This window comes from Homo sapiens, chromosome 15 (genome assembly GCF_000001405.40).
Source record: "Homo sapiens chromosome 15, GRCh38.p14 Primary Assembly".
Classification (NCBI taxonomy): Eukaryota; Metazoa; Chordata; class Mammalia; order Primates; family Hominidae; genus Homo; species Homo sapiens.
In genome coordinates, this window is record NC_000015.10 from 20,114,557 (window position 1) to 20,382,364 (window position 267,808).

A 267,808-nucleotide genomic window follows, 5' to 3' on the forward strand; every position below is an offset into this window, starting at 1 on the left:
TTACCTTGCTGGAGTGATCACTGGTTTCACGCTTGGCCCCCGTGCAGTGAGTGCCTGGGCCAGGCTCGATTTCTGGAGCTCCGGTGAAATTTGGGCTTGGAGCTCACGCCTGCACCATCCAGAAAGCAGAAGGCAGCCGGCCCGGGCTGTACGGTTTGTAGAATCAGAGAGAACACTGTTTGCCTTCATGTCTGTACCACAATAAATCTGCCAACTGCAGTCAAAGTCTCTGGATTCCTGACCCCTCATTTTATTTTGTCTATTACGGAGTGGAAGGAGTGAGAAAGATTTTGCTTCCTATTTTGTTTTGCAAAGTGTTTCTAAGAAAAACAACCCATGTTCTGAAAATGAGATTCTGAGTGTCCCCTGGGCGTGATGAAAACAAATTTTGGGAATCCAAGGGCCTGAGAGGCAGAGTGAATGTCATTTGCATTTCCCTGCGAATGACAAAGTCACTTTTTATTTATTATTATTATTATAGATTCAGGGGATCCACGGGCAGCTTTGTGACCTGAGGATATTGTACGTTGCTGAGGTTTGGGGTATGAATCATCCCGTCACCCAGGCACTGAGCATTGTACATTCCTGAGGTATATAATGTGTACTAAAAATAAAATGCATATTTATATATGCACTAATGATTCAACTTGATTCCTTGTAATTAAGAAAAACAAACCCCAAATTCTAGAGGAGTTCTAGAATATATAAGAAGAGGTCCAGGTGCAGTGGCTCATGCCTGTAATCCCAGCACTTTGGGAGGCCGAGGCAGGCAGATCACCTGAGGTCAGGAGTTCGAGACCAGCCTGGCCAACATGGTGAAAGCCCGTCTCTGCTAAAAATACAAAAATTAACCAGGTGTGGTGGCGGGTGCCTGTAATCCCAGCTACTTGGGAGGCTGAGGTAGAAGAATTGCTTGAATCCAGGAGGCAGAAGTTGCAGGGAGCCGAGATTGCACCACTGCACTCCAGCCTGGGTCACAGAGCGAGACTCCATCTCAAAAAAAAAAAAAAAAAAAGAGAGCGAGAGAGAAAACAAACAAGCAAGAAAATGCAACAGAAAAATCCGTGACCCAAAGCTCTCTCCAGTTGCTGCTTTCTGCCTGAAATTCAAAGAATCTCAGGGTAGTTTTTCAACCCTTGTACCCCCGCCCCTGCTTCCTGCTCTATTAGTACTGAGGGTCTGTGGTGCCCCTTCATTGTATCCAGGTGCAGGCAATGTTTAGCTCCCACCTATAAGCGAGAACATGTGGTATTTGATTTTCTGTTCCTGGCGTTAATTCACTAAGCATAGTGCCCTTCAGCTTCATCCACGTGACTACAAAGGGCATGATTTTATTCTTGTTCATGGCTGTGTAGTATTCCATGATGCGGAAGGACCACATTTGCTTTATCTAATTGAGAACATGTGGTATTTGATTTTGTTTCTGGCATTAATTCACTAAGCATAATGCCCTTCAGCTTCATCCATGTTGCTGCAAAGGGCATGATTTTATTCTTGTTCATGGCTGTGTAGTATTCCATGATGCAGAAGGACCACATTTGCTTTATCTAGTGAAGAACATGTGGTCTTTGATTTTCTGTTCCTCATATTGATTCACTAAGCATAATGGCCTCTGGCTGCATCCATGTGGCTGCAAAGACAAGATTTTATTTTTTTCATCACTGTGTAGTATTCCGTGGTGTAGAAGGGCCACATTTGCTTTATCCAGTTGAGGACATGTAGTATTTCATTTTCTGTTCCTGGCATTAATTCACTAAGCATAATGTCCTTCAGCTGTGTCCATGTGGCTGCAAAGGACATGATATTATTCTTTTTCATGGCTGCGTAGTATTCCATGATGCAGAAAGACCACATTTGCTTTATCTAGTGGAGAACATGTGGTATTCGATTTTCTTTTCCTGGCATTAATTCACTAAGCATAATTCCCTTCAGCTGCATCCATGTGGCTGCAAAGACATGATTTTATTCTTTTTCATGGCTGTGCAGTATTCCATGGCGTAGAAGGGCCACAATTGCTTTATCCAGTCAAGAACATGTGGTATTTGATTTTCTGTTCTTAATTCATTAAGCATAATGCCCTCCAGCTACATCCATGTGGCTGCAAAGGATGTGATTTTATTCTTTTTCATGGCTGTGTAGTATTCGATGCTGTAGAAGAACCACTTTTGCTTTATCCGGTACCCTACTGATGGGCAACTAGGTTGATTCCATGACTTTCCTATTGTAAGTCATGCTGTGACAAACCTTACAGGGCTGGGCACTATAATCCCAGCACTCTGGAGGGCCAAGGTGGGCAGATCACCTGAGGTCAGGAGTTCAAGACCAGCCTGGTCAACATGGTGAAACCCTATCTCTACTAAAAATACAAAAACTAGCCAGGCATGGTGGCGCATGCCTGTAATCCCAGCTGCTCAGGAGGCTGAGGCAGGAGAATCACTTTAACCCAGGAGGCAGAGGTTGCAGTGAGCCAAGATTGCTACTGCACTCCAGCATGGGCAATAGAGCGAGACTCCATCTCAAAAAACAAACAAAAAAAAAGGAACTTTACCATGCATGTATCTTTTTGGTAGAATGACTTCTTTTCCTTTGGGTAGATGCCCAGTCTTGGAATTGCTGGTGCAAATGGTGGAGCAGTTTGGATTCAGGAGGTACATGTACAGGTTTCTTACATGTGGACGATGTGTGATGCTGAGGTCTGGGGTATGAGTGATCCCATCACCCAGATAGTGAGCATAATACCCCACAGTTGGTTTTTTCAACTCTTGTCCTTCTACCTTCCTCTCTCCCCCTAACTAGAACCCAGTATCTGTTCCCTTCTCTGTGTCTACCTATACACAACATTTAGCTCCCACTTATAGTGAGAACATGCAGCATTCTGTTAATTTACTTAAGATAATGGCCTCCACACTGTTCACAATAGCAAAGATGTGGAACCAACCCAAATGCTCATCAGTGATAGACTGGATAAAGAAAATGTAGCACATAGACACTGTGGAATACTATGCAGCCATGAAAAAGGATGAGTTCATGTCCTTTGCAGGGACATGGATGAAGCTGGAAACCCTCATGTTCAGCAAAGTGAAACAGGAACAGAAAACCAAACAGTGCATGTTCTCACCATAAGAGGGAAGTGAACAATGAGAACACATCGACCCAGAGAGGGGAACATCACACACTGGGGCCTGTTGCAGGGGTGGGGGACTGGGGGAGGGACAGCATTATGAGAAATATCTAGTGTAGATGATGGGTTGATGGGTGCAGCAAACCGCTATGGCACATATATATCTATGTAACAATCCTGCACATTCTGCACATATACCCCAGAACTTAAAGTAAAATAGAAAAAATAAAAAATAATAAAAATAATTTAAAAAGATAATGGCCTCCAGCTACATCCATGTTGCTGCAAAAACAAACAAACAAAAAAAACAAAAAAATGATTTTGTTCCTTTTCAGGGTTGCGTAGTATTCCATGGTGTAGATGTACCACATTTTCTTTGAGGGTAGAGGGTGGGAGGAGGGAGAAGATCAGCAAAAATAACCTGTGGCTGGGTGTGGCAGCTCACACCTGTATTCTCAGCAGTTTGGGAGGCTGAGGTGGGTGGATCACCTGAGGTCAGGAGTTTGAGATCAGCCTGGCCAACATGGCAAAACCCTATCTCTACTAAAAGTACAAAAATTAGCCGGGCATGGTGGTGCACGCCTGTAATCCCGGCTCCTCTGTAGGTTGAGGCAGGAGAATCTCTTGAACCCAGGAGGCAGACATTGCAGTGAGCCGAGATCGTGCCACTGCCCTCCAGCCTGGGCCACAGAGTGGGACTCCATCTCAAAAAATAATCATAAAAATAATAATAATAACCTGCTAGGCTTAGGACCTAGGTTGATTCCATTACAAAAAAAAAAAAAGAAAAAACTAACTTTTTAAAAGAAGGATCTCTCTGTTCAAAAACAAAACCAATGCCCTGTCAGGAAAGATGTTCTGTGTTTCTGGTAAAGCTGGAAGGAACCTACAGGAAGGAGTCACCCCATAAAACTAGTGGAGCAGCATTACCTTTTGAGGTGAGGGCTACTTCTGTTAGGCCACCAGGATGAGTGCCTTCCTGGGGAGTGTGGTTCATCCTATACCATCCAGGAAGCAATTCCTGCCCCCAAATCACTTGCCAGCTTCTGCCCCGTAAGTAAAATCCCCAGCAAGCGGGCAGCAAGGAGCTGCTTGCCTTGGAAGTCAGCTGAAGTCTCTGCCCACCACCCAGACTGTGTCCTCTGGGAAAGGCCAGGTCTTCCAGTTGGATGGTTTTCACATTAGCGGCTGCTTAGAATCATCAACATTGGCCAGGCACGGTGGCTCATGTCTGTCATCTCAGCACTTTGGGAAGCTGAGGCGGGCGGATCACAAGGTCAGGGACCAGCCTGGCCAACATGGTGAAACCCTGTCTCAACTAAAAAAAAATACAAAAATTAGCTTGGTATGGCTGGGCATGGTGGCTCATCCCTGTAATCCCAGCACTGTGGGAGGCTGAGGCGGGCGGATCATGAGGTCAGGAGATCAAGACCATCCTGGCTAACATGGTGAAACCCTGTCTCTACTAAAAATACAAAAAATTAGCCAGGCACGGTGGCAGGCACCTGTAGTCCCAGCTACTCGTGAGACTGAGGCAGGAGAATGGCGTGAACCTGAGAGGTGGGGTTTGCAGTGAGCCCAGATTGCGCCACTGCACTCCAGCCTGGGCGATATAGAGTGAGACTCTGTCTCAAAAAAATTAAAATAATAAAAAATTAGCCTGGTGTGGCGGTGGGCACCTGTAATCCCAGCTACTCAGGAGGCTGAGGCAGGAGAATTGCTTGCACCCCAGAGGCAGAGGTTGCAGTGAGCCGAGATTGCACCATTGCACTCCAGCCTAGACAACAGAGTGAGAATCTGTTGCAAAAAAAAAAAAAAAAAAAAAAAAAAAAGGAATCATCAACATTGCCTTGGCCCAATCTCTTCCCAGACTTGTCAAATATTTACCACTGGACCTCCATGTTCTAGTTTCAAAGCTCTGCTGGCCACAGTGGCTCATGTCTGTCATCCCAGCACTTTGGGAGGCTGAGGTAGGAGGACTGCTCGAACCCAGAAGCATGAATCCATCCTAGGCAACATAGTGATAATAGTGTCAAATGAGAGCCAGTGTCCAGTAATTCCCCAAATATCTGAGAATTTTCTTTTCTTTAAGTCACAGTCATCCTGGCAGAAGGCTGTAGGTCCCTTTGGGGAAGACTGGGAAAAAGATTAACAATGTAAATTTTTGGCAATGTAGCAGCGTACTTCCCCAAGATCACCCAGCCTCCCCTTCACTTAAGGGGTTGTGGGCCTGTGAACTGGCTCAAGTCTGGGAATTGATTGAGGGTTTTAGATCTGTGTTTCATTAATTTGAGTTAGTCTTTTATTCAGTTGACCTAGAATTCTTCATTTTTTAAACAACAACTAAGACTTTGGTACAGCCCATTAGCTCTCCCTGTGGATACCATGGACTACACAATGCCATGGGTGTCTGTGAGTCAAACCATTCTGACTGCTGCTTTGACACTGCTTTCCACTGTGGTGACCACACCCACCTCATCTTTGGTGATTAAGGACAGCCCATGTTCCCTGCCACCCCAGGATTCAATTATCCTCATTTTACTTAAAGATCCCAGTCCAGTGGCTGCAGTTCCTGCTGTAACATTTTGCCTACTGAGAGCACAAGCTCAAAGCTCTTCCAGGATACTGGGCTCATCTCACAATATTCTTTCTCATGATCGTTGTGAGGAGTATGTTCTGTAGACCCTTCAGTGTGAGTGAGCAGGTCTGACATAATAAATCCAGTCTCCCTGAGTTTTTGCATACCTTTCTGTACATATAAACCAAGGAAGTTGTGGCATCTCAACTTTATGTACCTTAGGTAAACTCTGATTCTGTTTCAGCCAACCAACCAAGTCACCAAACAAATAAGCAAACAGCCAACCAATCAACCAACAAGCAAGCAAGCAAGCAACAAACCAACCAAACAACCAAGCAAGGAAGCAAGCACCACCAACCAAGCAAGCAACCAACCAAGTAACCGATCAAACCAACCCTTGGAGCCCTTTCTAAAGCTTTGACCTACAACTCTGAGTCCAGAATCTCTGTTTAGTGGGCCAACATTAATAAATTTAGCCTAATCCAACTTTATGTTACTTTCACCATGGTGCCACACACTTAATATCCATTCCCACATATATTCTCCAGATTTCCTTCTGTATAAATTGCATGTGTGTGTGTGTGTGTGTGTGTGTGTGTGTAGAAAGAGAGGATCAACTGAAAAATCACACAATTTTATAAATTTAGAAAAGAGAGCTTTATTTCTTATAAAGGTTTGCAGTCTGCAAGGTGGCCATTATGACAGGCTGGGAAGTGTGGCCTACAGCCAAGGCCAGAGGCAGGCATTTCCAGGGAGGGAGGGAGAGGACAGGAATTTGAGCCAAATGAGTTGGCTACATATACATACTCAATAGGATATCAGAGGAGCTATATCATTTTATGAGAATACTCATAAAAGAGGTCCTAACACATGCATATTCAATAAACATGCATGTTCATTCTGGGGTGGAGACTTGACATTTAAATGTATTATAATTAGGCCCTACACATCAAAAAGTGAAGCAGGGACATGAAGGTACTCAGCCTCGTAAAGGCACAGCCTCTAAAACTGGCCAGAACCAGTCCATGGAGGATGGTCTCTTATCAGGAGAAAGTTACTGAAATCAGTCCCTTGTCCAGAGAAAGCTGTCGTTAAGGTTAGTGGGGCAGGAGATCAGTTACTCAGCATCTGTGAACTGGGTGAGTTGTAATTGTTTTAATCTTCTCTCACAGCCATCTCTCACAGCCAGTGCTTGCTTGGCTGCTAGAGAAAAATAAAACCCATGTGGTAGCTAGAATCTAGTTAATTCTTTAAGAGTAGGGTACAAGACTTAACCCTCGCCTGGCATGGCCCTAGGTCCTGTTTATAATTTGAGGTCTTATTGCCACAAAGAGTCTGTTCTGTCAGTCTCATGATCTCTATTTTAACATCAATGCTGTTCAGTTGTTGGGTCTAAACCATAAGAGGGAGGGAGGTACAGGGAGGTATGTCTGACTTCCTGTCCTGTCATGGCCAAGAACTGAATTTTAAGATTTATTTGAGGTTCCGTTGGCCAACAGGGGGTCTGTTAAGTTGGGTGGGGGGCTTAGGATTTTAGTTTTAGTTCTCAAGGGAGATAAAATAATTTAATCAATTGGCCCCTGCGACTGTGGGACTAACATGGCTATGATCTGTCGGACAGACTTCAGGGTGGCACCCAGGCAAAATTCTATGCTGTAGTAAATGCATCATGCACATTTGTAACAATATGTACATAACAATGTCACAAAATACTTTCACGGTGACACCTAGATTAGTATTTTATTGAATAGCTGATGATATAAACTGGCTCATTTGATGCCAAGACTGACCATTACCACCATACCAAGGTCATCACTGATCAGAGGCCTAACCCAAGGAGGGGGTCATGTGCAGACCCAGCAGTGGGGAGGAAAGATGCTGCAGAGGAGACAGATGCCCACAGAGGCCCCTGAGCAGATACCATGCTCACTAAGTGGTAAGTATAGACTCAACGTAGGCTGTAAGGTCTCCCCCTGTGCAAATGGGACATCCACTTGAGAGTCAAGGGTCTGTTTGGGTGGCAGGGATAGCCACTTCTGAAGGTAGAAAGGAAATAAGCCACCAAATTGGTATCTTTCTGTGAAATGGACATCGTGCTTAGAATCTCCATTTTCCCCACAACCTGGAGGAATAAGTACTGTCATGTGCATTTTGTAGCTGAGGAATCTGATGCAACAAAATTAAATTACTTGCCTAAGCAATTAGCAATTAACCAAGTCTTTCTGACTCAGAAACTCAGCTGTTGCCTGTTCATATCCAGCCCCTGTATTGGGGTCAAGATCTGGCCTGTTCTCAATGCAGCAAGATCCAGGCAGATCACACTGGACTCCCAGCACTGAATCTGGCTCAAGGGGACATCAAATTTGACTGGGTCGTGGGGCTCAGGAGCATCACTCTCAAAAATAGTGGTACAGGAAGAGGCGATGACCCTAAACAGCATTTGCAGGCAGATCCCATGTTAATCATAAGGGTCAGGACTCTCTCACTTTTCTGTCTCTCTCTCTGTCTCTCCTCTAGGGCTGACCCCACATTGGACACCACTGCATCCATGTCCATCACACACCACAGCTGCCTTTTCTTCTGCCTGCTTATGGGAAAGTCCCCTCCTCTCCTCCGTTTTCTTCTCTTCCTGCCCTATCACACCGTGCACTTCTCCCTTTCCTTAAAGAACCACCATCAACTTTAGGAGGAGGGAAAGGGGTGGCTCTGGCAGGAAAAGCCAGAATCCCCTCTAGCCAGCAGAGAGAGAGGAATGGCTGCATGTTTTCTCCCCCAATCCAAGGCACTAGGTTTTGGCTAGGTTGCAGGTTCCAAGCTGCTCTCCTGCTGTGTCGGTGAGTTCTGGTTAACCTGCAACCTCCTGATGTGGCCACTGCAGTTCATCGAGTCTTCAGGGACTCCCCATGGCCTGGAGTACTTTGCCTTGCTTACACGGGAGAGGAGAATGGATTTATAAAGAACATCATCTAAATCCAACTTGACCATTGTGTGGCCACACTTGCTAGATTGCTTTAGTCTAAATCTAGCATTGTAGAAAGACGGGGGAGCTTGGAGCTGCACAAACCCCGGTCTGGAACTGGCTCCTTACCTTGAAAGGTGAATAATCCTGGCAGGACTCTTAGCCTTCCTGGGCCTCAGTTTCTTTATCTGTTTCTTGGGAAGGAGGATCTCTGCTGGTTGGTTGGGTGATGTGGGGGCTGTGTGAAAACAACTTGTCAATACAAGCCAAAACAGGAATATTTCTCCACAGAGTATGAAGGTCAAATGAGAGAATACATTTAAATTAAATGGAAAATTTAAATGGCAAAAAAGGCAAAGCTGTATTGAAAGTTCTGAGCTTCTCTATAAGGAGCTTTTTGACTATGTAAGAATCCTATACTCGTTCCCCCTAAATATAAAAAAAAAAGTTGAAGGAGGCAGAAGGGAGAGTGATGCACGATGGGCGAGGACTTCACCTGCTGTTGCTGGCTTTGAGGATGGAGGAAGGAGGCCACAAACCCAGAAGCTGGAGCCCCTAGAAGCTAGAAAACGCAGGGACCTGATTCATCCCTTGAGCCTCCAGAAGGGACATAGCCCCACCAGCACCTTGACTTTAGCCCAGTGAGATCCTCTTAGGACTTTTGGCAACCAGAACTATAAGACGGAAATGGAAGCCACTGAGTCTGTAGCTGTTTGCTGCAGCAGCAATAGAAAACTAATGCAGAGCCCAAGAAATCACTGGTGATGAGATGGGGAAGTGGGCTCAGGAGGTCTGGATCTGTGATGAGATGGGGAAAGTGGGGGAGGTCTGGATCTGTGATGAGATGGGGAAAGTGGGCTCAGGAGGTCTGGATCTGTGATGAGATGGGGAAAGTGGGCTCAGGAGGTCTGAATCTGTGATGAGATGGGGGAAGTGGGCTCAGGAGGTCTGGATCTGAGTTGGGGATCTGGAGTGGAAGGGGAATTCATTTGTTCATTGTCTATCCTTTTGCATTGATTCAGTTTTTTTTCCATATATATATATGTGAATTTCACAATAAAAGTTTTTTCCAAAATAAAAGAAACAAAAGGGGCTTTTTGCAACTCAATTCCTATCTATGTCTGAGTCCACTTGTATTGAATGAGTCTTTCTGCTAACGTCCTTATATTTGGGTGACAATCTGAATGTCAGTGACCAATCAGAGCAGAGGCAGACCTTGGAGTGGGCAGGGCATCCTGAGGGCCCTGATTCCTGCCATGAGGCATAACCCTTTAGATGCCAGACCATGGGGAGGTCCAGGGGTTGCAGGGGAGGGCTGTGCATCTGCAATGACTCTCAGGGGGCTCCCGGTGGTGGCAATTGGTGAATCTGCACGGCAGTGTTTCAATATTGTCACAGCCCTGCTGTCTCTCATGCTCTCAAAAAGCATTTCTCTTACCTGTGACAGACTTCCTATACCTAACAGCTTGCAAAAATGTTCCAGGTTAACGAGAATAATCTCTCGGAGCCATACCTCCCTGCTTGGGGTCTCAGTTTCCCCAACTGTCTCCAGACAAGTTAGGCTAGAAGGCCCCTGAGCCTCAGCCCCTCTATACCCCTCCTGTCACCCAGACCTGATCTGGGGCTTGCACCCTGGGTGCAGCATGACAGGGGTGGGCAGGGTCTGGCTCTGGGCCAGAGGACCCTTTCTGATGGACTTCAGCTGTTGGCCTTCCAGGGGAGACTGATCAACCTCACAAGAGTCATACGGTGAGTAGCGGTGGGCAAATCCATCCCCCTCATCTTAGATTTATGGGGAGACAGAGAGAAAGAGGAGACACTCCAGGAAGACCTGCAGGTGGGAGTACCAGGTTGAAACCAAGGACACCTTCCTGGAGGAGCTGCTGTTTGAGCCAGCTCTGAGAACAGGTGGGGACAGGACTGGAGAGGAGAAGGGTGTCCCCTATGAGCAAAGACTGGCCACCACCCAATCTAACACCCCCACAGGGCCCCTGTGGCATCCCTGTCCAGTCCCTGTCACCACCCAGTTTTTCCCTCTGGACCCAGGAATTCAAAGTAAGCAAGGAGGTCCGCTGCTCCAGTTGGCTGCATATAATTACAACCTTGAGCCCAAGCAGCACTTTGGGTCCTGGTTTGGGACCATGAAGCGGCTCGGTGAGACTGAGAGGTAAGGCCAGGGCAGGAATTGGGATAGTGGGATTGAACTCTCCCTGGGGGCCAGCCTCAGAAAGCCTGTGGCCATGGCCTCTTGGTCAACATCAGATCCTGTGGTCTGGCAATGCCTGGGGTACCCAGACCTCACTCTGGACAGGCCCTGGGAGGGGGCCCTGGTGAGATTCCTGGCAGCCTCACAGCCACTCTTCTGTCCATAGCTACAACATGTCATGCCAGCTGGAGGCTCCATCCCAGTTGGCTGGGAGCACAAAGGCCAGGAAGATAGACATCACCCACCACAGGAGCCAGTCGGGTCCTGAACCAGGGCGGGCAGAGGTTGGCTGCCTTGGGATATGGGTGGGCTCAGGGAGTCAGACAGCAAGGGACTAGCCTCCCATCCTACTGCTGACCAGCCCTGTGACTGGGGAGAGTCACCTTACTTCTCTGGGCCTCAGTTTCCCCCTCTGTGGAGTGACACTAAATGATCTCTCTGGAGACTGGGATCAATAGGGCACTGGTGATTGACCAGGCACTCAGCACATGCCTGGAGCACACGGTGCAGGGCTGTGGTGGGGAGGTGGCCTGAGTTCCTGGGGAGTCACCCATGTGTGCCTGCCGTTCTGACCAGCCACCAGGCACTCAGGGCAGAGCCCACTACCAGCAGCAGCTCACACCCCGATACCAGCTCAGAGGCGGCCCCTAGCTCAGCAGCAGGGACATCACGGACACTTTAAGCTGCTACTAGGGTGGCTTCTCCAGCTCCCACGTGGAGAGGGGTCCCAGCTGAGTCCCACTCACGTGGAGTCTCATGCCCATGAAACTGCCATTCACCACTGGCCAGGCTCATGAGGCCGCATGAAACGGGGGTCACTGGGCAGGAGATATCGGGGGAACAGAGAGGGTGGTTGAATTTTTGTATAATAGGCAGTGCAAGTGTTTACCGTTTGGGAGGGGAAAGGTTTGTTATTATTAGCAATGTTACACTTGAATATTATACTAAAATCCAGTTTCTCTATAACCTGGGAGTTGCTCTTTTGTTCTTTCTTTTCCCATCTTAATTAAAATGAGATGCAGACTCTCACGGTCCACAGTCGATTAAGAAATCTTGCACGGCCATCAGGTTATGTCTTGGAGAGCAGAGTTTCAGTACCATCAGCCTGGCAAGGAGCCGAGCCTGCTCCTCAGAGCTGCCGGGACTGCGAGAATTGGCATGTTCACAGGGCACTGTCACAGCCTCTGAAACATGCTGTCTTTAAAGACGTTTGCAGGCTGCATGCGGTGGCTCACTCCTGTAATCCCAGCACTTTGGGAGGCAGAAGCGGGGGGCTCACTTGAGGTCAGGAGTTCGAGACCAACATGGCCAACATGGCAAAACCCCATCTCTACTAAAAATACAAAAAATTAGCCAGGTGTGGTGGCAGGTGCCTGTAATTCCAGCTACTTGGGAGGCTGAGGTAGGAGAACTGCTTGAACCCAGGAGGCGGAGGTTGCAATGAGCAGAGATCACACCACTGCACTCCAGTCTGGGCAACAAGAGCAAAACTTCATCTCAAAAAAAAAAAAAAAAAAAAAAAAAACACAAAGACATTTGCAAGGACCATGTCCTCACCCAGAATGGTGCCTGCCTTTCTACAGTTTTTCAGGAAGAGGAAACATTTTCTGCTTCTCTCGCTGAGGTTTTTTTTAACCACCCATTAGGAACCTATAGATTTCAGGATCGAACACTGGGATTCCCTCAGCACTAAAGGAGGAAAATTGCAAACAGAGCTGAAAGTGCAATGTGCAAAGGTGAGGCTAAGGAAGGTTCTTAGCCAGTAGACCAAGGGCAGGAAGGACACTGCCTCCTCAGTCTCCCACTAGGGAACTTGTGATTCGTCTCCCCTGACCTCAGAATTCCTTGTCATGTTTGTTTTGTCTCCAAGGGAAGGGTTTGAATTACAGAATTTAAGGCTAGAGTGAGCCTCGTGCAGTTAACATTAACCCTCTCTCTCCTTCGCTGGCCGAGGTGAAGTCCGGGAACATGTAGTTCTGACGTCCACTCTCTCGGGGGATCACCAGTTCACCCATCTCACCTGGCAAGCTGGGCCCTAGTTTGGCGACAGGCATCTTCCACCCACCTGGGAGGCAGGGTTCAACACTCTGCCTCTGACCTTGTTTCCTTCTTCTGCCATCTGCTTAGGCAGCCAGAAGGGGTTGTCCAGCCAGCACCTGGGCTTTGGCACTCCTCAAGTAGGTGGAGGAAGTTTCAGGCACCTGGCTCCTCAGGTGTCTGCCATCCAGGTGCTCTTCAGGCCTGCCCAGCAGAGCTCTCTTGATCCAGCTAGAACTGGCCAGAACTGACTCACTCAGGAATGTGTAGACTTTGGCATCAGGGGCTGCTTTAATTTGCACAATTTCCAAATACCTCTTTTTTCTTCTTTTTCTGATGAGTCATCTCCCTAGACTTGCATTTTAAAGAGATAGATAGTTATCAGGTTCCAGAGAAGACATGGTAGAACATTTATATCTCAAAGACACAGAGCTGAGACTTCAGTTTTAGATACTATAATTTGCCTAAACCAAAAAGGAAGGTGTAGGTAAAGTTCTAGTCAAGACAGGATGGCCAGGAAAAACACCTTAAACCAAGGGACGGCTTGCTTTGCTGATTTAAGCCAATGGCTTCTTTATCATAAGACTTCCCAGTGATTTAGTCCTCCCTCTCTTCCAGTGCACAGAGACATACCCCTCCTTACAAATAAAAATGTTCTTTATAGATGTAAATTTATTTTACAAAAATGTTTCAAAATGACCAGATGAAAATCATCCTTATGCCAGAAAGACTTGTTTTTTTTTTTTTCATTACTAGAAATGAAACAGTAAGTATTTGTTGTATTGACATACTTAGGCTTAGACCTATGTTTAACATGAAAGCCTAATAATAGCACTGTGGTTAGACTGCAGCCTATTTTTCCAAACCATCATTTTATTATTAAGGAAACGAAGGATCAAATACCTTTCATTCATCTGATATGATCCTTTAAAACACATTCCACTAATAAGTCCCATTTGGAACAGCTGAAAATCTTTTAATAAAACTTTTTAAAGATGAGCTCATGGCTTAGTGTAAATTTCACAAGCTTAATTAGGTCAAATGGAAGGAACTCAGATGAGTAGTTGCCCAATCAGAGCCCATTTGTAAGTCATCAGACCCCTCCATGACCTTAAAACTCCACTCTGACTTAATTATTGCAAACCTATATACAACAAAGTGAAAGGATTAATTTTCATTCATCAACCTCTCAATCCCAGATTTTCAAAGAAAAAACCTATGTAAGGAATACTTACCAAAACCAGACAGGAAAATTAGAGCCTGCATACTTTAGAGTCAAATTTGTTCCACTACAGCCAGGTCGCATACAATTACATCATTTGGTTCTTCATACACTCTAGAACTGACTAGGACAGAGTTTAGCATAGAAAAACTGTAAGAAATTGGTTCTGAAACATAGAAATTGCAAAGTTCAAAAGGCTATGAAAAAAACTAATGTAAATGAGAGACTCCCCTCCTTTTGTTTTAAAGAAATAGACCCATCAGAGAAATGCAAATCAAAACCACAATGAGATACCATCTCACACCAGTTAGAGTGGTGATCATTAAAAAGTCAGGAAACAACAGGTGCTGGAGAGGATGTGGAGAAATAGGAACACTTTCACACTGTTGGTGGGACTGTAAACTAGTTCAACCACTGTGGAAGACAGTGTGGCCATTCCTCAGGGATCTAGAACTAGAAATACCATTTGACCCAGCCATCCCACTACTGGGTATATACCCAAAGGATTATAAATTGTGCTGCTATAAAGACACATGCACACGTATGTTTATTGCGGCACTATTCACAATAGCAAAGACTTGGAACCAACCCAAATGTCCAACAATGATAGACTGGATGAAGAAAATGTGGCACATATACACCATGGAATACTATGCATCCATAAAAAATGATGAGTTCATGTCCTTTGTAGGGACACAGATGAAGCTGGAAACCATCATTCTCAGCAAACTATCGCAAGGACAAAAAACCAAACACCGCATGTTCTCACTCATAGGTGGGAATTGAACAATGAGAACACTTGGACACAGGAAGGGGAACATCACACACCAGGGCCTGTTGTGGGGTGGGGGGAGGGGGGAGGGATAGCATTAGGAGATATGCCTAATATAAATGATGAGTTAATGGGTGCAGCACACCAACATGGCACATGTATACATATGCAACAAACCTGCACATTGTGCATGTGTACCCTAGAATTTAAAGTATAATTAAAAAATAAAAAAAGAAAGAAATAGATGTTCTGTAAAAATATACACAATTTTTACAGACAAATACATTTATAAGTTGTTTTTGTCTTAAAAATTGGGGATATTTCATATTTATAACTAATTATTGAACCTTAAGTTTTCTTGGCCATTTCTAGGCTAATAAACTAAGAATCATGTAAACTAAGCCAAAGTAGAATAGACATAAAAGTCCTGAACACTTCAACTTCTATCCTTCAAGAAGTATACCTCGCAAAGCTCATTTGAGAGAGGAAAATCTTTCCTCCACCCTCTGTTTTACAGCGCTGAGGCTTCTCATCACATTTCTATGACTTGTAGCTTAAATCCATGTTACATGGTCACTGGCATTGTTAGTGCTTCTCTTTTAACACTGTAGGAGATAATCAATTTGGTGGTGTATTTAATTCTATCACTAGAGGATTGTAAAATTACATATATTAATACCTCACTTTAGAGGCCACTTAATTTTTTTCCAAGGGGATATTTGACTATATTTCACTTGTGTCTTATTTAATGATTTTATAATTTAAACCCTAAATTATAAATCTAGAATTTAGAAAGTATATTTCCCCACTGGATTACATTTTTGGAAATATTATTTTATATGTGCACAAATATTACAAAATCACTGTAGACACCTGAAAACTATATTATCTTTTAAAGGCAATATTTACATTAAACTGGTATAACAAAATTGTTTGGTGCATTTTTTCCAGTACATTTTGTATATATTATGTTTAACCTTTTTTTATTCAGCAAATAATTTTTGAGTATCTACTAAGTGCTAGGTTCTGCATTACTAACTGAATTTAAAGAGTGAAATAACAGACATGGTCTCAGACAATAAAAATTAACATTAGGTCACCTATTTATATATTTTTAAATGGTAATTATGAAAACTTTTTGAGATTTTTAACTAGATAACATTATAATAATACACTTGATGTTGTTAATATTTGCCAGTGAGCAAAAAAGAAAATAAAAAGATGGTTTTATTCAATATACACTTTAAAATTGCAGAAAATAGTCAAGTTTCTCTGCTTTGCAGTTGAATGTCTATGTGTTTTTCTCTGCAACTTGGCTTTTGTGGAGTGAAACAATTATTCTTCCAGCCCAATAAAAGCAGAAGAGTAACAATAAATCTGATATTTTAAATGCTTATCAAAAGATAGTAGACATATTATTTCAGAATACTGAGTTCAATAAGTTGACCTACAAAAAAAGCCAAACTGACAGTATTACTGAATAAGGAAAGGCCCAAAGAGACAAAATATTTTTTATTTTGTAACCTCGGTATGACACAACTTACCCTAACTATAAAGACCCTAAATGACCAAGATGGGTGCTTATAATATGGAGAGTAAAAAAGTCATTTCACTTTTAGCTTTTTTATTTCTCTCAGAATAAAAAGTGTATAAGGAGTTGATAAAGAAGTTGATACTATAAGTTAGTACTACAATGACAGCACTTTTCAAGAAAAGACTTTTTTCTCTCTTACAAATATCATGTTAGCAGTATTTGTTTTCTCCAGAAATAATGAGGAAATAAAAACATAAGTATGTGGGTAATTAGTTAGTTTCTTAAAGAAATGAGTTAGGCAACAGGCTAATAATGTATACTTCACTGGCTTTTGAATGCCAACAATCATATTCTTTATAAAGCACAGAGAAGATTTTTCTAAAGAATAAGTATGTGAACCTGAAAAGTAATCACCACTTGGTAGTGACAATATGGATAGGGTGAAGGGTGTCATCAAGAAGCAATGAAAAGATACATTTGCAGTTAAATTTGAAAACCATGATGTTTAATACATATAGTAATAAAGAATACTTTCTCCTGTTTCAAAATCATTTTAGAATTTAAGATAGAAGCTAAAATACCTAGGGATAATGATATGACTATCAAAAATTAAAAATTAAAGGACATTTTGAGTATTATAAGTTAAGAATGAGAACTTATTACCCAATGAACAGGGGATAATTCATTATGCTCCATATCCATTGAATTAAAAGACAGGCCCATTACGTGGATAATTTGAAAGTTTAATTTTATTTAAAAGTCTTGTTTCATTCATCAAGCAAAATGATTAGCTCCCAGAAATATTCTAGGATTGCATATCCCCAACTCTGTAGGAAGTATAGAAAGAATGTTATAAGGGCCACCATCTAAACATTATTATGTAAATAATTTAGTACCATTCCATTTGCCTTTGTAGATTTAAAAATGTAAATGGCTTTCTCATATTAGGAAACATCACTTTTCAAAACCCAGATAAACATAGTACATTGCAAGAGAATAATTATTTTCTTTATTAAAAAAGAAATACTGGATGCTAAGTCCAAAAGACATAAATTATTTTATACTAATAACTACTAACATTTTATTCATGAAAATATAAAGGTCAAAGATTTTAAAATGATCTTTAAATGATTAATAACATGTTGATCTTTTTCTTCTTTCTGTAAACCTTTTTGAGTCTTAAAAATACTAAACTATACAAGCAATATTAAATGGTATATAAACTTGGATTAAAATATTCAAATTTACTAGAATGTAGACATTGGAAAGAATGAAAATAAACAGAAGCATAAAGCAGCAGCTATAAAATTAAGAAAGCAACTAAGAGTGTTTAAAGTACATATTCATCTGTAGTCTAATGTCTACCATAAAAAATGACTCTTCTCAGTAAAACACAAATTGTTCATGAAGGGAAAAAGCATGTTGTATTAGAGAATATTCAACATAATTTCTTTAGTACTAACTTGTGCCTGGAGTATTATTGGTTTTTCTATTATGAACTTATGCACTTGATAATTTTTTTCATAAAAATTGTATGTACAACTCTGACTGTACTAAAAATACAAAAATTAGCCAGGCATGGTGGTATGCACCTGTAGTCCTAGCTACCTGGAGGGCTGAGACAGGAGAATCGCTTGAACCTGGGAGGTGGAGGTCGCAGTGAACCGAGATCATGCCACCTCACTCCAGCATCAGTAACAGAATGAGATTCCATCTCAAAAAAAGAAAAGAGTGTAATATCGGTATACACAGGTAATATACTGAATGAAACAAATAGAATAATTTGAAGAGGTATCTTGATGAACAAGGAGTCATTAGAAAGGTTGTATTCATGTCTTTGAAGGAAATTGCAATGTGAGAAATTAATACTTTGACTACTATACTAAAAGTTTATTGCTAACATGTATTGAGTTATTAACGTGTGTTAGGCAGAGTACCATATAATTTACAAGTGTTATCTCATTTATTGTAGGTAAAATGTAATTTTGAACTCTGGGAGTATAAATGAATTAGATAGAATAAAATTCTATTTAAATGGCCATCAGTAAATCGGTATCTAGGAACAGGGTGATACAGTGCCCAAGTTTTCTATTCTTACTAAATGTTGTGTTTCATTTTCAATGTTTTCTTGGATATTGCTCTTTTTTGGTGATTTTGATTTTTTTTATTTTAGAAAACTAATAAATTGACTCTTCTTGGTACTGACTCGGGTTTTATAGAAGAAGAAGTAATTAAATTCTGTACATTTACCTTTACCTCATTTTTTGTCTTTTAAATTTATTTTAATTGACATATAATAAATGTACATGTTATGGGGTACAGAGTGATATTTTGATATATTTATGCAATGTGTAAAGATCAAGTCAGAGTCATTATCATATCCATTACCTAAATCATGTATTATTTCTTTGCAGTGAGAATATTCAAAATCTTTTATTTTAGTTATTTGAAAACACACAATAAATTCCCGTTAACTACAGTCACCCAACAGTGCTGTAGAGAACTAGAACTTCTTCCTTCTCTCTAGCTGTAATTTTGTATGTATTAACCACAGTTTTCTTATACTCTTCTTTCTCCTACTCTTTCCAGGATATGGTAACCAAAACTCTACTATCTACTTCTATGAGATTAAAAATTTTAGCTTCCATACATAAGTGAGAACATGTAGTTATGTGGTGTTTATGTTTCTATGCCAGGCTTATTTCACCTAACATAATGCCCTCCACTTGCATTCTTGTTGCCACAAATAACAGGATTTTGTTCTTTATTATGACTAAATAATATTCCATTATATATGTATGTCACATTTCTTTATCCATTCATCTGTTGATGGACACTTTTGTTGATTCCATATCTTGGCTATTGTGAATAGTGCTGTAATAAACATGGGGGTGCAGGTAACTCTTTGATATACTGATTTTCTTTCCTTTGGATATATACTGAAAACCATATGATTAAATTAATAAACACAATAAAAGCGTTTGGCAAAATTAAATATTCTTACATGACAAAAAACCTCTCAACAATTTAGTATAGAAAATATATGCCTTAACACAGAAGAACATAAAGGACAAATCTACAACTAAGATCATACTGAGTGTGGAAAAGGTGAAAGATTTTACTGTGAACAAGAAAAAGATTTTACTGGAACAAGAAAAGGATGCCTATTCTCACCAATCATATTTCACATAGTGAAAGTCTTAACCAGGACAATTAGGTGAGAGAAAGAAATAAAGGACATCTGAATTGGAAAGGAGACAGTCAAATTGTCCCTGTTTAAAGACAATGTGATCTTATACACGGAAAAAAATAAGACTCTACCAAAAGCTTCTTAGGGTGATACATGAAATTAATAAAGTTGCAGGATATAAATCAACATACAAAAATCAGTAGCATTTCTATATATTGATAGTAAACTAGCTGAAACAAGAAATTAAGAAAGCAATTCCTTTTACAATAGCTACAAAAATGTACTTAGAAATAAATTTAACCAAGGAAGTAAAAGATTTTGACAACAAAAATGACAGGTATTAATGAAAGAAATTAAAGAAAACACAAAAAAGGAAAGACATCCATGTTTACAGATTGAAATAACTAATATTCTTAAAATGACCCACTATCCTATGTGATTTACAAATTTGGTACAATCACTAGCTTGTATTTTTAAAAGCACCTTTGCTGCATATTCTTAAGACATTCAACAATGCCTGGATTTAAGTTTGAGGTATTATTATATCTATTTTATACTGGGCACAATATAATGTTATCAGAGGTAACGGTTTTGATTGGTCCTAGGTCATACAGTAATATATACATTGTGATTTATAGACATGCTGTCTTTTAATACTCAGGCATTTAGAAAGTTCATTTAGAAAAAGTTATAAAAACTTGCCTTCCTTTCTGACTATATCACCTAAAAATCCTAATTTAAGAGGTAATAACATTTTTTATTTGATATACAATTTATCAACACAATAAAAATCTAACAATTATCATGTGCAGAGTGTGAAAATCTCATCAGATTAAGGAACACAAAGACATCTTTTTCATATTTCGAATGTAAAACTGTTTTGGAAACTGTTATTTTTAGAAACAGTTAAAAACATTTTTTCATTAGTTTTTCATGTAAAATTATGACAACCAGCATGAAATAACTGTCATCACAGAAGCATGGTATATTCGATTCCAAAACATATTCTTTGTAAGTTTTAATATATTTATGTATTATTTATACTTAGATTGTAACCCATAATGTTACAATTTATGTTACAATATTATTTTTCCTTCAACTCTTAAGAATATTCTTAAATAATAAAATTAAAATTAATGAATTATAATTTTTGTTGCTTGGGAAAAAGAGTAGACACACACGTGACAGTGCATCACTTCACCCCATCATTTCATCTCATCATTTCATCTCATTTCATCTCATCATTTTATCCCATCATTTCATCTCATTCCATCTCACCTCATCATTTTATATCATCTCATCATTTCATCTCACCATTTCATCAAATCTCATCTCATCTCATTTCCATTTCATTTTCATTATTTCATTTCACTATTTCATTTCATCTAATTTCATTTATTTCATTTTGTCATTTCATATAATCTCATTTCGTTTCATCTCATATTTTTGATATCATTTTTCATATCATTTTTCATCTCATCATTTCATCTCAATTCATTTCATCTCATCATTTCATCTCCTCATCTCATCATTTCCTCCTTTCATTACATTTCATCTCATTTCTTCTCATCTCATTTCAATTTCATTTCATTATTTCATCTCATTTCATTATTTCACCTAATTTCATTATTTCATCTCATCTCATCTCAATTCATCTCATCTCATTTCATCTCATCATTTCATCTCATCATTTCTCATCTCATCATTTTTCATCTCATCATTGAATCTCATTTCATTTCATTTCATCATTTCAGCTCATCATTTCATGTCACATCTATTCATTTCATCATTTCATTTCAACATTTCATCTCATCATTTCATCTCATCTTTCAATTTCATTTCAATATCATCATTTCATCATTTCATTTCATCTCATTTCATTATTTCATTATTTCATTTCATTTCAAATTCATCTCATCATTTCATCTCATCTCATCATTTTTCATCTCATCATTTCATCTCATCATTTTTCATCTCATCATTTTTCATCTCATCATCTCATCTCATCATTTCATCTCATTTCTTCTCATTTCATCTCATCATTTTATCTCATTTCATCTCATCTCATTTCAATTTCATTATTTCATTTCATTTCACTACATTTCATCTCATCATTTTATCTCATCTCATTTCATCTCATCATTTCTTCTCGTCTCATCTCATCATTTCATCATTTCATCTCGTTTCATCTCATTTCATCTCATCTCATCTCATCTCATCATTTCATCTCATCCTTTCATTTCATCTCATCGTTTCATCTCATTTCATCTCATCTCACCTCAGCATTTCATCATTTCATCTCATCATTTCTTATTTCATCTCATTTTATCTCATTTCATCTCATATCTCAATTCAATTTCCTTTCATTATTTCATCTCATTCATCTCATTTCATTACATCTCATCATTTCCTCTCATCATTACATCTCATCTCATCTCATCATTTCATCATTTCATCTCATCATTGCATCTCATCATTTCATCTCATTTCATCTCATCATTCATCTCATCATTTCATCTCATCTCATCATTTCCATTTCATTATTTCATCATTTAATTTCATCATCTCATTTAATTTCACCTCATTTCATTTCATTTTTTCATTTCATTATGTCATTTCATTTCATCTCATTACATTTCATCTAATTTCATTTCATCTCATTTCATCTCATCATTTCATTTCATCTCATCATTTCATCTCATCTTTTCATCTCATCATTTCATCTCATCATCTCATCAACTATTTTCATCTTATCTCATCATTTCATCATTTCATCTCATCATTTCATCTCATCTCGTATCTTCTCATCTCATTTCAATTTCATTTCATTATTTCATTTCATTATTGCATGTCATCTCATCTCATCATTTCATCTCATCACATCTCATCATTTTATCATTTTATTTCATCATCTCATCTTATCATTTCATCTCATCTCATTTCAATTTTATTTATTTATTTCAATTTCATTTCATTATTTCATTTCATTTCATCTCATCAGTTCATCTCATCATTTCATCTCATCATCTCATCTCATCATTTCATCTCATCATTCATCTCATCATTTCATATTTTATCTCATCTCATCATTTCATCTCATTTCATCTCATCTCATTTCATCATTACATCTCATTTCATCTCATTTTATGTCATCATTTCATGTCATCATTTCATCACATCTCATCTCATCATTTCATCATTTCATCTCATTTCAACTCATTGCATCTCATCTCATCATTTCCATTTCATTATTCCATTTCATCATTTCATTTAATTATGTCATTTCATCTCATCATATTTCATCTCATTTCATCTCATCTCATCATTTCATTTCATCTCATCATTTCATCTCATTTTATCTCATCTCATCATTTCATCATTTCATCTCATCATTTCTTCTCATCTCATCATTTCCATTTCATTTTCATTATTTCATCGTTTCATTATTTCATTTCATCTCATTTCATTATTTCGTTTCATTATGTCATTACATTTCATCTCATTTCATCTCATCATTTCATCCATCATTTCATTTCATTTCATCATTTCATCTCATGATTTCATCTTATCTCATCATCTCATTTCATCTCATTATTTCATCTCATTTCATCTCATCTCATTTCATCATTTCATTTCATCATTACATCTCATCATTTCAACTCATCTTATTTCAATTTCATTACATTTCATAATTTCCTTTCATTATTTCATTTCATCTCATTTCATTATTTCATTTCATTATTTCATTTCATTTCATCTCATTTTTCATCTCATCATTTTTCATCTCATTTCATCTCATCATTCATCTCATTTCATCTCATCATTTTATCTCATTATTTCATCTCATCTCATCTCATTTCAATTTCATTATTTCATATCATTTCATTATTTCATTTCATTTCATCTCATCATTTCATCTCATTTCATCTCATCATTTCATCTATCATCTCATCATTTCATCTCATTTCATCTCATCTCATCTCCTTTCAATTTCTTTTCAACTTTGTCATTTCGTCTCATCATTTCATCTCATCATTTCTACTCACCATTTCATCTCAAAATTTCATCTCATCATCTCATCTCATCTCATCACTTTGTCATTTCATCTCATCTCAAGTCATCTTATCATTTCATCTAAGTGAAATGATGGAATCATGAAATGAAATGGATAGGATGCCCTCAGTGATGTTAAATTTAAAAATTGTTTCTTTTCATGTATGCATTTTTATATTTATATGTATTTATATTTATATTTACTTATATTTCTTTTTACTTATTTTTATTTATGTTTTTACTTATTTCTTTATTTATAGACAAGGTCCTGTTCTGTGGCCTAGGCTGGAATGCAGTGGTGCATTCACAGTTCACTGCAGCCTCAAGCAAACCTCCCACCTTAGCCTCCCAGGTAGCTGGGACCCCAGGTGGGCACCACCACACCTGGTTAATATTTTATTATTTGTAGAGATGGAGTCTTGCTATTCTGCCCAGGCTGGTCTCAAACTCCTGGGCTCAAGCAATCCTCCTGCATTGGCAACCCAAAATGCTGGGATGACAGATGTGAGCCACAGTGCCCAACCTATTTATTTATTTATTTATTTATTTATTTAATGAGGACAAGTTCTCACTATGTTGCCCAGGCTGGTCAACTCCTGGACTCAAATGATTCTCCAAACTTGGCCTCTCAAAATGTTGGGATTACAGGTATGAGCCACCATGCCTGGCCTAAAAATAGTATTATATTTTTGTATCATATAATTTTCAATTAGGTAATATGAATATTCTGTACAGGAAATACGCCCTTAATTACATAGGAATAAACATTTGTTACACTGAGAAAAATCTAATAGAGCTAAAAATAAAAATTAATTTGGAAAGGTCATTAGATACTCATACATTCTTACGTTTATACATTCTTTCATATATTCATATATTCTTTTAACAGTATCAATGGTTTGGAGTTATGTGTACAAAACCATGACCTATATGTAATACAACTAATAACAAGCACTTACAATTCAAGGCATATTATATACAAAGCTTTAACTTCCTATCAAAATATTTTGGTTTTTTTCTTTCTGTTTTGGCAGATACTATGAACACAACATTCAACTCACAGACACTATGGAGCCCTTACTAAGCATAAAGTACTGTGAAAGGCCAGGGCTAGGAGAGAACTGAGACAGGGCCAGGGATAGGACAGAACTGGGGCAGGGTCATGGCCAGAGAAAAACCAGGGGCAGGGTCATAGCCAGGGACATGAGAGGACCAAGGCCAGGGCCAGAAGCAGGGCAGAACCAGGGCCAGGGCAGGGACATGGCAGGGCCAGGGCCATGGCAGGATCAGGGTCAGCAGAAGGCCAGGGCAGGGCTAGGGTAGCACAGGGCCAAGGCAGGACAGGGTCAGTGTAGAGCAAGAATGGGCCAGAGTATGGCAGGGCAGGGACAGGGAGGTCCAGGGCCAGAGTCAGGTCCAGGACATGGACAGGGCAGGGCCAGAAACATGGCAGGACAAGAAAGGGGACAGGGCAAGGGCAAGGCCAGAGAAGGACCATGGAAAAAACACGGCCAGGGAGGGTCCAGGGTAAGGGCAAGGCCAGGGCAGAACCAGAGCCAGAGCAGGCCAAAGGCAGGGCCAGGGCAGGGCAAAGCCAGGGTAGGCCAGGGCCAGTGTAGGGTGAGGGTAGGGCCAGGGCGAGTTCAGGGCCAGGGCAGGACTAAGATAGCACAGGGCCAAGGCAGGGCCAGGGCAGGGCCAAAAGGAGGGGCCAGGGCCAAGCATAGCCAGTGTCAGACCTGGGGATTGTCAGGGCCAGGGTCAGGGTCAAGGCTGGGCCAGGGACAGGGCCAGAGCAAGGACAGGGCCAGGGAGAAGGCAGAACCAGAGAGGATCCAGAGCAAGGCCAGGGTCAGGGCAGAACCAGGACCAGGATAAGGCAAAGCCAAGGCCAGGGCAGGGCAAGGCCAGGGAGAAGGCAGGGCCGGGGCAAGGCAGTACCAGGGCAGGGCAGGACCAGTGCAGGGCCAATGCAGGGTGAGGGCAAGGCCAGGGCATGGAAGGGCAGGGCAGGACCAAGGAAGGGCCAGGAGAGGGCCACGGCAGGGTCACGGCCAGAACAAGGGTATGGCTGGGGTCAGGAATATGGTAGGATGAGGGCTGGGCCCAGGCTGGGACATGCAGGGCAGAGCATGGCCTGTGCAAGGCATGGCCAGAGCCAGGCCATAGATATGGGAGGGCAACACCAAGGCAGAGTCAGGGTAGATCCAGGGCTGAGCAGAGTCAGGGCAGGTCCAGAGTCGAGGCAGAGCTAGGGCCCAAGCAGGGCCATGGTAGCACCAGGGCAGACGAGGGCAGGGCAATGGAGGACTGTGCCATGGCAGTGCCTGGTCAACTCCGGGGCAGGGCCAGAAGCAGGACAGGGACAGGGCCAATGCTCAGGCCAGGGACAGGGCATGACAGGAAGTGCCAGAGCAGGGCTGGGCCAACGTTGGGGCAGGGCAAATCAGACCAGGACACCTCCAAGTCCAGCTCTGGCCCTGCCTTGGCCCTGGCCCCTTCCTGGCCTGACCTTGTCCCTGGCCCTGCCCTATCCATGCCCTGTGTGTTTGACCAGTGTTTTATAACCAGAATCCTACAAGAAACTTAAATTAGTTCTTTTTGTGCATTTTTAGTAGAGATGGGGTTTCACAATGTTGCCCAGGCTGGTTCCAAACTCCTGAGCTCAAGCCATCTGCCTGCCTTGGCCTCCCAAAGTGTTGGGATTACAGGAGTAATCTGGCCAAGTATTTAACTTCTTTATGCCTGTTTCCTATATTTGGAAAATGGGGATGCTTTAAGTACCTAGCACATAGAATTATTGTGAGAATCAATGCCTCACATATTTACATATTGATAAAATTATATTATATTCATAGAACACTACTGGAAGCAAAGATAGTATTAGTTAAAATTTAGTGATTACTGCAAATATTATTACTATTACAAACAATATAGTATAGACATTACTACTAATATAGTTATCTTAAAAATCTAAAATAAAAATTTTATGTAATAGCCTAATGTAATCTCTCCTGCTCTGCCCTGGTTCAGCCCTAGTGCCGGCTCTGCCGCTAGTCCTACTACATCCCTGGCCCTGATCCTTCCCTGGTCCAGCCGCTGCCCTGGCCCTTCCCATCTTCAGGCCTTACCATGGCCCTACCCTGGTCCTGACCCTGCCCTGGTCTGGTCCTGACCCTGGCCCTACCCCAGAGAAGGGGTATGGCAGAGCCAGGGAAGGGCCGGGGCAAATAAGGGACAGGACACATCCAAATCCAGGAAAGGGCCAGGGCCATGACAGAGCCAGGGCGAGTCCTTGGCAGGGCCAGGTTCCAGGCCAGGGCCAGGAAAGGGTCATGACAGGGTCACTGTATGGCCAAGGTCCAGGCCAAAGCCAAGGCAGTGGCAGGGTCAGGTCTGCATAAGGGCAGGACGAGAGCAAGTGATATGGCAGGGCCAGGGCCAGGGCTGTGCCAGGACAGAACAAGAGCAGAGCAGGGCAGGACCAGAGCCAGGCCATAGAGAGAGTAGGGCAAATGCCAAGGCAAGGCCAGGGTAGTGCCAGGTCTGAGGCGAGGTCAGGGAAGGTCCAGGGCTGAGTCAAGGCTAGAACCAAGACGGGGCAAAGGCCGAGGCAGATCTAGGGCACAAGCGGGGCAGATCTAGGGCACAAGCATGGCAGGCTAGGGCAGGGCAATGGCAAGACCAGGTCATGGCAGGGCCAGCCCAGGATAGAACAGGGCACAGGCAGGGCAGGGCCAGGGCCATGGCTGGGGCAGGACAAGGACCAGGACCGGGGTCCAGGCCAGGGCAAGGGTATGGCCAGGGCAGAGGTAGGGCCAGAGCCAGGGTCTGGGCAGGACCAAGGCAGGTCTATTGCAGGGCCAGGGTTCAGACCAGGGCCAGAGCAGGGCTGGGACAGGGCCAGGGCCAGAACCAGGAAAGGGCAATGTCAGAACAAGGGCCATGGCAGGACCAGCAATGGGGCTGGGGCCAGGACAGGGACAGGGACAGGGTCAGGGATAGGGCCAGAATAGCATGCCAAGGTAGAGCCAGGCCAAATTAGGGCCAGGACAGGGTCAGGACCAGGGCTGGACCAGGGTATGGCCTTAAGTAGCGAACGGCCAGGGCCAGGGTCCATGCCAGTGCCAGCGCCGGTCCAGGGCAGAGGCAGGGCCATGGCCAGGTCAAGGACAAGGCTGGGGCAGGGCCAAGGTCTGGGTCAGGGTAAGCACAAGACCAGGACAGAGCCAGGGGAGGGACAGGGCCATGGTAGGGCCAGGTTAAATCAGGGACAAGACACCTGCAAATCCACTTCAGGGCCAGGTCAGGGCAGGGCCAGTTCAGGGCCAGGGCCAAGACAGGGCCAGGGTCACGGCTGCCAGGGTCATTGGCAGGGCCAGGGCCATGGCAGGACCAGGGTCAGGAGCAGGGGTCAATGCCAGGCCAAGGCCACACAAAGGACCAGGTCTGTGCTAGGGCCAGTGTGAGGGCCAAGGCAGGGTCAGGGCAGGGACAAAGGGAGGGCAGGGCCAGGGCAGGGTGGAGCAGGCCCAGGGTTGCACAGGGTTAAGGTAGGGCATGACCAACCAGGGCAGGTCTATGGCTGGGGCCGGGGCAGGGCCAGAGCCAGGGCAGGGCCAAGAGAGTGGCAGCTCCAGGGCAGGGCCAGGGTTAGGACCACGGACATGTCCAAGGCCAGTGCCAGGGCAAGGGCAAGGGCAGGGGCAGGGCCAGGTTCATCTAAGAACCAGGGACAAAGCCAGGCCCAGAGCTGGGCCAGGACAGGTACCTGGCAGGGCTAGGGTCTGGGACAGGGCCATGGCAGGGCCAGGGCCACAACCAGGTCTGTGCTATGGCCAGGTCCAACACAGTGCCCAGGTAAGGCTAGGGTGAACGCCAAGGTAGGGCCAGGGCAGGGTCAAAGCTAGGCTAGGGCCAAGGCAGGGCCAGGGCCGGCAAGGCAGGGCCAGGAAAGCATAGGGCCAAGGCAGGGCAGGGCCAGGCCAGTGCCAAGACCTGGGCAGGGCCAGGGCCAGGACAGGTCCAGGGCAGGGCCATGACAGGGCCAGGGGCTGCGTTAGGGCAAGGGCAGGGCCAGGGCAAGGTAAGGGTCAGGGCCAAGGCCAGGGTAGGGACAGGGCAAGAAATATGGCAGGACCAGGGGCAATGCCAAGGCCAAGGCTGGGCCAGGGCTGAGCCAGGGCTGAGTCAGGGCAGGGCAGGGCAGGGCATGGTATGGCCAGTACAGGACAGGACAAGAGCTGGTCCACACAGAGAGCAGAGCTGATGCCAAAGAAGAGCCAGGCTAGTGCCGAGGCTGAGGCAGTGTCAGAGCATGTCCAGGGCAGGGCCAGGGCCAGGGCCAGAACCGAGCCAGGGCACAGCCAAGGCAGGGTAGGGCAGGGAAATAGCATGGCCAGGTCAGTACTGGGACAGGGCAGAGCAGGGCAAGGCGATGGTAGTGGCAGGGCAGGGACAGGCCAATGCAGAGCCATGTTACGCCGGGGCCAGAACACCTCCAAGTTCACTTCAGGGCCAGGGCTATGGCAGGACAAAGACCAGGGCCAGGATCAGGGCCAGGTCTGTGCTAGGGCCAGCTCCAGAGCAGGGTCTAGCGAAGACTAGGGTGAGGGCCAAGGTAAGGCCAGGGCAGGGTCAAAGGCAGAGTAGGGCCAGGGCAGGGTGATGACACATCCAGAGCACAGCAGGGCAGGGTAATGGCAAGACCAGGGGCAGACCACTGCCAGCTCAGGGCCAGGGAAAGGCCAGTGCAGAGCCAGGAAAGGGTCTGGGTCTGGGTCAGGGCCAGGAACAAGGCAGAGCAGGGCCAGGGCCATGGCAGAGTCAGGGCAGGTCCTTGACAGGACCAGGTTCCAGGCCAGGGCCAGGGCAGCAGCAGGGGCAGGGCCTGGATAAGGGCAGGGCCAGGGATATGGCAGGACCAGGGCTAGGGCCAGGGCCAGGCCATAGTGAGGGCACGGCAAAAGCCAAGGCAGGGTCAAGGCAGGTCCAGGGCAGGTCCAGGGAGCGGCCAGCACCAAGCAGGGCCAAAGCACAACCAGCTCAGGGTAAGGCAGGGCAATGGCACCACTGGGCCATGACAGGGCAAGGTCAGTGCCAGGAGAGGGCAGAACAGGCAGGCCCATGGTGGGGCCAGGGCAGGGATGGGCCAAAGCAGGGCCAGGACATATCCAAGGCCAGGTCAGGGCCAGAACAAGAGCAGGACCATGACCATTGGCAGGGCCAGTGCCATGACAGGACCAGGGTCAGGACAAGGGGCAGGGCCAGAGCCAAGGTCAGGCCAGTGCAGGTTCAGGGCAGGGCCAGTGCCAGGGCAAGACCAGGGAAGGGACAGGGTAGCACAGGGCCAAGACAGGGTCAGGATGGGACCAGAGCAGGACAGGGCCGAGAGTCCAGGTAACAGTAGGGCAGGTACAGGGCAAGGCAGGGCAGTACAGGGCCAGATCCACGGCAGGCGCAGGGCAAAGCCAGGCCCATTGCCAATGCACCAGCCCTCCCTACAAGGCTCCTACCACCTGGTCACTGCTGCAGCCCGTCCATTGCTGTAAGCCTGACCCTGGCTGCAGCCGCCTGCCCTCCTAGCGTGGCCGCTCTCCTACCGCTCTGGTGCACTGCAGTCTCCGTCACTGCCACCCACCTGTAGCGAGGCGAGCCGTGGTGTTGCAGGCTCTAGGTGTCTCCTCCTCCTCCTGGCATGGAGCAGCTGGGCGGGCAAAGCCAGAAAAGCCTAGAGGAAGATGTGAGGGGTGGAAGGGTTAGAGCCTCACCTTGTCATGCCGGCCACTGGGTGGCAGGGGCCAGTTTCAGCAAAGGCACTCACACCCACCCTCCAAAGTCCAGCCTCTCCTTTTGGCCCAAGCTGGCCGGGAACTGAGGTCTGGGGTGGGTGCTGGAGACACCACAGCACCCAGCTCCCCACTCCACAGGAACCATTGGGCCCACTGGGGCTGCACTCCTTGGGGAGCAGGAGAAGCAGAAAAATTCAGACCCAGCCAGCCCTCTGCACCCAGGTGCCAATTCCTGTTCTGGACGCTTCCACGCACAGGGCCCTGTCCCCCGTGGTGTCCCCAGGGGTGCCTGGCAGCCTCTGAGGCACAGACCCAGAGTGCACAGGCCCAGGAACCACGGTGGGTGTGGGGGCTCTGCCATGCTCAGGATTCCCATGCAAACGCTGCGTGCCCTGCCGCATTCCAGTATGACCAAGAGTGGGTCGCCCTCTGGAGTGTGGAGTCAGGGAGAGGAGAACCACTCCTTCCTTGGATGCCAACTCTGTTGACCGCCACCAGCAGTGCAGCCTGATAGCACCGAACTCGTCCCCCACTCCACGGCTAGTCCTGCCCTCAATAGCACCCCCCACCTCTGTCCCCCAATGCCGCCAGTAGCGTATACCTGATAGTGCCCTAACCTGTTCTCCTCCATGGGCATTGCAGCCCCAGAAAGCACCCATAACCCACCTTCCCTGCCGTGGGCAGTGCAGCCCTGTACAGTGCTACCAACTAGTACCCCTAATGCAGGCAATGACACCCTGGATAGCGCCCCCAACCCACCCCACACTGCGAAAGGTGCAGCCCTGGATAGCCCCTGTCCTACCACTCTGGTCATGCTGCAGTCTCTGTCACCGCCACCACCAACCACAGTGAGGCAAGCCAGTGGGCCGCAGACTCTAGCACCCAGCAGCCAGGCATGGAGCAGCTCTCGCTGATGGCCGGCTCCTACCACTCTGACCACGCTGCTGTCTGTCTCTGTGGCCATCTTCTTTCACTACAAAGGAATAAAAATAGGTATCAATAAGAAAAGTAATTTTGGAAATAATACAATCACATGGAAGTTAAACACTACCCTCCTGAATAAATGACTAGCGGGTCAATGAAGATACTAAGACAGAAATTCAAAAATTTCATGAAACAAAGGGTAATGAACACACAGTATACCAAAACTTGTTATGCAGAAAGCAGTACAAAGGCAGAGATTTACAGCTATAAGTGCCTACCATCCAAACAAAAGAAAAACTTCAAGTAAACAATACATCTTAAAGAACTAGTAAAGAACAAACTAAACCGAAAATAAGAAAATAAATAAGATCGTAGCAGAAACAAAATTGAAATAAAAACCTCACAAGATTAAACGAAAAGTTGGTTTTCTGGAAAGCTAAACAAAATTGACAAACTTTTAACCAGGCTAAGTAAAGAGACAAGATTCAAATAAATAAAATCAACAGATTAAAAAAAGGAGACATTACAACTAATACTTCAGAAATTCAAAGGATCATAACTGGCTATTATATGCCAATAAATTGGAAAGCCTAGTAGAAATTGGCAAATTCCTAGATGCATACAACCTACTTAGGTTAAACAACGAAAACATCCAAGACCAGAACAGATTGGTAACAAGTAATGAGATTGAAGCCATCAGAAAAAGTCTCCCAGTAAAGAAAAGCCCAGGAACTGATGTCTTCACTGCTGATGGCTTCACACCAAACAATTTAAAGACCTAGTACAAATCCTGCTCAAACTATTTTGAAAAACAGGAGGGAATACTTCCAAACTTATTCTATGAGACCATTATTACTGTGATACCAAAATCAGACAAAAGCATCAAAGAAGGAAACTACAGGCCAGGATCTCTAATATTGATGCAAAAATCCTCAACAAAATACCACTGAATCAAATTCAGTAATACATTAAAAAGATAATTCATCATGATCAAGTGCAATGTATCCCTGGGATCAAGGGTCACTCAACATACAATGTGATACATCATATCAACCAAATAAACGACAAAAACAGTATCATCACGTCAACTGAAACCGAAAAAGCATTTGATGAAATTCAACATCCCTTCATGCTATAAATCCTCAAAGAAACGGGCACAGAAGAAACATACCGCAACATAATAAAAACTACAGGAAAGACACCCACAGCTAGAATCATATGGAATGGGGAAAAATGGAAAGCTTTTCCTCTAAGATCTGGAACATGATAAGGATGCCCCCTGTCACCACTGTTGTTTAACATAGTACCAGAAATCCTAGCTAAAGCAATCAGTGCAGCCCCTGATATGGCCCCCAACCCACCCTGCCCCCTACCACCAGCAGTGTCGCCCCCCCCCCAATAGCACACCCAACGTAGGCAAACCGCCCCGCCTCCCTGCACCATGGGCATTACAGCACCCCATAGCGCCCTCAACCCGAAACCGCCACACCACCCCCCACAGCCGCACAGTGCAGCCCTGGATAGCACACTTAGCCCACCTCACTGTTGCCAGCAATACAGTCTGGGATAGTGCCCCCAACCGGCTCCCCGCCAAAGGCAGTGCAGCCCCGGTTTGGGCCCCCAAACCACCCCCCGGTGCAGGCAGCACAGCCCCAGATAGCACACCCAACCAGCCACCCAAGACGGGCAGTGACGCCTGAGATAGGGCTCCCAACCCGTCCCAGGCCACCCGCAGTGCAGCCTGGATAGTGCACTTACCCCGATGCCTTTCTACGCTCTGGCTGGCTGCAGTGTCCATCGCTGCCACCAACCACAAACAGGGCTGCAAACAGGAAGTATTTTATTCACCGTCGATGCGGCCCCGAGTTGTCCCAAAGCGAGGCAGTGCCCCAAGGTCTGTGCAGAGCAGAACGCAGCTCCGCCCTCGCGGTGCCACCGGCCCGCCCGCCCGCCCGGGTCTGTGCTGAGGTGAACACTGCTCCGCCTTCGCTGTATCTCCGAAGTCTGTGCTGAGGAGAACGCAGCTCCGCCCTCGCAAAGGCACACAGCGCCGGCGCGGGCGTGGCGGAGAGGCGGACAGCAGCGGCACGGCGGAGAGGCAGACAGCGACGGAGAGGCGGACAGCGGCGCAGAGGCGGACAGCGGCGGCACGGCGGAGGGGCGGACAGCGGCGGAGAGGCGGACAGCGGCGGCGCGGCGGAGAGGCGGACAGCGGCGGAGAGGCGGACAGCGGCGGCGCGGCGGAGAGGCGGACAGCGGCGGAGAGGCGGACAGCGACGGAGAGGCGGACAGCGGCGCAGAGGCGGACAGCGGCGGCACGGCGGAGGGGCGGACAGCGGCGGAGGGGCGGACAGCGGCGGCGCGGCGGAGGGGCGGACAGCGGCGGAGAGGCGGACAGCGGCGGCGCGGCGGAGAGGCGGACAGCGGCGGAGAGGCGCACAGTGCCGGCGCTGGCGCGGAGAGGCGCAGGCCCAGGCTCCACTCCCCAGCTGTGAAAGGGTAAGAACTGAGGGTGGCTGAGACTCGGGGTTGTTCAGGGCGGGGTGGGCTCTGGACCCAGCAGGCCTGGCACCCAGGTCAGGGCTCCAGGGGAGGCCAGGTGGGCGAAGGCCAAGAAGGGGCTGGGGCTGGTCAGGAAGGGCTCCTGGTGACCAGAGCACTTTGCGTGAGCCAGCGTGGGAGGAAGGTGGGCTGGATGAGCCAGGGAGGCGCCGGGAGGGGCCTTGGCAGAGGCGACCCCCTCCGTCAGCCCCCAGGCCACTGAACCCTGGGTAGCGAGAACCGACAGGGGAGACTGCAGACAGAGGAGTGGAGGCTCCCCGGCTTTGGGGGCTCTGAGTGGAAGCATCTAGGGGGTCCCTCAAGAGGCCCCCAAACGCTTCCCCATGGTGAAAAAAGAAGGCGCAGAGAGGGGCACGGCGCCGGCGCCGACGCAGAGGGGCGCACAGTGAGATTTGCTGTGATTTCTTTTATTGCCCCAAATGTACTTCATCTTGGTAGATTTCTATTGGCTTTAAAAATGTGTGTGTTTTGCTGTTGGGGAGTGGGGTATTATACGGATGTCAGATTTTGCTGGTTGACTGTTCAGATCTTTTGTAAATCCTTGCTCCTTTTCTGCCTAGTTTCACTCTGTCACTTACACTAGAGTGCGGTGGCACGAACATGACTCACTGCAGCCTTGACTTCCTAGGGTCAAGTACTTCCCCTGGCTTAACCTCCTGACTAGCTGGTACTATAGGTGTGTGCCGCCACACCTGACTAAATTTAAAATTTTTTGGAGAGATGAGGCCTTGCTATGTTGCCCAGGCTCGAACTCCTGGCCTCAAGCTATCCTTTGTCTTTGCCTCCCAGAGTTCTGGGATTACAGGCATGAGCCACTGTGCCCGGCCTCTGCCTAGTTTTAACAGTTGCTAAGAGGAGGATGTTGAAGTAGATGTCTTCTTGGTGGGTCAATCCTTTTGTCATTAAGCAGTTGTTATGGTCACTTCCTTTTCACCCCATTGGTGAAGGAGGGGTCCCTGCCCTAAAGTGTAGGAGATGGCTGAACACGACACCTGGCGTGGATGGATGAGATTGACAGCAGTGTTTTAGTCACATATACCCACAGCTCAGAGGAGGACACTGCATGCCACACAGGGTCAGATGGGCACCGCACTCTGTAGCGGAGTGAGGGCTGCAGGCTGAGGAAGCAGGCAGGCTTGATAGTAACAAGAGCACACAATGACCAATGGTTCCCGAGGGGGAATGCAATTGGCTTGTTTGAATAAATTCATGGGCTGGCAGACAGGTGAAGTGAAACTTCTTAGGCTGAGGTGCAACTGTTCTGGCTGATAAAAGAACTAGCCAGGTGGGGAGCCTTTCCTGTTGGGTGGCAGGGTAGGGGGTGTCTGGTAGAAACAGGAAAACCCACGGCTAGGCCTTTGGGGCCCTGTGAGGCTCAAAGATGTCAAGGCAGCATAGGAAATTTTAGATCTTAAAATTCAACGAAGACCCTCTCCAGCTCTGGTAAATTATTTTGCTTGAAGTCTACTTCATGAGATATTAATATATTCACTCCTGCTTCCTTAAAAAATTAATGATTTCACAGGATATCTTTCTCCATTCTTTTACTTTCAACCTACTTAGGTCCTTAAGTGAGTTTGAAGTTTCTTATGAACAGTATTTAGTTGGGCCATGTGTTTATTATAGGCTCTCCATCAATCTGTCTTTTGGTTTATTTAGACCATTTACATTTAAGGTGCTTATTGTTACATAATTGCTTATGTCTGATGTTTTTATTATTTGCTTTTTTGTTTCCTTTTTCTTTCCCTCCATCTTGATCTATTTCTGTATAATGTTGTTGCGTGTATCTCTTTGTATAGTCTTAAAGTGTTTGCTCTGGATGTTACAATATGTGTATTGTAATATAGTAGTCTACTGGTACCAGTATTTACCACTTCAAAGTGTGGAAACCTGCCTTGCATTTATGTCTCTTTACCTTTTCCACTTGTATAAATCACTGGCTTGAGTATTAGGTGGTGGTATAGTTTTTGTTTCAGTCGTCAAATGTGATTTTAAGAACTGTGGATTGTCTCGCGTATGTATCCACATTTCTGGTCTTTCCTTTGTCCCTCCTCCCGTAGTCCCATATTCATCCCTTCTGCATAAGAACTTTCTATAGCCATTTTTTATTTTGATTTTTTTGTTTTAATTTTTTGTATTGTGGAAATGACAGAACATATTTCTGTAGCCACTTTTTAGCATGTCTAAATTGACCAGTGACAAATTCCTATATTCTCTTCCTCGGAGAATGTCTTTATTTCTCTCTTCATTTCTGAAGGGTAGTTTCATGGGATATAGAATTTGCAGCGAACAGTTTTTTGTTTGGTTGGTTTTTTTGTTTGGTTGGTTTTTTTTAAGCACTTGAAAATGTTGTGCCACTTCCTTCTGGCCTCCATGGCATTTGAATTGGCGTGTCCCTACAGGCATTCTGCCATTTTTGGTCTTTGTTTTTAGTTTTGAAAGTTTAATCAGTGTTGCTTTCTTTTGGTATACTTTGAGGTTTGCTCAGCTTCTTGAATCTGTAAGTTTATATCTTTCACCAAATGTGGGAAGCCTCAGGAATTAGTTATTTGCATGCTTTCACAGCTCTGGTCTCCTGTGGGACTCAGATAACATAAATGCGTGGTCTTTTGTTATCGTCCCACAGGTCCGTGCAACTCTGTTCATTTGTTTTCAGGTTATTTTCTCTCTATTGTTTAGACCGGGTGAATTCTGTTGATCAGGTTTCAGCTTCTCTGATTCTCTCCTCTGTCGTCTCCACTTTTACTCAATAGAGCCCATCCAGTTAGATTTTTTTAAAATTTCTTTTACTGTATTTTATATTTCTGTAATTTCCATTTGATTCTTCTTCAGTTTCTTTGCTGACGTTTTCAGTTCTTTGATTGTTGCCATAGGATTTGTAGTTGCTTGTTGAAGCATTTTTATACTGGCTGTTACAAGTGATGAGTCAGATGGTTCCAACATCTGCCTATGTAATTTTTTTTATTTTTGCAGGCAGTCCTCCTGTTTAGGTTTAGTCTGTAGGTCTTGGTCTACTTTGTGGGCTGTGATTGCAATGGCAATTTAATTTCAGAGCTTTCATGGTGTTATTTTGGTCTGTTTGGCTTATATGTATCACTGGGATTCTCCCACCAGTCCCTTCTGTTGCCCACCTGAGGGAACAGGGGAGCTGCCCCAGGCTGGGCCACCTGCTGCAGCTAGGTGGGTGGGGAATGGTGGTGGTCTTGGTGTGTGGAGCTGGTTTTCTTGTTGTGGGGAAGATCTCCTTTGATCTGCAGGGACTGAGTCTGCCTGGGTTGCCTTCTATTGCTACGTTGGGAGTTGGGAAACTCTGGGCCTGGGTCACCTTCCTATTGGATGAGGTCCAGGGAGACACCTGGCTACTATGCATTCCCTAGTCCTAGAGTCCCTCAGCAGCCTTTTTCTGTCCACCTTTTGGAATTCTCCATTGATCCTCTCCTGTCTATTATTTCTACAATTTGGGTTACATTTCTTAGGAGGGTATAATGTGTTATCTTCTCTAGACCAGAAATCCTTAGTGGTGGTTTCGGGTTGTAACTGTGCTAAAGGGAGAATTGGCATATTTGTGATGTCGAATCTTTCTTTTCAAATGAGGACGTATCATTATTCAGTATATAATATTTACAACACCTACTTCCTTGGGTTGAAGAATGTGGTTAAGGCAAGGAAAGTACTTAACGCAGTGCCTGGTGTGGAGAGCACTTACGAGTGTTGGTAGTGATGCTATTCCTTTTGTCCTTTGGTAGCCTATTAAAGCTTTTCTTCTTTTTTAAAAAATAAAGTTCCGGTGCACTTCTTGTTAGGTTTATTCCTATTTTATCCTTTTTTGCTTTTATTACAAATAGGAGCTTCCTATCTTTTATAATGTCTACCTGGTTCTTTGGCCCTTATGTGAAAATGTTTTAATAGCCTTCTAAATATTGCTCTCCCAAATGAGTTTTAACTTGCCTCTTTCTTTTGTTATCCTTTTTTTGAGACAGGGTCTCACTCTGTCACCCAGGCTGGAGTTCAGTGATGCAATTATGGCTCACTGCAACCTCTGCCTCCCGGGCCCCCAAAGTGCTGGGTTTACAGTGTGAGCCACTGCACCCAGCCTTACTTGTCTATTTCTTTTAAGAGTGGGAACTATAATTGAGCCCAGAGCTCCAAAAACAAATGAAGGAATGAATAAGTGAATAAGCTCTTCCCATGGGTTTGGTGTGGTTTGGGGCTCTACTCTTAATCTAAATGCTATGTTTTATATAATCTAAAATTTCCCCTAGGTGTGTTACATGATTGTGTTGTGTTGAACTTACATTGAGACTCCTTTTCACATGTACTGGTTATCAGCGTGGGACTTTTCCATTCACTCTTTGAATTATTCGTTTGGGGGACACAGATAGACCTCTGTGTCTTTCATAAAGAGTGTCCATTGGCCGGTTGCAGTGGCTCATGCCTGTAATCCCAGCACTTTGGGCGGCTGAGGAGGGCACATCACGAGGTCAGGAGTTCGAGACCAGCCTGGCCAATATGGTGAAATCCCATCTCTACTAAAAATACAAAAATGTTGGGAGGCCGAGGCGGGCGGATCACGAGGTCAGGAGATCGAGACCATCCTGGCTAACACGGTGAAACCCCGTCTCTACTAAAAATACAAAAAATTAGCCGGGCGTGGTAGCGGGCGCCTGTAGTCCCAGCTACTCGGGAGGCTGAGGCAGGAGAATGGCGTGAACCCGGGAGGCGGAGCTTGCAGTGAGCCGAGATCGCGCCACTGCACTCCAGCCTGGGCGACAGAGCGAGACTCCGTCTCAAAAAAAAAAAAAAAAAAAAAATACAAAAATGAGCCAGGCCTGGTGGCAGGTGCCTATAATCCCAGCTACTCGGGAGACTGAGGCAGTAGAATTGCTTGAACCTGGGAGGCAGAGGTTGCAGTGAGCTGAGATTGTGCCACTGCACTCCAGCTTGAGTGACATAGTGAGACTCCGTCTCCAGAAAAAAAGAAAAAAAGAAACAAAAGAGTGTCCATTATCTATACTGGAAAAATTGAGATTGGGATTTTGACATGAAGTGCGGAAATGTGGATTGGGTCCATTTAGTTTACCTAAACAGATGATGAAATACTAACCGTTTTATGAAGCATTCCCTAGTGCAAAGTTTTGCCTGTGTGTCTAGTGACGGGAGCAGTGAGAATGAGGCTTGGAACACAGAGCGCATTGTGGGCCTGTCGTGGGTGGGGCCAGCAGCACATGCATGCCGGGCTCACAGAGCAGCCTTTGGGTGTTCTTTTCCCAGAGGAGCTCTATGGTGACTTTGAAGACTTGGAAACAGGGGACGTGCACAAGGGAAAATCGGGCCCCGATACTCAGGTATGTCTTTGTTGTAGCTGGCTGTTCTTGGTCATTGTGTTCTGAGAGAGGCCCATATTGAGAAATGCAAATCTTACTTGTGATGTGTGAAGATTGCAGATGGGATGGATAGATTCCTTCCTAAAGGGTGGGGATGTGGAGACCAAAGAGAAGCTTTCTTGTTTACTTGTTAAGTTTTGGACGACAGTTACTACCGTTTCTTGCCGTAGTCATTTGCCAAGTCCACTGTGATTTTTCACTCACAGAAGTCTTAGCTTCTCAGACTTACATTCAACCATTGCCATCATTCTCCTCTTTTTAAATTTAAGTGTCATTTAAAAGAATGAAGTCCCTGTTCTCCCTAATATTTCTTTAGAACAGGGTCTGGGAGCATCTGGGTGAGGGACATATCTGTTATTTTTATTCTAGTTTGTGTTCCCAGCCAGCTTAAGGAATAGCAGCTAATTGTAATGCAGATGTAACAATTTCATGTAGCAGTACCATGTTATTCAGAGACCAAGGTTATGTTGTGTTTTGTTTTGTTTTATTGATAACGATAACAGATTTTTGCTAAGATTTTTGTTTAAATAGAACTTTAAAAAATCTAACGTTTAAAGAAAAGACCTTCATAAACATACACAAAATTTTTTCTCCTGGAAATTTAAGAATGAAGATATAGAGAAACAAGAAAGAAATTGACCCTGATGAAGAAGAAAGTGCCAAGAAAAAGCATTTGGATAAGAAGAGAAAATTGAAGGAGATGTTTGATGTGGAATATGATGAAGGAGAAAGCACATATTTTGATGATCTTAAAGGAGAAATGCAGAAACAAGCACAGGTGAGAAACCTCAGTTCCTCTTAGCCCCTTGTCAAGACTATCACATAGTGCAGGAATCCCTGACTTTCTTTGGGTCCCTGCTTCCTATCCTGCTTCTGTGCCTTTCAGTTGGACTCCTGGGTAGATGCATGTGAGTGTGTTTATTCATGCAGTGAGCTCATTGTTTCTACAGTCAGAAGGTCACCAGAAAAAGATCCATACCTATTTTGTAACAAGAATTAGGAAACCGAAATGACTGAGACATGGTCTCTACTTTTGAGACTTTTACAATGTAGTGATCTAAGACAGTGTGTTCATTTCAGTGCAAGCCAATGCTGCCTATTCTGATCGCTGCTCCCTGATTTGAATGGCAGGTGATCAGTGGCCTGTGTGGCTTATGGACACACAAGAGCTCCCAGGGGAAGTGCTCTCAAAACATCCTGGTCAGAGTTCAGAAGGACATGTGGAGTATAAGGTCAGATGCGGAGATAAGGGAGATGGTGTGGCCCTCCTGCCTGGGGGTGCTGAGCAGGTTGCTGGAGGCGGTGATCTCACTCTGAAGGAGACAGACACAGAAACGTGTGTACAGTTGATGGTGAGCATCTGAGTTGCGTCTTGTTAGTGAGGCCAGGAGTGCCTGTGTAAGCTGGAACAGATTAGGTGTATGATTTGTGAAACGGAGTTTCATCCTAGGTCTTCATCTAGTCAAAGGACTGTTTCCTGATTAGGCATTAGCTTAGTGGTTGCTAGTCTGTGTTGACCTTTGAAAGGCATGACTAGGCTAACTCTGAAGTTTTTGCTTCACACCATTTACAATTTAAAATTACCTAGAGCCTTGTGTGCCATTGGAAAAGACTGAATGTTTCACTCTGAAATGGGAGTCCTTGGAGGGTTTTGAGCAGAGGAGAGACATTCAGGTAATCAGATCACTCTGCCAAGAGATCAGTCTGGTAGAGATCAGTCCGGTGGCACAAACCAGAGGGCTGGCAGTGGAGATGAGACAAAGAGTCAAACCTGGATAGAGTTTATTTGGAAGCTGGGTCAGTAGGATTTCCTGGTGGACTGAATGTGGGATGTGTGAGAGGAAATGAGGATGGCGGCTGGAAATTCCTGGAAGGATGGGTTGTTGCAGGTTAGATAGGAAACTGTCTGCAGATGCAGTTTTGGGAAGATGATGTTTGGTTTGGCTGGGTATCATGCAGACAAGCGGAGCGTCAAGTCTGGAGAGACAGGTCTGGCCAGGGACTTAGATGTACAGCCGTCAGCATGTAGATGCCACTTAACTCTGTGAGGTAGCCAGGGAGTGAGTGCAGAGTGACTGGGAGGAGCAAGACTGGCATGGGCGAGATGGGGCGATTGCGGCTGTGAGGCCTGAGCAGTGCCGAGGAGGGAGAGGGAGAAGCAGTGTGAGCATGCAGGCACGCAGGAGTCCAGTTGTACATGGAGGCGAAGCACTGTTCAGATCCCGCTGCAGTGTTAACTACGGTAAAGGCAGAGTTGACCACTGGAGGAGTCCTTCAGCGTGGAGGCCTTCAGCAATCTTGGCAAGCACCAATTTTCATGGATGTAGGAGAATGGGAGCAGAGGAACTGGAGGCTGCAACTGCAGAAAACTTTTGTGGGGTTTTGCTGCAGAGAGAAGCAGAGAAATGAAGCAGTTTTTGGTGGAAGAAGTGGAATCAAAAGGTTTTGAGATAAGAGAGAGAACAGAGGGAAGAGCTGTTGGAATAAAATCCAGGAAGAGTGGATGGTGTCTAGTGAGCAAGTGATGTGTGGCCCGGAGTAAAGGCATGGACAAATCATCTGTGCCTGAGCTGCCCGTAGAACTTTCTGTGATCATGGAGATGCACGTCTGTGCTTCCCAGTATTGTGACACTGGCCGCAGGTTGATATGGACCACTTCCAGTGTGACTAGTGTGATTGAGGAACTGCATTTTTAATATTATGTAATTGTAATTAATTTTAATTTAAATAGCCACACATAGCTCCTCTATGGGCCAGGTCAGAGCTCTGATAAGGCTGGATATGGGAGGAAACCCTGGTAGAGGGTTGACCATAGAGGTTCTTTTGGTTTTGGAGTGAATCAGGAAACAGCCATCAGCTGAGTGAAGGTGAGGGTGGTGGTGGGTGTTTGAAGACAAGAGAAAAGTGTGAAAGAATTGTTTGGAGAGGAAGGAAAGAAGGTGTGGACTGGGGATGTTTCCAATGTTTGAGCACGCAGGGCTCCACAGTTATCTACATTTGCTGTCCCTTGGAGCAGGAGAGAAGAAAACGGTTGGGACATATTCTGAGCAGACTGTAGAGGTAAAATGTGTAGGTTTTTTTTGTTTTTTTGTTTTTTGAGATGGAATCTCGCTCTATTGCCCAGGCTGGAGTGCAGTGGCACGATCTTGACTCACTGCAACCTCCGTCTCCCAGGTTCAAGCGATTCTCTCACCTCTGCCTCCTGAGTAGTTGGGACTATAGGCAGGCACCACCACACCCAGCTGATTTTGGTATTTTTAGTAGAGACGGGGTTTCACCATGTTGGCGAGGCTGGTTTTAAACTCCTGACCTCATGTGATCTGCCCGCCTCGGCCTCCCAAAGTGCTGGGATTACAGGCATGAGCCACTGTACCCGGCCAAATGTGTAGTATTTTTAATAGGATAAAGCCTACATAATTTTGTCCACAGTTCCTTTACTTAGAAATTGCTCATTTGTTCATGTTAATCCTATGTTTATTACAGATAACAGCATACAGGTTCCCCGCCCCCCGCCCCGTCATGTACAGTTGAATCATGCAGAATTTGAAGATCAAGATGATGAAGCCAGAGTTCAGTATGAGGGTTTTCGACCTGGGATGTACGTCCGCGTTGAGATTGAAAATGTTCCCTGTGAATTTGTGCAGAACATTGACCCCCATTACCCCATTATCCTGGGTGGCTTGGGCAACAGCGAGGGAAATGTTGGATACGTGCAGGTGGGTCCTTTTGCTGCATATTTGGTGCCTGAGGCTCTGTGGATTTCCCCTCCATCAATCATCTTACCCTCTCATCCCCTTCAGATGCGTCTGAAGAAACATCGCTGGTATAAGAAAATCCTCAAGTCCCGAGATCCAATCATATTTTCTGTAGGGTGGAGGAGGTTTCAGACCATCCCGCTCTATTATATCGAAGACCACAATGGAAGACAAAGGCTTCTAAAGTATACCCCACAGCACATGCATTGTGGAGCAGCCTTTTGGGGTAAAATATGATTACAATAACTTGCCTATTGCCGAGATTAAACCTTACAGGCTGCGTTATTTTAGCTTTGTGCTTTTCCTTTCATAAAATTCCACTCCTAAGATTTTTCTCTTTTCTGGGAGCGGGGAGGTGGTTTGGAGTATATATGTAAATCTATATCCAAATCTAAATGTCCATATCCAGTATGTTAAACTAGAATCTAAAATTTGTGGTTTGCTATATTTCTTTTTTTCCTTTTCCTTTAAGACCCTATCACTCCACAGGGAACTGGTTTCTTGGCAATACAGTCTGTCAGTGGCATAATGGTAACTATCTTGGATGATTTCTTTTACAGATTGGTTTGAGAAATATATCCTGAATGTGGGTTATTATGTACATGAGACTTTAAATTGAAAATTACTCATTTTTATTAATATAAAGTAAATTTCCCTTTGCTTTTAATCTTCGTACATCCTTTTCAGTAGGGTGTGGGATTAGAGGAGGGGAGGTGGAAGAATTATAATGGTACATTTCCTATTTTTGTGCATCTTTTGCATTTATTTATCTAAGCAAGTATTTAAGCAGTGCTCACCATGTGCTAAGCACTATATGAGGTTATGAGGAGCCATCAGAGACCACCCAGACACAAGACTCCCTGCAGCTGTGCTGGGGTAGCAGTCTGTTCACTCCATTTTCATTTGACCAGTCACGCAGGGCAGGGTTTACTGGTCCCATTTAACAGAGAAGAAAGCAGAATAATGAGCAGATGGAATCTTCCCTGGAGGTCCAAATTTTAATTTCCTAAACATTGCAACTGTATTTTTCTTTTCCATTTCGTTCCAAATAAATCATTATAGTAAAATTACATTCCTCTGAAATCACTCTCAGGAAAGTACTCAAGTAGCCTTTTTTTTTCTTTCTTTTTTTTTTTTTTTTTTGAGACAGAGTCGCACTCTGTCATCCAGGCTGGAGTGCAGTGGCACGATCTTGGCTCGCTGCAACCTCTGCCTCCTGGGTTTAAGCGGTTCTCCTGCCTCAGCCTCCCAAGTAGCTGGGATTATAGATATGAGCCACTGTGCCCAGCCTCAAGTCACCCTTGTTAGTTTGGCTTACCAACTTTAAAGTTTTGGATTGCTTTTGTCAAACCACTGGGTTGCAAGTTCAGATGGTCTCTCTTGTTTTTCTTAGCTAATTGTCAGTAAAATTCACTTTGGTAATTTATTGTGTCACATAGAATTGAAGTTTTTCTTTTGCTAATATTATTCCTATTTTCAAATTTTGGGGTTCCTGTTAGCCTGATTTTCGGATAGCTGCCACAGGAGTTGTCCTTGATCTGGATAAATCCATAAAAATTGTGAAGAAATTAAAGCTAACTGGTTTTCCACTTCATTTATTAAGGTCTGTATATCTATATATTCTCATATTTATAAATCTCCATATTGTTTGAGAAAAGGAATGAAATACCTCTAAAATATGGGCCTCATTTTTAGAAAAGTGTTTGAAATCTTTTATAAACTTCATATTTTGTTTGCTCCTTTATATTCTGTATTACTTAAATATGCTCAAAAAAGCAGTGGTAAACAGCTATTTAGGAATTGAGGCTGTTACTCCTGACTTCCATGTGAGACTGCCACAGAACTCATATTGAAAATATGTCATTTTATCCACTAGGTTTTGTTTCCTACTTTTTAAATTTGTGTTAAGAAAGGGAAAAAAATCACAAGTTTGTCTAACTCGGTAGAAAAATCGACAAAGCATTTGCAGACAACTTGGCAAGGGTACAGAGAAACGGACGTACTGTTTTTCAGTATTTGGGGAGGGTGGTTTGAGCAGCATTTATTGACAATTTCATTAGTGGGGATGTTTCTATTGAAAACACAGAGTTAGGAAGTCATAAAATGTTCTTGCAATATAAGGTAATAATACCACCAGCATTTATCTTACTGTTTTCATGTTCTAAGTGCATGCATCTGAGTAAAAGGATCTGGGCTGCAGTCCAGTCTGAGAGATGCCAGCAAAGGCTTCCTAGGCCAATTCAGTCCAGTAAATCCCTCTTCGATCTTCTCTTCCACACAGACAGCAGTGATGAGCATGCCCATGAACTCACATGATTATTTTGGGGAAAATGAAAGAGTTGTATTCTTTTTGAGGTAGTAATTCCACTTTCAGGGGCAAATACATTTTGATTATTTTATCACCCTTCAGTGAGTTGTTTTTGTTCTTTAATCAAGGATGTATGTTTGAAGTAAGAAGTAAAGCATAAAGTATATGATTTTGTGTGTGTGTGTTTTTTTATCTTGCTACACCTGTAGGGAATGTTTAATTCTGCCTTGGACGTGGCCAAATTTGAAGGTGCTGTGATTTGAACTGTCATTGGGATAAGGGGGCAGATCAAGAAAGCACTCTGAGCTCCAGAAGGAGCTTTCTGGGCCAGCTTTGAGGATAAGCTGCTGATGAGCGGTGAATGTCTTAAGTAGTATTCAGGGCAGGGTGTTACCATTCATGCTTGACTTCTAGCCAGTGTGATGAGAGGCTGGAGTCAGGTCTCCAGAGAGTTGAGCAGCTCCAGCCTTAGATCTCCCAGTGTTATGCGGTGTGCCCATTCGCTTGTGTCTTCAGCCCCCTGGCCACACCCAGTAACAGTTCTGTGATCTATGAGAATAGTTCCCTTAGCGACCTTTCCCTTCAAATACTTTGCAGCCAGGTAGAGAAGTTTGGAGTGAAGGTTTTGTTCTTTGTTTCTTCGCAATATGGATATGAATCTTCTTTTGAAAATGTTAAAGTAAATTACCTCTTTTCAGATATTGTCTTCATGCGAACTTGGTATCCTGTTTCCATCCCAGCCTTCTATAACCCAGTAGCATCTTTGTTGAAACCAGTGGGTGAGAAAGACACCTGGTCAGGAATGCGGACCACGGGCCAACTCAGGCTCGCCCATGGTGTCAGACTAAAGGCAAACAAGGACTCTCTGTATAAGGTACTGGTCGTGTGTGTGTTAGTAGAGATGAAGCCTGTGCTCTACAGACAGGGAGTCACACAGACACTTTTCTATAATTTCTTACGTACTTTGAATGTTCAAGTATAAAGTCTAACGTTAAATTTGATTGAACAATTGTATATTTTTGGGATATTTTGGAATGGAACACCAAAAAATGGTAATAGTGGTTCTTTCTGGATTGAAGACAAACTTTTCCTTTTTAAAATAAATTTTATTTTATGTATTTGAGGTTGACAATATGATCTTAAAGGATACATATAGATAGTAAACTGGTTACTATAGTGAAGCAAATTAACATAGCTACCATCTCACATAGTTAGATTTTTGTTTGTGTGACAGGAACAGCTAAAATCTACTTATTTAACAAAAATCCCAAAGACAATATATTTTTATTAACTATAGCCCTCATGATGTACACTAGATCTCTAACTTGTTCATCCTACATGTCTGCTACTTTGTATTATTTTAATGTACATCTCCCCATTTCCTATTGGTCATTTCCTATTTGGCCCATTTTTCAACTGGGTTGTTTTTCTGCTATTAAGTTGTAAGAGTTCTTTACTGATTTTTGGATATTAACACTTTATCAGATATGTGGTTTGCAAATATTTCTTCCAGTCTGTAGGTTCCCCTTTCATTTTGTTGGTTGTTCCTTTGCTGTGCAGAAGCTTTTTAGTTTGATGCAGTCCTCCTTGTTTATGTTTACATTTGTAGCCTGGCTTGTGGTGCGATATCCAAAAAATTATTGCTAAGGCCAATGTCAAGAGGCTTTCCCCCTATGTTTTCTTCTAGGAGTTTTATGGTTTCAGGTCTTATTTGGGTCTTTGGTCTTGTATCTGTTTTGAGTTGATTTTTGTGTATGGTGTATGATCAGGGTCCAGTTTTATTCTTTTGCATGTGAAAATCCTATTATTGAAGAGACTATCTTTTTTACCATTGTGTTGTCTTGTTTGCCCTTGTCAAAAATTAGTTGACAGTATATGTTTGGATTTATTTCAAAGGTCTCTGTTCTGTTCCATTGGTCTATTTTTTTGTTTTTGTGCCAGCACCATACTGTTTTGATTACTGTAGCTTTGTAATACAATTTTAAATCAAGAGGTGTGATGCCTCCAACTTTTTCTTTCACAGTAATCTGTTGGCTGTTTGGGGTTTTTTGTGGTTCCATATGAGTTTCAGGATTGTTTTTTCTTTTCTTTTTTTTTTTTTTTTTTGAGGCAAAGTCTCACTCTGTCGCCCAAGCTGGAGTGCAGTGGCATAATCTCGGCTCACTGAAACCTCTGCCTCCTGGATTCAAGCAATTCTTCTGCCTCAGCCTCCCAGGTAGCTGGGACTACAGGCACATGCCACTATGCCTGGCCAGTTTTTGTAGTTTTAGTAGAGACAGGGTTTCACTATGTTGGCCGGGCTGGTCTCCAACTCCTGACCTCGTGATCCGCCCGCTGCGGTCTCCCAAAGTGCTGGAATTACAGGCATGAGCCACTGTGCCTGGCCAGGATTGTTTTATTCTGTTCTGTGAAGAATGCCATCAGAACTTTGATGAGGATTGTGTTAAATCTGTATATTTGCTTTGGGTAGTGTGAACATTTTAACAATATTAAGTCTTCTGATCCATAAACATAGGATGTCTTTTCATTTGTTCATGTCTAAATTTCTTTCATCAATGTTTTATGGTTTTCAAGTGTACACATCTCTCACCTTCTTGGTTAAATTTATTCCTAAGTTTTTGTTTTTCTTTGATGCTATCGTAAATGAGATTATTTTCTTGATTGCTTCGTCAGCTAGGTTATTTGTATATAGAAATGCAACTGATTTTTATATGTTGAGTTTATACCTTGCAGCTTAACTGAATTGATTTAGTAGTTCTCACAGTTTTTTGTGGAATCTTTGGAGTTTTTTACATAAAGGATCTTGTCATCTGCAAATAGAGATAATTTTACTTCTTTAATTTAGTTGCCTTTTTTTCTCATCTGATTGCTCTTGCAAGTACTCTATTGAATAAAAGTGATGAGGCTGGCCATCCCTATCTTGTACTCAATCTTAGTGGAAAAGCTTTAGTTGTTCCCCACTAACTATGATTAGACTGTGGGTTTTTCATAAATGGTCTTTATTATGTTGAGGAACTTTCCTTCTATACATAAACTATTAAGAGGTTTTATCAAGAAAGGTTGCTAAACTTTGTTAAATGCTTTTACTGCATCAATTGAGATGACCATGTCGTTTTATCTTTCATTGTGTTAATGTGATATATCACATTGATTGATTTACATATTTTAAACCAGTCTTGCATGCCAGGGATAAATCCCACTGAAACACGATGTATAATGTTTTTGATGTGTTGTTGAATTCTATTTGCTAAAATTTTTTTAGGATATTTGCATCAGTTTTTAATTTATTGGAGAAGTTGACCTGTAGTTTTTCTTTGTTTGGGGTGTGTGTGTGTGTGTGTGTGTGTGTGTGTGTGTGTGTGTGTTTTGGTTTGGCTTAGGTATTAAGGTGATACTGGCCTGGTAAAATGTGTTTGGAATTATTTCCTCTCGCTCTGTTTTTGCGAAGAGTTTAAGAAGTAAACTCCCAGGGGATGGGAGTGACTCTGGACATGGGAGTGACATGATAGTGACTCTGGAACCTGCCGTGGTGGGACACAGCAGCATCTCAGTCTCTGTGAGGCCAGATGCAGCATCAGCAAGGACCCCAGAATGGTGGAGCCCTACTGTGGCTTGGGCCCTTAGGGGCAGGGACCAGTGCAGCAACTACTTCTCTCCCTGGGGAGGCAGGTGCCTGGGCAACTCAGATTCTCCAGAGCTAGTCCAGTTCCAAGGAAGCAGGGTTCTACAGTTGTTTGTCCTGAAGGGCAAGGTACCCCAGTTCAGCCAATGCCATTTTCCTAGGATATGGGGGTGCCATGTTGGCTCATCCCTGGCAGGTGTGGCTGCTCAGCTCAGCCAAGACACTGATTCCCTGTGAAGCAGGGCAGCGCTTCAGCTCTCGTGCAGTGGGGGGTGTGACTGCTCAGACTGGCCAAGGCACTGATTCCCTGGAAAGCAGGGCACCAAGTCAGCTCAGGCTCCAAGGGGCAGGGCACAATGGCAGCTGGGAGGGGAGGGGCACAGCAGCGTAGCCCCACAGGTGGGGTGTATGCTGTGATGTGGACATCATTTGTTCCCACCAGCCATTTGAAATTTCATCCATTTGAAATTTGATTCCAAATGTGGTGGTGTGGGAGGTGGGGCCTAGTGGGAGGTATTTGGGTCACAGGGCAGATCCTTTATGAATAGATTAATGCCTTTTCATGGGACTGGATTAGTTACCAGGAGTGGATTGTTATCAGAGTGAGTTCAGCTTCCTAGACTCTCGTGTTTCCTCTCTTGCCATGTGAGCCCCTTGCGTACACCTGTTTCGCCTTCCACTTTCCCCATGAGATGAAGCAGCCCAAGACCCTCGCCACTTGTGCTGCCCGATCTCGGACTTTTCAGACACAAGCAGGGTGAGCCAAATAAACCTTTTTTATAAAATAAGTTACCCCGAGTCTCAAGTATTCTGTTACAGCCACACTAAATGGCCTAAGACAGTGTAACAGCGGCTCGGGGGTGGTGGGCCACTAGGTGGGTGTGATATACAGCAACAGAGCCTGAGGTTGGAAGAAGGGTGCGGTGGCTGCTCCCCCTGGGTGGGACATGCTCCCGAAGTGGTCCAGGTCCAGGAGGGCACGTTGCAGCAGCAGCTGGTCCATGGGGGTGGGGCACAATGTCAGTTCCTTCTCTGAGGGGAGTGCTGGGGCTACTGGGCCCCTCTTGCTTCCTTTTCCCTGCAGGGAGATATCCCCTCTGCTTCAGGCTGATCCCTCTGGGGGAGTGGGTGGTGGGGGCCAGATGTTTCCTTCCCTCCTTTATGTGACTGTCTTGGTTTTCTGTGCTCTACTGGATTTCTGCTACTCCTTGATGCACTCTGGGGCTCTCTTTTAGTGACTTTCATCAAAATATAGTTGTTTGCTGCTTTGGGTGTCTTTGTCAGGGGATGAGTGCAAGGGGCTATTGATCAGCCCCTTGCTGGCGTCACTCCCTCTTAAACTTTTCACTGGGTACTCTTTTGAACTATTTTTCCCCCACCGTATCCATGTATTTTTTAAACGTTAATGTGCTAATTTCTACTGAAGCAATGTGGATTTTTCTGAAAGTTTTAATGTTTTAATAAGCTTTTTATTGAAATGTTAATGTACATACAGAAGAGTGCCCGAATCATAAGTGTGCATCTAGATGGACTGTAGCACACCAGGCTGCCACGCCCTGGACCAAGCAGTAGCCTTGACCTGTGGCCTCTCCCAGGCACTGCTGCCCCAACACACAAAATAGCTACTTTCCCAGTTCCTGATGTAGATTTGTTCTGCCTGGTTTTGATTTCTATAAAATACAGCACATTCTATTTAGCCTGGCTTATTTGGTTCAGTATTACAGAACACATCCATGTTCTTGTCTGTGGTAGACATTGATTTATCGTCATTGTTGAGTTCCATTATATGACTGTGTCACCATTTTTCCATTGATGAGTAAAATGATTTCCTATTTTTGGCTGTTATCCCACGGCCCTGAACACTAGGTCTGGATATGGGACTTGCAGGTATGCAGGGGCAAACGTGCTTCTGCTGGAGGATCCCTGGGTGGGGTGGAGACTCCAGGGCACCTGTGCTCTGCTTCAGTGTGGAGGCTTCTGTGTCGTGTTCTGGGAGCACAGTGTCTTGGCCTCCACCACCAGCAGCAGCTTAAAGAGTTCCTGCTGTTCCACATGCTTGCCAACAATTGGCCTCTTCAGTTTTTGTTTTTGTTTTTTTTTAGGTTTTCAGTGCCTGCCTGGACTTCTGTTTTCATTTAGATTTTGGTTTCTTAGAACTTTCGTTATTCTCTTCACAGCTTAACAATGCATTTGAATAGATTTGTTTTCATGTGGAGTATTCAGTTTTGTAATAAGAGGGTTGTTCAAGGCATCAGTCTGCCACTCTGCTGGAAATAGAAGTCTCCCAGGCATTTCTTTTTAAAGTAGTTAGTGAAATTTTGAACCATCTTACATGAATTTTTATTAAAATACACTTCAGGATGTGGTGCCCATTATCCATTCTACTCTTTTGTAACAAGTAGATTTCTCTGCATTCTTGAATTTGAAAACAACTGGGGTTCCTAAACAGAGAATATGGAATATTATTGGGGATGATGTCTTTAATAATACATTTCAAGATAGGAGAAACCTTTTCTATATAGTTGACTTTAATAAAAGCCTAGGGCAAAACTTTCAATATATTAACAGTATTTATGAGGCAGTTAAGAATTTGGGTCATCTCCGTCTCCACTAAAAATACAAAAAGTTAGCCAGGTGTGGTGGTGGGCGCCTGGGCTACTTGGGAGGCTGAGGCAGGAGAATGGTGTGAACCCGGGAGGCGGAGGTTGCAGTGAGCCGAGATCATGCCACTGCACTTTAGCCTGGGCGACAGAGCGAGACCCCGTATCAAAAAAAAAAAAAAAAAAGAATTTGGGTCATCTCAATTAAACATAGAATTTAAGATTACGTTGAAAATTCAGTACAGAGTATTTTGCCTTCATCTGTTGTTTGAGTCTCCCTTCTTTTAGCCATCCTTCCATCAGAAATAGAATACCAAGTTAAACTTCTTAATTAGAATCAGGAATCAGGACTCTTTGGCTGCTGATTGAAGGAAGAACTGTCCTTAAATCCAGAGTGGGCCGGGCATGGTGGCTCATGCCTGTAATCCTAGCACTTTGGGAGGCCAAGGCAGGTGGATCACCTGAGGTCAGGAGTTCAAGACCAGCATGACCAACATGGTGAAACCCCATCTCTACTGAAAATACAAAAATTAGCCGGGCGTGGTGGTGTGTGCCTGTAGTCCCAGATACTTGGGAGGCTGAGACAGGAGAATTGCTTGAACCTGGGAGGTGGAGGTTGTGTGAGCCAAGATCGCGCCACTGCACTCTAGCCTGGGTGACAGGGTGAGACTCCATCTCAAAAAAAAAAAAAAAAAAAAAAATCCAGAGTGTTTGGTAGTCAAGACAAAAAGCTAGATTATTTTTGTTAGTCTGGGAAATAAGCACCTTAGTGGCCCAAAGACAAGGCCTGAAATTTCCATGAAAAGAAACTGGGATCTATTCATCTGTTCTGTTGAGACCTCATAGTTCCATACCACAGAAATAGGCACAGTGGGTTTCGGGGGGAGAGTTGTAAGTATAAGCTCTCTGTTCCTCTATATTGGCCATCTATAGACCTTCTTTGGAGAAATGTCTATTCAAGTCCTTTGAATCAGATTTTTTGTTGTTGTTGAATTGTAGAAGTCCTTTTTATATTCTGGATATTAAACCCTTATCAGGTAAACCATTCACACATATTTTCTCTCGTTCTTCGGGGTGTCTTTTCACTCTGATAGTGTCCTTTGATGCGCAAAGGTATTTTAATTTTGGTGAAGTCCAATTTATTTTTTCCTTTGTTGCCTGTGCTTTTAGTGTCATAGCCAAGAAATTACCAAATTATTGTTTAGTTTTTTAAAAGTATTTATGTGGTTATTTGGCCGATACCTGTCTCTAATGATTGACGGCACTTCTTGAGCGCGGCTTTTAAACATGCAAATTTGATGTCACTTTCCGAGGCTCCTTCCATGGCATCCCTTTGCTTCTAGGCCGCAGCCCTTGTCTGGCCTCGCTGCTGCTCTGGCCCCTGCCCTCCTCTAGGGCCTCTCTTCTGCTGCCTCCAGCTCTGGCCACAGTGGCCTTTCATTCCTCAGTGCACTTGCCTGGGGTCCTCAACACTTGCAGTTCCCTCTGCCGGGAATGCGGCAGCTCCTACGTCCCCCTCCCGGCCTCCACCTCCTCGCTGCTCCTTCGGACGCTGGTCCTGAGACCACTGGTCGGTGCGGCCTTCCCTGGACCCTCTCCAAACTCCCCAGTACTCCTCCACACTTTTCTCCAAAAAACCAGTGGCACTCAATTGTGCCGTCCAGGGACCCCTGGGATTTTCACGACCCTGTCAGTGGCTGAGTGAGGTTGAGTCAAGAATGTTTCGTGACAATAAGGAGATGTTATTGATCTCTTTTCACTGGAAGTGGGAGCGTCTTGCGGGGGGACAGCGGGCTGAGGATGCAGCTGTGTTAGGACGTGACAGCTCGCACAACTGAAGCACCGCCACTTTCCCACGGTTTTTTTTTTTTTTTTTGCTTTGGAAAACATTTCTCACAAAATATGCAACTTATGTTACCATGTAATGGGCTTGCTTCTGTTATTTTAAAACAAACTAATAAATCTCTTAAATGTTTCTCGGCTTTATTTTTTGTTGTTATGGTTCGTTTTCTTCTGTTTCCCCCAGCTTTATGAAAGTTTAATTGACAAACTTGCCTATCTTTACTGCTAACAGCGTGCTGCTTTGCTGTATGTGTGCCCTGTGGAATGCTTCGTGGTGCTGCTGCACACCTCCATCACCTACTGCGGTGAGGGCCCCTGGGATCTGCGCTCCCGGCGCTGTGCCCTCGCCCCACCGCTGTGCCTGAGCGCCCCCCCATCCCGCCCGGGGACCCGCGCCCGCTCCTGGAACCGCACCCATGGCCAGCACCCTGTCCCCAACCCCGCTTTAGTTTCCACCCACGCGAAGAAACTCAGCCTCGGTCCTGTTTAGGCACGGAAAGGGCTGGAGAACCGCGTCCTTCCGAGGCGCCCCCAGCGCGGCTCCCCACAGCGTGCAGGACCCCGGACTGTCGCGCCGCGCCTGGGGACGCACAGGAGGTGGGATCCAGGAGCGAAGCCCCTGCAGCGTCCCAGACTGGACGTGGCCCTGCACCCCCAGCTGCTGGGCTGGCCGGGACATGCATGAGATCGCGCGCTTTACAAACTGTTGTTCTTTCTGGGAAAGTTAAAGAACGCGCTGCAGCCGCTTCGCCTGCTGCTGAAAGGAGCCAGGCAGGGCTGGTCACTCCGCGCCACGCCCCGTGCGCCAACACCGGAAGGTGAATGTTCAGAACATTTTTATCATTTAAAGCCAGTATACCGGCTGGGCGCGGTGGCTTACACCTGTAATCCCAGCTACTTGGGAGGCCCAGGCAGGAAGATCCGATTGAGCCCAGGAGTTCCAGAGCACCCTGGGCAACATGGCAAGACCCTATCTCTACAAAAAAAAAAAAAAAAAAAAAGCCGGGCGTGGTGGTGCGCACCTGTGGTCCCAGCAACTCGGGAGGCTGAGGCGGGAGGATGACCTGAATTCAGTAGGTCTCCAGCCTGGGTGACAGAGCGAGACCCTGTTTACTAATAAATAAAGCCAGTGTACCTAAAATACCATCATAACATGGAATCAGTATAAAAATGATTATTGAACTACTTGACATTCCTGTTTTGTGCTAAGTCTTTGAAATTTGGTGTAGTGTTTTGTTTTCTTTTCTCTTTTGAGACAGAGTTTCGCTCTTGTTGCCCGGGCTGGAGTGCAATGGAATGATCTCAGCTCACTGAAACCTCAGCCTCCCAGGTTCAAGCGATTCTCCTGCCTCAGCCTCTGGAGTAGCTGGGATTACAGGTGCCCGCCACTACGCCCGGCTAATTTTTTTGTATTTTTAGTAGAGACAGGGTTTCGTCATGTTGGCCAGGCTGGTCTCGAACCCCTGACCTCAGGTGTTCCGCCTACCTCAACCTCCCAAAGTGCTAGGACCACAGGCATGAGCCACTGTGCCCGGCCCGGTGTGTACTCTTATAACACCTCTCAATTCAGGTCTAAATTTTGTGGGAAATAATCTATATTTAGGTTTCACAGTATTCACAGTTGAAAAAATAGATGTATATCCCCTTGTTTCAAATGTAACTGAACCTAGTCCCTTGTTTGAAATTCAAATTAATTGAAATTAAAAATTTCCAGTTCTTGGCAGCAGTTGCACATTTCAAGGGCTCAATTGCCCCATGTGGCAGTGGTCCCGTAGAGGACGGCACAGCTCTAGACATGGTGTAGGAAGTTGGAGAAGGCTTCCTTAGGGAAGCAAGTGATGGTTGAGCCATGACCAGAAGTTGGTTAACTTGGCAAAGGCTGGGAGTTGGGGAAGCAGAAGAGTGTGTCAAGCACAGGAATGTTATGTGGAAAGGCCTGTGACACAGGGCATCATGACGCCTGCAAGCCAGCGTAGCTGGAGCCAGGACAGCGGCAGAGTCCTAGGAGCTGGGGAGGAAAATAGAGAGGCAGGGGATGAGGCCGCCTTAAGATGCTATCTTCATCCCAAGACACCAGGAAGCCCTGAGAGAACATTTAACCGGGACAGCATGGTCAGATTTTCATTTTTCAAAAAGCCCCTTTGCTACTGGGTGGAGATAGTTTGCAGGGAGTTCAGGGGGAGGAGGCACAGAGAGGGAGAAGTGGTGGGTGCTAGAGCTCTGAGAGGTAACATTGGAGGGGTAGTGGGTCTGGGGGTTGTGAGGAACAAGGGGTTTTCGGGGAGTACCCCAGGGCCCCCAGGTGTCTGGCTGGGATGCCAGGTGGAGTGATGGGCACCTGTGGGACAGCCAGGTAGAGACATCTGAGGCGGAAGCTGGGGAACTGTCTGGAACTCCGGTTGATGTGCTACCTGGGCTTAAGATGTACTCCCAAGCGTTACCAACACCTACACTTGGGAGTGGGTACATTATCCAGGGAGGAGCCAAGATTGAACACAGGTGGGTTTTTGTTCAGCATTTTAAAAATTTTTAATTTTTTTTTGTAGAGACAAGGTCTCACTATGTTGCCCAGGCTGGCCTCAAGAGTTCCTCCTGCCTTGGCCTCCCAAAGGGCTGGGATTACAGGCGTGAGCCACCGGTCCCAGTCTGTTCAGCACTTTTTCCACTAGCTTAGTATCTCCACACACCTCAAAGAGATCACCAAGTCCAACTCATACATGCAAACCAGTGCTCAGGAAGTCCACATGATCCTGCTGTGGTTCATTTGACCAAAACCGAGTGGTGGAGCTAAGCAAGGCTGTTTCACAGAAGCCAGATATATAAGTGGCCTCAATACGGAGGGCAGTCTCCATCTCCCAGTGTCTCTGACTGCTGCACGCACACTTGGCAACCTGTGCTCAGGTCAGGGATAGTCTGGGTGGGGGCTCCAGTTTCTGCCACTCACCAGTGATGTGACTCTGGGCAATGTACAAAATCTCTTGGGTTTTAAGTTTCTTATCTGTAAGATGGGGATAATAAACCAATCTTGCAGCATGTGAGGATTTAATGAGACTACAGTTCCCATGAAGGGGATGGGGTGCCAACCTTCCCACACAGTCAAAAATCCACATATAGGCCAGGTGTGGTGGCTCACGCTTGTAATCCCAGCACTTGGGGAAGCTGAGGTGGGTAGATCATGAGGTCAGGAGTTTGAGACCAGCCTGATCAACATGGTGAAACCCCGGCTCTACTAAAAATACAAAAATTAGGTGTGGTGGTGCGCACCTGTAATCCCAGCTACTCAGGAGGCTGAGGCAGGAGAATTGCTTGGACCCAGGAGGTGGAGGTTGCAGTGAGCTGAGATCTCACCACTGCACTCCAGCCTGCAGGACAGAGCAAGACTCTGTCTCAAAAAAAAAAAAAATCCACATATAACTTTCAACTCACCACAACTTTTGTTAATAGCCTACTATTGGCCAGAAGCCTTACCAATAACATAAACACTCAACACATATTTTGCATGTGATTTGTATTGTATACTGTATTCTTACAATGAAGTAAGCTACAGAAAAGAAAAAGTACTAATAAAATCATAAGGAAGAGAATGTATTCACTATCACTAAATGGAAGTGGATCATCATAAAGGTTTTCATCCATATCGTCTTCACATTGAGTAGGCTGAAGAAGAGAAGAGGTTGGTCCTGTCATCTCAGGGATGGCAGAGGCAGAAAAGGTCAGGGAGATGGGAAGGAAGTCAGGAGATGCACACACACTGAGAAATTCATCGTTATTTCTGTCTGACATTTTTGCTTTTTCATTTCTCTAAATATGTTTCTTTATGTTACCAATCTTTCTTCCACCATTTGCTTTAGTTTTGGTGTCCGTACCATAGAAAGGTCCATGTGGTAGAAGTCACAAGTAGTCTTGAATAATCAGAACTCCTCTGCCAGATTGTCAAATGTCAACTTATTTTCTGGCACTGCATCTACATCCTCTTCCTCATCATCTGGCACTGATTCGAAAACACTCATCTCCATCAAGTGGTCTTCTGTTAATTCCTCTGGTGTGATGTCTCTTCACTCTTGAATTTCTCCAAGATCCATATCCTGAAAGCCTACATTCCCCACCTTTTTTGCCACAGGCACACTCTCTTTCATGATTTCCTTGATTGGCCCTGTTGTAAATCGGGACCAGTTTTCTCCAGTAGGAAGGCTGGGCACTGAGAGCCTTCGAACCTTCTGCTTCACCTTTTGACATATAGGGCCCAATTTTAATGCATTTAAATGTTGCCTCCACTCCAAAATGAATATGGGACGTATGTAATGTGTGAAATAGGTGTGTCTCACCCCCTTCATGAATATTAATAGAGCCTTCTATAATCTGTTGAATATGTACGTTTAGCCAACCCTTTCAGCATAACTTCCTGTCTCATCTTTCCCTGGAAGTGCCTGCTTTTGGTCTTTGCTGGAGGCTACACTTCCCAGCCTGTCAAGATGGCCAGCCTGCAGGCTGCAACCTTTCTAAGAAATAAAGCTTTTGGGCTGGCCCAGTGGCTCACGCCTGTAATCCCAGCACTTTGAGAGGCTGAGTTGGGTGGATCACTTGAGACCAGGAGTTTGAGCCCAGCCTGGCCAACATGGCGAAACCCCATCTCTACCTAGAAAAAAATACAAAAATTAACCAGATGTAGTGGCATGTGCCTGTCTTCCCAGCTAATCGGGTGGCTGAGGCAGGAGAATTGCTTGAACCTGAGAGGCAAAGGTTGCAGTGAACTGAGATCGCACCACTGCACTCCAGCCTGGATGATAGAGCTAGACTCTGTCAGACAAAAAAAAAAAAGAAAGAAAATAAGGCTCTTGGCCTGGCACAGTGGCTCATGCCTGTAATCTCAGCACTTTAGAAGGTCGAGGTGGGAGGATTGCTTGAGTTCAAGAGTTCGAGACCAGCTGGGCAAGATAGTGGGACCCCTGTCTCTACAAAAACAAGTTTGAAAATTAGCCAGGCATGGTGGCACACACCTGTAGTTCCAGCTACTTGGGAGGCTGAGGTGGGAGATTGCCTGAGCCCAGGAGGTTGAGGCTGCAGTTAGTCATGATTGTGCCACTGTACTTTAGCCTCTCCAAATTTGTAGATCTCATAATTTTAAGTCACCAACCTCCACCAGTCTCATTTTAGGTTGTCATATAATGACATCAGTTTTTCTTGAATCATATTAGAGTCTATAGATACGCTTTTCTTGTAGATATCCTTCACCCAGATAAAAGCTGCGTTTTCTCTATTTCTCTGTCCTTCCTTCCTTCTTTCATCTTTTTTTTTTTCACCCTGACAGAGCCTCGCTTCCAGGCTGGAGTGCAGTTGTGTGATCTTGGCTTACTGCAGCCTCCACCTCTTGGGCTCAAGTGATCCTCCTGCCTCGGTCTCCCAAAGTACTGGGATTAAAGGCATGAGCTACTACATCCAGCCAAAAGCTACATTTTCAAGACTAGATAAAAAGGTATTTGGCAAAAAGAGCAAAGTTTCATGTCTGCTAGCATGGCTGCAGTGATGACACTGCGAATTTCCTTTTCTTATTTTACAGCGGTTCTTAGGCTGGATTAATTTATCTTGAAATGGTGGGCAACCACAGCTGCAGACCTCAGTCTACAGTACATATCAATCAATCCATCTTTTTCTTGTACTGTCTTTTCTCTGCTTCTTGGCAGCACTTCCAGCATCACTAGTGGCATTTCGTACATGTCTTCTTCAGGTTTATTGTATTGCACTAAACATGAAAAATACATGAGAACCACAAGAGATTACTTTTCACTGTGATACACAATCTACAGGAGAGACAAGTGCTCACGTGGAGATGGCTAGTGTCACATGGCATTTTAAGTGGACACTGGACACCTGAGCTCACTGCAATAGTAGCAGGAGGGGTGACAGAATTATTACAGTAGTACAGTGGGCTCCCATTAATTTATGCAATTATGACTTAATACTGCATCTTTACATTTGTTTACATTTCTCTTGACTGGCACCATGTACTGTGTTTGTGTGCATAACTTTTGATAAATTTTAACTGTTTATAATTGATATATGTATGTTTATAAATGATATATGTATGTTTTATGGTGGTAAATGATAAAAATATGCTAGTATTTTATGCATTCATGACATACCTTTTTCTTAACTTTTTCAATATTTCTAGGCTACAAGGTTCATCTGCAAGTTTCTTCAAATGGTTGCAATGCTTACTGCAACCTCCATCTCCTAGGCTCCAGTGATCCTCCTGCCTCAGCCTCCCAAAGTGCTGGGATTACAAGCATGAGCTACTACATCTGTCCAAAAGCTGCATTTCCAAGACCAGGTAAAAAGGCATTTGGCCAAAAGAGCAAGGTTTCACATCTGCTGGCATGGCTGATGTGAAATTTTCCAATACATTTTTCCAATATATTTATTGAAAAAAAAAGTGGACCAGGTGTGGTGGTTCATGCCTGTGATCCCAGCAATTTGGGAGGCCAAGGTTGGGAGGGTTACTTGAGTCCTGGAGTTCAAGACCAGTCTGAGCAACATAGCAAGACCCCGTGTGTGTTTTTTTTTTTTTTTTTTTTTTTTTGAGACGGAATTTCGCTCTTGTTGCTCAGACTGGAGTACAGTGGCATGATCTCGGCTCACTGCAACCTCCACCTCCTGGGTTCAAGTGATTCTCCTGCCTCAGCCTTCTGAGTAGCTGGGACCACAGGTGCATGCCACCACACCCAGATTTTTTTTTTTTTTGTATTTTTAGTAGAGATGAGGTTTCCCTATGTTGGCCAAGATGTTCTCAATCTCCTGACCTCGTGATCTGCCCATCTTGGCCTCCCAAAGTGCTGGGATTACAGGCATGAGCCATTACGCCTGGCCAACCCCATGTCTATTTAAGAAGATTTAATTTAAAAAAAAATTTTTTTAAGAAAAAATCTGTATGTAGGTGGACCCATGTAGTTCAGACTTGTGTTGTTCAAGGGTCACAACTGTACCTGTGGTGACTGATACGAAACAGATGACCAAAAAATGATAGTTTTATTTCCCCATCTGGTCCCATTTAAAAGAGGTGTTTAGGTCTGAGAATTTTCACACGTACAAGGTTCCACAGTCAGGATGCCGAGGAATGGCACCCCTCTTGCTGGAGTCCAGCCCTCCCCACCCAACCCTGCTGACTGCTGATTTGCCTTCTATCCCTGTCACGCCATTGTCTCAGGAAGGTCATGTGAGTGGAGATATGCAGCATGGGCTCTTTGTAACTGGCTGCTTTCGCTAAGCATCATGTTTTTGAGATCCACCCCAATGCTCTGTGTGTCAGTGACATGTTCCTTTCAATTGTGGAATGGTGTTAGCCTACACAGGGAGACACAGGTGGTTACCTCTTCAGCCATGGGAGGACGTGTGGTTGTGTCCAGATTTAGGCGATTATGCATAGAGTTGCCATAAACATTTCTGCAGAGGTTTTCATGTGAACACAAATTTTCCTTACTCCAGGAAAATTCGTTATGGGACTGCTGGGCCATGTGGTTTAACAGAACTGTCAAACTGCTTTCCAGTGGCACCTCACTATGGTTTTGATTTGCATTTCCCTAGTGATTAGTGTCGATGGTCTCTCATAGGCTTTCTGTCTTCCACATAGAGCGTCCTCTTCAGTGAGGGTCCAAGTCTTTTACCCACTTTTGTTTGGATGGTTTTCTAACTTGATTTTAAGAGTTCTTTATATATGTCAGACTACTTTCTTCGTTGGATATGTGGTTTGTAGATATTCTCTCCCAGCCTATAGCTGTCTTTTCAGTGTCTTTTAATAGTGTCTTTTGCAAAGCTATATTTTTTATTTTGATCAAGTCTAATTGACGGATTTTTGCTTTTACATGCATTTGGCATCATGTCTAAGAACAATTTCCCTAACCTCAATTAATGAAGATTTCTTCCTATGTTTTCTTCCAAAACTTTAAACACTCTCTCTCTCTATCTCTCTCAGCAAATAAGGAGGAAAGTTTCATGACAATTGCAGTCCTGGTTTCTGTAGCTGGTCACATGGTCCTATAACTACCTTCTTGCACTCCCCAGTCTGTATTCCCTTTGCCTTCAGGAAGCCTCCACTGGTTGTGGTTTTTAACCTGGTGGGGGAACCTTCATTCCTGAAGGTTCTGGACCATTATTAATCCTGCCTAGATTGGGCTGTTGTGCTTTTCCATTGATCTTAATCACAGCGCATGCCACGAGGGCCCTCCTGTACCCCAGACATGCTCTTCCTCAGTCCATTGTGAAGCAGCAGGGCAGTTTCTCCTTGGTGATCTGGACCAGCCACCCCCACCAGCGTAGTTAACTCCTTCTTTACCTGTTGATCCAGAGGCATGAGGAGCTTGGTGCCACCAGATGGCAGCCTAAACTTCCAGCGCAATGGATCATCCCTCTGTCTTTTGGCGGCAGCATTCCTCCCTCTGGAACTAAGACCTCTAGGCCAGCAGAGCATAAGGTGGTGGGGACAAGGAGCAAAACTTTTGCTAGTGGGTCACTAGGGGTGATGGGGTTTCACCCTGTTGGCCAGGCTGGTCTCAAACTCCTGATCTCAAATGATCCACTCGCCTCGGCCTCCCAAAATTCTGGGATTACGAGCGTGAGCTACTGCACCCAGCCTAGTGCTAATCACTTTTTAAAAAGCCATTCTAATATGTAGTGATGTCTCATTGTGGTTTTAATTTCAACTTTCCTAATGGCTAATGTTGCTGACCATCCTTTCATGTACAAAGAATATTTGCTTTGGTCAAATATCTGTTCATGTCATTTGCGCATTTTTAATTTGATTACTTATTTATTTTATGTTGAGTTCTGAGAGTTCTTTATTCTTGACACAAGTTCTTTGTCAGATATGTGATTTGCAAATATTTTCTCTCATTCTGTAACTTATCTTTCCATCATCCCAATTGCGTCTTTTGCAGAGCAAAAAAAAATTTAATTTTGATGAGGTCCAATTTATCAATTTTTTCTTTTATAAATTGTATTTTGATGTCAAGTCTAAGGGCTCTGCCTAGTCCCTGATCCTGAAGATTTTCTTCTTTTTTTTTTCCTGAAAATATTACAGTTTGACATTTAAGCCCATGATCCTTGTGTTATGTTTTGTATAAAATGTGAAGGTCAGGCCAAGCCTCATCTCCTTGCCTATGGATGTCTGATTGTTCCTGCAGCACTTGTTGAAAGGGCTATCAGTCCTCTACTAAACTGCTGTTGCATCTTTCTCAAAAATTAATTAAGCATATTTCTGGGGTGGGATCTCTATCTTGCACCAGTAATTAATGTGTCTCTCCCTCCACCAGCACCATACTGAGTTGATTACTGTAGTTGTAGAGTAAGCTTTAATAATTGGTACAGTGATTTCTTCTATTTAATTATTCTTTTTCAGAATTGTTTCAGCTAAACTAGGTCCACTTCCTTTTAATATAAAGTTTACAATAAGTTTGCATATGTATACAAAAAACAATGCCAAGATTTAGAATTCTATTAAACCTGCAATTTGAAGGAAGCTGACATCTATGTTGAGAATTCCCATCCCTGAATATGGCATGACTCTCCATTTATGTAGATGTTTGATTTCTTTCAGCAGAATTTTGTAATTTGCATATATTCTCCTGTATATGTTTTATTAGATTTATTCCTACATATTAATACTTCATGTATTTTGAGCAGTTGTAAATGGTATTGCAGTTTTTATTTTGGTTTCCACTTGTTTATTGTTACCATAGAGAGATGTAATTTGTGTATCTGTGTTATTCTTGTGTATTGCAGCCTTGATATTCTCACTCTTTATATCAAGGATTTTTCTTTTGTTCCATGGGACTGTTTATGTAGATGATTATGCCACATGCAAGCAGTGATAGTTTTCTTTCTTTCTTTTCAATCTGCATACTTTTTATTTCTTTTTCTGGTCTTATTACACTGGTTAGAACTTCTAGTACTATCTTGAATTAAAATGGTGAAAGGGAACATTCTTGCCTTGTTCCTGCTCTTAAGGGGAAAGCATTCATTCTTTCACCATTAAGTGTGATGTTAACTGTAGATTTTTGTAAATGCTCTTTATGAAGTTGGAGGAAATTACCCTCTATTCCAAGTTTGCTAAGAGTTTATATCATGAATAGGTTTTGAATTTTGTCAAAACCTTTTCCTATGTCAATTGATAAGATCATTATGATTTTTCTTCAGTTTACAAAACAGAATATGTGGATTGGCTTTTCAAATATTAAAACAGTCTTGCATAACTTGAGTGAAATTCCTCTTGATTGTGGTCTACTACTCTTTTTATGCATCACTAAATTTGATTTGCTGACACTGTCTTGAGGATTTTTCCATCTAAGCTTATGAGCAAAATCAGCCTGCAAGGTTCTTTCCTCTGTCCCTGCCTCCTTCCTCCCTCCCTTCCTTCCTTCCTTTGTGCTGTCTTTGTTTTGTTTTGATATCAAAATAATGATATCATAGTCCTTTCTCTTCTATTTTCTGGAAGAGACTGTGTAAAACTGGTGTTGATTCTTCTTTAAATATTTGGTAAATTCTCCAGTGAAACCACTGGGTCTGGATATATTGTGTTCAGGAGCTTTTTAGTTACAAATCCAATTTATATAATGATTATAGGACTATTCAGGCTTTTATATATTTCATCTTTTCTGAGTTGTGGTAATTTGTGGTTTTCAAGGAATTGATCCATTTTTTCCTAGGCTGTCAAATGTATGAGCATAAAATTTTTATAGCATTTTTCATAGATGCAGCCTCTTTTGTGATATTTCTTGTTTCATTCCTGATATTGCTGATTTGTGTGTTATCTCCTTTTATCTTTGTTGATCATGCTAGAGGATTATCAGTTTTATTAATTTTTTGAAGAACCTGTTTTTTATTTCCTTAATGTTCTGCATTGCTTTCCTGTTTTTAATTTCATCAATTTCTGCTCTTCGCTTTCCGTCCTATTTGCCTTAACTTTATTTTACTATTCCTCTTTTAGTTTTTTGACTACTGGTTTGAGAACTTTCCATATTACTAATATAAGGATTTAGTGCTATAAATTTCTCTCTCAGCTCTGCTATAGCTGAATCCCTCAATTGTTTTTTAAGACAGGGTCTCATTCTGTCACCGAAGCTGGAGTGCAGTAGCACAATCTCCACTCGTTGCAGCCTCAACCTTCTGGGCTCAAGCAATCCTCCCTATCTCAGCCTCCCAAGTAACTGGGACTACAGGTGCATGCCACCACACCTGGATAATTTTTTGCAGAGATAGGGATTTCACCATGTTGCCCAGGCTAGTCTTGAACTCCTGGGCTCAAAAAGCGATCCCCCTGCCACAGCCTCCCAAAGTGCTGGGATTACAGGAGTAAGCCATTGCACCCAGCCTCATCCACAAATTTTGATATGCCATATTTTCATTGTTACTTGCTTTTTAAAAATTCCCTTTGAGACTTCTTCTTGTCCACATTGTATATAAATGTTTACTGCTTAATTTCCAAGTGTTTGCAGATTTTTCTCTTGTCTTTCTGCAATTTATTTCCAGTTTGATTCCATTTTGGTCAGAGGACACTCTTTGTATGATTTCAGTTTTTAAAAATTTGTTAAGGTTTGTTTTAAGATCTAGAGTCTGTTCTATAAGAGCTTGAAAATAATGCATAGTTTGCTGTTGATGGATAGAGTTTTCCATAAATGTTAATTTTACCCTATTGGCTAATAATATTGTTTAGTTATCCTATATTCTTGCTGATTTTTTTTCTAGTAATTTTACAAATTCTGAAAGTGAGATGTCGACATATCCCAACTATAATTATGGATTTTTCTATTTCTTTTTTAAGCTCTATCAGGTTTTGCTTCATGTGTTTTGAAGCTGTGTTGTTTGGTGCACATATATTTAGGATCAAGATATACTCTTGCTCTTTTGTTATTATGTAATATTTCTCTTTTGTTCTAGAAATTCTTTTTGCCATGAACTCTATCTGATATTATTATAGCAACTCCTGCTTTTTTAAAAGTTCCTGTTTGTTTGCATGAAATTTTTTTTTCTGTTTTTTTTTTTTTTTTTTTTTTTTTTTTTTTTTTTTTTTTTTTTTTTTTTGAGACGGAGTCTTGCTCTGTCGCCCAGGCTGGAGTGCAGTGGCGCGATCTCGGCTCACTGCAAGCTCCGCCTCCCGGGTTCACGCCATTCTCCTGCCTCAGCCTCCCGAGTAGCTGGGACTACAGGCGCCCGCTACCACGCCCGGCTAGTTTTTTGTATTTTTAGTAGAGACGGGGTTTCACCGTGTTAGCCAGGATGGTCTCGATCTCCTGACCTCGTGATCCGCCCACCTCGGCCTCCCAAAGTGCTGGGATTACAGGCGTGAGCCACCGCGCCCGGCCTTTTTTCTGTTCTTTCACTTCGAATCTGTTAAATACCTATGCCATGGTATTAGAACTGAATATCTTATGGACATCATATAATGGGTCATATTTTTGCATTTACTCTGCTATTTCTGTGTTTTTCCCAGATTTAACCAAACTGCAAAGTCTGAGGGCATGGTTCCTAAAATTTCCCTCATTCCTGACACCAACAGCAAGTTTTAGAGGTTTCCAAAGCACCCTAAGTTTCAATCATTTGCTGGAAGAACTCACAGAAGTCATTGAAAACTGCTGTACACATGGTTACTGTTTACTGCAGGGAAAGGATACAAATCAGAACCAGCACAGAGGGCAGGGCTAGGAGGGTCTGTGAAGCCTCTGTTGTCCTCAGGTGCATTACTCTCCCAGCATCCACGTGTGACAATACCATGAAGCACTGCCAACCTAGGAACCTCACCCAAGCCTTGGTGTCCGGAGTGTTTCCTGGAACTGCATTGTGCAGCCATAATTGACTGATCTGTTGGAGACTGGTTGGAACTCTGTCTTCATCTCTCCCTTTCCCGGAATCTGGGGCTGACAGCACATTCCTGGGAGGGCCCACCATGAGCCAGCTGGTAGCATAAACTTCAGGTATAGTCTGAGGGACCCACCATGAATAGCAAAGACCCTCCTGTCACATGGTCTTCAGGACTACTTGCCAGGAGCCAGGACAAAGGCTAGACCTCTTCTTTGGGCTAGGCCAAATTCTTTACCACACAGAAATCATATTTAGGATTCAAATGTGCCATTTTTATTTGCTTTCTGCATGTTTCTTATGTTTCCTTTATTCTGTTTTGTTTCACTTGTCATGGATTACTTAAACAGTTTTTAGCATTTCATTTTGAATTATTTATACTTTTGGGTGAATTGCTTTGTATCGTTTTCTAAGTGGCTGCTCTAGGATTGATTATAATATACCCATGTAACTTATCACAGCCTGCTGGCATCAATGTTTCACCACTTCATGAGAAATATCAAAAGCTTACTTTTATTTACTTCCCCTTTTCCTCCCCCACTTAAACATGTAATTATCATAAATATTTCCTGTTCAGATGTAGAGCACCGTAGCAGATGATGTTAATATTTTTTGCTTCAACCATAAAATACAATTTAAGAAACTCATCATAGTCTATTATACTTACCATATGATTACCCCTTCTGTTGTTGCTATTTCTGATTTCCTTATTTCCTTTTCGTTAGTAGAGCTTCCTTCAGCCATGTATTAAGGGTAGGTTTTCTGGTAACAAACTATCCTAGTTGTCCTTCCTCTTAGAATATCTTTATTTCCCCCTCATCCCTGAAGGATACGTTCACTGAATAGGGTTCTGGGCAGACAGTTTTTCTCAGCACCTGGTGATGGTGTGTCGCCCCCTCTGCCTCGTGGTTTTAGAGAAGCCCACCATCCTCAGAACCAGCGTCCCTTAATGCATCGTTTTTCTCTGGTGGTTTAAAAGATTTTTTTCTTCATCTTTCCTTTCCTGAAGTTCCGTTATGATGTGTTTATCCTATTTGGGGTTTGCTCAGATTCTTGAATCTGCAGGTTTACTTCTTTCACCAAATTTGGGACATCTTCAACCACTGTGCCTTTGAATACTTTTTCACCACACATTCCTTCCTCTCCTCCTGGGACTCTGGTGACAGGAACGCTGGGCCTTTTGTCACTGTCCCACCCATCCCCGAGGAGGCGTTCATTTCTCAGTCTCCTATCTCTCCATCGTTCCTATGGGCCAGCTCTATTAATTGTCCTTGAATCAAGAGACTCTGTTCTCTGTCGTCTCCACTCTGCTATTGTACCCAACTGCACATTTTTTCATTTAGTTATTGTATTTTTCAGTTGTATGATTTTCATTTTGTTCTTGTTTCAAGAAAATTCACCATTGTTTTCTGAAGCACTTTTATGATGGCTGCTTTAAAGTTCTAACATCTGATTTATCTTGGTTAATCTTATTTTGCTATTTAAGTTGTTTTTTGTTTTGCTCTGTTATGTTTTTGAGACAGAATCTTACTCTGATGCTCAGACTGGTGTGCAGTAGCATGATCTCGGCTCACTGCAGCCTCAAACTGCCGGGCTCAAGCAGTCCTCCTGCTTCAGCCTCCTAAGTAGCTGGCACCACAGGTGTGTGCCACCACAGCTGGCTAATTTTTAAATTGTTTGTAGAGACAGGGTCATGCTGTGTTGCCCAGGCAGATCTCAAACTCCCGGGCTCAAGCCATCCTCCTGATTGACCTTCCAAAGTGCTGGGATTACAGGTGGGAGCCCCCTCACCAGGCTTCAAGTTGCTTTTTATGTTTCCTGATATGACAAATAATTTCAAATATGTTCTGGAGATTTCGGTTATTATGTAAGGAAACTTTTTATCCTATTTGAACATTCCAGTTTACCATATAGGCCCCAGCCTGCTTTAGGGGAAATGTAGAGTCAATGACAATTTAGTTTTCAAAGCCCTCCCAGTGCTATTCTGGTCTCGTTTGTTCTTCTGGATCTGCTGGGGCTCTGGTTCAATCCCTGTGCATGTTGCTGGGGTTGCCCTGTGCGGCGGGGGTAGGTTAAGGAAACGCCGGGTGCTGGGTGTGGTCTCTGCGCCGTGGTCAGCAGAGCCTTTGTGGCCTGGGTGTGATGCTGAGGGCCAGGCTTGAGCGGAGCTGCTGTGGCATGGATCAGTAGGAATCTCCTCACTGGGTCTTCAGTGAGATACCCTTCTCAGTCCTTTCACCAGAGAAAATAGGCTCGTTTTCTTTTCTTTTTTGTCCCTGCAGGTTTTGGCAGTTACAGGTTGCAGGGTTCTCTGGGCCCATCCAGGAGATGAGAGAAAAAGAAAACTCAGGGCCTTGTACAGCGTCACCCCCAAAGTCCCGAGGTTCCTGGACAGCCTTTCTTCCTCTACACTTCCTATAGTCCTCTTATGTCTGTTAAATTTTTTCCAGGGTGTCTAGTTGTATTTAGAGGGCAGATGCCACCTCGTCATAGAATGCCGGGGTCCACTCTCCAGGCATTTGGAACGAGTTGCCACGAGGTCCTCGGGAGGGTGTGACAGTTCACACGCCCACCAGCAGCTTTCCACGTCTCCATTTCCTCTGCCCCTGACAGCATCTAATGTTATGATTTTTGTTTGTAAATTTGGCTTTTGGTTCCTTTATGAGGGGATTAATTAATACAGGCTGCTGGCTCCTTCCCACGAATCCAAACCTTGGAGATGCCATCAAAGGGATGACAGTTGATGGAGCCCAGAACCTAAGAGGACCCCTGAGAGCCTTGCGGAGGCTGGGCAAACGTGGTGGAGTCTGGGACAGGAGGGGAATCACAGTCTGAGTGGAGGAGGCCACACAGCACAACCGGGGCCAGACTGCAGCTCTCTGCTCCGGGGCCCACCTGGGGCTGTCATCTGCCAGCCCTGCTTTCCTGTAGAAGATCCCACCCGTACCAGCCCCAGGAATCTAGGCAAGGCCAGAGCACCTCAGGAGCCTCCTGGAGTGAGGGCCACGACACCTGGGCAGGCTGGCTGGTGGCCCCTGGGCAGCCTTCCTCCCCAGCCCAAGGACAGCCAATTACAGCACAGGGCAGCCCTGGACAGACAGCACCAGCTAGAAGGACAGGGGCGTTCCCTGCAGACCAGAGCAGCCCCCGGGGATGAGCAAAGAGGGCCCCAGTCATCCTGCCAGAGGCTCTGCCCCCAGGAGCCCCTGCCTGCCTCCCTGAAGCCCACAAGGAAGGTGTCAACTGGGGCCTAAGACGAAGGCAGTTGACCATACCCAGGGAACAGAGAGCGGCCTGAGGAAACGAGACAGCGAGGGGAGTGAACTCCGGGAGGGAAAAACCCCAAGGTTTTTCCTTGGAGGAGGGAGCAGATGAGCGGATAAGACCGGTAAATCCGTCACATACCCTCAGGACGCAGGGAGAGCGCGGCTGGAATTGGCAGTTATGCAGAAGATGCAGCCGGGAATACTGGACTGGAACATGCGGGCGCTTAAGTGATGAACTTGGTGGGAAGGTTGGAGACCAGAAAATGAATGAGTGAGGCAGGTCAGGCTCTGAGCTCTTCTAGAAGGAGCTGAAGGGGTTGAGGAGGCAGAGGTGAGGGAGGAAAAATATTCAGTGCTTAAAAGAGGAAAAATGAATAGATAAGAGGAAGTATCTGAAAAATGATTAGGAAATTTCCCCAATTAAGAAAAGATGCACATCCTCAAACTAAAAGGGCCTGCAGAGTGTTAATTACATTTTAAAGTTAAAATCTTATGTGTACTTTCAAAGAAAAGCATCTACATTTTGAGTCAAAATTGCTAAAAACTTCCAAAGAGAAAAAGCAGGTAACCCGCACAGGAACAGGAGTGGTGCTGACATTAGAATCGCGGCACAGACAACGGATGCAAGAAGAAAGGGAGTGACAGCTTCAGACGCGAGAGGAAAGGACCCTGGAACCCAGGGCTGTGTCCTGCTCACCGCCATGAAATATGGGCACGCAGGAAGCCATCCTCAGTCCTATCAGCCCCCTTGAGAGTCAACCCCAGAAACACTCTTGGAGAAATATTTCAGCAAGAAAAAGGAACCGGGGAGGATGCTGCCAGGTCTAGGGAGGAGTGATGCTTCCCCAGCGTGGATGGTTCACTGCCATCTAAGTAAGCAATGACCTCCGCGTGTGCCGCACAGTCCAGCTTCCTCAGAGGCGGTGGTGGCCTGGTGGAGGAATGTGGGCTGGCTGGGCGGCCACAGAGAATTACTGTTTCCATTAAAAGGAAATGTGTTCTGGCCGGGAGCCCTGGCTCACACTGTAATCCCAGCATTTTGAGAGGCTCAGGCGGGTGGATCGCTTGAGGTCAGGAGTCTGAGACCAGCCTGGCCAACCTGGTAAAACCCCGTCTCTGCTAAAAATACAAAACTTAGCTGGGCGTGGTGGCGGGCGCCTGTAATCCCAGCACTTTGGAAGGCAGAGGCGGGCGGATCACTTGAGGCTAGGAGTTCGAGACCAGACTGACCAACATGGGGAAACCCCATGTCTACTAAAAATACAAAAATTAGCCTGGCATGGGGGCACATGCCTGTAGTCCCAGCTACTCGGGAGGCTGAGGCAGGAGAATCGCTTGAACCCGGGAGGTGGATGTTGCAGTGAGCCGAGATTACACCACTGCACTCCAGCCTGGGCAACAGAGCAAGACCCTGCCTAAAAAAAGAAAAAAAGTGTCACATGGAGACGTGTGTCTGTTTGGGACTGTTTTCCAGCCTTTCCACACTCTTCCCCTCCCCATCTGTCCCTCCATCTCCACCAAGCTGTGTTTTGATGTTGTGTTTGCATGATTTGGTGTATCTGGCATTTTAACATTTCATCCTTGCCACTATTTATTATTTTCTGTTTCTTCGTAGTAGCCACTAAATTGTTTTCAGGTGATATCTCATTGTGGTTTTGATTTGCATTTATCTAATAATTAGTGATATTTAGTGTCTTTTCATATGCTCATTGGCCACATTTGCCTGTTTTTAAATCAGGTAATTTGTTGATTTGTTGTTGAACCATGGAGACATATTTTTAAACCACAACAGCTATCTTGCAGATTGCGGTGAGAACTAAAAGATTTATGTATGCAAATCATATTACCTGTCACGTAGTAGGCACTCAAAAATTATTACTTGTCTTCTTAGGGTTGTTATGTTAAATAATGTTATGTTAATAACATATGTAAAACTGCTTCTTAAATTATAAAGTGCTATGCAAATGTGAGTTAATACTACAAAGCTGTATGCAAAATATTTTAATATTTTTCTGAGGTTCTCCATACTTAAATATATAAATCTTTCCATCTCTAGACTTTATTCTTTTTTTAGCTGTAATCCCTTTTTTTCCATTTTACTTCAAGTTTTATCAAAAAAAAAATAGCAGCCAAAATAGAACAAGTAAAGACGGAGAAACAATAACTAATTTCACTAAAGCAAAGTCAGAGTAAGATCTATTTAAAAATAAAACGTGAAGAAAAGCTGCAATGGATTACACTATTGAAAAATCCTAAGACAACCAGAACTGCCGTTCCTTCAGAGAATGTGAGTGATGTTGAAAGATTAATAACATTTGGATAACATTAATTACAGTGATGTTATAAACTCTGGTATTCCAGTTGCCATAACAACCCGCTATATGTTGGTTTTCTAATGACATTTCGAACAAGTGTTGAGGCGAACTGCATCACTTCAGAACTTTGATTGCTGTCACTCAGTGATTTTAAAATTGAATTGTTTTGTTCTTAAAGAGTCAGAATATGTCACTGTCTTCAGAAATATTCTCAAAATTATGGGGAGGAAGTGATACACATTCCTATACAATTGTAGAGCACTCAAAAAAAAAGAAATGTATTTTGTTTTTAATACAAAATTAACAGGTTTTTTCTATAGGGAATAGAAAAAAACAGAAAGGAGAAAGATTATGCTTCCTGCTTCTCAGAAGACTTTGTTCCCTTGCAGAATTATTTGACAATAAAATTCTTTCTAGAAAAACTCACTTTTCTTGCTTATATTTCTCTCGTCTCCATTCTCTCCTTTCTTTTCACCTCCCTATTTCTTTCTTCCAATGAATTCTTTTAGAAGCCATGGATTCTGGTCAAGGTAGATGCAACACTTTGGAGTTAGTGAGAGGAGGTCATTCCTCCATCCAGCTTTCTGCTTTCTGATCTCTCTTCCCTCTGCTGACCAACCCGTTGCCCAATGGATATAATAAAAGAAAGACTACTTGCCACTGGCTTATATTATATTGGATTTTAATATTCCCAAGAGAATGTGTTAAATATATATATTGTGCCACTGACCAGAAGCAAAGCATGATTGTAACAGACATGCTTCTAAGTATTTGCTCAGCCCACAGCCTACTCTGCTCCTGCTGCCCCACCCATCCACAAATATGAATCGTTTGATTAAATAGGAGCACCAGAACCAACTCATCCATATGCATTGAGCTGGACAAATACATTCTCTCTTTTTCTCCTCTTTTCCCTCTTTCCTCTCCCTCTCTACAAATTCAGCTAAGGTGAATGCTAACCATTTGCAATGGTGTTTAAAGCAGAACAGTGGTGTTCTGTGGCAGAACTCTGTGCTACAGGACTCTGAAGGGAGATTATGCCCACTGCCTCCCCAACCACCCCTCTTGCCCACCCCCACCACAGTTCCAGCAGCATCTCAGTCTATACAGTGCATCTCAGGCATTGGAGGTGGCATCATTCCATGTAAAGCATATTCTATGCTCTATAAACCCTGAGCCCAATGCAATGCCATCTTAAGTAGGCCCAGGTCTGCCCCTTGTCCAGATGTGCCATCAGCACCCTTTCAACACTCTCTCCCCTCCCCCTTTCTCTATACTTAAAGCTCCCTCTACCCCACCCAGATATCCAAAGGCATTGATCCTACCCTCCCAAAGCTCCCACTGTGGCCAGCTCCTCCGAGGCCTCTCAGGGAAGAGTGAAGTGAGCTAATCACCCCAGCCTAGGCTTCTGTTGACCCAGAACCAATTCAAGATGAAGGCCATGCCTTAGACAGCAGCTGCCAGGGAAATACATGACTTATACAATGACATCAGCTGAAATTCACAAAGGTCACTGCATTTAACTCATTCCTCACCCAAGGTGATGCAAGCATGCTAACCCTTTTCCTCCCAGTCTTCTCTGGATGATCTTCTCCACTTGATTTTACTGGGATGTACATGAACAAGCTAGAGGAGCAGCCTGTGCCTGTTACCCTCTCCTCCCCACTGCTGAGGTCACTCTCCACCCTTCTCATCCTACTCTCTTGCTGGGGACACTGAACTGTATGAGTTTCATCAATGGACTCCCTTGCCCTTTGACCTCCAGTTGGGTTCTGCCAATTAGAGGTCCTTAATAGGAGATAAGAGGGAGGGAGAAGGAGTGGAGGCTGGGGTATTTATGCCTCTGGCTTGATCCCTGAAGTATTGTCTTGCAGTCATCTCTATGTGATTCTCTCCACCCAGGTTCCAGTAACTGATCCCTCCTCATATCATTTCTGGTGAGGAGTCATATCTGAACTCAGTGGTGCTACACTGTCCTTTTTGGACTCCATAAACACTGCTCATCATTTGTAAACAGTCCCTTCACTAAACCTCCCTCCAATTGTTCTAGTGCAAATGGCCCAACACATTCCTCCTGGGATCCTGAAATGATTCCTTAAATGATGTGGTCTATCCTATCTCCCCTTCCTGCCTACAATGGCCTTGGGATCTGTCCTAACTCTGCTGCCTTTAAGATTGGTCTACCCTAAACTACATCCACATAACCCCACGATTGTCCCTTCATGCCTAACCCACAAAGAGAGGTGATAGGAGTTAGGCTGAGGAGTGGGGTTGGGGAAAGACAAGGCTCAGCATGGTCCCTGATAACCTCGTAGCTTCCAGGCAGATGAAGGCAGGGTGGAGGCAGGCTGCTCTGAGCCCAGCTGGTCGGTGCTCAATCAGAAAGGATATGGGTTGAGCTCAGAAAGCCTGAGAGCAGTGGCGCTCTGGAGCAGATCAGAAGCCAAGACTCTAAGAACAACATGCAAATCTGTGTAGGGAACATCAGAGGCTCCTACCCAGGTCTGAGCAAGTGCAGACAGGCTGGTTGTCAGGAGGATTAGGGTTAGGGTTAGGGAGGAGTGAATCAAATATGAAGCAAAGCAATGATCAATTAGCTCAATCTGCAGATAGGAATAGATTCCTACAGATAGAAATTTAAGTCAGAGTTGCAAGGGGATTTAGAAATCACACACTTCAATCACTTCACTTTTAGATGAGGACTACCAGACTGTAGACACAGGGGTGATGAGCGCAGAACAAAGACAAACACCCAGAACTTGTCACTTCTAGATTAAGGATTTACCTGTGAAGCCCATGCCTCTAAAAAGGTCGATTCTACTTTTTAAATATTTTTAAACAGAGTAGCTTTGGATGAAAACATGATGTTATGGCCTTGATATTTTTATATCAAGTATATTTTCAACGGGTCACTAGAAAAAAAAAGTAGATGTAAAAAGAATCTACACAGGATCAAACTGATAATAACTAAAATGATATATGTTAACTTTGATATTGACAAAAAACTGACTGAAGAATCTCATTGTGTTGGTAAGTCTCAAAACTACAAAAGTGAACTCTTAAAATTGCACTTTATGCAAATAACACAAAATAAAACTGACAAAGGTGAAAGCTTTACACAGAAAAATTTGTAATTGACGTTAAAGATTGACAAAAGAATCAAATCTTCTTGTCAAAAATTATACCTGCAAAATCTAGCCCAGGAAAATTAGGTTTGGTAGAAAATGACTACAAAAGAAACCTCAAAATTGCTGATTGGAAAAGTTGGAAAGATTTAATACGGACATAAAATGGGATCACTGAATAAAGTCTAAATTATTTCAGTAAAATAAAAATACTGAAAATTATTTAATGGCACAGGAAGAAATTTGATCAAAGAATTACATTAATTCAAGACAGTTGCTTCTAGAAAATAATTTCTTGATAATATTTCCAGAAATGTTGGAATAATTCTGATGAAAATGTTTGTTTTCATTCAATAAAAAATGTCCTCAGGGTCAAAACAACTGAGAGAGAAGTACCTGATATGGGACTTCTCAGGTAGCCCCCACTCTTGGGGCTTCCAGTTTTACATTTACCAAGTTTAAAGAAATCTAAGATCTCTTTCCAGGATCCTAACAACTTGTCTAGATCAAAATAACATGTACTTCAGTGAATGATTTCAGCTGGTTGATAAAATCAAAGTTTACCAGAAGGCATGAAAGTTCAGAGATCCCCTTACCATTTCAAAGGGGGTTTGTACTTTAAAGTCAATCTACATGTCACCTCACACCCATTATGATGGCCACTATTTAAAAAGAAAACAGAAAATAGCAAGGGTTAGCACCAAGGTGGAGAAATTAGAGCCCTTGTGCACTGTTGGTGGAATGTAAAATGATCCTGCCATTATGGAAAACAATATGGAGGTTCCTCAAAAAATTAAAGCTAGGATTACTGTATAATCTAGTGATATGGTTTGGCTCTGTGTCCCCACCCAAATCTCATGTGGAATTGTAATCCCCACGTGTTGAAAGTGGGGCCTGGCAGGAGGTGATTGGATCACGGGGGTGGTTTCTAATGGTTTTGCATCATCCCTCTAGTATTGTCTCATGACAGAGTTCTCATGAGATCTGGTTTTTAAAAGTGTGTAGCACATCCTCCTCCACTCTGTCTCTCTCTCCTGCCACCATGTGAAGATATGCCTGCTTCCCCTTCACCTTCTGCTGTGATTGTAAGTTTCCTGAGGCCTCCCAGTCATGTTTCCTGTACAGCCTGCAGAAACTGTGAGTCAATTAAACCACTTTTCTTCATAAATTACCCAGTCTCAGGTAGTTCTTTATAGGATTGTGAGAATGGACTAATACATCCAGCAATCCCATTTCTGGGCATATATCCAAAAAAGAATTGAAAGCAGTATCTTGAAGAGATATTGGTACATGTGTGTTCATAGCAGCACTATTCACAATAGCCAAGAGCTGAAACCAACCCAAATGCTCATTAAAAGATGAATGGATAAACAAAAGAGTGTGTTTCTTTAAATGTGATTTTATGCTGGGATCATAGAGAACCCTGGATTTTATGCAAATGAGTGGGAAAAAAATTAACCCAACACAAAAAAGTAGGTTTATACTGATCATACAGGACAACACCTTTCAAGATTGTAAAAAGTTAAAACTTTTCTCTCTTCACATCACCTGTAATGATGACACCCCATAAAGATTTTTCTCTATGTATCCTTAGTTTTGCACAATCCCCTGGCCCCAGTGCTGCATCCCCATATCCCAATTGAGAAGAATATGCCAATATTTAAGGACACACAATAAGGTCAGCACATCAAGCTTCAGGACTTACACCCTCCATAAAAGAGAAAATTCTCCTTTCTCATGCCACTCTCTCAAAGCCAGGGTTCCTGAAGAAAGGATTTCTGGTGTCATTACACAAAGGAGATCCTGGAAATTAAGGTTTGCCATGGGTTATGTCCAGTACTGGAATAAACACAGAATTATTGAGGTACCTTCCTCTGTCTTCTTTGCAAACTCCTCGTTGCAGCTCCTTCCTTGCAAACCCCTCTGTCTTCCTTGCGAACCCCTCATTATAGCTCAGAACTCTGCTTTGGCATTGCCTCCTGGTAAAGCCCCTGCTGCATCCACCCTTCCAACCACACTTCCTCACTCTCCTCCGCACCACTTTGGTGCTGCAGGAGTTACACTTTCTGTTGCAAAGATCAAGTATTCTCGGGTGACCTCTGGTGTTGTGGGTGATTGGAAAGATACTTAAGGCAATAAGGAAGCACAGGTATGACACTAGGCAGGTTGTAGTCCAGCCTCCCAGAGCCCTGGGATGTCAGTAAGGGCTCCCCTTTGAGTCAGTAATGGTAATGCCCCCTTGAGAAGAGGGACCTTTGGCCCCTGACTCCTGACGGTGCCGTACTCACAATTCCACTTCTCTCCTTCACCTCTCTGTGCTTCCGCTTCTCACTAGTTCAGCTGTTACCTCCACTTTTGTTTCTTTCTAATTCTACTCTGGTTCTGTAGTTGAGTTTCTCACAGTGGAAACTACCTGTGCTCTCACTGGTTGGGTCAGTGAGTTGCCTCCACTATTGGGCAGAATTCTGCTATTAGACCTCCCAGGGCCCATTGGTAAACCTAAGATTGTAAAAATGTAAAACTTTTCTCTCCTCAACGTCATCTGTAATAATGAAACCCCAAAAATATTTATGTATCCTGTAGTTTTGCACAATTTTGTGGTTACCTTTGACCAAGTTACAGATTCTTGATCAGTTCGATCATGGTTACTTACCAGGGTCACATGACAGAAAGTCAACAACTTATGGAAAAAGAACAGTCTTTGCTGCTTTGCTCAGAAGGTAATATGTACAAACTTGCATTATTGCATATATCACAATACAGCTTGTTTCTGCATAGCCCAGTCCCCTACAAGACTATAACCGTGAGGCCAGTGGTATTTCCTATATTTGCATGTTCAGCATGTAGCATAGTGCCTGGTACATGGTAGATTCTCAATAAAGCTCTGTTGAAGTTAATTGAAATGAAAGTAAAATCAAAATACCTGAATTCTAATTTTGCTATTTCTTTGCTATCTGAACTAAGATACATTACTTAATCTTTTTGAACCTCCCTTTCTTCTTATGTAAAAAGATATAGTTGTGGTAAATATTAAGTAAGATGTGGGCATACCTAGCACAGTTTTGTGTGTGTGTGTGTATGTGTGTGTGTGTGTACATATATATATATATATATATATATATATTTAAACATATATATATATTTAAACTGTCTCTTTGTTATACCACTGCCATGTATTGTAATTACATTCAAATAGATCTTCTCTTCCAAACAGAGAGTAAGTTTTAAGGACAGGGTCTGTGTCTTATTAACCTTTGCACCTCCATACCACCACCCAAATTTCTGCTTTTGGTGGGTATTTAAGATAATTAATGGCATGAAGCGCCAACGGATTTATAAACTGAATGTGTTTAAAATCTCCATATATTAACATTTTTAACAATTTTTTAAAAGCAGGAAATATTAAGCATGACAAATTATGGTCAACCCAAGTTTCAATAACTCTGGGTGCCTAGCAATCTTCTAAGAGTCAAACGAAAGCAATGTTGCCTAGGTTGCAGTTTTCCAGTGTTTGTCTCCACCTACTGTATTTACTGGAAAGCTGCTGAAGCGTTCCTTCTAATCTTGAGGTTTTCAAGCGTCTATCTCTGGGACAAGCAAAGCTCTGCATTGGGCACCACAGTCTAGCACACGTTTTCAGGCACCACTAGAGGGCAGGCTAACGCTAACTTCGGGGACTACTAAGCAAGGGCTTTAGTCTCGAAAAAATGGGTAAACGCACCACTTGTTTATTGGGTCTGTTTCTAAATGGAAAAGTACATGTGGGCATGTCCAGATTTGTATTTCGTGTTCCCTTGATTCGTTATTTAATCCTTCGGCTCACCTTTCCTTTTGTTTTCTCTTTCCTCCTTCAAGTTCTTTCTCCTCTGGAGTGTAACAAACAAACCTGTTTCCCCCCCGGTCAAAGGCTTAACCCACAAAAATAAATCAAGATGAAGGAACAGAAGGAAACACTGCATAATTTAGTTAGTGAAAGTTGGACAGCTGAGGTTTCCTTTGGGTTTATTCTAAAATAAAGGATTTTTTAAAGGTTCAACTTGCCTAATTTTTCATACTTTTGGCAGCTTGCCAAGATGGGAAGGGAAGGGGATTTGCAGAAAGAAGAAAACAGAGAGAGAGAGTGTGAGTGTGTATGTGTGTGCGCGCACATAGCGGGGTGCATTTCTGGGTGTAGGGGATGTTTATAGGGATGGAGGAAGGAAATGAAAAGCAGATGTTGGGAGTTGGATGGTCACAGAACACTGGCTTGCAAGTATTACTGGGCCACCATGAGCAGTGCTGGGACACAGCTCCACTGGACAGCCACCCCTTTCTGTAACCTGAGAGCCGCCACCCTACTCACACCTCAGGCTCCTCATCAAGCATGTGAGAAATTTGTACTAGATGACCTTCTGGTTCAAATATGAGCCTGTGTTGAGCGAGAGAAAACATGGGGGTTGGAAACGCAGGATGAATATTTGTGGAGAATCTGAGAATGACAAACAGAAAGCAAGCAAGCCAACAAATACACTATGAAGCTGGAAGAGTCTTCCAGCTGACCCAAGTGTAGAAACAGTTGCCCCATTTAGAATATTTGGAACATTTTCCCTCCCATTATCAGGGCTCTAACACCGGGCTGCCCTCTGTTCTACCCTCTGGAAAGTCCAAGGGAAAAAGGTACCAAAGCAGACAAGCAAGGATAGAAACAGTGGTGGCATTGCAGGCTGGTCTGCATTGCGGCTATAGAACAAAAATTTCCAACCCAAAATGATAAGATAATAAAATTCTAAACACAAAATTCCTCTAGCCAGTTAAAACAATGGTTCAAAGAAATACACACCCCTTGGGATCGTACTGCTATTCTTCCATAGTTAGTGTAAGTTCAGTGTTGGTTTTTCATGACTTTTGGAGGCCACTAACTTTCCATTTCACCTGCACAGTTTCAATTACTCTAATCATATAGCTCTTTAATAATCAGCCTGGCTATGAGTTGGAAGCTTTAACTGCTCTCTGACAATAAGTAGTAGCTAATTAATTGCTACTTATGAACTTTCTGTTTTTTTATCTTAATACTTCTGAGAGTTCTTTCCAGATAATCACTGGAGAATAAGGAGTTTTTACCCCCATGTGGCTATTCCTCTAAAACTAGCTATATTTAACTAGCTCTAAAATAGATGCGAAAGATTGTTACTTTGCGTGCAACAAATACACAGGAAGAATTCAAAGAATTGTATTTTAAATTTGTTACATCTGCAATTTCAAGTAACCACCACTAGGGGGTGGTGCTAAATACTTAAATGGTAATTCTCAGTCTGAGTTCAAAAATGCAGATGTCTAGGTCTTGGAGAATCAGGATCTTCTGAGTAAGAGATTAGGAAATCTTCCCCTTTTTTATTATTATACTTTAAGTTCTGGGGTACATGTGCAGAACGTGCAGGCTTGTTACATAGGCATACACATGCCTTGGTGGTTTGCTGCACCCATCAACCCGTCATCTACATTAGGTATTTCTCCTAATGCTATCCCTCCCCTAGCTCCCCACCCCACAACAGGCCCCAGTGTGTGATGTTCCCCTCCCTATGTCCATGTGTTCTCATTGTTCAACTCCCACTTATGAGTGAGAACATGTGGTGTTTGATTTTCTGTTCTTGTGTTTGCTGAGAATGATGGTTGCCAGCTTCATCCATGTCCCTGCAAAGGACATGAACTTATCCTTTTTTATAGCTGTGTGGTATTCCATGGTGTATATGTGCCACACTTTCTTTATCCAGTCTATCACTGATGGGCATTTGGGTTGGTTCCAAGTCTTTGCTATTGTGAACAGTGCTGTAATTAACATATGTGTGCATGTGTCTTTATAGTAGAATGATTTATAGTCCTTTGGGTATATACCCAGAATTGGAATGCTGGGTCAAATGGTATTTCTGGTTCTAGATCCTTGAGGAATCACCATACTGTCTTCCACAATGATTGAACTAATTTACACTCCCACCAACAGTGTAAAAGCATTCCTATTTCTCCACCTCTCCAGCATCTGTTGTTTCCTGACTTTTTAATAATTTCCATTCTAACTGGCATGAGATGGTATCTCATTGTGGTTTTGATTTATATTTCTCTAATGATGAGTGATGATGAGTTTTTTTTCATATGTTTGTTGGCTGCATAAATGTCTTCTTTTGAGAAGTGTCTGTTCATATCCTTGGCCCACTTTTTGATGGGGTTTTTTTTTCATGTAAATTTGTTTAAGTTCTTTGTAGATTCTGGATCTTAGCCCTTTGTCACATGGATAGATTACAAAAGTTTTCTCCCACTCTGTAGGTTGCCTGATCAGTCTGATGATAGTTTCTTTGGCTGTGCAGGAGCTCTTTAGTTTAATTAGATCCCATTTGTCAATTTTGGCTTTTGTTGCCATTGCTTTTGGTGTTTTAGTCATGAAGTCCTTGCCCATGCCTATGTCCTGAATGGTATTGCCTAGGTTTTCTTCCAGGGTTTTTATGGTTTTAGGTCTTATGTTTAAGTCTTTAATCCATCTTGAGTTAATTTTTGTATAAGATGTGAGGAAGGGGTCCAGTTTCAGTTTTCTGCATATGGCTAGCCAGTTTTCCCAACACCATTTATTAAATAGGGAGTCCTTTCCCCATTTCTTGTTTCTGTCAGGTTTGTCAAAGATCCGATGGTTGTAGATGTGTGGTGTTATTTCTGAGGGCTCTGTTCTGTTCCATTGGTCTACATCTCTGTTTTGGTACCAGTATCATGCTGTTTTGGTTACCGTAGCCTTGTAGTATAGTTTGAAGTCAAGTAGCATGATGCCTCCAGCTTTGTTCTTTTTGCTTAGGATTGTCTTGGCTATGCGGGCTCTTTTTTGGTTCCATATGAAATTTAAAGTAGTTTTTTTCCAATTCTGTGAAGAAAGTCAATGGTAGCTTGATGGAGATAGCATTGAATCTATAAATTACTTTGGGCAGTATGGCCATTTTCATAATATTGATTCTTCCTATCCATGAGCATGGAATGTTTTACCATTTGTTTGTGTCCTCTCTTATTTCCTTGAGCAGTGATTTGTAGTTCTACTTGAAGAAGTACTTCACATCCCTTGTGAGTTGGATTCCTAAGTATTTTATTCTCTTTGTGGCAGTTGTGAATGGGAGTTTACTCATGATTTGGCTCTCTGTTTGTCTATTATTGGTGTATAGGAAAGCTTGTGATTTTTCCATATTGATTTTGTATCCTGAGACTTGCTGAAGTTGCTTAAGGAGATTTTGGGCTGAGACGATGGGGTTTTCTAAATATACAATCATGTCATCTGCAAACAGAGACAATTTGACTTCCTTTCTTCCTATTTGAATACCCTTTATTTCTTTCTCTTGCCTGATTGCCCTGGCCAGAACTTCCAATACTATGTTGAATGGGAGTGGTGAGAGAGGGCATCCTTGTCTTGTGCCAGTTTTCAAAGGGAATGCTTCCAGTTTTGCCCATTCAGTATGATATTGGCTATGAGTTTGTCATAAACAGCTCTTATTATTTTGAGATACGTTCCATCAATACCTAGTTTAAAGAGATTTTTAAGGGGTGCTGAATTTTATCAAAGGACTTTTCTGCATCTATTGAGATAATCATGTGGTTTTTTTCATTGGTTCTGTTTATGTGATGGATTATGTTTATTAATTTGCATATGTTGAACTAGCCTTGCATCCCAGAGATGAAGCCAAATTGATCGTGGTGGATAAGCTTTTTGACGTGCTGCTGGATTTGGTTTACCACTATTTTATTGAGGATTTTTATATCAATGTTCATCAGGGATATTGGTTTGAAATTTTTTGCTGTTGTTTTGTCTCTGCCAGGTGTTGGTATCAGGATGATGCTGGCCTCATAAAATGAGTTAAGGAGGATTCCCTCTTTTTCTATTGTTTGGAATAGTTTCAGAAGGAATGGTACCAGCTCCTCCTTGTACCTCTGGTAGAATTCAGCTGTGAATCCGTCTGGTCCTGGACTTTTTTTGGTTGGTAGATGATTAATTACTGCCTCAATTTCAGAACTTGTTATTGGTCTATTCATGGATTTGACTTCTTCCTGGTTTAGACTTGGGAGGGTGTATGTATCCAGGAATTTATCCATTTCTTCTAGATTTTCTAGTTTCTTTGCATAGAGGTGTTTAGAGTATTCTCTGATGGTAGTTTGTATTTCTGTGGGATCAGTGGTGATATCCCCTTTATCATTTTTATTGCATCTATTTGATTCTTCTCTCTTTTCTTCTTTATTAGTCTGGCTAATGGTCCATCAATTTTGTTGATCTTTTCAAAAAACCAGCTCCTGGATTCACTGATTTTTTGAAGGGTTTTTTGTGTCTCTATCTCCTTCAGTTCTGCTAGTTCTCTCCATTGTGATGTTAAGGTGTCAATTTTAGATCTTTCCTCCTTTTTTAGTGCTATAAATTTCCCTCTAAACATGGTTTCAGCTGTGTCCCAGAGATTCTGGTACATTGTGTCTTTGTTCTCATTGGTTTCAAAGAACTTATTTATTTCTGCCTTCATTTTGTTATTTACCCAGTAGTCATTCAGTAGCAGGTTGTTCAGTTTCCATGTAGTTGTGCGGTTTTGAGTGAGTTTCTTAATCCTGAGTTCTAATTTGATTGCACTGTGATCTGAGAGACTGTTTGTTATGATTTCCGTTCTTTTCCATTTGCTGAGAAGTGTTTTACTTCCAATTATGTGGTCAATTTTAGAATAAGTGTGATGAGGTGCTGAGAAGAATGTGTATTCTATCAATTTGGGGTGGAGAGTTCTGTAGATGTCTATTAGGTCTGCTTGGTCCAGAGCTGAGTTCAAATCCTGAATATCCTTGTTAATTTTCTGTCTCATTGACCTGTCTAATGTTGACAGTGGGGTGTTAAAGTCTCCCACTATTATTGTGTGGGAGTCTAAGTCTCTTTGTAGGTCTCCAAGAACTTGCTTTATGAGTCTGTGTGCTCCTGTATTGGGTGCATATATATTTAGGATAGGCAGCTCTTCTTGTTGCATTGATCTCTTTACCATTATGTAATGCCCTTCTGTGTCTCTTTTTATCTTTACTGGTTTAAAGTCTGTTTTATCAGAGACTAGGATGGCAACCTCTGCTTTTTTTGCTTTCCATTTGCTTGGTGAATATTCCTCCACCCCTTTATTTTGAGCCTATGTGTATCTTTGCAAGTGAGGTGGGTCTCCTGAATACAGCACACCAATGGGTCTTGACTATTTATCCCATTTGCCAGTCTGTATCTTTCAATTGGGGCATTTAGCCCATTTACATTTAAGGTTAATATTGTTATGTGTGAATTTGATCCTGTCATTATGATGTTAGCTGGTTATTTTGCCCGTTAGTTGATGCAGTTTCTTCATAGCGTTGATGGTCTTTATAATTTGGCATGTTTTTGCAGTGGCTGGTACTGGTTGTTCCTTTCCATGTTTAGTGCTTCCTTCAGGTGCTCTTGTAAGGCAGGCCTGGTGGTGACAAAACCTCTCAGCATTTGCTTGTCTGTAAAGGATTTTATTTCTCCTTCACTTATGAAGCTTAGTTTGGCTGGATATGAAATTCTGAGTTCAAAATTCTTTTCTTTAAGAATGTTGAATATTGGCCCTCATTCTCTTCTGGCTTGTAGGGTTTCTGCAGAGAGATCTGCTGTTAGTCTGATGGGCTTCCCTTTGTGGGTAACGTGACCTTTCTCTCTGGCTGCCCTTAACATTTTTTCCTTCATTTCAACCTTGGTGAACCTGACGATTATGTGTCTTGGGGTTGCTCTTCTCAATGAATATCTTTGTGGTGTTCTCTGTATTTCCTGAATTTGAATGTTGGCCTGCCTTGCTAGGCTAGGGAAGTTCTCCTGGATCATACCCTGCAGAGTGTTTTCCAACTTGGTTCCATTCTCCCCATCACTTTCAGATACACTAATCAAACACAGGTTTGGTCTTTTCACATAGTCCCATATTTCTTGGAGGCTTCATTCATTCCTTTTCATTCTTTTTCTCTAATCTTGTCTTCACACTTTATTTCATTAATTTGATCTTCAATCTCTGATTTCCTTTTTTCCGCTTGATTGATTTGGCTATTGATACTTGTATATGCTTCACAAAGTTCTCGTGCTGTGTTTTTCAGCTCCATCAGGTCATTTATGTTCTTCTCTAAAGTGGTTATTCTAGTTAGCAATTCATCTATCATTTTTTCAAGGTTCTTAGCTTCCTTGCCTTGGGTTAGAACATGCTCCTTTAGCTCAGAGGAGTTTGTTATTACCCACCTTCTGAAGCCTACTTCTGTCAATTTGTCAAACTCATTCTCTGTACAGTTTTGTTCCCTTGCTGGTGAGGAGTTGTGATCCTTTGGAGGAGAAGAGGCATTCTGGTTTTTGGAATTTTCAGCCTTTTTACGCTGGTTTCACCCCATCTTCATGGATTTATCTCCCTTTGGTGTTTGATGTTGGTGACCCTCAGATGGGGTTTCTGAGTGGACATTCTTTTTGTTGATGTTGATACTATTCCTTCCTGTTTGTTAGTTTTCCTTCTAACAGTCAGGCCCCTCTGCTGCAGGTCTGCTGGAGTTTGCAGGAGTTCCACTCCAGACCCTGTTTGCCTGGGTATCACCAGTGGAGGCTACAGAGCAGCAAAGATTGCTGCCTGTTCCTTCCTCTGGAAGCTTCATCCCAGAGGGGCACCCACCAGATGCCAGCCAGAGCTTTCCTGTATGAGGTGTCTGTTGGCCCCTGCTGGGAAGTGTCTCCCAGTCTGGAGACATGGGGGTCAGGGACACACTTGAGGAGGCAGTCTGATCATTGGCAGAGCTCAAACATTGTGCTGGGAGATCTAGCACTCTCTTCAGAGTCAAGTATTGTTTGTTTTTAAGATAATATATAGATTAGTAATGCATATCTTGCAACCCTTTTAAAGATTTCAATAGATGATATAGGATCTTTACTTCTTTATTTCAGTTCAATCCAACTCGGGTGACAATTACTGATGCCTCTCAGGCCCAGGGGCTTGCTGGCCCATACAGAGGGCTTGTGGCTTTGCAGACTCTGAAACTTGATTCTTTCTGATTTAATCTTTCTACTTCCTTCAATCCAAGGGTCACTTCCTCTTATCAGTTGCACAAGAGACACCATCCCACTTGCGTGTCCTGGCAACAGCTTGCCAAGGTGCTCTAAGTCCAAAGAAGAATGCCAATTCTGCTTTCCCTTAAATAAATCTCTCTGGGAAATCTTCCTTTTTAAATAAGTCTCCTGAGTGAATTTGAGGCAGGCTAAGTTAGACAACAGCAATTCAATTCATTTTAACTGGTTTGAGTTCCCTCAACCCCATCCACAAAAGAAAATCTTCCTTTAGAAAATTGTCATCTTTAACTAAAATGACAATATGAATATCCACATAGAGTGTATCCACGCCCAACCACTTTTCAGCACCTCTACTGACCACTGTCATCCCTTGTCACAGACACTGAAATCGCCTCCTAATCAGTTCCCTTGCTTCCATTTCCCTGGAATCAATCTCCACATAGTAGCTGGAGTGATCTTTTAGAAAGATAAATTCTGTCATCTCACTTTCCTGCTCAGAACTTTCTATTTACTATACATCACCCTCAGAATAAAATCCAAATGTCTTACTGTGGCCTGGAAGGCCCTCCATGAACAGGCCTCGGACCGCCGTATCATTGCCTCCCCTAGCACCTTCCACCTTCACGCAAAGCTCAGATCCTTGAGCAAGCTATTTCCTCAGCCCGTCCCCAAGATCTGCAGGGCTGACTCCTTCCTCCTCTGCTCAAATGTCACTGCCTCAAAGAAGCTTTTCCTTTGCCTCACCACCTACCATCAGTCCTGCCAGTGGTGGCTGGGGGCCAGGGGCCAGGAGTCAGGGAGGGTTATTAGAGACAGATTTTGTAGATCCTTTTACAATCACAAAGCAGGAGCATAGTATGTGTTTGTTGAATGAATAAATGGATAAACTTAAGCTAAATCTAAGTATAAAGTGGGAAAATATTAATATGTGTAGGTGCAAACTGTGACCCCCTCTTTATTATTATAACTATGCAATGGCTTTTTAACTAAGCTTTCCATACACATTCAACTTTAACACAACTACCCTTGTCTTGCCTCTTAGGAGTGATTTTCCATAGGGACTTGAGGGAGATGGACCCTTCCAAAACAGGCATTTCAGAATTTTCAAGCACCAAGGGATATATAAAGTTGAAGCTGCACACTCAATATATGTCATTATAATATTTTAATTAATTAATAGTGACTTTAATATGAATAAAGACTTAAAGCAGATTTCAACACAATCTTCTGGTACTGTCTATCCCTAGGGCATTAACATGACCCTCTTCCTTGGAGCTGAAGGTTTTTGGTGTGTGGCCCTCCAGAGCCCTCTCCACCCTCCTCTGCTCTGCTGACCCAGTGGCCTGGGAGGCTGACCTTCATGGATTATTGTATCATATGGGTTTCCTTGGTCTCTGTTTCATTTTAGGGTTTGGCCAATGGAAAGTATCAGCAGAAATTAAGAGGATGAAAGAAAAGAGTGTGTTATTTATTCTCCAGCTCACCCCCTGTAGATTGGCAGTGGCTGCTTTCCTCTACCAAAGGGCCCAGTTAAGTCAGACAGCCTCTGCTAAACTACAAGTCTCTCTAGGGTCCAGTAAGTGCTCCCTTCCCTTGCCTCCTTAGGCCTAAGGATGGTCATAGCTCTCTGCAGCTACTGGCTCCAGAATGCCCCCCTAATCCTGCTTGCACCTTTGTAAATAGCCCCTTCATTAATCTTTCTTCAATCACTCCTTTGGAGTAAGCAATTAGTCTACTACATGGACTCAGATGACTACGCTATTTTTATTTTTATTTTTTGAGACAGTCTTGCTCTGTCACCCAGGCTGGAGTGCAGTGGTGTGATCTCGGCTCACTGCAGCCTCTGACTCCTGGGTTCAAGCAATTCTCCTGCCTCAGCCTCCCAAGTAGCTGGGATTATAGGCGAGTGCTACCACACCCGGCTAATTTTTGTATTTTTAGTAGAGACGGGGTTTCACCATGTTGGCCAGGCTGGTCTCAAACTCCGGACCTAATGATCTGCCCACCTTGGCCCCCCAAAGTGCTGGGATTACAGATATGAGCCACAGTGCCCAGCCCAGATGACTACACTTTATGAGGGTGATGTTGCTGTTCTAGTCTCTTTCTAATGACAAACGGATCTTAAGTTGCTCAGGTGACTACATTTCAGTCCTTTTCTCTCATTGTCTCCATACTGTCTTCTCTTTTCATTCCCCTCCTGTCCCGAGCTGTTCTCAGCAATAACTTCACTAATGTTTACCCATGCCTGTGCAAAAGCCAGCACTCCCAGAAAGTCCTAGCATTCTCCAACTCTCTACAAAAAGGGTCTTGGCTTTTGTTTTCTTTCAGAATATTTATATTTTAAGCATGGAGAGCTTTAAAAAAGAATCAGCTACTAAATTTTCTTTAAAATGACTATCCCACACCTGTCACCCTGTTTATTCTCTTTTTTTTCATAATTACACATTTGTTTTATTCCACATTATACATACAACAGTCTCAGAACAATAATGCCAATACCACCACCGCTCATGTAATTACTGAAAACAGCTAAATCATTTTTGTATATACTTTCTTCATCTTCCCCACTTTTAAAAAATAGATGTATAGCACAATTGCACTGTATCAACAATGTTAATGCATATATAATCCTTGCATACAATATGCTTTTATAATTCTCATCTAATCTTAGTTCTTTTTTTTTTTATTGATCATTCTTGGGTGTTTCTCACATAGGGGGATTTGGCAGGGTCATAGGACAATAGTGGAGGGAAGGTCAACAGATAAACAAGTGAACAAAGGTCTCTGGTTTTCCTAGGCAGTGGACCCTGCGGCCTACCGCAGTGTTTGTGTCCCTGGGTACTTGAGATTAGGGAGTGGTGATGACTCTTAACGAGCATGCTGCCTTCAAGCATCTGTTTAACAAAGCACATCTTGCACCACCCTTAATCCATTTAACCCTGAGTGGACACAGCACATGTTTCAGAGACCACTGGGTTGGGGGTAAGGTCACAGATCAACAGCATCCCAAGGCAGAAGAACCTTTCCCAGTACAGAACAAAATGGAGTCTCCCATGTCCACTTCCCTCTACACAGACACAGCAACAATCTGATTTCTCCATCCTTTCCCCACATTTCCCCCCTCTCCATTTGACAGAACCGCCATCATCATCATGGCCCGCTCTCAATGAGCCACTGGGCACACCTCCCAGACAGGGCGGCAGCTGGGCAGAGGGGCTCCTCACCTTCCAGAAGGGGCGGCCGGGCAGAGGCGCCCCCCCACCTCCCTCCCGGACGGGGCGGCTGGCCGGGTGGGGGCTGCCCCCTACCTCCCTCCCGGGCGGGGTGGCTGGCCGGGCGGGGGCTGCCCCCCACCTCCCAGATGGGGTGGCTGCCGGGCGGAGGGGCTCCTCACTTCTCAGACGGGGCGGCTGCTGGGCGGAGGGGCTCCTCACTTCTCAGACGGGGCAGCTGCCGGGCGGACGGGCTCCTCACTTCTCAGACAGGGCGGCCGGGCAGAGACGCTCCTCACCTCCCAGACGGGGTCGCGGCCGGGCAGAGGCGCTCCTCACATCCCAGACGGGGCGGCGGGGCAGAGGCGCTCCCCACATCTCAGACGATGGGCAGCCGGGCAGAGATGCTCCTCACTTCCTAGACAGGATGGCAGCTGGGAAGAGGCGCTCCTCACTTCCCAGACTGGGCAGCCGGGCAGAGGGGCTCCTCACATCCCAGACAATGGGCGGCCAGGCAGAGATGCTCCTCACTTCCCAGATGGGGTGGCGGCTGGGCAGAGGCTGCAATCTCGGCACTTTGGGAGGCCAAGGCAGGTGGCTGGGAGGTGGAGGTTGTAGCTAGCCGAGATCACGCCACTGCACTCCAGCCTGGGCAACATTGAGCACTGAGTGAACAAGACTCCGTCTGCAATCCCGGCACCTCGGGAGGCCGAGGCTGGCAGATCACTCGTGGTTAGGAGCTGGAGACCAGCCCGGCAAATATCAGCAACTGGGAAGCCCATAAATAGCAGCAGAGGACAAATAGGATGACTCAGTAAGCCCTCTGAGTCAGACTGGCAGAGACTGGCCTTCCTTCATAATTATGGGGCATTAAACCCGTCATCTGTGAAGTCACCTCCAAGTCTCATCTCACCAATATCATGCATCTAGTTTCCTTTGAAGATGTGCAATCTTCCTCCTTGTAGCTACTAAGAAATTAAAGTGCTTGGGCTGAGAGGGCTCCTGTAAGCTAATAGTCTATGTCTTCAGCAATTAACCCCTTTCTGAGATTGGCTGGTGTTCATGCTTTTAGCTGGTCCTAGTCCTGGCTTGGGTACCCTTGAGCGTGAGTCCTCAGATAAGTCACTTCATCTCACTGAACTTCTTTCATCTAAGATGAGATAATAAAACTTGCCTAGCTACAGAGTTGTCATGAAGATTAAAGTCAATTTGGCCAACTACATGACATTTGGAAAAGGCAAACTATACAGACAGGAAATAGACCAATGATTGCCAGGGACTCGAGGATGAACAGGTGGAACACATCATATTTTTAGGGCAGTGAAACTATTCTCTATGATATTCTAATGGTGGATACATGACATTTTACGTCTTTCAAGGCCCACAGACTGCACAACACAAAGATGAGCCCTGATGTAAACTGTGGACTTCATTTAATAATAATGTATCCATACTGATTGATGAATTGTAACAAATATACCTCAGTAATGCCAGATATTAATAGTAAAAGAAACTTCAGGGAGAAGAAAATGTAGGTAAGTGGGAATCCTCTTCACTTTCAGGCCAATTTTTATGTAAACCTAAAACCGTTCTAAAAATAATTTTTTGTGACATTACCAGGCCAAAATGAATTAATTTAATTTAAAAAGTAAAATACAAATAATTTTTTAAATCAGTTTGGATAAGATATGTGAAAGTATTTGACAAACTCTAAAGAGCTAAATAAACATAAGGCATAACACCCAAATGATCTTAAAGAACTTAATTGTGAAAGTTCTTTTGGGGATCTGACAAGTAGAGCCCCAGGTGATGTCTTAATTACCTGTCTCCATGCCTTAGAAGTTGGTTGAGATAGAAGGGTGGGTAGGACTTCTATGACCAGTTTGCCTTCACTGCTGACTGAAAAGATTTCTACCAAATCCAAATCATGGTACAAATATTCTACCCTTCACACAACTACTACCTCTTTGAAATTGCTCAGGAAAGTTTAATACACATACACACTACCTTTCAGCATGTTTCCTTTTGATTCTCTGTGGCTCTCACCCTGTCCAATATTTAGCAGTCATGTTTGATTAAGGTCACATTTTTCAGAGGTGAAAAAGCGATGAGAAGATTTCAGGATTAAGTTCAGGATTAAGTTCAGTTAGGTTAGGAAGGAAAATCTTTCCTCCTTGTAAGCCAGAGAATGCCTGACATAGACAAAGCTTCTTACAGTGTTTCGTTGTTGGGACTGGGGGTTGAAAGGGTGGCTCTTGCTGGAGCCTGGAAAACATTATCTCTGATGCCCACTATATCTGTGTCAGTTAGGGAGGATAAATTGTGGGGCAAGAAAGAGGACCAGTGGGGTCAAAAATTAGCATAGATCATGCAGAAATGACAGACAGGGATTCAAACTCAAGAGAGAGGAAGCTGTTGTTCAGGCCTTGCCAAGTGAGATTAGCTAGCTAATTTCAGCCAGCTTATTCTGGGATAGTGGTGGTCAATTGCATTTCCTCTCCTGGATAATGCATGTACTTTTGACAAGAACCTTCAAAGCTTTTGAAAAAGACCTTCAGTGTTCATCACACAATGATCACTGGAACTCTGTTCTAGGAGCTATTAATAGACTTGCCATGAAAAAAGAAGTTCTATGGTCAAATAACTAGGAAATGCTTAACATGATGGAGCCCTTTGTGAACAATTATGACACACATTCGTACGTTGCAGGCTCTGGGCACCCTGCAGCTAAGAAAACTATTTAGTTTTGTTTAACTCCAACATGTCCCAGGTTTATGTGCACTTTGAGCACATTTTACTGTATGCTTACTAACATTTCCTAGAATATCAGCATAGGAAAAAATTGGTTTTAAAAAAGGAAGCAGGCTGAACATGGTGGCTCACGCCTGTAATCCCAGCACTTTGGGAAGCCAGGGTAGGCAGATCCCTTAAGGTCAGGAGTACGAGCCAGCCTGGCCAACATGGTGAAACCCTGTCTCTACTAAAAATACAAAAATTAGCCGGGCGTGGTGGTGCATGCCTGTAGTCCCAGCTATTTGGGAGGCTGAGGCACGAGAATCACTTGAACCCAGGAGGCAGAGGTTGCAGTGAGCCGAGATCATGCAACTGCACTCCAGTCTGGGCAACAGAGTGAGACTCCATCTCAAAAAAAAAAAAAAAAAAAAAAGGAAGCAACTAATGGTGGAAGTAAAGCCACCCTGACATGATAACAAAAGCGTCATTTTGGGGAAATGACCTCATATCAGCAGTTTCCCCACTCATCCAGAGGTGAGTATGGTGTACTCTCCATGTAGTGACAATAAATATATTTATTAAATAAATAAATCCTGTGTCCATGATTTCTCCACAACTCCATGTTAGATCCTGTTATCATCCATTAGGTATTAAAGTGCTCTCAGCCAAGGAGCACTCGGGGGTTAGCTCTAGATTCTGAGGTAATACTACCAGAAACTAGAAAACGAGGAGAAACAGGTGTCTGAAAAGAGAATCAGAATCTGATGCGAGGAACTGAAGAAAAGCAAGCTGCAAAACTGACATCTCTTGCACTGCCTCCACTCACTATCTGACTATGTAGACAGAAACATCTAGGTTTTAGGTTGGTGCAAAAGTAATTGCGGTTTTTGCCATTAAAAGTGTATTTAAGAATTAACATCCCTAATGAAAGGTACTAGAAGTTTAAGCCACTCTAAATACTAATAAGATACATAGTGTTTGCACATAGAAGGATGGAAAAACAGGCAATGAGAAAGACTTCTTTGCTGCACGTAACTGTCAATGAATGTGGAAGCTTAGTTGTTCGGAATCTAATAGTTGAGACCAGTTTTCAAAACCACTCCCAATTTCAGGGCGCAGAATGTCTTAGTAACACCTACAAGTTTCATCTAACGAATATGACTAAAGCCAGAAAGCAGCCCTGAGGTTTTTCCACAGAGAGTCCGCCCTGCCTGGGTCATACATGCCCCTATGCAAAGTGGGCCCAGCACTGTCCCCTCCTGGTGCTCGCGCTGCGGGGGAGCAGAGCCAGGGTGGAAACCTGCTATGGGCAGAATGAGGCTGTGCTGGGCTGGAATGAGCCACTCCTTTAGAGAATCTAAATGAGGATAAAGAATTTCTGAACCAGCTAGGGGCCAAAACCCATCCAAGAATAGAAGTGGAAGGGACTCAAGCTTTTTAAGTTTCTTCCACAGCAATCCAGATTCCAACATTGTTTCTAAGGAGGCTTTTGTTTCCCTGGAGAACTCTAGTTTCAAAGTGGACTTTCTTGCACAAAGAGCGCTTCAATAAAATTGGTTGCGTGAGTGAGTGTTAAGTGTGAATTCAAAGAAGAATATTAGGCTGGGTCTCAGGCATATGTTACTATTACACTATGTATCTTATTAGTATTCAGAGTGGCTTAAACTTCAAGTACCTTTCATTTGGGATGTTAATTCTAAAACATACTTTTATGGCAAAAACTGCAATTACTTTTGCACCAACCTAATACCTAGTTTCTGTCTACATCTCAGAAGCCAGAGGTGCCTCATGAGAACACTGAGGTACCCAGACAAGGACCACATCCAGACAGGAAGAGCACACAGCACAGTGGCTGTGAGCATGGGTTTTCCATGAGATAGACCTCAGTTAGAATCTCAGCCTCAACACTTACTAGCCATGCAATCAGGGGAAATCTTGCTGTATGATCCTGCTGAGCCTTGGTTTCCTTAACTGTAGAGAGACTAAGAATCTCTAACTTACTTGGGGATTCAATGCAATAATATGTATCACAGACCAGGCACAGTGGCTCACGCCTGTAATCCCAGCACTTTGGGAGGCTGAGGTGAGTGGACCGCTTGAGTCCAGGAGTTTGACCACCCTAGCAACATGGTGAAACCCCATCTCTACCAAAACTACACACACACACACACACACACACACACACACACACACACCAGCCAGGCATGGTGGCACTTGCCTGTAGTCCCAGCTACTCAGGGGGCTGAGGTGGGAGGATCACCTGAACTTTGAAATTTGAGGCTGCTGTGAGCCAAGATGGCACCACTACACTCCAGTCTGGGAGACAGGAGTGAGAGCCTGTCTCAAATAATTATAATAATACATGTAATATTTAGCATTTTACCTGGCATATCAGTACTTGATATATTGTAGTCATTATAAAGGTCAAATTTCTCTCTAGGACTGGGTTAGAAAATATGAGGAAAATAGATAAGTTCATAGAACTAATTAGAAAAGAGAGAAAGTTAAACTCTCCTATGACTTGATAAAATGTCTGTAGAAAAAGACAATTTCAGCAGGGTTGCATCAGATAAATTGAACCCATCCCCTGCCACATTTGTTCCTGGGCCTTTATATCCTCAGCATGACATTGAACTGATAGGACCAGAAGGTACTGGGAGAAATGTAAAGATGGGATGTGACTGAATTTGGGGTGGGTGCTTTGCTTCGTAGGAATTCTTTGGTTTTTGGAGAAGAAGGCCAAACTGTGATTTTGTCATGAAGCTGTCATGAAACTGGCATTTTATGATCATTTTTAAACTTCCATTATAGTTTTAAATAAGTTCCTGGCAGTCTTCAACTTTTACAAAGTCTTCCTGGAAACAGGGTCAGAAAACAAAAAGGGTGAAGCCAAATCCCTTTCCCCTGACATTTGCTGTGCTAGAAAGACAGACCGGGGTCCCTCTCAAAGCTGGCTGCCCCTCACTTCCCAGTTCCCCTGGTTCCTGTGTGCCATTCAGACACCCCACTGCAGTGCTTTCAGCCCACAGGATAGAAAGGAAAAGCTCATGGCTATTGTTATAAAACACAGTTATAAGATCAATGGAATGGTTTTGAATGCATTTGCTTGCTAATGGGAATTTTTACAAGAGGGAAATAAAAGAGAAATTAGTTCAAATTTCCCTAGACAGATGTCTTAAAGAAATCTGAGCCTTCCAAAATGCTACCAAAAAGCTTTTCTAAATTCTGCAAACGAAGCAAAATTGTTGTTAGTTAAATGCGTAATGTTTATTATCACCAGCATATTAGTTTTAGAGAAAATTTACACCACAGTGGAGTTGTATTTTCATGTACTACGAGTACATTTTGTCAATCATTAGGGTCCCTGCTAAAATCAAAGTAACAATATAGTAAGCCCATTTTAAAGAAGCTAGAAAACAGTTTTACTATTTTTTTATTGGTTTGGAAACTTGTGCTGTTGTGTTTTTTCTTTAATGACATCATTAAGTATCCGGCCAAATATCCCTGTCCAAGGAATTCAGTCTTTAATTATTACATTTTTCCATGGGAATAAACACTGTCACTGAGTGTTACAACTTAGTTTCTAAAAGTACATGGTGGCCAGAAGCCTGCTAGCCTCAGAGGTATTTCCACAAGTTTAGCAGTGTCAAAACTAACTGAGTTACATCAGCTATTTGTTGAAAGAGTCCCACCAAAATCTGATAAAAGGCCCATAAAGGAATCAGAATGTTTGCTTATTTGTCTGTTTAAAGTAGTGTCAGAGTAATAGATCAATACAACATAGGGGCTGCTTATATTGTTCAGAGGAATAGTATATTAAAAAATGCTATTCTTGATCAAAGTAGACCCCCAACATGATAACACATAAGAGAATCTGGAATTCTAAAACTACAAGAAACGGGGAGAGATAGGAAGTAAGCACAAAATAAGGAGAAACCTTCAATAATCAGCTTTAGTTTAGCTGATCATTGAACGACAATATTTACTATAGTGTTTTCTGTCTTTGCTAGTTTAACCACATGTTCTGTTTTTCAATTCAAGATCAGGGCATTTTTATATTCACTTTGGGGAAATCATATGTCAAGAAACATTTACTTGTATATCCCCAAACATTCAGATTTCATGGTAAAAATTAATGTACATGACATACATTTAGACAACAGCTACTGGTTGCCCCCTCCAAAAAAAGTCAAGGTGCCACAAAGACTGAGCTCTTGATGTGAGGAAAACAGTCATTATAAGCAGTCCTGTGGTCCCTGAGAAAAAGGATTCCTTCACTCTCTGAAGAGGAATTTATTTATACAGCATGAACAACTATCTGCTGAATTTTAATTCTGTCCTTTCTCAGAAATAAGTTTGGGCTCTGCTTTTAAAAACAAGCCCAGGAAATAACAGTTTGCAGGGGCCTGAAATCAGAAGCCTGCAGACTGCTGGCAGGAAAGTTCAATATTCATATTCATTTTCATTCTACAATCGACCTCATGTACCAGAAGGCTTTTCCTCAACTTGAAATCTCAGTGTTCCCTCAAACAAGTCGCAGCATGTGTTTGCCTCACACATGACACTAACTCTTACTTTTGGACTGAAACAAAAGCCAAAGGTGAATCCTGGTGACCGTCAAGACTCCAGGAATGACCCAGCATTGATTATGGGCTCCTTGGAGAAATTCAGACAAATATGAGAAAACAAATAGGGGTGGAGCCAGAATTTAGGTTGGTGGGGCACTGAGAAACTTTTTTTCTCATTTGCATATTTTCCATTATTGTTGTAACACATGCTTCATTCACAGGGTATGTGACAATCCAGAAGGACACCACTCTCCAGGATGACCTGTGTCTGAGTGTAGAGTTTCAGAGACCAGGCCATTCACTTGGCACAGTTACCAAGAATGGTCTTTTGGAGTTTTTCAGAGTGGTTGGAGTTTCTCAGAGATACGTCCTCATTGTTTGATTTTCTTACATAATATGTACTCCCTTGGTAATCACATCTGCATTTTTAATTATTAACTATATTCAAATCCTCTGGCCCCTCCACTGAGCACCAATGATATATAGCCAACTCTTGTGGACATCCCCACTGCTGGTCCTACAGCCCATCACATTCAGCAATGCTTGCATCATCCCCCCCTCTTTCCCAAACCACTCTCCTTCCTGTCTGTTGCCTAAGCAAATACCACTTCCATCCAGCAAAGCTCCTCAGCCAGACACCTGACTTTCTCTCCCTCACAACCACCCATGACCAAGCCTGTCAATTTCACCTCCTATTAATAATTTCCCCTGAACCAGTCCACTCCCCTCCATCTCTATCACCACCATCCTGGGGGAGGAGACCACTACCATCTCAAACCTATGTTACACACAGTCTTCCTAACTGAAATGCTGAGCCTCTTCTAAAGCACTAGAACTTTCAAAGGCTCAGTCCTACCTTTCTCACCCTCCTGCTCAAAACCTACTCCCACTGCCATTTGTCTAAACAAAACTCTTTTATGTGGCATGAAAGGCATTTCTTGATCTATCTCCTTTATCTTGAAAATCTCATCCCTTGCACTCCATAATCTAGTCATGCTACAACCTAGTCACAGTATTTCGATTACCTGTTTTGTTTTAATTTTGTTTTTTGTGGTTTTTTTTTTTCAGAGACAGTGTCTTGCTATGTTACCCAGGCTGGAGTGCAGTGACTGTTCTCAATCCTGATCATAGTGCACCATGGCCTCAAATTCCTGGGCTAAAGCCATCCTCCCACCTCAGCTCCAAGGACTACAGGCTCACACCACAACACCTGGCACTCTGTTTACTTCTCTTTTTCCCCTACCAGGTTATAAACTCCTCCAAGGCAAGGATTTAGTCCTGCTCACAGTTGTAACATAACACCTAGATCAGTGCCTGCACATAGCAGATGTTCAATCATTAAACTAAAATTTATTTCTCCCATAATTTTTTCTTAAGTTTTGGTGGTTCCAATTGAAAAAAAGACAACATGAATGAGCATTAACAAATAAATAAAAAGCTCAGATGCATGAGACCTGCCTGCATCCTTATAATAAAAGCTGTATTTTCTCCAAGTAATTTTTTCCTGTTTTATGTGAGGAATTAAATATATCAATATGTCATAGTGTTAGAAAAGGAGAACTTTGGCCTTCAGGTAATACAACACCTAAAAAAGTTTTATGTCATTTGTATTAGAAAATGTCACGTTCCTAGGCTGCTTAGATACTCAGGATTCATTAGCTATTTCTCATTGGAAGTGCCAGAAAAGTGCCAGAAATACAACTCAATCAACTTAGACACTCCACCCTCACAAAAACTGATAATCGGTTCATGTAATCCAAGAAAAGATTGAATAACCAATACACAGAAAGGACAGTCATGCATTTAGGTCTCAGAAAGGACTCAAAACCAAGATTCAAAAGCTATCAGACTCACTGTGACGCTTCTCTCAAAAAAAAAAAAAAAAAAAAAAACCTGCATACTCTCACTAGTTCTCTCCACTCCATATGATGAGAAAAAAAAAAAACACAACACAGTATTATTTTCTAGGGCTGCTATAATAACACACTAAAAATGAGTTGTCTTAAAACAACAGAAATCTATTGTCTTACAATTCTGGAGGTTAGAAGTCCAAGCTCAAGGAGTTGGCAGGGCACGCCCACTCAGAGGACTCGGGGAGAATCCTTTCTGGCCTCTCCCAGCTTCCCATGTTTGCGGGCAATCCTTGACAGCCAGTGGCTTTTAGATGCGTCACTCCAGTCACATAACCATCTCCTCCCTGTGTCTCTTCGCATGGTCTTCCTTCTGTGTGTGTCTGTCTCTGAGTCTAAATTTCCCTTTTTTATTATGTAAGGACACCAGTCCTATTGATTAGGGCCTACTCTAATGACCTCATTGTAACTTGATTACAGGTATAAACACCCTATTTCCAAATAAGGTCACATTCTGAGGTACTGGGGGCTAGGACTTCAAAAACATACCTTTTTTCAGGAGACATAATTCAACTACAACAACGAATAATAACAGTTTCCAATATTTGCATCTAAAGTCTCCCCTACCAGAGGAAAAGTCTAGAAGTCCTTGACCTGGTTTATGTGGTGTCCCCAACCCCTGGGCCAAACAACAGAGATGGGGGCAGCAGAGTTCTATAAGAACATGATTGTTTCTGTGGTAGTCATATAGATGGGGAAAGTGGTACTATGGAACAGCTATGCTCACATCTGCTTCCCTTCTAGTGACAAGGAGATGGGTTAATGTTAGAGGGTAAAAAAAAGATACAGACACTCAGCAGAGTGACAGGTAAACATTCACAAGGAGAGGAGTGTTAGGAAATAGATCAGGAAAGGAGTGTGTGCCATGACATATCAAATGTCTTCTTTAATACTGTAAGTGGGAAACAAAGCAAAGCGTTTGTTCAATTTACTGCTGCCACAAATGAGAGATGCATTATTTTTCTTTTTCAGGGGTTATGGTCAACCCAATTTTCTCCCTACATACAGCATTCCATTACATATATTTTGCTCCTAACTTATTTTATATTCTGGAGGTGAAAGCATATAAGAACAAATCAGTAAAAACTGTGGTGATATTTTGGCACCAGAAATTAAGTTCCTTTTTAACATTATGAACTATGGCTAAACCAGGACAAAGGTGACTCAAAATTTCCTTAACTTAAGCTGGGTATGGTAGCAACGGCCTGTATTCTCAGCTACTCAGGAGGCTGGGGCAAGAGGAGAGGATGGCTTGAAGCCAGGAGTTCTAGGCCAGAGTGCACTGTGATCACACCTGTGAAGAGCCACTGTGCTCCTAGGCAACAAAGCAAGGCCCTGTCTTTAAAAAAAAAAAAAAAAAAAAAAAAAAAAAAGTTAAAAAAATTTCCTTTACTTAAAGGTTTGCATGACTATTTAGACATACATTGAAGCCAAGTGTGGTGGCTCACATCTGTAATCCCAGCATTTTGGGAGGTGGGGCAGTGAGGATTGCTTGAGGCCAAAAGTTCATGACCAGCCTGGGCAACATAGCAAAATCCTGTCTCTACAAAAATTTTTAAAATTAGCTGGGCCTGGTGGCATGTGCCTGTAGTCCTAGCTGCTTGGGAGGTTAAGGCAGCAGGATCGCTTGAGCCCAGGAGTTTGAGGCTGCAGTGAGCTATGATTATGCAGCCTGAGTGACAGAGCAAGACCTTGTCTTTAGAAAATATAAAAGTAAAAATAAAATTAAAATAAAAACATACATTGCAATTGTTCTAATTGTCAAATTTATTTGCTCCAAAATAAAACTGGGCAGGTCTATTTTGGATACCATTTAAACTCCACCATTAAAGCAACTATTTTAAAGTATTTTTTAATTATAGAAAAATAATATTTGTTAATTTATAGACATTTTGGAAAAATCTATGAAAGACTGTTTAAAAAATAAAAGTCACCTATAATCCCATCACTAATTACCGTTAACATTTCAATATCTTTACTTAGTTGTTTTCTCTATTTACATAAGTACATTTTTAAAAACTTTACAGAGTTAGATTTATATTATACAGTTTTTGTTTTTTGTTTTTTTGAGACAGGGTCTCACTCTGTCACCCAGGCTGGAGTGCAGTGGCATGAACATGGCTCTCACTGCACCTCTGCCTCCTGGGCTCAAGGGATCCTTCCACCTCAGCCTCTAGAGTAACTGGGACCACAGGCATGAGCCATCACACCCGGCTAATTTTTGTATTATTTTGGTAAGGTTCTGCCATGTTGCCCAGGCTGGTCTCCAACTTTTGGGCTCAAGTAATCCTCCTGCCTAGCCTCCCAAATTGCTGGGATTACAGGCATGAGCCGCTGCACCCAGCCAGATACATATTAAACAGTCTTATGTCCTCATTTTTTCATTTTATATTTTGGAAATACCATGTTTAATCACAGCATAATATTCTATGGTATGCCATAATTCATATAAACACTATTTTATTGTTGGACATGTAGGTTGCTTATTTTTTTATTATAAGGATGTTCCAAATATATATATATGCACAGTTTTATTGTAAGCATAGCTAATCACCCCTAAAAGAGATGCAAAGCTTTCTGCCATCACTAAGCAAATTTCAATTTATTCTATACAATCTGCCTCTAAAATGAGATAAAATATCAATCATCACAAGAAATATACCAAAATGCATACATACAATTAACAAAGATATCTAATTCCTAATTACAAATTGTCTCATATATTGAAAAGCACAGTGTTCAAGTTCCTTGAGGGCAGGCACAGTGGCTCACACCTAGAATGCCAGAACTGTGGGAGACCAACGTGGGAGGATCGCTTGAGGCTGTTACAGTAAGTAGCTAGTCAGACATAGGTGGAGCAGGGCAGGGCAGGAGAGGGGAGGAGTGGGCAGGAGAGGGAAGGAATGGGCAGGAGAGGGAAGGAATGGGCAGGAGAGGGTTCCCCCATCCCCAGCCCAGGAGTCTTGGGCAGGCGAGGGGGTTGTTAACTGTCTCTCTAAAGTAATAATTGGTCCCAGCCGGTGCTAGGGAAAGGCAGGCTCACAATAAATAGAAAACACCTGAAACTGATCAACTTCTGGATAAGCTTTCAGGAGTGGGGAGAAGTAACCCAAGATCCTGGAAGTATGCCGATGTATAAAACCCCAAATCAAAAGGTCAAACCACACATTTGTCTTTCAGGTCACCCACTTGGGCCTCTTCCAAGTATATTTTCCTCCCTTTCATTCCTGCTCTAAAGTTTTTTAATAAACTTTCACTTCTGCTCTAAAACTTGCCTCAGTATCTCCTTCTGCCTTCTGCCCCTCAGTCGAATTCTTTCTTCTGAGGAAACGAGAATTGAGGTTGCTGCAGACCTGTGGGATTTGCCGCAGTAACAAAGCCAGGAGTTTGAGACTAGCCCAGAAAACGTGGTGAGATCTTGCCTCTAAAGAAAAGGGGGGAAAAAAGTTTCTTGACTCTCTTCAGATCTTTTGGAAATCTTATCCCTTGCTAATAAATATTTGTAGAGTCAGAAAGAGGAGATGGCATTAATTTCTGCATTGATGTTTATATTTTGGTGCTATATGGCCGGGTCAAAGGGCTACATATTCCACCTCTGCTCCAGAGCTGCTTATCCAAGTTCTCTGGGATGTAGCTGGTATACCTAGGAATTATGTCCCTAGAAAGACGCAACCCTGCAGCAGCTAGAATTAGTGCAATTTAGTGAGAAGAGCACAGGACTTTCTCTACACCTGGGTTCAAATTTCAATGCCAGCACTTCTGGGAGCAAGTCTTTGGGCAACTCAGTGTTTGTGAGTCAATCTACTATTTCTAAAGTAGGGAAGGACACAGGTGAACATTCATTGAATACAGAGGCTTTACACAAGTGATCTCGTTTAACTCTCACTAAAAAATGACTGATCCTTTTAAAAATAAGACAACAGGCTCAGACTGGGTAAGTAATTACTCAGACTGATAAGGAGGCAAGGCAGGATTTAATTCCAGATCTGTCTAGCCCTAAAGCTCACATTCCCTGCCCCACTTGACATGTTGCTTCCTGGACTCACTTGGATTGTGGAGAAATTAGTTGGATTTGAATGTCTCCTCTAGCGTAGTCAGCATAGTTTTCATTCCTGTAGCAGTTTTTGTATTATAGTTTGTTGGGATAGAGGGTTGGGACCAGGGCCAGGAATAGGTTAAGGCAAGCGAAACACTAACCTCAGGCAGAAAATATAAGGGGCGGGGCACAAAAAACTCAGTCGTCAAGATAAATAATATTTTAATATAATATTTTTTTAAATCTAAATTAATGCAAAAATCCATAAAGAACAAAATAACATTTTAAATGAAAACAAGAACTGATAGTTCCATGTTAAGCCATATTGGAGCCTACAACAGAAAAACATACAACCCTATTCACATGTTTTTAATGTATTTTTGATGTTTAATTATGATAAATGCTATGTAATAATACCTTGGCCAGGCACAGTGGCTCACGCCTGTAATCCCAGCACTTTGGGAGGCCGAGGCAGGTGGATCATGAGGTCAGGAGATCGAGAACATTCTGGCTAACACGGTGAAACCCGTCTCTACTAAAAATACCAAAAAAATTAGCCGGGCGCAGTGGCAGGCGCCTGTAGTCCCAGCTACTCAGGAGGCTGAGGCAGGAAAATGGCGTGAACCTGGGAGGCGGAGCTTGCAAGTTTGTGCCACTGCACTCCAGCCTGGGCGACAGAGTGAGACTCCATCTCAAAAAAAATAAAATAAAAATAATACCTTAAGCAGATATGAATTTTTTTCAGAGCACTAGTTTTAAAATATTGAAACAATTGAAAAGTAGATATCTACTTTTCAATTAAATAAAACTCACATTTTAAGTATTTGATCAGAATTTATTATAAATTTATTTTGCTGGTTTTAATGGAAGCAAATTCATAGGTGGTATTTTTATCTAAGTCAATAGCCTTTTTTTTTTTTTCCAAGACAGTTTCACTCTTATTGCCCAGGCTGGAGTGCCATGGCGCCATCTCGGCTCACTGCAACCTCAAGCGATTCTCCAGCCTCAGCCTCCCGAGTAGCTGGGATTACAGGTGCCCGCCACCATGTCCAGCTAATTTTTTTGTATTTTTAGTAGAGATGGGGTTTCATCATGTTAGCCAGGCTGGTCATGAACTCCTGACCTCAGGTGATCCACCTGCCTCAGCCTCCCAAAGTGCTGGGATTACAGGTATGAGCCACCGCGCCTGGCCGCCAATAACTGGTTTTAAAAATACGTAAAATCATGTATCCAGTTATATAGTATGTAGTACACATCCTTCCTTTTGCAACATGGCTCAGCACAGCACTGGCTGGAACTATGACTTGCAGCTACCAGCCTCAAAGATTTTCAGGACTCTGTAAATGGAAACAGAACATCTGATCATATCTGACTCCTCAGGTCTCCTATCACAGCTCCTTTGGGTAGTAGTCTCTCTTTTCATAGAAGAATATCACTGTCAGGCTGACTTTTAGGGTCATGTTCCTAAAGGCCAATAAAGACAAGCTGTGTTCTCATGACAACAGGCAGAAATCAACCTCACACATCTGCTGATGCTCCAGAACATCTATGTGGACTTCCAAGCACTAAATATCTGAGAGTTACTGTCTTTTAAATACCCCCAAATGAAGGTTTTGAATAACCTTTCTGGAGCACATATGTTCATTTAACATTTATTGAAGACTACATCCCTACTAAATAAAACAGCCTATATCTGCGTTTGCAGATTCTATTATCCAGCCTTATGTTCTTTACCAATTAGTAGTGTATGTCATTATATCTTTTGTCATTTAAAAAGCATGTATTATGCATCTTTTATTACAGTAAGGGCTATATAATAATGCCTTATGCTTTTACGATTTTTCACTTGCATTCAATGCTTATGAAGGTTCTATGAGGTAGGTAGATATTTTATAGAAATTAATGTATTAACTTTTTCTTTGAAGCTGCAGATTATCTAGTGATCAGCCCTCTCACTTTTTACTCACTGTCCTCTGATTCCAGTTCTAATGCTCTTTCCACACTGCCAAGTTGCCTCTTCTAACAGACAGCCTAATAACATAGGATTTCAGATAGACAAGTGTAGACAAAACAGGACTGTACGGTGGAATATAGGATGTCTAAAGTGATCAAATGAATATGAAATTATGATATAACCTGCCAAGGAAAAGATGAATTTTCCAGAAGGGAGAGTGAAGAGGAGTCATAGGGTAACTCAGTCCCCGACACTGCCACAGAGCTGGGGAGGCCCGGGTCTGCCGGAGAGGTGATGCCATGTGTGGTTACCATATGGCTGGGGGCAGAGGCATGGTCAGCAGCACAGGCAGAGCTCAGAGCATGACAGCCTCACCAGAGACAAAAAGTTGAGTCACAAACCTGGCCTAATCAGAATCAAGAAACAGAGCAGGCCGGGAGCAGTAGCTCATGCTTGTAATCCCAGCACTTGGGAGGCTGAGGTGGGTGGATCACAAGGTCAGGAGTTCAAGACCAGCCTGGCAATACAATGAAACCCTGTCTCTACTAAAAATACAAAAATTAGCTGGGCGTGGTGACGGCTGCCTGTAATCCCAGCTACTTGGGAGGCTGAGGCAGGAGAATCACTTGAACTAGGGAGACAGAGGTTGCTGTGAGCCGAGATCGTGCCACCGAACTCCAGCCTGGGCGAGAGAGCTAGACTCCATCTCAAAAAAAAAAAAAGAAAAAGAAAAAGAAAAAAGAAACAGACCAATTCTCAGAATGAGTGCCAATGAGAAGACCTAAGAAAACAAGAGACAGGCCAGGTGCGGTGGCTCACGCCTATAAACCCAACACTTTGGGAGGCCGAGGCAGGTGGATCATGAGGTCAGGAGACTGAGGCCATCCTGGCCAACATGGTGAAACCCCGTCTCTACTAAAAATACAAAAATTAGCTGGGTGTGGTGGCGGGCGCCTCTAATCTCAGCTACTCGGGAGGCTGAGGAACAAGAATCGCTTGAACCCAGGAGGCGGAGGTTGCAGTGAGCTGAGATCACACCACTGCACTCTAGCCTGGAGACAGAGTGAGACTCCGTCTCAAAAAAAGAAAAAAGAAAACGAGAGACAAAACAGACTACTGTCCGTGATTTCTTTAAAAAACCAGGAGGAGAAGATAAAACTGTTCTGGAGATGGATAATGGTATTGGTTGTACAATAATGTGAATGTTTAATGTCACTGAACTATACATTTAAAATGGTTTAAATGGTAACTTTTATTATATGTATATTTTTAACATTATATATTGTGTTATATATAATTGTGTATATGTGCACCATTTTTAACATAAATAATTTTTTTAAATCAGACTCAAGTTGACCTAATTCTCTGTACCTCAGAGGAAAATCCTCCCAGGTCCAAAAAAGAAAAACAGTCAGGAGCTGCTTAACCAGTGATTGAGGTGAAGGCAGGGGAATTTTACCCACCTAAAGGGACAATTTGTAAGTTTGTCAGTATTTGGGGGTTTTGGTTTATTTTTCTTTTTTGAGACAGAGTCTCACTCTGTCACCCAGGCTTGAGTGCAGTGGTGTTATCTCGGCTCACTGCAACCTCTGCCTCCTAAGTTCAAGCAGTTCTCGTGCCTCAGCCTCCCAAGTAGCTAGGATTACAGGCACATGCCACCACGCCCAGCTGATTTTTGTATTTTTAGTAGAGACAGGGTTTCACTATGTTGGCCAGGCTGGTCTCAAATTCCTGACCTCAGGTCTGCCCGCCTCAGCTTCCCAAAGTGCTGGGATTACAGGCATTAAGTCACCATGCCGGGCCTAGTTTGTTTGTATTTTGGCTCTAACAATGAATGAGGTACAACTGGCTGGGGTCCTGGGATTAGAGATGCCCAATAATATGTGGGTCAGTCGTGCAAAAAGAAGCTGTCTCATGTCAGACATGAGCTTTGAATGTCTTTCAAGTAGAGGAAAAACCTATTTACAATGATGTGAGCCTAAAACCTAACTTTAATTTACACATAAAACACAAAATACTTTTGAGTAGTTTTAAATGCACTGAATTTTCTAGGAATACAATTTATAAATGCAAAGAAAATTGGACGTTGCCTCACTGAATTTTTAGGAATGCACTTTATAAAGGCAAGGAAAACTGGATGTTGCTTCACGCATAACTTAACCCACTGTAGTTCATCATTCTGGAAAATTACAATACCAATGGTGATGCCCCCTGTGGTATTTGAGTCATCGATGTATCACTCCAGTACCAGTCTGCATTTGTAGGTGTCACATTCACAACGATTCTAGGTATAAGTACAAGCATCTGGCTATAATGTATGTTTACTATAAATTAAATTTTTAAAATTTCTCCTTTATGTTATGCTTAGGTTATGTGTGAGATTAGCTTGTACTTTCTATTCACCTTCTTTTAGAATAGAAGATATTTATGAAAGAAAAAGGGTATTGAGACTGGTGAAATGTATCTACATCCAACCAGGATGGCTTGGAGTACACAGCTACTGGGGATTTTCCAAGCACTTTGGGAGAATGCATGCATTCTATTGTTTGAACAGAGACAACCCATTTATCACTGACATCCTGTATCCCTTTTCTGCTGCTATCGGGGGTCTAACCTTGTCCAGACAAGCCAGAAATATCTCGTTTTCTCTTCCAAGTACTCTGCAGCATCTTCACTGGAAAAGAGGAATTTCAGATGTTTGACTATTAGAGGCTTGACAAGGGCAGAGAGAGCAGACACCTAGCACAGAGTTTAGTCAGTAGGAACTCTGAGGAAAAGGGCAATGATCAGTTAAAAAAGGTCAGCTATAATATGTTTCCTATCCTCAAAGCCTGCTGCTAAATTAAGGGAAAAAATTTTAAAGATGTATGCAAAAAATTTATTGTACACAATCAAAAGGAAGTTGAATCTAACTACAACCGCAATTATTCATGAGGTTTATCAATTTGTAGATCATTTTGAAGAATTGACAAAATTTTGTATGCTCCTTGGGGAGACACTGAAAAAGTCATTAAAGCAAAGGAATCTCATTAGCAAACATGGTCTCTGCCCTCACTGAAAGTTAAAGAATGACTCAACTGACAGATAGTTTCCATACTTCCTTTTTAATAGCCATACCTTATATCAGTTTGCTCTCATACATGAGAATTAGAGACCACATATTTTTTCAGAGCAATTTAAAAACAACTGTTTCGCCAAGCGCAGTGGCTCATGCCTGTAATCCCAGCACTTTTGGAGGCTGAGGCAGGTGGATAACGAGATCAGGAGTTCAAGACCAGCGTGGCCAAGATGGTGAAACCCCGTCTCTACTAAAAATACAAAAATTAACCGGGTGTGGTGGCAGGTGCCTGTAATCTCAGCTACTCGGGAGACTGAGGCAGAGAATTGCTTGAACCCGGGAAGCAGAGGTTGCAGTGAGCCGAGATTACACCACTGCATTCCAGCCTGGGCGACAGAGTGAGACTCCGTCTCAAAAAAAAAAAAAAATCTGTTTCTTTCTACAACCACTTAAAAAAACAAACCATGCCCAAACTTAATATCATAAACTTAATTGCACTACTAAAAACCAAAGGTTAATTGGAAAATTTAAATTTTCATTATTTTATTGCAGAGTTGTTTGTAATAGTAAAAACAAAAATGGAAACAACCTAAATGTCTCAGCAGAAACATAGTTGAATAGGAGACGGTGCATTCATAAATGGAATACCATGCAATCTCCAAAATGATCTTATAGAATTACCAATGTTATTGAAAGATGTGCATGTGCCAGGCATGGTGGCTCATGCCTGTAATCCCAACACTTTGGGAGGCCAAGGTGGGTGGATCACTTGAGCCTAGGAGTTTGAGACAAGCCTAGGCAACATGGCAAAACCCTGTCCCAACAAAAAATACAAAAATTAGCTGGGCATGGTGGTGCACACCTGCAGTGCCAGCTACTTGGGAGGCTGAGGCAGAAGGATCACTTGAACTCAAGAGATGGGGGTTGAAGTGAGCCAGAATTGCACTACATTCAAGCCCGGGTGACAGAGCTAGACCATGTCTCAAAAAAAAAAAAAAAAAAAAAAAAAGCAAGAAAGAAAAGAAAGAAGGATGTGCATGATATATTTAATCATGAGAACATTACTGAAATCCTTTAAAAATGCATATATTTACACATATGTGCTTAGAGAAAAAAGGATACACACCAAAGTGTTACAAGTCATTGTAACATTGCATTTGTGTAACAACATTTTCTTTGGCTTGTCTGTAATTTCTAAATTGTCTGTGTATATATTACTTTTGCAATAAAAACAATGTCTTATCAAAATAAATACATTTAACTTTTATTGACAATATTTTCTCTGGGGCTGTCATATTTTTTTCTAAGGCCTCAATAAACTAAACAACTAGACAGAACAGAAGGTAAAAAAGTGAAGCTCATTTTCTTTATTAGTTGTTTATGACCATCATCATCTCTACTCATCACCTTCAAGCACCAAGCTGGTTCTTCCCCACCATCCCTGCCTCATGAATGGCATCACCTCACTGGCTGCCCAAGTGAGAATCTGTTACCTTTACTCATCCCCAATCCAGGGGCCCACCTCTGTCTAATGTTTCTCCATAATAGCTCCCAAACTCTAACACCCTCCTTATCATTTCTACCATCTTGTTGCTCTATGACTGCAGCAAGCCCTGTAACTGGCCTCTCTGCCTCCAGGCTTCTCCCGACCTAGACTTGCTTACATTGCTGTACAAGTGAGGTTTTTGACATTCTCAGTCTTGTCACTCACTGCTTAAACTCCTCAAGAGTTTTTACTCCCTTCAGGCCAAGGGCTATATGAAGCCCTTCAGATGTGGCCATTGCTTGCATCTCCAGCCCCATCTCTCAGCAGTGCTCTTAACACTCCCAACCATCATGAGCTAATTACTATCCTTCCAACACGCCATGCTCTTTCACACCCCTCTTGCTTTGAACACACTGACTCTTCTGCCTGAAATACCTTTCCCAGTTCCCTTCTGATATGGTTTGGCTGTGTCCCCACCCAAATCTCATCTTGAATTGTAGTTCCCATAATCCCCACATGTTGTGGGAGGGACCTGGTAGGAGGTAATTGAGTCATGGGGGTGATTACCCTCATGCTGCCATTCTCATGGTAGTGAATGTGAGTTCTCACAAGATCTTATGGTTTTATAAGGGGCTTCTCTCCCTTTTGCTCAGCACTTCTCCTTGCTGCTGCCATGTGAAGGACAGGTTTTCTTCCCCTTCCACCATGATTGTAAGTTTCCTGAAGCCTCCTCAGCCATGCTGAACTGTGAGTCAATTAACTTCTTTCCTTTATAAATTACCCAGTCTCGGGTATGTCTTTATTAGCAGTGTGAGAATGGACTAAAACACCCCCTTCACTCACTTTTCAGTCTTCAAAGTGCACAGCCATCCTTTACTGCCCCGTGCAGCACCTTCAGGCCTTGAGCTCTATGCAGGGAGGTAAGCCACAGAAGTCACAAGCACATCTTTTATACTAGTGCACACAGCTGAAAACTCACAGACTGGTACCAAACCAGCTTGGTTCTGTTCTGCTTCCACTGCCTGTCAAGACTGTGTGCTCTGGGCAAGGTACTTCAACCACTGGGTCTTGGCTTCCTCATCTGGAAAATGAAAATAAAACTGCAACTTTATAAAGCTTTTCTGAAATCAAATGCAGCAATGTACATAAAAGGCAAATAAGCTCACTCTATGTTTTACCTAATTTTCTTTTTATCCTGTCTGTGTATTTCTTAAGCCAACCATCTTACTTCCTTTTTAGAATGCATCAGGATAGACACAAATAAATGGAAACACCATTACAAAGCCCCTGCTCACACTTCAGAATTCAGATTGCATTACCTCCTCCAGGAAGTCTTCCTTAATCACTCTCTGCTCGAGTCTCATTTAGATGATCTCCTGTGTGCTTGCATATCGTCTGTGCATACCTCTGTGTTGAGAGGAGTGGTAAGAGATGGGGCTGGAGACTCAAGAAAAGGCCACATCGGAAGGGCCTCGATCCTTTCCCCTGAAGGGAGTAAAGGCTCTCCAAAGACTTTCAGCAGTGAGTGAAAAGACCAGCCGAGAATGTGAAAAACCTCATCTGGACACAAGGCAAAATAACTATTTTCTCCCTTGGTTACCTTTCCCATTCCCTTTCTTCAAGGGAAAGAACCATGTCTTATTTTACTTGGCATCAGCAGCTCTCAGAACAGTGGCTTGACCAATACCAAGCATTCAATAAATGTTTATTGAAGGAATGAATCAATGGCCACCCACAACCTATACCTCTTACAGCCCATTTAATGCCCTTTAGCCCCTTCCATAGGTATTTGCCTGGAATGTTTGTAAGATTTTTGAAAATCTCAGAAACAACACCAGCCCTCCACCCATGGGAAGATGTGTTTCAGGCTAACACCTGTGCTATTGTTGATGCCATTGCCCCAAAGAAGACCAACCTCTCCTTCTTGCCCATATAAGTTGGCTCTAATTTCAATGCTGCTGAAAACCTCTCCTCTTCCATAAATTATTTTTTCAGATTGCTCCAGCCCATTGTGATCTTTCATCCTTCAAACTCCTTTAACATCTAGGGCCTACACCATTAATCTGACAATCACCATATACTGCTTAATATTGTTGTAGTCTGCTATTTACCTTCAGTCTGCAATTTAACTTCCTTAAGTTTATTTCTTGTTCCCCATTGTAGAGAATATCTCCCTTAAATAGCTGCCAAGTCTTGCCAATCATGGCCTTTCCTGTAGTGTTTTGCATGTGTGTGCACACATGTGTTTTTAATTCACTTGAAGACAAAGAGACTCCCCTTAGGAAGCTTTATTTTCTGTTTGCCACTTCCCTAGGACCCAAGATACCCTGATCCCCCTCAATTCATTCTCTGCCTTTCCCTGCTCTTCTTCCCAAGGAAATGAACACCTTCCAACTTTATCACCAGGGCTCCTTTGCCTTCTGGCTTGCATTTGTGTTCAACCAATAGAAGGCACAGATAGGTAATAGATGGGTGGGAGGACAGTGGTAGGGAATGTCTTCCCTTGCTTGGCCCATTCTGTAGTGTTTGAGCCCTTCCAGGACTATGGCTTCTCTAGGGCAGCCCCTCTTCAAAAGCTGTGCCCCCCAGATAAGCTCCAATGGCATCATTTCTTCCCTTTACCTTTTCAGGCCTGGTGCCTCAACATCCTTTTTTGATGCTCTTAACTCTGCCCACACTTCTGTAAATAGTCCCTTTATTAAAGGGACTTTTATCTCTTCAAAAATCCCCACAGAATATTCTGTTTCTTGCTGGGATCCTGACTAACACAGGAACTTTCCATTTAGTTGGGATAAGACTATGGGAACCTTATAATTTATCATCCAAACCAGGACACTTCTGAGAGTGAAAGGGGGCACTATTAATTAAACCATGGCAACGGGCGCAAATCAGAACTGTTCCAGGCTACCTGGAATGAATGAGCATCCTAGGTAAGTCAGTCACATAAAAAGATAATTGTTATAATGAAGAGATAAAAACATTTCTAAAAGAGATAATATTACAGCATAGATTAAGGTAAGTGCCAAGGGTGGAATAGACTTGCAGTGCTACAGCCATTCCAAGACAAGAGAGATTATTTCTCCTGGGGAAAGGCATTTGAGATCAGCGGGTTGCTCAGTTCTCCTCCAACTAAATGAAGTCACACAATCCATGTGTGCTTGGCCGATTTTGTAGATTTTCTCCAAGAAATTTCAGTCCCAGTTGGGTCCCCCCCTCCACCCCTCACACACCCAGTGTAACTGTTCCTATTTCTTTCTATTGTTTAGGCTCTGAGTTTTTAAGGAAAGCAAATTAATTTAAATCTTAGCCAATTATTCCTTTTAAAAAATACCAAATGCATTCCTGATTCAATTATAAATCATTGTAAATATCTTATATTTTTGATTCTTTAAACCACGTTTTAGCTTCATTTTGCAAAGATATCTAAGAGGTGATTTATAAGCTTTGCTTGCAAATACAAACATTTCTGCTAGTAATCACATAAAGCCTAAGTAACCCTAGAAAGCTTCTCTATGTATGCATGTATGTATGTTTACCTTGTCTCTTAAACAAAAGAGTTTGACAATTAACCAATACTCTAAAGCCTTGTCACCCTGAGCAAAGTGAACCCAGACTCATTGCACCCCCACTCCTAGCTGATTCAAGGCTACTTGGCCAGGAAATGTTTCTAATGCTCACGTTGCTAGCAGAAGCAAGTTACTATGAGCCCCAGTGTGTGACTTCAGGCTTGCCAAATCACTGCTTTGTTCAGGCATTTCATACTCAAGAGAATAGTATATAAAAACACCCACATCCCTGCCCAGGAGCAGAGAGCACCATGTAGATTAGGGCAGCCAGAGTTCCTGCTCTACTTCCCAACCAGCTGGTGCTGGTTAGGATTAGACCAGTGGGAGTTGGGGTTGAAAAGGTCCCTCTTGAGAGAGTCAGAAAGGGTTCTACAAGAACAAGGCAAACAGGAAAAGAAAGCAGTAACTAGAGACAAAAAGCAATGGCAGATGTACAAATCACACACAGGAAATAGCACAAATCAACACAGATAGTGTTAATAAATGCAGATAGTGTCAGATAGTGAACCAAGTAGGTCCATGCTATGCCCAACATCAAAGAAAACAGTTAAGTATGCCCCACCATGTAGCTGAAAGGCAGATAGCTAGAAGGCTTTTGCTATTGACACTAGCAAGACTCTATCTCAAACAACAACAACAACAAAGTCAAATAGAGCTTTAAACCTGAATCATTTACATCTTTACTTCATAAAATGTAAAACTACTTTTTTACCCAAGACTTAAAATATAGAATTATGTAACTTCTACTTTAAACAAAATGAAAAATGTTTTGAGTATCAAACAGTATATTATCTACCTTGTAGACAGCATCTTCATCTAACACTGCCACTGTGTTAGCAATTCTTAAATGACATCAAACTAGAAGAAAAGCTGCTCCTACGTTGTTTTTATTTAATAAGACAAATTTGGCACTAGACTTTTTCTAGAAATAGCATTCATAGTATATCGATATAATAGTAACATCTTGTTTTAGGTTAATGAATTCCTATTAGGAAGCAGCACTTTGGGACAGTTTTTAGTGACACTAATTTAATTCTATCATTATAGTCCTCTGACCTGCCTTAATTCCAGGATCATCTGAATTCTAGGTTAAGGAATGATTATTAGCCAAACCTGGAAACAACTACAAATTGTATTATTATAGGTAACCCCAATTTAATAGTGACTAAAAGTCATAACTGTCACCATTAAAAATAGCCATATTTCATATCTTCAAAACTATTCTATTTACAATACTTTATATAATAAATAACTTACAGCAGTATAGTAACACGCCTCAAAAAAGTTCTTTTTTCACTAATTCCTAGAGGTTTCTTGGTTACTTTCCTTCATAAAAACACATCAAATGTGAGTTTACGCTATGAGAAAAACAGGATTTGAAAATAGATAGATATTTTCCATTATGGCACAAATGTTTAAGGCCGAGTCAGCACCAGAAATGTTCGGGGCCTGAACGTGTTTGTTTCCTCACATTAGTATGAAGAACTGTCTGAGTTGAGAAGGCTGAAAGGGGAGGGCAGCTTCTTCTTGACCTGAGGCCGTGCAGCCCCGACCGATGGGAGGCACAAGGTGCTGGCTGACTTCTGTCTGTTCTTGTTGGTGCCCCAACTCAGGAAGGAAAGCTTCTTGGAGATTTTCTGGGTTTTATCAGTTTTGTTGTCATCATCAATGGCTAAGCAGATCATGGAGTACGTTTTCTGCATTCCCACGGAGTATGTGGCACTCTTATTATGCTGCACATAGAAAAGAAAAAGGGCGTCAGACATCATCAAGATAGATGATAAAAACTACGAAGTTTGGCCAGGCGCAGTGGCTCACGCCTGTAATCCCAACACTTTGGGAGTCCGAGGAAGGTGGATCACTTGAGGTCAGGAGTCCAAGACCAGCATGGCCAACATGGTGAAACCCCATCTCTACTAAAATACAAAAATTAACCAGGTGTGGTGGTGGATGTCTGTAGTCCCAGCTGCTTGCAAGGCTGGGCACGAGAATCACTTGAACCCAGGAGGTGGAGGTTGCAGTGAGCTGAGATTGCACCACTGCACTCCAACCTGGGTGACAGAGCAGGACTCTGTCTCCAAAAAATAAATTAAACAGACATAATTCGGAAACTCAGGTGACCAATGCTTATATAGAATTAGGTTCTTAAAACAAGGACAAACTGTTTTTCTTTTTTGAGACAGGGTCTTGCTATGTTGCCCAGGCTGGTCTTGAACTCCTGGGATCAAGTGATCTTCCTGCCTTGGCCTCCTGAGTAGCTGGGGCTCTAGGTATGTGCCACCAGGTGCAACAAGGATAATTTTTGTTTGTTTGTTTTTTGTTTTTGTTTTTTTTTTTTTTAAGACGGAGTCTCACTCTGTCGCCCAGGCTGGAGTGCAGTGGCACGATCTCGGCTCACTGCAAGCTCCACCTCCCGGGTTAATGCCATTCTCCTGCCTCAGCCTCTCTGAGTAGCTGGGACTACAGATGCCCACCACCACACCTGGCTAATTTTTTGTATTTTTAGTAGAGACGGGGTTTCACCAGGGTCTCGATCTCCTGACCTCGTGATCCACCTGCCTCAGCCTCCCAAAGTGCTAGAATTACAAGCATGAGCCACCGCGCCCAGCCCAACAAGGATAACTTTTAAGGAATGTACTCAATAGTAACAATTTAAGCTTAGGAGCCACAACTCACATTTTAAGGTTCTTCTTCTATTTGAGAAAGTAATAATACTAATGGTCACGAATATGAAAGTATAGGATGGGGCGTGGTGGCTCACGACTACAGTCCCAGCTACCTGAGAGGCTTAGAGGGGAGGAATGCTTGAGCCCAGGAGGTTGAGGCTATATAGTGAGCTGTGATTGTGCCACTGCACTCCAGCCTGGGCAACAGAGTGACACCTCTGTCTCAAAAAAAGGGCGGGGGGGAAGGGAAGAGGGGAAAGGAAAGGGAAGAGGAGAAGAGAAGGGAAGAGGGAAAGGGAAGGAAAAAAAAAAGAATATGCAGTGAGCAATAGGTCTCCCTGTCACCTGGGCTTCTAGGCCCTCCATGTTATACTTCTAGAGATGATGTGCATGTACAGGTATTTCTGTATGTACATAAGTATATTACCATTCATTTTCTTAAAAGGAATATACTGCACTATTCTACACCTGATTTTCTTTTTTCTTTTTTTTTCTTTTTCTTTTTTTTTTTTTTTTAAGATGGAGTCTCGCTCTGTCGCCCAGGCTGGAGTGCCATTTTCATCATTTTCAAGTGTAGAGTTCAGTGGCATTAACTACATTCACATCATTATGCTCCACTGCCACCATCCATCTCTAAAACTTTTTCATCTTCCTCAGCTGAAACTTTGTACCATTAAACACTCTCTACTGTTAACTTTCCAAGAATCATGTAGGATTCAAACTGGAAATCTAAGGAAGCTTGCTTTCTGAAGACTTCCACATGGGCTATCACCAGCTTCTAAGGTTTGCCTAACATTGAGATTGTTTAGTTCGCCACATGTTTATTGATGGTCTACTATGTTCTGGCACTAACATTAGGCATACAATATATCGCTGCAATAGTTGAGGACATTGTTCCTAATATAAACCCTAAGAGGGGCCGGGCACAGTGTCTTACACCTGTAATCCCAACACTTTGGGAGGCTGAGGTGGGCAGATCACTTGAGGCCAGGGGTTCAAGACCATGGTGGCCAACATGGTGAAACTCCATCTCTAGTAAAAATACAAAAATTAGCCAGGTGTGGTGGCACACACCTGCAATCCCAGCTACTCAGGAGCTGAGGCAGAAGAATCACTTGAACCCAGGAGGTGGAGGTTGCAGTGAGCCAAGATCACGTCACTGCACTCCAGCCTGGGTGATGGAGTAAGACTCTATCACAAAAAATAAATAAATAATAAATAAATAAATAAAATAAACCCTCAGGAATCTGAGTTATGCAGCAATAAAGTAGGGGGTACTTTGAGCCCCTAAGGATGGAGATGCCTCTTCCTTTTCTGGAAAACTGACCACTAACTCCACCATGTTTTACGGAGCACATACAATGTCATTTAAAACAATAATAAAACGAATAATCCTGGAGACAGATGTGAGGCCTGAAAGCATTTCCCAACCCTCAGCTGCTCAAAGTCCATTGTGTATCAAAACCACTGCCTTATAAATACCCTCAGTTCTCTTCCATCTGCCCCCAGCAATGCTAACTTGCTCATCTCCGCCCTCTGCCTCCCCTAGGGCCTGTATCTGAAAGGTTGTGCATTGCTGGAGGACACTCACCAAGGCTTCCCTTGGAATTCTAACCTGACCCCAAACCTCTAATAGGCACCCATTTCCTGGCACTCTTGTGTGTCCCTAGTAATTTCGTTTCCTTTTCTCCTGTATACTTGTTTCTTATCTTCGCTCTCCTCCTGAAGCCACTCACACACCCTCCTGAAATCCCTGCCGTATACTTCATGGCATCCATCCCCCAAGACCAAGCCCTTCTGTGTGCCTGGATCCCATTCCCTCTCTCCTCCAGGAACCCTTGCCTCCCAGATCTCTACACACACACACGCACACACCCCTCTCTCTCTACACACACACACACTCCTCTCTCTACACACACACACACACCCCTCTCTACACACACACACACACCCCTCTCTACACACATACACACACCCCTCTCTCTACACACACACACACACTCCTGCAATGCATACCATCACATTCTTTGAAAAGCCTTTCTTGGCCAGGCACAGTGGCTCACGCCTGTAATCCCAGCACTTTGGGAAGCCAAGGCGGGCGGATCACAAGGTCAGGAGATTGAGACCATCCTGGCTAACACGGTGAAACCTGCCTCTACTAAAAATACAAAAAATTAGCCGGGCATGGTGGCGGGCACCTGTAGTCCCAGCTACTCGGGAGGCTGAGGCAGGAGAATGGCATGAACCAGGAGGTGGAGCTTGCAGTGAGCTGAGATAGCGCCACTCACTGCATTCCAGCCTGGGCGACAGAGCGAGACTCTGTCTCAAAAAGAAAAAAAAAAAAGTAAAGCCTTTCTTGACCCTATTCCCCTCCAGGTCCACCCCAGTATCATACCCACATACACTCTCTCTCACTCCTGCAATGTGTACCACTACTTTCTTTGAAAAGCCTTTTTTTTTTCTTTTGAGACAGAGTCTTGCTGTCACCAGGCTGGAGTGCAGTGGCCCAATCTTGGCTCACTGCAACCTCCACTTCCAGGTTCAAGTGATTCTCCTGCCTCAGCCTCCCAAGTAGCTGGGATTACAGGCACATGCCACCATGCCCAGATAATTTTTGTATTTTTAGTAGAGTCAGGGTTTCACCATGTTGGCCAGGTTGGTCTTGAACTTCTGGCCTCAAGTGATCCACCTGCCTCAGCTTCCCAAAGTGCTGGGATTACAGGCTTGAGCCACTGTGCCCAGCTCCATTTACTATTTCTTTCCCTGCCACCCACTCCTCGCTCAAATCCACCAGGGTACCCCTGTAGAACTCTTAGGACTTTACAGAGCACAGTTTAAAACCACTGTGTAGGCCTAACTCTTCCATCCTCTGGATGAGAAAACTGAGGCCCAGGGAGGGTATGAACGTGCTGAAGGTTACACAGCTTGTGAACGGCAGTCAGGGCGTAATTCCAGAGCTTGATTCCAAGCTTAGATTTGTTCAGTTAGGGATCCCCACTGTAGTCAAGAGGGTAGCCAAGGGCAGCAGGTCATCGGTTCAGCCAGAGTGCTAGGCTAAATGCTCTCTTTATTTGATTTTGTTTGAAAGGTTCAGTCGCTAAAAACAGTGCTTGGCTGTCATTATCTAAAATCCTTATCATAAAAATTAATAGACAAAAATAAATTATTTTTTAAAAATTATTTTTAAAAAACCAGGGGCTGGGAATGGTGGCTCACTCCTGTAATTCCAGCACTTTTGGGAGGCCAAGGCAGGCCAATCACCGGAAGCCAGGAGTTCAAGATCAGCCTGGCCAATGTGGTGAAACCCCATCTCTACTAAAAATACAAAAATTAGCCAGGCATCATGGTGGGTGCCTGTAATCCCAGCTACTCGGGAGGCTGAGGCAGGAGAATTGCTTGAACCCGGGAAGCGGAGGTTGCAGTGAGCCAAGATTGTAGCACTGCACTCCAGCCTGGATGACAAGAACAAGACTCTATCTCCAAAAAAAAAAAAAAGAGCCAGGTACAGTGTCTCACACCTGTAATCCCAACTATTCGGGAGGCTGATTCAAGAGGGTCTCTTGAGGCTAGGAATTCAAGATCAGCTTGGATAACTTAGTTAGACCCCGTCACTACAAAATTAGTTAAATAAAAGATGAAAGGAAATTACTTTTGGCCTGGTGCACTGGCTCATTCCTGTAAAACTAACACTTTGGGAGGCGGAGGCAGGAAGATTGCTTAAGCCCAGGAGTTTGGGACCAGGCTGGGCAACAAAATGAGACTGTCACTACAAAAAAAAATTAAAAATTAGCTGGGTATAGTGGTGCACACCTGTAGTCCCAGCAACTTGGGAGGATTTTTTTTTTTTTTTTTGAGATGGAGTCTCCCTCTCTTGCCCAGGCTGGAGTGCAGTGGCATGATCTCGGCTCACTGCAACCTCTGCCTCCTGGGTTCAAGCAATTCTCCTGCCTTGGCTGCCCAAGTAGCTGGGATTACAGGCACCCACCACCACCACACCCAGGTTTCACCATGTTGACCAGGCTGGTCTAGAATTCCTGACCTCAGATGATGAGAAGGGAGGATCTTTTGAGCCCTAGAACTCGAGGCTATAGTGAACTATGATTGCACTATTGCACTCCAGTCTGGGCAACTGAGTGAGACCCTGTCTCAAAACAAACAAGACAAAACAAAAAACAACAACAAAAGAAATTATTTGGCCGGGCATGCTGGCTCATGCCTGTAATCCCAGCACTTTGGGAGGCAAGGTAGGCGGATTGCTTGAGCTTAGAAGTTAGAGAACAGCTAGGGCAACACGGTGAAGCCCCATCTCTACAAAAAATATGAAAAATTAGCTGAGTATGGTGTTGCATGCCTGTAGTCCTAGCTACTCAGGAAGCAGAGGTGGGGGGATCACTTAAGCCCAAGAGTAAAGGCCACAGTGAGCCAAGATCGCGCCAGGGCAATGAGAGCGAGACTGTGTCTCAAAACAAAAAACAAACTTTTTTTTTTCTAGACAGGGTCTTACTCTGTTGCCCCGGCTGGAGTACAGTGGCACGATCTCGGCTCACTGCAACCTCTGCCTCCCAGGCTCAAGCGATTCTTATGCCTCAGCCTCCCACGTAGCTGGGATTGCAGGTATACACCACCACATCCTGTTAATTATTGTATTTTTAGTAGAGATAGGGTTTTGCCATGTTGGCCAGGATGGTCTCCAACTCCTGGCTTCAAGTGATCCACCTGCCTCGGCCTCCCAAAGTGCTAGGATTATAGGAGTGAACCACTGTGCCCAGACTAAAAACATTTTTTTTTTTTGAGACAGAGTCTCGCTCTGTCACCCAGGCTGGAGGGCAGTGGCACGATCTCAGCTCACTGCAAGCTCCACCTCCTGGGTTCACGCCATTCTCCTGCCTCAGTCTCCCAAGGAGCTGGGACTACAGGCACCAGCCACCACGCCCAGCTAATTTTTTGTATTTTTAGTAGAGATGGGGTTTCACCATGTTAGCCAGGATGGTTTCGATCTCCTGACCTCGTGATCCACCCGTCTCAGCCTCCCAAAGTGCTGGGATTACAGGCGTGAGCCACTGTGCCCGGCCTAAAAACATTATTTTTAAAAAAATTAAAGACATCCTGCTGGGTGAAAAGAATAAACATCATGATCATGGTTATCATCATTATAATGTCTATTGTGAATTGAAATGTAGCTCATGTTTGGCCCTCTTGGAAGGGCTTTATGTAAACTCAGTTTATCCTGAGGCTCACAGCTATTCCCTGACTTGCTGAAGGCCACACAATGGTGGTGGAAAGCCAGGATACACATCTAGACTGTCTGAGTGCAGAACCCTTGCTTTTAGCTATTACAGCAGCCCCTTCCTTGGCCTGGTGTAAAGATGTCACAGGCTTGAAAGTCAAGCCTTTGCACCTCTCACAGGGGGCAGGGCATGCCCCATAAACTCAGGCCTCTGCTGATGGGGTCCCTACTCCAACCTTCAGTGTATGGTTCGGCTCTTTTCTCTAACCTCCTTTTGGACAAACTTCTTTTCTGTTTCTGCTGGGGACCTTAATCACTTGTCCATAAACTCCATGCATTTTGTCCCTAAAAATATAATTTCTTATGATCCCTTCTCCCAAGATGCTCTGAGTCCCTTGACTTTATCTTCTTTTAAAATTTGAAGTATATCAGGTGCGGTGGCTCACGCCTGTAATCCCAGTACTTCGGGAGGCCGAGGTGGATGGATCATGAGGTCAGGAGTTCGAGACCAGCCTGAGCAACGTAGTGAAACCCTGTCTCCACTAAAACAAAAATTAGCCAGGCAGAGCGGTGCCCGCCTATAATCCCAGCCACTCAGGAAACTGAGGCAGGAGAATCACTTGAATCCTGGAGGCAGAGGTTGCAGTGAGCCAAGATCACGCCACTGCACTCCAGCCTGGGCGATAGTGTGAGACTCCGTCTCAAAAAAAAAAAATTTTTTTTGAGATATAATTCACATACATGCATAAAATTCACCATTTTAATACCCTTCTGTGGCTTTTATTTATTATTTTTGAGACAGGGTCTTGCTCTGACACCCAGGCTGGAGTGCAGTGGTACAATCATAGCTCCCTGCAGCCCCAACCTCCCTGGGCTCAAGTGATCCTCCGGCCTCAGCCTCCCAAGCAGCTGGGACTACAGGTGTGTGCCACCATGCCTCGCTAATTTTTTTTATTTTTTGTAGAGACAAGGTCTCGCCATGTTGCCCAGGCTGGTCTCGAACTCCTGGGCTCAAGCGAACATACTGCCTCAGCCTCTCAAAGTGCTGGAATTACAGGTGTGAGCCAGCATGCCAAAACACCAGTGATTTTTTAGTATATTCACAAAGTTAGGTGACCATCACTACTACCTAATTTCAGAACATTTCCATCCCCCCAAAAAGAAACCTTCTACCTTATGACCCTTCAGCAGTCCCTCCCCACTCCCATTGCCCAGCCCCAGCACCATCTACTTTCTGTCTCTGGATTTGCCTATGCTGAGCATTTCATATCCACGGACTCAAAATCCATTGGCTCTCTGGCCCTCTCTCAACTGACTTCTGTTGCCACCTCTCCACCAAAGTGTCTTTTCATCCTGCTGCCAAATACAATAGGCACAGCTAAGCCAACCTCATTCTCCACCTCTCAACTGCATTCAATGCAACCCATCACTCTCTCACTGCAAAGCTTTCTCCTCTTAATTTGAGAAGTTCCTTTCCTCCGACATCTCTGAACTCTCCTGCATTTTCTTTGCACTTGCTTCTCTTCCAACTGATCTCTAAATGTTTAGACCTCAGCCCTAGCCCCCTTGCAGGGAGCTGCATTTTGTCTCACAGCCTCAAATATCATCCCTGTGCAATGATTCTCAAATATTTATTTCTAGCTCTGATTTCTTCCTCGAACTGAAGACTTCACATCCAATCTCCTCCTTTATGCTTACGTCTGACTGCTAATAGCTTCTGAAACATTCAAAACATGACTCTTGATTTCTCTCCTTCACCTCCCTCACACCCATTACCCATCATTATGAAAAATAACCAGGCCGGGCATGGTGGCTAATGCCTGTAATCCCAACACTTTGGGAGGTGGAGGTGGAAGGATCGCTTAAGGCCAGGAGTTTGAGGCCAACCTTGGCAATATGTCAAGGACCCATCTCTACCAAAAAAAATTTACAATAGGTAAATAAACAAATTAGCCAGGCATAGTGGTACACACCTGTAGTTCCAGCTACTCGGGAGGCTGAGGCAAAAGGATTGCCTCAGCCCAGGAAGTCAAGGCTCTAGTGAGCTATGATTGCACCACTGCATTCCAGCCAAGCAACAGAGTGAGACCCTGTCTCAAAAAAAAAAAAAAAAAAACAAAAACAAACAAACAAAAAAAAAAAAAAACAAGAGAAAAAGGAAATTAAAGGTAGAAAAATAACCACTACCCATGAGATTGATCAAGCCAAAAACTGAGGCCTCACCTCCCTGTTCACTGTCTCCTTTACACAAATCATCCACAAATCCCCCATCAGCTCTACCTCCAAACTATGTCCCAGGGACACTCACGTCTCTCCAACTCTACAGCCACCCCCATCACCTCAGCCACTAACGTCACCAGCCTGGACAACTGCCATGGCCAGTCTCCGGCAGCAGACGCACTTCTAAAACAAACATCACACCATGCCGCTCCCCTTCTGAAAAGGCCCAGTGGCTTCCAAGCTCCCACCACTGCCACCGAGGCCTCCTTCCTACCTCACTTCCCACGGCTCCCTTCCTTGTCCTGGTGCTCTTGCCAAAAGGCCTTTCTTTGGCCTCTCTGGTAGGAGAAGCTTATTCTGCTGCAGGGGCCCTGTACCTGTAGGTGCCCCTGCCCAGAAGGCCTTTCTTGTCTCTCTGCCACTGGCTCGAACCTCCTGGTCACTCTCATGTCTGTTCCAGCCCTGCCTAGATAGAGTCTCACCTCCTCCCCAGTCATTCCACCCCATTACAGGTCTTTTTTCCTTTACAACACTTATCAAAATCCTGACCATTTATTTGCTGACTTAGTGCCAGCTTCGTGGGGGGCGGCAGGGACCTTACCTGTGTAATGTAAACTGGAGCTCTGACACCTAAGAGAGTGTCTGGCACCCAATTGATCCTCAATCAATATTTGTTGAATGAATAAATGACTGTTGTTACAGAGGGAAGGTCGAGGGTACGTCATTAAGTGTGGCAAAGTGCAGAGGAGAACGTCATTGAGTGTGGCATGAACGCTAGCACTTGGGGAAAATTTTAGGGTTTTTTTGCAGACAGAGTCTCACTCTGTTGCCCAGGCTGGAGTGCAATGGCGTGATCTCCACTCACTGCAACCTCCACCTCCCAAATTATTCTCCTGCCTCAGCCTCCTGAGTAGCTGGGGTTACAGGCGCACACCACCATGTCCAGCTAATTTTTATATTTTCAGTAGAGACAGGGTTTGCCTTGTTGGTCAGGCTGGTCTTGAACTCCTGACTTCAAGCAATCCACACACCTCAGCCTCCAAAAGTACTCAGATTACAAACATGAGCACCGTGCCCAGCCTCACCTGGGGAAAATTAAAGGTGGTAACTGTGCAGGTGAACTTGAGAGACTCAAATGCTTCCCAAATCTCCCAGAACATGGCTGACATTGCCTCTAGGGTGTACAGAGGGATTGTCTTAACTTTCACAGGTCATCTTAAGCTCTTCTGTACCATTAGAATTTTTTTTTTGTTTTTTGTTTTTTTCACTATGAGTATGTATTACTTTTGTAATTAAACAATTTGATCAGAAAAATAGATCAGTTGATTATTTTATCTACAGGATATTTTTAAAAGTTTGCTAGCAGGGTGCAGTGGCTCATGCCTGTAATCCCAGCACTTTGGGAGGCCAAGGTGAGAGGATGGCTTGAGCCCAGGAGTTCAAGATCAGTCTTGGCAACACAGCGAGAACCTGTCTCTACAAAAAATAAAGAATGGGCTGGGCATGGTGGCTCACACCTGTAATCCCAGCACTCTGGGAGGCCGAGGCAGGTGGATCACGAGGTCAGGAGATCGAGACCATCCTGGCTAACATGGTGAGACCCCATCTCTACTAAAAATACAAAAAATTAGCCAGGCACATTGGCAGGCGCCTGTAGTCCCAGCTACTTGGGAGGCTGAGGCAGGAGAATGGCGTGAACCTGGGAGGCAGAGCTTGCAGTGAGCCGAGATTGCACAACTGCACTCCAGCCTGGGTGACAGAGCGAGACTCCATCTCAAAAAAAATAATAAAAAAAAAAATGAATAAATAAATAAATAATGAGCCAGGGGTGGTAGTGGGTGCCTATAACTCCAGGTGCTCATGTGGCTGAGGTGGGAGGATCACTTAAACCCAGGAGATAGAGGCTGCAGTAAGCCATGATCATACCACTGCAAACCAGCCTGTCTTTAAAAAGAAAAAGTTTGCCAATTTTCTCTTTGACCCAAGGTGAGCACATTACAGTGATTACAAGCCTGGGAGTCCAGTCATTTGTACCATGTTACACAGGCAGGAGACAGAGGGTCTGATAAACACCTCTGGGGCTGAACTCATGCAGATTTCACTCCACACCACTACTGACTGCCCAGGGAGGTGTCAGTGCTCACCATGGATGATGTGGAGTCCAGGAGGCTCACAACTTTCATCTCGATCTCGTCCTCACCAAAGCTCTTCAGCAGCTTCATAACCTCACTCACCGTCAGCCACTTACAATCCACAAGCTGAATGGAGACAATATAATCTCCTCCCCGGGCTCCTGCCACCTGAAAAAGTATTGTTGAAAATAAGTCAACGTTTTGTTCACTCAAATCCTTGAATCAGTCCCCATTAACAAAATAGGTATTTGCGTAAGTTCGCATCAAGAAAGCAAAAATTCACTTTGGGTGGCTGAGACGGGTAGATCACTTGAGGTCAGTAGTTCAAGACCAGCCTGAACAACACGGTGAAACCCATCTCTACTAAAAATACAAAAATCTGCCAGGTGTGGTGGTGGGCACCTGTAGTCCTAGCTACCTGGGACGCTGAGGCAGGAGAATTGCTTGAACCCGGGAGGCAGACATTGCAGTAAGCCGAAATCGTGCCACTGCCCTCCAGCCTGGGTGCAATTAAAAAAAAAAAAGTCAAAATTGGCCAGGCACAGTGGCTCACGCCTATAATCCTAGCACTCTGGGAGGCCAAGGCAGACAGAATACTTGAGGCCAGGAGTTTGAGACTAGCCTGGCCAACATGGCAAAACCCCGTTTCTACTAAAAATACAAAAATTAGGCCGGGCCAGGTGGCTCACACTTGTAATCCCAGCACTTTGGGAGGCTGAGGTGGGCAGATCACAAGATCAGGAGATCAAGACCATCCTGGCTAACACGGTGAAACCCCGTCTCTACTAAAAACACACAAAAAATTAGCCGGGCATGGTGGCACGCACCTGTAATCCCAGCTACTCAGCAGGTGGAGGCAGGAGAATTACTTGAACCCAGGAGGTGGAGGTTGCAGTGAACCAAGATCGCGCCACTGCACTCTAGCCTGGGCGACAGAGCGAGACTGTGTCTCAAAAAACAAAAACAAAAACTAAAATTAGCTGAGTCTGGTGGCACGTGCCTGTAATCCCAGCTACTCAGGAAGCTGAGACAGGAGAATCACTTGAACCCAGGAAGCAGAAGCTGCAGTGAGCCCTGAGATCGCGCCACTGCATGATGACGACTCACTGCAGCCTCCACCTCCCAACGTCTAAAAAAATACTAAAAACAAAATAAAGACAGTAAAAATTAATCCTTTTCTTTTAGGGAATGTAGCACCCATGAGGCCTTTCACATCAAGTCAGGCCTTTGACGTGGGTGAACCCGCCCTAAATTCAATCACCCAGATATCTGTATTTGCTGCCAACCAAGAAAAGCATGTGCTTACCAAGGCAGAGCAGTAAGGATCCAGGAAGTGAACCTCAACGGGGGCGTTCCCTCTTAAGGTGAACCCCAAGTCCCCTTCTTCTGCGGTGAAGCGGTTGCTTCGAGGAGGCATCCACTGCTTGTTAGCCAAAAACACAGATAAGGGGCCCTTTGGAAGAGAGCATCGTTAGGTGTAGGATTTGAAGGCTAGATCAGACGCTTGAAAGCTAAAGGGAATTTTGCCTGCTGTCCTTGAAGATCTCACTTGGCCTTGTTCAGGGACAAATGACACATCTGGGGGCATACATGCTACAGCAGTCATGCAAGAAGCTGGAAAGCCATCTTCTCAAACATACCCAATATATTTTCAATAAAATTATCTTTTAGACATTGTATTAATTATCTTTTTCTTTTCTTTTTTTTTGAGACATTGTCTCACTCTATCACCCAGGCTAGAGTGTGGTGGTGTGATCTCGGTTCACTGCAGCCTCTGCCTCCCGGGTTCAAGTAATTCTCCTGAGTAGCTGGAATTACAGGTGCGAACCACCATGCCTGGCTAATTTTTGTATTTTTAGCAGAGATGGGGTTTCACCATGTTGGCCAGGCTGGTCTCAAACTCCTGACCTCAGGTGATCCGCCCGCCTCAGCCTCCCAAAGTGCTGGGATTAAAGACGTGAGCCACTGCACCCAGCCAAAATTATCTTAAATAAAATCTCTAATATAAACAATTTAAGACCAGGCATGTCATGCCTGTAATCCTAAGCACTTTGTGTGACCAAGGCAGAAGGATTGCTTGAGGCCAGAGGTTTGAGACCAGCTTGGGCAACATAGCGGGAACCATTCTCTACTAAAAACATAAAAGAATTAGCCAGGCATGGTGGTGCACGCCTATGGTTCCATCTACTCAGGCTGCTGAGGCAGGAGGACTTCTTGAGCCCAGCAGTTCGAGGCTTCAGTGAACTGATTGTGCCACTGCACTCCAGCCTGGGTGAAAACAGAGTTAGACCCTGTCTAAAAAAAAAAAAAAAAAAAGGAAAAAAATCTCAGGTCAGGCATAGTGGCTCATACCTGTAATCCCAGCACTCTGGGATGCCTAGGCAGGAGGATGGTTGGAGCCCAGGAGTTTGAGACCAGCCTAGGCAACATAGCAAGACCCCATCTCTACAAGAAATAAAAATTAGTTGGACGTGGTGGTGTTTGCCTGTAGTCCCATCTACTAGGGTAGCTAAGGTAGGAGGATCGCTTGAGCCCAGAAGGTTCAGGCTGCAGTGAGCTATGACCATGCCACTGTAATCCAGCCTAGGTGACACAGTGAGACCACATCTCTAAAAAAAATTAAAAAATATTTTAAAAAATTTCAAATAGACAATACCTAAAAACTACTTTTAAAATATGCTATGGGGCCGGGCACAGTGGCTCAGGCCTATAATCCCAGCACTTTGAGAGGCCGAGGTGAGTGGATCACTGGAGCCCAGGAGTTCAAGATCAGCCTGGCCAACATGGTGAAACCCTGTCTCTACTAAAAATACAAAATTAGCTGAGCATAGTGGCACAGGCCTGTAATCTCGACTACTCGGGAGGCTGAAGCTGGAGAATCACTTGAACCTGGGAGGTGGAGGCTGCACTGAGCCGAGATCGCACCACTGCACTCCAGCCTGGGCAACAGAGTGAGACTCTGTCTCAAAAAACAAATAAATAAAAATAAATGAATAAAATAAAATATGCTATGGTCTGAATGTTTGTACCCTCCCAAAGTTTGTATATTAAAACATTAAAATTTTATTAATATTTATTAAAATTTAAAATGTATATTAAAATCATCAATGTAATTATTAGGAAGTGGGGCCTCTTGAGAGGTGATTCAGTCTTGGGGTGGAGCCCTCAAGAATGGGATACATGCTTTTAAAACAGGCCCAAGGGAGCTCATCACCTTTTCTGCCATGAGGACACAGGTAGAAGGCCCCACCTATAAACCAGAACATGGGCCTTCAGCAGATACCAAATCTGCCAATACCTTGGTCTTGGACTTCCCAGCCTCCAGAACTGAGAAATATATTTCTACTGTTCATAAGCCACCCAGTTTGAGGCATTTTGTTATAGCAGCCCACATGGACTAAGACACCATACTCACCAAAGTGAAGAGCTGTCCCTTTAGGTCATTTATGTAGAGAGCTTTCAACATACCAGCTTCTAGAAGAAGTCCGTGACTGTCAGCTTGGAGAACTGGGGTAATATAATGTCAACCTCTTGCTCAGTTTTAGCTAGAATAGAGGATTAGAAATGGGAGGATAAATGTTTCTGTAATTGAAAGTGATCCTTATAGCCCGGTGTTGTGGCTCACGCCTGTAATCCCAGCACTTTGGGAGGCCGAGGCAGGTGGATCAATGAGGCCAGAAGTTCAAGACCAGTCTGGCCAGCATGGTGAAACCCCGTCTCTATTAAAAATACAAAAATTAGCCAGGTATGGTGGCAGGCGACTGTAATCCGAGTTACTTGGGAGGCTGAGGCAGGAGAATCACTTGAACCCAGGAGGCAGAGGTTGCAGTGAGTTGAAGTCTTGCCACTGCACTCCAGCCTGGTGACAGAGTAAGACTCCAGGGGGGGAAAAAAGAAAGTGATCCTTGGGAAGGAGACAGTACAGAACTTTCTCTTAGTCACACATCCTTCCCCTCGGTTTAGACAAGTAGTACAAGAAGATGGAACACAGCTCAACCCCCGACCTAGGTTGAACTCTACCTTCCATTTGGGTACCTCCTGTGAGCCATAGGAGGTATAACTCATTCCTGAGCTGGGACCAAGGAGTGATAACCAGACACATTCCCATGGGGTTTCCTGATATTTAAGGGGCTTAGTGGGCTTCTCTGGCACTCATAAAACCCTAATGAGGAGGCTGGGCACGGGGGCTAATGCTTGTAATCCCAGCACTTTGGGAGGCCGCGGTGGGAGGATCATCTGAGGTCAAGAGTTCAAGACCAGCCTGGCCAACATGATGAAACCCCATCTCTACTAAAAATACAAAAAATTAGCCAGGCGTGGTGGCACGCACCTGTAGTACCAGCTACTTGGGAGGCTGAGGCTTGAACCAGGGAGGCAGAGGTTGCAGTGAGCTGAGATCACACCACTGCACTCCAGCCTGGGTGACAAGAGCAAAACGACCTCTCAAAAACAAACAAACAAACAAAAAACCTATTGAGAAGTCATCTATGTTTCAAGTATTATTGTTATGGAAGTTCCATGCCTCACTGGACACAGTCCTGGGATATTGAGCTTTCTGTTTTCAACATTATTACTATTTTGAGACAGGGTGTCGCTCTGTCGCGCAAGCTGGAGTGCAGTGGTGCGATCACAGCTCTCTTGCAGCTTGACCTCCTGGACTCAAATGATTCTCCTGCCTCAGCCTCCCGAGTAGCTGGAACTATAGGTATGCACCACCACACCTGATGAATTTTTTTTAAATTTTTTGTAGAGATGGGGTCTCACTATGTTGCCCAGGCTGGTCTCAAACTCCTGAGCTCAAGTAATCCTCCTGCCTCGGCCTCCCAAAGTGCTGAGATTAGAGGTTTGAGCCACCGTGCTTGACCTTTTCATTATTAATGTGGTATGAGGATTTCCCAGTGAAAAGGAGGTTTGGCAAATCATAACCATTGACAGCTACATACCCCCACCAGCATCTTCACAGCAGGCTCGGACTACCCTTAACATAAGGCTGGTCAATTTCTAACAAAGGATCCCAGGGCAGGCTGATTCTACACGAGAACAAATAGCATAAAAAGTGTATCTAGGCCAGGTGTGGTGGCTTACTCTGGTAATCCCAGCACTTTGGGAGGCCAAGGCAGGCGGATCACTTGAGGTCAGGAGTTCGAGACCAGCCTGGCCAACATGGTGAAACCCCATCTTTACTAAAAATCCAAAAATTAGTTGGGCGTGGTGGTGGGCGCTTGTAATCCCAGCTCCTCGGGAGGCTGAGGCAGAAGAATCACTTGAACCCGGGAAGCAGAGGTTGCAGTGAGCCGAGATCATGCCACTGCACTCCAGCCTGGGCAACAGAGCGAGACTCCATCTCAAAAAGAAAAGAGAACTCCAGGGCGAAATAAGCACCTCGGTCCCTGCCCTGTGCAGCCCTCCCTGTGCCAAGCACACAGCGAGGGCTCGCTCAACCCCCACAGGCCAGGCGTACTCTTTCCGCGGCACAGGCACCCCCACAGAGGGAACACAGTCTAGGTTACTCACCAACAACACTGGGGGCGTGGATCAGGTTCAGCAGGTCATCATCCTCCTGGTGCTGGGCGTACGTGAGCCGGGAGCGTTCCTGTGCGGCACACAGCACCTTCTGTAGCACCTCAATGCTCCGCAGCTTCTTGCAGAGGCTGGCCTCCCGCACTGACTCCTCGTGATGAGCCATGGCTCTGTGCAGGTGGGACTTCCCCGCAGATGGAAGCCAGCACCCACGTGACCTGCAGATCCACCAAGCAGAGCATAAGGGCCCAAGGGGCAGCCCAAGAGGTTGGACGTTCTCTTTTCTAAAGAATCTGCCTGGATAGCTAGAGCCCGTGATACCCTACCTTGTTTTAACCTGAGTGACTCTCTCCTAGCAGAGAGAGCCGGACAGACTCCATTTTAGTTTCTTCACTTGCAGCCCCCTTTATCCCCCTTAAGGGAATAACTAGTGTAAGCTGACTCCAAGCACATCCAGGAACGCAAACTGCTGATAAGATACTGAGGCAGGCTGTACCAGCAGCTCCTGGGGATGTGCTCAGTGGCAGGTACCTAAAGCCCCTGCATTTATCTCTCAGTGATAGTTTAAGCCCCTGCACCTGGAACTGTTTATTTTTTGTAACTGCTTCTATAACCAATTACTTTTTTTAACTTCTTGCCTATTCTGCTTCTGTAAAATTGCTTCAGTTAAACCCCCCTCCCCTATTTAGACCATAGTATAAAAGAAAATCTAGCCCCTTCTTCAGGCCCGAGAGAATTTCGAGCATTAGCCGTCTCTCAGTTGCCGGCTAATAAATGACTCCTGAATTAGTCTCAAAGTGTGGCGTTTCTCTACAACTCGCTTGGTTACAACAAGCCTTTTATTAAAATATTATTTTATTTCATTTTATATTTTATATTTAGAGACAGGGTCTCACTTTGTTTCGCATGCTGGAGTACAGTGGTGCAATCATGGCTTACCACAGCCTCAAACTCCTGGGCTCAACTGAAATTCCCACTTCTGACTCTTGAGTAGCTGGGACCACAGGCATGCACCACCACACTTGGATAATGTTTTCATTATCATTATCATTTCATTATCATTGCTATGTTGCCCAGGCTGGTCTCAAACTCCTGGCCTCAAGCAATCCACCTGCCTTAGCCTCCCAGAGTGCTGGGATGACAGACGTGAGTCACCACGCCCAGCCCAAGCCTCCCTTAAATGCATATGTAATAAGCTCACTTGTGTCCATAAGATGTTCACTCAACAAATATTTACCAAATGTGTTAGGCACTAGAGATAAAGCAACGAGTAAACAAACTGCCCCCACATTCATGGAGTTTACATGTAGTGATTGAAGACAGATAACTAACAAGACAAGAAATATGTAATGGATGGGGTGGTGATGAGGTTATAGAGAAAAATAAAGCAGGGTAAGCAGAGATGGTAGGAGAAGACTGGGAATGGGGTTGTCCTATGATGGGTGACCAAGAAAGGCTTTTTTTTTTTTTTTCTTGAGACGGAGTCTCACTCTGTCACCCAGGCTGGAATGCAGTGGCACGATCTTGGCTCACTGCAACCTCCGCCTCCCAGGTTCAAGCGACTCTCCCACCTCAGCCTCCCAAGTAGCTGGGATTACAGGCACACACCACCACATCTGGCTAAGTGTATTTTTGGTAGAGACGGGGTTTCTCCATGTCGCCCAGGCTGGTCTCAAACTCCTGACTTCAAGCTATCCTCCCACCTCAGCCTCCCAAAGTGCTGGGATTGCAGGCATGAGCCACCACACCCAGCCAAGGAAGGCTTTGTGATATGGTCTTTGTGAGCAGAGCCCTGATGGATGTGAAAGAGCAGCAGGTGCGAGGGCCCTGGAGCAGGGGCACGCACAGGTGTTCAAGGGCAAGGAGAAGCTAAGGTGTGCCTGGAGGCAGGGAGGGCGGGACAGAATGAGTGCAGGGAAGGAGCAAGGCCAGATCATGGCGGATCTCACGCGTGCAAGATAAGGGCTCTCACTCCTGTTCTGCTTGAGATGGGAGCCCACTGGGGTGTGAGCAGGAGACTGATGTGATCTGGCCTGCATGACCAGACTCTGAAGGGGCAGCAAGAAAACCAGCTATGAGCAGGGCAAGCCACGTGACCGCTCTGGGTCTCAGTTTCCTCAGCTGTAAAATGGGGATGCCATGAGACCCACCTCATAGTGTTGCGTGGGGTTTAAGTGAGTAAATGTTTCTTACATAAGCACTGTACACATGTGGCTTCCACCAGGGCAGCAGGGTTAAAGTGGCCAGATTTGAGTGTGTCTTCTAGGTACAGCCAAAGGGATTTGCTAATCAAATGTAGGGTGAGAAAGTAAGACAAGAGGTTAGGTGTGGTGGCTCGTGCCTGTAAACCCAGCTCTTTGGGAGACAGAGGCAGGAGGATCGCTGGAGGCCAGGAGTTCAAAACCAGCCTGGGCAACATAGTGAGACGGCATCTCTACAAAAACCTTTTTACAATATTAGCCGGGCATGGTGGTGCATGCCTATAGTCCCATCTACTCAGCAGGCTGAGGCAGGAGGATCACTTGAAGCCAGGAGTTCGAGGCTGCACTGAGCTGTGATTGCACTACTGCACTGCAGCCTGGGGGACAGCAAGACGCTGTCAAAGAAAGCAAATGAAAGAAAAGGAAAGAGGAAAGGAGGGAAGAAGGGTAGATGGGGAGGAGAGAAAGAGAGAAAGAAAGAAAGAATAAAGGAGAGGAAAGGAAAGGGAAAGAAAAGGAAAGCAACAAGGAACAAGAAAAGGGGAGGAGAGGGGAGGGGATGAGGGGAGAGGGGAGGGGATGAGGGGAGAGGGGAAGGGTGAGGGGAGAGGAGGAAGGATGAGAGGAGAGGGGAGGGGAGAGGAGGAGAAAGGGGAGTGAAGGGGAGGTGGGAGAGGGGAGGAGAGGAGAGGAGGGGAAGGATGGGAAGGGAGGGGAGGGGAGAAAGGGAAGGGAGGGGAGGAGAGGGAGGAGGGGAGGAGAGGAGAGGGAGGAGGGGAGGAGAGGGGAGGGGAGGAGAGGGGGGAGGAGAGGGAGGAGGAGAGGAGAGGGAGGACAGAGGAGAGAGGAGAGGGAGGACGGTGGAGAGAGGAGAGCAGGGGAGGGGAGAAGAGAGGGGAGAGAAGGGGAGAGGAGGGGAGGGGAGGGTAACAGAGGGGAGGGAAGAGGAGGGGAGAGAACGGGACAGGAGGGGAGGGGAGGGGAGCAGAGGGGAGAGGAGGGGAAAGAGGAGGAAAGAAAAGAAGAGTGGAGAGTGAGTCCAAGGTTTCTGGCCTGAGCACCTAGAGGGGTGGGAGTTGCCATCACTGAGACGGGGAAGCTGCGTATGTGTGCGTGGGGGCAGATTAGGGTGGTGGAGGTGAGGTCTGCACATGGGAAGAGATAGTCACACTGAGACATGGCAGAGACCAAACCAGGACACTTCATTACCAGTCATTAGGTGTTCTTGGTAATTCAGCCATGCATAAAGAAATCAACAAACGTTTCCTTCCCTGTTAGCATGATACAGGCCACCCTATGGACCCCAAGGGAGATGGTTAAAGTCCTGGCTCCACAGTGGGAGGCCTGGGTGCTATGGAACCCATGAGAACACAGCCTGGGAAGCCCTCTGAGGCTCAGGACTGCACCTCATGACTTCTGAACCCAAAGTGGCCACGATGACTTGGAACACCCCCCTCTCCCAGGCCCTCTTCAGGGACCTCTCTGTGGCTGTCTGTGAGCAGGATCAGCTGGGCACAAAGTGGGACCCACATGTGGATGCAGAGGGACACACACCCAGCTGTCGGCGCTGCTGATCATTCTTCAGTGTGGCCAAGGGTGTCAGCCCCTCTGGCATGTGGTCGTAGAGCTGGGACAGGCACTTCTCCTGGTGGTCCAGATCCATGCCTGGCTTCACTGCAAAGAGAACCACAGGTTAAATCCCCTCTCATGGATCTGGCCACAGACCCACATAGAGATTTCTCTTTCTACCATGTCTCTAGTTTCCTTTCTTCTGCAGTTTCACAAGGCATTTGGGATCCTCGCTCTCCTTTCTGCCCCTGGACACACCCCAGGCAGTCTGACCCTCAAGCTTTTTTTTTCTTTGAGACGGTCTCACTCTGTCACTCAGGTTGGAGTGTGGTCTCACTCTGTCACCAGGCTGGAGTGCAATGGCACAATCATAGTTCACTGCAGCCTTGAACTCCTGGGCTCAAGTGATCCTCCCACCTCAGCCTCCTGAGTAGTTAGGACTACAGACATGCACCACCACATGCCAGGCCAATTTTTAAATTTTTTTGTAAAGATGAGGTCTTGCTACATTGCCCAGGCTGGTCTCAAACCCCTGGGTTCAAATGATCCTCCTGCCTTAGCCTCCCAAATTGCTGGGATCAAATGTGTGAGCCACCATGCCTGGCTACCCCGAAGCTCTTGCTCATTGGAACCAGTCATGCTCCAGAGGTTCAGAATTTTTTTTTTTTTTGAGATGGAGTTTTGCTCTGTCGCCCAGGCTTGGGTGCAGTGGGGTGATCTTGGCTCACTGCAACCTCCACCTCCCGGGTTCAAGTGATTCTCCTGCCTCAGCCTCCCGAGTAGCTGGGATTACAGGCACGTGCCACTATGCCCAGCTAATTTTTCTATTTTTAGTAGAGACGGGGTTTCAGCATCTTGGCCAGGCTGGTCTCGAACTCCTGACCTCATGATCCACCCAGCTCGGCCTCCCAAAGTGCTGGGATTGTAGGTGTGAACCACCACACCCGGTGAGGTTCATAATTTGACCCTGAGCCCCCACACGCTACCTCCTCTGACTCACCCACCACACAGAACCTCCTAGCATAGCCCAGACCCTGTCATGCCTGGCCTGCACCCCTCTGCAGGCCTGCACCCCTCTGCAGGCCTGCACACCTGCAGCACAGCCCCTTCCTGCTTCAACCACACCCTCCCTGGTGCATATCCTGCTCTCAAACCTCACAAAACCACTCTCCACTTCCCCAGCACCCTCGGCCTCTATTCCTGTGCTCAGACACTTTACTCCCTCTAGGCTGACCCTGCCCTCCTGTGCAGATGGAAAAGTTGAACTCAAATGTCACCGCCTCTGAGAAGCCATCAATGACTGCACCATGGAGTCCACCTTCTGCTGCATTTGTGTCTCTGCAGCAATCACCAAGGCACTATATGGTATTTCTATTTGTTTCCACATCTTGTCTCACCTAATAGACTGTATAGTACTAGGAGTGGTGGCTCACACTTTCAGAGAACCTACAGCATATAAAGCATTATTGAGCTTTGCATACAGGCCCTTCATTTTCATGACAGCCTGTGAGGTAGAGTCTCTCCATATACCCATTTTACAGATGAGAAAATCGAGGCAGAGGACAGCTAAGTAACTTGCCCAAGGTAATACAGCTCATTCATGGCAGAGCTGAGATATGAACCCAGGAAGTCTGGCTCCAGAGGCTGTCTTTTTAATTCCTCAGGAGGCTGCCTGGATTAGTACTCATTAGATCAAAAATCCCTGGCCAGGCACCGTGGCTCATGCCTGTAATGCCAACACTTTGGGGAGGCCAAGGCAGGACAATTGCTTGAGGCCAGGAGTTTGAAACCAACCTAGGCAACATAGTGAGACTCCATCTCTACAAAAAAAATTTTTTTCAATTAACTGGTGTAGTGTCATGTGCCTGTAGTCCCAGGTATTCAGGAGGCTGAAGTAGGAGGATCGCTTGAGCCCAGGAGTTCAAGAAGGCAGTGAGCCATGATCATACCACTGCACTCCAGCCCCACCCCAAAAAATAAATTAAATTAAATTAAATTAAATTAAATTAAATTAAATTCTGATCATCACAGATTTTTTTTGCATTAATTTTTATTTTATTATTATTTGTTTTTTTGAGATGGAGTCTTGCTCTGCTGTCCAGGCTGGAGTGCGGTGGCACAATCTCGGCTCACTGCAACCTCCACCTCCCCGGCCCAAGCCATTCTCCTGCCTCAGTCACCAGAGTAGCTGGGATTAGAGGCACACGCCATGCCCGGCTAATTTTCGTATTTTCAGTAGAGACAGAGTTTCACCTTGTTGGCCAGGCTGGTCTCGAACTCCTGACCTCAAATGATCTGCCTGCCTTGGCCTTCCAAAGTGCTGGGATTACAGGCGTGAGCCACTGTACCCGGCCTGCATTAATTTGGATTCTTTTAAAATATTACCTTAAAATGTTACCTATCTTGATGCCAGCATTTTTGGCATTCCCTTAGATTCTAGATTCCAGGTGAAAATTCATCCTCTTGCACACAGGCAGAATTAAAGGTGCCTCCTCTTCCTCTCTCTAAAGAAGCTTATAACCCCTAACCCCACCATGGCCTGTGCAGCAGCTGCCTCAGTCATGGGTCATTCTCATCCTCTGCCTTCAGCCTGTGAGCATCTCCAGGGAAGGCAGTTAGCTCTCGCTCAGCTCAGAATCACCCCTGGGGCAGCTGGACCACAGCCCTGGCCAAACCCCTGAACCCCACAGGCCTTACCCTGGTGGTCAATGAGGAGGATGGCAGTGAAGTAGTGGGCCAGCGCCGTGTAGTGGTGGGCCTTCACGCAGGCCAAGCTGGCCCAGGAGTAGGGGATGTTCTCTTTCACCAGCGCCTGGCTCATGGCTGCGTGCAGCTGTTGGTAGACCTCTCCCACCTGAAATAGAAGGGGCATTGGGAAGGGGCAGCCCGGCACAAGGGCCCTCATGAACCCATTTGCAGAGAAAGAGCCCTTTCTTCTTCTCATGCAACAGCCCCTGCCAGGGGCTGCTCCAGAATCTGGGAGCAACTCCAAGCAACCCCTCATTCTGTCACTGTCACAGTTAACAGGGGGATCAGGCTGCTGTCATTATGCTGGTTTTTAGGTTAAGCTGCACATGGAATCAGTGATCCGTATCTGAAACACCAACACTTGCCAAGAAAACTCAAGCCAGCAGTACTGGCCGGAGCTGGCACAATGCCCAGGTCACAGGCAAGCTCCCGTGGGAAGGCCCCGCTACTTCCAGTGCTCCTGTGCCAGCATTTACCGCCCACTCCCCAAAGTCACAGGAACCAGGGAGTCTTACCTTGGCAGCCTCCTGAGCCACCTTCACCAGCATGAAGAATTCATTCCGGATCCCAGGAAGGCTGATTTTCTCAAACACGCTTTCTTGGGCTTGTGTAAGCATCATTTTGACAAGCACGCTGAGCATGGCAGGGCTCATGTCGTAACTTGGAGTATGGGTAAATGTCTCTTTCAGGTAGTTTAAAACCCCTAAAAGTGGAAAATGTTTTGCCCATTAGTTCGGGTTTACATTTACTTCATCACGTTGCTGTAGAGAAAGATAGGAGGCCAGGTGCGGTGGCTCATGCCCATAATCCCAACACTTTGGGAGGCCAAAGCGAGCAGATCACTTGCATCAGGAATTTAAGACCAGTGTGGGCAACATGGTGAAACCCTGTCTCTACAAAAAATACAAAAATTAGCTGGGTGTGATGGCGTGCACCTATAGTCTCAGCTCCTCTGGAGGCTGAGGCAGGAGGATTGCTTGAGCCCAGGAGACAGAGGTTGCAGTGAGCTGATATCTCACCACTGCACTCCAGACTCCGTCTCAAAAAAAAAAAAAAAAAAAAAAAAAGGAAAGATAGGAGAAAAAAAAAAGAACCAGTGTCCTACAACATATTAAAAAGTTTGATTCTCAATTATATGGTCCAGCAATTCCACTCTTATGATATATATCCCCAAACAGTTGAAAGTGGGGGCTTAAATGATACTTGAACACCTGTGTTAATAGCAACATTATTCACAAGAGCTGAAAAGTGGAAACCACCCAGACATCCATGAGCAGATGAATGATTAAACACAATGTGGCCTATCCATACAATGGAATATTTTTCAGCCTTAAAAAGGAATGAAATTCTGACATATGGTACAGTGTAAATAAGGGCATTATGCTAAGTGAAACAAGCCAGTCACAAAAGGACCAATATTGTAGGATTCCATTTAGATAAGGTACCCGGAATAGTCAAATTCACAGAAACAGAAAGGAGAATAGAGGTTAGCTGGGGCTGGGAAAGGGGGCAATGGGAAGTTATTGCTTAACTGAGTAAGTACAGAGCTTTGCTTATCCATCATCCAGATGGAAAAGTTCCGGAGATAGCTGGTCACAGGGGCTGCTGCCTATAATCCCAGCTACAAGGGAGGCTGAGGTGGGAGGGTTGCTTGACATTAAGAGTTCAAGACCAGCCTGGGCAACATACTGAGACCCCTGTCTCTTAAAAAAATATATACTTTTTAAAAATGTATTTATTTTATTTATTTTTGAGACAAGATCACACTCTGTTGCCCAGACTGGAGTGCAGTGGCACGATCATGACTCACTGCAGCCTCAAACTCCTGGGCTCAAGAGGTCCTCCCACCTCAGTCTCCTGAAGAGCTGGGACTACAGCCATGCACCACCCCACACCCAGCTAATTTTAAAATTTTTTGTACAGATGGGGTGTGCCTATGTTGCCCAGACTGGTCTCCAACTCTTGGATTCAAGTGATCCTCCTGACTCAGCATCCTAAAGTACTGAGATTACAGGTGTGAGCCACCTTGCCTAACCAACAAAAAAAATTTTTAACTTCCGGAGATGTTTAGTGGTAATGGCTGCACAACACTATGAATGTACAAATGCACTTAATGCCATTGAACTGCACACTTCAAAATGGTTAAAATGTGCTTCTGGTTGGCAGATAATTTTAAAATTTTAAAAATTTAAGATAATCATTAAAATGGTAATTTTATGTTCTGTGTTATTTTACTATAATAAAAAACTGGTTAAAATAGTCCATTTTAAGTTATATATGTATATTTTAACACTATTTATTTATTTATTTATAAATAAGCGCCCAGGCTGGAGTGCAGTGGCATGATTTCAGCTCACCGAAACCTCTGCCTCCCAGGTTCAAGCGATCCCCCTGCCTCAGCCCCCCAAGTAGCAGGGATTACAGGTGCCCACCACCACACCTAGCTAATTTTTGTATTTTTAGTACAGACGGGGTTTCACCATGTTGGCCAGACTGGTCTTGAACTCCTGACCTCAGGTGATCTGCCTGCCTCAGCCACCCAAAGTGCTGGGATAACAGGTGTGAGCCACCCCACCCAGCCTTTTAACCCAATTTTTTAAAATTGGATTGTCTTCCAAAACACTTACATCTCTATTGAGTAGAGAAACCAGCCTGCTCCCCACAACTCCTGTGTCACCTGGGACAAAATTCCATCATGACAGGTATGGAGATGCAAGCAGACAGCAGGCAGAAGGACTGAGGGGCTCACAGGCGGCCAGGCTCACACATAAGATCTGAGTCATTCAGCAGTCCAGGGCTTTTCCCCTGGACCTCAAGAAAGATCTATTCTGGCCAGGTGCGGTGGCTCATGCCTCTAATCCCAGCACTTTGGGAGGCCGAGGCGGGTGGATCACCTGAGGTCAGGTTCAAGACCAGCCTGGCCAACATGGCAAAACCCTGCCTCTACTAAAATTATAAAAATTAGCCAGGCATGATGGTACACACCTATAATCCCAGCTACTCAGGAGGCTGAGGTAGGAGAATCACTTGAACCCGGGAAGCGGAGGCTGCAATGAGCCGAGATCTCACCACTGCACTCCAACCTGGGTGACAGAGTGAGATTCCATCTCAAAAAAAAAAAAAAAAAAACTCAATCCGTCTGCTCCAATGGAAATTTTCATGCTGCAGCCTTCCACTGACTTCTTTATAGTTTAGAAAATTAACTGTCCAAAGCGCTAACTGACAATCAATCTGGAACTGAAATAGAGTCTCTCATATGAATCCCATCCAACTGGGTCCTCTGGTTTTGTTGCTGAGCAAAAAAAAAAAAAAAAAAAAAAAAAAAAAATCCCCACCCTGTGGAGGGATGGCACCTGCTGTTTTGAGCTGTGAGCTCCGTGGGGGTTCCCTCACCCTCCCCACTGTTCTCCCACTTGCTTCATTTCATCTATAATTTGTCTCCACTGCTATAATCTCAGTGACAGGACACAGAGTGCCTGCCTAAGATTCCCCAGAAAGATGAGTCCAGAAAAAAGATTTACAACAAAAGAAATCAACTCATACTTGGAATCTTAGCATATCGCTTCATCCCAAGAGACCAATCTTTCATTTTTTTAATTAATTAATTATTTTTTGAGACAGGTTCTTGCTCTGTCGCCCAGGCTGGAGTGCAATGGCACGATCTTGGCTTACCACAACCTTGGCTGATCCTTCCATCTCAGCCTCCCAAGTAGCTGAGACTACAGGCATGCACCACCAGGCCCAGCTAATTTTTGTACTTTTTGTAGAGATGGAGTTTTGCCTTGTTGCCCAGGCTGATCTCAAATTCCTGAGCTCCAGCAATCCACCCACCTCAGCCTCCTAAAGTGCTGGGATTACAGGCATGAGCCACCATGCCTGGCCTATTTCTTGAATTAAAAAAAAAATTCTTTTTGACAATCATAGCTCACTGCAGCCTCAAACTCCTGGGCTTAAGTGATCCTCCTGTCTTAGCCTCTGGAGTAGCTAGAACTATGGGCGTACACCACCATGCCTGGCTAATTTTAAATATTTTGTAGAGACAGGGTCTTCCTGTGTGGCCCAGGCTGGTAGGACCAATCATTGTAACATCAGAAATTTCACAATGAGTTGAAGTGGCAAAGCTCTGGTTCTTCACAAGCTTGCAGGGCAAAGTGATATCAAACAATGATCCACATGGGTGGAAGGGGATCACACCCCAAAGCAGAATGTCGATGATCAACCTAGAAGGCAACACACTATAGAGCTAGTGTGGAGAACACACTGTGGTCTACACTGTGCCCTGCTCTTGCATCCATCCCCACGGGGAGTCTGACCCAGACACAGGCCCTGCTATGGGGGAGCAAGGCAGAACCCGTAGGCAAGGGTGAGCCGTGCCAGGCTCACCCACAGCACTGGGTCTGGTGACCCCGGTCCTCTACAGGTGTAAGCACTAGGTTGCTTTTCTCCTCGACCCCGCACCTCGTTCTCATACTAGGATTACCTGAGGTCAGGAGTTTGAGACCAGCCTGGCCAACAGGGCAAAACCTCATCTCTACTAAAAATACAAAAATTAGCCGGGCATGGTGGCAGACGCCTGTAATCCCAGCTACTTGGGAGGCTGAGGCAGAAGAGTTGCTTGAACCCAGCAGGCAGAGGTCGCAGTGAGCAGAGATTGTGCCACTGCACTCCAGGCTGGGTGACAAGAGCAAGACTCTATCTCAAAATAAACAAATAAATAAAATAAAATAACAAAAGACAGTTCCCAGAAGAAGGGAACTGAGCTATGAGACATCCTTTGAATGCATCACTTGACCAAGGGTTGAGAACACCCACCTCATGCTGGAGAAGTTGGCAGAATGCAGGTGACATAAAGGCATGGAGGGGCAGGGTGCGGTGGCTCACCCTGTAATCCCAGCATTTTGGGAGGCTGAGGCAGGCGGAACACCTGAGGTCAGGAATTCGAGACCAGCCTGGCCAGGATGGTGAGACCCCATCTCCACTAAAAATACAAAAATTAGCCGGGCGTGGTAGCGAGTGCCTGTAATCCCAGCTACTCAGGAGGCTGAGGCAGGAGAATCGCTTGAAACTGGGAGGTTTCAAGCAGTGAGCCAACATTGCGCCACTGCACTCCAGCCTGGGCGACAAGGGCAAAACTCCATCTCATAAATAAATAAATAAATAAATAAATAAATAAATAAATAAAGGCACGGAGAGTAATATGCACAGATAGGGTACACCTAATACAAGAAAAAGAAGCCTACAGTTTCACTATTTGGGAAAAGTTATTCTGCTCTTCATGACAGTGTTGAAAGAAACAGTTATGCACTGCCATCCCAGGGCCACTTGTCTGGAAAAGATCAATCATCAGCCACAGGATTCACCATGTACATCAGCCATCCCAGACTGAGGTCTGAACCACCAAGCAAGTTTCTTTTTTTTTTTTTTGAGATGGAGTCTGGCTCTGTCGCCCAGGCTGGAGTGCAGTGGCGCGATCTCGGCTCACTGCAAGCTCCGCCTCCCGGGTTCATGCCATTCTCCTGCCTCAGCCTCCCGAGTAGCTGGGAATACAGGTGCCCGCCACCAGGCCCAGCTAATTTTGTGAATTTTTAGTAGAGATGGGGTTTCACCATGTTAGCCAGGATGGTCTCGATCTCCTGACCTTCGTGATCCACCTGCCTCAGCCTCCCAAAGTGCTGGGATTACAGGCATGAGCCACCGCGCCCGGCCAGAGCAAGTTTCTTAATGGGAAGTTACACCAGAGCTGAAGACTGGTCTGGCCCTTGCAGGGGACGACCTGTAGACCCTCTTCAGTGGGGGGTCCCCTGGTGCCACCAGGCGGGGCCAAGGCTCTGTCCAGTCAGCCCTGGAGGAGACATACCTGCAGCTCTCTGAAAGGCATCTATGGCACTCTGCAGCCCAGCCTGCATCTGCCAATAGCGCCACGTCCCAATCTGGGTGTAGAGGGCCCCAGTGTTGAACAGGACACTGGCCTTCTCCAGCAGCAGGTTCTGCTGGCTGACCAGAACCCCATTGAGGGAGTCATACCTATGTGAAAGAAATGCATTCAGGGAGTACAGATTACTTGGCTAGTTAATGCTACTTTTGGATGCAAGTGGAAAAAATTATTATTATTATTTTATTTATTTATTTTTTTTGAGACAGAGTCTCACTCTGTCGCCCAGGCTGGAGTGCAGTGGCGTGATCTCGGCTCACTGCAAGCTCTGCCTCCCAGGTTCACGCCATTCTCCTGCCTCAGCCTCCCAAGTAGCTGGGACTATAGGCACCCGCCACCACGCCCAGCTAATTTTTTGTATTTTTAGTAGAGACAGGGTTTCACCGTTTTAGCCAGGATGGTCTCGATCTCCTGACCTCATGATCCGCCCACCTCAGCCTCCCAAAGTGCTGGGATTACAGGCGTGAGCCACTGTGCCTGGCTCTATTATTATTTTTTTAAGAGTCAGGATCTCACTCTGTTGCCCAGGCTGGAGTGCAGTGGTGTGATCATAGCTTACTGCAGCCTCCAACTTTAGGGCTCAATTGATCCTCCCACCTCAGCCTCATGAGAATAGCTGGGATTACAGGTGCATGCCACCATACCTGCCTAATTTTTTTTTTTAATTTTTGTAGAGATGGGGTCTCACTATGTTACCCAAACTGCTGTTAAACTCCTGGGTTGGCTGGGTGTGGTGGCTCACACCTGTAATCCCAGCACTTTGGGAGGCTAAGGCGGGTGGATCACCTGAAGTCAGGAGTTCGAGACCAGCCTGGCCAAGATGGTGAAACCCAGTCTCCACTAAAAATACAAAAATTAGCCAGGCATGGTGGCAGGCACCTGTAATCCCAGCTACTCAGGAGGCTGAGGCGGGAGAATTGCTTGAACCCGAGAGGTGGAGGTTACAGTGAGATGAGATTGCACCGCTGTGCTCCAGCCTGGGTGACAATAACAACAACAACAAACTCATTTCTTCAATAAAATTCAAGAATGCACATGCACTGAGGCTTTTGTTTCCAAGCAAGATGACAGGACTAATCGCACTGACCGCCACAGCCACACACACAAATATCTGATGGGGTAACTTTATAAACACAGCATGGGACATCCAGACAATGGACTATTACTCAGTACTAAAAATGGAGCCTTTTCAAGCAAGCCTTGAAAAGATGCAGAGGAAACATTACTAAGAGCCAACCTGAACGTTGCTACCTACTGTATAGCACGCTGTGTGAGTCCAACATTCTGAAAAGCCAAAAACCCGGGAGACAGAAGAAAGATCAGGGGTTGCCAGGACTTAGGGGGAGGGAGGGAGGAACGGCAGAGCACACGGAGGATTTTTCCAGCAGTGAAACTCTTCTGTACGACACTGCAAAGATGGATCACTGTCACTCTATGTTGGCCAAAAGCTGCAGAATACACAAGTACAAGAATGAACCCTAATGGGAACTATGGACTCTGGGTGATAATGATGTGTCAGGTAAGTTCCTCAATTATAAAAAAAAAAAAAAAATGCGCCAGGTGCGATGGCTCATGCCTGTAATCCCAGCACTTTGGGAGCCCGAGGCAGGCAGATCACAAGGCCAGGGATTGAGACCAGCCTGGCCAACGTGGTGAAACCCCATCTCTACTAAAAATACAAAAATTAGCCAGGCGTGGTGGGGCACACCTGTAGTCCCAGCTACTCAGGAGGCTGAGGCAGAAGAATCACTTGAACCCAGGAGGCGGAGGTTGCAGTGAGCCGAGATCACGCCACTGTCCTCCAGCCTAGGCAACAGAGCAAGACTCCGTCTCAAAAAAAAAAAAAAAAAAAAAAGGGCCAGGTGCAGTGGCTTACACTTGTAATCCCAGCACTTTAGAGGCCAAGGCAGGTGGATGGCTTGAGCTCAGGAGTTTGAGACCAGCCTGGGCAACATAGTGAAACCCCTCTCTACCAAAAATACATGGTGGTGGCATGTGCCTTTAAGCCCAGCTACTTGGGAGGCTGAGGTGGGAAGATGGCTTGATACTGGGAGGCAGAAGTTGAAGTGAGCTGAGATCACACCACCACACTCCAGCCTGGGCGACAGAGTGAGACTCCGTCTCAAAAAAAAAAAAAAAAGAAAAGTGTGTGTGTATATATATATAGCTTCTCCTAAATGAAATATGGCAATTACTAACCCCTCATAATTCTTTCTGAAATCTAAAACCTCAGGATTTGTTTTACTTGTTTATTTTTTCAGACCAAGTCTCACTCTGTTGCCTAGGCTGGAGTGCAGTGGCATGATCATGACTCACTGCAGCCTCAACCTCCTGGGCTTAAGCGATCCTCTCATCTGATCCTCCCAAGGAGATGGGACTACAGGCATGTGCCACCCATGCCTGGCACATTTTCTCTAATTGTTTTGTAGAGATGGGGTCTCACTGTGTTGCCTAGACTGGTCTCAAACTCCTGGGCTCAAGTGATCCACCAACCTCGGCCTCCCAACATGCTGGGATTCCAGATGTGAACCACCACACCCAGCCTAGGACTTGTATTATTTATTTATTTTTTTTTTAATTTTTATTTTTTGAGACAAAGTTTTGCTCTTTCACCCAGGCTGGAGTGCAGTGGCGCCATCTCAGCTCACTGCAGCTTCTGCTTCCCGGGTTCAAGCAATGGTCCTGCCTCAGCCTCCTGAGTGGCTGGGATTACAGGCGCCCACCACCACACCCGGCTAATTTTTGTATTTTTAGTAGAGACATGTTTGTCAGGCTGGTCTCGAACTCCCGACCTCAGGTGATCCACCCACCTCGGCCTCCCAAAGTGCTAGGATTACAGGTGTGAGCCACCGCACCTGGCCCTAGGACTTGTTTTAAAGTTTACTCATGAACCAAGGGGTGTGCAGACAGCTTCTCCCTAATTCATGACTAAGGAGAAACCACCTTTCACCATGCAGACAGCCTGGTGCATTGTTAGGAAAAGTCATCCCCCTTTCCTTTGCTTTCAATGAGGAAGGCATCAGTAGCCAACCATCGGCTATAGAAACATTCAATTCTGATATGCCCCGACCTTCTAGGATGTACTCTCCTTTCACTGACACTCCTAAAAACACTCAGAGAAGGGGTGCAGCATCTCCAAAGTACTTTTTTTTTAGGTTGTTGGTGTTTTTTTTTTTTTTTAATACAGACTCTCACTCTGTTGCCCAGGCTGGAGTTCAGTGGTGCAATCTTGGCTCACTGCAACCTCTGCCTCCCAGGTTCAAGTGATTTTCCTGCCTCAGCCTCCCAAGTAGCTGGGACTACAGGCACGCACAACCATGCCCAGCTAATTTTTGTATTTTTTAGTAGAAGCAGGGTTTCACCATATTGGACAGGCTGGCCTCGAACTCCTGACCTCGTGATCCACCTGCCTCGGCCTCTCAAAGTGCTGGGATTACAGGTGTGAACCACCACACTCAGCCTTTTTTTTTCTTTTTTGAAACAGGGTTTCACTCCTATCACCCAGGCTGCAGTGCGGTGGTGTGATCTAGGCTCACTGCAACCTCTGCCTCCCAGGCTCAAGTGATTCTCTTGCCTCAGCCTCACGAGTACCTGGGACTACAGGTGCATACCATCGTACCCAGCAAATTTTTGTATTGTTTGTAGATATGGGGTTTTGCCACATTGCCCAGGCTGGTCTCAAACTCCTGGGGTCAAGTGATCTGCTTGCCTCAGCCTCCCAAAGTGTTGGCATTATAGGTGTGAAAACCACTGTACCCGGGCTCCCAAGTATTTAAAGTATACTAATCTTTGAAAACACCAATTGGGTCTACGGCCATACCACCCTGACGTGCCTGATCTTGTCTGAAAATACCAATTGTGGAGAAGAATCAAATCCTCTACTTCCATTTTTTAAATCTGATCCAAGCTGAGTGTGTAGCTCATGCCTATAGTCCCAGCTACTCAGGAGGCTGAGGCAGAAATATCACCTGAGCCCAGGAATTCAAGACTAACCTGGGCAACACAGTGAGATCCCATTTCAAAAGAAACCTGATCTATTTCTGTTTGGTGCTTTTGTCTCACTGGACAAGACCTGATTTTCTCTCTCTCTCTCTCTCTCTCTCTCACTCACTCACACATACACATGCATGCCCCAGTCCAATCTGAGACAAGAATCTTGCTTCTGACTAATTCCATTTCAGAGCCCTGTGCTTCCCCAGTGATACAACAAGCAAGAAAAATGTCTCCTCTCCTTGGCTCACCTGTTCTGAGAAGCAAGAGGCCACAGTCTGTTGGGGCCATCTCCCTCGGATCACCTTCATAAATAAATACCAATGTATTGATATCTTTCTAGACTTCCCTGGATAAATGCAAGATAGGAAAGGGGGCTGAGGTGCACAGGGGTGCACCCCGGATAAATGCAAGATAGGAAAAGGGGCTGAGGTGCCCGCAGAGGGGCGTCTGTGATGCTGAGGCTCCGAAACTGTGGCTGCCATAACACGTGAAGCACCAGCGCAGACCTCAAGCACCTACCAGGTGAACAGGAGTCCCATCTGCCGCGTGGGTGGGAAGAATCAATTCTCAACAAAGCCCAGCTGGATGAAGTATGTCATCAGCAGTTCCACCCTGGCCTCATCCCGGCTGGGCGTCCGACAAGCCTGCGAGGAAAAGAACCCCAGAGGGCATGAGCAGAGGAGGACACAGCTGACAGCCCTTCCCGGAAGGTGCCCTGCACATACCAGCAGGTGCCTGTAACTATTTCTGCAGTATGACGACCTCACTGCTGGCATCATAAACTCTAGGAGGGGTGGAAAGAACCTGGCAGGAAGTCAGAAATCCTGGAATCCAGTCCCAGCCCTGCCAGGAGGCAGGTCTCTCCCCTTCTATGGTTTTCCTTTTTTTTTTTGGGGACGGAGTCTTGCTCTGTCACCCAAGCTGGAGTGCAGTGGTGCGATCTTGGCTCACTGTAACTTCCACCTACCAGGTTCAAGTGATTCTCCTGCCTCAGCCTCCCGAGTAGCTGGGATTACAGGCGTGTAGCACCATGCCCGGCTTGTTTTTGTATTTTTAGTAGAAACGGGGTTTTGCGATGTTAGCCAGTCTGGTCTCAAACTTCTGACCTCAGGTGATCCACCCGCTTCAGCCTCCCAAAGTGCTGGAATTACCAGCATGCACCACCACGCCCAGCTAATTTTTGAATTTTTAGTAGAGACGGGGTTTCACCATGTTGGCCAGGATGGTCTGGAACTCCTGATCTCAGGTGATTCTCCTGCCTCCGCCTCCCAAAGTGCTGGGATTACATAGGCGTGAACCACCGTGCCCGGCCTCCTTCTACAGTTTTCTTATGCAGCAAATGGAATGGATGATTCCAGCACCCCCCAACCATCACCTCAATCTACCCACGATTCTGTTAAGACCACAAGCATGCAATAATGGGGTTCCCCGAAGACTTGGAAAAACTACCCTCCCCTCTCTGCTGCACACAAAAACTTACTTGTCTCGGATCCATAAGATCTGTGATTTCATCTTCATATAAATAGCCATCTTCACTGTAATGTTCCAGGATAAAATCCTTAAAGAAAAATAAGGTTAGATACTATAAAATGTGATTGAAAACCATGTATGTGCATAACAGTAATATGTCATTTGTGACCTGTTTCTAAAAAGGCAGAATAAAGAAAAACTTACAGTGATTTTCAAAGTGGGGGAATTTATTTTCTTAATTTATGTAGTTTTTTTTATATGGAGTCTTGCTCTGTAGCCCAGGCTGGAGTGCAGTGGCACAATCTCGGCTCACTGCAACCTCTGCCTCCCAGGTTCATGCAATTCTCCTTCCTCAGCCTCTCAAGGAGCTGGGGTTACAGGTGCCCACCACAACGTCTGGCTAATTGTTGTACTTCTGACCTCAGGTGATCCACCCACCTCACCCTCCCAAAGTGCTGGGATTACAGATGTCAGCCACAGTGTCCGGCCATAGAATTTTTTTTTTTTTTTTTTAAAACAGGGTTTCACTCCCATTGTCCAGGCTAGAATGTTGCGATCTCGGGTCACTGCAACCTCCACCTCCCAGGCTCAAGTGATTCTCATGCCTCAGCCTCCCAAGTAGCTGGGATTACAGGCATGTGCCACCATGCCCAGCTAATTTTTGTATTTTTAGTAGAGATGGAGTTTCACCGCATTGCCCAGGCTGGTCTCAAACTCCTGGGCTCAAGCAATCCATCTGCCTCAGCCTCCCAAAGTGCTGGGATTACAGGTGTGAGCCACTGCACCCCATGCCTATGTTTTTAAATGCTGTGTTGCTTCAGTAAAAGTGAGAGTTGAAGTTAATTTTTTGCTTAAAAATGTCTTTGTGTCTGCGCATCATGGCTCACATCTGTAATCCCAGCACTTTGTGAAGACAGGGCAGGTAAATCACTTGAGCCCAGGAGTTTGAGACTAGTCTATGGCCTATACATTCAACTATACTGCAAACACTGCAGATATTCAGGGGCTCAGACTTGCAATTCTGGGCCTCCCTCAGGACCCAGACAAGTTTCCCAGCACAGACCCTGAGGGTAGGACTGTCATAACAGTCCCCAGATACAGGTTTCCTTTGCCAAGAAGACCCTTAACCATGTTATAAAGGCATTTTATTTTATTTTATCTTTGAGGCAGGGTCTCACTTGGTTGCCTAGGCTGGAGTGCAGTGGTGCGATCGCGGCTCACCGCAGCCTCGACTTCTCTGGGCTCAAGTAATCCTCCTACTTCAGCCTCCCAAGTAGCTGGGACCACAGGCACGTGCCACAGGCTAATTTCATTTCTGTATTTTTTAATAGAGATGGGGTTTTGCCCTGTTGCCCCACCCCCGCCCCTACAAGTGCTGGCTCCCCCAAGCTGCAAGAAAGGTGATCACATAGATGGCTCAATTATGTCTTCCCAAGTGACTGTGTAACCTCTTTACACAACTTCTACATTAAAGCTCCTCCTGTTTTTGTGTGTTCAACGTACACACACACAAACACTTGTCTTACAAAAATGGATTTGTACTAAATATACAACTTTGCTGTGCCTTCTTTTTCTAAGAGATGAGGGTCTCGCTCTGTCATCCAGGATGGAGTGCAATGGTGCAATCATAGCTCACTGCAGCCTTGAACTCCCGGGCTCAAGTCATCCTCCCACTTCAGCTTCTCCAGTAGAGGGGACTATAGGTGTGCACCATCACACTCAGCTAATATTGTTATTTTTCATAAAGACAGAGTCTTCCTATGTTGCCTAGGCTGGTCTCGGACTCCTGGCCTCAGGTGATCCTCCCACCTCAGCTTCCCAGAGTGTTGGAATTACAGGTATGAGCAACTGCGCTCAGCTGACTATGCCTCTTTTCTTTAAACTTGGCCATGGGCTGGGTATGGTGGCTCACACCTGTAATCCCAGCGCTTTGGGAGGCTGAGGTAGGTAGATCACTTGAGGTCAGGTGTTCCAGACCAGCCTGGCCAACATGGTGAAACCCTGTCTCCATTAAAAATTTAAAAAATAAAAAATAAAATAGCTGGGCATGGTGGTTAAAAGGGGTCAGGTGTAGTGACTCATGCCTGTGATCCCAGCACTTTGGGAGGCCAAGGTGGGAGAATCACTTGAGACCAGGAGTTTGAGACCAGCATGGACAACATAGTGAAACCCCATCTCTACAAATAATAAAAAATTAGCCAGGCGTGCTGAGGCAGGAGGAGGATCACTTGAGCCCGGGAAGTTGAGGCTGCAGTGAGCCATGATCACGTCACTGCACTCCAATCTTATGTTCACCTCATAAAAGTCAAAGAGGATTTTGATTAAATTATATATGTGATCCTGAATTTGAAACTTAGTAAACTAGGGTAGATTAACGTACTTAGTGGGATAAAAAAAATTATCTAACTGGCCAGGCACAGTGGCTCACCCCTGTAATCTCAGCACTTTGGGAGGCCGAGGCAGGTGGATCATTTGAGGCCAGGAGTTCGAGACCAGCCTGGCCAACGTGGTGAAACCCCATCTCTACTAAAAATACAAAAATTAGCCAGGCATGATGGCAGGTGCCTGTAATCCCAGCTACTCAGGAGGCTGAGGCAGGAGAATAGCTTGAGCCCAGGAGGCGGAGGTTGCAGTGAGCTGAGACTGAGCCATTGCACTCCAGCCTGGGCGACAGAGCGAGACTCCGTCTCAAAAAAAAAAAAAAAAAAAAAAAAAAAAAAAAAATCCTAACTGAAACCCACTGTAAACATTAGGGACAAAACAAGAATTTCTACCATCACTGTTATTACTTAGCCTAATTCCAAACATTCTCTAGCCCACACATTAAGAAAAATAAGAGACATAAAATACTGGAAAGAAACAATCAAAATAATTTTTTGCAACACAACAGCATGTTTATAAAACCCAATAGCATCAACTGAAACATTACTAAATTAATAAGAATTCAATAAAGTGGCAAAGAAGTTAGCACATGAAAGTCAATAGTAAAAAAGAAAAGTCAATATTCTTCCTTTCTTATACAAGCAATAACCAATTAGACAAACTTAACAGACAGCCAGGTGTGGTGGCTCATCACATCTGTAATCCCAGCAGTTTTCAAGGCTGAGGTAGGCAGATCATTTGAGGTCAGGAGTTTGCGACCAGCCTGACCAGCAAGGTGAAACCCTGTCTCTACTAAAAATACAAAAAATTAGGTGGGTATGGTGGCAGGTGCCTCTAATCCCAGCTACCCAGGAGGCTGAGGCAGGAGAATCACTTGGACCTGGGGGGCAGAGGTTGCAGTGAGCCAAGACTGCACCACTGTACTCCAGCCTGGGCGACACAGTGAGACTCTGTCTCAAAAACAAACAAACAAACAAAAAAAACCTAACAGAGAAACAATACCTTTCAAAATAGCAACAAAAATACATTTCTAGGGATAAAATTAATATAATTAAGCAGAAAACTATTAAACTTTACTGAAGAACAGATGTGATTTCATTTTCTTTCATTGATTCGATTTTTTTTTTTTTTTTTAATGAGACAAGGTATCATTCTGTTTTCCAGGATGGACTGCAGGGGCTCAATCACAGCTGACTGCAGCCTCGACCTCTTGGGCTCAAGCAAGCCACCTCAGCCTCCTAAGTAGCTGGGACTAAAGGTGTGAGCCACTGTGCCTGGCCCTATTTCCTCAAAATAAAACAAAATCAGCCAGCTGCAGTGGCTCACGCCTGTAATCCCAACACTTTGGGAAGCTGAGGCGGGTGGATCACTTGAGGTCAGGAGTTCGAGAACAGCCTGGTCAACATGGTGAAACCCTGTCTCTACTAAAAATATAAAAATTAGCTGGGTGTGGTGGCGGATGCCTGTAATCCCTGGTACTCAGGAGGCTGAAGCAAGAGAATCGCTTGAACCTGGGAGAGGGAGGTTGCAGTGAGCCAAGACTGTGCCACTGCACTCCGGCCTGGGCTTCAGAGCGAGACTCCCTCTCTAAATAAATAAATACATAAAATAAAATAAAACAAAATCACACTGTGAAGCTTCACTGATTATTAAAAATATCACACGGACACACAAGTCAGATTTGAAATGGAATTGCCCTAATTCAGTCTGCTGAACCACTTCTGCAGTACCTGTGTTTCTCTCAAATATGGAAGGGAAAAAATACAACAGAAAGCCCCTCAAACGTTCTCATTTTCATATGACTGACATTTGTAGCGTCTCTTTTAGGCTAAAATGACATGGTTGGAAGCCTGTGCCGAATGGCAGTTGGCCATGTCCACAACATGTGAATATTTTCATTTGCTTTAATGTGGAATTCAGAACATGACCCAGTTGAATCCTTAAAAATGCCTATAAAATTCCTAAGTTTCTCCAAGAGACTCTTCCTTTAAAATGCTTGCATTCTTGGCCGGACGCAGTGGCTCACACCTGTAATCCCAGCACTTTGGGAGGTTGAGGCAGGCGGATCATCTGAGGTCAGGACTTCAAGACCAGCCTGGCCAACATGGTGAAACCCTGTCTCTGCTAATAAAAATTAGCTGGGTGTGGTGACACATGCCTGTAATCCCAGCTACTTGTGAAACTGAAGCAGGAGAATCACTTGAACCCAGGAGGCAGAGGTTGCAGTGAGCTGAGATCATGCCATTGGACTCCAGCCTGGGCAACAAGAGTGAAACTCCATCTCAAAAAAAAAAAATGCTTACATTCTTGTAGCCCAGCACCATGCAACAGACAAATTAAATCGTAAAGAAACTTCTACAATAGCAACAGACATTTCCAGACACGTGGATTGTTTTGAGTCCCACAGACCAGTGGCAAGTCACATCTATTTTTGCATTTATATATACACACATATATTTTAAATAAAAATAGAGATGGGGCTGGGTGTGGTGGCTCACATCTATGATCTCAGCACTTTTGCTGGAGGTGGAAGCAGGAAGATCGCTTATGGCCAGGAGTTCAAGACCAGCCTGGGCATCATAGTGAGGAGAACCCATCTCTTAAAAAAGAAAAAAAAAAGAGAGAGAGAGAAAGAGATGACTGCGTGGTGGTTGACACCTGTAATCCCAGTACTTTGGAAGGCCAAGGTGGGCAGATCACCTGAGGTCAGGAGTTCAAGACCAGCCTGGCCAGGATGGTGAAAATCTGTCTCTACTAAAAATACAAAAATTAGCCTGGCGCAGTGGCTCACACCTCTAATCCCAGCACTCTGAGAGGCCGAGGCAGGTGGATCATGATGTCAGGAGTTCAAGACCAGCCTGGCCAGGATGGTGAAACCCTGTCTCTACTAAAAATACCAAAATTAGCCAGCATGGTGGTGGGTGCCTGAAACCCCAGCTACTCAGGAGGCTGAGGCAGAGAATTGCTTGAACCTGGGAGGTGGAGTTTGCAGTGAGCCGAGATCACGCCACTGTACTCCAGCCTGGGCGACAGAGCGAGGCTTCATCTCAAAAAATATACATATATACACACAAAAATTAGTTGGCCATGGTGGTGCATGCCTGTAGTCCCAGCTGCTCAGGAGGCTGAGGAAGGAGAATCACTTGAACCCAGAAGGTGGAGGTTACAGTGAGCTGAGATCGCACCATTGCACTCCAGCCTGGGCAACACAGTGAGACTGTGTCTCAAAAAAAAAAAAAAAAAAGAGAGAGAGAGAGAGGGAAGGCCTCATTCTGTTGCCCAGGCTGGTCTCCAACTCCTGGCCTCAAGCTGTCCTCTTGCCTCAGCCTCCCAAAGTGCTAAGATTATAGGCGTGAGCCATTGCATCTGGGCATAAGTCTCACGTAAAAGTTCAGGCAGGCTGTGGCAGTGTGGCATAAAGCTGCAATTCCTGGATTGTTTTCATTGCTTTCTACCCAGAACATAAACTTTCCGGTAAACTTGAGTCCTGAAACACTCAGAATACCAACTTCCCTTCTCCAGTTCCAAAATAAACCCCAAACTCACAGGATTTAAACAAGGCAGCAGTAAAAAAGGCCTCTATTTATGTCAAACAACTCACCGTCTCTGAGAATGAAGGTCAAGTGCTTCCAAAGTATTAACCAATTGCTTTTAAAAGTAGTAGTTGGCTGGGAGCGGTGGCTCACACCTGTAATCCCAGCACTTTGGGAGGCCAAGGCGGGTGGATCGAGTTCGAGACCAGCCTGGCCAACATAGTGAAACCCCATCTCTACTAAAAACACAAATTAGCCAGGCATGATGGCAGGTGCCTGTAATCCCACCTACTCAGGAGGCTGAGGCAGGAGAATCACTTGAACCTGGGAGGTGGAGGTTGCAGTGAGCTGAGATGGCCATCACTGCCCTCCAGCCTGGGCAACAAGAGCGAAACTCCAGCTCAAAAAAAAAAAAAAAGAAAGAAAGAAAGAAAAAAAAAAGTAACAGTCAAAATGTCATAAGATGTTTTCTTTTCTAAACTAAAAGTAGTCCAAGATGAGCCAACTAAGAGGATTATCATGGAAAGTAAAATAAGCCAGGCACAGTGGCTCATGCCTATAATCCCAGCATTTTGGAAGGCTGAGGCAGGAGGACTGCTTGAACCCAGGAGTTTGAGACCAGCCTGGGCAACAGTGGGAAACTCTGTCTCTATGAAAAATACAAAAATTGGCCGGGCATGGTGGCTCACGCCTATAATCCCAGCACTTTGGAAGGCCAAGGCAGGTGGATCACCTGTGGTCAGGAGTTCGAGACCCACCTGACCAACATGGAGAAACCCCGTCTCTATTAAAAATACATAATTAGCCAGGCATGGTGGCACATGCCTGTAATCCCAGCTACTCGGAAGGCTGAGGCAGGAGAATCGCTTGAACCCGGGAGGTGGAGGTTGCGGTGAGCCGAGATCATGCCATTGCACTCCAGCCTGGGCAACAAGAGCTAAACTCCATCTCAATAAAAAAGAAAGAAAAATGCAACAATTAGCCAGGCACGGTGGCACACGCCTGTAGTACCAGCTACTCAGGAGGCTGAAGTGGGAGCATCAACTGAGCCCAGGAGGCAGGGGTTGCAGTGAGCCAAGATCATGCCACTGCATGCCAGCCTGGGTGAAACAGTGAGACTCGGTCTCAAAATAATAAAGAAAAAGGAAAAAAAAGAACACAAAATATTTCTTCGAAGCAATTTTCGCAATGCTAGGATTAATTCCTATAACCAATGCCTGGGCTGCATGATGCAATCTTGGGCCACCCTGCACCTCATCCCCTTTCCCCTCCTTGATGGAATTTGGAGGTGACTGGTTAAAAACTCAAATTGATGGAGTTGAAGAGGGAAGGAAGAGGAGGGTATTCCAGGCACAGGACGGTCTCCCGGCCCCAGCCTCCGGGCACGGTATCTCCTGTGTTCTCCATTGAAGCACCCCTTCCACTTCCCACTTGAATCCCCCACTGACCCAAGGGCCCCGCAGGCAGTGCTTGTGGCACCTCTGGCACCCAGCACAGTGCCAGGCACAGGTGGGCTTATGAGGATCTGCCAAATGGGAGAGGAGTCCAGATACCCAGGAATGTGGCAGGGGGACACACAAGCAAAGACTCTGGTTATTCAAATATTTAAGGGGAGTGAATTGACATCTTTGATTTCCTTTGAAATTGCATCACAAATAAGACAGATTGATATTAGCCATTACTTTCGTTCTCTTTTTTTTTTTTTTTTTTTTGAGACAGTTTCACTGTTGCCCAGGCTGGAGTGCAGTGGCACAATCTCAGCTCACTGCATCCTCTGCCTCCTGGGTTCAAGCGCCTCTCTCGTGCCTCAGCCTCTCGAGTAACTGGGATTACAGTCATATGCCACTATGCCCAGCTAATTTTTTTTTTTTTAGATGGGATCTCACTCTGTCGCCCAGGCTGGAGGGCAGTGGCGTGATCTCGGCTCCCTGCAACCTCCACCTCTACCTCCCGGGTTTGAACGATTCACCTGCCTCAGCCTCTGAAGTAACTGGGATTACAGGTGTGCACCACCACGTCCAGCTAATTTCTGTACGTTTGGTAGAGACAGGGGTTTTACCATTTTAGCCAGGCTGGTCTTCAACTCCTGAGCTCAAGTGAGCCGCCTGCTTCAGCCTCCCAAAGTGCTGGGATTACAGGCGTGAGCCACTGTGCCCAGCCTTTAGCCATTACTTTCAATGGCAAAAACTGCAATTACCTTCAAACCAACCTAACAGACACAAGAATGCACAGATGGACAAATATGTCAGGAAGCAATGCTGGCAGTATGTTCTCGGAAGAAGTGAGTACACAGGGGTTTGCTATAAAATTCTTAAAATTTTTTGAAAAGTTTGGAAATTTTCATAATCAAATGTTAGAGAAAAAACTTTAGCTATTCTTCCAAAGACATAACCTAAACTGGATACATGACTTAAGAAACAAATACACTATTAATAAAAGAGGATGTAAGTTTTAAATTTGAAAGCATATCCACTACAGACCCTTTGACTTGGCCTCTCAGGGAAGGCCCTCCTGGGTTTCCAACCTGCCTTGTCCAAGACCCAGGAGGAGCTTCAGAAGCCATCAAAGGCAACAACAAAAATATGGCAGGAATAAACATATCAATTATGCATGTAGCTGGCTGAGAAGGGCCTCAGGGTCACTCTGTAGATATCAACTGACTCTGCCTGTTGAGCCTAAGGCCATTGCAAGGGATACATATTTTCTCTATATCCATTTTTTTGCTTTTTTTTTTGGAGACAGGGTCTCATTCTGTTGCCCAGGCTGGAGTGCAGTTGTATGATCACAACTCACTGCAGCCTCCAATTCCTGGGCTCAAGCGATCCTCTTGCCTCAGCCTCCCAAGTAACTGGGACTACAGGCATGCGCCACTGCAAATGGCCTATTTCCATTTTAAACACTGAGTCCAGTGCCCATGGCTTTGAGATTTACCTTGAGGATGACTGAAAAGTCGATGTCTTTCGTTTCCTTCAGGCCAAGAGGAATCAGGGGAACCGTAAATGCCTCCCTATGAGGAACACAACAAGGTATGTATGAACACCCCCAACCGGACCCTTGTGCATGCCACAGCCTTGCCCTCAGCAGCCCAGCTCAGGTGTGTGCCCCCTCCTTGCCCCATCCAGTACTCACCTGGCTGACAGGCTCATTTTCCATAAGGATGACTCTAGTCATGCCCCACCCTCTGCTCTAAAACTGACCCTGCTCCCTAAGACTGCTGGACCACCCTGCCTAACACATCAGGCCCCTGGCATCTTGACACTGATTTATCTCCCGGTTTCAATGCCTAAATGGTTCCTTTCTTATTTTATTTTTTTTTGAGAGACTCTTGTTCTGTCGCCCAGGCTGGAGTGCAATGGCGCAATCTCAGCTCACTGTAGCCTCCGCCTCTCAGGTTCAAGCAATTCTCCTGCCTCAGCCCCCTGAGTAACTGGGATTACAGGCACAGGACACCACACCCAGCTAATTTTTGTATATTTTTTTAGTAGCAATGGGGTTTCACCATGTTGACCACGTTGGCCAGGCTGGTCTTCTGACCTCAAGTGATTCGTCCACCTTGGCTTCCCAATGTGCTGGGATGATGGATACAAGCCTCTGTGCCCAGCTCAATCTCAATGCTTCTTTTGGCAGCTGTGCTGAGAGTCTATTGTGTGCCAGGGCCTGTGCATGGTGCACTTGCTGCTCCCACCTGGGTGCACCACCCTGCTGCCCTGCGCCTCCTTTGTCAGCTCCTCACCCCCTCCTCCTCTGCTCCCCTCAGCGGGCCCCACAGCTGTGGCAGCTCTCCAACACCCTCACATTCACAACTCTGGGTTCGTAGGGGCCTCTTCTTTGGGAAGTGTCTAGGCGTCCCACCACCAGCACAGAAGATGCCATCAGGGCAGGAGCCCCATCCGACACCGAAGTGCACCTGCCTCCCAGCCCAGGGTCAGACACCCTCCACCTCCTCTCCCCCAGCTGACCACTCTGTAACCACAGGTCGCCTGGGGAGTGCTCCCTGAGCCTACATTCCTAGGGGCAGGGACAGCAGGAAGTGAACGGAGCTCAGGCTGTGTTTTGCAAACAGGGATTCAGCTCCCTGACCTGTAACAGGAGACCTCCTTGGGCTGCTCAGCCCAGCCCCACAAGAAGGCCAGGAAGGCTGGGCAGGGCGAGGGGACAATGCAGCTGTAAGCTGAACCTGGCTCTGCAGCACAGCCATGCTACGGCCAGGTGAGACCCATCCTGGGGGCATGGAAAGCCGAATTCTGCTGAAGGCTCCTCCAGGCTACGCAGGGTGGGAAGCCAGGTTTGTGGCTGTCCAGGCAACAACAAGAGGAGGAGCGACTGTCCTGAGTCCCAACTCCAGGGCACCCCAGCCCCAGTGTGGCACTGACAGCACCCTCTAGGTGCCCTCCGGCTTCCCTGAGTTTTCCCATGAGGGAGGGAAATAACCTCATGCACCATGAGGGAGGGAAATAACCTCATGCACCATGAGGTTATTTCTTTCCCGCCTACCTCCTAGAAGACTGTAAAGATCAACCATGCTAAGAAAGAAACAGTCTACCTTGAAAAAAGAATAGTGCAGGCCAGGCGCAGTGGCTCACGCCTATAATCCCATCACTTTAGGTGGCTGAAACAGGCAGATCACGTGAGGTCAGGAGTTCAAGACCAACCTGGCCAACATGGTAAAACCCCGTCTCTACTAAAAATACAAAAACTACCTGGGCATGGTGGTGTGCGCCTGTAATCCCAGCTACTCAGGAGGCTGAGGCAAGAGAATCACTTCAACCAGGAGGTGGAGGTAGCAGTGAGCCAAGATTACACCACTGCACTCCATGCCTGGGTGACAGAGCAAGACTCCGTCTCAGAAAAAAAAAAAAAAAAAAAAAAAAAAAAAAAAAGATCAACCATACTAAGAAAGAAACAATCTACTTTGAAAACAGGGCCGGGCATGGTGGCTCACGCCCATAATCCCAGCACTTTGGGAGGCCGAGGCAGGCGGATCACGAGGTCAGGAGATTGAGACCATCCTGGCTAATGGTGAAACCCCGTCTCTACTAAAAATACAAAAAATTAGCCGGGCAAGGTGGCGGGCGCCTTTAGTCCCAGCTACTCGGGAGGCTGAGGCAGGAGGATGGTGTGAACCCGGTAGGCGGAGCTTGCAGTGAGCTGAGATCACGCCACTGCACTCCTGCCTGGGTGACAGAGCAAGACTCCGTCTCAAAAAAAAAGAAAAAGAAAAAAAAAGAAAACAGAAAAGCGCAGGACCCAAATGCATGGTGCCGTGTTGAATCTGCACAGCTCTCCCTCTTCCCAGTGACACAGGGCAGTGACTGGCCACTCTAGAGCCCAGGGACCACTCCAGAGATCTTCGGTTCACTCTGTGGGAAGCCCTGTGTTGCACATCCCCACTCTTCGGCACAGCAAATGAGAGTGTGGGACAGCCGACATTTATTACCAAACCTTGGCCCCATCTCGCCTCCTCCAGAACTTGAACCTTTTGGACAAACACTGTAATTGAACACCAGAGCATAGGCTGGGAGAACCTTCCATTAGCTGTCACACTGACTGGGTGTTCAAAACTGCACAGTAGGCCAGGTGTGGTGGCTCACGCCTGTAAACCTAGCACTTTGGGAGGCTGAGGCCGGCAGATCACAAGGTCAGGAGCTCGAGACCAGCCTGGCCAACATGGTGAAACCCCATCTCTACTAAAAATACAAAAAATTAGCTGGGCATGGTGGCATGCGCCTGTAGTCCCAGCTACTCAGGAGGCTGAGGCAGGAGGATTGCTTGAACCTGGGAGGCGGAGGTTGTGGTGAGCCGAGATCATGCCACTGTACTCCAGCCTGGGTAACAGAGAGAGACTCCATCTCAAAAAACAAACAAACAAACAAACAATAAAAACCGTACAGGAGCCCACAGGTAAGCCAGGCACGGGGTATCACAAAGGGAAGAGCCAGCGAGCTTTCACACACTGACACTTCCCCTCCAGCTCTGAAACCACCCTGGTGCCCTGTGGAGGACCAGCACCAGGAAACACACATTCCATAGGTGACTTAAGGTTCCCAAATCCAGGGAGCTATTTTCCGACTGAGTTTACCCTGGGGCCCACCTACTTTTTGAGAAGTCTCATGCCCCTACTAAAAAAGCACGTAAACCCTTCTTTGAACTGTCTCAAAGTTATTTCTCCTTAAAAAGAAGCATTTCACTTAGGGTTTTGTTTTGTTTTTGTGTTTTTTGAGACAGGACTTCTTTCTGTTGCCATTACTGCAGTCTCGACCTCCCTGGCTCAAGTGATCTTCCCACCTCAGCCTTCTGAGTAGCTGGGACTACAGGTGTACACCACCATGCCCGGCTAATTTTCCTATTTTTTGTAGAGATGGGGTTTCACTATGTTGCCCAGGCTGGCCTTGAACTCCTGGGCTCAAGCAATCCCCCATCTCAGCCTCCTGAAGAGCTGGATTACAGACATGAGGCAAGAGGGGCATTTCTTTCATAGTTAGATCTCCATTTTTGGAGATGCATTGCAATTCTGAGGGATGGTGTTGTTGGCTTTCATCTTGCAGAAATCAATTCCAAAATTGAGTTATGGAGAATGATACGATAGAGTGCCTTCAAAACTGACCTAGGAGCCAGGCACAGTGGCTCACATCTGTAATCCCAGCACTTTGGGAGGCCAAGGCGGGCAGATTACTTGAGACCAGGAGTTCAAGACCAGCCTGGCCAACATGATGAAACCCTGTCTCTACTAAAAAAAAAAAAAAAAAAAAAAAAATTAGCCAGGTGTGATGGTGCACGCCTGTAATCCCAGCTACTCAGGTGGCTGAGGCACAAGAATCGCTTGAACCCAGAAGGTGGAGATTGCAGTGAGCTGAGATCTCGCCACTGCACTCCCACCTGGGTGAGAGAGGGAGACTCTGTGTCAAAAAAAAAAACAGGAAATACAACCTTAAAAGGAGACTGGTGTGTTACTTTGTTTTAATTTGGATTTTTCTGTTTCAGTTTGTCACCTCCAGCTAGGAAACAGACTGCAGTCCAGCATCTAAGTACAGTGCACAGAATCTCTGTGTGTGCATAGTGGCCTCCCCTTACAGGGTCAATTTTGGCCTTTGGCCTTAATCCCGAAGTATTTGTGTATGCTTTCTGTTCCTTGGCAAATAAATGAGAAAATAATTAGCCAACATTGGAAAGGTATTGTCCTAACAATGTCCCTTTAATGTTTCTTAGGAAAATTATGATGACCCACTAAAATATCCTTGCTCAATGTCTGTTCAGTTGAATTTAATAACATATCTTGCTAATGTTTGCATGTCTATGAAATGTGACTACGCGGAATTACTGAAACTTAACTATAAAATCCAAGGCATCTAACTTTTAAACTTATCTTGGTTCATCACGTATATTTACACTAGATTTTATACTGTCTTCATTTGTTTTTTTTTGTCTGTTTGTTTTGAGACAGAGTCTTGCTCTGTCAGCCGGGCTGGAGTACAGTAGTGTGATCTCGGCTCACTGAAACGTCCAACTCCCGGGTTCAAGCAATTCTGCCTCAGCCTCTGAGAAGCCAGGATTACAAGTGTGCACCACCACATCTGGCTATTTTTATTTTTAGTAGAGACGGGGTTTCATCATGTTGGCCAGACTGGTCTCGAACTCCTGACCTCAGGTGATCCACCCGCCTCAGCCTCCCAAAGTGTTGGGATTACAGGAGTGAGCCACTGTGCCTGGCCTCACAAATGCCTTTTTGTCACTGCAGATATTTCCCAACACTACAGATATTTCCCAACACTGCAGATATTTCCCAAGAAATGGGCTCATCCCTTCCAGTCTAGCACCTCACTCAACCCCAAACCTGATGGTTCTCTCACTTCCCAAAGCTGGGGCTGCCACACCCCAGTCTAGAACCCTATCTGCCCTGTTTGTGCAGATAGGGTTCGTACCCAGGTACCTCTTCATACCCTGGATATATGAAGGATCTCTGGCTCAGAGGCTTCTGGAAGGTGTGCTGCTCCCACTTACTCTGTGTTCTGATAGATGCCCACTGAGATGTTCAGCCCCTCCAGCTCTTCCTTGAGCATCTGCAGGTCTGAGTTGACCAAGCTCAGCTCCAGCCGCACTTGTTCCCGCACCTTTGGGTTCGCGGCCACTCTGTTCAAAGAGAAGAGGGAGAGAAGTGCCCTCAGCCAGGTATCCCGGCTTCTGGGTGAGCAGAACCAATCCCCAGTCCCTGCAGGGAGGATCAGGGCACGGCTTGCAGAGGAGGGCCAGGAGTGTTGGGTAAGGTATCCCAGGGACACGGAGCACCTGCCCAGCTTGCAGTACACCTGCCAGTACGTGGAGCTGCGGACACAGGCAATGACACTGTGAGCTGCAGACATGAACTCTATGACATCCTGCAAAAACTCCACCTTGAGAACAGAAAACAAAACTGCTCCCAGCCATGCCCTAAAATACCATAAGATATCCACTTGAAAAGAAATGAATGATTCTGGTTGGGCGTGGTGGCCCACGTCTGTAATCCCAGCACTTTGGGAGGCCGAGGCAGGTGGATCAGCTGAAGTCAGGAGTTCGAGACCAGCCTGGCCAACATATAGTGAAACTCTGTCTCTACTGAAAAATACAAAAACTAGCTGGGTGTGGTGGTGCACACCTGTAGTCCCAGCTATGCAGAAGGCTGAGGCTTGAACCTGGGAGATAGGGGTTGCAGTGAGCTGAGATTGTGCCACTGCACTCCAGCCTGGGCAACAGAGCAAGGCTCCCTCTCAAAAAAAAAAAAAAAAAAAAAAAGAAATGAATGATTCCTTTCGGTAGGAGAAATCCAAATAAATAAATAAATAAACATAAAATTTGTTTTAAAAAAAGAAAGAAATGGATGGTTAGCTGGGCATGGTGATGCATGGCTATAGTCCCAGGCAGGAGGATCGCTTGAGTCCAGGAGGTTGATACTGCAGTGAGCTATGATCACACCACCGCAATCCAGCCTGGGTGACAGGGCAAGACACTGTCTCTAAAAACTAAAATAAGATAAAATGAAATAAAATATAAATATATATATATATATATATATATATATGATAAAAAGTAAAATAAAATAAATGAATGAGAAAATGAAGGCAGAGGTAATGCTTCCTAATTCATTCTGTAAGACTAGTATTAGCAACCCAAGCCTAGCAACATATAAATAGGATTATACACCATAACAAAGTGGGATTTATCCCAGAAATGCAAGGTTGGTTTAACATCTGAAAATCAATATAATATAATATATTATATTAACAGAATAAAGGACAAAAAACACATGGTGACTTCAACAGATATTGAAAAAACTATGTGACAAAATCCATCACAGATTCATAATAAAAATTCTCAACAAAGTAGGAATAAAAGAGAATTTATGAAATCTGATAAAAGACACCTACAAAAACCCACAGTTAACATCACACTTAGTGGTGAATGACTGCTTTCCTCTTCTCACCACGAACAAGGCAAAGATGCCCACTTTTGCTATTTCTAATCAATGAGGCAAATAAAGAAATTAAAGGCATCCAGATTAGAAAGGAAGAAATAAAACTGTCTTTATTTACAGATGGCATTATCTTATATATAGAAAATCCTAAGGCATCCATAAAACAAATATTAGTACTAATAAATTTAGCAAGGTCACAGGGTATAATCAATATACAAAAATCAATTCTTTTTTTTTTTTTTCTCTAGACAGGGTATCACTCTGTCAGCCAGGCTGGAGTGTAATGTCACCATTATGGCTTACTACAGCCTCAACCTCCCAGGCTGAAGCCATCCTGCAGCCTCAGCCTCCCAAGGAGCTGGGACTACAGGTGCACACCACCACACTGGCTGATTTTTGTATTTTTTTGTAGAGATGGACTCTCACTATGTTGCCCAGGCTGGCCCAGAAATCCTGGGCTCAAGCAATCTTCCTGCCTCAGCCTCCCAAAGTGCTGAGATTACAGGCATGAGCCACTGTGCCTGGCCAATTCGATTTCTATATACTAGCAATGAACAATCTTGAAATTGAGAAAACCATTCCATTCACAATAGCATCAAAAAGAATAAAATACTCAGGAATAAACAAAAGAATCACAAGACATGTAAACTGAAAACTACAAAACAATGCTGAGATATATTAAAAGAAGAGCTATTCCATGTTTACGGATGGGAAGGCTCATTATTGTCAAGATGTCAAGCCTCCTTAGTTGGTACATTCATTCAATGCAACCTCAATCAAAATCCCACTAACCTTTTTAATAAAAATCAGCAAGCTGATCTTAAAATTCATATGGAAATGCAAAAAAAAAAAAAACCTACAGTAGGCAAAATAATTTTGAAAAATAAGAACAGAGTTGGAAGACATATTGATTTTAAAATTTACTAAGAAGCTGGGCTGGGCATGGTGGCTCACGTCTGTAATCCTAGCACTTTGGGAGGCTGAGGTGGGTAGATCACCTGAGGTCAGTAGTTTGAGACCAGCCTGGTCAACACAGTGAAACCCCATCTCTACTAAAAATACAAAAAATGAGCCAGGCATGGTGGTAGATGCCTATAATCCCAGCTACTCGCGAGCCTGATGCAGGAGAATCACTTGAACCCGGAAGGCAGAGGCTGCAATGAGCCAAGATTGTACCATTGCACACCAGCATGGGCAACAAGAGCAAAACTCCATCCCAAAAAAATAATAAAAAATAAACAATAAACTTACTAAGAAGCCATAGTCATCAAGATAGCATGGTACTGACATAAAGATAGGCAATGAAACAGAGTAAGAGTCCAGGAATAGGTTGGGTGTGGTAGCTCACACCTGTAATCCCAGCACTTTGGGAGGCCAAGACAGACGGGTCATGAAGTCAGGAGATCGAGACCATCCTGGCTGACACGGTGAAACCCCGTCTCTACTAAAAATACAAAAAAAAATTTGTATTTTTAGTAGAGCGTGGTGGCGGGCATGGTGGTGAGCACCTGTAGTCTCAGCTACTCAAGAGGCTGAGGCACAAGAATGGCGTGAACCTAGGAGGCGGAGCTTGCAGTGAGCTGAGATCGCACCACTGCACTCCAGCCTGGGTGACAGAGCGAGACTCCGTCTCAGGAAAAAAAAAAAAAAAAAAGAGTCCAGGAATAAATGTTTACATTTATGTAGCAAATCTTTACAACTGATTTGAACAAAAGTGCCAAATCAATTCAATGTGGAAAAGATTATTGTTTCAACAAATAGCGCTAAAGCAGGCAGACATCCATAGGTATGTCAGGGTCCCTAAAACCACCCCCAAGTTCAGTGTTAATCTAGGAGGACTTGCAAAAGTCATGGCTGTGGTTTACTACAGCAAAAGACACAAAGCATAATGAGCAAAGGGAAAGGCATATGGGGTGAAATTGGGAGGAGGCCCGGCCCAGGCTTCTAGGGGTCCTCTCCCAGTGGAATCCCACAGACCATGCTTAACTCCCCCATCAAGGAGTTGTGACAACACACGTAAAATGCCAAGAAAGCCCCCAGAAAGTTCCAATCAGGACTCAGGTCCCACTGGGAGGTCCCTCCCTAGCTGACTTCTTGGGCTCCCTCCCAAAGTGGGCAGAAGGGTCTGGGTGAGGGACCCGAGCCTGGTTTTCACTTCCCTAAGCCCGAGGGTCCTCTTCCTGGCACAAGGCCTTGAGGAGGCTTGGGAAGCCAGCCTTCAGGTCCCGCTGTTTTGTTATTTTGCTAAAGCATGTCCCGTCTGTAAGTTTGCCCCCTCGGGTCACTTTCTTCACCTTATCAGCAGGGCCCATGATTCCTTCTGCTTTCCAACAAGACGCCAGAGCATATTTTTAGACCAATGAAGTCGGTGGGACAGTGGGTGGGACCCAGAGAGTGACGGACAGTGAGTCGGCCTGGAGGGTGGGAAGGCGAAGTGAGTTCCCCTCCTGGGACGGGGCTGGGAGGGGACATGGAATGGTCTGTCAGCTATGAGTTTGTGGAAGGCAGAGTCAGTGACTTTCAGCTGACCTGCCTCGGTCTGGAAGATTCCAGTAGAGAAAGGGAGGGCCAGGGGCCTGGAGGCTGGTTCCAGGTCTGGGTGCTGGGCCTGAGAGCATTTCCAAAGCACTGAGCCTGGGACTGAAGGTAATTCACCATGAGGGTTCAGCTGGGGAGGACTGTCTGTGTGCTTCCCCCACCTCCCAGTCCCTCAACTCACCCCCAGTCCCCCTACCTGCCTTAACTCAGGAAAAAGGCCTCCCTCGTGAGCACTGGCAGCTGCCTTTGGAGGCATGTCACGGTCACACCCCAGGACACAACGCAGAATCTCAGGCTGGCAGGGGACATTTGAGATCAGCCAGCCCAGCCTCTCATTTTACAGCTGGGAATGGGTGCACAACGGCCATGGCTGCCCAAGGTCACAGAGCCCGGGAGGGAGCAGCAGGCACAGTGGAAAAAGTAAGGTCACGTGAGCCAGGTCTGGGCACCGGGTCCAGGCCTGCCACTCCCCCGCATGTGGCTCAGGTCGATGGCTCAGACTCTCAGCCTCAGGTCCACAGCTGAAGCAGTAGAGGAACAGCTGTTCGAGGGGCTGCCTGGGGAGGAGCGGGGCTGGGTGCCCTGTGCGCACAGCAGACACTTCATCAGCCACTCAAGTAGGCAGCCGAGCCAGGAGGGCCCTCTGGGCACCTGGGCCTCTCCGTAGGAAAAGGAGCAGGGACCCACTATCCTTTGGGTCAACAACGGCCTTAAGCAATGGGCTCGAAAATCCCTGGTTAGTGACCACCTTCTGTTGCTAGGCAAGATGGGGACAAAGATGGGGTCCAGTTCTCCAGTTGTTAAACATCTGTCTCATCAAGAAGATGGGACAGCACATGGAAAATAAATTTCTATGGTTATAATAACTGTCCCAGATTCTCTGTGCAGTAATGGCAGACCCGCTTTCCCTCTGAAAACAAGCAAGAATTTTGGATAAGACAATAACAAAATTACGTTAAAAGCATCAAAGGGCTGCTAAGCTAGTGGGAAACCTCCAGGCCAAGTTTCAGGGGAAAACCAAGAACCTAGAGAGGAGCGCTGGGGCCACTGTTGCTTGTGAGCATTTGCCAACCTGACAAGTTGGGCTTCGACCTTGGAGGGAGTAGGGGGGTAGACAGAGGTCAAGGTATGAGGAGGCTGATAGGGGATTCACCCCCATATCAAGCTGGGAGCCTGAAAGGCCTCACCTGGGTGAAGACAGAAGCAGAGATAACCCTGGTCCCTGCCCCAAAACAAGGAATTCATTAGCATTAAAAGGAGTGGGAGGAAAAAAGGAAAGGAAACTCACAGATTCAACCACAAAGAGCCTTGGATCTCCGGCGGACTTGGACCCCTCACCCATCACACCTGGGAGGCCCAGGGATGGTGGGGCTTCTGTGCACTTGGTTCCAGGTGGTCTGGGCTGTCCATGTGAAAGCAAACACCATCCTTGTGAGAAGGAACCTCTGTCTTTGGCCTCACGGAAACCCCACAGACACCCTTCCAAGGGCCCCAAGAAGCACACAAAGATATCCAAGTCTGAAAGGGAAGAAGGCACCATGAGTAAGAACCAGCAGACAAGCTAGCAGACACCCGCACAGTCTCCCCATATTTTTATACAATTACCAAACAAGACACTATGGTACATTTCAAACCATAATAGGAGAGATGGCCCATGTTCGGTGGCCAAGCATAGCACAGAGCTCCTCACTCCTCCAGGAATTCCACTGAAGGGTGGCAAGTTCTGGAGTTCAAGCCACTGGGGAGGCAACAGGAGTGCAAGTGGCCACGGTTCAGGCGCTGATGGGCAGAGGTGGGGAGGGGGCGCTCCCAAGGAGTCCACTGGGAGATGCAGGCAGGGGGCTTCCCAGGCAGCCTCACCAGCTTCCCTTCACACTGATCCCCTGTAAACGTGTGTCCGGCCTCGACGTAGGAGGAACAGGGAGAAACTGATTTTCTATTCATAAAATGTGCGCCTCTCTGCGCCTGCGCTGGCGCTGTGCGCCTTTGCGAGGGCGGAGCTGCGTTCTCCTCAACACAGACCCGGATTGCATCGTGAGGGCGAGCTGAGTTCTCCTCTGCACAGACTTCAGAGATACAGCGAAGGCGGAGCAGTGTTCTCCTCAGCACAGACCCGGGCGGACGGGTGGGCCGGGGGCACCGCAAGGGCGGAGCTGCGTTCTGCTCAGCACAGACCCGGGGGACACAGCGAAGGCAGAGCAGCGTTCTCCTCAGCACAGACCTTGGGAGCACTGCATCGCTTTGGGCAGAATAGGTGAATGAATGAATGAATGAATGAGTGTAATCACATGCCCTCCCTTTCCCTGTTTATCAAGCCTGGCATCACTTTAGAATCTCTTGTTAGAATTTATGACACCTAGGCTTTACCTCAGAACCTGAGAGTGGCACTCAGGTATAAGCACGTGTTTCCAAGCTCCCCAGGTATTCCATAGCACAGCCAAGTTTGAGACAGTGGGGTCTAAGAACCATGTAGAACTAATGAGAATCCTGAAGTGTCTGTGATAAAGGTAATAAGCTTTTTGTAAGATTACAGAGGACATAGATTAAGTTGGAAAGCCTGAGTGTTGAGATTCCTAGGCTCAGGAATTTTAATTTAACCAAAGTTAAATGTCTTAACTTGCAAAGACATGAATCTGTAGATTCCAGATTAATGGCAGGTGTGAATTGTACAATAGAAACTGATCTAGCCTACATGTCTTCTTGGACTGGCAGACTATGTTAATCTTTTTATTTTATGACAAGTTCAACATTATTCCCTTTTGTACTGAATTTTAGATTACTGATTTTGGGCACTCCAAGATTTTGGGAGAGACCTCTCTCATGAGAACTTTATGTGGAACCCCCACCTGCTTGGCTCCTGAAGTTCTTGTTTCTGTTGGGACTGCTGGGTATAACCGTGCTGTGGACTGCTGGAGTTTAGGAGTTATTCTTTTTATCTGGTAAGAAATATTTTCATTGCTTCACAGACTGGTAGGAGGTGATTAGATGAAGTCACAAATGTGTCTTGCTCTGTTGTCCAGGCTGGCATGCAGTGGCTTGATCTTGGCTAACTGTAGCCTCTGCCTTCTGGGTCAAGTGATCCTCCCATCTCAGCCTCCTGAGTAGCTGGGACTACATGCGCACACCACCATGCCCAGCTAATTTTTCTATTTTTTGTAGTGATGGGGTTTTGCCATGTTGCTCACGCTGGTCTTGAACTCCTGGGCTCAAGTGATCCTCCTGCCTCGGCCTCCCAAAGTGCTGGGATTACAAGCATGAGCCATTGTGCCCAGCCTAGCTCACTTTTTGACCATTGATTTAAAGAAAAATCTGACTTTTCATTATGCTGAAAAAGAAATCTTTATATCTGAATGCCACTGAGAATGCCACTTGATTTCTTTTCCTTTCTCTCTCTACCAATATTAAGCCTTAGTGGGTATCCACCTTTCTCTGAGCACAGGACTCAAGTGTCACTGAAGGACCAGATCACCAGTGGAAAACACAACTTCATTCCTAAAGTCTGGGCAGAAGTCTCAGAGAAAGGTATGAATATGAAAGGGTTAAGAATTTGTGGTATGCTAAAATGTGTGTGTCCTGTGGTGGGAGTTTCTTTCCAAATTCCATGGTGTTTTCTCCTGTCAATTCTGTTCTTATTTTCTATCGTTAGTTTCACACCATTTGAGAGGCACTGGAAATTATTAAGAGCATGCACTCAGGTCCTGGGTCTGCTACTACTTAGCTGTGTGGCCTTAGGCAAGTTATTTAACCTCCGTCTCCAATTTCTTTCTGTGTAAAGGGACCCTCAATAATCCCTACCTTAAAAGGTTTTTTGAGGGTTAGGTATAATGTAAACAAGTGCCTTGTACCTATTTTACTGAGCAAAATAAATGCATTTGTAACTTTTTAGTTACAAGGTTTCCTTTGAGTAAGCAAGCGTGTAAAAACTATATGTCTTTAGTTACCTTGTATTTTATAATTTGTCCTGGCAACTTTAGTTCCCTGAAGAGAAAATAGAAAATTAAATGTCAAATAACATAACATAGGTAATTGTGTTAAATGTCAGAATATTTCAGGAATAATAATGTTGTGATATACAGGCCAGCATGCATTTGTTGCTTGCTGGAGTAGTCAAGTTTTATTTCTGACAAGTCTGCAGTTCCAGGGAGCCTCTCCCTGGCTGAGTAACTGTCACCCATCCATCTGTAGATGTCAGGGAGAGTTTGCTGTGCATCCCAATTATCTTAGAATTGGGTAGAAGTTTAGCTTTAATTAGTTTGACCTTGAGTCTAGCAACAAGAGAGGGAACAGGCAGCGAAGAGGTCGTGACTGATGTCCCAGCAACAGGAGACAGGGAGTGTCATTATCATTCCTGGTCTTCTCACAGTACTCTGAATACAGAGAGTGAGGAAGATTAGGGGGCCCTGTCTGCTGACTCCCTGACGATCTCAGACCCTCTCTGCTCTTTCTGGATGGTGGCCTGTTAATTCTGGCATACTGTTACTGATAATATATTTATCCTTTTCACTGTGATTTGCCCAATTGTTGCTTCAGCTCTGGACCTTGTCAAGAAGTTGTTGGTAGTGGATCCAAAGGCATGTTTTACAACAGAAGAAGCCTTAAGACACTGTGGCTTCAGGTGGGTGTGGGACAGTGCCTGCTAGCATAAAATACATGGGAAGCCCTGCTGCCTGAGAGACATGAGACAGAGGACAGAAACATGTTTACTTTGTTGAATGTGTTTAATTGTTTTAGATGTATGGGGGGTATCTTGGACAGGTTACAACCTGTTTTTTTTTTTTTTTTTTTTGAGACAGGTTATCATTCTGTCACCCTGGCTGGAGTGCAGTGGCACAATCTCAGCTCACTGCAACCTCTGCACCCTGGGTTCAAGTGATTCTCCTGCCTCAGCCTCCCAAGTAGCTGGGATTAAAGGTGCATGCTACCACGCCCAGCTACTTTTTGTATTTTTTGTAGAGATGGGGTTTCGCTGTGTTGGCCAGGCTACAACCTTTTTGATATTACTCATGGCTGTTGGATGTACAAGCTCACTTTATGTCCTGTTCTGGTTCCACTTGGCTGCCCCGAGTCTCCAGTTTGGCCTGTGTTCTTTTGAGGGCTTGTTCTGGCTCTACTCCCAGCCATGTCCACTGCTCTTCATAGGTGGGGTGCATTCTAGCCATCTTCAACCTTAAATCAGGGAAGTGGGGGAGGGGGAGGAGGGCAGCCTCCCTGGGGAGAATCCAGCTATTTCTCAAGCCCAAGTGACTCGGTATAAAGGGTCCCACTGCTTGTTCATTCAGGTGAGTAAATGTGTCCTTAGTGAAGGCTGTCACCTGCACCTTTCATCTGTGTTACTGCTGTACTCCTGCTAGGGGTTGGGGCTGCCATTATTAAATGCTGACCTCATTTGGAACTGCCAAGAGTTGGAAGTACGTTGTGGCTTTGCTGGGTTAATCTTTAGTTTTGGAATTAGCTACGGCATTGGGCAGGTTTTTCTGATAGATGTCTGGTCTTCTGTAACGAGCAGTTCCATTCAGTACAGCCATGCCCCTTTCTATTAATTTTCTTTTGGTCTGTGTATTAGTCTGTTCTCACACTGCTATAAAGAACTGCCCAAGACTTGGTAATTTATAAAGAAAAGAGGTTTACTTGACTCACAGCTCCACATGGCTGGGGAGGCCTCAGGAAACTTACAATCATGGTGGAAGGGGTAGAAGGCATGTCTTAATGGCAGCAGGTGAGAGAGCTTGTGAAGGAAGTGAAGGGCAAAGAGCCTCTTATGAAACTGTCAGATCTCATGAGAACTCACTATCATGAGAATAGCCTGGGGGAAACTGCCCCCATGAGCCAATCACCTCTCAACAGGTCCCCTTCTCAACACCTGGAGATTACAATTTGAGATGAGATTTGGGTAGGGACACAAAGCCAAACTGTATCAATCCGTTTTCTGTGGAGATGGGGGACAGAACTGGTAGCTTGAGCTAGAGGCTGTTACTTGAGCTAAATGCTGTTTCTCTGGGGATTACTGGTCCAGGAACTCCTTGGGCAATCCAGCCTCAGCCCCGTACTTCTGGAACTCTGGGAAGACTGTCCCCATTCTCTGTTCTAATCCTCTACACCTAACAGTTTTGCTCAGGCCAGCTCAGGTTGAGAACAACAAAAACTTAAAAAAAAAGACAGATATATATATATATATATGTGTTTTGGATGTTGCCCTGGAAACTATAGTCTCCCCAGAAGAAATCTGTCAGATGATTTAGCATTTAATAGACCACAGAGATTTGAAACAGCGGGACCCTGGAGGAAAGGGGTTTGGAAACAAAGGGTGCCTTTGCATGTGGGGATTTTAATTTTGATGAGAAAGAGAAACATGTCTTTTGGCTCTTTTCATGTGTCCTAATAGGGAAACTCTTGGGTCTAAATGTAGAGGTACAGGAGCTGTGTTCATCTCTAGCAAAAAAATAGAGCTGGCCTGTTGAGCCTGGGAACAGGGTTTGCATCTGCCTGAAATTTATGAGCAAGCGTAGCCTATTTTTCTTGTACTTCTTTGTCTCAAAGAAAACTTATTAACAACCAAGGAGAAGGTGAAGTTCAACTCCGTTGCAGGATCTCCCTGGAATACTCTTTTAGCCACCTTTTGTTTTTGCAGTAAAAGGAGGAATGAGCATTGAATGAAGACAAGGATGAAGACTGACCATCTAAAACATCTGTTAGTGATAGTTTGGGTTTTATTTTGGGGAAATTCAGTGCTTTTGCAAAAACCAAATGGTTTTGTGGGTCTGGCGCTGGACTGAGTGTTGGGAATGTGGATTCTGGTCTCTGTTTTGTCATTAACAGAGTGGCCAGTTTTGGGATCATCCCTTACATCTACTCTCTGCTTCATATTTACTGCCTGAAATAGAGGATTTCTTCTGTTTGCTTTCAAGGGATATTATAATTTAATTTTTATTTTATTTATTGTTGGAGACAAGGTCTTCTTCTGTTCCCTAAACTGGAGTGCACTGGTGCAATTATAGCTCACTGCAGCCTCGACCTCCTGGCCTTAAGGGATCCTCCCGCCTCAGCCTCATAAAGTGCTTGGATAATAGGCATGAGCCACTGTTCCTAGCTAATTTAATATTTTGGAATAATTGTAGACATCATGAAGAAAATCAATGTTTATTTATTTATTTCCTTTTTTGAGATGGAGTCTCGCTTTTGTCTACCAGGCTGGAGTGCAATGGTGTGATCTCAGCTCACTGCGACCTCCATCTCTGGGTTCAAGTGATTCTCCTGCATCAGCCTCCCAAGTAGCTGGGACTACAGGTGCCTGCCACCATGCCCAGCTCATTTTTGTATTTTTAGTAGAGATGGGGTTTCACCATGTTGGTCAGACTAGTCTCGAACTCCTGACCTCAGGTGATCCACCCACCTTGGCCTCCCACAGTGCTGGGATTCCAGGCATGAGCCACTGTGCCTGACCTGATGACTTGGTTTAAATATAGGCCTGATTAGGCTTGTGACCACTCTGTTTGGCTTCACTGAAGGGCTGCCAAGAGATGGACTTTTGAGAGTGACACTGCAAGATAATTGAGATCCTAAGTAAAGCCGTGAGAGGGTGGGGAGAGGAATCCAGATGAGCTTGCTGCTGTCAAATGGCAATGGGGAGCTACACTGAGAAACTCAAAACATGGTGAACTCAAGTGTTCTGCCCTGCCTTGGCCTCCCAAAGTGCTGGGATTACAGGTGTGAGCCACTGTGCCTGGTCCTTCTTTCTTTCTCTTTCTTCCTCCTTCCTTCCCCCTCCCCTCTCCTCCATTCCTTTTTCCTCCCCTCTTTCATCCCCCCTCCCTTTTTCCTTCCTTGCTTCTTTCCTTCCTTCCTTCCTCAGGGTCTTGCTGTCTCACATAGGCTGGAGTGCAGTGGCATGATCACTGCACCATGACTTTCAGGCTCAAGTGATCCTCCTGCCCCAGCCTCCCAAGTAGCTGAGACTACAGGTGCATGCCACCATGTCTGGCTAATTTAATTTTTTTTTTTTTTTTTGGAGACAGAGTCGTACTCTTTTGCCCAGGCTGGAGTGCAGTGGTGTGATCCTGTCTTACTGCAACCTCCGCCTCTCGAGTTCAAGTGATTCTCCTGCCTCAGCCTCCTGAGTAGCTGGGATTACAGGCATGCACTACCACGCCTGGCTAATTTTGTATTTTTAGTAGAGATGGGGTTTAACCATGTTAGCCAGGCTGATCTTAAACTTCCGACCTCAGGTGATTCACCCACCTTGGCCTCCCAAAGTGCTGGGATTACAGGCGTGAGCCTCCATGCCTGGCCTAATTTTTAAATTTTTTTGTAGTGACAAAGTCCCAGTATGTGGCCCAGGCTGGTCTCAAATTCCTGGCCTCAAGCAATTATCCCACCTTGGCCTCCCAAAGTGCTGGGATTATAGGCATGAGCCACCATGCCCAACCTAGTGTTGTAAAATTTCCATATCCATCAAGTTGCCAAATGGTGGAGGACTTTGCTGTATCCTCTCCCTTTCCCCACTGTGGTATGCTTGGCTCAGTGGGAGGAGGGGCTGGAGTTGGGTGGGAAAGTACATGAGGCACTGGAATCAGATAACTCTGGGTCTGTATTCCGCACATGCCACCTGTGAGTGGCTGAGCTGGGCTTCTGGCCAGCACTCAAAGGCCACATTACTAGATATAGATGTTCCTTTCACCTTGCTGAAGATGGGGAGAGCTGCACCGGACCACCTCTCAGGGTTTCCTAATGCAAATCCTTGAACCCTGCAGAAGTGAGCATCCAGAGAGGTGGGAGCTACCCGTATACACACTGTCTGTGCCCTGCTCATCTCCCGTTCCTGCAGCATGAAACACCTGTAATGCTTTGTTCTGTTTATTGTCTCCCTTTCTCATTAGACCTGAACTCTGGGATACTGTGGGCTTAAGTACTTCTGAAAATTTCTATGGCATCTGCTGGGTGAATTTTCCTAGGGTGCTGGGCTGGTTGTTAAGACAGCCTGGGTGACTGGCCTCATTCATGGCAGGGGCAGCAGGTGGAGAGCGGTCCTGGAAGGATTTGAGGAGCTGCACGGAGTGAGACCCAGCCCCTGGCCCCTGATTGTCACCTTTCTCAGGATCTGGGATGCTAATTCAGAAACTCTTGACTGCTGGAGGCTGTGATTGACCCACTGAGAGCTTTTAGGCATGTGGATGTGACTCAGCCAGGATCGATGGAGCATTGACTGCTGATTGGACTCCTGTGGGAAGGTAGAGGGGGGCAACACATAATGCCTTCACTGTGGGAGCTTCATCAAGGGGATGATTCTTGGACGGACATCTTTTCCTCCCTCTTTCCACAGAGGCATGCTAGCCCTGTCATTCTAGGAGTTTATTATCCTTCAGACACAGCTACTTATGTTTTTAATTCCCTCACAGGATGAAGACATGAAGAGAAAGTTTCAAGATCTTCTGTGTGAGGAAAATGAATCCACAGCTCTACTCCAGGTTCTAGCCCAGGTATTCGTATTCCTGATGATCACTAAATGTAGTCTGGGCTTAAGGAGATGATAAGCAAAGATGATGAAATTCAAGATTTTCCTGAGTAGCAATTGCTTAACATTGTTTCAGTTATAATGTAGTAGAAACTCTGTTTGAACTTGATTCACTCCAGCACCCTTAGATTTAAAAACGCAGGATATGTTTAATATCTAACACATAATAGACAGATAAGCACAGCTAGGGATTGTCATCCAAAAGGTCACCTGCAAGGCAATTTCGAAAGACTCTATTAGGGGCTCAAATATAAATTTGTTGGAAAAATTAAAATTTGGGTCAGTAGTTGATTCCTTGATTACAAGTTTATTCTTTAAAGTTCTTTGTGAGTATAAGTTAATTCCAGTCCTACTTTGTTGTTGTTGTTGTTGTTGAATGGTAGCTGTCCTTTTTCCCACTGTTTCCTCCCCGCTGCCCCGATTTTTATTTTCTTGAGACAGAGTCTTAGTCTGTCACTCGGGCCAGAGTGCAGTGGTGCAATCTCAGCTCACTGCAACCTCTGCCTCCTGGGTTCAAGCAGTTCTCCTGCCTCAGTCTCCCGAGTGTCTGGGACTACAGGTGTCCACCACTGCGCCCAGCTAATTTTTGTATTTTTAGGTGAGATGGGGTTTTGCCATGTTGGTCAGGCTTGTCTCGAACTTTTGACCTGAAGCGACCTGCCCACCTCGGCTTCCCAAAGTGCTGGGATTACAGGCGTGAGTCACCGCACCCAGCCTTCCTCCCAATTTTATATATGGGAAAACAACTAAGGCACAAAGGTTGTCTTCCCGCAAAAGACCAAGACTTGGGGCTTCAACTGAGAGGTATTATAGTCCTTTTAAACTTGATATTTAGAAGAGGACGATCAAGAGGAAGTTGGTTATGCTACTTGCTTTCAGTATACATCGTTCAGAGGTCAGAAGCCATAGGGAGAGAAATATCTATTAGATAAGCATGTCTGAGTTGCGGGCTGTGGTGAGGACTCAGTTGTCAATGATGACGACCAGTAATTTTTGGTACTAGAATTTCACATCAAATGCCCCCACTTTACTGGAAGTATATTGAGGAACTTTGATAATCTTAAAGAAGCCAGTGATTTTCTTTTGAACATTTCTCCATTTTCCTTTATTTTCAGCCTTCTACTAGTCGAAAGTGGCCTCATGAAGGGGAAGCCGAGGGTGCCGAGACCACAAAGCGCCCGGCTGTGTGTGCTGCTGTGTTGTGAACTCCATGGTTTGAACATGAAAGAAATGTACCTTCTTTCACTCTGTCATCTTTCTTTTCTTTGAGTCTGTTTTTTATAGTGTGTATTTTAATTATGGAAATAATTGCTTTTTCACAGTCACTGATGTACAATTAAAAACCTGATGGAACCTGGGCTTTGTGCTTCTGCTTGATAATCGGTTCTTTAGTTGAATGGCTTTGTTATTTATTTATTTGAGACGGAGTCTCACTCTGTTGCCCACCCTGAAGTGTAGTGGTGCAAGCTTGGCTCACTGCAACCTCTGCTTCCCAGGTTCAAGCGATTCTCGTGCCTCAGCCTCCCGAGTAGCTGGGATTACAGGTATGCACCACCATGCCCAGCTAATTTTTATATTTTTTTGTAGAGACAGGGTTTTGCCATGTTGGCCAGCCTGGTCTTGAACTTCTGATCTCAGGTGATCCACCTGCCTCGGTCTCTCAAAGTGCTGGGATTACACACGTGAGCCACTGCGCCTAGCCTGAATGGCTTTTTTATATTTAAAGTTGTTGTGTGCCTTTCATCTGGAGCTACACCTTGGCTATCACTAGGCAGGTTTCCCAGGATGTCACCCTGGTCTCAGCCTGTGAGAGCTGAATACAAATTCTAAGGGCCCCTTGGAAAGTTCCGGGAAAAGGAGCATAGCAAGGTTGGGGGTGGAGTTTGTAGAGACTGGCTGGCTGGCTGCTGACATCTTCATGAGAACAGCAGGTACCTTGGTGCATAATAACAGGCCAGGTTATATTCTCATCCTTGCCCTCATAAAGATACAGGTCTACAGTCTCTGAAACCTTTGGGCTAGATAAGTTGTGAAATTTAATTACCCAATTTTAGGAAGGTGGTAAGGCATATCTACTATGTGTATGTGTAGCACCTCAGCGGAGTCCTACACATGTGGAGTCCTACCCCAGTGGAGACCAAACATGTTAATATTTCCACAGCAAATATTCACAGCAAGAGGGATAGAGAAAGATTATAGGTAGTTGCATATTGATTCATATCAGTCTTTTCTTCCAAATGAGCTACAATGACTCGTTTTTGAGAGCTGTTTGGGTTTTGGAAGTGGAGATAAGGCATGGTTCTGTCTTGTTGACCCAATAATGACCAGGGAAGCCCTGTGCAAAGACTTACCCTTGGCTGCTCTTGTCCTCACAGTGATTTTATGAGTGAGGTCCTCTAGCCACTGTCATGTCACAGGTGAGGAAACCAAAGTTAGAGGACGAAGGTAACTTTTCTGATGTCACACAGCTGGTAAATGGCAGAGCTGGGACCCAACCCAGGTCTTTTTGACTCTAATGTTCCTTATTGTCCACTGAATCTGCTTTTATAACTTTGCTTGGTTGATGCTAGGACACTTTGTAGCTCGCTGGCCATGCCATGAATTGAGTGCCGTGGTTCAATGGCCACTGGCGATTCAGTCAGGGCAGAATCAAGGGCACACAGCCATTTCCTTAGGAAATGGGGATGTGGTTGGAAATTTCTATTAAAGGGTATATAAGCATTCTGAGACTTGGCTGGCCTGGTGTAGGGGGTTTGTTGGGAATTTAGTTGGTTTGCATGTTTAAAGGAATAAGGCTGAGATTGCCCTAGATGGGTTTTAGCTCATTTGAATATTTAATGTGGAGGCTGTGGTTTCCTGGGACATTTTTCCCGCTGTGGAGAGTTAGCCACCTTTTCTCTGTTTCTTTTTTCTTTTTTTTTAATCGAGATGAAGTCGTATGCTTGTTGCCCAGGCTGGAGTGCAATGGTGCGATCTCGGCTCACTGCAACCTCCGCCTCCTGGGTTCAAGCGATTCTCCTGCCTCAGTCTCCTGAGTAGCTGGGACTACAGGTGCACACCACCATGCCTGGCTAACTTTTGTATTTTTATTAGAGATGAGGGTTTCACCACGTTGGCCAGGATGGTCTCGAACTCCTGACCTCAAATGATCTGCCTGCCTCGGCCTCCCAAAGTGCTGGGATTACAGGTGTGAGACACCACGACCGGCAAAATTTTTTAAGATACATTTCAGTAAGCTAAGGTTAATTTATTGAAGAAAAGCTTTAAAAATTTTTGGTGTAGCCTAAGCATATGGTGTTTATAAAGTCTACAGTAGTGTACAGTAAGGTCCTATGCCTTCACACTCACTGACTCACCACAGCATCTTCCAGTCCTGCAAGCTCCTTTCATGGTAAGTGCCCTATACAGGAGTACCATTTTAAAATCTCTTATACTCTATTCTTACTGTACCTTCTCTATGTTCAGGTACACAAGTACTTACATTGTGTTACAACTGCTTATAGTATATTCAGTAAAGTATCAGGCTGTACAGGTGTGTAGCCTAGGAGCAATAGGCTACACCATACAGCCTAGGTGTGTAGTAGACTGTACAAGGCTATACAAGGTTTGTGTAAATGCACTTTGCTGTTTGCACAATGATGCAATCACCTAAGGAGGCATTTCTCAGAACCATCCCGTGATTAAGAGAGGCATGATCGTACAGTCATCATCTCCCTGAAAGCTCAGTCAGCCCTGTGCAGTGCTACTGCCACACTCCCCTTTTGCACATGTAGAAATCAAGGATCTTTGGCTCCTCTGAGTGACTTGTTCCAGGTTTCTCAGTTTTCAAGAGATGGAGGTGGGACTCGAATTGAGATTTCCCTTTCTTGAGAACCTGTGGTCCTTAACCATTAAAACCACTTAAGAGGTCTTCTCTCTCGATCACTACCTACTAAGTGCTAGGCGCGGTGCTGAGGCGTTCTCTTGATTATTATATTGAGTCTTTAGATTTAGGAGAAACAGGCCGAGCGCGCTGACTCACGCCTGTAATCTCAGCACTTTGGGAGGCCGAGGCAGGAGGATCATGAGGTCAGGAGATGGAGACCATCCTGGCTAACACTGTGAAACCCCATCTCTACTAAAAATACAAAAATTAGCAGGCGTGGTGGTGGGCGCCTGTAGTCTCAGCTGCTCGGGAGACTGAGGCAGGAGAATGGCGTGAACCCGGGAGGCGGAGCTTGCAGTGAGCCGAGATCACGCCACAGCACTCCAGCCTGGGTGACAGAGCGAGACTGTCTCAAAAAAAAAAAAAAAAGATTTAGGAGAAACAAGTCCCGAAGCCCTGACCCTAACACGCAAGGGTTAGTGGAGATGTGGGACTTGAACTCAGCTTCTCCGTTGAGTCTGGCTGTCACCGGGACGCAGGCACGTGCTTGCACACCTCCACGGTGGCGATCCCACCCCCTTAGTAGCGTCCTTAGCTCGGCACTTCTTGCGGGGAAGTTCTTCTTGGCCCAGACCCTCGTCCTAGGCCCCGCGCCATGGGGGAAGTGAAAGGGGCAGTGTGGGGAAATGGCCGAGAGGTCGGGTCAGGGGTGGTCTGCAGAGAGGCAGGCGGCGGTGCTGAGTCGGGAACCGCGCGCTCACCCGCCCAGTCGGACGGTTCCGGCGCGGGTGGGTGAGACACTGGGAACAGCGGCCAGCTGCAGAGGGCCCGAGGCCGGGCGCGCGGGAGCGGGGCGCGTCGAACGCGCGCGTGCGCGGTTCGTGTGTGGGCCTGCGGGGGCGTGCGCGGTTGGGGGGCAGTGAGGGTCGCCGCGGCGGCGCGCAGCACGGCGGGAACATGGCGCGCGGAACCGGCGCACGCGCCTAGCTGGTGGGACCGTTAGCTCGAGGCGGACGCGGCCCGGACCCCGTGGATATGGAGCAGTGGCCGCCGCCGGCGCCCGAGCCGGCCCAAGGGCCGACCCCCGCAAGGAGCTGAAGGCGGCGGGAGACCGAGTCGGCGCCGGTGAGTGCGTGAGGGACTCGGGCCGGGAGACTTTCTTTGTCAAACTCCGGCGGTGGGAGCCGGGCCGGGCCTCAGCGACTGAGGAGCGCCTGCGAGGCGGAGGGTGTCTCGCAGTCCGGGTTCGATCCCAGCCGCGAGCCGTCAGGCGACAGGACATGGTCGGCCGCCTGCCTGCCTCAGTTTCCGCGAGAGTGTGTGTGGGTGTGTGTGGGTGTGTATGGGTGTTGGCCTGCACACACCGGGGGTGGGGGGTTCGGTATACAGTCGGCGCCTAATGCGCGCGGTGCCTCCCCCCTCCCCCCAGTCCCCGTGGGGCGGAAGCTGGGGACTGGAGTCCACCAGAGCAGTAGGCGGCACCCGCGGGGAGACAGGTGTCGGCGCAGCCCGGGAGGATCAGGTGCTACCTCTCCCGGGTGGGGTTTGTGAGGAGTGAGCTCTTCGTCCCCAGTGGCGAGCAAGTCTGTCGGTGGCTCATCACAGAGCACTGTTTTGGAAAGCGTTCCACCCACCTCAGCTTCGTGCTGTGTTTGGGCCACTAGTCAGGGGGAAGGATGCTGAGCGACATGGACTTTAGAGGTGGGGCTCCCGCTGGACGGGATGGCTCTGGGCTCTCGAGCTTACCCCCACCCTTGTCTCCTAAACCCGTTAGAGTGTAGGAATCATTGGGAGCACCTGATAAAAATGCCACGGATTGTGGCTCACCAAAGCAGGGAAGCCGATTTGGAACTTAAACAAGCTCCCAAGTTGTGATCAGTCGAGCTTGGCAAGCACTGTTTTAGAGAGTAGGCTTCCTGCAAGCAGGAGCTGTTTTTGTGTATACCTCACCATGGCATCTTGGTACCTGGCATGGTGCCTGGCACACGGTAGATGATCAGAAAATATCTGTAGAAAGTCTAAATTATTAGGGAGAGTGCAACATAGGAGTTCTTGAGACATTTTCAGGAGCTTCTTGAGATTAATATCTGTCAGATTTGTTTTACAGTATATGATTTTTCTCAGCTCCCAACTTTTGTGATTGTTTTTAATGCCATGTTTTCAGTATGTTCTAGGCAAAAGCAGGGTATATGTTGCTTAGTATACACTATCCACTAGGCCGGGTGCGGTGGCTCACTCCTGTAATCTCAGCACTTTGGGAGGCAGATTGCTTGAGCCCAGAGGCTTGAGGCTGTAGTGAGCCAAGGAGTTAGAGACAGGTGTGGGAAACATAGCGAGACTCGTCTCCGCAAAAATTAGCTGGGTGTGGTAGCGTGCACTTGCAGTCCCAGCTACCCTGGAGGCTGAGGTGGGAGGATCGCTTGAGCTCAGGAAGTACAAGTTGCAGTGAGCCAAGGTTGTGCCACTGCATTCCAGTCTGGATAATACAGCGAAACCCAGTCTCTTAAATAAGTAAATAAATACATAAATGATTATGTATACTCCAGCTAGGTTAAAATTAATTCTAAATCAAAATTCTAAATTAAAATATGCATATTTCTTTCTCTTCATCATTTGAGAACACTAGGCTTTTAGGATTTCATTCCGTTGGGGCAGGTAAATATCTACATTTTTGACAAAGCAAATATGAATTACTGTTAATTCAAGAAAGGTGGGAATTTGCTTAAACCTGAGTATTTGTAGTCTGTGATTTTTTTAAATTTTAAATGTAAATTTTCTTTTTTTTTTTCTTTTTTTTTGAGATGGAGTCTCACTCTGTCGTCCAGGCTGGAGTGCAGTAGCACAATCTCAGGTCACTACAACCTCCACCTCCCGAATTCAAGCGATTCCCCTGCCTCAGCCTCTGGTGTAGCTGGCATTACAAGTGTGTGCCACCATGCCCAGCGAATTTATGTATTTTTAGTAGAGAGGAGGTTTCACTATGTTGCCCAGGCTGGTCCCAAACTCCTTGACCTCAAGTGATCTGCCCACCTTGGCCTCCCAAAGTGCTGGGATTACAGGCATGAGCCATGGCACCTGGCCTTATTTTTATTTTTTTGAGACAGAATCTCAGGCTGCCACCCAGGTTGGAGTGCTGTGGCATGATCTCCACTCACTGCACCCTCCACCTCCCAGATTCCAGTGATTCTAATGCCTCAGCTTCCTGAGTAGCTGGGGTTACTAGACCCGGCTAATTTTTGTTGTATTTTTTTAGTAGGGACTGGGTTTCCCTATGTTGGCCAGGCTGCTCTGGAACTCCTGGCCTCTAGTGATCCACCTGCCTCGTCCTCCCAAAGTGCTGGAATTACAGGCATGAGCTACTGCTCCCAGCCAATCTTTGTGACATTTTGAAATTGAGGTTTATATTTTGTTCAGAGTCAAAGCTAAAATAGAATTGTTTGAAAATTAATATTTCAGGAACTGTTTTTTAATTAAGTTGAATTTTATTTTATTAGTTTCATTTCAGTAGGGTTTTAACTTAAAAAATATATAAATATATGTGTGTGTGTGTGTGTATAAATATATATATATATATATATATATATATTTTTTTTTTTTTTTTTTTTTCCCCTGACACGGAGTCTTGCTCTGTCACCCAGGCTGGAGTGCAATGGCATGATCTTGGCCTCACTGCAGCCTCCACCCTCCCAGCTCAAGCAATTCTTCTGCCTTAGCCTCCCGAGTAGCTGGGACTACAGGTGCCTGCCACCACACCCAGCTAATTTTTATATTTTTAGTAGAGATGGGGTTTCACCATGTTGTCCAGGCTGGTTTTGAACTCCTGATCTCAAATGATCTGCCCTCCTTGGCCTCCCAAAGTGCTGGGATTACAGGCGTGAACCACTGTGCCTGGCCTAAAAAATATTTTTAAAGACAGGATCTAGCTGTGTTGCCTCAGCTGGTCTTGAACTCCCAGTCTTGGCCTCAAGTGATCCTTCTGCCTCAGCCTTCTGAGTAGCTGGAAGCACAGCTGTGAGCCACCACACCTGGCTTTTTTTTATTTCTAATAAAAAATTAATAGAGTGTCTTGTTTCACTGGACAAAATACGCATATATAGGAAGGAAAGACTTTTGGACTTGAGATTGCGCTGAAGAAGAAAAATGGAAAAATTAGGCATTTTAGTCTCTCAGTATGTTATTTTTGTAGCTTATACAGATATGTCTTTTTAAAGTGTCTTTAAAAAGCTTTATTGAGATAAAGATAAATGAGATAAATTCACCTACCATGAAATCAACCCCTTGAGTGCAGAATTTTGTGGTTTATAATATATTCACAGAATCGCACAAACAAGACAGGTATCTAGATACTTTCAGACCATTTTCATCAGTCCACAAGAAATCCCATACCCATTAGCAGTCATCCTTATTCCCTTTTCCCCTAGTCCCTGGCAATAACTAGCCTACTTTCTGTCTCTGAGTTTAGCTCTTCTGGAGGTTTCACAGAATGAAATCTTACTACATATGGTCTTTTGTGATTGACTTATTTCACTTGGCACAGTGTTTTCAAGGTTTATCCATGCTGTAGCGTATATCAGCACTTCATTCTTTTTTAATGCTGAGTAATCTTTTGAATGGATATACCATATTTTATTAGTTCCTCTGTTGATAGGCACTTGAGTTTTTTTTCCAATTTTTGGCTATTATGAACAATGCTGCTATGAACATTTGTGTACAAATTTTAGTGTGGATGTATATTTTCATTTCCCTTGGGTATATCCCTAAGGAATAGACTATCTGGGTCATATGATAATTGTTTAAGACTACAGGCACGTGCCACCACACCTGGCAAATGTTTAAAAATTTTTTGTAGATAAAGGGTCTCGCTGTGTTGCCCAGGCTGATCTTGAACTCCTGGCCTCAAGAGATCCTCTCACCTCAGCCTCCCAGAAAGTGTTGGGATTACAGATGTGAGTCACTGCACCTATAAAAGAGGCTCATACCTCTTTTTACATATTTTTTTTGAGACAGGGTTTCACTCTGTTGCCCAGGCTGGAGTGCAGTGGTGGGATCACAGCTCACTGCAGCCTGGACCTCCCTCCATATGATTCTAGCTGTGGGTGTCTTTCCTGTAGTTTTTATTATGTTGTGGTATGTTTCTTCTGTACCCGTTTCTTTGAGGATTAATAGCATGAAGGATGTTGAATTTCACCAAATGCTTTTTCAGTTTCAGTTGACATGATCATACTGTTTTTGTCATTTATTTGATTGATATGATGTATCACATTGTATGTTGAGTGACCCTTGCATCCCAGGGATACATCGCACTTGATCATGATGAATTATCTTTTTAATGTATTACTGAATTTGATTCACTGGTATTTTGTTGAGGATTTTTGCATCAATATTTGAAATACTGGCCTGTAGTTTCCTTCTTTGATGCCTTTGTCTGATTTTGGTAGCACAGTAATAATGGTCTCATAGAATAAGTTTGGAAGTATTCCCTCCTGTTTTTCAAAATAGTTTGAGTAGGATTCGTACTAGGTCTTTAAATTGTTTGTTGTGAAGCCATCAGCAGTGAAGACATCAGTTCCTGGGCTTTTCTTTACTGGGAGACTTTTTCTGATGGCTTCAATCTCATTTCTTGTTACCAATCTGTTTTGGTCTTGGATGTTTTCATTATTCAACCTAAGTAGGTGTATACAACCTAAGTAGGTGTATTCCTAGATGTATGCATCTAGGAATTTGCCAATTTCTACTAGGCTTTCCAATTTATTGGCATATAATAGCCAGTTATGATCCTTTGAATTTCTGAAGTATTAGTTGTAATGTCTCCTTTTTTTTAATCTGTTGATTTTATTTATTTGAATCTTTTCTCTTTTTTCTTAGTTAGCCTGGTTAAAAGTTTGTCAATTTTGTTTAGCTTTCCAGAAAACCAACTTTTCATTTAATCATATGTGTTTTTTATTTCAATTTTATTTCTGCTATGATCTTATTTATTTTCTTATTTTCGGTTTAGTTTGTTTTTACTTTAATAGTTCTTTAAGATGTATTGTTTATTTAAAGTTTTTCTTTTGTTTGGATGGTAGGCACTTATAGCTGTAAATCTCTGCCTTTGTACTGCTTTCTGCATAACAAGTTTTGGTATACTGTGTTTTCATTACCCTTTGTTTCATGAAATTTTTGAATTTCTGTCTTAGTATCTTCATTGACCCACTAGTCATTTATTCAGGAGGGTAGTGTTTAACTTCCATGTGATTGTATTGTTTCCAAAATTACTCTTCTTATTGATACCTAGTTTTATTCCTTTGTAGTCAAAGAAGATGGCCACGGAGACAGCAGCGTGGTCAGAGTGGTAGGAGCCGGCCATCAGCGAGAGCTGCTCCATGCCTGGCTGCTGGGTGCTACAGCCTGTGGCCCACTGGCTTGCCTCACTGTGGTTGGTGGTGGCGGTGACAGAGACTGCAGCACGACCAAAGTGGTAGGACAGGGGCTATCCAGGGCTGCACCTTTCGCAGTGTGGGGTGGGTTGGGGGCGCTATCCAGGGTGTCATTGCCTGCATTAGGGGTACTGGTTGGTAGCACTGTACAGGGCTTCACTGCACATGGCAGGGAGGGTGGGTTATGGGTGCTTTCTGGGACTGCAATGCCCATGGAGAAGGACAGGTTAGGGCACTATCAGGTATACGCTACTGGTGGCATTGGGGGATGGAGGTGGGGGGAGCTATTGAGGGCAGGACTAGCCGTGGAGAGGGGTGAGTTCAGTGCTATCAGGGGCTGCACTGCTGGCGGCGGTCAGCAGAGTTGGCATCCAAGGAAGGAGTGGTTCTCCTCTCCCTGACTCCACACTCCAGAGAGCGACCCACTCTTGGTCATACTGGGGTGCGGCAGGCGCACAGCGTTTGCGTGGGAATCCTGAGCGTGGCAGAGCCCCCACACCCACCGTGGTTCCTGGGCCTGTGCACTCTGGGTCTGTGCCTCAGAGGCTGCCAGGCACCCCTGGGGACACCACGGGGGACAGGGCCCTGTGTGTGGAGGCGTCCGGAACAGGAATTGGCACCTGGGTGCGGAGGGCTGTCTGGGTCTGAATTTTTCTGCTTCTCCTACTCCCTGAGGAGTGCAGCCCTGGTGGGCCCAATGGTTCCTGTGGAGTGGGGAGCTGGGTGCTGTGGTGTCTCCAGCACCCACCCCAGACCCCAGTTCCTGGCCAGCTTGGGCCAAAGGGAGAGGCTGGACTTTGGAGGGTGGGTGTGAGTGCCTTTGCTGAAACTGGCCCCTGCCACCCAGTGGCTGGCATGACAAGGTGAGGCTCTAACCCTTCCACCCCTCACATCTTCCTCTAGGCTTTTCTGGCTTTGCCCGCCCAGCTGCTCCATGCCAGGAGGAGGAGGAGACACCTAGAGCCTGCGACACCACGGCTCGCCTCGCTGCGGGAGGGTGGCATCAACGGAGACTGCAGTGCACCAGAGTGGTAGGAGAGCGGCCGCACTAGGAGGGCAGGTGGCTGCAGCCAGGGTTGGGGGTCAGGCTTACAGCAATGGACGGGCTGCAGCAGTGGCCAGGTGGTAGGAGCCTTGTAGGGAGGGCTGGCGCATTGGCAATGGCTTTGCCCTGCCCATGCCGTGGATCTGACCCTGTACTGCCCTGCCTTGCCCTGTACCTGCCCTACTGTTACCTGGACTGTCTCGGCCCTGTCCTACTCTGGTCCCATCCTGACCCTGTCTTGGCCCTGTGCTACCCTGTCCTTGCCCTGGTCTTGCCCTGGCACTGGCCCTGCCCTGAACCTGCCCTGGCCTGACCTTGGCTCTGGCCCTGGCTCTGGCCCTGCCCCTTGTCCTGACCCTGGTGCTGTCATGGCACTGGCCCTGCCAATGGTCATGGTCCTGCTCCTGTTCTGGCCCTGACCTGGCCTTGGACATGTCCTGGCCCTGCTTTGGCCCATCCCTGCCCTGGCCCCACCATAGGCCTGCCTGTTCTACCCTCTCCTGGCACTGACCTTGCCCTGTCATGGCCTAGTGGTGCCATTGCCCTGCCTTACCCTGTGCTGGTTGTGCCTTGGCCCTGCTTGGTGCTGGCCGCTCCCTGGACCTGCCCTGACCCTGCCTTGGCTTTTGCCCTGCCCTCACTATGGCCTGGCCCTGACCCTAGCCCTGGTCCTGCCATATCCCTGGCCCTGCCCTTATCCAGGCCCTGGCCCTGCTGCTGGCCTGGAACCTGGTCCTGTCAAGGACCTGCCCTGACTCTGCCATGGCCCTGGCCCTGCTCTGCCTTGTTCCTGGCCCTGACCCAGACCCAGACCCTTTCCTGGCTCTGCACTGGCCTTTCCGTGGTCCTGAGCTGGCAGTGGTCTGCCCCTGGTCTTGCCATCACCCTGCCCTGCTGTGCTCTGGATGTGTCATCACCCTGACCTGGCCCTACTCTGCCTTTGACCCTGCCCTGGCCTTACCTTGGCCCTCACCCTAGTCTTCACTAGGCCCTGCTCTGGAGCTGGCCCTAGCACAGACCTGGCCCTGACTCTGGCCCTGGTCTTTGTCCTGCCATAGCCCTGGCCCTGAAGTGAACTTCGAGGTGTCCTGGCCCCGGCGTAACATAGCTCTGCATTGGCATGTCCCTGCCCTGCCGCTACCATTGCCTTGCCCTGCTCTGCCCTGTCCCAGTACTGACCTGGCCATGCTATTTCCCTGCCCTACCCTGCCTTGGCTGTGCCCTGGCTCGGTTCTGGCCCTGGCCCCGGCCCTGCCCTGGACATGCTCTGACACTGCCTCAGCCTCGGCACTAGCCTGGCTCTTCTTTGGCATCAGCTCTGCTCTCTGTGTGGACCGGCTCTTGTCCTGTCCTGCACTGGCCATACCATGCCCTGCCCTGCCCTGCCCGACTCAGCCCTGGCTCAGCCCTGGCCCAGCCTTGGCCTTGGCATTGCCCCTGGTCCTGCCATATTTCTTGCCCTGTCCCTACCCTGGCCTTGGCCCTGACCCTTACCTTGCCCTGGCTCTGCCCTTGCCCTAACGCAGCCCCTGGCCCTGTCATGGCCCTGCCCTGGACCTGTCCTGGCCCTGGCCCTTCCCTGCTTGAGACCTTGCCCTGGTTCTCCCCTGGCCCTGACCCTGAAATGCCTGGCCCTACCCTGGCCTTGCACTGCTCTGGCCCTTGCCCTGACTCTGGTCCTGTCACTGGCCTAGCCCCAGCCCTGTTGCTGGTCTTACCATGGCCCAGACCCTGCCTTGGCCCTTCCCTGACACTGTCCTGGACCCTGGCTGTGCCAAGATCCTGCACTGACCGTGTCCTTGTTTTGCTCCTGCCCCGAACCTGGTCCTGCCCAGGCCATGGCCATGGCCCTGGCCCTGCCCTGGCTGTTCCCTGGCCCTGCCCTGCCTTGGCCCTATGCTTTCCTGGCCCTGTCTTGCCTGTCCTGGCCCTGCCTTGGCCCTAGCCTGGCTTTGACCCTGCCCTGGCCCTACCTTGGCCTTCACCCTAGCCTTACCTGGCCACTCTGTTGGACCTGGCCATAGCACAGACCTGGTTGTGGCCCTGGCCCTGCCATGGCCCTGTCCCAGACCCTAGCCCTGCCAGGTACCTGTCCTGGCCCAGCTCTGGGCCTGGCTTTGTCCCTGGTTCTTAGATGAACCTGGCCCTGCACCTGCCCTTGCCCTTGCCCTGGCACTGGCCTTGGACATGTCCGTGGTCCTAACCCTGGCCCTGCCCTGGAGCTGCCACTGTCTTGGCCCTGCCCTGGCTCTGGCCCTGCCCTGGCCCTGGCCCTGCCCCGGCCCCAGCCATAGACCTGCCCTGGTTGGTCATGCCCTACCTTAACCCTGTGCTACCCTGGGCCTGCTCCACCCTGCCCTGGCCCTGCCCTCCCTTTGGCCCTGCCATGACCCTGCCTTGGCCCTCACACTGGCCCTAGCACAGACCTGGTCCTATCTGTGGCCTTAGCCTGGCATTGACCCTTGCTCCTGACCCTGGCCCTGCCATGGCCCTTGCCCTGCCAATGACCCTGACAGCCCTGGCCCTGGCCCTGTCTTGGCCCTGGCCCTGAACTGGCCCTGCCCTGACCCTGGCCCTGAAGTGGATTTGCAGGTGTCTTGTCCATGATTTAACCTGGTCTTATCATGGCCCTGTCCCTCCCCTGGCTCTGTCCTGGTCTTGTGCTGACCCTGACCCAGACCTTGGCCCTGCCCCAGCCTTGTCCTTGACCTGGCCATGGCCCTGCCTCTGCCCTGGACCGAGGCTGGCACTGGCATGGACCCTGGCCCTGGCCGTTCACTACTTAAGGCCATACCCTGGCCCAGCCCTGGTCCTGACCCTGTCCTGGCCCTAATTTGGCCTGGCTCTACCCTGGCATGCTATTCTGGCCCTGGCCCTGACCCGGTCCCTGTCCCTGTCCTGGCCCCAGCCCCGTTGCTGGTCCTGCCATGGCCCTTGTTCTGACATTGCCCTTTCCTGGTTCTGGCCCTGGCCCTGTCCCAGCCCTGCTCTGGCCCTGGTCTGAACCCTGGCCCTGCAATAGACCTGCCTTGGTCCTGCCCAGACCCTGGCTCGGGCCCTACCTCTGCCCTGGCCATACCCTTGCCCTGGCCTGGACCTCGGTCCTGGTCCTTGTCCTGCCCCAGCCATGGTCCTGGCCCTGCCCTGCCTGTGCCCTGTTCTATCCTGGGCTGGCCCTGCCATGGCCTGGTCTTGCCATTGCCCTGCCTTAGCCTGCCCTGCTTGTGCCCTAGATCTGCCCCGGCCTTTGCCCCGTCTTGGTTCTAGCCTTGACGCAGCCCTGGACCTTCCCTGACCTTGCCTTAGCCCTGGCACTACCCTGGCCTTGGCTTGGCATTTGCCCTACTCTATGGCCTGGCTCTCGTCCTGCCCTTATGCAGGCCTGACCCTGCCTGTGCCTTGGCTTTGGCCTGGACCTTGGCCATACAGTGACCCTGCCATGACCCTTTCCTGGCCCTGGCCTGGAACCTGGCCCTGCCAAGGACTCGCCCTGGCTCTGTCATGGCCCTGGCCCTTTTCTGGATTTGGATGTGTCCTGTCCCTTATTTCCCCGGCGCTTCCCTGGCTCTGCCATACCCCTTCTCTGGGGTAGGGCCAGGGTCAGGACCAGGGTAGGGCCATGGTAAGGCCTGAAGATGGGAAGGGCCAAGGCAGCGGCATGACCAGGGAAGGGTCAGGGCCAGGAATGTGGTAGGACTAGGGGCAGAGCTGGTACTAGGGCTGAGCCGGGGCAGAGCAGGAGAGATTACGTTAGGCTGTTATGTAAAATTTTTATTTTAGATTTTTAAGATAACTACAGTAGTAGTAATAATGTCTATACTATGTTGTTTGTAATAGTAATAATATTTGCAGTAAATAATCACTAAATTTTAACTAATACTATCTTTGCTTCCAGTAGTATTCTATGAGTATAATTTTATCAATATGTAAATATGTGAGGCATTGATTCTCACAATAATTCTACATGCTAGGTACTTAAAGCATCCCCATTTTCCAAATGTAGGAAACAGGCATAAAGAAGTTAAATACTTGGCCAGATTACTCCTGTAATCCCAGCACTTTGGGAGGCCAAGGCAGGCAGATGGCTTGAGCTCAGGAGTTTGGAACCAGCCTGGGCAACATTGTGAAACCCCATCTCTACTAAAAATGCACAAAAAGAGCTGATTTAAGTTTCTTGTAGGATTCTGGTTATAAAACACTGCTCAAACACACAGGGCATGGATAGGGCAGGGCCAGGGACAAGGTCAGGCCAGGAAGGGGCCAGGGCCAAGGCAGGGCCAGAGCTGGACTTGGAGGTGTCCTGGTCTGATTTGCCCTGCCCCAACGTTGGCCCAGCCCTGCTCTGGCACTTCTGTCATGCCCTGTCCCTGGCCTGAGCATTGGCCCTGTCCCTGTCCTGCTTCTGGCCCTGCCCCGGAGTTGACCAGGCACTACCATGGTCCAGTCCTGCGTTGCCCTGCCCTCCTCTGCCCTGGCGCTGCCATGGCCCTGCTTGGGCCCTAGCTCTGCCTCGACTCTGGACCTGCCCTGACTCTGCTCAGCCCTGGATCTACCCTGACTCTGCCTTGGTGTTGCCCTCCCATCTCTATGGCCTGGCTCTGGCCGTGCCTTGCACAGGCCATGCTCTGCCCTGCATGTCCCAGCCTGGGCCCAGCCCTTGTCCTACCATATTCCTGACCCCAGCCGTACCCTTGTTCTGGCCTTGACCCTGCCGTGGCCCTCTCCTGGCCCTTCCTTGGTCCTGCCCTCCCCTTCCATGCCCTGGCCTTGCCCTCACCCTGCATTGGCCCTGCACTGGTCCTGCCCTGCCCTGGCACTGCCTTGGCTACGGCCCTGCCTTCTCCCTGGCCTTGCTCTTGCCCTGACCTGGCCTGACCCCAGGCCTACCGAGTCCATGAAATGGCCCTGGACTTGCCTTGCCATCGTCTGTCCTGGACCTGTATTGTCCCCACCATGCTCTGGTCCAGCACTTACCCTGGCCCTGTTGCTAGTCCTGCCACTGCTATGGCCCTGCCCTGTTTTTGGCCATGCCCTGTGCTACCTTAGCCCTGCCCTGCCTTGGCCCTACCGTGGCCTTCTCCTACCCTGGCCTGGCCCTACACTAGCCTTTTCTACCCTGGCCTTGCCCTTCCCTGGTCTTGCCCTGCCCTGGCCTTGCCCTGCCCTGGCCTTGGCTTTGCCTTATCCTGGTCCTGGTTCTGCCCTGGCCCTGCTCTTGCTCTGGATCCTCTCTGGTTTTGCCTTCTCCCTGGCCCTGCCCCTGGCCCAGTCTTGACCCTGGCCCTGGCCCTGACAATCCCCAGGCCCCACACTGGCCATGCTTGGCCCTGGCCCCTCCTTTGGCCCTGCACTGGCCCTGTGCTATCTTAGTCCTACCCTGGCCCTGAACTCGCCCTGGCCCTACCCTCACCCTACACTGGCCCTGCCCTACCCTGACCTTGCCCTGGCCTGGCCCTGCCTTTGGCCTGCCCTGGCTCTGGTTCTGCCCTGGCGTTGCCCTTGCCCTGGACCCTCCCTGGCCATGTTTTTTCCATGGTCCTTCTCTGGCCTTGCCCTTGCCCTGTCCCCTTTCTGGTCCTGCCATGTTTCTGGCCCTGCCCTGTCCATGTCCTGGACCTGACTCTGGCCCTGGACCTCCCTGTCCCTGCCCTGCCATACTCTGGCCCATTCTTGCTCTACACTGACCCTGCCCTGCCTTGGCCCTGTGCTACCCTAGCCCTGCCCTGGCCTTCTGCTGACCCTGATCCTGCCATGGCCCTGGCCCTGCCATGTCCCTGCCCTGGCCCTGGTTCTGCCCTACTTCTGGCCCTGGCCTTGGTCCTCTCATGTCCCTGGCTATGACCCTGCCCCTGGTTTTTCTCTGTCCATGACCCTGCCCCGGTTCTGTCCTATCCCTGGCCCTGTCTCAGTTCTGTCCTAGCCCTGGCCTTTCACAGTACTTTATGCTTAGTAAGGGCTCCATGGTGTCTGTGAGTTGAATGTTGTGTTCATAGTATCTGCCAAAACAGAAAGAAAAAAAAATCTGATGATGAGAAGTTAAAGCTTTGTATATAATATGCCTTGAATTGTAAGTGCTTGTTATTAGTTGTATTACATATAGGTCATGGTTTTGTACACATAACTCCAAACCATTGATACTGTTAAAAGAGTATATGAATATATGAAAGAATGTATAAACGTAAGAATGTATGAGTATCTAATGAACTTTCCAAATTAATTTTTATTTTTAGCTCTATTAGATTTTTCTCAGTGTAACAAATGTTTATTCCTATGTAATTAAGGGCGTATTTCCTGTACAGAGTATTCATATTACCTAATTGAAAATTATATAATACAAAAATATAATATTATTTTTAGGCCAGGCATGGTGGCTCATACCTGTAATCCCAACATTTTGAGAGGCCAAGTTGGGAGAATCATTTGAGTCCAGGAGTTGACCAGCCTGGGCCACATATTGAGACCTTTTCTTTATTAAATAAATAAATAAATAAATAGGTTGGGCACTGTGGCTCATATCTGTAATCCCAGCATTTTGGGTTGCAGAGGCAGGAGGATTGCTTGAGCCCAGGAGTTTGAGACCAGCCTGGGCAGAATAGCAAGACTCCATCTCTACAAATAATAAAATATTAACCAGGTGTGGTGGTGCGCACCTGGGGTCCCGGCTACCCGGGAGGCTAAGGTGGGAGGTTTGCTCAAGGCTGCAGTGAACTGTGAATGCACCACTGCATTGCAGCCTAGGCCACAGAACAGGACCTTGTCTATAAATAAAGAAATAAGTAAAAACATAAATAAAAATAAGTAAAAAGAAATATAAGTAAATATAAATATAAATACATGTAAATATACAAATGAATACATGAAAACAATTTTTAAATTTAACATCACTGAGGGCATCCTATCCATTTCATTTCATGATTCCATTACGTCATTTCACTTAGATGAAATGATAATATGACTTGAGATGAGATGAAATGACTAAATGATGAGATGAGATGAAATGATGAGATGAAATTTTGAGATGAAATGGTGAGTAGAAATGATGAGATTAAATGATGAGACAAAATGACAAAATTGAAAAGAAATTGAAAGGAGATGAGATGAGATGAAATGAGATGAAATGATGAGATGATGGATGAAATGATGAGATGAAATGAGATGAAATGATGAGAAGAAATGATGAGATGAAATGAAATGAAAAAATGAAATGATATGAAATAATGAAATTGAAATGAGATGAGATGATATAATGAGATAAAATGATGAGATGAAATGAGATGAATGATGAGATGAAATGATGAGATGATAAAATGAAATGATGAGATGAAATGAGATGAAAAATGATGAGATGAAAAATGAGATGAAATGAGATGAAATAATGAAATGAGATGCAATGAAATAATGAAATTATGAAATGTAATGATGAAATTGAAATGAGATGAGATGAAATGATGAAGTGAGATGAGATGAAATGAGATGAAATGATGAGATGAAATGAGATGATGAGATGAGATGAGATGAAATGATGAGATGAAATGAGATGAAATGAGATGTAATGAAATGAGATGAAATGAAATGACATAATGAAATGCAATAATGAAATGAGATGAAATGCAATAATGAAATGATGAAATAAAATGATGAAATAAATGGAAATGAAATGGAAATGATGAGATGAGCAGAAATGATGAGATGAAATGATGAAATGATGAGATGAGATGAAATGATGAGATGAAATGAGATTAAATGATGAGATTAAATGATGAGATGAGATGTGATGAAGTGAGATGAAATGATGACAAGATATGATAACATGAAATCAGATGAAATAATGAGATGAAATGATGAGATGAAATGATGAGATGAGATGAAATGTGACGAGATGAAATGACAATGAAATGAAATAAATGATGAAATGGAATAATGAAATGGAAATGATGAGATGAGATGCAATGAGTTGAAATGATGAGATGAAATGATGAAATGATGAGATGAAAAGATGAGATGAGATGAGATGTGATGAAATGATGACACGAAATGATGACATAAAATGAGATGAGACGAAATGATGAGATGAGATGAAATGGTGAGATAAAATGATATGAAATGAGATGAAATGATGAGATGAGATGAGATGATGAGATGAACTGATGAAATGAAATAATGAGATGAAATGAAATAATGAAATGAAATTGAAATAAATTTGAGATGAGATGAGATGATGAGATGAACTGATGAAATGAAATAATGAGATGAAATGAAATAATGAAATGAAATTGAAATAAAATTGAGATGAGATGAAATGAGATGAAATGATAAGATGAAATTATGAAATAAAATGATGAAATGATGAGATGTGATGAGATGAAATGATGAGATGAGATGACATGAAATAATGAAATGAAATTGAAATGAGAAGATATGAGATGAGATGAAATGATGAGATGAAATGATGAAATGATGAGATAAGATGAAATGAGTTGATGAGATGATGAGATGAAATGATGAAATGATGAGATGAAATGAGTTGATGAAATGATGAGATAAGATGAAATGAGTTGATGAGATGATGAGATGAAATGAGATGAAAAGATGAGATGAAATGATATGAAATGAAATTAGATGAAATGTAATGAGATGAAATGAAATGACATAATGAAATGAAAAAATGAAATGAAATAATGAAATGAGGTGAAATTAAATGAGATGATGAAATTAAATGATGAAATGAAATAATGAAATGGAAATGAAATGGAAATGATGAGATGAGATGAAATGATGAGATGAATAATGTGATGAAATGAGATGAAATGATGAGATGAAATGAAATAATTAAAGGAAATTGAATTGAGATGAGATGAGATGAAATGATGAGATAAAATGAGATGAAATAAATGATGAGATGAAATGACGAAATGCTGAGGTGAGATGAGATGAAATGAGATGAAATGATGAGCTGAAAGGATGAGGTGAAATGATGAGATGAAATGATGAGATGAGGTGAGATGAGATGAAATGAGATGAAATGATGAAATGATGAGATGAGATGAGAAGAAATGAGATGAAATGAGATAAGATGAGATGAAATGATGAGATGAGATGAGATGAAGTGAAATGAAATGAAATAATGAAATTGAAATGAGATGAAATGAGATAAAATGATGAAATGAAATGATGAAATGAGATGAAATGATGAGATGAGATGATGAGATTAAATGATGAGATGAAAAATGATGAGATAAAATGATGAGATGAATTGAAATGAGATGAAATGAAATAATGAAATGAGATGAAATGAAATGATGAAATGATGGTATTGAAATGAAATTGAAAGATGAGATGAGATGAAATATGAAATGTTGAAATGAAATGATGAAATGAAGAGATGTGGTGAGATGAAATGATGAGCTGAAATGATGAGATGAAATGAAATGAGATTAAATGAGATGAAAAATGATGAGATGAAAAATGATGAGGTAGGGAGGAGCCAAGATGGCCAAATAGGAACAGCTCCGGTCTACAACTCCCAGCGTGAGCGACGCAGAAGACGGGTGATTTCTGCATTTCCATCTGAGGTACCAGGTTCATCTCACTAGGGAGTGCCAGACAGTGGGTGCAGGTCAGTGGGTGCGCGCACCGTGCACGTGCCAAAGCAGGGCGAGGCATTGCCTCACTTGGGAAGCGCAAGGGGTCAGGGAGTTCCCTTTCTGAGTCAAAGAAAGGGGTGATGGATGGCACCTGGAAAATTGGGTCACTCCCACCCGAATACTGCACTTTTCCAACGGGCTTAAAAAACGGCGCACCACGAGATTATATCCCGCACCTGGCTCGGAGGGTCCTACGCCCACGGAGTCTCGCTGATTGCTAGCACAGCAGTCTGAGATCAAACTGCAAGGCGGCAGTGAGGCTGGGGTAGGGGTGCCTGCCGTTGCCCAGGCTTGCTTAGGTAAAGCAGCTGGAAAGCCTGAACTGGGTGGAGCCCACCACAGCTCAAGGAGGCATGCCTGCCTCTGTAGGATCCACCTCTTGGGGCAGGGCACAGACAAACAAAAAGACAGCAGTAACCTTTGCAGACTTAAATGTCCCTGTCTGACAGCTTTGAAGAGAGCAGTGGTTCTCCCAGTACACAGCTGGAGGTCTGAGAACGGGCAGACTGCCTCCTCAAGTGGGTCCCTGACCCCTGACCCCCAAGCAGCCTAACTGGGAGGCACCCCCCAGCAGGGGCACACTGACACCTCACACAGCAGGGTACTCCAACAGACCTGTAGCTGAGGGTCCTCTCTGTTAGAAGGAAAACAAACAGAAAGGACATCCACACCAAAAACCCATCTGTACATCACCATCATCAAAGACCAAAAGTAGATAAAACCACAAAGATGGGGAAAAAACAGAACAGAAAAACTGGAAACTCTAAAAAGCAGAGCACATCTCCTCCTCCAAAGGGACGCAGTTCCTCACCAGCAACGGAACAAAGCTGGATGGAGAATGACTTTGACGAGCTGAGAGAAGAAGGCTTCAGACGATCAAATTACTCTGAGCTACGGGAGGACATTCAAACCAAAGGCAAAGAAGTTGAAAACTTTGAAAAAAATTTAGAAGAATGTATAACTAGAATAACCAATACAGAGAAGTGCTTAAAGGAACTGATGGAGCTGCAAACCAAGGCTCGAGAACTACGAGAAGAATGCAGAAGCCTCAGGAGCCGATGCGATCAACTGGAAGAAAGGGTATCAGCGATGGAAGATGAAATGAATGAAATGAAGCGAGAAGGGAAGTTTAGAGAAAAAAGAATAAAAAGAAATGAGCAAAGCCTCCAGGAAATATGGGACTATGTGAAAAGACCAAATCTACGTCTGATTGGTGTACCTGAAAGTGATGGGGAGAATGGAACCAAGTTGGAAAACACTCCGCAGGATATTATCCAGGAGAACTTCCCCAATCTAGCAAGGCAGGCCAACATTCAGATTCAGGAAATACAGAGAACGCCACAAAGATACTCCTTGAGAAGAGCAACTTCCAGACACATAATTGTCAGATTCACCAAAGTTGAAATGAAGAAAAAAATGTTAAGGGCAGCCAGAGAGAAAGGTCGGGTTACCCTCAAAGGGAAGCCCATCAGACTAACAGTGGATCTCTCAGCAGAAACTCTACAAGCCAGAAGAGAGTGGGGGCCAATATTCAACATTCTTAAAGAAAAGAATTTTCAACCCAGAATTTCATATCCAGCCAAACTAAGCTTCATAAGTGAAGGAGAAATAAAATACTTTACAGACAAGCAAATGCTGAGAGATTTTGTCACCACCAGGCCTGCCTTACAAGAGCTCCTGAAGGAAGCACTAAACATGGAAAGGAACAACCGGTACCAGTCACTGCAAAATCATGCCAAAATGTAAAGACCATCGAGACTAGGAAGAAACTGCATCAACTAATGAGCAAAATAACCAGCTAACATCATAATGACAGGATCAAATTCACACATAACAATATTAACTTTAAATGTAAATGGACTAAATGCTCCAATTAAAAGACACAGACTGGCAAATTGGATAAAGAGTCAAGACCCATCAGTGTGCTGTATTCAGGAAACCCATCTCACATGCAGAGACACACATAGGCTCAAAATAAAAGGATGGAGGAAGATCTAACAAGCCAATGGAAAAGAAAAAAAAAGGCAGGGGTTGCAATCCTAGTCTCTGATAAAACAGACTTTAAACCAACAAAGATCAAAAGAGACAAAGAAGGCCATTACATAGTGGTAAAGGGATCAATTCAACAAGAAGAGCTAACTATCCTAAATATATATGCACCCAATACAGGAGCACCAAGATTCATAAAGCAAGTCCTGAGTGACCTACAAAGAGACTTAGACTCCCACACATTAATAATGGGAGACTTTAACACCCCACTGTCAATATTAGAGAGATCAACGAGACAGAAAGTCAACAAGGATACCCAGGAATTGAACTCAGCTCTGCACCAAGCAGACCTAATAGACATCTACAGAACTCTCCACCCCAAATCAACAGAATATACATTTTTTTCAGCACCACACCACACCTATTCCAAAATTGACCACATACTGGGAAGTAAAGCTCTCCTCAGCAAATGTAAAAGAACAGAAATTATAACAAACTATCTCTCAGACCACAGTACAATCAAACTAGAACTCAGGATTAAGAATCTCACTCAAAACCGCTCAACTACATGGAAACTGAACAACTTGCTCCTGAATGACTACTGGGTACATAACGAAATGAAGGCAGAAATAAAGATGTTCTTTGAAACCAACGAGAACAAAGACACAACATACCAGAATCTCTGGGACGCATTCAAAGCAGTGTGTAGAGGGAAATTTATAGCACTAAATGCCCACAAGAGAAAGCAGAAAAGATCCAAAATTGACACCCTAACATCACAATTAAAAGAACTAGAAAAGCAAGAGCAACCACATTCAAAAGCTAGCACAAGGCAAGAAATAACTAAAATCAGAGCAGAACTGAAGGAAATAGAGACACAAAAAACCCTTCAAAAAATTAATGAATCCAGGAGGTGGTTTTTTGAAAGGATCAACAAAATTGATAGACCGCTAGCAAGACTAATAAAGAAAAAAAGAAGAATCAAATAGACGCAATAAAAAATGATAAAGGGGATGTCACCACCGATCCCACAGAAATACAAACTACCATCAGAGAATACCACAAACACCTCTACGCAAATAAACTAGAAAATCTAGAAGAAATGGATAAATTCCTCAACACATACACTCTCCCAAGACTAAACCAGGAAGAAGTTGAATCTCTGAATAGACCAATAACAGGAGCTGAAATTGTGGCAATAATCAATAGCTTACCAACCAAAAAGAGTCCAGGACCAGATGGATTCACAGCCGAATTCTACCAGAGGTACAAGGAGGAACTGGTACCATTCCTTCTGAAACTATTCCAATCAATAGAAAAAGAGGGAATCCTCCCTAACTCATTTTATGAGGCCAGCATCATTCTGATACCAAAGCCAGGCAGAGACACAACCAAAAAAGAGAATTTTAGACCAATATCCTTGATGAACATTGATGCAAAAATCCTAAATAAAATACTGGCAAAACGAATCCAGCAGCACATCAAAAAGCTTATCCACCATGATCAAGTGGGCTTCATCCCTGGGATGCAAGGCTGGTTCAATATACGCAAATCAATAAATGTAATCCAGCATATAAACAGAGCCAAAGACAAAAACCACATGATTATCTTAATAGATGCAGAAAAAGCCTTTGACAAAATTCAACAACCCTTCATGCTAAAAACTCTCAATAAATTAGGTATTGATGGGATGTATTTCAAAATAATAAGAGCTATCTATGACAAACCCACAGCCAATATCATACTGAATGGGCAAAAACTGGAAGCATTCCCTTTGAAAACTGGCACAAGACAGGGATGCCTTCTCTCACCACTCCTATTCAACATAGTGTTGGAAGTTCTGGCCAGGGCAATCAGGCAGGAGAAGGAAATAAAGGGTATTCAATTAGGAAAAGAGGAAGTCAAATTGTCCCTGTTTGCAGACGACATGATTGTATATCTAGAAAAGCCCATTGTCTCAGCCCAAAATCTCCTTAAGCTGATAAGCAACTTCAGCAAAGTCTCAGGATACAAAATCAATGTACAAAAATCACAAGCATTCTTATACACCAGTAACAGACAAACAGAGAGCCAAATCATGAGTGAACTCCCATTCACAATTGCTTCAAAGAGAATAAAATACCTAGGAATCCAACTTACAAGGGATGTGAAGGACCTCTTCAAGGAGAACTACAATCCACTGCTCAAGGAAATAAAAGAGGATACAAACAAAGGGAAGAACATTCCATGCTCATGGGTAGGAAGAATCAATATCGTGAAAATGGCCATACTGCCCAAGGTAATTTACAGATTCAATGCCATCCCCATCAAGCTACCAATGACTTTCTTCACAGAATTGGAAAAAACGACTTTAAAGTTCATATGGAACCAAAAAAGAGCCCGCATCACCAAGTCAATCCTAAGCCAAAAGAACAAAGCTGGAGGCATCACACTACCTGACTTCAAACTATAGTACAAGGCTACAGTAACCAAAACAGCATGGTACTGGTACCAAAACAGAGATACAGATCAATGGAACAGAACAGAGCCCTCAGAAATAACGCCGCATATCTACAACTATGTGATCTTTGACAAACCTGAGAAAAACAAGCAATGGGGAAAGGATTCCCTATTTAATAAATGGTGCTGGGAAAACTGGCTAGCCATATGTAGAAAGCTGAAACTGGATCCCTTCCTTACACCTTATACAAAAATCAATTCAAGATGGATTAAAGACTTAAACGTTAGACCTAAAACCATAAAAACCCTAGAAGAAAACCTAGGCATTACCATTCAGGACATAGGCATGGGCAAGGACTTCATGTCTAAAACACCAAAAGCAATGACAACAAAAGCCAAAATTGACAAATGGGATCTAATTAAACTAAAGAGCTTCTGCACAGCAAAAGAGATTACCATCAGAGTGAACAGGCAACCTACAAAATGGGAGAAAATTTTTGCAACCTACTCATCTGACAAAGGGCTTGATATCCAGAATCTACAATGAAGTCAAACAAATTTACAAGAAAAAAACAAACAACCCCATCAAAAAGTGGGCGAAGGACATGAACAGACACTTCTCAAAAGAAGACATTTATGCAGCCAAAAAACACATGAAAAAATGCTCATCATCACTGGCCATCAGAGAAATGCAAATGAAAACCACAATGCGATACCATCTCACACCAGTTAGAATGGCAATCATTAAAAAGTCAGGAAACAACAGGTGCTGGAGAGGATGTGGAGAAATAGGAACACTTTTACACTGTTGGTGGGACTGTAAACTAGTTCAACCATTGTGGAAGTCAGTGTGGCGATTCCTCAAGGATCTAGAACTGGAAATACCAATTGACCCAGCCATCCCATTACTGGGTATATACCCAAAGGACTATAAATCATGCTGCTATAAAGACACATGCACACGTATGTTTATTGCGGCATTATTCACAATAGCAAAGACTTGGAACCAACCCAAATGTCCAACAATGATAGACTGGATTAAGAAAATGTGGCACATATACACCATGGAATACTATGCAGCCATAAAAAATGATGAGTTCATCTCCTTTGTAGGGACATGGATGAAATTGGAAATCATCATTCTCAGTAAACTATCGCAAGAACTAAAAACCAAACACCACATATTCTCACTCATAGGTGGGAATTGAACAATGAGATCACATGGACACAGGAAGGGGAATATCACACTCTGGGGACTGTGGTGGGGTGGGGGGAGGGGGGAGGGATAGCATTGGGAGATATACCTAATGCTAGATGACGAGTTAGTGGGCGCAGCGCACCAGCATGGCACATGTATACATATGTAACTAACCTGCACAATGTGCACATGTACCCTAAAATTTAAGTATAATAAAAAAAAAGAAAAAAGAAAAATGTTGAGATTAAATGCGATGAGACGAATTGAGATGATATGAAATAATGAAACTAGGTGAAATAATGAAATGAGATGAAACGAAATAATGAAATGAAATTGAAATGAGATGAGAAGAAATGAGATGAAATGTTGAAATGAAAGGAAGAAATGATGAGATGAGATGAAATGATGAGATGAAATGAGATGAAAAATTATGAGATGAAAATATGAGATGAAATGAGATGATATGAAATGACATAATGAGATAAATGAGATTAGATGAAATGAAATAGTGAAATGAAATGATGAAATGATGAAAATGAAATGGAGATGAGATTTGATGAAATGATGAGATGATATGATGAGATGGGATGGGATGAGATAAAATGATGAGATGAAATGATGAGATGATGAGATGAAATGATGAGGTGAAGTGATGCACTGTCACGTGTGTGTCTATTCTTTTTCCCAACCAACAAAAATTATAATTCATTAATTTTAATTTTATTTAACAATACTCTTAAGAGTTGAAGGAAAAATATTATCTACATTATGGGTTACAATCTAAGTATAAATAATACATAAATATATTAAAACTTATAAAGAATATGTTTTGGAATCGAATATACCATGCTTCTGTGATGACAGTTATTTCATGCTGGTTGTCACAATTTTACGTGAAAAACTAATGAAAAAATGTTTTTAACTGTTTCTAAAAATAAGTTTCCAAAACAGTTTTACATTCGAAATATGAAAAAGATGTCTTTGTGTTCCTTAATCTGATGAGATTTTCACACTCTGCACATGATAATTGTTAGATTTTTATTGTGTTGATAAATTGTATATCAAATAAAAAATGTTATTACCTCTTAAATTAGGATTTTTAGGTGATATAGGCAGAAAGGAAGGCAAGTTTTTATAACTTTGTCTAAATGAACTTTCTAAATGCCTGAGTATGAAAAGATAGCATGTCTATAAATCACAATGTATATATTACTGTATGACCTAGGACCAATCAAAACTGTTATCTCTGATAACATTATATTGTGCCCAATATAAAATAGATATAATAATACCTCAAACTTCAATCTAGGCATTGTCATTGAATATCTTAAGAATATGCAGCAAAGGTGCTTTTAAAAATACAAGCTAGTGATTGTACTAAATTTGTAAATCACATAGGATAGTGGGTCATTTTAAGAATATTAGTTATTTCAATCTATAAACTTGGATGTCTTTCCTTTTTTGTGTTTTCTTTAATTTCTTTCATTAATATTTGTCATTTTTGTTGTCAAAATCTTTTACTTCCTTGGTTAAATTTATAAGTACATTTTTATAGCTATTGTAAAAGGATTTGCTTTCTTAATTTCTTGTTTCAGCTAGTTTACTATCAATATATAGAAATGCTACTGATTTAAACAGGGACAATTTGACTGTCTCCTTTCCAATTCAGATGTCCTTTATTTCTTTCTCTCACCTAATTGTCCTGGCTAAGACTTTCACTATGTGAAATATGATTGGTGAGAATAGGCATCCTTTTCTTGTTCTAGTAAAATCTTTTTCTTGTTCACAGTAAAATCTTTCACCTTTTCCACACTCAGTATGATCTTAGTTGTAGATTTGTCCTTTATGTCCTTCTGTGTTAAGGCATATATTTTCTATACTAAATTGTTGAGAGGTTTTTTGTCATTCAAGAATATTTAATTTTGCCAAATGCTTTTATTGTGTTTATTAATTAAATCATATGGTTTTCAGTATATATCCAAAGAAAAGAAAATCAGTATATCAAAGAGTTAGCTGCACCCCCATGTTTATTACAGCACTATTCACAATAGCCAAGATATGGAATCGACAAAAGTGTCCATCAACAGATGAATGGATAAAGAAATGTGACATACATATATAATGGAATATTATTTAGTCATAATAAAGAACAAAATCCTGTTATTTGTGGCAACAAGAATGCAAGTGGAGGGCATTATGTTAGGTGAAATAAGCCTGGCATAGAAACATAAACACCACATAACTACGTGTACTCACTTATGTATGGAAGCTAAAATTTTTAATCTCATAGAAGTAGATAGTAGAGTTTTGGTTACCATATCCTGGAAAGAGTAGGAGAAAGAAGAGTATAAGAAAAATGTGGTTAATACATACAAAATTACAGCTGGAGAGAAGGAAGAAGTTCTAATTCTCTACAGCACTGTTGGGTGACTGTAGTTAATGGGAATTTATTGTGTGTTTTCAAATAACTAAAATAAAAGATTTTGAATATTCTCACTGCAAAGAAATAATACATGATTTAGGTAATGGATATGATAATGACTCTGACTTGATCTTTACGCATTGCATAAATATATCAAAATATCACTCTGTACCCCATAACATGTACATTTATTATATGTCAATTAAAATAAATTTAAAAGACAAAAAATGAGGTAAAGGTAAATGTACAGAATTTAATTACTTTTTCTTCTATAAAACCCGAGTCAGTACCAAGAAGAGTCAATTTATTAGTTTTCTAAAATAAAAAAAAATCAAAATGACCAAAAAAGAGCAATATCCAAGAAAACATTGAAAATGAAACACAACATTTAGTAAGAATGGAAAACTTGGGCACTGTATCACCCTGTTCCTAGATACCGATTTACTGATGGCCATTTAAATAGAATTTTATTCTATCTAATTCATTTATACTCCCAGAGTTCGAAATTACATTTTACCTACAATAAATGAGATAACACCTGTAAATTATATGGTACTCTGCCTAACACACGTTAATAACTCAATACATGTTAGCAATAAACTTTTAGTATAGCAGTCAAAGTATTAATTTCTCACATTGCAATTTCCTTCAAAGACATGAATACAACCTTTCTAATGACTCCTTGTTTATCAAGATACCTCTTCAAATTATTCTATTTATTTCATTCAGTATATTATCTGTGTATACCGATATGATATTACACTTTTTTTTTTGAGATGGAATCTCATTCTGTTACTGATGCTGGAGTGAGGAGGCATGATCTCGGTTCACTGCAACCTCCACCTCCCAGGTTCAAGCGATTCTCCTGTCTCAGCCCCACGGGTAGCTAGGACTACAGGTGCACACCACCATGCCTGGCTAATTTTTGTATTTTTAGTACAGTCAGAGTTTCACCCTGTTGTCCAGGCTGGTCTCGAACTCCTGACCTCAGGTGATCCACCCACCATGGCCTCCCAAAGTGCTGGGATTACAGGCATAAGCCACCGCACCCAGCCTGATATTGCACTCTTGGATTTTGAACACTGAATATCTTTTTGAAAGATTACACCTCTTTACCTCTTTGTGCTTCAGAAATTATTTTCCTTCAAGTGTTCTAAGAGTCTAATGAAGAATGAAGTCATGTTTTATCACTTTTGTCCTTAAAGATTTCAGACATGCTGAAACTGATTGAAGTATAATTTGCTACCAGATAGATTAATTATCTCTAGTTGTAGGAGTGGATACATCTTTAATGGTATATCTTGGGTTATTGTCTTATTTTTGATGCAGTATTCTATAAATAATTTATTAAACCTGGCATCCTTGGGTGAGCATAGATTTTTCAACTTTGGTGTTATATTGTGTTTGCTTTTAAAAACTGCTTTTGAGGCCAGGTATGGTGGCTCTTGCCCATACCTAGCACTTTGGGAGGCCAAGGTGGGCGGATTACCTCAGGTCAGGAGTTCAAGACCAGCCTGGTCAACATGGCAAAACCATGTCTCTACTAAAAACACAAAATTAGCCAGGCATGGTGGTGCATGCTTGTAGTCCTAACCTCTCGAGAGGCTGAGGCAAGAGAATCACCTGAACCTGGGAGGCAAAAGTTGCTAGGTTGCTGTGAGCCAAGTTCGCACCATTGCACTCCAGCCTGGGTGAAAAGAGCAAAACTCTTTCTCAAAAAAAAAAAAAAAAAAACCCACCAAAAACTGCTTTTGAATGGAGTTGTACATACAATTTTGATGAAAAAAATTATCAAGTGCATAAGTGCATAATAGAAAAACCAATAATACTCCAAGCACAAGTTAGTACTAAAAAAAATATGTTGAGTATTCTCTACTACAACTTGCTTTTTCCCTTCATGAACAATTTGTGTTTTACTGAGAAGACTCATTGTTTATGGTAGACATTAGACTACAGATGAATATGTACTTTAAACACTCTTAGTTGCTTTCTTAATTTTATATCTGCTGCTTTATGCTTCTGTTTATTTTCATTCTTTCCAATGTCTACCTTCTAGTAAATTTGAATATTTTAATCCGAGTTTATATACTATTTAATATTGCTTGTATAGTTTAGTATTTTTAAGACTCAAAAAGTTTTACAGAAAGAAGAAAAAGATCAACATGTTATTAATCATTTAAAGATCATTTTAAAATCTTTGACCTTTCTATTTTAATGAATAAAATGTTAGTAGTTATTAGTATAAAATAATTTATGTCTTTTGGACTTAGCATCCAGTATTTCTTTTTTAATAAAGAAAATAATATTCTCTTGCAATATACTATGTTTATCTGGGTTTTGAAAAATGATGTTTCCTAATATGAGAAAGCCATTTACATTTTTAAATCTACAAAGGCAAATGGAATGGTACTAAATTATTTACATAATAATGTTTAGATGGTGGCCCTTATTAACATTCTTTCTATACTTCCTACAGAGTTGGGGATATGCAATCCTAGAATATTTCTGGGAGCTAATCCTTTATCTTGATGAATGAAACAAGACTTTTAAATAAAATTAAACTTTCAAATTTTCCAGGTAATGGGCCTGTCTTTTAATTCAATGGATATGGAGCATAATGAATTATCCCCTGTTCATTGGGTAATAAGTTCTCATTCTTATAATACTCAAAATGTCCTTTAATTTTTAATTTTTGATAGTCATATCATTATCCCTAGGTATTTTAGCTTCTATCTTAAATTCTAAAATGATTTTGAAACAGGAGAAAGTATTCTTTATTACTATATGTATTAAACATCATGGTTTTCAAATTTAACTGCAAATGTATCTTTTCATTGCTTCTTGATGACGCCCTTCACCCTATCCATATTATCACTACCAAGTGGTGATTACTTTTCAGGTTCACATACTTATTCTTTAGAAAAATCTTGTCTGTGCCTTATAAAGAATATGATTGTTGGCATTCAAAAGCCAGTGAAGTATACATTATTAGCCTGTTGCCTAACTCATTTCTTTAAGAAACTACACTAATTACCCACATACTTATGTTTTTATTTCCTCATTATTTCTGGAGGAAACAAATACTGCTAACATGATATTTGTAAGACAGAAAAAAGTCTTTTCTTGAAAAGTGCTGTCATTGTAGTACTAACTTATAGTATCAACTTCTTTATCAACTCCTTATGCGCTTTTTATTCTGAGAGAAATAAAAAAGCTAAAAGTGAAATGACTTTTTTTACTGTCCATATTATAAGCACCCATCTTGGTAATTTAGGGTCTTTATAGTTAGGGTAAGTTGTGTCATACCGAGGTTACAAAATGAAAAGTATTTCGTCTCTTTGGGCCTTTCTTTATTCAGTAATACTGTCAGTTTGGCTTTTTTTGTAGGTCAACTTATTGAACTCAGTATTCTGAAATAATATGTTTACTATCTTTTGATAAGCATTTAAAATATTAGATTTATTGTTATTCTTCTGACTTTATTGGGCTGGAAGAATAATTGTTTCACTCCATAAAAGCCAAGTTGCGGAGAAAAACACATAGACATTCAACTGCAAAGCAGAGAAACTTGACTATTTTCTGCAATTTTAAAGTGTATATTGAATAAAACCATCTTTTTATTTTCTTTTTTGCTCACTGGCAAATATTAACAACATCAAGTGTATTATTATAATGTTATCTAGTTAAAAATCTCAAAAAGTTTTCATAATTACCATTTTAAAATATATAAATAGGGGACCTAATGTTAATTTTTATTGTCTGAGACCATGTCTGTTATTTCACTCTTTAAATTCAGTTAGTAATGCAGAACCTAGCACTTAGTAGATACTCAAAAATTATTTGCTGAATAAAAAAAGGTTAAACGTAATATATACAAAATGTACTGGAAAAAATGCACCAAACAATTTTGTTATACCAGTTTAATGTAAATATTGCCTTTAAAAGATAATATAGTTTTCAGGTGTCTACAGTGATTTTGTAATATTTGTGCACATATAAAATAATATTTCCAAAAATGTAATCCAGTGGGGAAATATACTTTCTAAATTCTAGATTTATAATTTAGGGTTTAAATTATAAAATCATTAAATAAGACACAAGTGAAATATAGTCAAATATCCCCTTGGAAAAAAATTAAGTGGCCTCTAAAGTGAGGTATTAATATATGTAATTTTACAATCCACTAGTGATAGAAGTAATTAAATATGCCACCAAATTGATTAACTCCTACAGTGTTAAAAGAGAAGCACTAACAATGCCAGTGAACATGTAACATGGATTTAAGCTACAAGTCATAGAAATGTGATGAGAAGCCTCAGCGCTGTAAAACAGAGGGTGGAGGAAAGATTTTCCTCTCTCAAATGAGCTTTGTGAGGTATACTTTTTGAAGGATAGGAAGTTGAAGTGTTCAGGACTTTTATGACTATTCTACTTTGGCTTAGTTTACATGATTCTTAGTTTATTAGCCTAGAAATGGCCAAGAAAACTTAAGGTTCAATAATTAGTTATAAATATGAAATAGCCCCAATTTTAAGATAAAAACAACTTATAAATGTATTTGTCTGTAAAAATTGTGTATATTTTTACAGAACATCTATTTCTTTCTTTTTTTATTTTCTTGTATTTTTTTATTATACTTTAAATTCTAGGGTACACATGCACAATGTGCAGGTTTGTTACATATGTATATATGTGCCATGTTGGTGTGCTGCACCCATTAACTCATTTATATTAGGCATATCTCCTAATGCTATCCCTCCCCCCTCCCCCCTCCCCCCACCCCACAACAGGCCCTGGTGTGTGATGTTCCCCTTCCTGTGTCCAAGTGTTCTCATTGTTCAATTCCCACCTATGAGTGAGAACATGCGGTGTTTGGTTTTTTGTCCTTGCGATAGTTTGCTGAGAATGATGATTTACAGCTTCATCCATGTCCCTACAAAGGACATGAACTCATCATTTTTTATGGATGCATAGTATTCCATGGTGTATATGTGCCACATTTTCTTCATCCAGTCTATCATTGTTGGACATTTGGGTTGGTTCCAAGTCTTTGCTATTGTGAATAGTGCCACAATACGTGTGCATGTGTCTTTATAGCAGCACGATTTATAATCCTTTGGGTATATACCCAGTAGTGGGATGGCTGGGTCAAATGGTATTTCTAGTTCTAGATCCCTGAGGAATGGCCACACTGTCTTCCACAGTGGTTGAACTAGTTTACAGTCCCACCAACAGTGTGAAAGTGTTCCTATTTCTCCACATCCTCTCCAGCACCTGTTGTTTCCTGACCTTTTAATGATCACCATTCTAACTGGTGTGAGATGGTATCTCATTGTGGTTTTGATTTACATTTCTCTGATGGGTCTATTTCTTTAAAACAAAAGGAGGGGAGTCTCTCATTTACATTAGTTTTTTTCATAGCCTTTTGAACTTTGCAATTTCTATGTTTCAGAACCTATTTCTTACAGTTTTTCTATGCTAAACTCTGTCCTAGTCAGTTCTAGAGTGTATGAAGAACCAAATGATGTAATTGTATGCGACCTGGCTGTAGTGGAACAAATTTGACTCTAAAGTATGCAGGCTCTAATTTTCCTGTCTGGTTTTGGTAAGTATTCCTTACATAGGTTTTTTCTTTGAAAATCTGGGATTGAGAGGTTGATGAATGAAAATTAATCCTTTCACTTTGTTGTATGTAGGTTTGCAATAATTAGCTCAGAGTGGAGTTTTAAGGTCATGGAGGGGTCTGATGACTTACAAATAATGGGCTCTGATTGGGCAACTACTCATCTGAGTTCCTTCCATTTGACCTAATTAAGCTTGTGAAATTTACACTAAGCCATGAGCTCATCTTTAAAAAGTTTTATTAAAAGATTTTCAGCTGTTCCAAATGGGACCTATTAGTGGAATGTGTTTTAAAGGATCATATCAGATGAATGAAAGGTATTTGATCCTTCGTTTCCTTAATAATAAAATGATGGTTTGGAAAAATAGGCTGCAGTCTAACCACAGTGCTATTATTAGGCTTTCTTGTTAAACATAGGTCTAAGCCTAAGTATGTCAATAGAACAAATACTTACTGTTTCATTTCTAGTAATGAAAAAAAAAAAAAAAACAAGTCTTCTGGCATAAGGATGATTTTCATCTGGTCATTTTGAAACATTTTTGTAAAATAAATTTACATCTATAAAGAACATTTTTATTTGTAAGGAGGGGTATGTCTCTGTGCACTGGAAGAGAGGGAGGACTAAATCACTGGGAAGTCTTATGATAAAGAAGCCATTGGCTTAAATCAGCAAAGCAAGCCATCCCTTGGTTTAAGGTGTTTTTCCTGGCCATCCTGTCTTGACTAGAACTTTACCTACACCTTCCTTTTTGGTTTAGGCAAATTATAGTATCTAAAACTGAAGTCTCAGCTCTGTGTCTTTGAGATATAAATGTTCTACCATGTCTTCTCTGGAACCTGATAACTATCTATCTCTTTAAAATGCAAGTCTAGGGAGATGACTCATCAGAAAAAGAAGAAAAAAGAGGTATTTGGAAATTGTGCAAATTAAAGCAGCCCCTGATGCCAAAGTCTACACATTCCTGAGTGAGTCAGTTCTGGCCAGTTCTAGCTGGGTCAAGAGACCTCTGCCGTGCAGGCCTGAAGAGCACCTGGATGGCAGACACCTGAGGAGCCAGGTGCCTGAAACTTCCTCCACCTGCTTGAGGTGCGCCAAAGCCCAGGTGCTGGCTGGACAACCCCTTCTGGCTGCCTAAGCAGATGGCAGAAGAAGGAAACAAGGTCAGAGGCAGAGTGTTGAACCCTGCCTCCCAGGTGGGTGGAAGATGCCTGTCACCAAACTAGGGCCCAGCTTGCTGGGTGAGATGGGTGAACTGGTGATCCCCCGAGAGAGTGGACGTCAGAACTACGTGTTCCTGGACTTCACCTCAGCCAGCGAAGGAAAGAGAGGGTTAATGTTAACTGCACGAGGCCCACTCTAGCCTTAAATTCTGTAATTCAAACCTTTCCCTTGGAGACAAAACAAACATGAAAAGGAATTCTGAGGTCAGGGGACAAGAATCACAAGTTCCCTAGTGGGAGACTGAGGAGGCAGTGTCCTTCCTGCTCTTGGTCTACTGGCTAAGAACCTTCCTCAGCCTGACCTTTGCACATTGCACTTTCAGCTCTGTTTGCAATTTTCCTCCTTTAGTGCTGAGGGAATCCCAGTGTTCGATCCTGAAATCTATCGGTTCCTAATGGGTGGTTAAAAAAAACCTCAGCGAGAGAAGCAGAAAATGTTTCCTCTTCCTGAAAAACTGTAGAAAGGCAGGCACCATTCTGGGTGAGGACATGGTCCTTGCAAATGTCTTTGTGTTTTTTTTTTTTTTTTTTTTTTTGAGATGAAGTTTTGCTCTTGTTGCCCAGACTGGAGTGCAGTGGTGTGATCTCTGCTCATTGCAACCTCCGCCTCTTGGGTTCAAGCAGTTCTCCTACCTCAGCCTCCCAAGTAGCTGGAATTACAGGCACCTGCCACCACACCTGGCTAATTTTTTGTATTTTTAGTAGAGATGGGGTTTTACCATGTTGGCCATGTTGGTCTCGAACTCCTGACCTCAAGTGAGCCACCCGCTTCTGCCTCCCAAAGTGCTGGGATTACAGGAGTGAGCCACCGCATCCAGCCTGCAAACGTCTTTAAAGACAGCATGTTTCAGAGGCTGTGACAGTGCCCTGTGAACATGCCAATTCTCGCAGTCCCGGCAGCTCTGAGGAGCAGGCCCGGCTCCTTGCCAGGCTGATGGTACTGAAACTCTGCTCTCCAAGACATAACCTGATGGCCGTGCAAGATTTCTTAATCGACTGTGGACCGTGAGAGTCTGCATCTCATTTTAATTAAGATGGGAAAAGAAAGAACAAAAGAGCAACTCCAAGATTATAGAGAAACTGGATTTTAGTATAATATTCAAGTGTAGCATTGCTAATAATAACAAACCTTTCCCCTCCCAAACGGTAAGCACTTGCACTGCCTATTATACAAAAATTCAACCACCCTCTCTGTTCCCCCGATATCTCCTCCCCAGTGACCCCCCTCTCATGCGGCCTCATGAGCCTGGCCAGTGATGAATGGCACTTTCATCGGCATGAGACTCCACGTGAGTGGGACTCAGCTGGGACCCCTCTCCACGTGGGAGCTGGAGAAGCCACCCTAGTAGCAGCTTAAAGTGTCCGTGATGTCCCTGCTGCTGAGCTAGGGGCCGCCTCTGAGCTGGTCTCGGGGTGTGAGCTGCTGCTGGTAGTGGGCTCTGCCCTGAGGGCCTGGTGGCTGGTCAGAACGGCAGGCACACATGGGTGACTCCCCAGGAACTCAGGCCACCTCCCCACCACAGCCCTGCACCATGTGCTCCAGGCATGTGCTGAGTGCCTGGTCAATCACCAGTGCCCTATTGATCCCAGTCTCCAGAGAGATCATTTAGTGTCACTCCACAGAGGGGGAAACTGAGGCCCAGAGAAGTAAGGTGACTCTCCCCAGTCACAGGGCTGGTCAGCAGTAGGATGGGAGGCTGGTCCCTTGCTGTCTGACTCCCTGAGCCCACCCATATCCCAAGGCAGCCAACCTCTGCTCGCCCTGGTTCAGGCCCCGACTGGCCCCTGTGGTGGGTGATGTCTATCTTCCTGGCCTTTGTGCTCCCAGCCAACTGGGATGGAGCCTCCAGCTAGCATGACAGGTTGTAGCTATGGACAGAAGAGTGGCTGTGAGGCTGCCAGGAATCTCACCAGGGCCCCCTCCCAGGGCCTGTCCAGAGTGAGGTCTGGGTACCCCAGGCATTGCCAGACCACAGGATCTGATGTTGACCTGTTGACCAAGAGGCCATGGCCACAGGCTTTCTGAGGCTGGCCCCCAGGGAGAGTTCAATCCCACTATCCCAATTCCTGTCCTGGCCTTACCTCTCAGTCTCACCAAGCTGCTTCATGGTCCCAAACCATGACCCAAAGTGCTGCTTGGGCTCAAGGTTGTAATTATTTGCAGCCAACTGGAGCAGCAGACCTCCTTGCTTACTTTGAATTCCTGGGTCCAGAGGGGAAAACTGGGTGGTGACAGGGACTGGACAGGGATGCCACAGGGGCCCTGTGGGGGTGTTAGATCGGGTGGTGGCCAGTCTTTGCTCATAGGGGACCCCCTTCTCCTCTCCAGTCCTGTCCCCACCTGTTCTCAGAGCTGGCTCAAACAGCAGCTCCTCCAGGAAGGTGTCCTTGGTTTCAACCTGGTACTCCCACCTGCAGGTCTTCCTGGAGTGTCTCCTCTTTCTCTCTGTCTCCCCATAAATCTAAGACGAGGGGGATGGATTTGCCCACCGCTACTCACCGTATGACTCTTGTGAGGTTGATCAGTCTCCCCTGGAAGGCCAACAGCTGAAGTCCATCAGAAAGGGTCCTCTGGCCCAGAGCCAGCCCCTGCCCACCCCTGTCATGCTGCACCCAGGGTGCAAGCCCCAGATCAGGTCTGGGTGACAGGAGGGGTATAGAGGGGCTGAGGCTCAGGGGCCTTCTAGCCTAACTTGTCTGGAGACAGTTGGGGAAACTGAGACCCCAAGTAGGGAGGTATGGCTCCGAGAGATTATTCTCATTAACCTGGAACATTTTTGCAAGCTGTTAGGTATAGGAAGTCTGTCACAGGTAAGAGAAATGCTTTTTGAGAGCATGAGAGACAGCAGGGTTGTGACAATATTGAAACACTGCCGTGCAGATTCACCAATTGCCACCACCGGGAGCCCCCTGAGAGTCATTGCAGATGCACAGCCCTCCCCTGCAACCCCTGGACCTCCCCATGGTCTGGCATCTAAAGGGTTATGCCTCATGGCAGGAATCAGGGCCCTCAGGATGCCCTGCCCACTCCAAGGTCTGCCTCTGCTCTGATTGGTCACTGACATTCAGATTGTCACCCAAATATAAGGATGTTAGCAGAAAGACTCATTCAATACAAGTGGACTCAGACATAGATAGGAATTGAGTTGCAAAAAGCCCCTTTTGTTTCTTTTATTTTGGAAAAAACTTTTATTGTGAAATTCACATATATATATATATGGAAAAAACTGAATCAATGCAAAAGGATAGACAATGAACAAATGAATTCCCCTTCCACTCCAGATCCCCAACTCAGATCCAGACCTCCTGAGCCCACTTTCCCCATCTCATCACAGATCCAGACCTCCTGAGCCCACTTTCCCCATCTCATCACAGATCCAGACCTCCTGAGCCCACTTTCCCCATCTCATCACAGATCCAGACCTCCCCCACTTTCCCCATCTCATCACAGATCCAGACCTCCTGAGCCCACTTCCCCATCTCATCACCAGTGATTTCTTGGGCTCTGCATTAGTTTTCTATTGCTGCTGCAACAAACAGCTACAGACTCAGTGGCTTCCATTTCTGTCTTATAGTTCTGGTTGCCAAAAGTCCTAAGAGGATCTCACTGGGCTAAAGTCAAGGTGCTGGTGGGGCTATGTCCCTTCTGGAGGCTCAAGGGATGAATCAGGTCCCTGCGTTTTCTAGCTTCTAGGGGCTCCAGCTTCTGGGTTTGTGGCCTCCTTCCTCCATCCTCAAAGCCTGCAACAGCAGGTGAAGTCCTCGCCCATCGTGCATCACTCTCCCTTCTGCCTCCTTCAACTTTTTTTTTTATATTTAGGGGGAACGAGTATAGGATTCTTACATAGTCAAAAAGCTCCTTATAGAGAAGCTCAGAACTTTCAATACAGCTTTGCCTTTTTTGCCATTTAAATTTTCCATTTAATTTAAATGTATTCTCTCATTTGACCTTCATACTCTGTGGAGAAATATTCCTATTTTGGCTTGTATTGACAAGTTGTTTTCACACAGCCCCCACATCACCCAACCAACCAGCAGAGATCCTCCTTCCCAAGAAACAGATAAAGAAACTGAGGCCCAGGAAGGCTAAGAGTCCTGCCAGGATTATTCACCTTTCAAGGTAAGGAGCCAGTTCCAGACCTGGGTTTGTGCAGCTCCAAGCTCCCCCGTCTTTCTACAATGCTAGATTTAGACTAAAGCAATCTAGCAAGTGTGGCCACACAATGGTCAAGTTGGATTTAGATGATGTTCTCTATAAATCCATTCTCCTCTCCCGTGTAAGCAAGGCAAAGTACTCCAGGCCATGGGGAGTCCCTGAAGACTCGATGAACTGCAGTGGCCACATCAGGAGGTTGCAGGTTAACCAGAACTCACCGACACAGCAGGAGAGCAGCTTGGAACCTGCAACCTAGCCAAAACCTAGTGCCTTGGATTGGGGGAGAAAACATGCAGCCATTCCTCTCTCTCTGCTGGCTAGAGGGGATTCTGGCTTTTCCTGCCAGAGCCACCCCTTTCCCTCCTCCTAAAGTTGATGGTGGTTCTTTAAGGAAAGGGAGAAGTGCACGGTGTGATAGGGCAGGAAGAGAAGAAAACGGAGGAGAGGAGGGGACTTTCCCATAAGCAGGCAGAAGAAAAGGCAGCTGTGGTGTGTGATGGACATGGATGCAGTGGTGTCCAATGTGGGGTCAGCCCTAGAGGAGAGACAGAGAGAGAGACAGAAAAGTGAGAGAGTCCTGACCCTTATTATTAACATGGGATCTGCCTGCAAATGCTGTTTAGGGTCATCGCCTCTTCCTGTACTGCTATTTTTGAGAGTGATGCTCCTGAGCCCCACGACCCAGTCAAATTTGATGTCCCTTTGAGCCAGATTCAGTGCTGGGAGTCCAGTGTGATCTGCCTGGATCTTGCTGCATTGAGAACAGGCCAGATCTTGACCCCAATACAGGGGCTGGATATGAACAGGCAACAGCTGGGTTTCTGAGTCAGAAAGACTTGGTTAATTGCTAATTGCTTAGGCAAGTAATTTAATTTTTGTTGCGTCAGATTCCTCAGCTACAAAATGCACATGACAGTACTTATTCCTCCAGGTTGTGGGGAAAATGGAGATTCTAAGCACGATGTCCATTTCACAGAAAGATACCAATTTGGTGGCTTATTTCCTTTCTACCTTCAGAAGTGGCTATCCCTGCCACCCAAACAGACCCTTGACTCTCAAGTGGACGGGGTCCCATTTGCACAGGGGGAGACCTTACAGCCTACGTTGAGTCTATACTTACCACTTAGTGAGCATGGTATCCACTCAGGGGCCTCTGTGGGCATCTGTCTCCTCTGCAGCATCTTTCCTCCCCACTGCTGGGTCTGCACATGACCCCCTCCTTGGGTTAGGCCTCTGATCAGTGATGACCTTGGTATGGTGGTAATGGTCAGTCTTGGCATCAAATGAGCCAGTTTATATCATCAGCTATTCAATAAAATACTAATCTAGGTGTCACCTTGAAAGTATTTTGTGACATTGTTATGTACATATTGTTACAAATGTGCATGATGCATTTACTACAGCATAGAATTTTGCCTGGGTGCCACCCTGAAGTCTGTCCGACAGATCATAGCCATGTTAGTCCCACAGTCGTAGGGGCCAATTGATTAAATTATTTTATCTCCCTTGAGAACTAAAACTAAAATCCTAAGGCCCCCACCCATCTTAACAGACCCCCTGTTGGCCAATGGAACCTCAAATAAAACTTAAAATTCAGTTCTTGGCCATGACAGGACAGGAAGTCAGACATACCTCCCTGTACCTCCCTCCCTCTTATGGTTTAGACCCAACAACTGAACAGCATTAATGTTAAAATAGAGATCATGAGACTGACAGAACAGACTCTTTGTGGCAATAAGACCTCAAATTATAAACAGGACCTAGGGCCATGCCAGGCGAGGGTTAAGTCTTGTACCCTACTCTTAAAGAATTAACTAGATTCTAACTACCACATGGGTTTTATTTTTCTCTAGCAGCCAAGCAAGCACTGGCTGTGAGAGATGGCTGTGAGAGAAGATTAAAACAATTACAACTCACCCAGTTCACAGATGCTGAGTAACTGATCTCCTGCCCCACTAACCTTAACGACAGCTTTCTCTGGACAAGGGACTGATTTCAGTAACTTTCTCCTGATAAGAGACCATCCTCCATGGACTGGTTCTGGCCAGTTTTAGAGGCTGTGCCTTTACGAGGCTGAGTACCTTCATGTCCCTGCTTCACTTTTTGATGTGTAGGGCCTAATTATAATACATTTAAATGTCAAGTCTCCACCCCAGAATGAACATGCATGTTTATTGAATATGCATGTGTTAGGACCTCTTTTATGAGTATTCTCATAAAATGATATAGCTCCTCTGATATCCTATTGAGTATGTATATGTAGCCAACTCATTTGGCTCAAATTCCTGTCCTCTCCCTCCCTCCCTGGAAATGCCTGCCTCTGGCCTTGGCTGTAGGCCACACTTCCCAGCCTGTCATAATGGCCACCTTGCAGACTGCAAACCTTTATAAGAAATAAAGCTCTCTTTTCTAAATTTATAAAATTGTGTGATTTTTCAGTTGATGCTCTCTTTCTACACACACACACACACACACACACGCAATTTATACAGAAGGAAATCTGGAGAATATATGTGGGAATGGATATTGTGTGGCACCATGGTGAAAGTAACATAAAGTTGGATTAGGCTAAATTTATTAATGTTGGCCCACTAAACAGAGATTCTGGACTCAGAGTTGTAGGTCAAAGCTTTAGAAAGGGCTCCAAGGGTTGGTTTGATCGGTTACTTGGTTGGTTGCTTGCTTGGTTGGTGGTGCTTGCTTCCTTGCTTGGTTGTTTGGTTGGTTTGTTGCTTGCTTGCTTGTTGGTTGATTGGTTGGCTGTTTGTTTGGTGACTTGGTTGGTTGGCTGAAACAGAATCAGAGTTTACCTAAGGTACATAAAGTTGAGATGCCACAACTTCCTTGGTTTATGTGTACAGAAAGGTATGCAAAAACTCAGGGAGACTGGATTTATTATGTCAGACCTGCTCACTCACACTGAAGGGTCTACAGAACATACTCCTCACAACGATCATGAGAAAGAATATTGTGAGAGGAGCCCAGTATCCTGGAAGAGCTTTGAGCTTGTGCTCTCAGTAGGCAAAATGTTACAGCAGGAACTGCAGCCACTGGACTGGGATCTTTAAGTAAAATGAGGATAATTGAATCCTGGGGTGGCAGGGAACATGGGCTGTCCTTAATCACCAAAGATGAGGTGGGTGTGGTCACCACAGTGGAAAGCAGTGTCAAAGCAGCAGTCAGAATGATTTGACTCACAGACACCCATGGCATTGTGTAGTCCATGGTATCCACAGGGAGAGCTAATGGGCTGTACCAAAGTCTTAGTTGTTGTTTAAAAAATGAATAATTCTAGGTCAACTGAATAAAAGATTAACTCAAATTAATGAAACACAGATCTAAAACCCTCAATCAATTCCCAGACTTGAGCCAGTTCACAGGCCTACAACCCCTTAAGTGAAGGGGAGGCTGGGTGATCTTGGGGAAGTACGCTGCTACATTGCCAAAAATTTACATTGTTAATCTTTTCCCCAGTCTTCCCCAAAGGGACCTACAGCCTTCTGCCAGGATGACTGTGACTTAAAGAAAAGAAAATTCTCAGATATTTGGGGAATTACTGGACACTGGCTCTCATTTGACACTATTATCACTATGTTGCCTAGGATGGATTCATGCTTCTGGGTTCGAGCAGTCCTCCTACCTCAGCCTCCCAAAGTGCTGGGATTACAGACATGAGCCACTGTGGCCAGCAGAGCTTTGAAACTAGAACATGGAGGTCTAGTGGTAAATATTTGACAAGTCTGGGAAGAGATTGGGCCAAGGCAATGTTGATGATTCCTTTTTTTTTTTTTTTGCAACAGAGTCTCGCTCTGTTGTCTAGGCTGGAGTGCAATGGTGCAATCTCGGCTCACTGCAACCTCTGCCTCTGGGGTGCAAGCAATTCTCCTGCCTCAGCCTCCTGAGTAGCTGGGATTACAGGTGCCCACCGCCACACCAGGCTAATTTTTTATTTTTTTAATTTTTTTTGAGACAGAGTCTCACTCTATATCGCCCAGGCTGGAGTGCAGTGGCGCAATCTGGGCTCACTGCAAACCCCACCTCTCAGGTTCACACCATTCTCCTGCCTCAGCCTCACGAGTAGCTGGGACTACAGGTGCCTGCCACCGTGCCTGGCTAATTTTTTGTATTTTTAGTAGAGACAGGGTTTCACCGTGTTAGCCAGGATGGTCTTGATCTCCTGACCTCATGATCCACCCGCCTCAGCCTCCCACATTGCTGGGATTACAGGGATGAGCCACCATGCCCAGCCACACCAAGCTAATTTTTGTATTTTTTTTTAGTTGAGACAGGGTTTCACCATGTTGGCCAGGCTGGTCCCTGACCTTGTGATCCGCCCGCCTCGGCTTCCCAAAGTGCTGAGATGACAGGCGTGAGCCACCGTGCCTGGCCAATGTTGGTGATTCTAAACAGCAGCCGCTAATGTGAAAACCATCCAACTGGAAGACCTGGCCTTTCCCAGAGGACACAGTCTGGGTGGTGGGCAGAGACTTCAGCTGCCTTCCAAGGCAAGCAGCTCCTTGCTGCCTGCTTGCTGGGGATTTTACTTACAGGGCAGAAGCTGGCAAGTGATTTGGGGGCAGGAATTGCTTCCTGGATGGTATAGGATGAACCACACTCCCCAGGAAGACACTCATCCTGGTGGCCTAACAGAAGTAGCCCTCACCCCAAAAGGCAATGCTGCTCCACTAGTTTTATGGGGTGACTCCTTCCTGTAGGTTCCTTCCAGCTTTACCAGAAACACAGAACATCTTTCCTGACAGGGCATTGGTTTTGTTTTTGAACAGAGAGATCCTTCTTTTAAAAAGTTAGTTTTTTCTTTTTTTTTGTAATGGAATCAACCTAGGTCCTAAGCCTAGCAGGTTATTATTATTATTTTTATGATTATTTTTTGAGATGGAGTCCCACTCTGTGGCCCAGGCTGGAGGGCAGTGGCACGATCTCGGCTCACTGCAATGTCTGCCTCCTGGGTTCAAGAGATTCTCCTGCCTCAACCTACAGAAGAGCCGGGATTACAGGCGTGCACCACCATGCCCGGCTAATTTTTGTACTTTTAGTAGAGATAGGGTTTTGCCATGTTGGCCAGGCTGATCTCAAACTCCTGACCTCAGGTGATCCACCCACCTCAGCCTCCCAAACTGCTGAGAATACAGGTGTGAGCTGCCACACCCAGCCACAGGTTATTTTTGCTGATCTTCTCCCTCCTCCCACCCTCTACCCTCAAAGAAAATGTGGTACATCTACACCATGGAATACTACGCAACCCTGAAAAGGAACAAAATCATTTTTTTGTTTTTTTTGTTTGTTTGTTTTTGCAGCAACATGGATGTAGCTGGAGGCCATTATCTTTTTTAATTATTTTTATTATTTTTTATTTTTTCTATTCTACTTTAAGTTCTGGGGTATATGTGCAGAATGTGCAGGATTGTTACATAGATATACATGTGCCATAGCGGTTTGCTGCACCCATCAACCTGTCATCTACATTAGATATTTCTCATAATGCTGTCCCTTCCCCAGTCCCCCACCCCTGCAACAGGTCCCAGTGTGTGATGTTCCCCTCTCTGGGTCGATGTGTTCTCATTGTTCACTTCCCACTTATGAGTGAGAACATGCACTGTTTGGTTTTCTGTTCCTGTTTCACTTTGCTGAACATGAGGGTTTCCAGCTTCATCCATGTCCCTGCAAAGGACATGAACTCATCCTTTTTCATGGCTGCATAGTATTCCACAGTGTCTATGTGCTACATTTTGTTTATCCAGTCTATCACTGATGAGCATTTGGGTTGGTTCCACATCTTTGCTATTGTGAACAGTGTGGAGGCCATTATCTTAAGTAAATTAACAGAATGCTGCGTGTTCTCACTTATAAGTGGGAGCTAAATGTTGTGTATAGGTAGACACAGAGAAGGGAACAGATACTGGGTTCTAGTTAGGGGGAGAGAGGAAGGTAGAAGGACAAGAGTTGAAAAAACCAACTGTGGGGTATTATGCTCACTATCTGGGTGATGGGATCACTCATACCCCAGACCTCAGCATCACACATCATCCGCATGTAAGAAACCTGTACATGTACCTCCTGAATCCAAACTGCTCCACCATTTGCACCAGCAATTCCAAGACTGGGCATCTACCCAAAGGAAAAGAAGTCATTCTACCAAAAAGACACATGCATGGTAAAGTTCCTTTTTGTTTGTTTGTTTGTTTTTTGAGATGGAGTCTCGCTCTATTGCCCATGCTGGAGTGCAGTAGCAATCTCGGCTCACTGCAACCTCTGCCTCCTGGGTTAAAGTGATTATCCTGCCTCAGCCTCCTGAGCAGCTGGGATTACAGGCATGCGCCACCATGCCTGGCTAGTTTTTGTATTTTTAGTAGAGATAGGGTTTCACCATGTTGACCAGGCTGGTCTCGAACTCCTGACCTCAGGTGATCTGCCCACCTTGGCCCTCCAGAGTGCTGGGATTATAGTGCCCGGCCCTGTAAGGTTCGTCACAGCATGACTTACAATAGGAAAGTCATGGAATCAACCCAGTTGCCCATCAGTAGGGTACCGGATAAAGCAAAAGTGGTTCTTCTACAGCATCAAATACTACACAGCCATGAAAAAGAATAAAGTCACATCCTTTGCAGCCACATGGATGTAGCTGGAGGGCATTATGCTTAATGAATTAAGAACAGAAAATCAAATACCACATGTTCTTGACTGGATAAAGCAATTGTGGCCCTTCTACACCATAGAATACTGCACAACCATGAAAAAGAATAAAATCATGTCTTTGCAGCCACATGGATGCAGCTGAAGGGAATTATGCTTAGTGAATTAACACCAGGAAAAGAAAATCGAATACCACATGTTCTCCACTAGATAAAGCAAATGTGGTCTTTCTGCATCATGGAATACTACGCAGCCATGAAAAAGAATAATATCATGTCCTTTGCAGCCACATGGATGCAGCTGAAGGACATTATGCTTAGTGAATTAATGCCAGGAACAGAAAATGAAATACTACATGTCCTCAACTGGATAAAGCAAATGTGGCCCTTCTACACCACGGAATACTACACAGTGATGAAAAAAATAAAATCATGTCTTTGCAGCCACATGGATGCAGCCGGAGGGCATTATGCTTAGTGAATCAATACGAGGAACAGAAAATCAAATACCACATGTTGTGCACTAGATAAAGCAAATGTGGTCCTTCCGCATCATGGAATACTACACAGCCATAAACAAGAATAAAATCATGCCCTTTGCAGCAACATGGATGAAGCTGAAGGGCATTATGCTTAGTGAATTAATGCCAGACACAGAAAATCAAATACCACATGTTCTCAATTAGATAAAGCAAATGTGGTCCTTCCGCATCATGGAATACTACACAGCCATGAACAAGAATAAAATCATGCCCTTTGTAGTCACGTGGATGAAGTTGAAGGGCACTATGCTTAGTGAATTAACGCCAGGAACAGAAAATCAAATACCACATGTTCTCGCTTATAGGCGGGAGCTAAACATTGCCTGCACCTGGACACAATGAAGGGGCACCACAGACCCTCAGTACTAATAGAGCAGGAAGCAGGGGCGGGGGTACAAGGGTTGAAAAACTACCCTGAGATTCTTTGAATTTCCGGCAGAAAGCAGCAACTGGAGAGAGCTTTGGGTCACGGATTTTTCTGTTGCATTTTCTTGCTTGTTTGTTTTCTCTCTCGCTCTCTTTTTTTTTTTTTTTTTTTTTGAGATGGAGTCTCGCTCTGTGACCCAGGCTGGAGTGCAGTGGTGCAATCTCGGCTCCCTGCAACTTCTGCCTCCTGGATTCAAGCAATTCTTCTACCTCAGCCTCCCAAGTAGCTGGGACTACAGGCACCCACCACCACACCTGGCTAATTTTTGTATTTTTAGCAGAGACGGGGTTTCACCATGTTGGCCAGGCTGGTCTCGAACTCCTGACCTTAGGAGATCCACCTGCCTCGGCCTCCCAAAGTGCTGGGATTACAGGCATGAGCCACTGCGCCTGGCCTCTCTTCTTACATATTTCTAGAACTCCTCTAGAATTTGGGGTTTGTTTTTCTTAATTACAAGGAATCAAGTTGAATCATTAGTGCATATATAAATATACATTTTATTTTTAGTACACATTATATACCTCAGGAATGTACAATGCTCAGTGCCTGGGTGACGGGATGATTCATACCCCAAACCTCAGCAACGTACAATATCCTCAGGTCACAAAGCTGCCCGTGGATCCCCTGAATCTATAATAATAATAATAATAATAATAATAATAATAAAAATAAATAAAAAGTGACTTTGTCATTCGCAGGGAAATGCGAATGACATTCACTCTGCCTCTCAGGCCCTTGGATTCCCAAAGTTTGTTTTCATCACGCCCAGGGGACACTCAGAATCTCGTTTTCAGAACACGGGTTGTTTTTCTTAGAAACGCTTTGCAAAACAAAATAGGAAGCAAAATCTTTCTCACTCCTTCTGCTCCATAATAGACTAAATAAAATGAGGGGGCAGGAATCCAGAGACTTTGACCGCAGTTGGCAGATTTATTGTGGTACAGACATGAAGGCAAGCAGTGTTCTCTCTGATTCTACGAACCGTACAGCCCAGGCCGGCTGCCTTCTGCTTTCTGGATGGTGCAGGCGTGAGCTCCAAGCCCAAATTTCACCGGAGCTCCAGGAATCGAGCCTGGCCCAGGCACTCACTGCACGGGGGCCAAGCGTGAAACCAGTGATCGCTCCAGCAAGGTAACAGGACAGCTTGGTGATCCTTCTTGCCGGCCACAAAATGTTATAGCCAGAATTCCACCGAATGTGGTCTTTCTGTGTATCTCCCCAGACAGCGAAGATGGACAAACATGGGGGTGGTGGGTGGGGGGTGCTGACCTCAGTGGGGTGTCCTGGAGACGCAGGAACCAGGGTTTACAGGGTGCAGATCCTACTGAAGCAAATGGAAGTGGCATCCATGGGCAGAGCTGGCTGTAGCATCCCCCATCTGCCTGTGGTGTCACCAAATGTATCCAGAGACCGCTTGTAAACCTGGAGGGTGTGCTAACGTCAGTGGGGTGTCCTGGAGAGGCAGGAACCTGGGTTTCCAAGGTGCAGATCCTACTGAAGCAAATGGACGTCGCAACCGCGGGCAGAGCTGGCTGTGGTGTCCCCCCTTCTGCCTGGGGTGTCACCAGATTTCACCGAGAGACCCCTTCTAAACCTGGGGAGTGTGCTGACCTCAGTGGGGTGTCCTGGAGAGGCAGGAACCAGGGTTTACAGGATGCAGATCCTACTGAAGCAAATGGACGTGGCATCCTTGGGCAGAGCTGGCTGTGGCTGGCCTTCCGGCCTAGACGTCTCCCCCACTGCCTGGGGTGTCACCAGATGTACCCAGAGACCTCTCATCTGAAAGCTCATGCATGGGAAGCCTCCAGGTCTCCTCGGCAGGCAGCATCACGTCTGATTCAACTGCGTTATCAGGTAATGCAGGCCTGTTCTGCCTGTGTGCGTGAGTGCGTGGGTGCCATGTGGGATTGTGTGTGTTGATGTGGGTGTGGGTGTGTGCTTGCGTGGCTGTGTGTGCCTCTTTATGTGATGATGACTGTGTCTGTGAGTCTGTAAGACGTGTGTTTCCATGTGTGTTTCTGTGTGAGCGTGCATTCCTGTGTTTTATGGAAGTGTGTTTTTGTGATGGTGTTTGTGTGTGCCCCTGCATTTATTGTATTTGTGTGTTTGTGAATATGAGTGTATGTGTGTGAATCTGTATGCCAATGTATAAATTCTTTTTTGTTTTTTTGAGACAGAGTCTTGCTCTGTCACCCATACTGGAGTACGAAACATGATGAAACCCCATCTCTACTAAAAGTACAAAAATCAGCCGGGTGTTGTGGCTCAGGCCTGTAATCCCAGCTACTCGGGAGGCTGAGGCAGGAGAATTGCTTGAACCTGGGAGGCAGAGGTTGCAGTGAGCCAAGATCATACCGTTGCATTGCAGCCTGGGAGAGCCAGCCAGCCGGCCAAGCCAGCCAGCCAGCCAAGCCAGCGAAGCCAGCCAAGACGGCCAAGCCAGCCAGCAAGCCAAGCCACCCAGCCAGCCAGACAGCCAACCCAGCCAAGCCATCCAAGCCAGGCAAGGAAGCCAGCGAGCCAAGCCAGCCAAGCCAGCGAGGCAGTCACCAAGCCGGCCACGCCAGCCTGTCACCCAAGCCGGCCAAGCCAGCCAGCCATCTAAGCCAGACAAGCCACCCAGCCAGCCAACCAGCCAAGCCAGCCAGCCAGCCAAGCCACCCAGCCAGCCAAGCCAGCCAAGCCAGCCAGCCAGCCAAGTCAGCCAGGCCACCCAGCCAGTCAGGCCGGCCAAGCCACCCAGCCAGCCAGAAAGCCAACCCAGTCAAGCCAGCCAAGCCAGCCAATCCAGCCAAGGAAGCCAGCGAGCCAAGCCAGCCAAGACAGCTAGCCAGTCACCCAGCCAGCCAAGCCAGCCAAGCCAGCCAGCCAGAAAAGCCAACCAAGCAACCCCGCCAGCGAAGCCAGCCAAGCCACCCAGCAAGCCAAGCCAGCCAAGCCAGCCAAGCCAGCCAGCCAGCCAAGCCAGCCAAGCCAGCCAGCCAGCAAAGCCAGCCAAGCCAGCCAGGCCACCCAGCCAGCCAGCCAGCCAAGGCAGCCAAGCCAGCCAGCTAGGCCAGCCAGCCAGCCGGCCAAGCCAGCCAAGCCAGCCAGCCAGCCAAGCCAGGCAAGCCAGCCAAGCCAGCCAGCCAGCCAAGCCAGCCGGCCTACCAGCCAGCCAAGTGGCCAGAGAGCCAAGGCAGCCAAGTCAGCCAGCCACCCAAGCTAGGCAAGACACCCAGCCAGCCAAGCCAGCCAAGCCACCCAGCCAGCCAACAGCCAAGCCAGCCAGCCAGCCAAGCCACCCAAGACAGCCAGCCAGCCAAGCCAGCCAAGCCACCCAGCCGTCCAAGCCAGCCAAGCCACCCAGCCAGCCAACGAGCTAAGCCAGCCAGCCAAGCCAGCCAGCCAGCCAAGCCCGCCAAGCCACCCAGCCAGCCAAGCCAGCCAGCCAGCGAAGCCAGTCAAGCCAGCCGGCCTCCCAATCCAGCCAAGCCAGCAAGCCACCCAAGCCAGCCAAGCCAGCCAGCCACCTAAGCCAGCCAAGCCAGCCAGCCAGACAAGTAAGCCAGACAGCCATCCAGCCAAGCCTGTCAAGCCAGGCAGCCAGGCAAGGCAGCCAAGCCAGCCAGCCAGCCAAGCCAGCCAAGCCACCCAGCCACCCAAGGCAGCCAAGCTGCCCAAACAGCCAAGCCAGCAAAGCCACCCAGCCAACCAAGCCAGCCAGCCACCCAGCCAGCCAGGCCAGCCAGCCAGCCAGCCAGCCAGCCAAGCCAGCCAAGCCAGCCAGGCCACCCAGCCAGCCAGACAGCCAAGCCAGCCAAGCCAGCCAGCCAGTGAAGCCAGCCAAGCCAGCCAAGCCAGCCAGCCAGCCAAGACAGCCAAGCCAGCCAAGCCAGCCAAGCCAGCCAGCCAGCCAAGCCAGCCAAGCCAGCCAAGACAGCCAGCCAGCCAAGACAGCCAGCCAGCCAAGCCAGCCAAGCCAGCCAAGACAGCCAGCCAGCCAAGCCAGCCAGCCAGCCAAGCCAGCCAAGACAGCCAGCCAGCCAAGCCAGCCAGCCGGCCAAGCCAGCCAGCCAGCCAGCCAGCCAACCCAGCCTGTCAAGCCAGCCAGCCAAGCCAGCCAAGCCAGCCAGACAGCCAAGCCAGCCAAGCCAGGCAGCCAGCCACGTGAGCCAGCCAGCCAAGCCAGCCAGCTGGCCAAGACAGCCAAGCCACTCAGCCAGCCAAGCCAGCCCAGCCAGCCCAGCCACCCAGCCAGCCAAGCCACTCAGCCAGCCAAGCCAGCCCAGCCACCCAGCCAGCCAAGCCACCCTTCCAGCCAAGCCAGCCAAGAAAGCCTGCCAGCCAAGCCAGCCAAGCCAGCCAGCAAGCCAAGCCAGCCAAGCCAGCAAGCCAGCCAAGCCAACCGGCCAGCCAGCCAGCCAAGCCAGACAAGCCAGCCAGACAGCCAAGCCAGCCAAGCCAGGCAGCCAGCCAAGTGAGCCAGCCAGCCAAGCCAGCCAAGCCAGCCAAGCCACCCAGCCGGGCAAGCCAGCCAAGCCACACAGCCAGCCAAGCCAACCACGCCAGCCAGCAAGCCAAGCCAGCCAAGCCAGCCAGCCAACCAAGCCAGCCAAGCAAGCCACCCAGCCAAGCCAGCCAACCCAGAGAGCCAGCCAATCCAGCCTAGACAGCCAAGCAAGCCAGCCAGTCATGCCAGCCAAGCCAGCCAAGTCAGCCAGCCAGCCAAGCCAGCCAAGCCAGCCAGCCAGCCAGCCAGCCAATCCAGCCAGCCACCCAAGCCAGCCAAGCCACCCAGCCAGCCAGCCAGCCAAGCCAGCCAAGCCACTCAGCCAGGCAAGCCAGCCAAGCCACCCAGACAGCCAAGCCAGCCAAGCCAGCCAAAGAAGCCAGCGAGTCAAGCCAGCCAAGCCAGCCAGTCACCCAAGCCAGCCAAGCTAGCCAGTCACCAAAGCCAGCCAAGTCACCCAGCCAGGCAAGCCAGCCAAGCCACCCAGACAGCCAAGCCAGCCAAGCCAGCCAAAGAAGCCAGCGAGTCAAGCCAGCCAAGTCAGCCAGCCACCTAAGCCAGCCAAGCCAGCCAGCCACTCAAGCCAGCCAAGCCAGCCAGCCAGCCAAGCCAGCCAAGCCAGCCAGCCACTCAAGCCAGCCAAGCCAGCCAGCCAGACAAGCCAGCCAAGCCAGCCAACCAGCCAAGCCAGCCAAGCCAGCAAGCCAGCCAAGCCAGCCAAGCCAGCCAGACAGCCAAGCCAACCAAGCCAGCCAGGCCACCCAGCCAGCCAGCCAGCGAAGCCAGCCAAACCAGCCAGCAAGCCAAGCCAGCCAAGTCACCCAGCCAGCCAGACAAGCCAGCCAAGCCACCCAGCCAGCCAGCCAGCCAAGCCAGCCAAGCCACCCAGCCAGCCAAGCCAGCCAAGCCAGCCAGCCACTGAAGCCAGCCAAGCCACCCAGCCAGCCAAGCCAGCCAAGCCAGCCAACCAGCCAAGCGAGCCAAGCCAGCCAAGCCAGCCAGCCAACCAAGCCAGCCAAGTCAGCCAAGCCAGCCAAGCCAGCTAAGCCAGCCCGCCAATGAAGCCAGCCAAGCCAGCCAAGCCACCCGGCGAGCCAAGCCAGCCAAGCCACCCGGCAAGCCAAGCCAGCCCAGCCAGCCAAGCCAGCCAGCCAGCCAAGCCAGCCAAACCAGCCAAACCAGCCAGCCAGCCAAAGGCAACCAAGCCAGCCACCAAGCCAAGCCAGCCAGCCAGCCAGCCAACCAAGCCACCCAAGCCAGCCAGCCAGCCAAGCCACCCAAGCCAGCCAGCCAGCCAGCCAAGCCACCCAAGCCAGCCAGCCAGCCAAGCCACCCAAGCCAGCCAGCCAGCCAAGCCACACAAGCCAGCCAGCCAGCCAAGCCAGCCAAGCCACCCAGCCAGCCAAGCCACCCAGCCAGCCAAGCCAGCCAAGCCACCCAGCCAGCCAAGCTAGCCAAGCCACGCAGCCAGCCAAGGCAGCCAGCCACCCAGCTAGCCAAGCCAGCCAAGCCAGCCAGCCGACCAAGCCAGCCATTTGGCTAAACCACAGAAGCCAGCCAGCCAGCCAAGCCAGCCAAGCCAGCCAAGCCACCCAGGGAGCCAACCAGCCAAGCCAGCCAGCCAGCCAAGCCAGCCAAGCCACCCAGCCAGCCAGCCAGCCAAGCCCACCAAGCCACCCAGCCAGCCAAGCCAGCCAAGCCACCCAGTCAGCCAGCCAGCCAAGCCAGCCAAGCCAGCCAGCCAGATCCAGAGGCGTCCTTGGCCTGGGGACCGGGTGGATTTGACGCTTGCACAGGGAGAGATTGCCCCATGCAGATGAGCCATGTAGGGGGCTCGGGCCCTAGGGACCCAGCCTCTGGGCCAGGGGTTGGCCTGCCCAGGCCTGCTGGTGTCTCAGCTGGTGGCCGAGAGCCATAAGGCAGGCATTGTCCTCCACAAGGTCAGCTTTGCCGCTAACTTCCTGTTCTCGTTAATAACCTGATGCAAGGAATTCTATTGCAATTGTTTATGTGTCTCTCCGAGAAGGCTGTGAGCAACACAGTATCCCGAGCTCCTGGTCTGATGCCTGACACACAGTAGGTGTTTAATAAATGATTCTTCAGTGCATAAGTGAAAGAAAACATGGGTGAAGTTAGCATGGTCAGGACCATTGCAACTGCCTTCTGACTGGTCTCCTTGCTTCTCCTTAGTCTCCAGGCAGCAGTTGGAGTGATACAGTAATGGGAATCACCACACTCTTCCTTCTCTGGCCAGGTGCAGCCCCAGATTGGTGCTTCCAGGGAGCCCTTGATGCCTTGGTGAGGGGTGTGGGCTTGGAAGCTGGGCACTTACAGCTGTGGGTTGTTGCCACTGTTGGAGTAGCGGAGGCATCGAGCCCCCTCCCGATTTTCCAGCATGACTAGTGGTGACAATATTGGGTCTCAATGGGTCTCTCCTGCCTCCAGTCCAGTGCCCTTTTTTGGGGACCATTATTGGCTTTTGGGGACCCTGAAGGAGGAATGGCCTGATTATGCAATTTGGCTGGAGTGGAACGTCCCCATGACGACATGGCAATGAGTCTTCCCCAGCAGGCAGATGCCAGATGCAGTGGTGACCACACCTGCCATCTGGGAGGATTCCAGGTGAGTCCCTGGTGTGGGGACTGGGGTGGGCTCTCCATCCTCCTATCCCTGGGACAAGTGTGTGGGGGACAGCAGGGGCCACCAGGAGCCACGCTAGATGGGCCCAGCCTCACCAGGTCTACTCTGGGACCGGCTGGGCCCCAGGGGGGCTGTGATCTTTCACGGCCATGATGTTAGGAGAGAGACAAGGACCAAGGATGGTGATTCCTTCCCAAAGGGCCACAGCCATCCAGTAAGGCCGAGCAGGGAGGAGCTGAGAAAGGCAGCCTCCCTCCTTTCTGCCTCTCTCCACCATCAGCATCAGCTCTGTTGCCCAAGGTGGTCGCCCTCTGCAGGGGCTGGGGCTTGTAAGGCAACCCCCCCCACCCCCACCTGGCGGTGCTTGCTCTCCGATTCCTGGGACCTGCCTGACCTTGACTGCAGCAGGGTTTTATGAGTGGCCTCACCACTTTACCAATTGCTGTTGCCTTTTATTACTTCTCAGGGGCTTTATCTCAGCGGCCGCCTTACCTCCTGGCTAAATGAGGATTAATTTTTTAACAGGATTATGTGCTGTGGGTTAGCTGTACTCTCTGGGGACGGCCAGGCGCTCCGCTCCCTCTTAGCCCCTCCCTCTCCCCAGGCCCCCCTTGCTGGTTTGCTGGGAGCAGGGGCTACATGTGGGGGCCCCAGGAGCTGGGGGCTGCATCATTCCAGACTCTGGGATGGGGGTGGGGTGGCGAGGGCCAGACCTGGACTCTGGGTGGTGATGTCCTTGGGCAGGGCCTGCCCTGCAGGGTGAAGTTCCTTTAGAGGTTTCAGCCACTTCTTGAAGGACACCAGACTTGGCCACTGAGCAGCTGGGAGTGGGGAGAGATGGAGCAGGAGCAGGAGCAGGAGCAGGATCAGGGGGACATGGGGAGAGAGAGGATGGGGGCCACCTTGCCAAGCCCACCTGCCCCGGTATCTCAGAGCAGCACAGCCTGAACATGGCCAGCATCAGACTTTCTTGGTCCTTCTGGAACACAATTTCAATTTTCCACCAAAGTTTGATAAAGGTGAGCCTGTTCTCACCCCTCCTGTGTCTATCGCCTGGAGGACAAAACCCAGGATCCCACCTCCAGCTCTCCATGCCACCATCTCCTTCACAAACCAGAGGGAGGCCTCCTTCTTTGCCCATCAGGAAAGCCTCTGTGTCAGTCCAGGGTGGGCCTCCAGACACCAGTCTAGGGGGCTTCTCCCTGTTGCCCCAGGCAGAGCTGAGGCCCTTGTGGCTTCTCTTGTGATTCTTCTGTTGGGCCTCCTGTCCCCTCTGGAGTTATGAATTTGTGGGTGTGCTTACCTGCCTGCTGTGGGCCCCTGAAAGGGACATATTGATACTGCATTCATATCTAGGCGCGTGGGAGGTGCCAAGCCTGTTTATGGAAGGAGTGATGAATGGATGGCTGAATGAACAAATGAAGGGATGAATGCATGAGGGAGGAAGGGAGGAGGTCATTGGCTCCCTGAAGGGGCCCAGGGCTGACTTGTTCACAGCTCCCTCTTCCCTTGGCTGAGCCCAGGGCAGGCTGGCAGCTGTAGGCCTGGGATGTTGGCCCAGCAGCCTCGTGGGCAGCTGGGTTGATGGGGTGAGGTCCTGGCCAGAGGGGAAACTGTCCCTTTTCGGGTCTGGCTTCTCCTCCAGAGTTCCTGCTCTGCAGGTATGTGCAGACCTGGCTTAGCTGATGTAATGAATGACCACAAACTGAGTGGCTTCAAGCAGCAGTCATGCATTCTGGTGGCCTGGGCATCCTTGGCTTGTGGCTGCATCCCTCCTGCTCAGCCACCATTCTCAAGAGGCCTTCTCTGTGTCTGTCCCTATGACTCCTATAAGGACACCAGCCCTTGGATGTAGGGCCTGCCTGAATAACCCAGAATGACCTCATCTCCTCATCCTTCACTTAATTCCATCTGCAAAGGCCCTCCATCCAAAAAAGGCCGTATTCACACATTCTGGGAATTAGGACAGGGTCATATCTTTTGGGGGGACCACGCTTCAACCCATAAAATACCCATATGCTTGACGACCCACCTTCCTCCTCTCTAGGAGCCTCTGTGCTCACACCTAGAAATTCCGGGTGTGAGTCTATGCCCCTCTGTGACCATCCTGTGTCCTGGTTGTTTGTTTTTGTTTCTTGAGATGGAGTCTCACTCAGTCGCCCAGGCTAGAGTGCAGTGGCATGATCTTGGCTCACTGCCAGCTCCACCTCCCGGGTTCACACCATTCTCCTGCCTCAGCCTCCTGAGCAGCTGGCACTATAGATGCCTGCCACCACACTCGGCTAATTTTTTGTATTTTTAGTAGAGATGGGGCTTCACCGTGTTAGCCGATGGTCACAATCTCCTGATCTCATGATCCACCCGCCTCGGCCTCCCAAATTGCTGGGATTACAGGCATGAGCCACCGTGCCCGGCCTGTCCTGTGTTTTTTTTACATTTATTTTTTGAGACAGGATCTCACTCTGTCACCCAGGCTGGAGTACAGTGGTGAGATCGTGGCTCACTGTGTAGCCTCGACCTCCTGGGCTCAAGCCATCCTCCCATCTCAGCCTCCTGAGTAGCTGAGACCACAGGTGTGTACCACCACGCCCAGCTAATTTTTAAAATGTATTCGTAGAGACAGGGTCTCCCTATGTTGCTCAGGCTGGTCTTGTACTCCTAGGTTCAAGGGATCCTCCTGCCTCAGCCTCTCAAAATGTTGGGATTACAGGCATGCCTGGCGTGTCCCTTGTTTATTTGTTCATGTATACCACTCCTGGGTATACGCCCAAGAGAACTGGAAGCAGGGTCTCAAAGAGATACTTGCACACAGGTGTTCATAGCAGCTTATTCACAAAAGCAAAAATGTGGCAACAGGCCAGGCGTGGTGGCTCATGCCTGTAATCCCAGCATTTTGGGAGGCTGAGGAGGGTGGATCACCTGAGGCCAGGAGTTCGAGACCAGCCTGACCAATATGGTGAAACCCTGTCTCTACTAAAAATACAAAAATTAGCTGGGCATGATGGCAGGCGCCTGTAGTCCCAGCTACTCGTGAGGCTGAGGCAGAAGAATCACTTGAACCCAGGAGGCGGAGGTTGCAGTGAGCCGAGATGGCACCACTGCACTCCAGCCTGGGCAACATAGTGAGACTGTATCACAAAAAAAAAAAAAAAAAAAAAAAGGCATTTAGTATGCCTAACCGCCTGCCAGCTCAGCCCAGCTGACCTCAGATGTGCTCAAGACACTCCCATTAGCCTCTAGGTAGGCAAAATCAGCTCACACAAAGCTTTTTTTTTTTTTTTTTTTTTTTTTTCAGGCAGACTCTCACTCTGCTGCCCAGGCTAGAGTGCAGTGGTGTGATTATAGCTCACTGCAGCTTCAAACCCCTGGGCTTAAATGATCCTCCTACCTCAGCAACCCAAGAAGCTGGGACAACAGGTATGTGCCACCACGCCTGGCTAATTTAAAAAAAGGTTTGTTATGTTTTGTAGAAATGGGGTCTCGCCATGTTGCCAAGGCTGGTCTTGAACTCCTGGGCTCAAGCCATCCTCCTGCTTTGGTCTCCTAAAATGCTGGGATTACAGGCGTGAACCACTGTCCCCAGCTCATGAAGCTAGTTTTCTAATCAGGTGTTGATTTTCTTGTGCAATTTGTCGAATACTGTACTGAAAGTGAACATGGTTGTGTGGGACTTAAGTGCCGTTGCTACTGAGTTCTGGCCACATTCTTACCATCGTGGAGTCGGGGCCCGTCGGTGGAGCCATCCTAATAAGGCAGGGCCATCTGTGTAGGAATCTGCTGTTTGCAGAGATTTTTGTTGGTGATCACCAGGCTTGGACTCTGAGAACCTTGGAGGAACCCAGTGGGTAGCACACAATGCGGAGTGGGACGTTCACTGGACCAGGGAGGTCGGGCCGTGGTTAGGAACCTGGGGGAGGAAGAGCTGAGGGGGTTGGGGATCTGAGCTTTTCTCAGTGGCTCAGCCACGACCCTGGGCTACCCCTGCCCCAGGCCTCCCTCCTGTGCCTGTGAGCTGGGGATGATCATTAGTGTCCCCTCCCCCAGCATGTAGGGCTGTGCCAGGCACAAGGAGGAGGCTTGCGGCATTCCCACTGAGGACAGACTACCCGGGAAAGCACTCGGACAGCCTCAGGGAAGATGAGGGTGGGTCCAGGAGATGCCAAGGGCAGGCCCTTGGGCAGGTTTTTCAACAGTGCCTCTGCCCCACCACCCCTGTGCCCTTGCCTGTCACCACAGGGTCTCGGAGAGGAGAGCCATGTGGCTCAGCATGGCCAGGGGCAGGCTAGACTGTCCTGCTGCAGAGGACCCACTGGGGCCCAGTGGGACAGCCCTCCCCCTCCCCCTGGGACTCCATGGCCTGTGCTGTCCTCCTGCCCAAGAAGCTTCCCTCTGAGGCATCTCGGGTCCGGGTCCGTCCTGCTCACCCAGGGCCAGGAGCCCCCAGGAGGCCCACGGTAAGAAGGAGCGCAAGACATAAACAATTTCCCCCTCCTCTGCCGAAGGCTCTGGTGTCAGCGTGCTTTGCCTGCAGTGGCCTTTCCCCGGGGCAGCGAGGGCCTGAGTGGGCGCCTCCCCCAACGCCTCCTGGGTGTCAGCCCCAGACTGCCCCACGGCTCCACCCCTGTTCAGAGCCACTCAGCCCCTGGGAAAGGTGGCTGGGTCATGAGTTGGGGATATGAGGGGGATCAGTGCCTGCTAGTTGGTGCCAGAAAACCACCTTTGCTGGACTTGGCATTGAGGGTTGGCAAGGGGGCCTCGGAGACACTCTCCTCCCTCCTACCTGTACCCCCAGGGTACCCGTGGTCACTCAGTTCCTGACTGCCTGCTTTGGGTTGGGATCCCAGGACCCACCCTCTCCTGGCTTCTGCTGAGCCATGCCCTCCGCGGTGGGGGGGTCCCCTGCCTGATGCCACGGCCTTGCGAGTGTCACTCAGAGCCCCTGCTGCACGGAGCCGTGCTGTGGGTTTCTTTTCCTGTGTGGACCTGCAGAGAAGCTGCCTTGTCACTGTCCCCTCATTGCTGGGGTATAAATCCTCATTGTCACTATCTTCTTGGCCCTCTGCCACCAGCTGTGGACTCTGGGGACACTCAGGACTCAGGCCTGGAATTTTCCCCAAGGTTTTTCCTAGGTGCATTGGTGTAAACAGGGTCCCCTCTTGCCCCAGAGGCTGAGCTCCCATGGGCAGGGGGAGAGTGGGAGCAGTTGTCTGAGGGCCAGGCTGCGGGAACAGGGTCTGGGGTTTCCTGTGGAAATGCTGAAGAGTGCCCGCCCCTGCCCTGGCTCCGGCCAGCATCTGGTCACCCTGGCGGGCAGGGAGTGGCAGCTGCAGAACGCATGAAAGTGGTGGGTGGGGTGGGAGTGGCTGGTGCTGACTTTGTCCAAAGGCCAGAGGTGCGGTGGGGCCCCTGACACCATGTGGCTAAGGGCTTCTCCATTCACCAGGACTGTTCTCACAGAGTCTTTCCAGAGAGGCTGCAAAGGGCCTCTTATCTCCAAAAACGTCTATTTTATAGGCACCTGGATGTCTACTGTGTCCTGATACAGAGGAGAGGACATGCAATGGGAGATAACGTGGCTACCTTTGGCCATGTCGGGTGGATAAGAGATGGCCAACAGGTCACTGCAGGGCCTGCTCCCCCTTACTTACCCCATCAGGGGACAGGATCTCGTGTGTGTGTGTGTGTGTGTGTGTGTGTGTGTGTGTGTGTGTGTGTGTGTGTGTCAAGGAGGGGTATCCCTCTGGTGCAGTCCTTGATGGTTTCCTCACCTTGATGTTGGTCCCATGGCCATCGGTGTTGGCCTCACCATCACCACTTTCAGTCTCTGAACAGCAACAGGCTCCACTGAGCAGGTGCCCAGTGACACCTGGTGCGTTGGAGGGTGGGGCTGAGCCCTGGTGAGCCAGGACCTGCTGAAAGATCAGGGGGAAGAGAATAGACCCCCCTCCACCAGCCCTGGGGACCCACAAAGGAACATTCAGGCCGCCCCAGTTTGAGCCATGAGTTGTGTCCACGGCAGCCTCGCTTCCTTTGCTGGGCCTTGGCAGCGATAACGCCTGAATCTGTGCAGGTCTCAGGTGAGCCTTCTCCAGCTCAGCCTCTGTCGCCTCACAGGACGCCTCGGTTCCCGGGCATTGATTCAGCACCTGCTGTGTGAAGGGAAACCAGAGAGGCCAGTCCTTGCTCCTGAGGACTCAAGGGTCTGGATGTGGGGGGAAACCCACACCCCACAATGCTCCCAGACGATGGACGCAGCGCAAGGTCTAGGCTCACTCCAGGAATGTGGGGCACAGGGCCCAGAGCCCATTTGGATGAGGAGGCGCCGTGCCCTCCGTGGGCTGGAGGGACAGGGGGCCTTTGGTGGCCGGTGAAAGCGTTTTGCCAGCTGAGAATATTCTTTTTGCTGGCCGCGTCTAATCTGGTTTCTGGGGAAGATAGGAGGAGGCTACATCAGCAGATGCCTGTCACCATGGACTAAGAGCTGGCTCAGGGAATCCAATTCCAGCTCAGAACCCGGGGCCCAAGGAGCCGCTTGAGGCTGTGGCTCTGTCTCTTTTTGGACTCGAGGGACTCTGACCATGGTTGTGGACTCTCCCTAGAAAACATGCACACATAGCAATTTGCTGACCTGTCCTGGGAGCTCAAGGGAGGCCCAAGGCAGTGGGGCTGGGGGGCAGGGAGCAGAGGGGCAGGGTCGGGGCCAGGGGAAAGAGAGAGCATGGGGGGGGCGGTCCTGTCCCCTTGAGGCTGCCATGCAGGGGCTGGCTGCATTCCAAAGCTGGAGGAACAGCTCTGCCTTGCAGGGAATTAGCACAGTCTGCCTGTCCGGCTGCTTCACCATGGGTTGCCCCCGTGCCATTGAGGATGGTGATGGGGGAGGAAGGGTGGTGATGAGGGAGGGAGGGTCTTGATGTACCACCTGCCCCCAGATGGCCAAGGTGACCCTCCCCAGCGTCCCCAAGCTTCGCAGGCATGTAGGGGAGCCTCGGAGGGCACATCTGTTTGCTGTTCCTGCTGTTACACGTGACCACAAACTTAGTGGTCTAAAACAATGCAAATGTATTTATTTTTTCCTCTTTTTTCCCCCATGTAGGACAGGTAATGTGCCACTGTTCTAAAGAGGTTGCACGTCCCACGCAAGAGTGTGAAAACCCCCTCATCACACATATCAGCCACAGAAGGATCAAAACAATGCCAATTTATTATTTTAGAGTTCTGGGGGTCAGAAGTCCCACGGGGCCGCACTGGGCTAAAGCCACGGTGTCAGCAGGGCTGGCTCCTTCTGGAGGCTGGGGGCAGATGCATCTCCTGGCCTTTCCCGGCTTCTGAAGGCCACCACGTTCTGGGCCTCAGTCCCAGGCTGGGGCATCACCACACCCACTGCTTTTGCACCAGGTCTGCTCTCACCCCCGCCTCTCGCTCACAGGGGCCCTTGTCATGCCACTGGGTTCACCTGCATGATGCCGGGGAGCCTCCCATCGCAGGACCCTCGGTCACACTGGCAATGTCCCTTTTGCCATGAAAAGTAGCCCATTCACAGTCCCGGGATTAGGATGTGGGCCTTTTGGGGGGCACCATTCTGCCCACTGTGGAGGGTGTGCAGGAGTGACCAGACCTCAGGGAGGCTCTCAAATTGACCTCATCCCCAGCACAAAGTCCAGGAGGGATGGCATGAGGTGTCCAGGATGCTGGAGCTTGGTGGGGGCTGGACAGGGACTCTGCTCAGGCACCCAGCCCCAGTGTGAGGGGCCCATGGCTGCGGGCGCAGGAGCCACAAGGGAGAAATGATGGCCCCATAGACTTTCCTTCCCCAAACTCGGATCCCCTGAAACAGAGAGGTGAGGCTTAGGGGTGAAGGGCGAGCAACTTCTGCAATAAGATTTCCATGATGCCTGACCATGTCTGTAAGAGAAAGGCTATGTCTTTCTTTATTTTTGTTTATTTATTTTTTGAGACAGAGTCTTGCTCTGTCACCCGGGCTGGAGTGCAGTGGGTTGATCATAGCCCACTGCAGCCTCAACGTTCCAGCCTCAAGCAATCCTCTCTCCTAGGCCTCCCAAGTAGCTGGGACTACAGGCATGTGTCTTGGGAGGCAATTTTTTTTTTTTTTTTAAGAGACGAGGGTCTCACCATGTTGCCCAGGCTGGTCTCGAACTCCTGGCCTCAGGCAATCCTCCTGCCTTGATATCCCAAAGTTCTGGGATTACAGGCATGAGCCAGCATGCCTAGTCTCTTTTCAAAAAAAAAATTTTTTTTTTTGAGTCACAGTTTCACTCTTTTTGCCCAGGCTGGAGTACAATGGTGCCGTCTTGACTCACTGAAACCTCCGCCTTCCAGGTTCAAGCAATTCTCCTGCTTCAGCCTCCTGAGTAGCTGGGATTATGGCGCCTGCCACCACATCCGGCTTATTTTGCACTTATTTTTATTTTTAGTAGAGATGTGGTTTTACGACGTTGGCCAGGCAGATCTTGAACTCCTGACCTCAGGTGATCTGCTCGCCTCGGCCTCCCAAAGTGCTGGGATTACAGGCGTGAGTCACCGTGCCTAGCCTCAAAATTTTTTAATGTAACTTTTCAAATAAACTCACACATGTGATCAGTGATCACCACACATGCTTTATCGATAATTGCCACACTTGTTTCATGCATTGCTGTTGTCTTTCTCTTTCCTTTTCCCCTTTGGCTGAAGCATCTTCCATCCTGTAGCAAATGTTCTGAAATTTTGTTCCTATGAACTTCAGGTTGCAAGGCGCCAAGTATGGGAAACTCTGGAACACACTTGCGGCTCCCTTAGGGCAATGTTCAAATTAACAGTCATTCCTTGGCACCTGCTCAGGCCCCATCCGGAATCACATTCCCCTGATTGTTTGCTTACATCCATCAGATGGAACACATAGGTTCCTAACAAGGCCCACAGTTTCAGTTTTGTGGTGGCGCCTCTTGAACCTCTCTTACTCTAGATCAGGCGCCGCCCCTGACCCCCACTGCTCCTCCCACCACTTGTGATTTGTTGCAGAAACCAGATCAGCTGTCCTGCAAATGTGTCGCCTATCACGCAGCTGTTTGCCTCTCTGTGGTGTCGCCTCGCCCCATGTCTCCTGCAAATGGAAGCTGTGCTGCAGAAATGCCCTTAGATTCAGGCTCATCTTTCTTTGCCAGAAGCCTTCGTGGGCAGAGCTGTGAGAGCCACATGGAAGCACCTGTGATGCTAAGTGTGCCCCGTGGGTCCAGGTGGCCAGAGCCCGAACCCACCCTGTGATGCAAAGTGTGCCCAGTGGGTCCAGGTGGCCATAGCCCTGACCTACCCTGTAATGCTAAGTGTGCCCCGTGGGTCCAAGTGGCCACAGCCCGAACCCACCCTGTGATGCTAAGTGTGGCCAGTAGGTCCAGGTGGTCATAGCCTGAACCCACCCTGTGATGCCCTTGTTTTGTCATTACTGATCTCATCCATGACCCTTGCGAGAAATAATTATGTCATGAGAGGTGGCAAAATTGTGGTTTCTCTCATGATCTCATCTCTTCACAATGAGTAGCTGAAATTCTTCTATCAAAAACAACAACAACAAAAATGGCTGGGCACAGTGGCTCACACTTGTAATCCCAGAGCTTTTGTGGGCCAAGGTGAGAGAGGCCAGGAGCTTGAATCCAGCCTGGGCAACAAGACCCCATCTCTACAAAAACATAAAACATTAGCCAGGTATGGTGGTGCGTGCCTGTAGTCTTAGCTACTCAGGGGCTAAGGCAGAAGGATCCTTTGAGCCCAAGAAGTTAAGGCTGCAGCGGGCTGTGATTACACCACTGCACTTCAGCCTGGGTGATGCAGCGAGACCCTGTCTCTTAAATAAAACAAACAGGCTGGGTGTGGTGGCTTACACCTGTAATCCCACCACTTTGAGAGGCCGAGGTGGGTGGATCACCTGAGGTCAGGAGTTTGAGACCAGCCTGGCCAACATGGTGAAACCCCATCTCTACTAAAAATACAAAAAATTAGCAGGGCCTGGTTGTGGGCGCCTGTAATCTCAGCTACTCAGGAGTCTGAGGCAGGAGAATCACTTGAACCCACGAGGCAGAGGCTGCAGTGAGCCGAGGTTGTGCCATTGCACTCCAGCCTGGGCAACAGAGCAAGACTCCGTCTCAAAAAAAAAGAAACCAACCAAACAAAACCCAAAAAAACTTGCTGTTGTCCACTAGAGTTATTGAGTTACCCTGAAATATAGTTTAAAAGGGAAATTCTTAATTCTTTTCTTTTAATTGACAATGTTCCGAATAGAGAGTTGGAGCCTTGTTTTTCCAGTGGACTACCGATGGGTTTTGGTTTGGTTTCTCTCTTTAAATCTATTTATAGCTTTTGTGTATTCATTGTGTATTCAGCAATTACACACAATGAATACACAAAAAATTACACAACCAATACACAAAAGGTATAGGCAGATTTAAAAAGCAAGATACCAAGGCTTGATTTTAGGCTCGATTTGTCCCCTCTTTAGCCAGGGATTTCTAATTTTTTTCACCTCAAAAGTGGTAGGCCAGGGTGCTGTCCCATCAGTGGTGGGAGGAAAGGTTGGTTGCCCCGGACAGTGGGTGAATGCCGGGGTGCCAGTGTCAGGGAGGGGAGGGGCTGGTGGGTGAATGCCAGAATGCCAGTGTCAGGGATGGAGGGGCTGGTGGGTGAATGCCAGGGTGCCAGTGTCAGGGACAGAGGGGCTGCTGGGTGAATGCCTTGGTGCCAGTGTCAGGGACGGAGGGGCTTGTTGAAGAGAAACTCTTTCTTCAGGGCCATTGATTTCCCTGCCTTGTTTGAAGTGCCTGGATTGGGCTCTCTGAAAACCAACACCATCTTATTAGAAGACAAGGGCTTCTTCTCTTTTCTTTCTTTCTTTCTTTTTTTTTTGAGACAGAGTTTCACTCTTGTTGCCCAGGCTGGAGTGCAATGGCGTGATCTCGGCTCACTGCAACTTCTGCCTCCCCGGTTCAAGCGGTTCTCCTGCCTCAGCCTCCTAAGTACCTGGGATTACAGGCGCCCGCCACCACACCTGGCTAACTTTTGTATTTTTTAGTAGAGACGGGGTTTCTCCATGTTGGTCAGGCTGGTCTGGAACTCCCGACCTCAGGTAATCCGCCTGCCTCAGCCTCCCAAAGTGTCAGGATTACAGGCGTGAGCTACTGTGCCCGGCCTTTTCTTCTCTTTCTTTAGAGACAGGGTCTCTCTCTGTCACCCTAACTGGAGTGCGGTGGCATGATCACGACTCACTGCAGCCTCGACCTCCTGGGTTCAAGCGATCCTCCCATCTCAGCGTCCTGAATATCTGGGACGACCGCACCTCACTAATATGTGTGTGTGTGTGTGTGTGTGTGTGTGTGTGTGTGTGTGTGTGTGTGTGTGTTTTGCAGAGATGAGGTCTCCCCATGTTGCACAGGCCTGGCAGGTGTTTCTGATAGTCACAAAGCCCCTGCTACTGGGGAAAGGGAAAGGAAGCCCCAGCTAAGACCCAATTAAGAAAATCCCAGAACCAAGAACGAATCGACTGTTCGGCTTTGGTAATCTCCAATGTGTCCACCAGGTGGTGCTGTCCAGCCACAAATCTCCCAGGTTTGATCTCGGGCTTCTGCCGAGGGCACCTCCAGGGCTGGGGTCTCATCGTGTTGTCCCCACTTTATTCCAACGTCCACCCCAGGCCTGGGGGAGCCCAGGGAGGACCGAGTTTCCTGGGCCCCGCAGGGTGCACAGAGGTGAGTTTGGTAGTGCGGTCCCGACCTCGACAAGCATCCCAGCGAAGCAGGCTGAGCGCCCGGCTGGCTCCCTCAGGACCCCTCCTCCGGGCCTTCGCCCTGTTGATTTGGGTGTTTTAATGCAAGAAAGTAGGACACTGGTTGTCACCTGCCTGCTCCTACAAGGAAAATGCATGTTTGTGTGGTTATCCGTGGCCACCCCCACCAGGGCCTGCGGGGGGTCCAGTGCAGTGGAGGTGGGGAGGCGACTCATGGGCTCCAGGATCCGTGGAGAGTGAGTGTCAGCGGGAGGGTGTCCCCTGACCTCGGTCAATGGAAGCTGCTCTTCCTGGGGGTCCCACGGGAGGCCCGTGATGGGGGTGGGGGAGGAGGGGTAAACGCCAGGCCCTGATTGGCCGCCTGTCCTTGGGTCTTGGCTGGTCCTAAGAGGGAACGGGGAGCACAGCTGGGGTCACAGCCTCAGCCGGGACTCCTGCCCTCCAGCCCCTCAGCATCCTCCCTGCGTGTGCTCTCCTGGGGGCTGCTCAGGGCAGGTGGCGAGTAGGGGAGCTGTGGGACCAGAGAGAGGGGGTGGACGTGCCCAGGGCCTGCCCTCTTGGCCTGCCGTGGAGACCCACCCAGGCATACCTGGGGGCTGACCCTCCCCTGCAGAGAGCAGGGTGAACCCCAGCCCTGCCCTCGCCTAAGAGCCAGGTTCGAGGGGAGTGTAATTTATAATGAACCCCACTCCTCCCCCCAACACCCACCACAGGGAGGAGCCAGCCTCTCTCCTGGCACCAAAGTCACGCTCCTGACCCTGCAGGCCACAGGATGAGGAGGACCCAGAGAGGCAGCGGGGTTGGGGCATTTCATAAGCCGGCGAGAGCTGCCCGTGTGCATCCTCAGGCCTCACAGTGGAGTGAGGGGCGGGGGCCGCCTGCGTCCTCCACAGGAGCTCCTGTCATTCCACCTCTGGGGGTGCACTTGCCGACTTGCCCCAGACCTGGACTCAGGCTGCGCTGCTGTCTGCCCAGGGCCTGGCGATTGCTGCGCCCATGGTGGGTCCCACAGGCAGGCCCTGCCCTCCCATCGCTGGCTTCTGAGCAGGGGCTTTGGGGCTGCTGGACCTTGGAGGCAGATCGGGGGCTTCTGGTGTCCCTATGTCTTGGGGGCCTGGTGTCCTGAGGGCCAGCGCCCCCCGGCCTGCACTGGGACCCTCCATGGAAGCAACTCCTCTTTCATCTCAGGCACTGGGTGTCCCAGGGCCAGGGAAGGGGCTGCGCAGCACCTCAGGAGCCCAGAAGAGCTGCCAGCCAAGGAGGAGGAGCTGGGGGGAGCAGAGGCCTGGACCAGCTGGGATGTTCCCATCCGCGTGTCCCTCCCGCCCAGGCCACATGGGCAGGGGAGGAAGAGGGGAGGAGGAGGGGAGGGGCCCTTGTCCTCCCAGAGCCTCTCCCTTCCTCTCCCTTCCTCTCCTCCCTCTCCCTCTGCTCATCTCATCATGAGACAGCTGGCGAGGCCCTTCGGCTGCCCTGGAGTGCCCCTGCCCTGGCCAAGCTCTTGCTGCCCCCTTCTCCTGGAGGTGCCAGATGGGGCGGGCCCAAAGCAGCAGAGGTCTGGGCCCTGGCTCCAGCTCTGTCCCCTCCCGAGGGCCCTGGAGGAGCTAGGAGGAGGGCCTAGCAGGGCCGGGCAGATCGTGGGCCGGGAGAAGGGGTTGCCTGGGGAGACGGACCGACTAGCAGGACAGATGGTGGGCCAGGCAGGGGTCCGGAGCCCGCCCCATCTGCTCCAGTCCCTGGTGGGACTTTTCTTGTCCACCTCGGGCTGAACTGGGATGGGCTGCGTGGGTGGCTGTGGCCCAGGCCGGATTCTGTCACACTGGGTCCTCTGTCCCTGGGGCACGGCCAGCCGGGTGCTCATCTGGGGTCTTGAAGCCCCCTCCTGGCAGCTGGCACGTGGCTGGAGGTCATCATGTTTCGGGGGCTCCTGAGGGTCTGCGGGCCATGCCTGAGCAGAGCCTGGGGCGCGTCCCGGGAACGAAGCCGCCGCTGCAGATGAGGGGCTTTGTAGGTGGGTGGGCGACTGAAGCCCCCTGGAGGGGCTTCCTGGGGTCCAACGCCGAGAGGGTCCGGGACAAGAAGATGCTCAGTCACGTGTTTGTGCTGCAGGTGCACCCCCAGCCCAGGCGACATCAACGGCCAGCCCCATACGCGTGAGGATTGCGGCACCAGGGGCGCTCAGGATTGGGCCGGGCTGCTTCTCAGAAGAGGGGACATTGAGCCCAAGCAGGCTGCACTCCTGCTTGGACGGAAGGTGCATGGGTGGGGAGGGTAATCACACCAATAGAGACATGGATGGACTTGTGCAGAACATAAATACTCTCTTTGCTTATGTCTATGTTACTCAAAGGAACCATGGAAATAACAAATTCCCAATTACAATGCAGTAAACTTTAAGAGGAGCAGAGTGAGCTTCGCTCTTTTATGGTTGGTGTATTTCCAAAAAACACTTTCTTCTTCTTTCCCAATTCTTTTTCTAGTTTCTCCTAAATTGGTGTTTCTTTAGATGGAAGCCGTGTCTCAGACCATAAAACACTAAACCTATTTGAAGCACTTACGTTAATTATTCTATTCATAAAATCTAGGTTGATCCATCTCATAGCAAAATCCGTTAGTATAATTTTACCTTCTTCTTTTTAAAAAGCCAACAAACTATAAGTGGTGCTTCTATGTAGAAATATATAAGTAGAACTGAGTTTTTACTTATAGAACTTATATCAAATGATGATAAGCAAAGTATTTTTATTCTATAACCTGGATTTAAAAATATATAATCTCTGCAATATATATTAAAGAAACTATAATTAATTTTAAGAAGTCAAATGGGGAAAAAAACAAAACAAAATGTTCCATCCTTAGACAGATGACCTATAATTTATTTTATTTGATTCAAGCTATATCTTTAAATAGTAGTATCAGGATCACAAGTCATTTTGAAATGTCATAAAAATGTTCCAAGTTTGTGTTTTAAAGGACCTTAGAGGGACTATTTGTGGTTTTGTACTTTCTTTGTTCAGTGATCCACTTGCAGGTTATTCTGAACCTCCTTGGGAAAAGATGAAAGTAGGATGGCATTTTGGAAATGATTCTTCATTCTGAAACCTCCTTGAGTGATAGACTAGATGAAGTATAGTTATATATTTGGCAGTAGAAAGCAATCTCTCCTGTCAAATTTCCCATTCATTTTTATTTCTGGATTTATTCTTTCTACTTTTGCTCAAATACCAACACATAAAGAGTGTCCACAGATATAGGCTCTAATAATGCACTGTGGGAATTTAACACATTTTAAAAGACTGAAGGATAGTAAGAAGAGAGTTTTTAACAGATTCCTTATGGAGGGAAAAGAATATTGCTAGATGAAACAAAAATGGAAAAAAATCTTTTATTGATAGATATAGCTTATATTTTCTTCCTTTACTCCTAATTGAATTGTGAATGTTTTATTATCAAAATTCACAAAATTTTGATAGAATGTGCCAAATATTTCCTGAGTTACAATTTCTCATTTAGAAACATTTGCTTTAAATTCTCATACATATCCAAAACTGTTCTGTTCATTTTCCTGTTGACTACTTTTTCTACCTTGACTTGAGATACTCCAGAAGAGATATCCTTGTTGTTAACAAGAAAATAAGCTAATATAAAAGGGATAAATTAAAGTTAGATTATAGGCCATATACTAAGAACTAAAAAATTGAGTTTGGTGGAAACATAAAGATTATGTAGTTAAATGCTCACAATTTTCCCTTATATCACTAAATAAACAAAATAAAAATATTACAAAGGGTTAAAAAAACAGAAAAGATGCCTGCAACATTTTTAGTCAGATACATATTCGCATAGATATTTCCATATATTCATAGAAATATTTAGCACCATTTCTTTGAAAATAAGAAAGTATAAAGGAAGAAATTGATTTTGACATTATCCTAGAGAGTTTAAATGGATCCTAACCAAATACAGACACAAGTCAAACAACACTGACCATCCAAGCATTTTACACTGATCAAGATAATGCAAAAAGGTTGAACTTATGACAAATACAGAAATAAGAAATTTGTGTTATTTTTTAAAGAAATAAACTGTCTGTGATTAACCTTTTTCCCATTTATGAAACTTAAATGACATATCATTTGTTTGTAAACTGCAGGCAGGGTGTTTAATTATATAAAAATGAAACACATTCTGTCTTTATGGAGTTTATGGAAAAAAGGTAATACAGATTAATTTAGGGTAAAGTTTTAAAAATTAATCATTAATATTGGAGAAACAAGGATCAAAAACATCTAAGTAAGCTGTAGCTCAAATAAGAAGGCATAGACCCATTTCTTCCTGCTCCCTCTCACTAGGCACAACCTTAAGCACTGCAAATGGTACAAAAAGCAAATAAAGGAGAACTCTGCAGGTGGTAAAAATAGAAGAGCTGGTGTGGGGACCCAGGATTTGAGCAACAACACAACATCAAGATGCCTTGTGTCCTCCCACCTGAGAGGAAGGCCATCCATATCCAGTACTTCTTTCCCCCATGACATAGTAGCAGAAGGCAGCCCAGATAGGCCCATTGTTTCTCCAGATCAAACAGTAGCCCCCAGCATAGCACCAGCTGAACTTAAGACATGAGAGTGCATCTCCTCACCCACCTGTCCTGAGACTTCTTTTTTCTACCAAGAGATACTTAGGCTACAAGACAAAGAGCCTGCAGGAGAGACTGAACAATACCAGGCAACTTAGTAGGTCATGGAAGCCTCTTTGTCCTCATAGGACTGAGATTCTCCATTCTTGATCAGATGTATTAGACCATTTCATGCTGCTATAATAGAATACCACTGACTGTAATGTATAATGAACAGAAATTTATTTGCAGCAGGAGCCAATCCTTCTCATCAAATTTCACATTCATTTTTATTTCTAGATTTATTCTTTCAACTTTTGCTTAAATGTCCACATTTAAAGAGTGTCCACAGATACAATATAGGCTCTAGTGATGCATTGTGGAAATTTAATACGTAGTGAAACACTCAAGGATAGTACAAAGAAAGCTCTCTTATTTTTACTACCTTCAGGGTTCTCCTCTATATTTGTCTTTTCACTACTTCTAATGCTTAAGGTTGTGTCTCGTGAGAGACAGCAAGAAGAAATGGGTCTATGCCTTCTTGTCCGAACCACGTTTCATTTAGATGTTTTTGATCCTTGTGTCTTTTATACTAATGATGATAAAAGAATCAATCAACTAGACATAAAAATTCTAAATATGTACCGACCACGAGAGCGTATTCGCAAAATAACATGAAACAAAAACTGATAAAGAGTTGAAAGCAGAGATTCACTACTGTAATTGCAGACTCCAACACTGATAATAATGATAGAATTATTAGAAAATCAGCAATGACCTGCAATATCTAGAATATATGCACATTCAGCTAAGAAGATCTAACTGCCACATAAAAACACTCCGCTCAATTACAGCAGAACACACAATTTTTTTCAGACCTTCATGGAATACTCATCAAGATAGATCATAGACATAAGTAGACATTAATCAAGCCTCAACAAACTTAAAAAAATAGTTTAAATTGTGTTATGTATTTTTTGTGATACCAAACTAGAAATAAATAACAAAACAAGAGGAATCTGAGAACATGTGGGAAATAACGTATTTTTAAATGATCCATGGGTCAAAAAGGAAGTCTCAAATAATTTAAAAACAAATACATAGATGTGAATGATTTAAAAGATACAAAATATTATGTCAGATAGAACTAAAGAAGCGATTAGAGAAAAACTGATAGCAGTGCAGGCTTACATTAAAAATGAGAGGTCTCAAGTTGATAATCTACATTTCTATTAACAAAAGTAGAAACAGAAGAGCAAAATAAGCTCAAAACAAAAAGAAAAAATAATAAAAAATCAAAGCAGAAATCAATAAAATTGAGAACAGAAAAGCAATAAAGAAAATTAATATAACCAAATATCTTTCAAATATGTTTATCAATAAAATTAATAAAACTCCAAAAATACTAAACAAAAGTAACAAAAAGACAGCTATTGCTCATGTCAAAATTAAAGTAAGAAATAACGCTCTTGATTCTGTAGCTTTTAAAAAGATAAAGAGAATAATACGAACAACTTCATGCTTATAGTTTCATCAACTTAAACGGACTAATTTTTTGAAAACACAAACTATCAAAAATTACCAAGATAAAATTAACAATCTAAAATAGCTCTATTTCAATCAAATCAATTATTAATTAAAAGGTCCTGAAAAATAAAATTCCTGGCTGAAATAGTTTCACCGGAGAATAGTAATAAACATTTAAGAAGTAATTATTACTAAATTTATACAAGCTTTACCAGAAAATAGAAATGAATTGAAAATTTCCTAACTATTCTTATGAAGTATTACACCAATACCCAAGCCAGTGTACAAAAAAGAAAATAATTGATTAGTATTCCTCGCAAATATAGATATAAAAATCATTAACAAAATATTATGAAATAAAACTCAATAATATATAAAAATAACTACACACATGACCAAGTGTGTTTATTCCAGCAATACAAGGATGGTTCAACATTACAAAATCAGTCATTGCAATGAACAATATCAACAGGCTAAAGAAGAAAAATCAGATGATCATATCAATTGATGCATAAAATTAATTCAGCAAAAAATAAATATATATAATAAAAAACTCTTAGAAAATTAGGAATAGAGGAAGACCTTCTCCAAATTTTAAAGAACAGGTAAAAACCCTACAGCTAAGATTATACTTGATGATGAAAAACATCCTAAAATCCTTCCTAAAATCAGGAATAAGGTGCTATAGTTTGGATATATGTCCCTGCCAAATCTCATGTTGAAATGTAATCCCCAGTGTTGGAGGTGGGGCCTGGTGAGAGGTATCGGGGTCATGGGAGCAGATCCCTGATGTCTTGGTGCTGTCCTCAGGTTAGTAGGTGAGTTCTCATGAGATCTGGTTGTTTTAAAGTTTGTGGCACCTCCTTCCACTCTCTCTTTGGCCACATGACCATGGCCATGTGATTCTGCTTTGGCCATGTGACATACCTCCTCCCGCTTCTCAGGGAGTAAAATCTCCCTGAGAGACCCCCAAAGCTGAGCAGTTGCCAGTGCCGTGTTTCCTGTACAGCCTGAAGAACCGTGAGCCAATTAAACCTCTTTTCTTTATAAATTACTCATTCTCGAGTATTTCTTTGTAGCAACATAAGAACAGCTTAGCACACAAGGTAAAGATGACTACTCTTACTTCTCTTCTCAACATAGTTCTGGAAGTCCTCAACTAGCACAATAATGAAAAGAAAGGAAACAAAAGGTATACAGACAAGAAAGGAAAAAGTAAAATTTTTTTCTATTTGCTGATAACATGATTGTCTGTGTTGAAAATCCTAAAGGATCTATCAAAAAACAGAGCTAATATAAATGATGCCAACAAGGTCACAAGATACAAGATAAGCATAACACAATCAATTTTTCATTCTAGATACCAGAATGTGCCCATGAACACTGAAATTAAAAACACAATGCCATTCACAACACTCAAAAATGAATTATTTAACTATAAATCTAACAAAACTGTGCAAGACTTTTATGCTGAAAAATATACAACAATGATGAAATAAATTAAAAATCCTAAATAAGTGGAAAGACATTGTGTTCATGGATTGGAAGAAACAGTATAGTAATGATGCTAATTTTTTCTAAATCAATGCACAGGTTCAATGTAATTCTTATCCAAAATAGCCCACTTTTGTATAAATATAGAATTATCACTGTAAAATTTACATGCAATGCCCAGGGAACTAAACTAGCTAAAACAATTTCAAAAAGGAAAAATAAAAAGGAATGAATTATTGTATCTGATTTCAAGACTTATTATCTACATACATTAATTAATATTATGTGGTACTGACACATAAGCCAATGGAACAAGGTAGAGGGCCTGGAAACAGACCCATAAAATATACCTAACACACTTTTGAGCAAGATGCAAGAACTAAACTGAAAAATGTTCTTTTCAGGAAATGGTCCTGCGGCAATTGTATATGCATAGACCAAAAGGAAAAAAAAAACAAAAGAAAAATAATCTCAGCCTACATTTCATATAACATACAAAAATTAAGTCAAAATAAATTATATCCTTAAATGTAAATATATAGCTAAAAAACATGTTTAAACTAAAAGAAAACAAATCTTCAGGATCTACAGGAAAGCTACAATTTCTCAGACTTGACATCAAAAGCACAATACATAAAATAAAAAAATTATAAACTATAAACTTTCTCTTAGTGAAAACCGGTGTGCAAAGGATAAACAGACCAAGGTACGTATTTGGAGAAAACATTTAAAATTATATATCTGAGGAAGGACTAGTATTTAGAACATAAAAAAGACCTCTCTAACCTCAACAAAACAAAACTATACAGATTGCAAAAGGTCTTGTAAAAATGAACTCGAAAAACCAATTAGAATATGGGCAAAAGACATAAAGAGACATTTCAGTGAATAGGATATGCAGATGGAAAACAAGCATCATATCAACATCATTCATCACCAGAAAATTGCAAATTAAAACCACAGTGATATATTATTACCTAATACTACAAATCTATTACAATGGCAAAAATTAACAAAAAAGTGACAGCAGCAAATATTGCCATTTCTGTAGAAAAACTAAATCACTCATATATTTCCTGTGAAAATGTAAAATGATACAGCCGCTATAGAAAACAGCTTGGAGCTTGGTAATAAAAAAGGTATACAACTATTATTCAACCTAGCAAATTGTACTCTTGTGAATTTCTCCAAGAGTGGGGAGAAAGCTCTGTTCACAAAAGCCTATTCAACAAATATTTATAGCAGATGTATTCATAATAGCCAAAACCTTTGCTCAATCAAGATGTACTTCAGTAGGTGAATGGTCAAACAAATGGCAGTACATATGCACCATGGAATACTACTTAACAATTAAAAGGAATAGATCATTTATGTACATATCAACTTAGGCAAGTCTCCAGAGAATCACACAAAGTAAAAAAATACTAACCCCAAAGTTTATATTCTGTATTGTTCTATTCATGATGAAATTTTAGAAATAGAGGATAAGTTTAGTGGCAACATTTAAAATGAGTGGGAGAAATGGTGGGAGGTGTGTATGGTTATCAAAGAATAGAAAGGATCCTGACGTTGTTAGTGTTTAGCATTTTTACTCCTATTTGTGGATAAACACACCTACTCATCTTAAAATTGTATCAGATTTAATACACACATATATGTGTGTAAGTAAAACTGGGTAAGTCTGAATTAGATCAATGGATTTTATTGATATTAATATCCTGGTTATGCTATTATGCTATGGTTACGCAAAATGTCACCATTAGGGGAAACTGGATGAAGTATACAAGGGATCTCTCTGTATCGTTCCTTCTATCACGTGTGAATCTACAATAATCTCAATTAACAAATATGCTGCTCATAAGTGAGAGAGGTTCATATGCCAAATATTTCCAGAAAAAAAAGTACTAAATTCATGATACTATAAGGTTTAAACAACGAAATAATTTATAATTACATAGGAAAGAGGATTTTTTAAATTTAAAACTCATCAGGATCTGGCATTTTCACAAGGAAAAAGGAGTAAAATTAGCTGTACTAAGTATGAAGTCAGATGTGAACTATGATTATGACACAAACATCATGTTTTATTTTCAAGGTCAATCCTGGGTGAGTATTTGTCTGTGGCCTAGTATCAGAGACCCACGCATCAGGTACAGGTAGATGGATTAAGTAGAGGATTGAACAGAATAAACTAAAATAAAAAGATATGAAATAAATACATGCCTCAGGCAGTGAGAAATCTCAAATATTCTGGAGTAACACAATGTTTCTTATGGTGATGATATAAAAATATATCACTAAGATTATAATATACTGAGACGCTGCATCACCATTATCCCAGAGCTACAGTATGAGTGGCTGATGAAGAGTAATGAAATTTTAATTAGCATTTTGGTAGCAGAAGATCAGTTCAATAGTCATTTTCATTTAATTGATAGCCTTTTGGAAGCTGGGATGCTTGTTTCATGCATGGACCGTCGCTTACCACCTGCAGGGTTTATTTGTATGGCTAGCTATTAAATCTCACCTAAAACCATCATGAAGCTAAATGCATATCACTTCTGTTTTAAAGTGCATTTCAAGGAAAAAATTCAAACATTTAAAGGGTCATGCTCTGTAATGGAAAAGAAGAAAACAATAGCTTTTTCTATTCAATATGAACCTTCATGGAGAAAATTTAGAAACTATTCTAATTTTATGCTGGTTTAATGTTTAAATAAGCACATAAGTACATTTCTTAGAGTCCAATACTAGTACTTGAGGTAGAAATGATATTTTTAAAAAAATATTCTACGGATATGCTTTCAGGCATACAGTGGATATTGTTAACTGCCAATCCAGTATCATTCTTGTTTTTCTCCTTCCAAACAGAATCCCTTTCTCTTTTCAAACAGAAAGGTCTTTGAATATTCACCATTTTCACAAGTCTGTGCATCTTATTCAGCAGCTACTGAGTCTAATCTCGGCTCCAGAGAATAGTTGGAGAAAATTAGAATGATTATATCTTCCCTTTCTGTATTTGAATCAAGAATGGCATGTCATCTAACCCAGAACAATAAAACAATATAAATAGTTGATTACAGCTTCTGTGGAAATCCTCTCTGGTATTTTCAAGGGGGAGGGTCTCAGTTTCTACACAGAATCTGCAAAAGGGCCATCCTACCTTCTAAATCTCTTCAGCAGTTTCTTAATCTAGTGAAGACATTTCATGTAGGTACATGTACTCAGTCCTGTAAAATGCCATTTATATATCAAACAATACTTGGATTGATAATCAACCATTCAATTTAAATATATGAAGATCACTGAGGACCTTGATAACATTAATTTCCTTGAGGTATTGGAAACAAAAGCTTTATGTAAAGCATTCAAAAAGATTCAGAGTGTTGGTGGCAGGGAGTGGGGGTAGAGAGATCATTAGAAAAAATAGGTAATGCATGCTGGGCTTAATACATAGGCCATGGGTTGATAGGTCCAGCAAACCACTATGGCACATGTTTACCTATGTAACAAATCTGCACATCCTGCACACGTACCCCAGAACTTAAAATAAAAATAAAACAGAAATAATTGGAGACAACCAATATCCATCAACAGATGAATGGATACACTAAATGTGTTAAATAGACATAAAGTAATATGATTCAATCCCAAAAAAGTTCTGATATATGCTACAATATGGCTCAACCTTGGATAAATTATACTAACTAAAAGAAATGAGACACATAAGAATAAATGATGTAACATTCCATTTACTTGAAATATTTACAATAAGAAAATTCAGAGAGAAGTTCCCAGGGGCTGGGGGAGAGGGAAACAGAAGTTATTACTTAATGGGTGCAGAGTTTCTGTTGGAAGTGATAAAAAAGTTTTAGAATAGATAGTGATGATGGTTGCACAGCAATATGAATATAAAATGCCACTGAGCTGAATATTTTAAAATGATTAAAATGACAAATTTTATGTTTTATATATATATATTTCACCATGATAAAACCATTTAGACTATTAATGTAGATAATTCTCTGAAATAATTTTCTTTAAAATGAATAAAAATATTTAGTGCTAGTTGAATAAGTTCAACAAAAGACTTGAAACTATAAAAGTAAAAAGATATTTAATTCCTATAAAGACACTTAAAGACAGCGATAAATCATGAATAATGGCATTTTGAAAATGTGACAGAAGAGAAAATTCAAAGAAAAACTGAAAGAAAAGTGGAAAAAAAAGTCCCAAGAATAGGTTTTCCCTTGAAAAAAAATATCAGAAAGAGCTATTATTTTTTAGACCGGACAAAGTTGGCTCTTTGGAAGTAATGAAGAGGTGGGTCTGACTGTATTACATACATATCAATGTGAAGAACAAGAGGTGTGTGTGGCATGTTAAATCATCCTGTGGACTCTATTGATAAGTGTTTTTATGTGGAGTGAATATATTATGAGGCTTGAAGTTACTAGACTAAAAATGCTATGAAAGGTTATTCTAATTAAAACCCTTCTAGAAGTGTGAAAGAAGTCACTGGTGAAGCACTTGCTCAAATGATCAATTTAATTCAGATTAATGAAATCTACAAAGCCACAAATAAAACAGAAGATATAAAATATTAGAAGATACCACACTTACATGCTAGATAACCAAAAACAAACTTCTTAGACATAAAATGCCAATAAATATATTCATTTACTCTTAACAAATTAAAACATTTTTTAAAAATATTTTTAAAAATTAATCAATTTTAATTTATTTTATTTTTAATAAGAGAAACATTTATGCTTTTTTGGGTAGAATCAACAATTGTTTAACAGATTCTTTTTTTCCTGCCATCTCATGTTGCTCTGACTCAAATTAGGGCTGAAGATATTTGAATATTTGATTGCACCACAATATAAAAAGGGCTAATATAGATATAAACCCAGAAGAGAAAAACAAATCAGAAAATGAGGCTCTCTGGGGTGGGTTATATTTGTTTCACGTCTCAAAGTATGAATACACAACAACTTAAATTTAGCAAACATTAAAGAAGAATCTATGTAGTTAGTCTTAATCCCTAGGAGTAACAAAAATTACAAATACATCATTTATGAGTGGTAAGTGCCATTTGATACTTGTGGAATAATTAACATTACAGTACAAAAAACAGATCAAATCTACATAATATTATTCCTCACACCTTCTCCTTTTAAATTATAAAATCACACTTGCTTATGTGACAAGATTTTGAGAGACTTAAATGAGATAATGTATGTAAGTGAAACTGTTATTCACTCTTAATGGCCGCACTGGATCTTGCATTGGTTATTCATTAAAGAACCACTCAGTAAGCACCTACGTACAAGGCCCTGTTTTAAGAACTGATGACACAGTGCATAAAAGCACTTTATGCATAAAAGTACTTCTCTGCATAGTACCTTTTTATGCCCAAAAGCACTTCTCTGCATAGTTTATATCTTTCCTTCTGTCTTCGTTTAGTCCCAATGTTTCATCATGAGATTGCAATAAAAATTCTCAATTTCCCCCTTTATTATTTGTGAAAATTATGGACATATTTGTAGCCATGATCACCTATCACTTTTCTACTAACAACAGAGCTAGACTATGAAATGGCTTCAACTGTATATGTATTAGCAATTATATGTAACTATAAATTACATATAAAATAATTGTATATGTACATTTTATGCTATGCATTAATCACTTTTTCCTTTCTCAAAAATTTTATACATAGCTTATGACTGTAATTTATAATAAAATATATACACAGTACCCTAAACTCACATTATCTTTGCAGCAGGGGAAATCAAAGAGAACAAAATCAAGATTCTTCTCTTTCCCAGAATTTTATATATATATACACACATATATATTCCTGTATAAAACAAACAATATCTGATAAACCATGATAGATAAAATCCCAGGTTATTTTTTGATTGACTCTTTCTAAATGTTGAATTGAGTTCTCATAAGAAGGCATTAATATAAATTTTTATTATTACTACAACTTATACATTACCACTACAACATTGAACAAATATTACTAGCATCAATATCACTTAATATTTTTAATGTTTATTTGACCAGTTAACTTTGTTTACATGAATTGAAGTACTCATCATTCAACATTTAGCAGATTTTTTAATGAAAAATAAAGACAATAAATAACATATTCAATACAACTTTCATTTATCACCATTATCGAAGACCTACTGTGGACTTCACACTGGGTTTAACATATTTTATTTATTCCTTGATAAATTAATTACATTTTAGCTAATATTGTTAATGAAAATGTTGAACAGTTTCGCAGTGCTTTAAAATAATCTACGTAGCATATTACATTTACAATGACATGAAAACTTCTAGAAACTTTTAACCAATAGTTCTATTTGTCATCTCAACTTTTTGAGTAGGACAGTAAAATTCAAAGGGATACAATGATTTGCGTAATTCCACACAGCTAGTGTATGGTGATGAAGATTTGAATCTAGCTGCTCTCAATTGTAACACTGCTCTCCTCTCATTATACCTTACTGACATTTACTAAGAGCACTGAATCTTTCTGTACAAAGCCTTCCACTATTCTTATGCCTCCCCTATTTACCTAATTAATGTTTATAAAATATAGACAGTTTTAAGTGTATTTTTAGTTATTTTTATTTTTTTAAGTATAAGAAACTAGCCAAGTTAAAAAAAAAGCATTACGATTGAAGTGTTTACAACCTTTGGTAATCTGAATATTTTCCACATCCATTCCAAAGATTATGTAGGTGAAAGGTATTTTAATGTTAATTTTCAACTGGTAATATGGGGTAGTCATGTAGCTATCATCACTGAAAGAGGCATATTTTTTTTTAAATAGAGACTTTCTAAAAGAATTCTATTTTCATCAATATAAATTGAAGTGATTGCCATTTTCAACTATAAATCATTTACACTGTGTTTTAGGAAGCAGTACTTGTTCCTGTCATGATTCCAGTCCTTGACATTGCCGCTGATCATTAAACCCTGTATCTCCTTGTATTCATATAATTCAGACAGCTACCTTGGCAATGCAGGATGTCACATTTTCACAGTATTCATGAACATGGAATGGGAGCCTCCAATTTCTGTAATCAAGATATTTGAGAGTTGATGTGCCCAAGGTCCTCTCTTTAATCAGCTGTGGTACTTCCCGCCCTGAACTCAAATTATCCCTGCAACAGGAGTAATCAAGGCAGAATAAAATCCAGGTTATTCTCTTTGGCCCAGTTTATCTCTCTACAGCCACGGGGAAGGCTGATGCATCAATCAAGTCTCCAAATAAAAAGGTAATTATTTCTTGATTTCTCTGGAGCAGATGCAATGAGAGCAAGGTTGCTTCTACTGGGAGTCCCTACTGTGTTGCCAAACAGCAGCAGTTATCTTAGAAGACAGAAGCAATTACTTGCAAGATGTTCTTGTCTTTTTAGGTAAGGCTGAGTGCTAGTCATTAAAATTCATCTGGCATTTGAGTAACCACTACAGGCCAGGCATAATGCTAGATATTTTTATATATATGTACATATTTTATATACATATATAAGTTAAATTTCTTTTAAATTTCAGACATTTATGAATGCACTCACATATGCACAAAAATATTAACACTGTAAGGTTTGAATCATCTTCAAGTAAGAGTGAGGAAAAGCTCAGTGAGTGAGTGAAATGACCAAGGTCACTGAGCTAGTCAGCAGCTCAGTAGTACTTCAAACTTGTGTTTCTATCATCTTTCCACTACGTTTTTATTATGAGCATGTGGTAGTTTGCAAAGCCTTTTTCTAATGCATAACACACGCACTGATATATACACTACAACAGCTTGCCGTTGTCATCTTAAACGCTTAGGACAGCAGTTCTAATCTTCTCTTTGTCCTAAAGGGTCCTTGGTGACAGGGGGATCACCCTGGATGTTAGCCTAAATTATTCTTTCAAACTTTATTTAACTCCCAATCTCCCATGTCCAAATGGTATAAAATATGTGAAATTTACCAATTAGCTAAATTTAGCATTCCATTTCTTCTTGATATCACTTGAGGGAAAATATACATTATATACTTAGTCTAATCATTGAATTAATATAATTGGATTACTGACTACCCAGATGGAAAGAAGGATGCCATCACTGCTGATGTATAGTACAGGCAGCCCCTGACACAAGTAACAGTGTAATTCTTGAACTAGGGGAGGGTGCTACTGACATCTAGTGAGTAGAGGCCAGGGATGCTTGTAAACATCTGCAATGCATTAGACAGCACAACAGAGAACTGTGCTGCACAATTTTGCCCTGAGAGGGCAAAGTGATGTTGGATGAGGTAATTGTCTTCATCTCATGAATTCCTAAGAGACAGCATGTACATGAATAACTGATTCATGCAGGTTTATGAAGACTCAGGTCCTTTCTGTGGCCCCTTATAGATCTGAGGGGCCCTCCAGATACAGACACCATCAGCTGAGAAAAGAATTCATTAAGAATGAAAACTGCTCCCTTGGCCCAATCTTGTTTTCTTTTCTTCCCTTTCCTTGTCTTTTACAGGAAGGACAGGAAGCAAGATTGGGCAGAGGAAGCAGTTTTCATTTATTAGGGGATTATTCTCAAAAATAGTCTCCCAATAAATCTTTTGCATGCTAATTCCCATATCAGGCCCTTCTTCTTCTGGAACCTGACCAAAAAGGGCTGGTATCTGAACTGGTCTCAGAAAGCAGATGCTAAAATGAGATTTTGCAGTTGGATTATCCACTGCCCTGTTGAAAATGAGGACACTGGCTGGGCGCAGTGGCTCACGCCTGTAATCCCAGGACTTTGGGAGGCCGAGCAGGGCGGATCACAAGGTCAGGAGATCAAGACCATCCTGGCTAACACGGTGAAACCCCGTCTCTACTAAATACAAATACAAATACTAAATACAAAAAATCAGCCTGGCGTGGTGGTGGGCGCCTGTAGTCCCAGCTAATCGGGAGGCTGAGGCAGGAGAATGGCGTGAACCCAGGAGGTGGAGCTTGCAGTGAGCCGACATCACACCACTGCACTCCAGCCTGGATGACAGAGCGAAAAAAAAAAAAAAAAAGGAAACAAGGACACCATCAATGGTGATAAATAAGTAAAGGCAGCCCCTGGCACAAGGGAACAGTGCCATTTTTAAAATCTTCATTGGCGGAGGGATGGTATGCACTCAGTAGAAGAGAATGGTATGCACTCAGTAGAAGAGAATGGTATACACTCAGTAGAAGAGAATGCACTAGATGATGTGGTGTGATGTGTTAAATATTTGAGAAATATTGGAGACGTAGTAGTTATAAGGAGAGTGGAATTGAGTAGCTTTGCTAAACTTGAAGTATGCCTTGAAGAAAAAGATAAAAATATGATTCATTAATCTGAAATTAAAAGCTAAGCGTGAATGCCAGTGCATGAAAGCAAGTAGCATGTAAAGAGGATCTCATTTACTGCAGCTAGAGGCAAAGAATGTTGAGGACCAAACCAAAGTCTCAATCATAAGAGTAGAAGAGAGCTGTAAAAAAACTTAAACTCTCAAACTAAGCAGGTCTGCTATAACCACATTAAAAACTCAGGCCAGGAAAGAATGAAACTCTCATGGAGTAAGAGCATCTGGATTATTACATCTAAAAATATTGTAAACTCATATCCCTTATATTTCAACATCGTCCGCAGATATGACCAACACATTCCTGTTAAGGGGTGCCTCCTTTGCATCAAGATGACTTAGAGACCTCCCCTTCATACTACAAAGTATTCCACCCTCACAATGTGTTTCCACATTCCTAGGTATTCCATTCTCTTGGAAGCAATTGTGAATGGGAGGTTCACTCATGATTTGGCTCTCTGTTTGTCTGTTATTGGTGTATAGGAATGCTTGTGATTTTTGCACATTGATTTTGTATCCTGAGAGTTTGCTAAAGTTGCTTATCAGCTTAAGGAGATTTTGGGCTGGGACCATGGGGTTTTCTAAATATACAATCACGTCGTCTGCAAACAGGGACAATTTGACTTCCTCTTTTCCTAATTGAATACCCTTTATTTCTTTCTCCTGCCTAATTGCCCTGGCCATAAATTCCAACACTATGTTGCATAGGAGTGGTGACAGAGGGCATCCCTGTCTTGTGCCAGTTTTCAAAGGGAATGCTTCCAGTTTTGCCCATTCAGTATGATACTGGCTGTGGGTTTGTCATAAATAGCTCTTATGATTTTGAGATATGTCCCATCAATACCTAGTTTATTGAGAGTTTTTAGCATGAAGGGCTGTTGAATTTTGTCAAAGGCCTTTTCTGCATCTATTGAGATAATCAGGTGGTTTTTGTCTTTGGTTCTATTTATATGATGGATTATGATTACTGATTTGCGTATGCTGAACCAGCCTTGCATCCCAGGGATGAAGCCCACTTGATCGTGGTGGATAAGGTTTTGGACGTTCTGCTGGATTCGGTTTACCAGTATTTTATCGAGAATTTTTGCATCAATGTTCATCAGGGATATTGGCCTGAAATTGTCTTTTTTTTTGTTGTGTCTCTGCCAGGCTTTGGTATCAGGTTGAATGGCCATACTGCCCAAGGTGATTTACAGATTCAATGTCATCCCCATCAAACTACCAATGACTTTCTTCACAGATTTGGAAAAAACTACTTTAAAGTTCATATGGAACCAAAAAAGAGCCCGCATTGCCAAGACAATCTGAAGGCAAAAGAACAAAGCTGGAGGCATCACACTACCTGACTTCAAACTGTACTACAAGGCTACAGTAACCAAAACAGCGTGGTACTAGTACCAAAACAGAGATATAGACCAATGGAACAAAACCGAGCCTTCAGAAATAATACCACATATCTACAACCATCTGATCTTTGACAAACCTGACAAAAACAAGAAATGGGAAAAGGATTCCCTATTTAATAAATGGTGCTGGGAAAACTGGCTAGCCATATGTAGAAAGCTGAAACTGGATCCCTTCCTTTCACCTTATACAAACATTAATTCAAGATGGACTAAAGACTTAAATGTTAGACCTAAAACCATAAAAACCCTAGAAGAAAACTTAGGTGATACCATTCAGGACAGAGGCATGGGCAGGGACTTCATGTCTAAAACACCAAAAGCAATGGCAACAAAAGGCAAACTTGACAAATGGGATCTCATTAAACTAAAGAGCTTCTGCACAGCAAAAGAAACTACCATCAGAGTGAACAGGCAACCTACAAAATGGGAGACAATTTTTACAATCTACCCATCTGACAAAGGGCTAATATACAGAACCTACAAAGAACTTAAAGAAATTTACAAAAAAATAATCAAACAACCCCCATCAACCAGTAGGCGAAGGACATGAATAGACACTTCTCAAAAGAAGACATTTATGCAGCCAACAGACACATGAAAAAATGCTCACCATCACTGGCCATCAGATAAATGCAAATGAAAACCACAATGAGATACCATCTCACACCAGTTAGAATGGCGATCATTAAAAAGTCAGGAAACAACAGGTGCTGGAGAGGATGTGGAGAAATAGGAATGTTTTTACACTGTTGGTGGGAGTGTAAATTAGTTCAACCATTGTGGAAGACAGTGTGGCGATTCCTCAGGGATCTAGAACTAGAAATGCCATTTGACCCAGCCATCCCATTACTGGGTATATACCCCAAGGATTACAAATTATTCTACTATAAAGACACATCCACATGTATATTTATTGCAGCACTATTTACAATAGCAAAGACTTGGAATCAATCCAAATGCCCATCAATGATAGACTGGATAAAGAAAAGGTGGCACATACACACCATGAAATACTATGCAGCCATAAAAAGGATGAGTTCATGTCCTTTGCAGGGACGTGGATGAAGCTGGAAACTATCATTCTCAGCAAACTAACACAGGAACAGAAAAACAAGCACTGCATGTTCTCACTCATAAGTGGGAGTTGAATAATGCGAACACATGGACACAGGGAAGGGAACATCACACACCATGGCCTGTTGGGGGTTGAGGGGTAAGGAGAGGGAGAGCATTAGGACAAATACCTAATGCATGTGGGGCTTAAAACCTAGAAGACAGATTGATAGGTGCAGCAAACCACCATGGCACATGTATACCTATGTAACAAACCTGCACGTTCCTCATATATATCCAAGAACTTAAAGTAAAATTTAAAAAAAGAAAAAAGTTACTCATTTGCAGACTACTGCAGGAAACAATGATGAAAGTAGCTTCTGCTACCAGGAAGATTATAGACTCTCTCTCTTATCATCTCCTCCCTTTTCTAGAGCCTACCATGGCACATAATAAAATATGTTATAAGGTTTTGGTGGACAATATAAATTTACAATATTTTGCATTTTTATTCATAAGTTTACAGAGTATAATATGGCTTTAATATGTAAAAAAAATTTACTGTAAATAAAAAATAATAAAATGCTTAGGAATGACATTAACTGTGAAGTGTTTGGATAGAATATTTTAATACTCCAGGTCATCAATAAATAATGCTTATTCTTTCTTTTTGTAGCTGTTATTCGTGTCCCTGAACTGTGGTCTCAACCACAACCTTGTTCTCCATCAATTCTATCCCTGGGCAGAGCTCTGTTGATGACTGCAGTGCCGTGGCCTTGTGTGTGTGTCTAGCCATCACTCTGGCTCCCCGACTCCCTGCCAGCAAGTTGGCCCCACTGAGCAGCCCAGCATGGTGCATTTGGTGGCTCTGAGAAATCTGATCTCATGAAAAAAAAAATCACAGGCCTCTGAGTTTTCTAATTTTGCCTCTGTCATTTACTCCGAGTCATCATTAAGCAAATCTTGTTACTTATTTGAGCCATATTGAACCCGTGAGTTTGGAAAACAGGCATTAAAGTCTTACTCACAGGCATAAATTAAACGGCATTTCATAGGAAATAAACATTTTGTAAGCCACGATTTGCTCAATTGTGAGACGTTTTTGTTTGTTTGTTTGTAACTATTGTTTCAACTGCAAAGTCACCAAAAACACTGAGTCATTGAAAACAGAGCAATGGTCCTTAGGAAAAATACAGGGTTAGGTTCCTGTGAATCTCTGATCACAACATTTTTATCATCTGATCAATACATAACTTTCTTTTATGTTATTTCTGTTTAGAAATACCTGATTATAATATATTTTTGATTTAACATTGAACTGACAGCCAACAACATTATCTGCCTGAACGAAGCTCATCTAGCACACACAGTGTCTGTTCTCTGTAAGGCACGCTACAGCTTTCTTGTGTACAGGGACACTAGACAACATTCCAGCACTCTGCTTTGAGGCCATGTTGAACAATGAAATCACCAATACAAAGCAGAAAACGTGGTACTAAATAGACCACAAACAGACATGTGTTTATAGTACGAGAGCTGAAAAAATAAGGAAGATTATCACCTTTTTTACTTCAGCTGTGCATGCCGGCGACTCAAATTTTTCACTGCTGTGAACGTTTTTACAAACTATGAAGGTGCCATGAGTATGGGGGTTATAAAGAAAATGTATTATTAGACAAACTTGCAAGTATGAAATCCACAAATAATCAGGATTGACTTTAATTATATGTGAAGGGCACGTGAATCTCCCTCACAGGTACCAAGCACAGGACACCTTATTCTTGTCTTGATTTCAGATCCCTGTTTGGAACCCCAGTATGCAGTCTTTGTCCTTCCTTCTATCGATGTATTGGTCAAGGTTTCCAGAGAAACAGAACAAACATTACCCTACAGGATTGGCTCATCCAGTTATGGAGGCTGAGAAGTCCTAAGATCTGTAAGCTGGAGACCCAGGAAAAAAAATGTGTAAGTTCCTGTCCAAGAGAGCAAGCTTGAAACCCAAAAAGAGCCTATGTTTCAGTTCAAGTCTGAAGGCAATAAAACACCAATGTCCCAGCTCATACAGTCAGGTAGGAGTTCCCTCCAACTCATGGGAGGGTGTGTTTTTTTATTCTAGTCAGACCTTTAACTGATTGGATAATCCCCACATACTTCAGAGATGACAATCTGCTTCTCTTCTGATTCTAATGATAACCTCATCCCAAAACAGCCTCACAGGCACATCCAGAATAATGTTTGAGCAGGTATCTGCACATCCTCCTGTGGCCCAGTCAAGTTAACACGTAAAATTAATCATCATAATTAGCATTACATATTTTATTATCTAATTTTTACATAAATTTTGAACAATATATATCACATATATGCACATTATAAAACTTAAACCACTTCATGAAAATCCCATCAAAGCCAGAACTCCATTTTGGTAATGCTTCTCTGCCGTGGCTCTTTCCCTTTCTGACACACAAGATACAAATGGGTGGTATTCATTCATGATTTCATAATTCTAACATAATTCTAAGAGGCCTTGACATCTCCATCATATGGCCTAAGGGTCAAAAAGCCTTCAAACAGCTAACCTTATATGGAATGCTCACTATAGGTCAGGAGATTTTAAAAATTATTTTGTGGTATAAGTTCACCAATTTTTTAGCCAGGCTTTGAGCTAGCCACAATTAGTAGCACTATATGAAAGATGAGGAGGCTTGAAATGTAGAGAAATTTGTAAGGAACACATAGTTCCTATTATGGAAAGTTCTTCTTCCTGATGGAAAGACAGGAATCTGACTTCAAAGCCCGTGTTCCTATCTGCTATGCCTTACTGCCTCTAACTTCTAACTGGCCAGTGCTACTTCCTACTGTTTTTTTTCCCATTAGGAGATACATTAAATAAATTGGAAATATTTGGAATATAGCAAACAATTAGCTCATGTATTTATGGAACCTGCAGAGGTCTTTAGTTTTCTAGGGCACAGCACAAATGGCTTTCTCTTATCCAGCTTGTTTGGAAAATTCCAAGTCTAGCTGTGGAAATGAAAAACAGTTCTCAGTCCACCAAAATGATTTTGTTCCCAATCTGATGTAGCCTGTTGTGATTTATGCCTTTGAAAAGGTTGACCAACATGGTACATAACTGCCATGCCAATTTCAGCTAAATTACCTCTGCCCTTTTTCAGTTTCCCTGTGAAACTCTAATTTGGCTTGTGAAATCAAGTTGTTTTAACAGTAATGCTTTTTCTCTTTTTAGAAGGTTTTTATACAATGGTAAAAATACGTTTATTTTTAGTTTTAAATATAGGTTATGGAGTGAGATATCATTCTTTTTAAAATCAGAAATGACTAAAATCTGAATCTTGAAATAACAGGGGGAAATATATCACCCCAGCAAAGCACTATGCAGAAAATAATGCACCAAAAGATTTAAAATGTAAGCTATCTATTTAACCTATCTGCCATTCAAAGGAAGGGGTGGCAAGATGGTGGAAAGAGGTCAAGTGAGCAGAAAATGAAGAACCAATCACAATATTGGAGGATCAGAAGAATTGGAAGGGGAGTGACATGATTTTAAGTGGGTTCCAATTGCCTTTGTGTGAATATTAAGAATGCCCTTATAATGATTGTAAAGATGCTTAATGATGTGGTCTCCTACTTAGATCTCTAGCTTCACCCCTGGTTAGACTCCTACACAAACCTTATGCCAGTCATACTGAATATTGTCTGAATCCTTAAAAATTACCTTATGCTTTGCACCTCTGGAAATCCTCATGTTCTGTTTCCTCTTTCTGTGAAGATCTGGACAAACTGACTCACAACCTTATTTATTTTTATGACATATTTTAGCCTTTGGTCCAGATTGCTGGTCTGTAAGGACCTCACTGATTGGACCAGATTCTAAAGAGTTACTTATTTCATTTTCTGAAAGTTCATAGAATCATATGCTTTCTTCTTTTTATTTTAGAGTCTCTCTCTTTCTCTCTCTCTCCATATATATATATATATACACACACACACATAGTCTTCCAAAACTCCTCGGAAGAAAGGGAAGCATTCTGTAAGACTTTGGGCAGATTTTTTTTTTTTTTTTTTGGACAGAGTCTCACTTTGTTGCCCAGGCTGGAGGGCGGTGGCAGGATGTCGGCTCACTGCAACCTCCACCTCTCAGGTTCAAGCAATTCTCCAGGATCAGCCTCCCGAGTAGCTAGGATTACAGGCCTGTGCCACCACACTCAGCTAATTTTTGTATTTTTAGTAGAGATGAGGTTTCGCCATGTTGGCCAGGCTGGTCTCAGACTACTCTTGACCTCAACTGATCCACCTGTCTTGGCCCCCCAAAGTGCTGGAATTACAGGTGTGAGCCACTGTGCCCTGTGATTTTGGGTACATTTTTGTTGTTATTTTGTCTTACCCCATTTCTCTGTACAAAATGTGAAACACATGAGTCCTCTTAACTGGTGCATGTGTGTGGAGGGGAGCATTTTGTTGTTTAGTGCCAAAATGAGATAGATAGAAGTTTAAAGAATGTGACATTTGTAAAATGTTCTCTGTAAAAAAAGAGCAGGTACTTACCAGCCCCGGAATAGAGGAAGACATCGTGCACTGCTGGCTGCTGTGGGGGAGACAAAACTAGCAGGGCACTGAGCAGAGAGCCTCAAAAACAAAAATGTGCATTATCTTGTGTGTGTGTGTGTGTGTGTGTGTGTGTGTGTGTGTGTGTGGTATGATTTTTATATATGAGATGTGTGCTTGGGGCGGTGTGGTTTGTCTGGTATGTGTGCATATGTGTGTAGTGTAATGTGTGGTAGGTGATGTGTGGTGTGGGTGTGATGAGTGTGAGTGGTGTGACTGTGGTGAATTATCTGTGGTGTATGTGTATATATGCATAGGTGGAGTATGTTATATGGTGTGTGTGTGTGTGTGTGTGTGAGAGAGAGAGAGAGAGAGAGAGAGTACATGAGAGAGAGAAAGGAAGAAACCTCTCAACTATGTTGTAAGCATTTAGTAAAATTACACATATAACAATATTCTTGGGGCAGTTGTCTCCTATGAAGGTCAGTGAAGGAGATGAGTTTTGCATAACGAAGATGTATAAGCCAGACCATGTGCAGCAGAGAGAAAGCCAGCATGTGAAATACTATTTTACCTTCATGACTACTACAGGCTCTGAAACATATTGGTGCTTAGAGACATTCTTAAAAACATTAATGAATGATGAAAACATTTAAAATTGTGTCACAAACAAGAAGTCTTTTATTAAATACTTGTTCATTATATTTATAGAAAGGAGAGATAAAGAAAATAGTTTCAAGATTATACGTTTGACAAATGCTTATCTGAAAATTACTAAAGTCATTTTTGCTCATATAAAATTAGTCCTTTCAGTAAATCAAACTATTTAATTTACGGATGTTCTCTAGGTGTTACTGTATAGTAATGATATTCTGCAGGCAATTATGTAGTAAAAGATTCCAAGCATGTTTGTGATATGTTTAATTCCTGACCCTTGGCTTTATTTAGTTAATATTCTTTTGTTCTTTCATTCATTTAATTTAATTCATTCATTCATGCAAAAGCTACTTATTGAGAGATTTCTACATGCTAAGCATTATTTTAGGTGTTAAGGGACATGATAGTGAACAAAACCAGCAAAACTCTCTGCCCTTATGGATTTCACATTCATGTGGCTGCAAATGCAAGAGATCAATACAGGCAAGTGTTAACACAAATTGGAAAAATCAAAAAAGAAGAGGGTGGTGACTAAAGGAACCAAAAGATTGAAGTACAACTTGGTCTGAGAAAATTTCTGGAACGAACTAAGAGAAAATTAATCAATATTCTCTCTCTGTTTTTTTTCTCCTTCTATCCTCTAAGAGTTTTATCTATTTTTTCTATACTTTCTTTCTGAAGGCTGGACTTTGTGCCCTGTAGATAACCACTAACATGATCCAGTCACATCCAAAAACATTTTAATCTAATTTTTGCTTCAAACTCCAAGAATAAGTTTTCTGATTATACTAGGTTGGTCAACTTTTGTCTCAACTGTGACAGATTGGGGGCATAATTAAATGGACTAAATGGTTGCCACCAATATAATGTTATGAATGAGTGAAAAT

General features: G+C 44.8%; 1 protein-coding gene, 1 long non-coding RNA gene and 4 pseudogenes across 7 annotated transcripts, besides 11 other annotated features; 3 read left to right on the forward strand and 3 right to left on the reverse strand.

Annotated features, from left to right (window-relative positions):
* Positions 1 to 6,329: 6,329 nt before the first annotated feature.
* Positions 6,330 to 14,278, reverse strand: LOC105379203 (uncharacterized). Of its 5 annotated transcripts, none has more exons than XR_948831.4 (3): positions 14,137 to 14,278; positions 8,788 to 8,896; positions 6,330 to 6,902 (listed from the first exon to the last, which is right to left on the reverse strand). It is a non-coding gene; the product is annotated as an uncharacterized LOC105379203 (long non-coding RNA). The 5 variants fall into 5 exon arrangements; XR_948832.4 differs by lacking the exon at positions 14,137 to 14,278 and adding an exon at positions 12,963 to 13,030; XR_948830.4 differs by lacking the exon at positions 14,137 to 14,278 and adding an exon at positions 12,930 to 13,024.
* BMS1P15 (BMS1 pseudogene 15) lies at positions 39,220 to 46,270 on the forward strand (annotated as a pseudogene).
* Positions 113,863 to 162,308, reverse strand: RHPN2P1 (rhophilin Rho GTPase binding protein 2 pseudogene 1; annotated as a pseudogene).
* Positions 129,866 to 130,367: an enhancer, noted in NCBI's record as "H3K4me1 hESC enhancer chr15:20449675-20450176 (GRCh37/hg19 assembly coordinates)". NCBI's record gives its function as "activates a minimal SCP1, AML or CMV promoter by ChIP-STARR-seq in naive H9 embryonic stem cells {active_cell/tissue: H9 hESC(naive)}" and the evidence as "EXISTENCE:reporter gene assay evidence [ECO:0000049][PMID:30033119]".
* CHEK2P2 (CHEK2 pseudogene 2) lies at positions 168,188 to 177,002 on the forward strand (annotated as a pseudogene). Its single transcript, NR_038836.1, has 6 exons — positions 168,188 to 168,418; positions 168,940 to 169,103; positions 169,599 to 169,686; positions 170,695 to 170,779; positions 175,557 to 175,637; positions 176,788 to 177,002. The product of NR_038836.1 is annotated as a CHEK2 pseudogene 2 (transcript).
* Positions 180,608 to 181,107: an enhancer, noted in NCBI's record as "H3K4me1 hESC enhancer chr15:20500417-20500916 (GRCh37/hg19 assembly coordinates)". NCBI's record gives its function as "activates a minimal SCP1, AML or CMV promoter by ChIP-STARR-seq in naive H9 embryonic stem cells {active_cell/tissue: H9 hESC(naive)}" and the evidence as "EXISTENCE:reporter gene assay evidence [ECO:0000049][PMID:30033119]".
* On the forward strand, positions 181,097 to 217,571 carry LOC124903442 (uncharacterized). Its single transcript, XM_047433398.1, has 5 exons — positions 181,097 to 181,238; positions 185,828 to 185,994; positions 186,857 to 186,984; positions 215,546 to 215,654; positions 217,544 to 217,571. The coding sequence occupies exons 1-4, from the start codon at positions 181,214 to 181,216 to the stop codon at positions 215,622 to 215,624; spliced, it is 399 nt and encodes a 132-aa protein (XP_047289354.1). The 5' UTR covers positions 181,097 to 181,213; the 3' UTR covers positions 215,625 to 215,654; positions 217,544 to 217,571.
* Positions 187,400 to 187,899: an enhancer, noted in NCBI's record as "H3K4me1 hESC enhancer chr15:20507209-20507708 (GRCh37/hg19 assembly coordinates)". NCBI's record gives its function as "activates a minimal SCP1, AML or CMV promoter by ChIP-STARR-seq in primed H9 embryonic stem cells {active_cell/tissue: H9 hESC(primed)}" and the evidence as "EXISTENCE:reporter gene assay evidence [ECO:0000049][PMID:30033119]".
* Positions 189,699 to 190,576: an enhancer, noted in NCBI's record as "H3K4me1 hESC enhancer chr15:20509508-20510385 (GRCh37/hg19 assembly coordinates)". NCBI's record gives its function as "activates a minimal SCP1, AML or CMV promoter by ChIP-STARR-seq in primed H9 embryonic stem cells {active_cell/tissue: H9 hESC(primed)}" and the evidence as "EXISTENCE:reporter gene assay evidence [ECO:0000049][PMID:30033119]".
* Positions 191,065 to 192,033: an enhancer, noted in NCBI's record as "H3K4me1 hESC enhancer chr15:20510874-20511842 (GRCh37/hg19 assembly coordinates)". NCBI's record gives its function as "activates a minimal SCP1, AML or CMV promoter by ChIP-STARR-seq in primed H9 embryonic stem cells {active_cell/tissue: H9 hESC(primed)}" and the evidence as "EXISTENCE:reporter gene assay evidence [ECO:0000049][PMID:30033119]".
* Positions 192,034 to 193,000: an enhancer, noted in NCBI's record as "H3K4me1 hESC enhancer chr15:20511843-20512809 (GRCh37/hg19 assembly coordinates)". NCBI's record gives its function as "activates a minimal SCP1, AML or CMV promoter by ChIP-STARR-seq in naive and primed H9 embryonic stem cells {active_cell/tissue: H9 hESC(naive and primed)}" and the evidence as "EXISTENCE:reporter gene assay evidence [ECO:0000049][PMID:30033119]".
* Positions 225,556 to 226,079: an enhancer, noted in NCBI's record as "H3K27ac-H3K4me1 hESC enhancer chr15:20545365-20545888 (GRCh37/hg19 assembly coordinates)". NCBI's record gives its function as "activates a minimal SCP1, AML or CMV promoter by ChIP-STARR-seq in primed H9 embryonic stem cells {active_cell/tissue: H9 hESC(primed)}" and the evidence as "EXISTENCE:reporter gene assay evidence [ECO:0000049][PMID:30033119]".
* Positions 226,080 to 226,601: an enhancer, noted in NCBI's record as "H3K27ac-H3K4me1 hESC enhancer chr15:20545889-20546410 (GRCh37/hg19 assembly coordinates)". NCBI's record gives its function as "activates a minimal SCP1, AML or CMV promoter by ChIP-STARR-seq in naive and primed H9 embryonic stem cells {active_cell/tissue: H9 hESC(naive and primed)}" and the evidence as "EXISTENCE:reporter gene assay evidence [ECO:0000049][PMID:30033119]".
* Positions 226,602 to 227,125: an enhancer, noted in NCBI's record as "OCT4-H3K27ac-H3K4me1 hESC enhancer chr15:20546411-20546934 (GRCh37/hg19 assembly coordinates)". NCBI's record gives its function as "activates a minimal SCP1, AML or CMV promoter by ChIP-STARR-seq in naive H9 embryonic stem cells {active_cell/tissue: H9 hESC(naive)}" and the evidence as "EXISTENCE:reporter gene assay evidence [ECO:0000049][PMID:30033119]".
* Positions 227,126 to 227,647: an enhancer, noted in NCBI's record as "OCT4-H3K27ac-H3K4me1 hESC enhancer chr15:20546935-20547456 (GRCh37/hg19 assembly coordinates)". NCBI's record gives its function as "activates a minimal SCP1, AML or CMV promoter by ChIP-STARR-seq in naive H9 embryonic stem cells {active_cell/tissue: H9 hESC(naive)}" and the evidence as "EXISTENCE:reporter gene assay evidence [ECO:0000049][PMID:30033119]".
* Positions 227,648 to 228,171: an enhancer, noted in NCBI's record as "H3K27ac-H3K4me1 hESC enhancer chr15:20547457-20547980 (GRCh37/hg19 assembly coordinates)". NCBI's record gives its function as "activates a minimal SCP1, AML or CMV promoter by ChIP-STARR-seq in naive H9 embryonic stem cells {active_cell/tissue: H9 hESC(naive)}" and the evidence as "EXISTENCE:reporter gene assay evidence [ECO:0000049][PMID:30033119]".
* LOC124903613 (uncharacterized) lies at positions 237,530 to 237,625 on the reverse strand (annotated as a pseudogene).
* Between the last annotated feature and the right edge of the window lie 30,183 nt (positions 237,626 to 267,808).

What these genes read in the sequence shown, in the direction of transcription:
- LOC124903442 (XM_047433398.1), top strand. Translation starts at nt 181,214, where the DNA reads ATGCTGAGCGACATGGACTTTAGAG. An exon ending in ACTGCAGCACGACCAAAGTG is followed by an intron (nt 185,995 to 186,856) that starts GTAGGACAGGGG and finishes ATCTTCCTCTAG; the next exon opens with GCTTTTCTGGCTTTGCCCGC. An exon ending in GACTGCAGTGCACCAGAGTG is followed by an intron (nt 186,985 to 215,545) that starts GTAGGAGAGCGG and finishes GTTTTCACACAG; the next exon opens with CCCCCACATCACCCAACCAA.